Source organism: Ascidia mentula, chromosome 3, assembly GCF_947561715.1.
Source record: "Ascidia mentula chromosome 3, kaAscMent1.1, whole genome shotgun sequence".
NCBI classification, from domain to species: domain Eukaryota; kingdom Metazoa; phylum Chordata; class Ascidiacea; order Phlebobranchia; family Ascidiidae; genus Ascidia; species Ascidia mentula.
The window spans coordinates 438779-716896 of NC_138568.1; the positions used below are offsets into that span (position 1 = coordinate 438779).

The window sequence follows — 278118 nt, forward strand, 5'->3', positions numbered from 1 at the left end:
TCTGATAAAATCTTATTGTTGGCAGGAATTTATGGCAGGCAACCACTTTAGAAAGTTTACTTTGTCGTAAATACGGTTGATGAGTCTCGGAACCATTGGAAAGAGAGTTGGTTTTAAAACTGCGATGTCATCCAGCAATGTCTTCGGGTTGCCCATGAAAAATCCAACACTGGAAAACCAAAAAACAACGACTTTAAGTGAATGAAGTTTTACTGTTTGTGGTTTGGCAACTGAACATTCTTCTCACAAACCCATTCACATACACTTTAACACACACAGAAGGCAGGGTCGCCCCACTGCGCATGTCCTTTCTTAGCGATCACAGTTATCGTATCGAGACATTTAAATGCACTGACATTGCAGCTAAACTAGATTGAAAGGCACGTTTTCCCCGACAAGATAGTGCGAGAACCACAGAGTCATACCGTGACGTCACGTGAACCCACCTTGCTCCTACGTAATAAACCTGTGCTGCCATCAAGCGTTCGAATATATGAGCCAGTGGAAGATATGAGATGTAAACATCTGTGGCGTTCATTTCGAAGAAGTGCTGCAACATACAACGTGTCTATTACTATCGCTATTTGTTCACAAACAAGGGCAGTGGACTTGGTTTGCGACAACGTCATATTATGACGTCAATATACATTTAAATGAAATTGGCGGGAAACAACGACACAGTTTAAAAGTAGTCTTGTGATCATTCTGTTCGTGGGGAGCAAGATACAATGAGAGTAAGATTATATTTGCAAGGAATGTGATATCAGTATCATATTGTTCCGCTGCAAGAACCAAGAAATTATTTGCCACAAAAACAAAAAAATCCTAAAAAAATTGATTTATGTCAACCATACGTCTTTTCCCGCAGCGTAGACTCCACTCTGATTGGCGACAACATTTCCATGAGTAAGCATCACACCTTTGGGGGCGCCAGTGGTTCCGCTTGTGTAACAAATCGTGCACAAATCTTCTCCTTTCGGCGGCTTAAACGAGAAATAAGTCAGTTGTGAAGAAGCAAACTCACACGACCGCCAAGTCATGCATTTCTATTTACCACAAATTCCTTTAAATTTTTCTTTCCGTTTTCTTCAACCTCGCTGAAGGCCACGACCTTGACCCCAGATTCTTCCGCCAATTTCTTGGTTTCTTCGTTAATTTCCACGGCGCTGATAATGACCTTCACCGAATATTTGCCATCTTGGACCCCCTTTATAAGTTTTGCAGCTTTCTCGTTCTTGTCCACAACAATAATCTCAAGTTCGCCTAAGGATGCGTAAAGGTATCACGATCATTTTCACAACTTAGAAATACACTTTATTGAAATGTAGTGACTCGTTATTGTGATCAACCTTCGACCACATATGATGATGTTGCCAGAATAATTGACAAAAAACTGCACTCAGTGAAGTTCCAACTTTACAATTTGTAAAACTCTCAAACCAATTGCTAAAAAAGTTTCGCAAAATTCAGTTGAAAGCAATTAACAGTAGAAGAATACTTACACTGTGCAACGATATGATCAATCGCTGCCGGTCCCAACGTATCGTACAAAGTAACCACAACCATAGAGAAAGAGTTGCAAGCTTGTTCTGTTATTTTCCACTCGACTCTGTTTTGGGAGAAAATTCCAATGAACTGGGATTGGTCGTGTTTGGCGCCCTCTAGCAGTAGACCTGATCCAAAATGCTGGCTTCGATCCAACACTTGTTGGTAAGTCAACCACTTGTAACCTTGATCGGGGCCCGGGCGCCAACCAAGACAGGGTCCACCATCTGTGAGCAAGCAAGCAAGATTGTATTTTAAGTAACGAGGCGTTGCAAAGAAGTTTAGCAAAACACATCAGTTATCAACTATTTAAACTGTAATAAATCTGGAAGGGACAAAAGTAGCAAAAAGTAGTGTTGACGTGGGGGATTTACCTATATTGTCAACGGGGAAAGACATTCTTCATTACTTGAGGTCAGAGTCAGACAACTTTACTTACTTGACACTCTCACTCCCCTGAGGAAGGAATCGTGCAAAGTCCTCACACCTTTCTCGAGGTAATGAATAATTTGTCCATTGTGCAGACAAGGTGAAGCCCTCGCGTGAGTTTCTTCCTTAAAACACAACATGTCCATTAAAAGCAAGTGGTGAAATTACTGCATGTTTTCTATTTAAATTAAAATACTGTAGTAATCTTAGATCAAGTAGAGAGAAATGTTAAGGGACCTTAAGTAGGAGTAAGTTTGATTTGTTTGGCAAATTTAAACTTACATCCACCACCACAGTTTGTTTGAGATGAAACTCAGACAATGGAATTGATTTAAACTTGCATAATGGATCATCTTCACTTGGTCCTGCGTCTCCGTTTTCCGGTTTTTGTTGTTGTTGTTGCTGTTGTTGTTCTACTTGTCCATTTTCTTCTTGTTGTTCATTTTCTTTAGGATTTTCTTCAGCGGCCCCCTGTCCTTCTGTAGTTTCTTGTTGTTCGTTTGTAGCTTGTTGTTGTTCGTCTGTAGCTTCTTGTTGTTCGTCTGTAGCTTGTTGTGGTTCATCTGTAGCTGTTTGTTCTGTTTGTATTTGTGTTTTGTCCTGTTGTTGCTCTTCTATCGAAGCCGCAACTTGTTCCTCCGACATCTTAATTTCTCGACAGTAAACACGAAAATGACAAAATTACTTTTCTATTCTTCCTACGCGAACTGCTGTCATAAAATGTTTGTGAATGAATATGTGAGCAAATTTCGGGATAATTTAAATAAGAACCATCACTGAGTTACATAAAGGCCAAACACGAACTTCTGCACATTGTAACGGAACTTCGTACAAAATACATCACAGGGTCAATTTCACAAAATCTTCACGATCGGACAATCGGTAAAACAACAAGAAATAACAAACAACTATTTGCAACAAACTTTCTAAAACGTCCCGCCCTCCTCGCATTCACACAGACACGAGTGAGCTGGCTGGAATGCCGCAAGCAAAACTGCCCTCATTTCTAACCACTCTCCAGTGGTGACCGCTCACAGCACAAGCAGTCATGCAAGGCATCAGTTATGTTGTTACACGGAAGCTGGGAAACGTGACACGCCCCCGGACACGAACCATCGCCACGATCCCATGCTTTCCTGTAGTGAATTCATAAACACGGAATAACTTATTGCTGAATACTGCTCTTAAAACATGCATGGCAGCATCAGTAACAACTTATTCACGGAGTAACTTTTCGGTCCAACACAACATGCCAACGCACAATTGGTTTCAAATCCCCATTTAACCAATTGTCTATGACAACAATAGCTACTGACACCTGGCATTCTGGACTGCAATTACCGCTAACGACGTCACTTGCAACTACTTTTTGCTGCAAAGCAAATAATTGCCGAAGTCATTTACTCCTTTTGAATTAGTTTGAACAATTATTAACTCAGCGACTTGTGGATGAACGGGCAAAATTACGAATAGATTAAAGTTGAATTCTTCAACTTGCGTCAAACAATCTCAGACACAACATGTAACTGTAAAATTATCAACACAGTTATAATTTACTGCAATTGCGTCTCTACAGTAATACGTGTGAGAGTTAGGTCACAAAAGAATGTCCTGATCCACTAACACAAAAGTTAACCCGCAAAACTGACAAGCCAAAAACCAGGTTAATACAATGTCACGGTTGACTGATCTCCGTAAGATGACACGCCTGTTTGGAAACCTCTGGAGGAAAAGAAACTTTTTCTTTTTTTTCTGTTCTAAACTTTGTATTAATGTTGCGTCACCTTTTATATCTCGAGTCATTGAACAAAGCCAACAGAGGTTTTTTCCTCCAAACTGTCGTCACATAAGTAAGACAAAAAGTACGTATTGACTGCATTATAATTTCCACATGTAAACAAAATAACCAATGTTTCAAAATAAACGTTTCCTAAATCATTTCCCCACAACAAATATATTCCACTCCAACTTCCCACCTCTCAAAACGGAAACTGCTGCCGAGTTCCAACGACGCGAAAGTGGATTTTTACTACGTTAGCACGGGATCGCCTCGGGCATTCACATAAATAGTGTTTACACAGGCGTGGAATGTTGCGAACAAATATTCCACCATAGTTGAGTTGCACTTCGACTACCTGCTATTCAACATAACAAGTCTTCCGTACCCACTGCATTGTTCGGCACCCGATTCGACCTCAACGTTATTGCGCAACTTCTCTCCAGGGGCCGACGCGAAATAATCCAGGGTTTGGTTTGGTTCTGTCGTCACGGTCCACTGCTCTCGATCCGCCCGAGCTAAAAAAAGAACTTTTTCATCGAAATTTCAACCAAACAAAATCCAGCACGACAAAATATTTGTTGCTTTTCGTCAAGCACTGAGGATTAGAAAGACAATTCTCCATAGCTAGAGAATGCCATATTGTGGCGGAACATGAATATTTTGTTGATTTTTGGCTGAAGATATGTTTTATTGTAAATAGCTTTGCAGCCACAGTAACACAATACACTTTCTGCGCTGCGTGCATTTTTACTAAATAAAACCCCGCACAAAATTTGCCGCTGTGAAAATGTTCGTGTTGATATCCTGCAACGATCAACAGAACTTCTTTCCACTCTATCGTCACGAGTCCGAACAAATCTGTCTTCGTGCAAGCAAGCAGAACATTACTCATTCTAAGTCTTGCCGCGCATCCAAAGTCCAATCTGACGCAACTGTTTTTGGGCCAAAACTTTTGGCTCTGATTCCTCGGACACGAGACAACGCTCAATTTGTGGAAATGTTGAAATAATCGTTTTCTGCCCGAACGCCAACACTGGCGATCCTTTTCACCAAACACAAGAGTGGCTGATTGCCTTGCGCAAGGTTTTGATACAAATTTATTCTGTTTTCTTTTGAGAAACCTTGGTTTTGTTGATGTTATTCGTAGCGATATATGAACGCACAAAATGCACAGAATTACAAAACTTCTGACTCTGCTTCAGTATCATGGCTTAATTAAGATATCCTGGCTTAATTAAGATATCCTGCCTTCAAGCTTTTGGTAAAATATCCTGGCTTAAAGCTCCGTTGAACGACATTAGCGCGTATTTTACCAGCAAAGTTAGACCACTTGGTATTTTACTTAAGTCAAATATCATAGCAGTATAGTACAGCATGACCACAAGCCAAACGCGACCATTACTGCATCCGCACGTAATCTGAACCAACACAATTTGCCGCCTCAGGAAGTAATAAGAATACAACATGTTCCAACTACTACTTGCTCGAAAAAGGGCGCTCGCGAGCTTAAATTTTAAATATGGGAAAGTGAGTCACGGGTGGCCAAGATTCACAACTCATTAATGTTGAACACAAAGTCACAGGAGAACTTTAAAACTGTCTGGCTCGTCCGTTGTCTCGTTTCACTTTCGGGAAATGAAAACGAAAACTTAATAAATTACGAACCTCTAAAACAAGTGGTTGAAAACATCGTCATTCCAAACCGGTTCCTTTTAAAGAACGAAGTGTTAATTTCACAACAAGCAACAAAATAGAAGTTGGATCAACCACAAAAAGTCTGTCTCCTGAACTGACAAGCAGAGCAACGTCTACCGGTTATAGCGGAACTACCTCCGGAAGTTGCGACGCATAATACGTGTGGTGACGTCATGAACGCTCGGCGTTAGTAGCGACGTCTGTGATGAATAATAGCGAGGTTACTTTGTGCCATTCAGATTATTCACTTGTTGTTCGGCTCAAAAGTGTTCACTTAATCACTCAAATTATCGACAACAATCGACCACAAATAACAACATTATCGCACCGTTTTTTGCAAAAATATCTGACAACCCGCCTTACTTTAACTAAGTTAGTTCGTCGCATTTATCTTGCTACATTTTAGCATCTGCGCCACTAAAACATTTGTCTTGTACGCCAGGGTTGCCCGAAATCAGGTACCTGTCCATGAGACATCTGTATTCGGCACAGAAAGTGCAATGGCAATAGTATGAGTGTTCGACACACTTATAGTCTGGTCTGTGACACTACTACCTTATCCGGTCCATAATGCACGCAAGTTTGGGGTACTCTGTTGTACACAAGCAGAAGGAACTGGAAATTACTGCAGGAAGTGTTCATTGTGACGTACACAAAAAGGACAGTACAACGAAGTCTTTTAAAGTATGACAAAACAATGTATTTGCAACCTTCCATACACAAAAAACTTCTCTAAATATGAAACCAATCTGTAAAAATTAAACCTTTCTTGGCCGCAAATCTTCAGGTTTTAAAGCGGACCTCAGTCCATCTGACACAAGGACTACATTCCTCCCAATCAAAATATTTGCCACGCACTTTTAGGCGAGGCAACGCGAGCAGTCGAGCGTGTCGTATTGACCAATCACGTCACAGCCTTTCGGTTTGTGACGAATTGCCCGGGGACACGGCACAATTGTGACGGAATGCTGTTTATGATATCACAATGCTGTTATTATGCGGTTTAAATCTGTATCTATTGTTCAGGTCGTTTATCTTGCTGGAGGCAGTTGAAATTGGACAGCGGACAAGCGAACATTCTTCTTCCCTTAATCGACGACCTCGCCATGCTTTCGTCACCAATTTGTACGTAATATTTGTTGATGTAACCGAGCAGTGCAAACGCTTAAATTAAGCTATCAGTTTCTTGTTAAATCCTGGCCACAAACCATGGCTTTCTACTGAGTATATTTGTCTGCAAACTCTTAAATACACTAAAACCGACTTGCGTCCGCTATGAAAATCTTAAATACAAAACGGTATTTTTGGGTCATATTTCAGCAAGTGCGGGTCGAATATAAATTAAATTTGAAGTTGACTCCACATGAAAATACCTTGTTTGCTTCACGATCAGTTGATAATTACAAAACCTAATACAGGCGGTCGCATTTGATGAATAAACATTCGTAAATCTATAGAGATCACAAAGCAGTTGCATTTTTACCATCACTGTTTACGACAAACAATAATTTGCCGGTAAAAAATCTCATGACCTTTTTTTCTTATCACCGAATTGTACAAATCTCTCAAAGCGCCATTTAGCGGTTATAAATTAAATTGTTTACTTCCGTGTGGTTGAGCCTTTCATGACACACACGGTAAAGTTTACTTCGTCGTTTTGATTGTCATTGCGTTCTTCCGTGTGCATGTTGTGTCTTTTGTTACTGAGCGTTTAATTTGCTAAATTATTAAATCATGTTTTGATGGCCACACTTCGGGTTTCCGCGCTAACATGTTGTGCTGCTGATGTCAAACAACCTACGGGAAATGTCATCAGTGTCTTGGCCATTAACACCAGTTGATTGTTTTGTCGCTAATATTGGGTTACTTTAGTTGTCACTTCCATCGGAACGTGGCATCACAAACAGTTTGAGCCCAGGAGCAAATCATTGCGTTGTGTTTCAGTGCCAGGGAGTGATTGGATCCAAGTTTGCTTCGAGCAGAAATCAACCCGTGGCTCACGCAAAGACAAATCGCATGGTTTTCTGCTTCCAGCATTCTGCTCAATCCAATCAATAGAAAAAAAGTTTAAACGCTTTTAACAAATAAACATTTTGATCGCAGAAGCCAAGTTGCCCCTGCGGCATCGCTTTGTGTCAAAAAATCTTGAAAAAAGGATTTTCCTCTGCACCTGTTGTGGATTTTTTGCTGCATCGTGTGCGTTAATGTTGTCTAAAGTCGCGTTTAAAGGCACTGGATGGATGTTGCGTTGCTACCAGACATTGTGTTTTATTTAATCATTCACCTGGACATACGTGCTGTAGTATTACCCTGATGACTAACAGAAGCATACGTTCAAATGTGCCAGACGAACTAAGTATCTGAAATACTGGATGGATGAATTGACAAATCATAAATGGATTTACTTTAAATGAAATTTAAGGTTGACTCTCTGATGTAAACAGACCGAATATATCTACAACAACTATTTTATCATCAACTTGTTCATATTCGGAAACAATTAGAAAAATCATTTCTACATTTTAATATGAACAGAATAGCCAATACAGTGCTGGAAAACTTCATGTAAAGGTTTCGATTGTTTCTACAACCATTATCAATACAAATGAAGGTAATTTTCAACGTTAAATTTCCATCGTTTTTTTGCAGATTTGAGCCAAAGATTTCAGCAAAATGGAAAAGAACTTTTCCACCGATGTGTATTTTCCACATTACTCAACACGGCTATCAACAGAAGCAAAAGGGACAGAAAGAATGACTAAGATCTTTTCTGCGTCATGACCATCATTATCAGGTGAACTATATTTTTGAAACGCCGTGTACACTTTAAGGGACTGAAACTGTCTAAAAACTAATTACGTCTCTCGTCACATATCAGTGGTTTAACAGCTTTTCACTTAATGTCATGATGTAAGATGTCTGTGTCGTTTCCCAAGTTTGACGGCGTTTCCATAATTTAATTCCGGTGTTGGAATCGTTGATATTTGTTTTTGCAGCTTTTTTTTTTCATTATGCGTTGGTCAGCGATAATTATTAAACTTTAGCTGTTGTTGTTTCGCTGTTGGCGTTGCCTCGCCGTTATTCATCCGGGGTTCACGGTCATGTCGCTCCCTGACAGTTCCGCTGTCGATCGCCTTCGGCGTGAGATATGAACGCTCGCCATAGTGATGTGGCAAGTTCCCTTGGTTGAAGGCATCTCCGCGCTTAGTGGTTGTTTATTTGTTAAATTCCGCTTAAGTTGTTAAGTTTAGCTGTTGTTGTTTCGCTGTTGGCGTTGTTTCGCCGTTATTCATACGGGGTTCATGGTCATGTCGCTCCCTGGCAGTTCCGCTGTCGATCGCCTTCGGCGTGAGATATGAACGCTCGCCATAGCGATGTGGCAAGTTCCCTTGGTTGAAGGCGTATCCTCGCTTAGTGGTTGTTTTTTAGTTAAATTCCGGTTAAGTTGTTAAGTTTAGCTGTTGTTGTTTCGCTGTTGGCGTTGTCTCGCCGTTATTCATCCGGGGTTCATGGGCATGTCGCTCCCTGACAGTTCCGCTGTCGATCGCCTTCAGCGTGAGATATGAACGCTCGCCATAGCGATGTGGCAAGTTCCCTTGGTTGAAGGCGTATCCTCGCTTAGTGGTTGTTTTTTAGTTAAATTCCGGTTAAGTTGTTAAGTTTAGCTGTTGTTGTTTCGCTGTTGGCGTTGTCTCGCCGCTATTCATCCGGGGTTCATGGTCATGTCGCTCCCTGACAGTTCCGCTGTCGATCGCCTTCAGCGTGAGATATGAACGCTCGCCATAGTGTTTCGGCAAGTTCCCTTGGTTGAAGGCGTATCCTCGCTTAGTGGTTGTTTTTTAGTTAAATTCCGGTTAAGTTAAGTTTAGCTGTTGTTGTTTCGCTGTTGGCGTTGTCTCGCCGCTATTCATCCGGGGTTCATGGTCATGTCGCTCCCTGACAGTTCCGCTGTCGATCGCCTTCAGCGTGAGATATGAACGCTCGCCATAGCGATGTGGCAAGTTCCCTTGGTTGCATGAAGGCGTCTCCGCGCTTAGTGGTTGTTTTTTAGTTAAATTCCGGTTAAGTTGTTAAGTTTAGCTGTTGTTGTTTCGCTGTTGGCGTTGTCTCGCCGTTATTCATCCGGGGTTCATGGGCATGTCGCTCCCTGACAGTTCCGCTGTCGATCGCCTTCAGCGTGAGATATGAACGCTCGCCATAGTGTTTCGGCAAGTTCCCTTGGTTGAAGGCGTCTCCGCGCTTAGTGGTTGTTTGTTTGTTAAATTCCGGTTAATTTGTTAAGTTTAGCTGTTGTTGTTTCGCTGTTGGCGTTGTCTCGCCGCTATTCATCCGGGGTTCATGGTCATGTCGCTCCCTGACAGTTCCGCTGTCGATCGCCTTCAGCGTGAGATATGAACGCTCGCCATAGTGTTTCGGCAAGTTCCCTTGGTTGAAGGCGTCTCCGCGCTTAGTGGTTGTTTGTTTGTTAAATTCCGGTTAATTTGTTAAGTTTAGCTGTTGTTGTTTCGCTGTTGGCGTTGTCTCGCCGCTATTCATCCGGGGTTCATGGTCATGTCGCTCCCTGACAGTTCCGCTGTCGATCGCCTTCAGCGTGAGATATGAACGCTCGCCATAGTGTTTCGGCAAGTTCCCTTGGTTGAAGGCGTATCCTCGCTTAGTGGTTGTTTTTTAGTTAAATTCCGGTTAAGTTGTTAAGTTTAGCTGTTGTTGTTTCGCTGTTGGCGTTGTCTCGCCGCTATTCATCCGGGGTTCATGGTCATGTCGCTCCCTGACAGTTCCGCTGTCGATCGCCTTCAGCGTGAGATATGAACGCTCGCCATAGCGATGTGGCAAGTTCCCTTGGTTGAAGGCGTCTCCGCGCTTAGTGGTTGTTTGTTTGTTAAATTCCGGTTAATTTGTTAAGTTTAGCTGTTGTTGTTTCGCTGTTGGCGTTGTCTCGCCGCTATTCATCCGGGGTTCATGGTCATGTCGCTCCCTGACAGTTCCGCTGTCGATCGCCTGCGGCGTGAGATATGAACGCTCGCCATAGCGATGTGGCAAGTTCCCTTGGTTGAAGGCGTATCCTCGCTTAGTGGTTGTATTTTAGTTAAATTCCGGTTAAGTTGTTAAGTTTAGCTGTTGTTGTTTCGCTGTTGGCGTTGTCTCGCCGTTATTCATCCGGGGTTCATGGTCATGTCGCTCCCTAGCAGTTCCGCTGTCGATCGCCTTCGACGTGAGATATGAACGCTCGCCATAGTGTTTCGGCAAGTTCCCTTGGTTGAAGGCGTCTCCGCGCTTAGTGGTTGTTGTTTTTTTCTTCAATTCGAGTAAAATTGTTAAGTTTAGCTGTTGTTGTTTCGCTGTTGGCGTTGTCTCGCCGTTATTCATCCGGGGTTCATGGGCATGTCGCTCCCTGACAGTTCCGCTGTCGATCGCCTTCAGCGTGAGATATGAACGCTCGCCATAGTGTTTCGGCAAGTTCCCTTGGTTGAAGGCGTCTCCGCGCTTAGTGGTTGTTTGTTTGTTAAATTCCGGTTAATTTGTTAAGTTTAGCTGTTGTTGTTTCGCTGTTGGCGTTGTCTCGCCGCTATTCATCCGGGGTTCATGGTCATGTCGCTCCCTGACAGTTCCGCTGTCGATCGCCTTCAGCGTGAGATATGAACGCTCGCCATAGTGTTTCGGCAAGTTCCCTTGGTTGAAGGCGTCTCCGCGCTTAGTGGTTGTTTGTTTGTTAAATTCCGGTTAATTTGTTAAGTTTAGCTGTTGTTGTTTCGCTGTTGGCGTTGTCTCGCCGCTATTCATCCGGGGTTCATGGTCATGTCGCTCCCTGACAGTTCCGCTGTCGATCGCCTTCAGCGTGAGATATGAACGCTCGCCATAGTGTTTCGGCAAGTTCCCTTGGTTGAAGGCGTATCCTCGCTTAGTGGTTGTTTGTTTGTTAAATTCCGGTTAATTTGTTAAGTTTAGCTGTTGTTGTTTCGCTGTTGGCGTTGTCTCGCCGCTATTCATCCGGGGTTCATGGTCATGTCGCTCCCTGACAGTTCCGCTGTCGATCGCCTTCGGCGTGAGATATGAACGCTCGCCATAGCGATGTGGCAAGTTCCCTTGGTTGAAGGCGTATCCTCGCTTAGTGGTTGTATTTTAGTTAAATTCCGGTTAAGTTGTTAAGTTTAGCTGTTGTTGTTTCGCTGTTGGCGTTGTCTCGCCGTTATTCATCCGGGGTTCATGGTCATGTCGCTCCCTGACAGTTCCGCTGTCGATCGCCTTCAGCGTGAGATATGAACGCTCGCCATAGCGATGTGGCAAGTTCCCTTGGTTGAAGGCGTCTCCGCGCTTAGTGGTTGTTTGTTTGTTAAATTCCGGTTAATTTGTTAAGTTTAGCTGTTGTTGTTTCGCTGTTGGCGTTGTCTCGCCGCTATTCATCCGGGGTTCATGGTCATGTCGCTCCCTGACAGTTCCGCTGTCGATCGCCTTCGGCGTGAGATATGAACGCTCGCCATAGCGATGTGGCAAGTTCCCTTGGTTGAAGGCGTATCCTCGCTTAGTGGTTGTATTTTAGTTAAATTCCGGTTAAGTTGTTAAGTTTAGCTGTTGTTGTTTCGCTGTTGGCGTTGTCTCGCCGTTATTCATCCGGGGTTCATGGTCATGTCGCTCCCTAGCAGTTCCGCTGTCGATCGCCTTCGACGTGAGATCTGAACGCTCGCCATAGTGTTTCGGCAAGTTCCCTTGGTTGAAGGCGTCTCCGCGCTTAGTGGTTGTTGTTTTTTTCTTCAATTCGAGTAAAATTGTTAAGTTTAGCTGTTGTTGTTTCGCTGTTGGCGTTGTCTCGCCGTTATTCATCCGGGGTTCATGGTCATGTCGCTCCCTAGCAGTTCCGCTGTCGATCGCCTTCGGCGTGAGATATGAACGCTCGCCATAGCGATGTGGCAAGTTCCCTTGGTTGAAGGCGTATCCTCGCTTAGTGGTTGTTTTTTAGTTAAATTCCGGTTAAGTTGTTAAGTTTAGCTGTTGTTGTTTCGCTGTTGGCGTTGTCTCGCCGTTATTCATCCGGGGTTCATGGGCATGTCGCTCCCTGACAGTTCCGCTGTCGATCGCCTTCAGCGTGAGATATGAACGCTCGCCATAGTGTTTCGGCAAGTTCCCTTGGTTGAAGGCGTCTCCGCGCTTAGTGGTTGTTTGTTTGTTAAATTCCGGTTAATTTGTTAAGTTTAGCTGTTGTTGTTTCGCTGTTGGCGTTGTCTCGCCGCTATTCATCCGGGGTTCATGGTCATGTCGCTCCCTGACAGTTCCGCTGTCGATCGCCTTCAGCGTGAGATATGAACGCTCGCCATAGTGTTTCGGCAAGTTCCCTTGGTTGAAGGCGTATCCTCGCTTAGTGGTTGTTTTTTAGTTAAATTCCGGTTAATTTGTTAAGTTTAGCTGTTGTTGTTTCGCTGTTGGCGTTGTCTCGCCGCTATTCATCCGGGGTTCATGGTCATGTCGCTCCCTGACAGTTCCGCTGTCGATCGCCTTCAGCGTGAGATATGAACGCTCGCCATAGTGTTTCGGCAAGTTCCCTTGGTTGAAGGCGTATCCTCGCTTAGTGGTTGTTTTTTAGTTAAATTCCGGTTAAGTTGTTAAGTTTAGCTGTTGTTGTTTCGCTGTTGGCGTTGTCTCGCCGCTATTCATCCGGGGTTCATGGTCATGTCGCTCCCTGACAGTTCCGCTGTCGATCGCCTTCAGCGTGAGATATGAACGCTCGCCATAGCGATGTGGCAAGTTCCCTTGGTTGAAGGCGTCTCCGCGCTTAGTGGTTGTTTGTTTGTTAAATTCCGGTTAATTTGTTAAGTTTAGCTGTTGTTGTTTCGCTGTTGGCGTTGTCTCGCCGCTATTCATCCGGGGTTCATGGTCATGTCGCTCCCTGACAGTTCCGCTGTCGATCGCCTTCGGCGTGAGATATGAACGCTCGCCATAGCGATGTGGCAAGTTCCCTTGGTTGAAGGCGTATCCTCGCTTAGTGGTTGTATTTTAGTTAAATTCCGGTTAAGTTGTTAAGTTTAGCTGTTGTTGTTTCGCTGTTGGCGTTGTCTCGCCGTTATTCATCCGGGGTTCATGGTCATGTCGCTCCCTAGCAGTTCCGCTGTCGATCGCCTTCGACGTGAGATCTGAACGCTCGCCATAGTGTTTCGGCAAGTTCCCTTGGTTGAAGGCGTCTCCGCGCTTAGTGGTTGTTGTTTTTTTCTTCAATTCGAGTAAAATTGTTAAGTTTAGCTGTTGTTGTTTCGCTGTTGGCGTTGTCTCGCCGTTATTCATCCGGGGTTCATGGTCATGTCGCTCCCTAGCAGTTCCGCTGTCGATCGCCTTCGACGTGAGATATGAACGCTCGCCATAGTGTTTCGGCAAGTTCCCTTGGTTGAAGGCGTCTCCGCGCTTAGTGGTTGTTTGTTTGTTAAATTCCGGTTAATTTGTTAAGTTTAGCTGTTGTTGTTTCGCTGTTGGCGTTGTCTCGCCGTTATTCATCCGGGGTTCATGGTCATGTCGCTCCCTGGCAGTTCCGCTGTCGATCGCCTTTGGCGTGAGATATGAACGCTCGCCATGGTGATGTGGCAAGTTCCCTTGGTTGAAGGAGTCTCCGCGCTTAGTGGTTGTTTTTTTTTGTTCAATTCGAGTAAAATTGTTAAGTTTAGCTGTTGTTGTTTCGCTGTTGGCGTTGTCTCGCCGTTATTCATCCGGGGTTCATGGTCATGTCGCTCCCTGGCAGTTCCGCTGTCGATCGCCTTCGGCGTGAGATATGAACGCTCGTCATAGTGTTTCGGCAAGTTCCCTTGGTTGAAGGCGTCTCCGCGCTTAGTGGTTGTTTATTTGTTAAATATCGGGTAATTTCTTAAGTTTAGCTGTTGTTGTTTCGCTGTTGGCGTTGTTTCGCTGTTATTCATCCGGGGTTCATGGTCATGTCGCTCCCTGACAGTTCCGCTGTCGATCGCCTTCGGCGTGAGATATGAACGCTCGCCATAGTGATGTGGCAAGTTCCCTTGGTTGAAGGCGTCTCCGCGCTTAGTGGTTGTTTGTTTGTTAAATTCCGGTTAATTTGTTAAGTTTAGCAATTGTTGTTGTTTCGCTGTTGGCGTTGTCTCGCCGTTATTCATCCGGGGTTCATGGTCATGTCGCTCCCTGACAGTTCCGCTGTCGATCGCCTTCGGCGTGAGATATGAACGCTCGCCATAGCGTTTCGGCAAGTTCCCTTGGTTGAAGGCGTATCCTCGCTTAGTGGTTGTTTTTTAGTTAAATTCCGGTTAAGTTGTTAAGTTTAGCTGTTGTTGTTTCGCTGTTGGCGTTGTCTCGCCGTTATTCATCCGGGGTTCATGGTCATGTCGCTCCCTGACAGTTCCGCTGTCGATCGCCTTCAGCGTGAGATATGAACGCTCGCCATAGTGTTTCGGCAAGTTCCCTTGGTTGAAGGCGTATCCTCGCTTAGTGGTTGTTTTTTAGTTAAATTCCGGTTAAGTTGTGAAGTTTAGCTGTTGTTGTTTCGCTGTTGGCGTTGTCTCGCCGTTATTCATCCGGGGTTCATGGTCATGTCGCTCCCTGACAGTTCCGCTGTCGATCGCCTTCAGCGTGAGATATGAACGCTCGCCATAGTGTTTCGGCAAGTTCCCTTGGTTGAAGGCGTATCCTCGCTTAGTGGTTGTTTTTTAGTTAAATTCCGGTTAAGTTGTTAAGTTTAGCTGTTGTTGTTTCGCTGTTGGCGTTGTCTCGCCGCTATTCATCCGGGGTTCATGGTCATGTCGCTCCCTGACAGTTCCGCTGTCGATCGCCTTCAGCGTGAGATATGAACGCTCGCCATAGCGATGTGGCAAGTTCCCTTGGTTGAAGGCGTCTCCGCGCTTAGTGGTTGTTTGTTTGTTAAATTCCGGTTAATTTGTTAAGTTTAGCTGTTGTTGTTTCGCTGTTGGCGTTGTCTCGCCGCTATTCATCCGGGGTTCATGGTCATGTCGCTCCCTGACAGTTCCGCTGTCGATCGCCTTCGGCGTGAGATATGAACGCTCGCCATAGCGATGTGGCAAGTTCCCTTGGTTGAAGGCGTATCCTCGCTTAGTGGTTGTATTTTAGTTAAATTCCGGTTAAGTTGTTAAGTTTAGCTGTTGTTGTTTCGCTGTTGGCGTTGTCTCGCCGCTATTCATCCGGGGTTCATGGTCATGTCGCTCCCTGACAGTTCCGCTGTCGATCGCCTTCAGCGTGAGATATGAACGCTCGCCATAGCGATGTGGCAAGTTCCCTTGGTTGAAGGCGTCTCCGCGCTTAGTGGTTGTTTGTTTGTTAAATTCCGGTTAATTTGTTAAGTTTAGCTGTTGTTGTTTCGCTGTTGGCGTTGTCTCGCCGCTATTCATCCGGGGTTCATGGTCATGTCGCTCCCTAGCAGTTCCGCTGTCGATCGCCTTCGACGTGAGATATGAACGCTCGCCATAGTGATGTGGCAAGTTCCCTTGGTTGAAGGCGTCTCCGCGCTTAGTGGTTGTTTGTTTGTTAAATATCGGGTAATTTGTTAAGTTTAGCAATTGTTGTTGTTTCGCTGTTGGCCTTGTCTCGCCGTTATTCATCCGGGGTTCATGGTCATGTCGCTCCCTGGCAGTTCCGCTGTCGATCGCCTTCGGCGTGAGATATGAACGCTCGCCATGGTGATGTGGCAAGTTCCCTTGGTTGAAGGAGTCTCCGCGCTTAGTGGTTGTCTAACCAATATGTTTGTTTGCATTTCTTGTTTTCCATTTGTTTGTCGCTTGCTAGGAAGGTTTGAGGAGTTTACGTGGTGTTTATTTTAAAACTCTTGCTGAGTTTTTATTCCATCTGGTGGCAATCGTGTTTCCAGAGAGAAAACTTTAAGGTTGTTTTCTGTATATGTTGATGCGTTTATGCTGCTCCAGTTCTGCACTTAAACAAAAACTTGTTTCTTAGCTTTTTATGCAAAAAATAATGGGAAATAAAACAAGGTTTTTTTGACAAAAAAATTACCTGTGCCACCAACAAAATGCAACTGAAATATGCGTAAACAGGATGAGGAAACTATTTGACTTCAACTCGACTCACGATCCTAAAACTATAAAGTCAATATGTCACGTGTTTATGCCTTTCAATAATCAGATTGTGGAAAATCACCAGCTTAGGGAAACGTATGAATCCAATGATGCTTAACACGTGGAGATGACGTAGCGTGACGTGAAGCTCTGGTGGAGGAAGCCACAAAACACTGGAATCTAACGATGAAAGGTTCGTCGAAAGGGTTATGGTGGGATTCTTAAATATAAACATGCTGATAAGTTTTTGCAAATACAATTTGATTTTAACCATTTTAAAAGGAAAATATTTCAGCTTTGTTCAATAAAGGATAAATTAAGTCCCATGGTGAAGTGATGGTCATTACGCAGTTTCAAAGCAAAATAATATTATAAGAGAAGGAATTTATTACATCTATTTTCAGGTTCTACGATCTTCGAACACAAAAAAAAGGAATGTCTCCCAAAATTTATTGCGAAATATTCAATAAAATTTATTTGCTTCGTTTCTGTTGAAGATTTTTAAATGAACTCAACTGGGGTCAATGAGTTCATTTTTGAAACACGGCAATTCCCGAATGAACTCGTTGACCCCAAAAATGATGCCGAATGAACCCAACTTCTTGTTTGAAACACGGCCACTCAGCAAACAATAATATTAAAACTCATTGTTTCATTTATTAGTTTATTTGAAAAAACGCAACAAACTCACTGGCAAAAGCTTCTCAGAAAATGTTGGCATCACTAAAAGTAAATATTGTTCATGAATAGAAGCAGAAAATAGTATTTATAGTCGGTTATACTATTTACGTAATATATTAGTCAAACGAATAAATAGATTCGCGTTAAGGCAAAAATTATTGGATACGGAATAACAAGTTACGTGCTGTATATGCTAGGTGCATAAATATATATGTATAATGGTATATATTCTAGGGCTATTCTACTTACTGTAGTGTATTAGATAGCGGCACAATTAGATTCGTATATTTGTATGTATTGTTGTAACTATTCTTTTCTAGTTATTAGTTAGTTGCATATATAGATTCGTAGTATGATAGGATATTTAGTAGTTATGTACTGTATTAGATAGTTGCATGTACAGATTCGTAGTATGATAGGATATTTAGTACTTGCATAAATGTATTCGTATAATAGTGTATATTGTTATAACTATTCTAGTTATGTACTATCTTAGAAAGTTACATATATAGATTCGTAGTATGATAGGATATTTAGTACTTGCATAAATGTATTCGTATAATAGTGTATATTGTTATAACTATTCTAGTTATGTACTATCTTAGAAAGTTACATATATAGATTCGTAGTATGATAGGATATTTAGTAGTTATGTATTGTATTAGATAGTTGCATGTACAGATTCGTAGTATGATAGGATATTTAGTACTTGCATAAATGTATTCGTATAATAGTGTATATTGTTATAACTATTCTAGTTATGTACTATCTTAGAAAGTTACATATATAGATTCGTAGTATGATAGGATATTTAGTAGTTATGTATTGTATTAGATAGTTGCATAAATAGATTCGTTGTATGATAGGATATTTGGTAGTTGCGTAACTGTATTCGTATAATAGTGTATATTGTTATAACTATTCTAGTTATGTACTATCTTAGAAATTTACATATATATATTCGTAGTATAATAGGATATTTAGTAGTTATGTATTGTATTAGATAGTTGCATAAATAGATTCGTTGTATGATAGGATATTTGGTACTTGCATAAATGTATTCGTATAATAGTGTATATTGTTATAACTATTCTAGTTATGTACTATCTTAGAAATTTACATATATATATTCGTAGTATAATAGGATATTTAGTAGTTATGTATTGTATTAGTTAGTTGCATAAATAGTTTCGTAGTATGATAGGATATTTGGTAGTTGCGTAACTGTATTCGTATAATAGTGTATATTGTTATAACTATTCTAGTTATGTACTATCTTAGAAATTTACATATATATATTCGTAGTATAATAGGATATTTAGTAGTTATGTATTGTATTAGATAGTTGCATAAATAGATTCGTTGTATGATAGGATATTTGGTAGTTGCGTAACTGTATTCGTATAATAGTGTATATTGTTATAACTATTCTAGTTATGTACTATCTTAGAAAGTTACATAAATTGATTCGTAGTATAATAGGATAATTTGTAGTTTTGTATTGTATTAGTTAGTTGCATAAATAGTTTCGTAGTATGATAGGATATTTGGTAGTTGCATAACTGTATTCGTATAATAGTGTATATTGTTATAACTATTCTAGTTATGTACTATCTTAGAAAGTTACATAAATTGATTCGTAGTATAATAGGATAATTTGTAGTTTTGTATTGTATTAGTTAGTTGCATAAATAGTTTCGTAGTATGATAGGATATTTGGTAGTTGCATAACTGTATTCGTATAATAGTGTATATTGTTATAACTATTCTAGTTATGTACTATCTTAGAAATTTACATATATAGATTCGTAGTATAATAGGATATTTAGTAGTTATGTATTGTATTAGATAGTTGCATAAATAGATTCGTAGTATGATAGGATATTTAGTACTTGCATAAATGTATTCGTATAATAGCGTATATTGTTATAACTATTCTAGTTATGTACTATCTTAGAAAGTTACATATATAGATTCGTAGTATGATAGGATATTTAGTAGTTATGTATTGTATTAGATAGTTGCATGTACAGATTCGTAGTATGATAGGATATTTAGTACTTGCATAAATGTATTCGTATAATAGTGTATATTGTTATAACTATTCTAGTTATGTACTATCTTAGAAAGTTACATATATAGATTCGTAGTATGATAGGATATTTAGTAGTTATATATTGTATTAGATAGTTGCATGTACAGATTCGTAGTATGATAGGATATTTAGTACTTGCATAAATGTATTCGTATAATAGTGTATATTGTTATAACTATTCTAGTTATGTACTATCTTAGAAAGTTACATATATAGATTCGTAGTATGATAGGATATTTAGTAGTTATGTATTGTATTAGATAGTTGCATAAATAGATTCGTTGTATGATAGGATATTTGGTAGTTGCGTAACTGTATTCGTATAATAGTGTATATTGTTATAACTATTCTAGTTATGTACTATCTTAGAAATTTACATATATATATTCGTAGTATAATAGGATATTTAGTAGTTATGTATTGTATTAGATAGTTGCATAAATAGATTCGTAGTATGATAGGATATTTGGTACTTGCATAAATGTATTCGTATAATAGTGTATATTGTTATAACTATTCTAGTTATGTACTATCTTAGAAAGTTACATATATAGATTCGTAGTATGATAGGATATTTAGTAGTTATGTATTGTATTAGATAGTTGCATGTACAGATTCGTAGTATGATAGGATATTTAGTACTTGCATAAATGTATTCGTATAATAGTGTATATTGTTATAACTATTCTAGTTATGTACTATCTTAGAAAGTTACATATATAGATTCGTAGTATGATAGGATATTTAGTAGTTATGTATTGTATTAGATAGTTGCATGTACAGATTCGTAGTATGATAGGATATTTAGTACTTGCATAAATGTATTCGTATAATAGTGTATATTGTTATAACTATTCTAGTTATGTACTATCTTAGAAAGTTACATATATAGATTCGTAGTATGATAGGATATTTAGTAGTTATGTATTGTATTAGATAGTTGCATAAATAGATTCGTTGTATGATAGGATATTTGGTAGTTGCGTAACTGTATTCGTATAATAGTGTATATTGTTATAACTATTCTAGTTATGTACTATCTTAGAAATTTACATATATATATTCGTAGTATAATAGGATATTTAGTAGTTATGTATTGTATTAGATAGTTGCATAAATAGATTCGTAGTATGATAGGATATTTGGTACTTGCATAAATGTATTCGTATAATAGTGTATATTGTTATAACTATTCTAGTTATGTACTATCTTAGAAAGTTACATATATAGATTCGTAGTATGATAGGATATTTAGTAGTTATGTATTGTATTAGATAGTTGCATGTACAGATTCGTAGTATGATAGGATATTTAGTACTTGCATAAATGTATTCGTATAATAGTGTATATTGTTATAACTATTCTAGTTATGTACTATCTTAGAAAGTTACATATATAGATTCGTAGTATGATAGGATATTTAGTAGTTATGTATTGTATTAGATAGTTGCATAAATAGATTCGTTGTATGATAGGATATTTGGTAGTTGCGTAACTGTATTCGTATAATAGTGTATATTGTTATAACTATTCTAGTTATGTACTATCTTAGAAATTTACATATATATATTCGTAGTATAATAGGATATTTAGTAGTTATGTATTGTATTAGATAGTTGCATAAATAGATTCGTTGTATGATAGGATATTTGGTAGTTGCGTAACTGTATTCGTATAATAGTGTATATTGTTATAACTATTCTAGTTATGTACTATCTTAGAAAGTTACATAAATTGATTCGTAGTATAATAGGATAATTTGTAGTTTTGTATTGTATTAGTTAGTTGCATAAATAGTTTCGTAGTATGATAGGATATTTGGTAGTTGCATAACTGTATTCGTATAATAGTGTATATTGTTATAACTATTCTAGTTATGTACTATCTTAGAAATTTACATATATAGATTCGTAGTATAATAGGATATTTAGTAGTTATGTATTGTATTAGTTAGTTGCATAAATAGATTCGTTGTATGATAGGATATTTGGTAGTTGCATAACTGTATTCGTATAATAGTGTATATTGTTATAACTATTCTAGTTATGTACTATCTTAGAAAGTTACATAAATTGATTCGTAGTATAATAGGATAATTTGTAGTTTTGTATTTTATTAGTTAGTTGCATAAATAGTTTCGTAGTATGATAAGATATTTAGTAGTTATGTACTGTATTAGATAGTTGCACATATAGATTCGTAGTATGAGAAGATATTTAGTAGTTATGGACTGTATTAGTTAGTTGCACATATAGATTCGTAGTATGATAGGATATTTAGTAGTTATGTACTGTATTAGATAGTTGCATGTACAGATTCGTAGTAAGATAGGATATTTAGTACTTGCATAAATGTATTCGTATAATAGTGTATATTGTTATAACTATTCTAGTTATGTACTATCTTAGAAAGTTACACATATAGATTCGTAGTATAATACGATATTTAGTAGTTATGTACTGTATTAGATAGTTGCATAAATAGATTCGTAGTATGATAGGATATTTAGTACTTGCATAAATGTATTCGTATAATAGTGTATATTGTTATAACTATTCTAGTTATGTACTATCTTAGAAATTTACATATATATATTCGTAGTATAATAGGATATTTAGTAGTTATGTACTGTATTAAATAGTTGCATGTACAGATTCGTAGTATGATAGGATATTTAGTACTTGCATAAATGTATTCGTATAATAGTGTATATTGTTATAACTATTCTAGTTATGTACTATCTTATAAATTTACATATATATATTCGTAGTATAATAGGATATTTAGTAGTTATGTATTGTATTAGATAGTTGCATAAATAGATTCGTTGTATAGTTGCATGTACAGATTCGTAGTATGATAGGATATTTAGTACTTGCATAAATGTATTCGTATAATAGTGTATATTGTTATAACTATTCTAGTTATGTACTATCTTATAAATTTACATATATATATTCGTAGTATAATAGGATATTTAGTAGTTATGTATTGTATTAGATAGTTGCATAAATAGATTCGTTGTATGATAGGATATTTGGTACTTGCATAACTGTATTCGTATAATAGTGTATATTGTTATAACTATTCTAGTTATGTACTATCTTAGAAAGTTACATAAATTGATTCCTAGTATAATAGGATATTTAGTAGTTATGTACTGTATTAGTTAGTTGCACAAATAGTTTCGTAGTATGATAGGATATTTGGTACTTGCATAACTGTATTCGTATAATAGTGTATATTGTTATAACTATTCTAGTTATGTACTATCTTAGAAAGTTACATAAATTGATTCGTAGTATAATAGGATAATTTGTAGTTTTGTATTGTATTAGTTAGTTGCATAAATAGTTTCGTAGTATGATAGGATATTTGGTAGTTGCATAACTGTATTCGTATAATAGTGTATATTGTTATAACTATTCTAGTTATGTACTATCTTAGAAATTTACATATATAGATTCGTAGTATAATAGGATAATTTGTAGTTTTGTATTGTATTAGTTAGTTGCATAAATAGTTTCGTAGTATAATAGGATATTTAGTAGTTATGTACTGTATTAGATAGTTGCATAACTGTATTCGTATAATAGTGTATATTGTTATAACTATTCTAGTTATGTACTATCTTAGAAAGTTACATAAATTGATTCGTAGTATAATAGGATATTTAGTAGTTATGTACTGCATAAGTTAGTTGCATGTACAGATTCGTAGTATGATAGGATATTTAGTAGTTATGTACTGTATTAGTTAGTTGCACAATTAGTTTCGTAGTATGATAGGATATTTAGTAGTTATGTACTGTATTAGTTAGTTGCACAATTAGTTTCGTAGTATAATAGGATATTTAGTAGTTCTGATTGGTATGGTAATAGATTGGTATGGTAGTACTGTTAGGACTATTGTAGCCTACGTACTGAACTAGATAGTTGCCTAAATAGATTCATATGAGAGTATATATTGTTAGAACTATGATATTTAAGTAATGCATTAGTGTGTCCCATAAATAATATTGCAACTTACTCGACAATCTAGATTCGTAGTGTTTCAGATAGTTGCATATGGTATTGTTGGATGTATTCGAAGTTATGTACTTTATTAATAAGCTGCATAATATATTCGAATGGTAGTATGTAGGTGGTAAGGGTGTAAGCTAGTGATGTAGTATAATATTTCGTTGCATATATACTGGCCTATTACAGTATTGACAAGAAGTTTAACTTAGGATCTTAAGATAATTAGTTAGATGCAATAAGTAGACATATTCCACTTAATAAATACAAGTTATTGTGAAGTATTAGAATAATCTAGTAAGTAGAATGAAATAAATAACGCGATAATCGAAACCTTTCACTTTCCAATCACTAAACCAAACTACAACCTGACACCTTTCACCTCCGACGAGTTAACCTTTAACCCCGTCCCATCCCTCCCCCCAAACAACACAAAACGAAACATTTTATTTCACAAATCTTTATCATGTCGTCTTCTGGTGGTGATTGGATGAATCTTAAATCCCGAAAATAAATATTTGCCATTTTAAATTCAATAACAAAACATCGCCATCAAAGACACAGAAATAGAGCTAAGAAATCAAGTTAGGTTTCAGTGTCCTTACCTCGGAAAGATGAATATCATCTAAACTTGTGAAGCTATGGCGAGCGTTCATATCTCACGCCGAAGGCGATCGACAGCGGAACTGCCAGGGAGCGACATGACCATGAACCCCGGATGAATAACGGCGAAACAACGCCAACAGCGAAACAAAAACAGCTAAACTTAACAACTTAACCAGAATTTAGCAACAAAAAAAACAACCACTAAGCGCGGAGACGTCTTCAACCAAGGGAACTTGCCACATCACTATGGCGAGCGTTCATATCTCACGCCGAAGGCGATCGACAGCGGAACTGTCAGGGAGCGACATGACCATGAACCCCGGATGAATAACGGCGAAACAACGCCAACAGCGAAACAAAAACAGCTAAACTTAACAACTTAACCAGAATTTAGCAACAAAAAAAACAACCACTAAGCGCGGAGACGTCTTCAACCAAGGGAACTTGCCACATCACTATGGCGAGCGTTCATATCTCACGCCGAAGGCGATCGACAGCGGAACTGTCAGGGAGCGACATGACCATGAACCCCGGATGAATAACGGTGAAACAACGCCAACAGCGAAACAAAAACAGCTAAACTTAACAACTTAACCAGAATTTAGCAACAAAAAAAACAACCACTAAGCGCGGAGACGTCTTCAACCAAGGGAACTTGCCACATCACTATGGCGAGCGTTCATATCTCACGCCGAAGGCGATCGACAGCGGAACTGTCAGGGAGCGACATGACCATGAACCCCGGATGAATAACGGCGAAACAACGCCAAAAGCGAGACAACGCCAACAGCGAAACAAAAACAGCTAAACTTAACAACTTAACCATAATTTAACAAAAAAAAACAACCACTAAGCGCGGAGACGTCTTCAACCAAGGGAACTTGCCGAAACACTATGGCAAGCGTTCATATCTCACGCTGAAGGCGATCGACAGCGGAACTGCCAGGGAGCGACATGACCATGAACCCCGGATGAATAACGGCAGGACAATGCAAACAGCGAAACAACAACAGCTAAACCTAACAACTTAACCAGAATTTAACAAAAAAAAACAACCACTAAGCGCGGAGACGCCTTCAACCAAGGGAACTTGCCGAAACACTATGGCGAGCGTTCATATCTCACGCTTAAGGCGATCGACAGCGGAACTGTCAGGGAGCGACATGACCATGAACCCCGGATGAATAACGGCGAGACAACGCCAACAGCGAAACAACAACAGCTAAACTTAACAAATTACCCGATATTTAACAAATAAACAACCACTAAGCGCGGAGACGCCTTCAACCAAGGGAACTTGCCGAAACACTATGGCGAGCGTTCATATCTCACGCTTAAGGCGATCGACAGCGGAACTGTCAGGGAGCGACATGACCATGAACCCCGGATGAATAACGGCGAGACAACGCCAACAGCGAAACAACAACAGCTAAACTTAACAAATTACCCGATATTTAACAAATAAACAACCACTAAGCGCGGAGACGCCTTCAACCAAGGGAACTTGCCGAAACACTATGGCGAGCGTTCATATCTCACGCCGAAGGCGATCGACAGCGGAACTGCCAGGGAGCGACATGACCATGAACCCCGGATGAATAACGGCGAAACAACGCCAAAAGCGAGACAACGCCAACAGCGAAGCAAAAACAGCTAAACTTAACAACTTAACCAGAATTTAGCAACAAAAAAAACAACCACTAAGCGCGGAGACGTCTTCAACCAAGGGAACTTGCCACATCACTATGGCGAGCGTTCATATCTCACGCTGAAGGCGATCGACAGCGGAACTGTCAGGGAGCGACATGACCATGAACCCCGGATGAATAACGGCGAAACAACGCCAAAAGCGAGACAACGCCAACAGCGAAACAAAAACAGCTAAACTTAACAACTTAACCAGAATTTAACAAAAAAAAACAACCACTAAGCGCGGAGACGCCTTCAACCAAGGGAACTTGCCGAAACACTATGGCAAGCGTTCATATCTCACGCTAAAGGCGATCGACAGCGGAACTGCCAGGGAGCGACATGACCATGAACCCCGGATGAATAACGGCAGGACAATGCAAACAGCGAAACAACAACAGCTAAACTTAACAACTTAACCAGAATTTAACAAAAAAAAACAACCACTAAGCGCGGAGACGCCTTCAACCAAGGGAACTTGCCGAAACACTATGGCAAGCGTTCATATCTCACGCTGAAGGCGATCGACAGCGGAACTGCCCGGGAGCGACATGACCATGAACCCCGGATGAATAACGGCAGGACAATGCAAACAGCGAAACAACAACAGCTAAACCTAACAACTTAACCAGAATTTAACAAAAAAAAACAACCACTAAGCGCGGAGACGCCTTCAACCAAGGGAACTTGCCGAAACACTATGGCGAGCGTTCATATCTCACGCTTAAGGCGATCGACAGCGGAACTGTCAGGGAGCGACATGACCATGAACCCCGGATGAATAACGGCGAGACAACGCCAACAGCGAAACAACAACAGCTAAACTTAACAAATTACCCGATATTTAACAAATAAACAACCACTAAGCGCGGAGACGCCTTCAACCAAGGGAACTTGCCGAAACACTATGGCGAGCGTTCATATCTCACGCTGAAGGCGATCGACAGCGGAACTGCCAGGGAGCGACATGACCATGAACCCCGGATGAATAACGGCGAGACAATGCAAACAGCGAAACAACAACAGCTAAACTTAACAACTTAACCAGAATTTAACAAAAAAAAACAACCACTAAGCGCGGAGACGCCTTCAACCAAGGGAACTTGCCGAAACACTATGGCAAGCGTTCATATCTCACGCTTAAGGCGATCGACAGCGGAACTGCCAGGGAGCGACATGACCATGAACCCCGGATGAATAACGGCGAAACAACGCCAAAAGCGAGACAACGCCAACAGCGAAACAAAAACAGCTAAACTTAACAACTTAACCAGAATTTAGCAACAAAAAAAAACAACCACTAACCGCGGAGACGCCTTCAACCAAGGGAACTTGCCGAAACACTATGGCGAGCGTTCATATCTCACGCCGAAGGCGATCGACAGCGGAACTGTCAGGGAGCGACATGACCATGAACCCCGGAAGAATAACGACGAACTTTCTCTCAAATGTTGAAACCATGAATCTAACTTCAATGTTTCTTTCGGTGATCCAAAACGCTCAGAAAAATCCAAAACTCAACCTTAAATACTTCCTCACCAACCAACCAACAACAACAATCTGTTCCTGAGTGGAAACATCGCACGCAAGTTGCCTCTCCACGCCGAAAGCGGGATTCTTGATTGGTGCTGGAGGCATCGACGTCACGGAACTCACAATTGTGACTCACACGGCGTGGCAAATGTTTTGCCTCACTCGGGGTGTCAAATTTGCATTGTATTTATTCCTAGTTTTTTGGTTTAATTGAGCTAATAAACTGTAAACACGTGTACTTTCATGCTAACTTTTGTTTGGTTACGTTTAAACTGTTTACATCCCAGCAAACTCCTGCCATACGCGACCAACGACATAGTGAGGTGGAAACATTTCCAGATTCGACATTTTAACCATATTTGCTGCATTTCCTTCTCCGATGTTTCAAGAACGCATTTTTTATTCGACAAAGTTGATTTTCTGATGCATTTGAAATATTTCAACAACAAAATATCTGCCGTAAAACTATAAGGTTTGCAGGCTTGCCTAATGATCGCGATACGATAGCCATTGCATGAAATATGAAATAACTTCTAGCAAATTACTTCAAGTTAAAATCAATCAATTCCTTATCCTGGACACTAATTTCCATTAGGTTTGCTTCATTGTATATAGGCCGGTTTACTTGGGTCTTGTTTTATGTGTTGCTGGTACAGCTCGGCGCCTATAGTGGTGGGGAGATTACAAAATATACCCACACCAGATGTCGCAAAATCACAGTCTGGGCAAAAAAATGGCTTTCATTCATCAAAGTGAAATACTTAACAACTATTTACGCTGAAGCCAAATTGTATATTTGTCTTTCACATAACAATAAAAAACTTGTTTTGATAAATCATCAATATTAATAATTAGTTGGTCGGCAACAGTCTCTGTTTGTTTTGATCATAGTCGCATTTTCACAGCAATAAATGGAAAATTTTGCAACAAGAAAAACACAATATTTTAATGAACAAAACAATCGAATTTCTGCAAGACGGTCAAAGAGTAAAAAACAATTGAACAGAACACACATCACCCTGCTGTGGAAAGAAACAACATCAAATATCACAAAGTTAAGCGTCCCTAAGTTTGTGGGAGAAGTTTATCCGCAATAATTTAGTTTCGACATGAGTTGTGTAAATCATAACTATAGAATCACTTGTTATCACTGCAATATCATCAGCTTCTCCGGGCACTAACAGTGCGCTTAGCGGGTCAATGTGAGGCCACAAAAAGGAGTCACTGCTCCAGACAAAGAAATCATTGCGACATGAAACTTCTCCGCCGGATTCAAAATCACCATTAGCAACGGATTGCAACAGACATGACGAGCTTGCTTAAAATACACAATGGGTCACGGATCATTTGACACAACCACAAAAAGTATCTTCTCTGCTTGTTTGCATTCCCGTTGTTCACTCTTCCATGCTAATCACTCATCCGTCACAATATTGTCGGAAGAATCCACGCGCGCCTAAATCATAATTCCATGACATCAGTTGTTAAACGATGACGTCATAAAAAATATTGGTCAATAGAAGAAATACAACCTACAAGCTATTAATACATCTTGTTGTAAGAGAGAACTTTATTGTTGGATTATGGTTGAACTTGTTGAAAAATTATAATACTCAGTTGTTGTAAGATGATGTTTTATTGCAAATCTCTTCCACAGAGAACTTATACAGTTGTAATACATTGGAGAGGAACGTGGAATTGCAATAGAGGAGGGCGCCATACTTTCCCTTAACCCAAAATCTAGTTTGTGATGAACATTATTGATCGTCTGCAAACACCCAGTGTTCGTGACACAAAACACGACGAACGCTTCTTTAAAGACAACATACTTCCGCTTCAGCCAGGCGCTTAAGTGACACCACAATTAATCAACTGTTGCGTCATAGGAGAGATGCAGACAAACTCTGGTTCATTTGGACAATTATTTCCAGTATTTGGAAAGCAATGCTGACATTTAGCGATATTTGTTCATAGCTGCTGAGATGCAAGTTGAGACTACAGCTGAGGTGAAGTGATTATGTTGGTTACATTCTGCAGGCAACATGTTGAAACTTACGACTTTCAAACCGGGTCGGGGTTTAATGTTGCATCACAGAGTGCAGCATGCTGTTTTGGCCTGAAACAAATAAAAACTATGGAGCTTGCAAGTTATGTGTTTCTATTTAAATGATCCAACCACGGTGCTCGTCAGCGCAATATACAGTTGTTTGTCATTAGGTAAAAAGTTACGTTTGGGCTGTTTTTTATTCAAGTTGCTGATGTCAGGGCTTTGTTCTTTGTATGGAAATGATCAACAAAGTTATAAACAAAAACCATGACACGTCACGTAGTTGTGTCACGTAAGTCAGACATGTCATGCCACGTTTCACAGTTGGCCATGATCGTGCCATGGCACATCACGTTAAGGTTAGTTTTGTCAACATATGGAAGGATCAATTGGTTGAACGTCGGTGGAGAAGGAAGGTTGGATTTCATAACAAGTGATGAACCTTTGTTTTTCATAGAAATGAAAAAACTAAACCGTAAATTATTCTTCACTGTCGTAAAAGAATAATTGCAACAGATGTGAAGCAAAATTATGGAATCCTGAACTTTAAGGCGTGCCAGGAATGTTACAGTCTTATACTCGTGTATTTTGTTAAACATGTTCGTCACTTGTGGTTTTGTGGTAATTGATTTTCCAATCAGGAGCAAACCACAATCAAACGTGTAATTTTCACAGAGTTTTCGAAACAAATATATTGATAAGCAAAAATTTGACATGTGAAGCCAATGATATAATTATGTGAGCTGCAGACAGATGGCCACTGTGTCGGTCTTATAAAGTCTCATCAGTGCAGCTGGTGTGACTTTCAGACGACTTTGCTGACCAAACGGCCAAGCAAAGACTTCCACTTTGTGGTGACAATCACCGTCCGTTTGGCACCAAACCATTAATGTTGTCAAATATATTAATATTGTGTTCATTCTAGGTATGTAGTTTAGTTAGAAATGCTGTGTTACATATATGTGCTTTGGGGCGTGACGCTGTCAGCAGTTAACGGAAACGAAGGTAAGACCATTAACTTTTTTTAAGTTCATGTGACCTTGAACATGTGTAACTTTTATAACCATAGGTTGCGGGTTCAAGTCCCCGCTTGGTCACAAAAAAAACATCCGACTTTTCACAACTTTCTAACATAAAGTTTTGCAAATTCGTAGAAGGGATTTTAAGCGAGCAACAAATCACACAGTTTGGTCAACAAGTCTTTACACAAAGTTAAATCTCTCGATGACAAACACAGATTGGAAAATATTTGCTAACGAGGTTCGATGTCGATTATTTGTGGCCCTAATTTAACCCACAGCCGAGACGGAGGTTTCATATTAAGTGTGATCAAATCGATTCTGGCAGGAGATTGCGGGCGCCTGATTAATAAACGTGACGATCTTCGCATATTTCTCCGGTCTGCTTTGACTCTCACAACCCACAATATTCATTTCTGAGAAATTAAATATTTCTACACATTGTGGCGATAGTTAACAGTCAAAACAAGCTGACTGGTGTACAGGGGTGAATGGGTTTACAGTGATTTCATCTCTAATACCACATAATTTACATACACCAGCGCACAAGCAGGACCGCTTAATTATGTTATATTGTAATGTGCTCAAACAGAAGTCCACAATTCATCCACTTCGGTTAATTTTAAATTGATTATGAGTTATAACCAGTACTTTAAATGCGATTCATTCTAACCCAACTATTCAATTTGTTTAGTTTGGAGTTCGCACGCAACCAACAGAAATGAGTTTTACGTTTCGACGGCCCGAGCAAACTACAGCCAAGCAGAGGAATTATGTAGAATGCAGCAAGCTTACATCGCTTTGCTTCCAACAAACAACATTTTATTTGTGAAAAGCTTGCTGAAATATTCAAGTAAGTTGGTTGATAAAACCCCAGCAAACAAACTTTCCAAAAAACAAAAAGCTTTCGGGAAGAGCAGCGGGGTTATTTCAAGCTGTGTTTTAATATTTGAACATTATCACCGTATTTCCCATAAAACCAACCGGGCAAAAATTTGAATCCAAGATGTTCAAAAAAAGGTGGGTTTCTGTTCTAAAAGCGTGAAAAATTAAACTTTCAACTAGAACATTTTTAAACGTGGGTTTCAGCCAGGTCACGAGAGTTTTGAAATTAAGGAAGTTGCTACTTGTGACGTCACAAAAACGTTGCGCCAAGTTAATTGAACTGTTTTGGGACCAAAACTCGCGCGGTTGATGATAATCGTGACATTACAATCCAAGCGCATCGTGTTGAGCCGAAAACTAATAAAGTATGTTCGTGAGAGACCAAAACTTAACTGGCCAAAAACGATCGCATACATAAATGGTAGCAACACAGGGCACCAACTAGTTTCCTACAACTCCACGATCACAAGTTACACTTAAACAACTCCGAAACGATTGCGGACAACAAGTGTTTCACAATTTAAACCACTTGCGAAATTCGTAGTTAAATATCCCCGAATCGCAAACAGAGGTTCGATCAAATCAAATCATTTTTATTTTGGTAGTCATAGTTACCACGCACACGAACTATAAACAAAATCATCGCCTGCCCTAGATTAAACGTTAAGTGGTCATCCGGCCGTTCTGGCCACAGATTTAAACATCCCTGAGGACACGCGTGAAACCGTTATAACCACCATGAAATATTGATGTTTGATTCCCAATTTAACTGAAAAGTAGAAAAACGCTGACCAGATCCACTATTTGGATGCCCTTGAAACAGGAGTAGGACAACTGTAAAATTTATCTTGGTTTCAACAAACTTGATTAACCATGGAACTGTGTGTTGTAAACAACCACACAACTACTAAAAGTCCACACTTTCTATTTGCATATAGCCCATGATCAAAAAACAATTTTTAAAGTTTGCAAATAACTTATAATATTGTGTGTTTTCAGGAGTTTATTATGCAAGGGCAATCACTTTTTTTGATGGCCCACTCTCTGGACAATGCCCTACGTTACTAAAGAATAAAACGAACCCTCTGTTTCCTGCAACCCCATGTGGAGATGCTCTTTACTACATTTGCCAAAGACCAAAAGGTGAAATACAGGTTTTGTTTGTGCAATGAAGCAGAACCTTACGATCGGGTGATCTTGTTAAAAACGCATAAAAGCTGAAACCAGTTACAGCAATTTTTTTCAGTTGAATTGTAAAACGTATGTCCTAAAGTTATTTGTACAAATTATAGTAATGGTTGTCCTTTGATGTGCATGTTTCAACGGTATGAAATCAAAAGTTTACATCTAAAAAGAAATATTTTTTATAAACTCACCAGACATCATGTATGTCTTGATATACTTTTATGTTTAAGCCTGGCTTAAATATGTCTCAAATTTTACTCTTCAGCAAGTTCCTCGTGGAGTTCCTGGCAACAATGGACAACATGTCAACTATGTTTTAGTCACAAATCACAGCGTAGCAGAACTTGTGTACACCAGAATAATGTCGGGGTTGATTATTGTCAAAATAAAACTCATCAAACACAGGTTAACAAAAATTTTGTAAACAAATTTCACATTTTTTTGTTAAGAAACTTTGTTCTTCCCTATATGATGTAGAACTGCAGTTTTGTTAAGATAACTTTTAAAGTATTGTGTTTGAAACAAGAAAATAATTTTGTTTAAAACAAAGCAAATAAACTTTTGCACTTTTGACACTTACAGGAAAGGACGTGCAATCCTGAGCAATGCAACCTGAATGATGTTGATATTCGAAAATCTCCCTGCAATGCAAAATGTGGAGACAAAGGCAACACAACTTTGTACGTGGTTTGCAACAAGACTGGATTAATTCCAGACCGCTGCAGATCAAGACAGACTGAGAATTGTACAACGGTCTGTGCTGATACCACCACAGTTTTACCCACAGTTACAACAACTACAAAATTATTCACAGGTGACATCCCTGGCCCTTTAATATAGGATGGTATACACAAGGTATTGTCACATTTGACAAACAGTACTAACATAATAATAATGCATTACAAAATGTTGAAATTAAAAATAAAAACATAGTCAATAAACCCCATGTGGAGATGCTCTTTACTACATTTGCCAAAGGCCAAAAGGTGAAATACAGGTTTTGTTTGTGCAATGAAGCAGAACCTTATGATCGGGTGATCTTGTTAAAAACGCATAAAAGCTGAAACCAGTTACAGCAATTTTTTTCAGTTGAATTGTAAAACATATGTCCTAAAGTTATTTGTACAAATTATAGTAATGGTTGCCCTTTGATGTGCATGTTTCAACGGTATGAAATCAAAAGTTTACGTCTAAAAAGAAATATTTTTTATAAACTCACCAGACATCATGTATGTCTTGATATACTTTTATGTTTAAGCCTGGCTTAAATATGTCCCAAATTTTACTCTTCAGCAAGTTCCTTCTGGAGTTCCTGGCAACAATGGACAACATGTGAACTATGTTTTAGTCACAAATCACAGCGTAGCAGAACTTGTGTACACCAGAATAATGTCGGGGTTGATTATTGTCAAAATAAAACTCATCAAACACAGGTTAACAAAAATTTTGCAAACAAATTTCACATTTTTTTGTTAAGAAACTTTGTTCTTCCCTATATGATGTAGAACTGCAGTTTTGTTAAGATAACTTTTAAAGTATTGTGTTTGAAACAAGAAAATAATTTTGTTTAAAACAAAGCAAATAAACTTTTGCACTTTTGACACTTACAGGAAAGGACGTGCAATCCTGAGCAATGCAACCTGAATGATGTTGATATTCGAAAATCTCCCTGCAATGCAAAATGTGGAGACAAAGGCAACACAACTTTGTACGTGGTTTGCAACAAGACTGGATTAATTCCAGACCGCTGCAGATCAAGACAGACTGAGAATTGTACAACGGTCTGTGCTGATACCACCACAGTTTTACCCACAGTTACAACAACTACAAAATTATTCACAGGTGACATCCCTGGCCCTTTAATATAGGATGGTATACACAAGGTATTGTCACATTTGACAAACAGTACTAACATAATAATAATGCATTACAAAATGTTGAAATTAAAATACTATTTATATCAGAAAAATTAAAATTAGTGTTTGGCCTTTCTACTGCAGCAGTCAATGTGTCAAACTGGAGACTCTGTACACACTTTGATACCTTCATACGAGTCGCTTTCAATACATGTATAACATTTTGTGTTATACAGAACCAGCATCTGCAACGGTTCCGGCTCCCGCTACAAACATGCCATTAATAGTTGGTTGCGCGCTTGGAGCAGTTTTGTTTATTATTGTAGTTATCACAACAGTATTCTATAGGTAAGTGTTCTGCAACAAAAAAAGTTATGTTAAACCTTGTATTGTATTAACCTACAAGATATTAGGTGAACAAAGTTTTTGTACATTGTAACAGGCACAAGCTATTTACATGTGGAAAAAAGAAATTGATACACAACACAAAACCTGGCAACACTCACGAAAGTTACAATCCTACACCACAGCATGGTATGAACAATGGTTTCTCCAAGATTTGTCCCTTTAAACACAAACTTGCCTCCATATAAGATTGAGAAAACATCCAAAATTTATTGCAATTTTATAAAAGTACAAACTAATTTTTTTTTGAAACAGCTACAAACCAGTTGTCTTGCATTTTTTTAAACATAAAAGTCGATTGAACTTACAGAAGACTCTTTTGAAGAAGACAATTTATCAGCAAGCCACGCAGAGCATACAATTATGCGAGCGTCACCAGATGGCAGCAGCAACCAGGAGCCGCTTATACCAGGTGATAAAAAATACATGTTGTTGTTTAAAGATATATACAATAAAAAAGTTTAATAAACAGTAAAAAGATGTTCGTGTAAGTTTATAACACCCACAAAAAATAAAACTGCTAAACAATAAACATATAGCTCTCTAGAAAATAATATGGTCACTTACTAAATGAGTTAAAATGCATCAAATTTCATTGCTTTACATCGATCTTGATACTGCCATCGCATAAATCAAACCTTAAATGTTGTTTCTTCAGAAACCCAAAGAAGTTCTTCGAGCAACATCTACGACCCGGTGGCTGATGAAGATGAGACTGAAATTTCAAAATTAAAAATTCATGTGGTCATAAATGAAAATCACCAAACTAAATTAACAGCAGGCAATCATCCAGATGATAATTATGAAGTAATTAATGAATTTCAACAAGACAATCTCAACAAAAGTGAAAGAGTAGTAGAGAATAACCGCACAGAAGATGAAAAGTCAAATGATGAGACTCCAGACATAGAAACTGGGCCATTGGTTAGCAGAGAAATGAACAACATCGGTTATGACACTATGGAAGATGTAAGAGCAGAAATGTTAAAAATGAGACAAGGATCAGCTTTTACAAACAACTTGAATGAAGAGACAATGACAATTACAAGAAAATTTGAACCAGGAACAATGCCCAATGAAGCAAACTATGACGATGTGACATTAAAACAAGCTTCAGCTGCTTTGAACAATAATTTTATTGAAAAAACTAATGAATTTGCAGGAAATGACACCAAACATTTTACTGGCAATCAGTCACAACCACCCTATGAAGAAATACCTTTGCAAAAAATAGGACACCAAAGTGGATATGAAGATGATACTTGGGATGAATACGACCACTTGCAAGGGAGTAACTTGAAAACACACTCCTATTCCAATTTATCATTGGAAGAACAAAGCAAAACTCACAAAAAGCAAAATAAAAAGTTGCACTTGCCTAATGCAGATAGGCCTTATGCCACCATAAATGGAAATTCCATAGTGGAGAGCAAAAATGACCATTTAAACTTAGTCAGTAATGTAATATATGACTCCTCAGTGAAGCGCTCCTGAATATATATTTACATGTTGTGCATTTGATTTGCTTTTGTTTTCTAACATTGTCCTACAGTAATACTTCTTTTACAAATAAAAAAAAACACATGCATATTTCTGTATGTTTCAAGGACTTCAGAAATGCTTGCGACTAGGACAGTTTCAAAAAAAATAGTGAAAAGCTTATTATGTGGTTTTAGTATCCAAAATTGTGGACCAACGTCATATGTAGTATTTTTTTACTTATATAAAATGGTTTTGTTAGAAGGTAAGAACTTGGAAACAGTTGGAAGTAATAATTGCTTATCACGGCGACGTGTACTAAAATTTTAAACAAAAATTGGCGGGAAACGATGTTACTCAAAAAGGAAAATCAGAGTATAGTCTTTAGGCAAAGTGTACCAAAGTTCAGGCAATCAGATAACAAAATTTACCTATATTTAGCACAAATTTACATTAGACAGAGAAATATGTAAATTTTAACCAACTACCAAAGCGTACACGACACAACGAACTTGCACAAACCTTGACAGAGGGTTTTTCTCTGAGCTGTGCGTTAGAATGTACGTGTATCTAGTCTCTAATCAAAATCTACATTCTGCTTAAAATAAAAACATAGTCAATAATTTTTGCGACAAAATAAATGACTTCAAAAAATATATTTTGTGTATTTTGAAGCTATTTGCATTGGTGACATGCGTTACAGTATGCGTTATTTTATATAACAGCACGTTACTCTGCTTAGCATTTTCTGCAGTTTGTAAACATGTTGTGCCGACGATTGTTGCAGAGCGTTGCTTCTCGAAGAATAATAACACCGTGTCAATCCATAGTTACCTGTCAGCCCCTGGTAAGTTATTTAAGTAATCGGAGGTGTGAATGTTTCAAGGTTTTGAACTGAAATTAAAGAAAATGTAACCTTTTTGTGACCTGAAAAACATTAATAGGCCTGTTTGTGTAAAAATTTTGCCTTCTGTAAACCAATGAAACAGATTTTGAGTCCTGACTTGAAATAATCTAACTTAGTTGTTTTTTTTTGAAGTTGGATGAAGTGTTTTTAAACAAATCTTTATATTTTTAGGGGAATACAATTCGAGTGAAACAACATTATCCCACGAAAAGGTTTAGGAATGGAAAACCTGTTTATTCATGGAAAAATTTCATCTACACTGTTCATTCAGTGGAAAGTGGACCCAAACAATTAAAAGTTATATTAAAAACTGATATTTTAGGCAAGTAAAATTTGCTTAAAAAAAATAAATTAAAAGGGAATAAAGTGATAATTTTTTATTGTAGTTTAAAGTGTTTTTTATTTTATATTTTTTATGTTTTAGATGTTGGGGTAAAAGGTGAATTAGTGAATTTGCCCAAAAAAGTTTCTCGCTACCTTCTAAAAATGGATCTTGCCATGTACGCTTCACCTGAAAATATCGATGAATTTGTGGTGAAATATGTAAGTTTATTGTATGCAGTGATCACTTGCAAGACTGACACAATATTATTTATTAATTACCAAAGGTACTTTTCTGAAGAGTAAAACCTGTCTTTCTTTTTTTTTATTTTGTTTCAAACTAGAAAACTTTAATGTCTTGTTTTGACTGTGATGTGTTCAATTTCCCAAACTCATATTTAATCTTATTTTTAATCTCAAAAAAACATATTGTTACTGTTCTATTCAAATTTTGTTTTTCAAACCATTAAGGCTATCAGTCTGAATTTGACGTTTCAAAATCCTTTAGTTTGTATATTAACTGGTAATATTTTTTTTTGTTCAGTCTGAAGAGCAAACCCAGACAATCACCGGAAGGAAGACGATGATGTGGTTGATGCATCAGGATATCTTGGAAATTCCTCTACAGAAAGACATGGAATGGAAATTGACAGCAGAAGTTTTATCGAGAAATTTGTTAAAGGTTGGTTTTATATATTTGTAATTTAAGAAATAATTTGAATTGTTTCAATGTTGTATTGGACTGGATATTGTTTCACTATGAGTTAAAACACTTTTGTGCAGTTGTTTTACTAAATTGCTGATTATTGACCAAAATCCCATTGTTCCTGAAGTGATTAAAACAATAATTATGGTTTTGATGGTCGTTGTACACTGCTTAAAAAGTAACTGTATATGTTTGTTCAAACAGCACCACAAGCTCTATGCGCCCCCAGAAGCTATAACATTACCCAATTATGACATCACAAATGAAGATGTTGGAAAAGATGAGGAACACGAGTTAGGAATATCTGTGAGTACAAACTATATTCTGGGCTGAGTGCTTAAAGAAGCAACATTCAGCATTGCTCTAAACTTAAATGAAATTGTTTATTTTTGAACAATACAGGGTATATTCACATGTATTTCTTCCTCAGGTTAATCAAGGTGAATCAATTCCAATCAAAATCAAACTTATTCCTGGTGTCCTGGTTCAAAACTGATCGACACTTCCTCCATTATTAATTTATTTTCTGCATTATTACGATCTAAGCAAACCTCCATAGCTGTTACAGTGGCACTCAGTTTCATTGCATAATTGTTTCAAATATAAAAATATTTATAAAATTTACATTGTGGAAAAAACTTTAGGTTAAATTCAATCTGGTGCAAGATGTTAACGAGATCAATAATTTTGGGAGTCGCACAAAATTTACTGTTGTATTGTTTTCATGTGAATGAACAAAACCTTTTGTCTTTGTCAATTTGTGGTGCATGGAAGAAAATTGAGATATAGAAACAGCAGAAGAATACCAATCATATAGTTTTGCAAAACTGTTAGAGCAAGTATACAGATTGAAGAACAACGTTAGTTCAAATGTTAGCACAAAATTTATACAGTATGCAACAATTTTTAATGGGTACTAGTTTTTATAAAAACACAACAAAGCACACACGATAGTAACACCTAATACTTTTGACTTATCAGTAAAACAACACAAGCACTTTTTATCACAAACTTGCAAAAATCAAACTGCAATATTTCTGCATATCGTAATTCAACACAGAAACAATGGTGAATTCAGTTGAAGTTAAAAAAAACAGTACATTTGTTAGTGTTTACTCTGTCCAGGCTATAATGGGTGTTACGTCATACACATATTAGGAAGAACAAAATTATTTTTAATGATTGTTCACAAAACTCAGCTTAGTTTTCAAACTTGCGTAAGTAAGGAATATTTTTTTGGTTAACTGCATTTTGGAAATGTGCAAATTACAAACTGGCAGTTTTTTGATTTTCATTTACAAAGCAAGGTAATTAGCATGCACACAGTGATTAGGAATGGATTGAAGCATTTAAAAAATTAATAAATTACATGGACACCAGATGCATAATATAAATCACATCACTGGATAATGACATCATTTTGTGGTATAAGAAGTAATAGTTGTATGCAGACAACATCCAAATGGTTTATAAGTTTGTCATTACTTTAATCATCTTTCGATCGTGCTTGAAATTTGAATGCTTCACTCAACCCCATTAAACATGACATCTTATCACTGTAATAACCGACACAATATGATTTTGATGGATCCACATCAGACACACTCGGAAATTCATATTGACATATTTTAGTCTCTGTCACTTTGTCAGGGTCGTTGCTTTCTGGAACGTACATCCACGAGACATATGATCGAAAATCGGTTAGTGGTAACTGAAACGACAAAGGTGATGTTAAAACTGTGGTTGATGAAAGTTACTTGTCCACTGCCCAATCAACCCAGGTTAAATCCACAATCAGTTAAAAATTTCAACTGAAAGTTGAATTTCCCTGCCTACTTTTAACTGTGACTAAAGGGGCCAAGTTCTTTGTTGCAATATATGTGTAGGTTACTGTTTAATCAACAATCAATTACATTAAAAATCAATTCACGACCTACCTCATACACTGCAAGGTAGTCTGATGAATCTTTGTGCATCCCAAAACTGTACGACACAGAGAGTTTTGCCTCCTCTTCCAACTCCCATGATCCCAAAACTTTAACATCAACCAACTCATTCTGCTCCTTGGAAATCTGTGTCACAAGATTTAAACATGCACAAAATGGGGCAGAAATTTGTTTAATATTCTGACACATTAGAGCAGTGTTTCCTAAACTTTTTTGTATGATGTTCATCAATTTACGAGAGTGGGAAAGTACGCAATAAAATTCTACAAGGTTTATTTTTAAAAATTTTTGGATAAAATCAACCTAAAATTACAATAAAATTGTTTTTCATTGTGTGCTTCCTGGCATAGTGTCATCATAATGACAATATAAATGTGTTTGTGACATCATGTTTGTCAAACGCTCTGGGAGTTATGGAGGTTTCTGATAAGGAAGCAGGAAATAGACCATAAAGTGGATGAATTGAAATCACTTAACGCCTCCAACATGCAACCAGCTTAAAGCACGGAAATGATCACTTAATATCATTTAATATTCTACAACTATGAAGATGCTCATTTGTCATTACATAGCTATAGCCAGTGCAAAGAGTTTGAACACATGCTGTCTTTAATATACACCTTAATGTGATAAAGTGCAGTCACAGGTTTGTGGTCACTTGATAAGAGGTAGGGATGACTTTTGTAAGAACCAGGAACTTGTGTGATGAAATCCCTGTCCGGTCCTTCACCCTTTGTCGTAAGTGCTGAAAAAAAGAAAGGTGTTGTTCCAGACATATGGTGGCCCTGAGGAAGCCAAGCTGTATAACAGGTGAAATGTTGGTAATAAAGTGGGCGCTTTACTGTGCCAGATGAACAGATTAATTATAATTATGCCTTGCAGCAACAGCATCATGATATGTGGGTTAAGGTTTAGCAGAAATAATGAACTCTTTTTAACAAATTTTGTCCAGTTCTAACTTTCTCGATCGAGGAGGAATCAACACAAATAAAAAAATTTCCATTGCAACGACAGCAGGGAAATACCCTAACCTGATGCATGAAGAAAATCTGGATGAATTCGAACAAGAATTCTATCAGTCCAAGCTGGTTTCCTCTGTTTTTCGCTCGTGTCAAAAACACTTGTTCCAAAATCATACTGAAAAAAGTTGATCCAACATTGATATTAGTAACTAAGACTAACATAAATATTTTGTTGAAAGTGGAATTAAGGGCTTGGTGTGGTTAAGCATTTTGTATTGCAGCAAACAACTACAATATAAGGCACGCATCACTATCTTACCAGTAATTACACAAGTTGGTACCTTGTATGTTGGTTGAAAAGTTATTTCACCCTCCTTAAACTCCATCAGAAGTTTGTCTTTTTTCTGATGCTTCTTCAACTAAGGATAAATTTTAAACATTGCAATGAAATAGTTAAAATTTATCCGACAACACATTGTGTTTACAAAGATAACGAGTGGATGGTTTGCCTGGCATGCTCAACAAACAAAACATATTTCACACAAGTGTGCTAATGGGAGAAACCTGATCGCATTCCAACAACTTTGTGTACGACTTCTTCTCAACCGAGTGGATGATGTCATCACGTGTGATGTCATCGATGCGGAAGTTTGTGTCTCCAAACCAAAAACATGCACTGAAATTAAAAAATTTATTTGTTTTTAAAATAACAATGCACATTTACTCAAGTATGGTCAGTAAGTAAACATAATAAAAACAACAAAAACATAGTTATTTTTCTCTCACTCAATGTACAAATTTACTAAAATGCAAAAGTTTGTGTTTTTTGTGTTATAATGAAAAGTCTTTGAACAAACGCAAGCATAGTGTTGAAGTTTAAAAGCAGCAGTTACTCATGACTCAAAACAGTTGCCGTGTCGTCAAAATCAATTCCTTCGATAACTTGATGAAAGTTATCGACCCTGTCGTCGTCATTGTCGAGGTGGGCTGCAAGGTGGGTGTTCACGAGACAAACCTTCTCTCCATACACCCATGCTGATACTGATACTCCGCCCTTGTTTCCCTGGAAAAATAAATACTTGCTAATTCACATGTTTTCATCGACAAAATTATTACAAACAACAATAATTTCAGTTCTAAATATCACTTCATTACCATTGAGGGGACAACACAAAAAACAGAAAAAATTTACACGTGAAAGTTGTATAGTGTTTTTTTTGGTTTTGTTGAACTAATGGTCGTACCACAAGCATGGTAAAAAGGTTTAATCCCTTAGTTTTCTTAATTCAAGATAAAAAATACTAATACAGCTAAATGTATAGGAACAACCAAGCAATACACCTGAATACGATATTTTCTTTAATGTTAAAAAAAAACAAATAGTTACCCATCTTCCACCAAATCCAGTTCTCTCATAACTTGTTTTAACAAACCGAATGTAAGGAAGATGGTTTAACTTCGCGAAGACCGACAACGACATTCCTTGCAAACGAACACTTTCCACCTGCGAAGAAAGGTTGCTGATGACATTAAAGGTACTTGACAATTTTTACTGGTAATCTTGCTACATTAGTAACATTTTTTTTCATGAGTTTATGAGTTAACTGACACAAAATTATATAACCTCAAGGTGGCTGTAAAGCTGACAACAAAATTAGTTTCAATACTTTAATATTGCCTGTGCCGATCACAGTGTAATAAATGTAATGATGTAAATGCACGGTACAAAGGACAACAATTGTACGCCTGGTGTTTGAGGGTAATTGTAATGAAGTACAAACACTTGCTGTAATAAAAGTCATCTGAATATAACTTAGTTTGGAGGACTGGAGGTTATGTAAAGTGACTGGAGTTTACATTAAATCGCAACCAATGTTAATGGCCTTGTTGAAACAAGTCAATTGTGTTATGTGATTAGGAAACTGACCATGTAATATCCATGTTTAGTGAGAAGAGACAACAGTGATTTTGCCCATTCATCGTACGAGACAAAACTTTTTGCGGTTTCACTTGCCCCAGTTGATATTTCTTGAAGTCTAATAAACCAATTAGTTGTAAGTCATCACAATCCAACTATAGACATCACAGCTTAATTATGGTAGGAAAGACGGCAACATACCCCACTGCATACAAGTCAATGGGGTTTTGCTTCTCATCCAGATCAAGAAGTTTAAGAAAATCTTTTTCAGGTGCTGGGTCTCCTGAACCAACATTCCAGGTACAAATATAAAATCTGCAATATAAAGTTGCCATTAAACATTTTATTACAAGCGCAGAGTTTCTGGATTGCCACGTATTTGACAAAAGTAGGATTTATTGCATAGTAAAGTATCAGAAGTGGTTAAAGTTACTTTAAAAAATATACATATCCAATGTAGCATCGCATTTTCCAGCATTAAGTGTATTCCTTTGCATATTTGTGTACCCATGTATGACCGATTCATAACCTTAAAAAATTACAAAATCTGCACAGTAATTTGAAAAGGAATTCAGAAAACCAGATCAAACAAACCAAACATGATTCAAATCAGGGTTTACTCGAGTTTGATGTTAATTTGCTGAAGCATCCCAGCCATCTCTTGTTTAAGCAACTTTACAGTTTATTTATTACTTGTGAGATAATCCTTTCACTAAGCCTTGGAAAGGCCTGGAATTTTAATTCCTGTTGATACCCATTAAATAAACCAAGTTAACCTGGCATTATAGCTTGTCTGGGTCTAGTTTAAATGTAGAAGGTCAGGATTAATTAAAACATCAAGACTCACCGAAGTTGCTTCATTCTAATTGCAAAGTTTAAAAAACCTACAAATTACCAAAACCTGCAGAAAGAAACATTCACATTACAAAGCCAAAAACTCTAACTTGTTTTGAATACAATGAATAGACATAATATGGAATGCCTTAAAAACATGCAAGCGTAATAATAGATTTCTAAATGTAAAGATCAGTGGTGTGCAATGAATTAGGGAAGAAAAAATTGCTGTGATGTATTTTGCGTTTGAACCACCTGTACTTTCCTACATAAAACATCCCACAACACAACACAATTCACCAAATATCTCTATCCAACGACCAGCTTAAAACACAACCATATTACAGTAACCCAGTAGTTTTATTCCTACAGGAATCTCACCAACAATTTTGGGAACCTAAGAACTTGTATAAAAAGATACATTTTGTACAACTTTAATGTTTAACATCTTTCATGGAAAAATACTGGAAAATAAATTATAAACATTTGCTAAAGTTTCCCTGTATGTTGTACTAAGAAATTGAAATGAATAGATCACTTATTTTTCGGTTGAACCAATGTCAAACATTCATGCAAAAGGACAATAAACCTGCATAACTAAACAGTTTTGAGTTTGATAAAAATTAAATCCAATAAATTTCACAGTATAATTCTACTGAAAGCAAGAACATCTTTACATTTAAAAATACTTTTTGTTGTGCTTTTTGTCACTACTATGCTTTTTCCTTTTCTTGCTGTGATCTCTCAAACTTTCCTCAGTGGCTTGTCTGACTGCTTCGTCTTCGTCGTAGTGGCTGTTGAAACCATAAGTGTTAAAGGTGTTGAATGTTCCTCTGGATGACTGATTGTAACTGGGCCCATCAACTGAAGAACCACCATTTTCTTTACTCAACTCAATCGCCAAGAGTTCATCGTCAGGTTTACCATCAACCATCAGTGACGTTAACTTTCCATTTTTGCGAACCTCTACTCGTTCCTTTCCATTCTCCACAACTTTTTTTGTTTCAACCCTTTCTCCGTTCACAACTTTTGTAGTTTTTGTCACCGAACGGTGGCCACCGCCTCCACCAAAGCCCCCAGAAGTAAATGATGTAAAACTAGAGGAGCCACCACCACCCATGAAATCGGAACCACCAAAGTCGCTGAAAGCCTGAAAACCACCTCCAAACCCCATGTTGAATGGGTCGTGAATGTTTCCCCTCGAGCCATTTCTCCCTCCTGCTCCCCCAAAACCAGGAAACAACCCAGCAAAGGGATCAGAATCTCCGAAGAACTGTCGGAAAATATCTTCAGGGTTGTGAAATTCAAAGTGGAAATCAGGCATTCCACCCCCACCCCTGCCAGCCATCCCATCCTTCCCGTATCTGTCGTACACTTTCCTTTTCTCCGGATCAGACAAGACTTCGTAAGCTTCAGATATTTCCTTAAATTTACTCTCGGACTCTTCTTTATTGTTTGGATTTTTGTCAGGATGCCATTTCAATGCTAATTTTCTGTACGCTTTCTTAATGTCATTCTCATTTGCACCTTTCGAAATACCTAAAGTTTCATAATAATCCGACATTCCACAATTTAGAAGAATGTTTTTATCAACTGTGTTCACCAAGTACTTCTGAAACAATATTTATTTGTAAAATTATGAGCAATAACTTTTTACGTTGTCATAGTCATAAATATACTACGTTCATATTTTATTCCTGTCACGCAATACTGTTTCATATTTTCATGCGATTTACGGTCATTTTTAACGAGAAGGCCGTTTCTCCGTTTGTACGAACACTTCAAATAATCAAGTAAAACGTCCAATATTTTCTGTACACCTGCAGCGTAAGTTTTTAAAGCTTAGCATTATTAGTTCCTCATTTGGTCAAGATGAACTACAGAGAAAAACTTGTCGCCAACTGAAGCGAAACAAGCCAGGAGGGATTTTCCCTTCCAGAAACTTCGAATGACATCACCACCATTTATCGTCATGTAATAAAAAAAAAAACATCGGCTTTCTTTTGATAAAATTTACAGCAAGGAGAACGCACCGAAATGACCTTATCTAAAATTCAGTACATTGATAAGGGAAATAATTTTGACGTACTGCATAAAGGCACAAAAAAAACACAATTTTTTAAACAAAACGTTGAAATCTCTTATTTCTTTAGTGAAAGTAAAATGAATTTGTAAAAAAAGTAGTTCTTGCATTAATTGCCGTGCAAACGCTTTCAATGTAAAGTTCAAGTGCAAAATCTATCTACAAAACTGTCTTTTTTCTTTTGGAACAATATCACAAAACCACAGCGCCAACATAACTGGTAAGATGCACACACATATATAGGGACTGAAAGGTGTTATCATAAGCTGTTTGTTTGTATGGTTAGAATGGGAAGTCCATGTGAGCCTTTTTCGTGTTCGTCAACCTCATTTTCAAATTTGGTGTAAATTTTGCAAAGAAACCAATAGCAAGAAAGAAATCCAATGGTACCTGTAAGTAATTATTTTAAGCATTTTGCAACGCTGTGGGTTGGGAAACACAACAAATGGATGCATTTTACCTGTACCAAGAAACAGAAATGTAGACACAATCAGAAGCCAGCAAAGATAAACAACAAAGTTCAGTAATCCATTCAAGTAAAGTTGTGTAAAATAGAATCGAAACGCGTAGATGAGGAAATAAAACACAACAAATCCAGAAGTAATAAAAGACCTCCACCACCACCTGTAATCCTGCAGAAAAGTTGGACTTTTTGTTAAAATGATTGCTTTACAATCACATTAAACCATGTCAGTACTTTAAACTTTGGGTTTTAAGGGAAAAAATCTAACAATTACCTCAGCCGTAAGATGTAGATAGCAGAGCAGTATAGTCACTACACAGCATGTTATTGCAAGTAGCACTGTAGTCAACAGAAGATTACCATAGATATTGTAGATTTGATGAGACCTGAAAATAGGTGTCAAGGTGTTCACTACTTTACATAAATATTTTATTATTATTGTTTTCTTTTTTCAGAATCTGTTTGAAAAATACTAATTGTGCATCCAGTTTTATTCAGTTTTTAAATCAGAATAAATATTCATATAGCACCACTGCCAAGAAAAGATTTCTTACCAAATTGAGTTTAAGATGAAAAATAATTGAATAAAAATACAACTAAAGGGTAAAATCCCCCCCATGACGATCGTACATATGGGTTTCTTGCAACAGGAGTGGTTGGGGATGATTCTGCGTGCCACATTGACAGGAACTGGGTGTTTAAACATCTACAATAACATGAACAGATATAACAAATCAACTGAAGCGGTTTACTCGATCAACCACAACTGGATAGAAAAGCCAGAAAACTTTTTCATACTCTCAAGCAGGATGTTGATATTTTGTGCAACTTGTATATTTGTATAGGACACAGTCAGTAACAACAACAATCTACTAAAGTTCAAAGGAAACCTACTTTTTGTCTTAATCCGAGGTAAGAGCCAAGAAATAACATTGGAACCAGCAAACAGAACCAGACTAACAATAATTCAAGTATTGTCATCGCTGGAACATAATCAGAACTTCGTTGACTCCAATAAATTAAATTAACCACATCAAAAATAATGAAGGTAAATCTAATAACAAAAAAATACATTTCAATTAAACAAACACACAAGTTTCCTTTCCCACAGTTTAAATATTGTAGAAATGTCACTTAAAATTTATTTTCATAAATTTACACAGAAAGTAGAAATGAATATTAGACAAATTTTCTGTTATGAAATACAAAAGTTACCCAGGAAAGAGCAGTGCCGTCATCAAACTGTTTATTTTTGGCTTTTCACCTTGAAAGGCTGAGAAATATAACGATACAAACCATGAATCAGAAATACATTATCTGCTACTTTGTCATAAATCTGACAATTTTAAACAAAATTAACATTTTCTTACAATTTTTACTCTTTGTCTGACTAGGGATTATAGCCAACATCACATGGATGGATGTGATCACTTACTTTTGTAAAACCTTGTCGAAATATATCCACCAACCAAACCACAAGATGCAAACGATAATGTTGCTGTTGTCGCAAGTGCTCCTCTGTTTGCTGGCGACAAAAGCCCAATGCAAGCCCCAGTGAGGGTCATAAGTGTGGCACATACTGTCTGCATAGCAAAGTAATTATTAAATTTACCACCTTTGCACTCAATAATTTCACCAAAGGATTGCAATAAACTGTTAAAACTACTAAATAATGAAACACATTTTTATAAAGATGAGTTAATTTGATCATTTCTATGTCTGAAGTTCACGCAGGAATTGAATATTTAAATCATTACCTGCACCCCAACACCAAGAAATATTGACAACATCATTGGTTTAGGAGGAATTCTGAAAACATCACCGCGTACAACCTCCCATGCATAACATGCAGCAATCATCTACAGTTGTAATGTTTTAATTCTTTAAAAAAATCATCAAAACATATGTGGACTTTTTTTAAAGAACAAACAAACATTCCCAAGTAACCTGGGACATATTGAAACAACTTAAAACTAGATCATGATTTTCAACTTAGATTAAGTTGTTGCCAACCTTGGTCTTGTCCCCCTGACTTTTGTGTTTTCCGAATCTTTTGCAACTCAACCAAATCAGAATAAAACCAAGAAATGCGACAATAATCAAGGAATTCAATGAGGAAAACATTAAAATATTGTTGTGAGGAAGCTGATCTAACAAATAATCCCAGCGGTTTTCCCACTTCAAGCTGTTGTCCTCCTGAAAAAAAAATTCCACAAGTTTTTGGGATTTGCAAAAGTGAAATAAAAGTTACCTGAGCATTTTTAGTTTCTTAACTAGTGTTAAAAGCTGCTGTTAATTTTAACCTAAACACATGAAAAGTTTGGTACCCGGAAGTAAACGCTGTATGTATAAGTGACATCAAGCGGACCTTCAAAATCTGCAGAGATGTTAAGCGGAGGTCCTTGACATGATGAACCCGAGAAACTAAAAATTTTTTAGGTTCTTTTGCTTCCAAGCAAAAATGTTTCAAAAGCGCATAAGATGTAAATAACAATTGCAAATGTTACAACAAAAATATTACAATTACCTTTTTGGTGACACAGTAGCTTTGACAATATTACAATTATGATTGTAATATATTGTGATATCTGCATGGTTAAATAGGTAGTAACTGTCCTGCTCACTGAACGCCTCCTGAAAACAAGAAAACACACCTATTGTGGACAGTTCTGCATGCTCACAATCTTCAATGTCTGCAACTAGTTAGTAGATCACTTAATTAATTTAACATTTATCCACAATGCTTAATGTAATGAGTAAAGGCTTAGAAATACTCACAGATATCTGACAAGCGTCCATTTGAACCCCCTGGTTATTGACATAACAACCAATCGAAAAGCCTGGAGAACAATACTTGCCACCATCAAATGTTTCATAGCACCACGTAACCGGCAAGTTGTCAATTACCCTGGTGGAAAATAAAGAAATCAAACATTATTTTTTAGGATGATAAACATAGAGGTTGATGTCATACAATATCATCATGGGTAACAAAGCAATTAAACACATTATGAATATACAAGATTACTTTTTAAAGAATTCCTTGAATTTAATTTTATAATTCAGGGCTTGGAAACATGAGTCTTCACATAAAAAGATCTTTTCTCTAATATGTATTTAAAGTGATATTCTTACAACCTTAAACTTTAAAAGCAATTTTAGTAAATTAAAATATCTTACCATCTATTTTCATAACTCATAAACATTCCTTTTTTCAGAAACATCATTGTGTTGTTGTTGTTTTGATCATAACGACTTTTACAAACATTCACACATTTTCTATCAGTGCGAAACAGAAACTAATGAAAGAAAAGGAACGACTGTTTGTCGTACTTTTCACCCACAAAACTGATACCGACAGCTTGGTTACCAACTACTTCACTATTATTTTATGTTTCTTGAACGATTGTGCATGTTGTTTTTATTTGCCTCAACTTGAATTAATATCAAATAAATAAAGATCACATGTGAGTTATATAACATACTTTGTAAAGTGATTTTTGTGGTTGCTTTCCTATTAGTCTTTGTCCAAAGTTTTCAGTGACTGTGTTACCAACATCTAGTGGACAAAACCCGAATGATTCCACATTATAAGAAAAGGCAGAATATACTGAAACCAAAGGGTTCACTAATGTTTCAACGCGTTTCTGAAAAACAAACATGTTTTGATAAAAGTTCATCATAATTATAACCAAAACACAAATTTTGTTGTGTACCATTGACGTGATAGAACAACTTTACAGTCACAATTATACCAGGAATCATTCAAATTAATCAACATTTTTGCATCACTCACCTTCCAATCTTCCCCCACACCACAGTATTTTTTCCTGGGAAATCCCTCCCAATAAAATGCATAAGAAGAAGACCAAAACAATATAAAAATTAAACTTAAATTAAACATTCCTCTTCTCATTTTTCTCATATTATACTGTTTTGCAACCTAAGGACCTACAAAGTCAACCCGTTACATTTCCCAAACTATCCTGATTGGACAGATTAATGCGTCACAGTTTAATTTCATTCCATTGTACGCCTGAGGGTATTCACAGTGTTTGTTGCAAAAAAGGCCACCGAAGTTTGTGCTAACGTTTTATGGGCCAAAGCTTATGTCATGTATGATGTATGCATATGACATGAGGGATTATAAGAACCAGAAGGGTATAAATAAAGGTTACTTAACATTAAATTTTTAGGCAATTTTAATATTGTCAGAAGCTCGTGCTATGTGCTTTTATCAATTATAAATTGGTAGTGGGGAAAATAAAGAACAAAAAGGGTTTTAAATAAATAAAAACATTTTTTCATATATTATGTGAAAATCAATTTATATTTTTACCCAATTAAATTTGTCAACTATTTTAGTATTTTTCGAATTTTTCACATTTTAAAACCACGATAGTTCAAGGATCAACAACTAAATACAACATGATTAAAAATTATTTCATTAAAAATCGGAGGCCTCATTTGAATCAAGTTACAGGAAAAGAAGCACAGCTAAACCTTAACACAACCAAAACGATGTTAACTTTCTCATTTAACTAACTTCTAAACACATAACAGCGATTTGTTTGATTAAAAATAAATCAAAATTTTCGACTGTTGTACCTTATCAAAACCACGGACAAGGTTTAATTGTAACTGTTAAAACCCAGATTCTAACATGGAAAGTGGGGGTTTAACAGTTTAAACTTTAACTGCTTAACTTGTCTATGTTTTAAATCAAAATGTCCCCTTAACATTCCGGTAGATACATTGACCACATAACGGGGGCATCGACGCAAACCAGATTATGACGTCACAATCGCTTTTAACAATGGACAAGGTTGTGCGTGCGTCAAATGTGCGTGAAGTGCGCTGTAGTCTGAAACGTGTCAACTGAACCGTGAATGTTTTGAAGAATATAATGTGGGTTGGGCCCAGATTTCAGTTATGGTGTAGCCTGGAAGCATTAAATACTCTAATGTGGGTTGGGCCTAGATTTCAGTTGTGGTGTAGTCTGGAAGCATTAAATACTCTAATGTGGGTTGGGCCCAGATTTCAGTCATGGTGTAGCGTGGAAGCATTAAATACTCTAATGTGGGTTGGGCCTAGATTTCAGTTGTGGTGTAGTCTGGAAGCATTAAATACTCTAATGTGGGTTGGGCCCAGATTTCAGTCATGGTGTAGCGTGGAAGCATTAAATACTCTAATGTGGGTTGGGCCTAGATTTCAGTTATGGTGTAGCCTGGAAGCATTAAATACTCTAATGTGGGTTGGGTCCAGATTTCAGTGATGGTGTAGCGTGGAAGCATTAAATAATCTAATGTGGGTTGGGCCTAGATTTCATTTATGGGGTAACACTAATTTACGGAATAAGGAACCTAAGGAATCTAAGGAAACTCACACTAATTTACGGAGCTAAGGAACTAAGGAACCTAAGGAAATTCACAGACACTAATTTACGGAGCTAAGGAACGGAAATAGTCTAAGGAAAATACACGCTGCTTACGGAACTGGCCAAGGGCGTCTAAGGAAAATATATTGAGCTTACGGAACTAACCAAGGGCGTCTAAGGAAAGTAGATAGAGCTTACGGAATTGGCGAAAGGCGTCTAAGGAAAATATATTGAGCTTACGGAACTGGTCAAGGGCGTCTAAGGAAAGTAGATAGAGCTCACGGAATTGGCGAAAGGCGTCTAAGGAAAATATATTGAGCTTACGGAACTGGTCAAGGGCGTCTAAGGAAAGTAGATAGAGCTCACGGAATTGGCGAAAGGCGTCTAAGGAAAATATATTGAGCTTACGGAACTGGTCAAGGGCGTCTAAGGAAAGTAGATAGAGCTTACGGAATTGGCGAAAGGCGTCTAAGGAAAATATATTGAGCTTACAGAACTGGTCAAGGGCGTCTAAGGAAAGTAGATAGAGCTCACGGAATTGGCGAAAGGCGTATAAGGAAAATATATTGAGCTTACGGAACTGGTCAAGGGCGTCTAAGGAAAGTAGATAGAGCTTACGGAACTGACCAAGGGCGTCTAAGGAAAGTAGATAGAGCTCACGGAATTGGCGAAAGGCGTCTAAGGAAAATATATTGAGCTTACGGAACCGACAAAGGGCGTGTAAGGAAAGTAGATAGAGCTTACGGAACTGGCAAAGGGCGTCTAAGGAAACTAGTTAGAGCTCACGGAATTGGCGAAAGGCGTCTAAGGAAAGTAGATAGAGCTTACGGAACTGACCAAGGGCGTCTAAGGAAAGTAGATAGAGCTTACGGAACTGACCAAGGGCGTCTAAGGAAAGTAGATAGAGCTTACGGAACTGGCAAAGGCGTCTAAGGAAAGTAGATAGAGCTTACGGAACTGACCAAGGGAGTCTAAGGAAAGTAGATAGTGCTTACGGAACTGGCAAAGGGCGTCTAAGGAAAATATATCGATCTTACGGAACTGGTCAAGGGCGTCTAAGGAAAGTAGATAGAGCTTACGGAATTGGCGAAAGGCGTCTAAGGAAAATATATTGAGCTTACGGAACTGGTCAAGGGCGTCTAAGGAAAGTAGATAGAGCTCACGGAATTGGCGAAAGGCGTCTAAGGAAAATATATTGAGCTTACGGAACTGACCAAGGGCGTCTAAGGAAAGTAGATAGAGCTCACGGAATTGGCGAAAGGCGTCTAAGGAAAATATATTGAGCATACGGAACTGGTCAAGGGCGTCTAAGGAAAGTAGATAGAGCTTACGGAACTGACCAAGGGCGTCTAAGGAAAGTAGATAGAGCTCACGGAATTGGCAAAGGGCGTCTAAGGAAAATATATCGAGCTTACGGAACCGACAAAGGGCGTCTAAGGAAAGTAGATAGAGCTTACGGAACTGACCAAGGGCGTCTAAGGAATGTAGATAGAGCTCACGGAACTGGCCTATGGCGTCTAAGGAAAATATATCGAGCTTACGGAACCGACAAAGGGCGTCTAAGGAAAGTAGATAGAGCTTACGGAACTGACCAAGGGCGTCTAAGGAAAGTAGATAGAGCTCACGGAATTGGCAAAGGGCGTCTAAGGAAAATATATCGAGCTTACGGAACTGGCAAAGGGCGTCTAAGGAAAATATATAGAGCTTACGGAACTGACCAAGGGCGTCTAAGGAAAGTAGATAGAGCTCACGGAATTGGCAAAGGGCGTCTAAGGAAAATATATCGAGCTTACGGAACCGACAAAGGGCGTCTAAGGAAAGTAGATAGAGCTTACGGAACTGACCAAGGGCGTCTAAGGAAAGTAGATAGAGCTTACGGAACTGGCAAAGGCGTCTAAGGAAAGTAGATAGAGCTTACGGAACTGACAAAGGGCGTCTAAGGAAAGTAGATAGTGCTTACGGAACTGGCAAAGGGCGTCTAAGGAAAGTAGATAGAGCTTACGGAATTGGCGAAAGGCGTCTAAGGAAAATATATTGAGCTTACGGAACTGGTCAAGGGCGTCTAAGGAAAGTAGATAGAGCTCACGGAATTGGCGAAAGGCGTCTAAGGAAAATATATTGAGCTTACGGAACTGGTCAAGGGCGTCTAAGGAAAGTAGATAGAGCTCACGGAATTGGCGAAAGGCGTCTAAGGAAAGTAGATAGAGCTCACGGAATTGGCGAAAGGCGTCTAAGGAAAATATATTGAGCTTACGGAACCGACAAAGGGCGTCTAAGGAAAGTAGATAGAGCTTACGGAACTGGCAAAGGGCGTCTAAGGAAAATATATCGAGCTTACGGAACTGACCAAGGGCGTCTAAGGAAACTAGTTAGAGCTCACGGAATTGGCGAAAGGCGTCTAAGGAAAGTAGATAGAGCTTACGGAACTGACCAAGGGCGTCTAAGGAAAGTAGATAGAGCTTACGGAACTGACCAAGGGCGTCTAAGGAAAGTAGATAGAGCTTACGGAACTGACCAAGGGCGTCTAAGGAAAATATATTGAGCTTACGGAACCGACAAAGGGCGTCCAAGGAAAGTAGATAGAGCTTACGGAACCGGCAAAGGGCGTCTAAGGAAAATATATCGAGCTTACGGAACTGACCAAGGGCGTCTAAGGAAACTAGTTAGAGCTCACGGAATTGGCGAAAGGCGTCTAAGGAAAGTAGATAGAGCTTACGGAACTGACCAAGGGCGTCTAAGGAAAGTAGATAGAGCTTACGGAACTGACCAAGGGCGTCTAAGGAAAGTAGATAGAGCTTACGGAACTGGCAAAGGCGTCTAAGGAAAGTAGATAGAGCTTACGGAACTGACCAAGGGCGTCTAAGGAAAGTAGATAGTGCTTACGAAACTGGCAAAGGGCGTCTAAGGAAAATATATCGATCTTACGGAACTGGTCAAGGGCGTCTAAGGAAAGTAGATAGAGCTTACGGAATTGGCGAAAGGCGTCTAAGGAAAATATATTGAGCTTACGGAACTGGTCAAGGGCGTCTAAGGAAAGTAGATAGAGCTCACGGAATTGGCGAAAGGCGTCTAAGGAAAATATATTGAGCTTACGGAACTGGTCAAGGGCGTCTAAGGAAAGTAGATAGAGCTCACGGAATTGGCGAAAGGCGTCTAAGGAAAATATATTGAGCATACGGAACTGGTCAAGGGCGTCTAAGGAAAGTAGATAGAGCTTACGGAACTGACCAAGGGCGTCTAAGGAAAGTAGATAGAGCTCACGGAATTGGCAAAGGGCGTCTAAGGAAAATATATCGAGCTTACGGAACCGACAAAGGGCGTCTAAGGAAAGTAGATAGAGCTTACGGAACTGACCAAGGGCGTCTAAGGAATGTAGATAGAGCTCACGGAACTGGCCTATGGCGTCTAAGGAAAATATATCGAGCTTACGGAACCGACAAAGGGCGTCTAAGGAAAGTAGATAGAGCTTACGGAACTGACCAAGGGCGTCTAAGGAAAGTAGATAGTGCTCACGGAATTGGCAAAGGGCGTCTAAGGAAAATATATCGAGCTTACGGAACTGGCAAAGGGCGTCTAAGGAAAATATATAGAGCATACGGAACTGGTCAAGGGCGTCTAAGGAAAGTAGATAGAGCTCACGGAATTGGCGAAAGGCGTCTAAGGAAAATATATTGAGCATACGGAACTGGTCAAGGGCGTCTAAGGAAAGTAGATAGAGCTTACGGAACTGACCAAGGGCGTCTAAGGAAAATATATCGAGCTTACGGAACCGACAAAGGGCGTCTAAGGAAAGTAGATAGAGCTTACGGAACTGACCAAGGGCGTCTAAGGAATGTAGATAGAGCTCACGGAACTGGCCTATGGCGTCTAAGGAAAATATATAGAGCTTACGGAACTGGCCAAAGGCGTCTAAGGAAAATATATCGAGCTTACGGAACTGGCAAAGGGCGTCTAAGGAAAATATATAGAGCTTACGGAACTGACCAAGGGCGTCTAAGGAAAGTAGATAGAGCTTACGGAACTGACCAAGGGCGTCTAAGGAAAGTAGATAGAGCTTACGGAACTGACCAAGGGCGTCTAAGGAAAGTAGATAGAGCTCACGGAATTGGCAAAGGGCGTCTAAGGAAAATATATCGAGCTTACGGAACCGACAAAGGGCGTCTAAGGAAAGTAGATAGAGCTTACGGAACTGACCAAGGGCGTCTAAGGAATGTAGATAGAGCTCACGGAACTGGCCTATGGCGTCTAAGGAAAATATATAGAGCTTACGGAACTGGTCAAGGGCGTCTAAGGAAAGTAGATAGAGCTTACGGAATTGGCGAAAGGCGTCTAAGGAAAATATATTGAGCTTACGGAACTGGTCAAGGGCGTCTAAGGAAAGTAGATAGAGCTCACGGAATTGGCGAAAGGCGTCTAAGGAAAATATATTGAGCTTACGGAACTGGTCAAGGGCGTCTAAGGAAAGTAGATAGAGCTCACGGAATTGGCGAAAGGCGTCTAAGGAAAATATATTGAGCATACGGAACTGGTCAAGGGCGTCTAAGGAAAGTAGATAGAGCTTACGGAACTGACCAAGGGCGTCTAAGGAAAGTAGATAGAGCTCACGGAATTGGCAAAGGGCGTCTAAGGAAAATATATCGAGCTTACGGAACCGACAAAGGGCGTCTAAGGAAAGTAGATAGAGCTTACGGAACTGACCAAGGGCGTCTAAGGAATGTAGATAGAGCTCACGGAACTGGCCTATGGCGTCTAAGGAAAATATATCGAGCTTACGGAACCGACAAAGGGCGTCTAAGGAAAGTAGATAGAGCTTACGGAACTGACCAAGGGCGTCTAAGGAAAGTAGATAGTGCTCACGGAATTGGCAAAGGGCGTCTAAGGAAAATATATCGAGCTTACGGAACTGGCAAAGGGCGTCTAAGGAAAATATATAGAGCTTACGGAACTGGTCAAGGGCGTCTAAGGAAAGTAGATAGAGCTCACGGAATTGGCGAAAGGCGTCTAAGGAAAATATATTGAGCATACGGAACTGGTCAAGGGCGTCTAAGGAAAGTAGATAGAGCTTACGGAACTGACCAAGGGCGTCTAAGGAAAATATATCGAGCTTACGGAACCGACAAAGGGCGTCTAAGGAAAGTAGATAGAGCTTACGGAACTGACCAAGGGCGTCTAAGGAATGTAGATAGAGCTCACGGAACTGGCCTATGGCGTCTAAGGAAAATATATAGAGCTTACGGAACTGGCCAAAGGCGTCTAAGGAAAATATATCGAGCTTACGGAACTGGCAAAGGGCGTCTAAGGAAAATATATAGAGCTTACGGAACTGACCAAGGGCGTCTAAGGAAAGTAGATAGAGCTTACGGAACTGACCAAGGGCGTCTAAGGAAAGTAGATAGAGCTTACGGAACTGACCAAGGGCGTCTAAGGAAAGTAGATAGAGCTCACGGAATTGGCAAAGGGCGTCTAAGGAAAATATATCGAGCTTACGGAACCGACAAAGGGCGTCTAAGGAAAGTAGATAGAGCTTACGGAACTGACCAAGGGCGTCTAAGGAATGTAGATAGAGCTCACGGAACTGGCCTATGGCGTCTAAGGAAAATATATAGAGCTTACGGAACTGGCCAAAGGCGTCTAAGGAAAATATATCGAGCTTACGGAACTGGCCAAAGGCGTCTAAGGAAAATATATCGAGCTTACGGAACCGACAAAGGGCGTCTAAGGAAAGTAGATAGAGCTTACGGAACTGACCAAGGGCGTCTAAGGAAAATAGATAGAGCTTACGGAACTGGCCAAAGGCGTCTAAGGAATGTAGATAGAGCTCACGGAACTGGCAAAGGGCGTCTAAGGAAAGTAGATATAGCTTACGGAACTGGCAAAGGGCGTCTAAGGAAAATATATAGAGCTTACGGAACTGACCAAGGGCGTCTAAGGAAAGTAGATAGAGCTCACGGAATTGGCAAAAGGCGTCTAAGGAAAGTAGATAGAGCTTACGGAACTGGCAAAAGGCGTCTAAGGAAAGTAGATAGAGCTTACGGAACTGACCAAGGGCGTCTAAGGAAAGTAGATAGAGCTTACGGAACTGACCAAAGGCGTCTAAGGAAAATATATCGAGCTTACGGAACTGGCAAAGGGCGTCTAAGGAAAATATATCGAGCTTACGGAACCGACCAAGGGCGTCTAAGGAAAATAGATAGAGCTTACGGAACTGGCCAAAGGCGTCTAAGGAAAGTAGATAGAGCTTACGGAACTGACCAAGGGCGTCTAAGGAAAGTAGATAGTGCTTACGGAACTGGCAAAGGGCGTCTAAGGAAAGTAGATAGAGCTTACGGAACTGGCAAAGGGCGTCTAAGGAAAGTAGATAGTGCTTACGGAACTTTTTCGTAACGCATTACTCAAAAGGTAAGTTTAATGATAAAACCAGGTTTGATTCACGTTGATCTTTTTTTGTTTTATACATGCCCAATTCATATTGAGAAAAATGTGGCTTGAAAAACCTAAATACTTATAATGTTTTGTTTTCTGTTTTGAAAACAAGACACAGTAAAATTAAAAACGATCGGCGTGAATCATGCCCTTTAACGACCTGTTAAAGCAACAGCACTGCACTCTGATACATTACATTTACGATTGTCAACATACAATAAATATTGTCTTGTTTACTGTTACGCATTTTAACTATATTTTTTCACCGCAAAATACCTGAATTACAAACTAAATCATGCTCTAAGGAAGTGACGAAATCGGTAGAACGACGTATATGGAAGTCTTCTTTTTACCCAAGTGTAACCGAATTACAATGTAAATGATTTTGGAATTGATTTTTTTAGTTCAAATATAGGGGGAGACCGGGGATACCTCGGACACGGGGATACCTCGGACCAGGTATTTTACGTCACAATTAGGTATTGTTAAGACACTTTTGCAAGAGCTTTATGTTTCCATCAAACGTGAACAGGGACTTTGGAATTAAATCATGTATGCTTAAAAAGTTATAATCGAAAAAGTCAATTTATCAGTGAAACCAAGTTTTTCAATTTGTATGTGTAAGGCTATATATCTGTCACAGTTAATCAAAATGCAGTAATTTTGGGTTGATTGCATAATCAAATATGTATTCTTGGACAGGCCAATGATGATTTTGTGTAACCTTTAAAAATACGGCCATAGTTTAAGAATTTCTATGTCGTCACGTGGTCGGGGATACTTCGGACATCATGGCAAAAAATCGCGAGAAGGCAACAATTTTTGAGTTTTATGAAAGATTATCGGTGATAGAAGAGAATAAACAGAGGCTGGATGAAATGATTGAACTTTGGCAGTAAGAAAAAGCCCCAAAGATAAAAAATCGTTTGTTGACTCTAAAATCTATGATATCCGTGCTGCCGTTAAATATACACGATTTACCCAAAGTATGAATGTGTGGAAGGGTCGAAACGATAAGTGGCCACGCCCCGATTCCTGAAAGCTTGAAAGATATTTTATGCGCTAATGCCCCAATGCTGATATTGCGCCAAGTTTGATTTCAGTTATTTGTTAAATACACAAAAAAAACGTCTGATAAAACTTGCTGTCCGAGATATCCCCAGTCACGTCCGATGTTACCCCCGTACCGGGGTGACTTCGGACATTTGAGACCTGTTTAAAAAATGGGCTGAATAAACATTTTTAGTGAGCTAAAACGAACGAAAAACCTTTTGTTTTTTGAGTAATGCTTTACTACTTGCAATAAAATAAAGTTTAAGAATGTGGTTCATAATTTAAAAAAAATATTAGCAATTTTCCCAAAACCGTCCGAGCTATCCCCGGTCTCCCACTACGGCACAGTTGGAAGTTGTATGGAGTTACGCATCTTAACTATATTTTTTCACCGCAAAATACCTGAATTACAAACTAAATCATGCTCTAAGGAAGTGACGAAATCGGTAGAACGACGTATATGGAAGTCTTCTTTTTACCCAAGTGTAACCGAATTACAATGTAAATGATTTTGGAATTGATTTTTTTAGTTCAAATATACGGCACAGTTGGAAGTTGCAGCATAATGGAAAACAGTGGTATTATAGCAGAGCAAACATAACTTCGTGCTTTTTAATACAAACTGATGGATCGGGTTCAGAAGGGTCGTGGAATTACACTCGGCTAGGAAAAATTAAGAAACACACACTACTTTTTGAAACAATAAAACAACGATGCGGAAAAAGCAAAAGCCAAAGACTACATTTGGATTGGAAAACGACTTGACAGATAATAAATCGGCGAAACGAGGGTGGGACTGTTGCAGACTCTGCGTGAGTTTAATCAAAACCAGAGAAAACGAGGAACCAATTGAAGAAGTAGAATGACGGATCGGGGAGGGCCGTGTGAACGGACTCGGTAGGGAAGAATTCAATGTCAATAAGACAAAAGAATCTTGCATAGTAATTGTGGGCAACCTCCTTTTGTTCCAGTTCGTGGTTCTCGCAATACGTTTTGAACGTGCAGATATTAAAGCTACCTTCAGGATAGTCCTAGAGTTTTAAACCCTTTGTGGTCATAGATTGTAGCCGAAGTAACTGACATTCGCTGTTTTTAACTGTAGGCAAACTGTGACTGCCACGTAAGCGTAGTACAGCAATTTTATTTACTTGTAAAAAGTAAATTTCAAGTTTAGACTAACGTATAATTTACAAAAGGCGAAGTTTTACGTAAGAAACATAATGCGATATAGAACTTGAGGTTTGCTTGTAGTAGTTCAGAGGTTTGTTGTGATCAACTTACTATCCTTTTTGTGTTGGTACCTATTACTGCAGTTACGTATAAGCAAACTACTACAATGTCAGTAAAACTGTTAAAACTCGGCAATGCCCCGTTGTCTTTTGACGAAGCCAAACAACTACTCCGGTCTCCAAAAGATATTGCAAATTTTCCAGCTGTGAAGCCCAGAGCTGGGTTTGGTTATTTCTTTCAAGGTACATCAGAAAAATTTAGAAATGACTTAATTGTGATCAGTACCGATTTTACGCCGACGGTCAGCATACCAACAAAGGTGTGCTAAAGAGGTACTACAAGGTGAAAGATTCTGACCAAGCGGGAAGAAGCGTTTCATCGGCGTTTCAGCGACACGTGTTCACATTGCGTGGTAGCGAAGTTTCCCCACCCGTGTGCCTTGTGCATTATCTTGGGGACGAAACAGTTCACGTGGATTCAACTCATGGAAATGCCAAAAAGAAAACAGGTTTATACTTTCCCACCTTAAAAACAGTGATGAGTGAAATTAGACAGAAAGTAGAAACTAAAACACCGAAGAATGTGTACGATGATTTGCAAGTTGAGAAAAGTCATGAGGACCAATCGCGAATGCCTGTCGATCGCCCACGGGATAGAAAACAATGTGAAAACGTGCAACAATCAGAATCGACACGAAGAAAGTTCTCCAACGACGAATACTTCAGTACTCTTGAATTGGCAATACAAACCGGTACGTTTGTTCGTCAATTTACAGTTTATCCCGAACTAGTTATTCATTTGGGCAGTGAAGCAATATTATCAACAACCAAACAGCTAATTCAACTTTCAGCAAAGTGTGGAAATCTGAAGCAAGTGATTTCCTATGATACAACATTTCTGTTGGGAGACTATTACGTTTCCGTGTTAGTTGCACGACAAACGCAATTGGAAGGTGATTCAATCTTTCCTGTGGCTTTTCTCATCCATGAAAGAAAGTTTTTGAAACACCACCGAGATTTTTTAAGAGACATCTTTCCGGCAATTGGATTTACCAGATCCCAAAACGTTCCCGTTGTAACAGACAGAGAAAAGGGGATTACAAAATGTTTAAAGTCACATTTTCCAAAATTGACCAATGTCTACTGCACAAACCATATTCTCAGAGATGTTGAATTCTGGCTGAAGAAATGCGGCGACAAAGAAGACATTAAAGTACTTAAAGATGATGTTTCTAGACTGATAGACTGTGAAACCGAAGAAAGATTCAGCAAGTTATATAAAATTTTATCCAGTACGTGGTCGTTGCCATTTCTTGCTTATATAAAAACAACTGTATGATGATTTACTGTTGCATGCCTGTCGGTTTGTAACAAACAGGTTTGCAGCATTTTCCGATGGTTTGGTTACTACAAACAATATCAGTGAGAGTATGAACCATGTCATTAAAGCAGCCACGGAACACAAACAACTCCCTTTCGATGTGATTGTTATGATTTTTAGACAAATTCAAGACATATACCAATACGATTTCGTTAGAGCATTGACTGGTTTTGGAAATTACCAACTGAAAAAAGAATTCATGTCGCTCCTGCAACCGCGGACAGACGTTGTCTTGCCACCGATTGTCAGCATGAAGCAAGTCGTGCACAATATTCTTTCTTCAGACGAGCCTATTCCTTGTACTGTGGAAAAAGGTACTTCTTTCAGGACGACTCAGCGTGCCATGGCCCGTCTATGCGTACAAAGAGGTTTGGTTGGGTTTTCTTCCGCTACTTCATCCTTCTCTGTGATGAACCCTTTCGGGGGAGATGTTCACAGCGTGAAATACTTTCCGAAGCCATCGAAATGTTCCTGTCCGAGTACAGGTCGATGCTACCACATTTTCGCAGTTCAAATGGCATTGAAGGAACCTGATGTCAACACGAAGGACAGGGAAAAGTATTCACTGTCTTTATTAGTAAAAAGAAGCAAGGGCAGAGAACGAAAGTCTGGGTCAAAACGTCCTCGTCAAAAAGATTATGACTACGACGTTGATCCAGCACCCGATGCCCCTTTTCCACTGGACAGAAGCTCAATTAATCCTGTTGCTACCTCGACACCCAAAAAGAAGAGACGTCCTGACTCCATCAGTCTACTGGAGGTTTCAGACTCTTTCATAATAGATGAATTTTCCATGAATGAGACTTTGTCAGTTTCGCATGACTATACAACAGATATTGCTATTGAACATGGTGATATTGTTTCACCGTATCCCTGGGAGGAATATACTGAAACTGATTTCGTTTCAGTAAAAACCGGTCGAATTGCTGTCATTTCCGAATGTCTTCGTGGCTCCAATTGGCTTAATGACGAAGTGATTGAAACGGCCATCAAATCCTTTGTCAGTTGTGACGAGAGTTTTCTTCTGTGGGATTCCTGTTTTGTTCAGTTGGCGGCCAAACACATGCACGAGGCCATAAGCGGTTATGCTTGTCACAATGAAGCTCTTAACCACGATAATTATGTATTTCTTGTCAACCCTGGAGCACACTGGTTTATTGTTGTAGCCAACCTAAAAGAAAAACAAGTGATCTGCATCGACTCATTGATGTCTTTGACGTCGGAACCAAAACTAGAGTCCATATTGTTAGATATATTTCAAATAATTAATGCAACTTTTGCCGTTGGTTCTGCATCAACAATGCTGCATCAACAACGGAATGGAACTTCTACAGGTGCCCAGACGTTCCACAGCAAAAAAATTCATACGACTGCGGCGTACATGCAGTAGCAAATGCCTACTGCATTATCAACAAGCTCCAACTGCCTATCGAATTGCCATCATCAAAGACCAGAAATTGGATTGCTAATGTCATCGCCAGTTCAGATAAATCACCAACAAAGACCAAGTCAAGAATCAAAATTGCTGAAGCAAGCGAAGCTGCAGAAAGAAATTGGTTGCCATCACACACCAAAATCACTGTCGGGGAAATAGAAGTGAAAAAAATGTTCCAAACCGAAGAAACAACAAGAGAAAACTGGAAGATATGCGATGCACTTAAATGCCCGGGAAACAAGGAAACTGTTTTGCAGTTATTTTGCGTTTCGTGCAGAAAGTGGTTCCACAAAACTTGCCTCCCTGGTAAAGTTGCCGCCAAAGCAGGAACGTACTTTTCGTGCACAAAGGAATTAACAAGTTAGACAAAACAACTTTAGTAAAACACATGTTAAGCACACGTTAAAATACAGTAGGCCCAACCAATATGTTTGTATCATTTTGCGCTGTCCCAGTTAATAATTTTGTAAGGTGCATCTTTTTCAATTCGTTTTTTTTTCATTGTATTTAATAAAATTTGCAATGAACGTTCAATCGGTGTAAATGAATTTCAATACTTACAGATAACTTATGTACAAGCTCAATATTTGTCGGTTCCGTAAGCTCAATATATTTTCCTCAGACGCCTTTCGCCAATTCCGTGAGCTCTATCTACTTTCCTTAGACGCCCTTGGTCAGTTCCGTAAGCTCTGTCTACTTTCCTTAGACGCCCTTGACCAGTTCCGTAAGCTCAATATATTTTCCTTAGACGCCTTTCGCCAATTCCGTGAGCTCTATCTACTTTCCTTAGACGCCCTTGACCAGTTCCGTAAGCTCAATATATTTTCCTTAGACGCCTTTCGCCAATTCCGTAAGCTCTATCTACTTTCCTTAGACGCCCTTGACCAGTTCCGTAAGCTCAATATATTTTATTTAGACGCCTTTCGCCAATTCCGTGAGCTCTATCTACTTTCCTTATACGCCCTTGGTCAGTTCCGTAAGCTCTATCTACTTTCCTTAGACGCCCTTGACCAGTTCCGTAAGCTCAATATATTTTCCTTAGACGCCTTTCGCCAATTCCGTAAGCTCTATCTACTTTCCTTAGACGCCCTTGACCAGTTCCGTATGCTCAATATATTTTCCTTAGACGCCTTTCGCCAATTCCGTGAGCTCTATCTACTTTCCTTAGACGCCCTTGACCAGTTCCGTAAGATCGATATATTTTCCTTAGACGCCCTTTGCCAGTTCCGTAAGCACTATCTACTTTCCTTAGACGCCCTTGGTCAGATCCGTAAGCTCTATCTACTTTCCTTAGACGCCTTTGCCAGTTCCGTAAGCTCTATCTACTTTCCTTAGACGCCCTTGGTCAGTTCCGTAAGCTCTATCTACTTTCCTTAGACGCCCTTGGTCAGTTCCGTAAGCTCTATCTACTTTCCTTAGACGCCTTTCGCCAATTCCGTGAGCTCTAACTAGTTTCCTTAGACGCCCTTGGTCAGTTCCGTAAGCTCGATATATTTTCCTTAGACGCCCTTTGCCAGTTCCGTAAGCTCTATCTACTTTCCTTAGACGCCCTTGGTCGGTTCCGTAAGCTCAATATATTTTCCTTAGACGCCTTTCGCCAATTCCGTGAGCTCTATCTACTTTCCTTAGACGCCCTTGGTCAGTTCCGTAAGCTCTTTCTACTTTCCTTAGACGCCCTTGACCAGTTCCGTAAGCTCAATATATTTTCCTTATACGCCTTTCGCCAATTCCGTGAGCTCTATCTACTTTCCTTAGACGCCCTTGACCAGTTCTGTAAGCTCAATATATTTTCCTTAGACGCCTTTCGCCAATTCCGTAAGCTCTATCTACTTTCCTTAGACGCCCTTGACCAGTTCCGTAAGCTCAATATATTTTCCTTAGACGCCTTTCGCCAATTCCGTAAGCTCTATCTACTTTCCTTAGACGCCCTTGACCAGTTCCGTAAGCTCAATATATTTTCCTTAGACGCCTTTCGCCAATTCCGTGAGCTCTATCTTCTTTCCTTAGACGCCCTTGACCAGTTCCGTAAGCTCAATATATTTTCCTTAGACGCCTTTCGCCAATTCCGTAAGCTCTATCTACTTTCCTTAGACGCCCTTGGTCAGTTCCGTAAGCTCAATATATTTTCCTTAGACGCTCTTGGTCAGTTCCTTAAGCTCAATATATTTTCCTTAGACGCCCTTGGTCAGTTCCGTAAGCTCAATATATTTTCCTTAGACGCCTTTGGCCAGTTCCGTAACCTTTATCTGCTCTCCTTAGACGCCTTTTGCCAATTCCGTGAGCTCTATCTACTTTCCTTAGACGCCCTTGGTCAGTTCCGTAAGCTCTATATATTTTCCTTAGACGGCCTTTGCCAGTTCCGTAAGCTATATCTACTTTCCTTAGACGCCCTTTGCCAGTTCCTTGAGCTCTATCTACATTCCTTAGACGCCTTTGGCCAGTTTCGTAAGCTCTATATATTTTCCTTAGACGCCATATGTCAGTTCCGTAAGCACAATCTAGTTTCCTTACACGCCCTTGGCCAGTTCCGTAAGCAGTATGTATTTTCCTTAGACGCCCTTGGCCAGTTCCGTAAGCAGCGTGTATTTTCCTTAGACTATTTCCGTTCCTTAGCTCCGTAAATTAGTGTCTGTGAATTTCCTTAGGTTCCTTAGTTCCTTAGCTCCGTAAATTAGTGTGAGTTTCCTTAGATTCCTTAGGTTCCTTATTCCGTAAATTAGTGTTACCCCATTTATGGTGTAGCGTGGAAGCATTAAATACTCTAATGTGGTTGGGCCTAGATTTCAATTATGGTGTAGCGTGGAAGCATTAAATACTCTAATGTGGGTTGGGCCTGGATTTCAGTTATGGTGTAGCGTGGAAGCATTAAATACTCTAATGTGGGTTGGGCCTAGATTTCAGTTATGGTGTAGTATGGAAGCATTAAATACTCTAATGTGGGTTGGGCCCAGATTTCAGTTATGGTGTAGCCTGGAAGCATTAAATACTCTAATGTGGGTTGGGCCTAGATTTCAGTTATGGTGTAGTATGGAAGCATTAAATACTCTAATGTGGGTTGGGCCTGGATTTCAGTTATGGTGTAGCGTGGAAGCATTAAATACTCTAATGTGGGTTGGGCCTAGATTTCAGTTATGGTGTAGTATGGAAGCATTAAATACTCTAATGTGGGTTGGGCCCAGATTTCAGTTATGGTGTAGCGTGGAAGCATTAAATACTCTAATGTGGGTTGGGCCTGGATTTCAGTTATGGTGTAGCGTGGAAGCATTAAATACTCTAATGTGGGTTGGGCCTAGATTTCAGTTATGGTGTAGTATGGAAGCATGAAATACTCTGATGTGGGTTGGGCCTAGATTTCAGTTATGGTGTAGTCTGGAAGCATTAAATACTCTAATGTGGGTTGGGTCCAGATTTCAGTGATGGTGTAGCGTGGAAGCATTAAATAATCTAATGTGGGTTGGGCCCAGATTTCATTTATGGTGTAGCGTGGAAGCATTAAATACTCTAATGTGGTTGGGCCTAGATTTCAATTATGGTGTAGCGTGGAAGCATTAAATACTCTAATGTGGGTTGGGCCTAGATTTCATTTATGGTGTAGCGTGGAAGCATTAAATAATCTAATGTGGGTTGGGCCCAGATTTCATTTATGGTGTAGCGTGGAAGCATTAAATACTCTAATGTGGTTGGGCCTAGATTTCAATTATGGTGTAGCGTGGAAGCATTAAATACTCTAATGTGGGTTGGGCCTAGATTTCAGTTATGGTGTAGCGTGGAAGCATTAAATACTCTAATGTGGGTTGGGCCTAGATTTCAGTTATGGTGTAGTCTGGAAGCATTAAATACTCTAATGTGGGTTGGGCCTAGATTTCAGTTATGGTGTAGTCTGGAAGCATTAAATACTCTAATGTGGGTTGGGCCTAGATTTCAGTTATGGTGTAGCGTGGAAGCATTAAATACTCTAATGTGGGTTGGGCCTAGATTTCAGTTATGGTGTAGTCTGGAAGCATTAAATACTCTAATGTGGGTTGGGCCTAGATTTCAGTTATGGTGTAGTCTGGAAGCATTAAATACTCTAATGTGGGTTGGGCCTAGATTTCAGTTATGGTGTAGTCTGGAAGCATTAAATACTCTAATGTGGGTTGGGCCTAGATTTCAGTTATGGTGTAGTCTGGAAGCATTAAATACTCTAATGTGGGTTGGGCCTAGATTTCAGTTATGGTGTAGTCTGGAAGCATTAAATACTCTAATGTGGGTTGGGCCTAGATTTCAGTTATGGTGTAGCGTGGAAGCATTAAATACTCTAATGTGGGTTGGGCCTGGATTTCAGTTATGGTGTAGCGTGGAAGCATTAAATACTCTAATGTGGGTTGGGCCTAGATTTCAGTTATGGTGTAGCGTGGAAGTATTAAATACTCTAATGTGGGTTGGGCCTAGATTTCAGTTATGGTGTAGCGTGGAAGTATTAAATACTCTAATGTGGGTTGGGCCTAGATTTCAGTTATGGTGTAGCGTGGAAGCATTAAATACTCTAATGTGGGTTGGGCCTGGATTTCAGTTATGGTGTAGTCTGGAAGCATTAAATACTCTAATGTGGGTTGGGCCTAGATTTCAGTTATGGTGTAGCGTGGAAGCATTAAATACTCTAATGTGGGTTGGGCCTAGATTTCAGTTATGGTGTAGTCTGGAAGCATTAAATACTCTAATGTGGGTTGGGCCTAGATTTCAGTTATGGTGTAGTCTGGAAGCATTAAATACTCTAATGTGGGTTGGGCCTAGATTTCAGTTATGGTGTAGTCTGGAAGCATTAAATACTCTAATGTGGGTTGGGCCTAGATTTCAGTTATGGTGTAGCGTGGAAGCATTAAATACTCTAATGTGGGTTGGGCCTAGATTTCAGTTATGGTGTAGCGTGGAAGCATTAAATACTCTAATGTGGGTTGGGCCTAGATTTCAGTTATGGTGTAGCGTGGAAGCATTAAATACTCTAATGTGGGTTGGGCCTAGATTTCAGTTATGGTGTAGTCTGGAAGCATTAAATACTCTAATGTGGGTTGGACCTAGATTTCAGTTATGGTGTAGTCTGGAAGCATTAAATACTCTAATGTGGGTTGGGCCTAGATTTCAGTTATGGTGTAGTCTGGAAGCATTAAATACTCTAATGTGGGTTGGGCCTAGATTTCAGTTATGGTGTAGCGTGGAAGCATTAAATACTCTAATGTTGGTTGGGCCTAGATTTCAGTTATGGTGTAGCGTGGAAGCATTAAATACTCTAATGTGGTTGGGCCTAGATTTCAATTATGGTGTAGCGTGGAAGCATTAAATACTCTAATGTGGGTTGGGCCTAGATTTCAGTTATGGTGTAGTCTGGAAGCATTAAATACTCTAATGTGGGTTGGGCCTAGATTTCAGTTATGGTGTAGTCCGGAAGCATTAAATACTCTAATGTGGGTTGGGCCTAGATTTCAGTTATGGTGTAGTCTGGAAGCATTAAATACTCTAATGTGGGTTGGGCCTAGATTTCAGTTATGGTGTAGCGTGGAAGCATTAAATACTCTAATGTGGTTGGGCCTAGATTTCAATTATGGTGTAGCGTGGAAGCATTAAATACTCTAATGTGGGTTGGGCCTAGATTTCAGTTATGGTGTAGTCTGGAAGCATTAAATACTCTAATGTGGGTTGGGCCTAGATTTCAGTTATGGTGTAGTCCGGAAGCATTAAATACTCTAATGTGGGTTGGGCCTAGATTTCAGTTATGGTGTAGTCTGGAAGCATTAAATACTCTAATGTGGGTTGGGCCTAGATTTCAGTTATGGTGTAGCGTGGAAGCATTAAATACTCTAATGTGGTTGGGCCTAGATTTCAATTATGGTGTAGCGTGGAAGCATTAAATACTCTAATGTGGGTTGGGCCTAGATTTCAGTTATGGTGTAGTCTGGAAGCATTAAATACTCTAATGTGGGTTGGGCCTAGATTTCAGTTATGGTGTAGTCCGGAAGCATTAAATACTCTAATGTGGGTTGGGCCTAGATTTCAGTTATGGTGTAGCGTGGAAGCATTAAATACTCTAATGTGGGTTGGGCCTGGATTTCAGTTATGGTGTAGCGTGGAAGCATTAAATACTCTAATGTGGGTTGGGCCTAGATTTCAGTTATGGTGTAGTCTGGAAGCATTAAATACTCTAATGTGGGTTGGGCCTAGATTTCAGTTATGGTGTAGTCCGGAAGCATTAAATACTCTAATGTGGGTTGGGCCTAGATTTCAGTTATGGTGTAGCGTGGAAGCATTAAATACTCTAATGTGGGTTGGGCCCAGATTTCAGTTATGGTGTAGCGTGGAAGTATTAAATACTCTAATGTGGGTTGGGCCTAGATTTCAGTTATGGTGTAGCGTGGAAGCATTAAATACTCTAATGTGGGTTGGGCCTAGATTTCAGTTATGGTGTAGCGTGGAAGTATTAAATACTCTAATGTGGGTTGGGCCTAGATTTCAGTTATGGTGTAGCGTGGAAGCATTAAATGCTCTAATGTGGGTTGGGCCCAGATTTCAGTTATAGTGTAGCTTAAAAACTTTATACTCTGTGGGTTGGTGTATGACTGGAACTATTATATTTTGGTTTTGCTTCGCTTACTTTGCACAAGCTCAGACCATCAGAATGAAGCATGTTGCCAATGTGTTTAGATCCATTAACATAATTTAGGTCATTCTATTTTGACTATGTTGGTTTCAACAAAAGACAAATGACATTTGAAGCGACAAGTCAAACAGAAGACACAAATCAAAAGGTTTGTTATGATTTTATTAAAAAAAAACAATTTTAAATGCTACTTGAATTTCAGCTGAACATCTGCAATGCTTCTGTTGGAATATTACATCTGTGGAAATAAAGTATAATTTGAATAAGGTAAGAATTACTGTTAAGTCTTTAAAGTTCATTTTGTGTGGTCCTTTTTACTCCTTCCCAAAAATGAAATTATTTTATATCATACTATGGATATGATAGTGTCTGTCGTCATACTACAAAATATTTTCACTTCGTATATTGTTTACATTGGATTTAAAAAAATGGATATTCCTGTATGATTCTTGATTGATAAAACAAAATTGTTACAAAGCTTTAACACTGCAGATTCTGCAAAGATAGAAGCCACCCTAAATAAGCTGCAAGAAACCAGATACAAATTTCCAAACATATTTTTTACAAAGTTGAAATCTTTATAAAACACACTATCTCATGTTAAACAGCATTTGTGTTATATATATTGTTTTGTGTATGCTAATTGTGATGCAATAAACTGTTTCTGCTACTGCCAGACAATGCAAAGTTAAATGAACTTCCTTTGGGCACAAACATTGCACTCTTTGTCACATGTCGCTACAAAAATGGTGCTATTTGTTTTGTAATCGAATTCTCTTTTTTTTGGCGAACTAAGTGCTTTTCAGGCTTTCCAAATAAATAATGTTTGCTTATATGTTGATGGACTGCATTTTTATGTTGTGTTTGAAAAATTCCTACCACGCCCAGGAGGCTTTTCCATGTGGTCGTTGGCATTTTTGATAACCCAGATGCCTCGCCAGTAGCCATATGAAACTGGGTTGAACAACATAATACGAGTTGAAGAAAACACAATACTTAAATAGTATGGTCTTAAAATCACTCTGCAAAAGTGTTACACCTCTCAGGTTGAAGCCTGATTGGTCAGTTTTACCATCGCAAGGTATGGTATGAAATTCACTCTGCGAAAGTGTTACACCTCTCAGGTAGAGTCCCGATTGGTCAGGTTTACCATCACTCTACGAGTGTTACACCATTAGGGTCAAAACCCAAAGGTATGGTAGGAAATTCACTTCGCAGGAGTGTTACACCTCTCAGGTAGAGTCCCGATTGGTCAGGTTTACCGTCACTCCAAGAGTGTTACACCCTTTGGGCCAAAACCCAAAAGGTACGGTATTACATTCACTTTGCAGAAGTGATAAAACTAAAAAAATTGGGACATTGTGGTTGTTATGGTATAGTGAATAAATTTCATTTGGCTTGTGTTCTTATTTGTTTAACAGATTGTAATGTTGTTTGATTTACAATGTGCACACAAAATATTTATCTTTTTTTGCTTGCTTCTCTGAAAAACCAACACACATGATGTGAAACCACTGTCCACATCGAGTGCACTCAATCCAAACTTTTTTCAGGGGATTGGCGCCTTCATCTCCACATACTTTACATGTCTCTATTTCATTTGTGCCTTGAAGACACTTGCCAGCAATTTCCCTTAACATTTCAAGTCTATAGCTGTAGGTACAAACATTTTGCACAAGTTTTTCTCCAGTTGCCAGCCATTTTGCATACATACATATCATCACTCCACAGCTTGATCCATCTGGCTGTTTTGTTCTGTGTGGTATTTCCACAGTATTAATTTTCCAAACAAACTTTGTTGCCATTAGACAATTCACCATAGCTTTTGCAGTTTGAACATTGCTGTCTGTTTTTACACAAGGCATTGCTACTGGGTCTATGTACAGCATTTTTCGACCAGGGATGTCAACTACAAGCAAAACCCAGTGGAAGCCTGAAGAGTTCCAAGGTATAAACAGTGTTTGTTTCCCTTGCAAATTCATCCCTTCCCAAACTTTTTTAATTGAAGCTTTTCTTTGTAATATTTGAGCCACTGTCGAACAAACATAAAGTGCGTGTTGGTGCACACCAGTTAATCGCCACAAGTAGCTGTTAATGACTTCATCATAAAGCCAACCAACATTAAATCTGCTGTCATGCTTTTTAAGCTCGCAAACTTCAGCTGGTGGCAATGAGTCATCCAGAGATTTTAACTCCAACAAAGAAATTGAATGAGGGCCGTTTTTCAAAATTGTACCAGAAGCTTTGTAACCGGTAACATGGGCTGTGATGTTTTTTTGCATCATTGAGTGTTTGTTCCGAACAATATCCATACAAGCCTCACCAGAAGATTCATGTTGGTCACAGGCTTTTGCTGCATGTGGGGTTGTTAATTTTACACTTTTCTTTGATCGAGGAAACAAAGTTGTTACTTGGTGCAGCGGCTGCATAAGGTTGGCAAATTGTCCAACCCATGATGAAAATGGATTGAGCTTTGGTCGCTTGCGGGGCAACTCATCATGGACAGTATTTTCAGAAGGTGTTGTTTTTCGCTTCCTTTTCAATGACTTAAGTTCTGGAGGTTGAGTAATTCTAAACCCAGAATCGTATGAACATGCTTTAGAAAACTTAGCCACCATGGCATTGCCATCAGAAATGCCTTCATCCAAAACCTGCTTGGAACTGACATCATATGAAAGGTCTATCAAATGCTTCATTAAATCAATAAACTTTTGATGGCTTTGTTTGCGATCTGAGGTTTTGTTGTCAGTACCGCAGGTTTTGTCGTCAGTTACAATGTTTTCAGGTTGAGAAATTGATTGGTTTGTGGAGGAATTCTTGATGTCTTGTGTTTTGACCACAGTATCACAAACAGTTTCAGCTGACAATTTTTTCACAACAACCGGATCCAAAACCATGTAAACAGAATTGGAGTACCAATCTGGCAGACTATGCCATCCAACATCTGCATACTTGTTAAAAATTGCAAACATGTGTTTGCATGGTAAAAAATTGTGTAAAAAATCATGACATGTACACTTTGGAAAATCTCTTTCGGTGCCAAATTTAATGGTGTATATTTCAGAAGAGGAACTGCTTAATACAGTGAACAAGTCCCCTTTTCTACATATAGAACTTGCCTGAATGTTTGTAGTTTCTCCGATACGTTTTATACAATGTTTTACCAATTTTCTTGGTCGGTTTCGAAGAAAGCTGGGAACCTCAGCGTTGTAACTTCTGTAATTGCCAGAAGATCTCATGTTTTGTTGTTTGTATCTGCTCAAAGTAAAATTTATTGATTAATTTTGATTGCATGTTCTTGCATATAACCATAAATGTTTTATTCGAGGTACACTCACTTCTCATATGCATTTGGCAAAAATTCGTGGTGCAAAATTGTAATTAAGCCAGAAAGCGACTTATCAGTCCGAAATCGCACATGGCATTCTTTTAAAACTCGGTTTTGTCTCTCAACACCATTGTTGGTGCGGATCAAAACCTTTAACTGGTCTGCTCGATAGAGCCACATCCAACGCTACAAAACGTGCATGAACAGAAGTCACATTTAACATATATGTTTTGTAAATACTCAAACCTCTTTATCCTTAAGCCAAATATTTGTGAAGTATTTTTGTAGTTTTGGGTTGTTTTCCCAAACTGAACTTGACTCAAATATCTGCAGTGCATTGTTGCAGCTTTTTTCACATTCAGCGTTAGCAATTCCTCTCATAAATGTCAAAACTTTGTCCTTGTCTGGACCTACTTGGTTTTCAGATTTTTTAACCCATCTTTCCCATGCCTGTTCACGATGAAAATCGCAAATGAGGACACGGACATCTAGAAAATAGTTATTTTTACATATGTGGTACATGTATATTTGATGCAGAACTTTAACCTGTAAAAATGCTTTCAATGGCATGGATCTCAGCATCACATTTATCTACCATAAAAAATGATGGTTGCCATGCAGGAGTCCATTCTTTCAATATTTTCAGTGCCTCTTCAATGTCCAATTGTCTTTCATTCTGTGTAATGAAACTGGCAACAACTTGATAGCCAACATTTGTCTTCACACAGAGAAAAAACAATGGGAGAGCATATTTGGATGTCTTGTAGGTAGCATCCATTAGACAAATGTCTTGGCCGTAGCGCAGAAGCAATCTACGCTGCCATGCAAACTGATGGATAAACAGCATGATTTGTTCAGATTGAATGACTGGTGCTGTTTCTCCATCAACTACTTCAGGTTCCATGTTAGCAATGAATGGCCGGAAATATATTTTGTCATTGGCATCTCCTGCCTTCACCCATTCATCCACCAAGCACTGGACATTAGTTTGATCAATTTTTGCAAATCTGTGTTTACAAAATACTCGGTAATAATGACTTTGAATGTCCTTTTTTGTTGGATAAAATCTCCTGTTTGAAGTAGATGGTGGGGTATCATTTTGAAAAAGTTCATGGGCAACATAATGTTTTAGGCTTCTAAGAATTTCCTCAATACTGCATACACCTTCTGTAACCAATTGATCTATTTTGGCAATTATTCTTTGATCAACAGGTTGAAGGAAACCAGCAGCCTTAAAATATGTAATATGGTGAATAAACAGTTCAAAAGTAAACATTTAATTTAAATAACATCCTTACTTCCCCTAAAACATGACCGGTGTGGTCATCCTGAGATGGAAAGCAAACACTGTAAGTTTGTTGCTTTAGCAAGTGCTTATCGTTGTTTTGCAGCAAATCTTTTACAACAACACTTGTCTTGTCCATTTTAGATTTACATTTCGTGGTTATCTAATCATATTACAGAATAAATTATTGATATCCAACTAAATAAAATTAGATTCAAACAAGTTGAAGAAGTACCTGAAACTGTGGAAACTTCATAATTTCCTGAATTACAATTTTTGCCTTGCAGTTAGTTTTTTTGGTCCCTTGAATGCACAAATGTTTTTTGCAAGGATTTGGATGATCTTGCAACTGATCAAAGGGGTTTCAATATTTTATCATAGAAAACATAAAGTCACTTACATGTGTAGGTGGTGCAACATGACGCCTTTCATTTTTAATCTTGATGCGATCTTTAGAATGTTGGCATTCCAAGACCTTTGTTTGTACTATGATGTAGGGAGTGGATGTACTGTCCCAATGCAAGCGACCTATTAAAATATCTAAAAAAAATCACAAATGTAATCAGTTTGTATTGTCATACAATTATGGCTTGATGAACTTTCTTTTAATAAGTAAAACTAAGCTAAAAAGCATGCCTTTTTTTATCATACCAAATGAATTCTTCGAGAAATGAATGAACTTTGTCAATGTGGAGATTTCAAATTTCTCAACTAAATCATTTGCCTGAGTCATTGAACAAGCCCACTGCAACAATTGTTGGATTTACTCTAAACTTAAATTTATAAACTGCACCAATTACCAGTCTTATATTACCTGCAAATTTTGTTTGCTATTCTCCTTTGCTGCTTCTGATATATTTTGCTAAAATAAACAACCACACATATGCACAAAGCATTGTGTTAAGCTATACAATTTACTAACCATTTTACTTAAACAAGTGAATTCATTCTTCACAAACTTCACAAAATATCTCTCTTCCTGTTGTAAACCTGCACCTTGGCTATTAAGGCTTTCTCTTATTGTTTTGCTTGCCTTTTCAAGATTGTATTTTGATAGCTTGTTCTGTGCCCAAGATATTAATGCAATGATAGTTAATAACATTTAAATGTATACTTACTAAGCCTTCAAACTTTGCAAACACCAAAACATCAAAGATGGTTATTACATATTGATATAGTTTGTTTGGTTCAGATTGGCGGTCAAAATGCCAAAGTGATTCAAAGCACTCTGAACGTGTAATTATGTATGGTATGGCAGCATCATTCCAATGCACTGAGCTTTTACATGCATCTTCAAACGTAAAAAGAGGTTTCGAAAAAAAAACAGTACCATCGTGAAAACAAGCACCCACAAACAACAAAACTCACCATGTGATTTAATTAACGGGGACTTTAAAGTTAGTGCACATGACTTTTTGAATTGATGCAGCATATTTGTTGCTTCATGTTTGGATCCATACCACTAATAAATAAAAGCACAAATGAAATACTTCCATAATACAACAAAAACGTGTTCATGTGCCTGAATATAGAACTTTTATTACTACTTCACAGATTCTTAGACCAATTTGTGACAATGCAAGTTTCATTCTTTAATATTCACAGCATAATAACTAACCTTCTCTAGAGTATTTGAGAATGTAAATTCCTTCTCACCGAATGCCACTTCATTTAGGATGCTAAAGCAAGTATTAAAATAGTTTTTAGGATTTAGAAACGTTTTACATCTTACCAATGTTGAACAATATCTTCAGAGATTATTAAATTTTTTGGCATTGGCACACAATTTCGAAATTGCCGAGACTCATGAGAGTCAACAACATCTTCCAAAAGACTGAAACTTCTTTTACAAAAAAACATCTGTTCGCACAAAATCAATTCGATTTTTAGCAGAACAGAACCTAAATAAACAATAAATACAAATGGTCACTACAAATAAACCAAACTAAAGTAATTTCTATTTTACACATAAAGCTTCCACGCTACACCATAACTGAAATCTAGGCCCAACCCACATTAGAGTATTTAATGCTTCCACGCTACACCATAAATGAAATCTAGGCCCAACCCACATTAGATTATTTAATGCTTCCACGCTACACCATAACTGAAATCTGGGCCCAACCCACATTAGAGTATTTAATGCTTCCACGCTACACCATAAATGAAATCTAGGCCCAACCCACATTAGAGTATTTAATACTTCCACGCTACACCATAAATGAAATCTAGGCCCAACCCACATTAGAGTATTTAATGCTTCCACGCTACACCATCACTGAAATCTAGGCCCAACCCACATTAGAGTATTTAATGCTTCCACGCTACACCATAACTGAAATCTGGGCCCAACCCACATTAGAGTATTTAATGCTTCCACGCTACACCATAACTGAAATCTAGGCCCAACCACATTAGAGTATTTAATGCTTCCACGCTACACCATAAATGAAATCTAGGCCCAACCCACATTAGAGTATTTAATGCTTCCACGCTACACCATAACTGAAATCTAGGCCCAACCCACATTAGAGTATTTAATGCTTCTACGCTACACCATAAATGAAATCTAGGCCCAACCCACATTAGAGTATTTAATACTTCCACGCTACACCATAAATGAAATCTAGGCCCAACCACATTAGAGTATTTAATGCTTCCACGCTACACCATAAATGAAATCTGGGCCCAACCCACATTAGAGTATTTAATGCTTCCACGCTACACCATAACTGAAATCTAGGCCAAACCCACATTAGAGTATTTAATGCTTCCAGACTACACCATAAATGAAATCTAGGCCAAACCCACATTAGAGTATTTAATGCTTCCAGACTACACCATAAATGAAATCTAGGCCCAACCCACATTAGAGTATTTAATGCTTCCAGGCTACACCATAACTGAAATCTGGGCCCAACCCACATTATATTCTTCAAAACATTCACGGTTCAGTTGACACGTTTCAGACTACAGCGCACTTCACGCACATTTGACGCACGCACAACCTTGTCCATTGTTAAAAGCGATTGTGACGTCATAATCTGGTTTGCGTCGATGCCCCCGTTATGTGGTCAATGTATCTACCTAACATTCCTTCTTCTGTTGAAAAACTCTTGTTAACTTCGTCAAATAGGGGGGTTTCCCCTATTTATTGATAATAAAGTAAACAAACATTTATTTCATCACAATTCCCTTCTGGAATAATATTTTATTCAAAAGGAGAAAAGAACGTGTACCAAGTAAAAACTGTTAATAAAAAACAAATACCCCAATGTAATGTCTAAACATGTTTATAAGGAAGAAAAAAATTGCAACATTTAAATAACCATAATTAACTGGGGGTAGGTATATGTACGGTTACATATGAAAGATGGAACGTTAGTTAGGTTTTGATGTCAACATATGCAAATTGCTTCGGCAAGTGTGATGACGTAATCATACCCAAGCTACCAAAGGCGCGTATAATAATTGTTCGTTTGTTTCGAAATCCACCACCCACTGGTCGGTTGTGACGTCATAGACCTCAATTGTGCTGTGCTTCGTATCGGTGTCGGCGCTGTGCAAAAATATTAATGTAGACGTGTTTCAAACGTAACATCACAAGCAAATTTATCCTGGTGGTCAGTGACATGTCGAGCTTCGCTTTCCGGCAGAATTTAACTTTTTGGGCGAAATATATTTGATACGCCCGGTGTGGCTCACAAGTAAGCAAACAGGGAAAAATCACTCCATTAATATTTGAGTTTTTATCGCCGTCCAAAACGTGATTGCAATTATGTCATAGAAAAAAAAATTAGGCCAAATTCCGCACATCAATGAGCTTCAATCAACAAGAGTTTCAAAAATAACTTTGCCAATTAATTAGTGTTGAATATCTTACCCCCCTGCCACATAAATCTTGTTCCCCACTGCGCATGCGCGGCATCCCCTTCGTTTTGAGTTCATTGAGGAGACTGCCATCCAGCGGTCAGCTCTCTGGTCGTACTTTTCAACAGTATCCAGGGGTTGACGTTTGCTGCCATCCGCATCGCCACCTAACGGCAGCATTGATTCATGGAAATTATTTGTTAGTTTTAAAATCAAAATCTGCAAGCAAGCGTTTTTTAAATCACTTTCAACACTTTTAACCGAACTACCAACCGATGGCGTAGATATGTTCTCCCACAACAGCCGCGCTCATCCACCGCCTGCATGACGTCATGGGAGCTACAGATCGCCACCTGGTGTCTCTTGGGTCGTATGATTCCACTATATTCAGAGGCCGCATGCGATTGTGGCCACCAAGCGAAAAGATGCATCCTGGCAAACAATGGAGGTTTGACGTCATTTCATGTCGGGTGGTGTTCGGAGAAAACGATACAAACAAGACTTAGTTTCTGGAATGACATTTGGTCCTAAATTGATGTTTGGCAGTTTGAAACGATTTGCTGCTGTTGCCAGAAGCAACTTACATACAGGGGTCATCGAAAAGCCTTAAGAACAGACTTGGAAAAGTGTTGGTTTGCCCCTTGCGGTCATGACAAGCAGTTGACATTTTGGAACCTATATTTTACGACTGCACGTCGGTTTCAATGTCGAAACGTTATAAAAAAAAAAAAATTTAAAGTTTATAGTTTAAAAAATTAATAATTTTGAATCCTAAATCTTTTTCCAAACTTATAATTCAACACAATCTCATTCGGAAGTTCGTGGATAAAATTTTTGGGAAATATTTTCTACCATTGCACGTGACCAAGGCATGAGCTGTCCTCTTCTCCTTCATGGGGGGTTTCTTCATCCATTGATCAACATTCACACATAACTCCTCGCATGATGGGAGGAATTGAGAATCCTGATCAGCTCCTCCAGCAACGAACACGTTTCCTGAAGGTCAACGGAAAGGTCACACTAATTAACTATTTAATTGTTAAAGTTGACGCCTTACTACAAAACTATGTCCATGACCCCAGAATCCCGATGGAAAAATATTAACTTCAAGTGGGATTCGAACCGGCAACCTGTGGATGTGGTATTCAGTATATTTTCAATAAAATTTAACATTTTTACCAACAAATGGTTCATGGCAGTATTTGGGGAAGTGACAAACGAACCATAAGATTACACTCAAACCACTTTTGGTTTACGCCTTAAAAAAACGTAAGAATGCCCACCATCTATTGACGTCATCCCGAAACAGAATCTTCTCTGGTGCATCGGCCTCAGGTTCAACCATCTGACCTCGTCATCACGTAAGTTGCAACATTCGATCGAGCTCGTCACGTTAACACCCATACGAACCTGACCTCCGGCCAGGAACACTTTGTGATCAACGACGGTTGCGGCCGAGTCGTACCTCGGTGTAATGTTGCCCTGAAATACACAAACCCTTGGTCAAAATCTCCATGCGCGTGCACCAGCTATGTCAGGGTGCGATTTGTCAGCAGTATTTCATAATATATATGTCGTAGGAACTTTAAACAGACAGACAGACGACTTAGGATTATTCATCATATTTCGTACTAATCCGTTATTGAGTCTCTGTCAGCCATAGAGATCATATAGGCGATTCTAAGAAATCAAAATCTCTTTTCTCAGTATTTCATCGAATAAAATATGTCGCTGTTGGAAATGCAATACAAAATGTAAACTTTGGAGATATTCGAGCCATGAAACGCAAAACATAGAAAATGTTAATTGCAATTATAAGAAAATCTATGATTTTACACCGGATGAAGCGAATAGGGTCTCGCGAAAGCTCATGTGTTTTAAAGATAAAAGTCGTTAGTGTCACAAGACCGTTACGACTTTTTAAATAACTCAACTGTGAAGGTTTTCAACTGTCGACTCGCGATTTCTATCTGATGAACTGAGTTGCTGATTTTGTCGGAGCCGATCAACAGAAGTTTTCCCTGAGGTTCTGTGGATTTAAAACATTTGATAAAAACTAACAAGAGTTTAAGTCAAGACTTAAATTTATTGATTTGTTTCTGTTCTGACCTTCGTATCCGGACGAATTCCTGCTCAAGGTCATTGCGGCCATGCGCTTGTGCAAGATTTCGACGAACTTCTGCCACATGTCGGTTGATTCACGCAATAAAGGCTATTAACAAATAATTCTGGAATTGATGACGTGATTTTCTAATCCACAGGTTTAAGGCAAGATAAAAAACGTTTCGTAATTTACCTCATGATAAACAACATTGTTTAGGAACATAGACGACAACTCATCCATGTTGATTAATTTCATCAGTTCCGGAAGTTTATCCTTGCGCGTATCCACATCATGTCGGATCCATCCAATGAGCTTATTGTACATTTCCTCTTCGGGGATTTTCTTCATAATTGTTTTTAAAATAGTTTGGTTGTTTGGAATTTTTTAGAAAATGTTTTCCGTAAGAATAAGCTTTCACTCATACCATTTTGTCCCTGTTTTTGATAATCGCGTGCAGCTCATCCGATGCCATCCTTTTAAATCCATCCCCTCGTATGACGTCAACAGAACATCTCTTTATGACGTCATTGGCGGCTTTTATGAGGTGAGTGGAGTTATATTGATGACCGATTAAGCGAATTGTTTGATAGTTGGAAGTTGTAAGGGCGTGAGTCAGGAATTCAGTGCAGCGAACTTTGGCGTCTGAGCAACAAAGTGACGAATTAAATGAAGCGGTGAAGCAGTAACTCATACTGTGAAACGACGAATTGCAAGTAAAGTGTTTTTACCACTTGTAAATACAACAATAGGACTGATTTTCACCAGTTTTTACCTTAATCACAAAACATGTTTGTGATCAAGGTTTTGCACCAAAGAACTTGAACGCGCTTGAACACCTAATATGCAAAATGAAAAGGGCATGGGCACCGGTAAACTGTGATCTATTAACTGTCACTAATATCATCACCATTTTTGGGGGGGTTTTATACTAGTCTTAAGTTTTCAAACAAGTCAGCGTGAGTTTAGTTAGAAAGGTCGTGGCATTGTGGTTTGTCCGCAACTCCGCGCACCACAAACATCATATCCCACCTTCCACAAACATCATATCCCACCTTCCACAAACATCATATCCCACCTTCCACAAACATCATATCCCACCTTCAATTTCGAGTATTTCGCTGGCTTCCATGATATCCAGTACATTGTCACGTGATATCGTCATCTCACCCATGTAAATAAACTCTATCAATTCACTAACTATATCGGCTTTTACGTCATCGATGGTGATGACGTCAGCCTTCCGATCATGGTTCTGTGACGTAAAGTATTGCAAACTTTTAACTTTTGGATGCATGCAAGTTGAAAGTTAGTGATAACATTCATTAAAGCCGAAGATATAAAAGATTGAAACCGTAATTCTATTTTAACAACGTCAGTTTTTGAATTATTTTAGACGTTTTTAAAGAAAACATGCTATGTTATATATTTTACACATAAATTTCCTAACGACAATGGATTAATTTGTGTAAAAGTGTCATATTTTAGGTACATCCGGTAATGTGATTTTGTTTAAATACACTTGTATTTGAAACAATTACACAGCATAAAAACCCAACAACAATTGCATTCAAAACCTCTGTAGTGAATTTCTTGTGGAAAAATCCCGAGTAACTCCCAAGCACCATCCTGTTAGCCTCAAAATCTCTTTCCCCAACTCGTATTATGACGTCATTGTAGTGATTGTCTCTTCTGTGTCTGGGTAAAAAAGTAGGCAGGTGTATTTACACGCATGACTGAAGCCGAGGAATGCGGTTTTCCCCGTGAGTTCAACCCCAGTGCTGTTGGCGAAACCATGGCTTGACTTCCTGCTTACAATTATCTGTATAGTGTCTAGTTTCGTAGCGAAACTGAAACTAATTTAACTGAACCACCAAATGTTATGGCAATTTACTTAGTGTAATATATCAAATTTAATGTAGAAGCGAAACTGATGTTCCAAAAACCAAAAAACATGTCACTTCATAAGGCACTAAATTTTGGTTTTAAAGATAAGGTTTTGTGAACATAAGATTACGATCAGGCTTATTATTATGTGCAAATGAGCTTACATGCAATCATATTTACCCAACCTTGACCGATAAAAGTTTATTTTTTAAATCAATTTTTTCCAAAACCGTGAGGAATAAGATTTAAAAGCGAGTGGATGTTAGGTGACGTGCTTTTACGATTATCTATACTTTAACAATCCTGTCATGAACGCGGGTGCAAACTTGGGGTTTGAAATCCTCTCATACTTTCTCGCAATATCATGCAAACATCTGTAGTGTCCTAGGGTGGCTTTGCTCGGTTCGATTTCAATTTCACGTGAAAGTTTTTTCTTGTCAACAAATTGCATTGCCACGTACATGAGTAATTTAAAGGAGCCTACAAAAGAGATTACATCTGACACAAAAACATTTCCTTGAAGTTACAATCTATAGTCCAAGTCACACGAACTGTTCTCCAAAACTTCTACTTAACAACAATCCGTTCCTTGTTTGACAAACTCAAATACACTTTAATATTGTTGACTAATTCAATTCTACAAGAAATCTTTTGTCGCCCTGACAACGGCAACATTGTCTTATCCGAACAACTTTATCAGGCTAGAAGTAAGCTTGCTGACAGCTGTGAAACCTACGTCATCAAATCAAAATCTGCATGTTACCAGGGAGAAATCCAATACGGTTCAATGAACACGTGTAATTAATTCCACAACATCGCCATCTAATCGTTAAAGGAAAACCGATCTTAATTTTTTAGTGTGAAACCTACCAAAGAGTTACACAAATAACGCCATAACGTAATGATGCTACACTTTGCATCAGTAAGCGGGCTTAGTTAAAGCTAATAAGTGGGCTTAGTTGAAGCTGAGCGCTACAATCGCGCATAAAAATGAGGAGTAGAGATAGTTTGAGCATCCGACCGCTGCAACTCTATGAGGATTCTCCTTTACGTTTTTGGGGAAATCACGTGGAAACGAAACCCAGAGTTTGACATTTGATCTCGTGAGCAAGAAAGGCGAGGGTTTCTGATCTAAGGATTGCAAACAAATTATTGGAAGCAGAGTCGTATGGATTGAGCGCTCATAATCTTCAGTAGATAATTTGTTTTAAAATAACATCTCTAATTTTGTTGTGTATAAGCAATATATGATAACACAGATTGCACGGCGAAAATCACATTTGGACGTTAAGCATTCTGCACTATATCTCGCCCCTGTATACGATAAAATATCACTCAATAAACTTGCTAGAACAACCTCCCGTACCTGTAATTCACGCGTTATAACAAATACTTAGCTGTGTTGCGTACAAAACAATCCAACGAGGCCTCATTATTTGAAGCTCCTTTCCACTGAAACCAGGCAAACATTACTAACATAGATTGCGTATTTTGTTATTTCTGACCTATTTTCAATTTCCACAACGTTCATCTTGTCTATCTAAGTTTACCAGAAACTAAACTACAGCGGAACATTTACCTTCATACTCACACACTCCATTTGGACGTCCCGCACGCAACCATTGTATCGTGTCATGCTCCGCTGCACACACAAGCCCGAAACTTCCCAACCTCCCCCGTACTTTGCACATCAAACGATCCTCACATTCCTCGCAACGCATCACTTGCAACCGAAACGCTAGCGACCACTAGCGGCAAAAATTGTAAAATATGTTTACCACATGAAGTATAAAGAGTTCTGACACCCAGGGTCCAGAAATTTAAGGAAGAAAACCAGATCGGGATTCGTAGCAATTAGTATATGATTTAGTTTGCGAGCCAGACATTGAGGGTTCGAATCCAACAACATCCAATAAACTACTTGGGATACAGGCGTAAGTTTTATCGTGCATCTGGCAATCGTTTTCAAATATACTTAATGCGATACAGACAAGTTCAGTAACTTCCATTTTAAACAACTGATGAACAAACATCACGTGGTATCTATAATATAAACACACTGTAAATATGTGATGTGACGTTGAACGGTTAGTTTGCAAAACTCAGTTGTAATATTGTTTGGGAACATTTAGACAAGTCACGCTGATTTGCACACGAAGTTTCCGGCAGGAAGCAGTCGTTAAAATATCTAGAACAAACGCGAATGACGCGCTTCGCGATTATTACGAAACAATCGCTTCCTATACGCACCCAAACATGTTGTTATTGGTTTTAATTTTCTACGTTAAATTTTAGAATAAGCAACAAGAAATAAACGGAACGTACCACGTGATTCACTTCACACAGGATGTTTGTTATGTCATGCTAGAACAAAAATAAGTCATTGTGACGTTATAAAGGCGCGAGACAATAGCTGAGAGCATACAACGAACAACTGGTTGACGGAAAACAGCGAAGAGTCTCTTGGAATGGCAAAGTTTGTGGTTATTCTTACCCTGTGTGTTCTGCTTGCTTGTGTGACATCAGCCACGGAGATGTTCTCGGACAGACATAAATCCGGGTGAGTGTAAAATTCTTGCGCACTTTAAAGTACAACAACCAATTATTTTACAAAAACAAACAAGATGTGACAAAAATTTATGAATTTTCGCGAATTAAAATTTTTTTTTTTTTAAATGATCAGTTTCATGCATGAAGAGATGTTAGGATATTGAAGTAGTTACTTTAAAGTATTGGCAGCATTTTGTTCAAAATTTATTGACAAGAAATATTTTTAAGTTTTAATTTTTTTGTTTTTTAAAACCTTTAGTAAGAAAAAATTCTGGGATTCCAAAGATTTTTGGGATTCCCGCCATAGAAATCGCCAACAATTGGTTCAGGATGTAAAAGACGCGTTGGAGGATTATTTCGAAGGACTGGAAGGTAAAATTAAGTCGACATTTACTTTTTAACCGGTTTAACAAAAAGTTTTAAAACAAAATTTCAAACTTTAACAGAAATATTTTCCACCCACAAGTTGCGTTATTCATAGTTTCGGGGTTAAAAAGGTGAAAAACATTCAACAAATCCTCCATTAACCAGATTTCTTTTTGCAGATTTGGACTAAAAACGTTGCAACGAAGATTCGGAGACAGCTTCTACCTCACACCGATTCAATTCATCGTACTTAAAAACTAATAAAAACAATGCATCAAACGGAGTGAAGTCTGTTTTAATACATTTGAAGAAATTTCAATGGTGCGGGAAGAGTTGCAACAAAACCTCGTTAAAAATATTTCCAGAAGACCAACAGTTGGGTATTTCAATGAAACACAAGAGTAGGGATCACAAAGAATCAGTTCCCACAATGACGTCAGCTATGTGTTGGAAATGTTTCCAAGGTACAACACCTAGGTGTTTCCTCAACTTAAGGTACAACATACACGTGTTTCATGGAGTCAACTCCACCCATTACGCCGCCTGAGAACTTGACGATGTCATTAGGGCATAAAAGACATCAATATCTGTGTTTCTTGACGCCGATATTCAAACTTACATACAGCAGCTTATATAGAAAACCGTTGGGTAATTAGTGTGCGATGTGGGAGGGATATTTGCATGTATTTCCTGAAACGTAAATCTTGAAAGTAAATAAGGCTTCCTGTCAGCATCAACCTCCCTTCCCACATAGAACGAGCTCTCACTATGAAGGCAGATGTGATGGGACAACAGGGGGTGTTAGTTACAGTCAGTTGGAGTTGAAGATTTCAGATGTTTTTCCTTTAACAGACCGTTGGACGTGTAGTTTGGTTGTTGTTTAAATTGCGCCAAAATTAACGAATAAACAGTAGAAAAAATCGCGAAGTCTTTGTTTGACAAAATACGCGTTTTGTCAAAACTTCCATTGAAACTTCGTGAAAAAAACTTCAAGGTCCTGAATAGTTTCCGCGAAACTTGATCAATGTTTGCCAGGAACCGAGACTTGACTGAATGACACCGAAATGTCGGTTAGACTTTTAACAAAGGCACCAGCATATGCCTCGCTGCAACGTAGTGACGCATACTATGGTGAGCATTAGGTGCTGGGTGTTAGAAGGCCGAAGATAGAAAAACGTTCAGCAATTCATCGTGGTTTCAATGATGAAAACCTTGCAGCCGTAGCAAAACCAACCAGCACAAAACTAAGACTTGTGAAATACCGCCATGTAAACAACGAAGGTAGTCATTAAGTTATCACCAGGAACACAAAAAGATGACGGAAAAACGTGCAACGGTTGGAAAAACTGATTAAAAATTTATATTTTGTTTTATGCGCAAAAGACCCATAATAATCAATGAGAGCTGCAGACAGGGTGTATACACGCACTGTTTCGACCTGTAAGGTCTCATCAGTGCAGCTGTTGATGTGGCACTGTGCTAGCTGGTGGACTAGCAGGCACACAGATTTCCACTTTGTGGTACCTATATTTGTTTGTTGTTCAGAAAAAAGTTAATTCGTTGATAATTTGTGAAAAATACTCCGTCAAAATGCAAACCAAAGGAATGGAATGTTGCAAGATTTTGCATTTTATCGTCAACTTTCTAATATTTGTAAGTATTGAACACTCTGACGTCAGCATCTTCCGTGTTGCGTCACTATGCAAATTAAGGTTACGCAACAATGGTTTGACTCGATATTTTGATGTAGAATTAAATACAATGCAAAATTAATTTGCATCACGGCAGGTTTGTTCAAATTGCAAATCAATTTCCGCGCAAAAATTAAATTCAACCTTTAGTAAACAAAATAAACCACTGGGGGGCGGCAAAGACTTGTTCATTTCTCCAAATCATCCGTTTGTTTTTTATTTGAGACGATTCAAAATATCTGATCATGTTTTTATGAAGATTGCCGGTGGGATTCTGCTTGGTTTGGGAATTTGGGTGAAAACGAGTGCGGATGCGTTCAAAACCCTCCAGAGCAATCCGAACTCCTCCCAAGTTGTGATTGTGATGATTGTCCTCGGGGCTGTCATCACTGTGTGCGGATTCTTCGGCTGCTTAGGGGCTGCCCTTGAGAACAAATGCCTGCTTGGTTTTGTGAGTTATATTTTTTCTTCACAGTTGATTATTTTTTTTTTTCTTCACTCCTGAAGGTATTTAGTGTGACGTCAATTGACCGTGGATAGCTCATATGACGTCAATAACTCTGAAGTAATATTATCGTTATTCCATGTTTTCCACACCGATCATGACGTCATTATGACGTATTTATGGTTATGTTTCCAGTTCTTCGCCCTGGTGTTGCTCCTCCTCCTGGGAGAGATTGCGGTGATAATAATGATCGCTGTTTCGATACCGAAGTTGGGGGCAATCACACCAGCAACAATCAGCAACACTGTTGAGATGACAAGATGGGATGTTCTGCAAACATCTGTACGTTGATCATGAATACAACATTACATACCAAATCCATATCAGTGCTTGTCCCAAAATACCACAAATCAGCAATTTTATAAATAAAGTCTTTTATGTTGCAAAGCACCACAAACGCCATAAATTCACCGAATCTCTTGGTCATTGAACATTAATTGTTTTTAAAACTTGTCCTTATGTAACCCCTGTTTGACCTGTAGTAACCGTCAACATTTTCACAGCTTGCATGTTGCGGTGTGAATGGACCTGGGGATTGGGGAGGTAACATACCAGCCTCTTGTTGTGCGAACGGGAAAACCTGCACATTGCTCTCATCCGATTTACACAAAGGGGGATGCCAAAAAAATCAGAGCCAGATGTTTTGGATCATCATCGGGTTCGCGATCGGCAGCCTTTTCTTCGAGGTAAATATTTCGTCGCGGGTTCGACTCCCAGCGTTGGCGTTTTTCAACTTTCGTTTTTACACATTTTAGTGTATTCAGTTTAAACTTGGATGCTTAAGTAAGTTTAAATTGCACTCATTCCTGTTTAGATTGCAGCCTTGGTTTCCGCCTGTTGTCTTTGCAAGAACATTGGAGGTTACAATAGTGAAACCAGTCAACTGCACAAACCCTAAGCACTATATATCCCTAGAATGCTGACATGTAATTAAATTATTTTTCTGTAATCTATTCCACTGTAAGTTCAATATCATGTGAACAACTTACATTACGCGTGTATTTGGAATAAAAGGGAATTTAGGTTATGAGTTCCAACCTTTTTCTGATAAAGTGACAAAGTTTTGGTGTTAATCAGGAAGCAATCTAGTGGGGATGTACTCTAATTATCATGTCTGAAACAGTTATATAAAACTTTATTATTCCACGACAACCCAAGAATGTTTTCCTGAAAATTCAAAGGTCAAAGCATTACCTGCCAGGCAAGACCAAATTCCTTTGAGATGCAAATCGAATCGTTTTCCGCGAAAAGTAGCACCCCAATTGTGACGTCACATAATGTGCACAATGGAGGACTGTTGTACGACAAGCGATTATGAATGAGCCATTGATTAACAGAATGCGAAGCAGTCAAGTTCGGGGCTTCGTTTGTTTTGTCCTAAATAAACGCAAGATTAATCGTCGCGTTCGATTGGCGCATTCTGACGCTAACAAATAGCATTGTTACGTCCAAACGGCTGCGCATTATTACGTAGCCACTAAATATGGCGCTGCCTCCGGCTTAATTAATCAAATAATCCTATTAAGGAAAATTTTTTGATGCAATTGTCAATAATTTCAACTCGTAAACTTGTTTTGAGAGTTTTGAATTTTTTTCGGTGTGCGTGCACCACAGAAAACACGAATTCAAACCATTTTACAATTTAAGTTTGACAGAACAAGGTTGTCAAGTCTCAAACCGATAGCGAATACGTAATTAGCAAGAATAGTTAAAAGCAAATATACTTGTTGACACGCTGCGGCCATTACAATTTTTTTATATTTATTTGTCGTTTTATGTGAAAATATGTTTATGGAAACATTTAACATTTAACACCGTTCCCCCCAGGTAAAGGTATTATCGTACGCATGTTTTAGTTGTGGAATGTCGAATATTCAGGCAGCATTGCTTAAAAGCATCGGTTTGTTGGAAAATTACAACGGCAATTTTTTTAATTTTTTTTACAAAATTTTTTAATAAAAAATCGGGTAATTTTCTTCACGTTTTTGTTTCAACAAAATTTATTTCAAAATCTCGCGCAAAACAACAATGGCGTCAATAAATATATTCGGGAATAAATAAATCAAAAAAATACACAAAGTGTTTCCAAAACAAATAAACAGTGCCACATTTTACACAAGAAGAATAGAAGAAGAACAAAAAAGTGTCCACGATTTCAATTCAGAAAGAATATTCGTGCATGAAATTGGCGATTTTGTTTCTTCTTCCACTTTTTACCGCTTGCCTTTTGGCGTTTCCTCTTTTGAAAGCGCGAGCTGAAGTAGAAGGATTTTTCGGGTCGGGAAACCATATTCTCCTCTCAAACCTCCTCTTAAACCTCCGATCCTGGCAAGGTCGCCGATGATTGTTCCGCTGAACCAATGGAACCAGGCATTGTGATATTGGGAGAATGAAGCTGTTTCTACTGTCGGCCGGATCCCTTTGACAAGTTGACGGAATTCGTCTTGGCAGAAGAGTTCTGACAAAATATATTTAATGAGAGTGTTGCGCAATTAAACGTCTGAATGTCGGTTATTTTAATGCAGACAACGGTCGCTTCAAATTTTGTTGCTTGTTTTGTTCCAAAAGGAAATGTCCAGAAACCATGTCAGGTAACTGTTTCCGTAAAACAATAACTTTATTCTAAATTATTCTAAAATAAAACGACTGACAATGTACAAATTTACCCCACAAATGCTGAGTTTAATTATGGGATATTAGAAAAATCCATGCAGTCTTGACAATTATCGGGTCTCAATCGTTCCCAGTTCTCACGCCACAATACGATGTCACATAACCACAGACTCCAACTTACATTTGTGTGCATTGGATGATCAGAGGGGCGAGACATTTGCAGTGTCGGCATCGTTCGTTGTCGATCCAGTGTTTGTCACGAAGATAACGATTTTCTTGGTGCTGACAAACATGGCGGTTATTCACCACCCTGAAAAGTCCCTCTGCAATAAATCAATGGAAAGTGTGATTGCGTTGAAATTAAAGAAAAACTTTAGAAAAACCAAGTTTAGAAAGGGAGTAAAATGGCATCCAATAAAACATTCGCTAAATCTCATTAAAAAAACAGATCCAAATTTCCAGCAAGCTGTTATTTCTGGTCCCAAGCAGAGTTTAATAATTTTTACACATCTTTACCAACCTCCACGCTTCACATAATCATTCCCTTTTATTATATCCGCAATAAGGTGGTCATTCTTACGTATCCGTGACGGTGGAGTGGTTACTGCTCGTTCAAAATCTTCACTGACATTGTAAATTTTCTGCCCTTGGACAGAGGAGGTGAAGACAAAGATGACTGAAATTTTGAAAATCATCTCCATGGTCGTCAGTGATTTCAGCACTGTTGATGTCTCCTGTGCTTGCTTTGTCTGCGGCCATTTTGATGCGAGTCTCGTTTAAATAGGAGAGAAAAATATCGACGTAAAAGGAAAAAAAATCGCCAAGTGTAGACAATGAGCCTCTGTTTGTGACCGAACAAAACACATGACATCATTGTTGAGATTGAAACGTGTTGCTTCTGACGTTGTTACGTCACAGAGCCAGGTTGTCTCTGCACAATACAGCATTATGCAGATCGCGCGAGTTGCCGAGGAAGATTCGAGAACGCCGAGAAACAAGATTTTAGGCGATTTTGTTGATACTGATTAGGCGTAACATGAGTAACGACCGCACACGTCATAACAATCGACCAATCAGAGTCGAGATCTGACATCAAAATCAACCAATCATGAGTAAGCAAGGTAAAGCCGTTCATTACTCAAAATAATCAAGGTTTTTTGTCCTCGTCATTTCCGCAAGTAGTTTTTACACAAGAATATACGTGCGTATTACCATAAACCAGTGTTTCCCAACCGGTGGTACGCGTATTCGACCGCATTCCAGGTGGTACGCGAGCACCTTTCCGTAATTAGCGGATATAGTTCGAATTGAAAAAATCGCAAGTGATCCCGAACTCAACTAGGTGGTACGCGTCGAAATTGTTTTACCTCCAAGTTGTACGCAACAACAAAAAGTTAGGGAATCACTGGTCTAGACCTTGTGGTGGCCGCAGTAAAGAACAGAAGAACAATTTAAACGTTTTTTGTAGCTAAAAACTTGCAAAAACATTGAGGCAACCAATGAGTTTTTTATGTTTATACAAAATAATACATATTTAGAAAATGGAAATCAATTTTGACCACTTTCCAAGCTGATTGCAGCCATGAAGCCGTTCCATTACAACCCCCTGTTGTGATGCAACAAACAAAAGCTTGGTGTTGAACTGGCAACGGCGAATTCGGAAAATCAAATTTCTCGGAAAGATTTTGCGCGAAATTAGCGATTCGTTCCACATCTCATTGTCTGCGGGGCTGTGCATTGTGACGTAAGAACAAAAAGCGATGACGCAGCAAGAAAGTTGAGCTGATTGAAAAAGATAATTAACGTTTAACAATTTCTTTCCTTTAGGGAATAAAATATTTTGAAGCCATCTGCTGTCATGGTATTTATTACCTTGATGTAAACAACACAACATTAGAATTAGAAGACCAATCGTCACGAAGTCAATGTAGGTTGTGACCGAAACACATCCGACGGCTAACCACGTGGGTGACCTTGAAAGTGCATTCATGACCCCTGATTAAGGATGAATCGAATGAGCGCACGATGAAAATCCGGAAAAAGTCAAAGTCGTCGGTTTTGTAACGAGTTTGTCGGATGACAGGAGGATACGAGCCATGATTTAAACCGATTAAATCTACGTCTGACGTAAACAGTGCGGTTCTGATTACCCGTGTACTCATGTCGGTCGGTTTGAACCACACAGGTTGATGAACGAAGCAAGGTTTAGTGGTTTATGGAAGGGTGTGGCCAGACGTCAGCTTCTCACTGGATACAATTCACTTTCACGGGTTCTCGTACAGGTTTCGGGCAACACGAAGGAATACCGAATACACAAAGAACAGGAGTTAGTTCTCTTTAAAAACATTAAGATCTTAAACTGGCTGTGATCGTCTTTTACTCCTTTTGGAGCTGTAGGATTTAATATTAATTCGTAAAGACAGATCCGTCGGTCACCGACTTGCACAGAATGATTCCTGTGGTCATTTTTCACATTCTCTCAGGCAAAGAACAAGTGGAAAGCTTTATGGGAAAAGGAGCAGCGATTCTTGTCAAACCAAATTCTCGAATATTTTCAATCAGCCAAATTAAATCCAAGACAGCGCTCTTTCAAAAACACAACTTACCATAAATATTCCATGTTAAACTGGGAAAATTAATGAAATCAGCCTGGGGGAGTTACATAACATATCAAATTTATTTCGTCACAAAATTGAATGCAATATGCAACAGGCAGCTAAACCAGGGGAAAAAAACGTGATGAGGAAAATGAATGAAGTGATGACTCACAAACATATCTGTGACGTAATAATAAATATCGAACTCTTTTTTTAGTGATGAATGTGAGAGAATGGAAATGTGTGAAATTACTCTAGAAATAGAAGATGCGAAAATAATTTGATTAAAAGTCAATGAAAAGTGACCAAATATGGAGGAAAGTTTTGATTCCAATGAAATCGTCGATAAGTTGTGGAAACAAAGTCATTATGAGGAATATTCTGGAGTTTCAATAAAAAAATCACGGACAATAAATCAGAAAAACCGCATTAAGTTTGTTACAAAAGCGTGGACGACTTAATCACTTGATACAAACCTTATATGAATGTTCATGAGTTTCTATGTGAATGCGACGGAATCACGACGATGAATAATCACGAATATATGAATAAGTTTCACAAAGAAGGTGGTGTTAGTTTGTACAAGAGCATGGAGTATACGAGAAATGCACCTAAGAATATGAGAAGGCACCTACAAGGCTGGAAACAGGCGGATAAAAGATGTTTTGAAAAAATAAAAACCAATACTTGGTTGAAAGCAAAATGAAACAATAAAATTGTTCTTTTTAAACTTAAATGACAATGACAGCGTATGACGTCACAAAACGAATCAAACACTCCCATCGTTCCCCGTAATAGGTAATCAACAAATATTTTAATTGTTACGAAACAAAACAAAAACACCTTTAGAGATAATTTCTGTGTTTTGCGTCATTAAAAGTGACGTCATTCTCTATTTTTTTAAAGAAATACGTGAAACTTGTTGAGAAAATAGAAAGGCACTTGATTGAAGTGAAGTGCAATAAGTTGAATGGCTTGTATTAAACTGCATTATCACCATAGCAACGATCACGTGTATATGGTCTTGTAGAGGTTTTTCATGTTTCTGACTCTGACATGTTCGTCCTCGATCTCCTCACAATTAATAGCCGGAAACCATCCGACTTCACCGTCCCTTAACCTCTCTCCCTCCAACCAACCTACGTCATACATCACGTCATCACACACTATAACACATAAAAATGACGTCACCCACCGTCTGAAGTTTTCTTGAGCACTTGCATGACGTCATTGACATCGATAGACAGTTCGTCGGGCTGTTGGGCGGTGTAGGGTTCCACGCACGTGTATTGAGGACAATCTGTACGCCATTCACACGTCATAATGAAAGTTGTAACGTCATAAAGCACAGCGAGAATAAAAACTCACCCCATGATTCGTAAATACTTTCCCCTGTGCTTCCTTGGTTCGGAGGATTTAAAGCATCAGTCCAACGTGACAGTTCGTTTCTGTGACGTAACAATTTGCATTGTTACAGCATAGTAGTGGTGTGGTGGACTGAATATCACATCTACCACGTCATTAAGTTTATGATGGGCAAGTTTAATAAAATTTAGTTGTAACTATGGTGATTTGAACAGTTTTACCGAAACCTCACGACGTTAAAATGTCCATAGTTGAACCTGGTTAAGTTCTACTCACTGTGAATTAGGCGACAACGTAGCCTCCACCCTTCTACCACTTTGATCTTCCAATATTATCAGGAATATTGTGTTCTCGCTCACTGCCCGTTCATTCACATACAGGAGGTTGCGTTTCGACCAGTTGATTACCTCGTATCTCGTCGAACCTCCAGACTCCATAAAGCTAAAGAGGATTAGCTAATATTAGAATCTTTAACTGATGCTCGGATTAGGTTCAGTAATCACAGATACAACCAATATATCACAGGTTATCAAACCTACATAACTGACATAACGCACAAAATGTATTTCAGCCTTTGAACATATTCGGTGGATAACTGCTTGTACTGTCATGTTTTTGACAAACCTAAACCGAAAAATCCATTAAAGACAGCGTTTTTGTCGCATTTATGTTGCGGATTACTCTTGTATTATAAACGGAAAAACATAATTTTGTGCTCAACAAGAACGCTTTAAAATCTCCACCTCTTCTTTCTTGCGATGAACAAGACATCTGAGAAGAGAAACAACCACATCTTCCCACGATTATCCTTCTTCTTGGCGGACTCGGTTGTCAAGGTAACCATCATCTCTCCTTTCTTGACCAGATTTCTATGTGTGGGGGTAAATGGCGCAAGTTGATTACGTCATCACACAAGAATTTTTACTCAAAAAAATTAACAAACGACTTTGTTCCAAACATCCACGAACCTTGTTAGAGATATGAGTGCAAAAGTTTTGACGGAAGGCGCGTAATCGAGTTGTGACGCAATTTCCGCTAGTTGTTCGGTTTGCTGCATCTTCCGAGCACCTTCGTTGCACTTTTTAACAAGCTGTGTCACAATAGAAGGATGTAAACAACTTTTTCCACAATGAAGAAACAACTTTGTTAAGCCACAGACATTAATTTATATTTTGGGGTGGAAACCACTTAAACAAAGTAATTTAAACCCAAAACCGATGTGGAAATGGGCAAAATGATATTATGGACACAACTTCACGAACACTGGATTCTGTGGAAGGTTTAGATATGCGGTAATATTTTCCTCTTGTTTTTTTTTCACAAGTTTACGTGTGTTTAGGTACAAAAAGAGAGTTACTCGCGAAAGCTAATGTACTTTACATTACAACAGTCAGTCTTCTTAAAGAGTTCCAAACCAAGAGAGTTCAGTTCGTAGAAGACTACTACTACAGCACATTTAATAATTTTACAAAAGTCCCCGCAATACCTGGTTGACGACGCCCAGTGCATGTCGAGCTCGTTTGACGAATTTTAAATCTCCGGCAGCGTCCGCTGCGTTCACGATCGCTGATACGAGAAGAGGAAGACGAGTCACTCTCTGCATTGGGAGCAGGAGGAAGGAGAGAAGAGGAAGCTTATTGCAAGCTGGGGAGGTTTCCAACCTGGACAATTCCTCCTGGAAACGATCGTGTGATCGCCTGGAGGGTAAAATATTCCGGTTATTCTGGTTTTTCCACGTCAAGCAATCACACATCCACAAAATGACTCAATATAATTTTGTTTGTAGTTTGCGTGTATATGAGTAAACTAGTTGATGAATCAGAATCACCGATTGAATTTGCAGTGAACCAGATGATCATACACATACACATCTGTTTGTGAACAAAGTTACACGGTTTCATGATGAAAAAATTTAGACTGTTTTAACGCAAAGCTTTAATATAATGCCAAGAATATTCACATTAAACTTACTGTAGTCTGGTCAGAGTTCGGTCTTGGAAGGTTTGGTTCTGTATATATCTCACATAAACATCGAAGTCGTGTTTCGCGAACTGAGCGACCAAATCACAAACTTTACTCAGTCGATATTCCTTCCAAAAGTGTTTCTCGAGATCTTGGAGGAATCTTTGACAACAAAAGCTTGAATTTTACCGAACATAAGCAGATGTACCACATGTTGCTGCGCTTAAAAATGTCCAAACAACAAACAAATTTGTATTTTACTATCAAGTCCACCATACCAACCAAGCAGTATTATCAATTGCGTGCTTCTTGTGTTCATTATGTCCACAAGAAATTAATCATTTCAACGTTTTAACACCAAGCAATGAAGTGATTTGGTGACAGAATATAATCAAGTAATCACAATACAGTCTTGTGTAAAGCGGAATCATGTCTGCATGCATTTATGTGAATTCGCACTCACTTTTGCTCCACACTTCTCACTGTCTTTATATTGGAGAAGAGCACGTGACGATCCTGGGTCGGAAGAACATCCGAACTTTCCATCGCCCAATCGTCCATGAAGTGACTCACCAGGATATTTAAACTTCGAAGATAGGAGGCTTGTGACGTAATCACCTCGAATTGGGCCTGCGAGCATTTACATGGATGTCAGTTTCCAGATACAAACACTATTCGACTTTGGGACTTCCCCTTTACTTTCGCAAATTGTTTCTTCTTTTATTTAGCTTTTAAACTATGCACCCTTGTAAAATAACACGTAATCTGTCCTCAACACACTGCAACTTTTAACTGTTGATCATGCAGGATATTCTGAGAAAAGGACAATGTTTTCCTGAAATCAACACACCACCAATATAATAGCGTTTGTAACAACATAAGACCAGCAAGCTGCAGACATGGCCACTGTTACAGTCTGTCTGGTCTCATCAGTCTTCCCGGCTAACTAACCAGGCTGATATTATTCACCTTATGTTGTATGTCGATCCGGTACCAAACTAGATACGAATTATAGATAGTGTGGAACAAACTACGGCCAGACAACTGTTTGGGAACAAATTGTCGGCTATGTGTCACGAAAATTATTTGTCTGCGGCTTGCTTATCTTTATTGGCTCATTGCTTGAACACGACCCCCCCCCCCCTCTTGTATGATTGCTTCTTCACCTGTTGTAGTTTTAATTCCTCCGGGGTCATTCCCTTAGCAACGCCCTTGGCAACCACCTCCGGAAGACTCCTCCACAAAGTTGTCGTTCCGAGATCCTCCGACATAAAATCACTCTTCCACTCCCCAGTTTGCTCGGAGGAGGTCGAACGATCCCGGACACTCTTCTGCGACCTCCGTCTTGTTGAAGCATGCGACATTGTTCGGTTTCGGTAAACCTGAAAGATGGGGGAAATGTTACTGGAATGTTGAAGGTTTTGGGAAAAATAACTGACGTTTTTCACCAAACATTGCATGAAATCCACAAACATTTGTATTTATTTAATTTTCTTCCCCCGTAAACTTTATGGGGGGAAGGTTCAAATTTAAGTTAAAACTGACAGTTATTTACCAGTGGTTTCTTAAGTAGAAGAAAATTACAAACAGTGGTTTGTAATTATTTATGCTGTACGACAACACAAATATATTAATGCAGTTCAGACAAAGTATGTGGTCTTGGGTAGGATGCATGACGACAGTCATTTTAATGTCAGATAACTACTGGATGCATGAGGGTGGAACATGGGAAATCACCTGATAAAGTGGCTCAGAATCAAGAAACTTTGAGGTTGCTTTCAACGGAAATGGTGACGGGGGGACAAGATTTGATGCTGGGATAAAAATAAATGAAATTATCAGAGAAAATTCACGCAAATATTTGCTTAAAACCCAAACACACCTTCTGGAATGAACTCGTATCCCTCGTCATCGTCGCGATCTGGTATCGGTGGAGGGGCATCCCCACCATCAGCATCTTCACCGTATTTTTCTCGGACAGCATCAGATTTTGGGGGTCTACGTGGTATGGGGCTTGTGGGGTTTGCGGGGGTCACATAGGGTAGGGTTGGTTGGGAAATCCCCTGACTGTGGGGTGGGTACACAACAGGGGTGATTTGCTGCAGAGATGACTGTCTGGGGTAGGGTTTCGGGGGTGATTTTGAGCCCCCGTTTTGGGCTTGGTTTGTCCCATGGAGAAAGCTGATGACTTTGGGAGTTTCTGTAACAAACATTTACATGAACTATGTTAACTTTCCTTAAATTGGTAGAAAAACATTCATAATAAACTTTGTATGTACTTCTATAGGTCACACACAGAGCCTAATTGTTGCTGTTAGTGTTTCTTGATACTCCACAATTTATGAGAAGAATTTCACATTATAAGGCTCTAGTTTTGACCTTGAACCGGGGGGTAAATTATGTCGTCCCCGGTGCTGTACAATCCCTCGGATGAAATCATTGCTGGGTTACTGGGGGTTTTCTTATAGCCCCGTGGGGCCATAGATGGAGCAGGAGGGACCTCATTACTCCAACGTCTATGGTCGTTAACTGGGGTTGGAAGAACCTTCTACAACAAAATAACCCAATAATTTCACACCTTATTTAAATGAAAAACATTATGTTATGCAAGGAATGCATAGGATTAAATGTGTTGCAATTTTCCACTACCATGAGAGTCTTGTTCCAAAAGTGATTAATTAATTTCATTAAAACTGTGACAAAAAACAAAAAATTACCAAATAACATTTTGATAACTAGTTGATTATGGTAATGGTTCACACAGTAATGTATGGTACAAATTTGGCCACTGTGGCTTTACAAATTTTTCAGATATCCTCACCCATTTAACAGGTCTGTCTTCACTGGGTAGCGCGGTCGCAACGACTTCACCGTCTCCCGAGCTTTGGGTACTTCCCCCTCCGCTTGTGGTCACCACAGAAGTGCTTCTGCAATACAAGTTGTGTTGCCATGTGGAAGTGTGGTATGAATACATGTTAACAAGGTTTAATTTGAAAACAATTCAACTACTTATGTGTGAGTCTGCAATAAATGCATGTTTTGCATAACTTAGCCAAATACCAGAAGGTTAGCTTTTCTGAGAATTTAAATACTTCATTACTTTTTTACACAAAACTAAAAATTGTGAGACCAAAAAAACCTTCTTAACAATTCTTTTAAACAGTTTGAGAGGATTTTTTAAATTTTTGTTAGATGTACCTTGAAGTATGAACAGATGTGGGCGGCGAGAAGTTTTCGTGGTCGTACGTCCCGGAATCAGACTCAGCATTTTTGATGTCACTTGCACGTTTCTCCTTCTTGTTCTGAAATTTATTTAAGTTCCAATAACTTTTAATTAGGGAGGAATGAATACGGAGTAAACTTTATTAATCTCTTGCAGAAACTTGGGAAGTATTTAAAATCGGTCGTACACTGACAGTTGTGGCTCAGAATAGATTTTTTTTGTCTCATGTGAATATAAAGTGTCCTGAAACCACACAGGGTTTCAATTTCCCTAGACACCACTTATCTACAAAGCACACAGTTCTCTGCTTTTCATCTTTCTAGTTTCGTTCTGTTATGTGGTCAGCCACATTACTCTAAGGACAACCACAGAAATTAATTGGTTCTGTGTTCGATCCCAAATATATTCACTTTTTCAACCTCTGTTTTCTTCTTGTTCCTCAGAAATCTTCCACTGATTCTTTTCTTCTTGTTTCTTTCCTTCTCAAAGTCTGTTGTCAGTTCCTGTTCAAACATTGATAAATTCACATGTAATCTTTTCAAGGTATGAGAAGTGTCCGAAAACAAATTTGTCCCACACAATTTCAGAAAGGGAAAAAATTTCATTATTTTTTCGATTGCAAATTTCACCTTTTCTGTTTCCTTCTCTGGTGAATTACGAAGATCTTCCCGTGATGAAAATAATTTCCCAAACTTCTTCTTCACTTTGCTTTTATTTTTTGAAACATTGCTCAATCCTTCCTCACTCGTCCTTTATAAATTACAAGGTCATTGTTCATGCTTCAGTGAATCAGGTTAATGTAATGCACAAAGTACTTCACACCAGAATCACAAAATTATTAGGAATATATATTTTAGCCTATACAATTCAACAGATTTACCATTTACACTTTAAACTGTTGATAGACTGCAGTTCTGTGATGCAATCAATAGTTAAAGGAAGTTAATAAAATCGTATTTTACCAAAACCCAACAATTTATAGAAGCAACAACTCACCCCGATCCACTTCTGTCCCTCGTGCCTCTGTCAATCTCAGATAGCAAGACCACGTCGCTGTAGTTGGTCTTTGGTTGGGGAGTAAACGTGTTTTCAACGTAGACTGACGTCTCCACCTCTGCATAATTCAACTTCTTTGTCCCTGGCAAATAAATCTGAAGGTTAAAACCATGTGGAGAATGTCAATGAAAAACTGCAAACTTATGCTGGAGATTACAAGGCTTTACAGCAGACAAGGACAAACTTTAGACCGTGGTCCAAATTCAAACTGTTGGATCTTTCAATTTGGCCCACCAAAACGTTGACATAAATTAGTGGTGCTTAAGAACCCTTTTCCCAACTTTTAAATGTTGGTTTTTGCAAATAAGTTAATTCACAAATTCTGCATAAAAACTCTTGGCCCGCCTGCCAAGTTTCTGATAATTTCTGGACCATGAGTTACGGTTTGTCCACAAATGCTATAGACTGTGATAATAAACATAGTAGTGGTGGCTGCTCAGTTCAACTTTAACATGTATATACACAGATAATTACCTGCATTCACTCTTTCATTTAAGTCCTTTACCACCAACAGTTTCTTCTCCTTACTCAACATCATGCTCCTTCGACCAATCACGTTATCCGGGGGTAGAGGAGGGGGTTCAGGTGGAAGACTCTCATCCAAAGATTTGCTGGATTTTATTCCAGGGGGTAATTTGGGGGGGTCGCGTTCAGGAGGGGGTGGCACTGTTGTAAAAAAAGTTAAACTTGATTGAAATTGGGATTAAAACACACATATTTACATAGTTAGTTACAAAAAATATCTGATCATGCAAAATAAAATAATATTAAAAAAATTAAATAATAAAAAAATTATGTGAGATGGTGAAGGGAGAGCATGAAGTGAATTACTGAGTTTCATTTCCTCATCTCAATGTTTACAAATTATAATCTGGTGAAACTCCTGTGAAAAGGAGAAAAGCCACTTCACAAAATTGCAACATTTTGGTTTTGATTGTGACGCAATTTTAAAAAATTGAAAACCATTCAAAAATTAAGCGTTGATAGATTGAGTTCATGCATAATATTTACACGTTGTGATGGTGGGTATTTCTGCAAAAAAAATCAAATCTTAGCAATTCAATACATAAATAACTACAACAAAAAGGTTAGACTATAAGCAGTAATTTGTTCACTAAATTTCGAAGCTTGTTGCTTAATGGATCACATGTTTTTTTCAAGAACTTTACAATATCAAGACCGTGCACTTAATCGGTTATTTGATTAGCCAGAGGGCAAACAAGCCATGGGACATATTTAAATAGAAGATTTTCTGTGAGTTTTTTGCCCCACAAACAAGTATGTGTATATATCTGGTGATTCAAGTCAAGGTTTAGAATGTTGGAAAATCACAAATAAATAAACTTTTAATGTCATAAAATAATTCTCAAAATACATGATCTCCAAAACTCCCAATAAAGTCTGGAATCTGTTTTGTGACCTGACAATGTTTAAACAAGCTCTATTTAATGTGATGACATTGGGAATTCCATTTTACTTTACTGTGTCTTCGACATAGAAATAATTCCATCTTGTCTGGTTTATTAAATGCAAGATCTGCAGCTTTTCACAAGTGTGACAACTGTTTTTGCAATGTGAGTTTCTTCTGACTTTTAAAACATTAAATAAAACATTGAAAGATAACACTTACACACTAGGATGTTCCAACTCATGATAATTTCATTGCAACATACATAAAACTATCAAACAATATCGTTCAATACACTTTATCTTACAGGATGTCCAACACAACTAAGCTTCATGTTGCAACTTTCATCTAATTATACAGATAATGATTATTCCCGACTAACCAAGCATCCAGTTTCCAGGAAACTTGACAAACTCACCAGGTTCTTTTCACAAACAACTTTTAACACCACCTCCACTTTCGGGTCGTTTACCACAAAATCTATTTTTAAATAGTAAGTTATAGAAATCAAATCTACCATTTCATTTCCTTTTCATGGGCAAAGGTTTGTTCTATTTACTCAGCAGGAAATCACCAGAATCATGTTTTTGGATTTACATTCTAGTCTTACATCGGCTTGGTGACAGAAATTTATCATGACACACTGCATGCCACAGTCAAAATTGGGGCCAGGTCAGTCTTTTACCTCAAAGAGTCACATACATTGGTACACATCTGTACGCTATAAGTTATAAGCTTGCCTGAGGTCTGCGTAAACAAACTTCATATTCCTAATTGTTAATTGAATTTATTTCAATGTTAAACATTTACCATTGGGATCAATTTCATGATATTCACGTTTCGGTTTTCCAGTAATCACAGGAGGTGGTACCACCATGTTCATGTTGTCAATATCGGGTATCTACACAAAATAAATATTAAGATATAAAATACAGATCAGAACTACAACCACTTTCATATTCTGGCATCATCGAATGATTATCTGCAATTGTTTGCAAACAAACATTCCACAATAGTTGCAACAGAAATCTAGTTTCACTTTAATTCTAAACATGCAGTTCAGTTTCAAGTGTTTGTTGGATACATCAGCAAGACAATGTTTGGTAACACCCCTGTACAGTGCATTTTACTCATAGAGGTACGGGTATTTTGAAAATAAGTTTAAAACTAATTAAACAGAAACACAAATTATTTATATACATCACATTTCAAGTACTTTTTTTTCAAATTTTACACTTTTTGAATGACTATGCTTGGCTTGGAGTAGTGGGAAACCACACAAATGACCAAGAAACTTGCTGGTTTGGGGAATGGCTGAGTATTGTGTGATTGCGTGGAGGTTTACGACATCAGGTTGAGATGAGGAGAGAAAGAGAGCCTTGAGGCAAAACACACCATCTGCCCTCCCACCTAACTGTTAGTGCAGGAACTCACACTTTTACCACTTATAAACAGTGCCACACTTTCACAATGTCGTGGGTATGAAGTGGGCGTATTTTAAACAAAAGAATTTTTTGTTGCAGGCACAACATCACAGATTAAAGGACAGTTAAAAATTCATTAAAGTTTACAATAATTCTCCCCAGCATGTTGGAATCACTGACCAACTCCACAGACATTTAAAAACAATTCTATTAAGACAAACAAACTACAGGTACTTACATGGGTATCGGTGGACATTGCCTCATAACGAATCTCAACCATAGAATCAGGAGCATTTCCAGTCATCGGCAAATAACCTTGCATTGTATTTTCTCGATTTGTTGGAGAACTTGGGACATCTTCAGCCACAGAATACATTGCATTCTGCACATCTTCATCATTCTCATCAAACTCTTGGTACGTTGCCACATTCATGCCTGGGACATCTTCGAGAGAATCGCTGTCACTTGGTTCATTGTATATCCCTGTGTCTGCATGTGCAAGAATTTCTTCGCTTGTCAGTTTTGTCTCTGGAACTATTTAAAAAAATGTTTTTACTAAAGCTTGAAGCTTAGTTCTTCTTACATTCCATACAAAACTGGCATTTTTTAACGCCCGGTGCTTAGTTAAACATGTCTTGTATAATTAGGACATGACATTAACAATCATTGTGCCTCACCTTTAACTGAGGAATTAAGTTGGGCGTCAACCTCCACACCAGAGTATTGGTTCACAGCTGATTCATCAAACGCAAAAGCTTGCTGGTCATTTTGTTGCTGCGTAATTACTGGGTCCATGGTTTCAGGAACTTTGAAATTTTTTGTTGATGATCGACTAACATATGGTTTGGGGGATTGAAAATTAATTGAAGCTGACCGATTTCTGTAGGAATTGCGAGTGCTTAAATCATTTGATGAATTATTGTCTTTTGATTGTATTGCGGGTGATACTGATTTCCATGTGTCACCTTCAGGCACTGTTTTCTGTTTTATTGACGACCTTTCGGCAGCTATTGGAACATCTTTTGCTTTGAAATCCCACATTTTCACAAGACTTCCAAATCCAGGGCTCTTGTCCCCTCTTCTGAATGAAGGCCTGAAACATAACAAAACAACAGACTTATTTGTTGTATCAGTTAACATTTCCAATATTTATTTAAAGAGTGGTATTAATATAAGCATGCAATGCAACTTTCACTCGATATAAAAGATACAAATTTCACTGGAAATGAACACACTGTTTTGACCTATAAGGTCTCACCAGTGCAGCTCAATTAATCTTATAGCTCTTTTGCTTCTATTTGGTTATTATTTATGCATGCAATCAGCCAGTGATTCCAGTGAGCTACAGGTGGAGTCACTGTTTTGACATATAAGATCTTATCAGCGAGGCTGGTAACTGATGACAGTCTTGCCGGGTTAACCTAGTTTGGTACCGGATGGATCAGCATTAACTACATTGGCCATTATCCCCTTGCAATATTTTTGTGTACCTGTATGGAATTGGAGTTCTAGGGCCAGAAAGGGTCGGGCGCAATCTTTGATGGCTTGGTTCTTTCTCAACTGGAGTAATGTCTCCACTGCTATAAGATTTTTCTGTGTTGATGTCAACAGACAATTGTTTTGGTCGCTCGGAAATGCTGTCAGGTGTGGACACAACAGTACCCAGTCTTGGAGGAGTTCTGCTGCCTTGTCCAGAACTTTTTGTGTGGATCTGAGGAGCAGGTCGCCACTTGGTGGCACCAAATGGGCTCGGAGGAACATTTTTCCTTGTGTCAGTTTGAGGTTTTTTCTTCTCAGGTTCGGTGAATGATGGAGTTTTAATCCAAAGTTTGGGTGTCACATGGTTAAGGGAAGGTTGTTTAACAAGAACTGGTGGAGCCTTGGTTGGTTCTTGACGGCACAATTTGTCACTTTCCAGGTCTTGCTGATTGACTGATGGTTGTTTTTTTAGGTAAGCTGGTTTTGTGGCTATTACCGGTTTGGTTGCAATCTTTGGTTTCGGCGACACAACTGGGTTATCGACATGATATCTTTGTGCCATGGCAATGTATTTTCACATAATGGGTTGCAACAGCTACATTTCACAATTTTCACACAAAAAGGCACCAAACACAAATTTACAATACAAAAACACCTAACGAACTGTCAAATACACAATAGTATTGTCAGAAGAAGAGGCCTGGACTGCAATAACTCAACTGAACCATGCTGCATATTTTTTCATTTGAAACGTTCATCCACTGACCACATCACACTTAACGAATTAATACATTTGTGCGAAACAATTTACACACACCGCCTGGCACAACTAGTCATCTACCATAATAATAAACCGTTCCACACAAACCACAACAGGTACAGGTTTACTATCTCTGCACCTGCCCATGTCTGTCACGACCACCACGGACACACAAAAATAGGCACAAGATACAACTAAATTAACAACGTTGTTTTAGAATAAAGTTAAAATAATTTAATATCACAAGATGAAAACAAAAATATTCAAATAATTTGTAGTAAATCTTGCGCATCGTTGTTGGCTGTAAAATTATTATTTAACTTATCAAATTATCAAAAACATTTTAGTAAAGATTAGTTCCTTGTTGCTGTACCTTATAAATATGGTTAAGTTTTAAATCGTTAAGATTGTCAAGACCATTTCTCCTCACCACAGAGACAGAGTTTTCCGACACAGAAATTTTTAATTTCGCGTCAGATGTTCTATTTTTCATGACAGAAAACCATGCAAACGTTATGAATGTTTTGGGAATAAAACTCTTTATAGACCTCACACAACGGGTTTTAATTATACAAGACACATATTTAGTATTTCCATCTTTATTGTATCGTATCAACAAAAAAGAACTTTTTGGGAATTATTTAAAAAAACCTGGTTTAAATAGAAATATACAAACATAAAACCACGAACAACTCTCGAACTCCCTACCCCAATTTTAAATTGCATCAAAACACAGCACAAATTCCACTAATCAATAAATATTGTCAGCACTAAACAAGAAGTTCCAGCAATTTTTCAACAAATTTAATTGCAACAAGAAATTGATATTTTGAAAGTAAAAAATTTACATGACGCTGCAAGATTGGCAAAATTAACTTCTTCAGTGTAATTTTGGTATTTTGCACAAAGGAAACTTACACAAACATGCAACAACATCCATATAAAACGCCAAATAAAACAAAGGTGACAATTATACTTTTTAAGGCATCATGTACATTGGTAATGGGATCAACCTTAAGCAATTTGCCAGCATGTACGAGGTTTTTTAATATTATACATAGTTTTTAATCTAAGGCATGGTTTACGTATATATTAGCACAGATAGGCATACCACTGATGTCGCATCGAGTATCACCAACAAAAATTGCACCAACAGAAAAAAAATGCAATAACAACAAAACTACTTTCAAGATTTTGCTAATGACCTAAAAATTGTATTTTTAATTAACACGGTTCGTTTGTTCATTCGTTTGGATTGATTTTTGCCACAAATTTGGCATGAATATACAGTGTAGTTTGGACGTCAATAAACAAACAAACCAACAACAACAACTATGTGATCCTACTGCTGTGCTACTTATTTACATGTCATGGTTAATTTTTTTGGCTGAAAAACTAATCACGCTATTTCCACATTGGCAATCTCAGCAAACTTTTTTTATGTAGGGAGCTTGACACTTGGAAATATTGAAAAAACTTAAATCCAAGCGACATCACCAGATGCCACAAGTTTCGAGCAATTTTGGTCCTTGACACTAGAAGGCGCCATACAACCATAAACAGGATTCCCTGTCCAATGTAACCAAGCAGCTGTATCCTAGAAGGAATAAAAAACAGTTAATTTAAGTGTTCCAAGCCTTCACGTAATTAAAATGATATTTTTCCGATAACATGATATAAGATAATTTTAATCATCATGCAAGTGGGCAGAAGTTGTAACATGCATTAAAACATGTGGTAGCAGATTAAAAATCAATGACGTATTGATTTTGTCGCAAACAACTGCAATGATACCTTTTTAGTCTTCTTCTTGTTGCTGGATAACCATCAAGGTCTTCTTTAAGTAAGTAACGTTTTATTCCAATCGCATATCTGTCTATGTAGACTTTCCAGTCAATCAGTCGAGGATCAAAGTTGAACATCTGGTGAACAAGTACAACAAAGTGTCATAGATATATGCCACTGCACACAAAATATGGTAAAAAAGTGTTTTTGTCTCATAAAAGGCAAGAAAAACTATGTGGTAACACTAAGCTTGAAAAAGTTTTAACCATGAATGCATTCTTCTGTAACATATAGCAACTCATTACACCTGTAGCTTTGATTTTATGGTGTTCAATGGCTAAACATAGAGATTTAAATACAAACCTTCATGTCAGAATGTTTCAGACTCATCAGCAACTCTGTGGTGTTCTTGTACCCCCATAACCACTGGTTTGAGATAAAAAACTGCAAAACCTGAACATTCGTCGCAATTCTTTGATTCACTCTCATAACTCTGCACCAAAATATACATGCTTGGTTACTTAGACTGACTTGTTAACAAAGGCGCAACAGCTACTAATAAAAATGTAATGAGACTTTCACATCTTCTTGCATAATGCCAACGAAAATTTTTTCAGCATATTTTTGGATAACTTACTTTCGCTTTCGACCCATCATTGCTAAACCCAGATCAAAAACATAGGCTGGAAGGTATTCGGAAATAAAGACAAGCAAGTGGTACATGTACCTGAAAGTAAACTTGTGTAAAATGTGTGGATGAGAATATGTCAATGTTTGGTTCTTACTTGTTGGAAGTTAGTTGTAAGACAGGAAAACGGATTCCATTATCCAACGGATAATCAACAAAAGATTTATGGATCATAGTGTCTGGTGAAAACAAAGTGGAAATTCGTTAGTGACAAAATAAACAATCCTAAATACAAACCACGTTGCATTTTCAGTTGTCAAAAAAATACATGCTTAAGAATAAGGTTCAGGAATCCTTCCCTGGCCAACACTAATCTTTGCAATGTATTAGTGGGACAGACTATTTTTTTCACTAACAATGTTGTTCTTTGCACTTTTAGTTATTTCTTGCGAATGAGGAACATTTTAAAATATAAATATCATCGTATTCTCTGCAATAAACTGCGTTTGACATTAGGATATTTTAATTTTGATGTAGAAGTTTCCACCTGTGTCAGGCACAACAAGTGGCGTTGGAAACGTTGATTTCGAAAAGAAAATATTTAAGGAACATTTTATTCAGATAGTTATTAAATTTTTGGATATGGCCCATGGGTCGTTTACTAGCAATTTCTTATTTCATTCCAACTAAATTCAATCAATTCCCTACTGGGTTGGAATAAAGTTGTCTCAATAGAAATCATATAAACAAGGTACTCACGTAAACTGGTGATCTTTAGGGGATTAGATTGGCCGACCACCAGATTGTAAACTGGAATCAACTTTCTACGCTCAGTTATTTCATCTTCACTTAATAATATTGAAGTTGCGTTTGGTGAAGTTTTGCCTACAAATGATGACAAAGTGATAATGTAGAAAAATTGTTTAGTTGGCACCAAACTTTTTACATTGTGAACTAATTTTTAACCAAGTAACATTTCTATGCTGACAATAAATAGATAGGAATCCAGACCTGAATTTTCGACCAATGCAGTTTTCCATGCAGCAGCAATAATTCCATTTACGACAAAATCAGATGGGATTATATCAAGGTTGGTTTTCCCGTTGCTCCAAATCATCCTCAAGAAACCTTTTCCAAATGCAGCTAATAATCCAGTTGGTCCGTTAGCATTGTTGCAATATCCCTGGAATGCAATTAAATATTAGAGATGTAATGTTTTTATTGTTGTTATTGGTCGTAAGTTGACAAAAGGACAAAGCAACCACATGCAAAAGCCATTTTTCAATAATTTATTGTTCAACCTTACATAAACAATTACTTTTCCAAACAAGTTCTAAATAAAAAAAGGATAAATTGTTTTGGAACAATTGGAAAAGATTTTGTCTTGTTTCATCAACAAATGATTCAATTTGGTTAAAATATATTTGAATGAACAGGCTAAAAGTTTTGTATGAAACTACATCCACACAAGGGACTGCAAGGTTTATATTCCTTTGGGTACATCTGAAGCACTTGTGGTTTGAAAAACATTAGGCACGACAACATCTCATGTTACTCATCGTCTCAATGCTAGCGTTACATATGTTGAAAACCTTGTATTAAAGATAAGGCGCAGTTAGAGTAGGATGGACAAGTACTGTTAGATTTACTGTGTTAAAATTTAATTCTAGTGCATCAATATGGCTTATTATTTTATCACAAAAACAATTTTTTATGAATGTAAACCTGTAACGGTTCTTGGTAAGCAGCACCCACAATGCTGGGTCTAACAATACAGACAGGAAGACCTGCTCCTTCCTTTACCACCATCTCTTCACCAAATGCTTTTGTTAGAGTGTAAGTGTTGGGTCTAAAACAGACAAAACAGCACTCCTTTATCATTACAAATGTCAATGAATCTAATAAATTTTATTTAAAAAATGCATTGTTATGAGAAATATTGTCACAATGTAAACCAACCTATCCTTCAGAATGTCTGGTGTAAGTTTGGTGATCATCTCATCACTCATCCACTCCAATGATTCGTGCAGTTTGTTGTAATCTTGGCCAGTCTCGTGAACCATTTCACCAATATGATCTTGGTTGCAATAAGCATATGCTGAAAAAGAGGGTAAAATTTTGACGATTTATGGCAAACAAAAAATATTAGAAAAATTTACAATGCCGGGCCTACACCAGTGGCAAAAAACAAACAGTAATTCAGTCATAGATAAATTGTTTAAACTTCAAACAAATACCAGTGGAAATATGGACAAGAGCTTCAAGATTTTTCATCCCTCTGCAAAGTTTGACTACCCATCGTACGGCGAGAGTGTTCACTTTGAAAGCAAGTCTAAAAATGCATAAAAAAATTAGTGTGTTAACAACAGACAGTGAATGGCAACTGTCATTCAATGTATATAACGGCTTTGGTTTTGCATGAAGTTTCATGATCAGTTTTAGAAAAGTACATGATTTGGGGAAGAACATTTCCACTGACCAGATAATTAAGAGCACACATAATCTGACTGGATTGGCTCAGTGTTTAATCATAGAAGCAATAAAAAGGAAATTGTAAGAGTTGGACTGTGACTTTTGACCTCATGCAATTGGTTGAACTGAGACAAGCAAACACAGAATCTGCTGTTGCGGCAGACCCATGGCTCCAATAGTGTTTACCTTGTTGTTGAAATCCCAACATGAAATTTGCTATTGCATAATTCTTATGATATTAGAAGGATTTCAATTCAATTACAAAACACTGTGTACTTTCAAAATGTTCTATTGTGCTGAAAATTCAAAAAAACTAAAATTTTTCATAATAGAAACAAATATTTTTGACCAGACCACATCAAAAAACGTAAATCTAAAATAAACATAAAAGATTACTTAAATCTAATAAAATTGAAGCAAAAAACTTTAGTAAAGAAACTAACTTGGTTTTATTTAAACTTTTATCAAAAGTTCTGCATTAATTCCAAAAAAATCAGATCTTTGTTTTTCACAAATGTTGCCCACCTGAGATGTTCATTAAACCTCAGAGTCGCAGCTGAGTGGAAAAAGATTTGGACTTCATCCTGGATGAGTTTCATGTTTTTCTCATCAAGACCAAGATTTATTTCCTCTAGGTTGCTAGGAATTGACACCAACTTGCTGAGAATGTTTGGACTGAAACTCTGGAAAATCTACAAAATACTTTGTTTTTGAAAACTGTTGCTTTGTTATCGTCAAAAAATAATTGATACCCAGTCCTATGAAACATGTGATGTTCTTTTACCTTAAAACATGCAGCTTTACTCAATGGAGTTTGAAGTTCATAGATGTGTTAATTTTGTTAGTTTAGTTATTAATAAATTTGTAAACTACATGTAAGCAGCAGACAGCGCCACTGTTTTGATCTATTCAACAATCAACACAAAGAAGAAGTCTTTGCTTGGCTATGTAGCTGACAAAATCATCAGCAGCCACCAAGCGGCACAGACAAGACTTAATGGGTCATGACAGTTGCCATGTCTGCAGCTCACTTCAGTGCAAACCAGATATGATCACTGTGGAACAAACTGTGGACAAGCAGCTGCTTGAAAAAACGAGCAAAAAAAGTTTTGTTTTGCTGTACTTGAAAGCTTGCTTTTTGTGGCATGCAAGGTTCTTTTATTAAAGGTTGTATTTGTTTTTATAATAAAACATTGCCCAGCGCTGATCGTCAACACTCTGCGTGAGTTATTTTGGTTTATAAAAACAAGGTTTAAATTTTGCAACTTACTGGAAGTTTAATATACTTCTGAAGCCGTTTCTCTGCATTTTCTGACTTTTTGTTTCTAATGAACAGGAAGATCTTCTGAATTTTCGGGCATGACCGGAGTAGTTTTGCGACAAGACACTGCCCAATAAAGCCTGTCCCACCAGTAATTGCAACAACTTTGTCATCAAAAAATTCTGGAATCGTCTGAGAAGGACAATCAAGTTAAAACAAAACCTTTAGTTATAAGTTATGAAATCATTATAAAATAACTTACCAAATGTAATGTGCCCATATTCACAGAGGCAGATTTAAAAATTTACTTCTTAAAACCTCAATCAATTTACATTCCTGAAAGATTATTGGGATGTTTATTATATCAAGTTATAGTAACCCATTGTTTTTTTTAACGTTTTTTTATTACACAGTGATATGGCTCAAAAACATTATACATCTATTCGGGTCTAGTGCGGAATCGTACGTACCTATGTTCCAGAAACCGGGGAAACCCCAAATTACGTCACAATGAAGGTGGGGTCAAGTTATGACGTCACACCAAAAATTACGTCACTGTGACGTCACTGGCTGAAGATACGCACCGACGAAGATTCTCGCCTACACGTACATACGCAGTTCTCCTATAGGCATCGGAAAGGCGACGAAAGGCACAACAGCAACGAAGAAAATACGTGTTTACGCTTCATTGATTATTCAATAAAATAAACATTTTACAAGCTTGAAATTGCCTACGATCAACCACAAGGGTATCCAAAAGCAATATAAGAAAAAAATGAAGCTAAGCATAGCGCGTATTAGCGCCGTTGGCGGTAAATATGTCACAAAGTGAACAATTGTACGTCGCCCTGAAGGAGATGTCGCACAGACTTAATTTTTTGCACAGACAGCCACAAGTGTCACCAAACCACCATACTTAAAAATCTAGGCGATAACGAAATATTAACCCTATTTAAATCGACGACAAACTTTTGTTTGTGACGTAACACCTACATTTTACGTCAGTTTCAATTGGTTGTCACATGTTATGAAGAAGAGTACCAATTTTATAATCGAGCTCATTCACAATCAAATCCGACAAGTATTTCTCTTGAAAATAAACAAAACGTTAACCCATGCTAATGCGCTTCAGCGCCGCGGTCGGTAAACAACTATCAACATGTGCAATAGTTCGTAACCATGAAGGAGACGTCGCAGAGACTTGAAATTTAGAACGAATGACAAGAAGAGACATATAACAAACATACTAAAAACACAAGTTGCTACCTTTTTATTAACCCTCTTTTAAACATCGATAAACTTTTGTTTGTGACGTAACAACGTTGATGATAGATGGATTAGATCAAAATTGTAGTCATCTTATAACACCGTCCCTCCTGCACAATCGTACCAAAATTTACAATAATCGGAGAAGTACTTTACCTTTCACACCTCAAAACATACACACACCTCTTCGCACTCTGGCGCCGTTGGCGGCAAGAGAGGGTACCAAGTGCGGAATCGTACGTAACCATGAAGGAGACGTCGCAGAGACTTGAAATTTGGTACAAATTATAAGAAGAGACATATAACAAACATACTAAAAACACAAGTCGCTACCTTTTTACTAACCCTCTTTTAAACATCGATAAACTTTTGTTTGTGACGTAACAACGTTGATAATAGATGGATTAGATCAAAATTGTAGTCATCTTATAACACTGTCTCTTCTGTACAATCGTACCCATTTATACATTAATCGGACCAGTACTTTAGCTTGTACACCTCGAAACATACACATATCTCTACGCACTCTGGCGGCGTTGGCGGCAAGAGGGGGTACCAAGTGCGGAATTGTACGTAACCATGAAGAAGACGTCGCAGAAACTTGAAATTTGGTACAAATTATAAGAACGGACATATAACAAACATACTAAAAATTCAAGTCGCTATCGCTTTATTAACCTTCCTTAAATCAACGATAAACTTTGTTACGTAACAATATATAATAGATAGATTAGATCAAAATTGTAGTCATCTGATAACACCGTCCCTTTTGCACAATCGTACCACTATTCACAATAATCGGAGAAGTACTTTACATTGTACACCTCGAAACACACACACACCTTTACAATGAAGGACGTGACACATTAAAAATTGAATTCGCTGCCAGATTATTTATCGGGTTCGGATTAGCATTGCCAGAACGATATCACAAATACACACACAAACTGCATTAACTCGGATGTTAATATAAACTTATTTTATTGCTTTGAGAATTTTCCAACTGCACTCGTGAGGTAATCTCAACGCAGTCGTTAGGTTTTTTTTTGCAGGACCTTTTGCCGGTAGCCGTATTGTACCTGCCTATTTACAATTTAGGTTTTTTTCAGAGCAGGTCCTCTCACGAAGTTTGGAATACTTGACCTGCGTTTCTCGGGCAGCATTGTCACCTGCACAAGTTTAAAAGCGTTAACTTGTCACCTAAATTGGTGTTTGTAGTCTATTTTTAACAATACTTGCCCATTTAAACCAAATACTTTGGATTGTTTTTTATGGCCAAGATCAAATCATTGAAATAATGGGATTTTGGCCTCCATTGTCTCCACAAAAACTCATCCAAGTAAGATGGAATGAAATCCCTGGACACCCCGTTTTTTTTTCTCATCATTCTTTTGGCTGAAGCCCATAAACTCTCAATGCTGTTGGTATGGACACCACCAGCTGTCACATATTGCTGCGAATGATTCACAGTCCTATGTGTGTATCCGATGTCTGCAAAGGTAATGTTGTAGTCGTCTACGATATACAAAAAAATATCACAATAATCTTACTTCCAAGATTTCTGTAAGCTCTCCACTCATCTGACCAGATTTCTGTGCCCGGGAGAATGTGGCGACGGATAACCGCTTCCAAGGTCTGCTGGTCACGGGCGGGAACCAGTTGCATGAAGCACTCACTTAAATACAAAACATATTACGTGCTTTGTTGATGGTATTGTTAAAAAAATTACTTGGTCTGCATATCTATGCCGCCAAAAACCCATTTTTGTGGAATTGCGCGGGCCTGGGCATTGGAGCACGGTTTTCTTCGCGCCACCAGCGATTCATCATTAGCCACTACGTGGCCAGGACCTCCAATCAAAATAGGACTGGTCATCAGATCTTCTGTACAAATCTAAACGTGCCAAGACAAATTAGTTACACACGAAATGTCATATGACAAGTTTGATACTAGTTACCTCGCGAAGAAAACCGCACCAATCGACGCACGCTCCGTTGGCAATCTCTGCCTCTTTGCAGATTGCATCTTGTGTACTTTCCTCTGCCCAATGATAGAGGATGGTTAGGAGCTGCACCATGGAGAGGTTGCTCCTCTCAAAGAATGAGCATGCACGTATCGACATGCGTTTCTTGCATTCCTGGCATTGTTCGATGCAAACACAAATGATTAACCTTAGCATATACACTTTAAAATCAATAAAGCCACCGTTATTGATAAAAACCTACTTTGTCAGGGCACCTCCAAACTCGTCCGTCCTTGGACGCTTGCAGACGTTGTTCGGTCATGTCTGACCCGCAGACACATATTTTTGTTAAACACAGCAACCCATGTTGCCGAGCCCAATTAATGGCATCGTTGTTGTGGAGGAAAGCACCACACAGAGAAAGTTGACGTGAGTTTACACCTTAAAGCGAGTTCATGTTGATAGCACAATTAATATTATTACATAATATTAATTGTGCTTTTTAATTAATAATATTATTGCTTTTTAATTAATATTATTACATAAAAGGATCACATGATACTAGAAATAATACGTGCATCATCTATTGCGTCGATTTCGAGTCAGGTTTTTATTTTATGCACGGTAATATGGCTATTTATGAAGGTTTTGTCAAATTTTATCGGTATAAATAACCATTGACCAGCAAAAATAGGCAAATATTGCTGTTACAACTTGGGCAACATCAACACGGACCTAAATAAGGCGTTGTTTAGCTTTAAATACTAAAAAACAAAGTTTTCTGCCCATATGAACCTGCGAAACACGAAAATCAGACGTAATAGGGGTCTAAAAATCAGTTGTTTGACCAAACATAATAAAATATTACATCGATTTCATTTAGGTTGTTACTTGTACTGCTAAAGAAATGCATAGCTACACTAGTTTCAACAAAATTAGAAAGTTAAATTTTTTCATTGGTCATCCGCCAGAGCCCAATGGGTCACAGTTGATGTAATACTCATGGGGGTCAGAAATAAGGGGTCAGAAAGGGAGATACTTTTACACCGGGTCACAAAGTTTTTTCCAAACTTGATCCACATATAAGCCCAAATCACATATAAATCTGTGCGAATATAAACGCTCCGATTTCGGGTGGTATTTCAACTCAAAGTTATAAACAAAAACAACAGGCGGTGCGCACTGTTCACGCCTAATCATTCAAATTGGCACAGATTTCTTTTTTACACATACTTATATGTGGATCAAGTTTAGAAAAAACTTTGTGACCCGGTGTAATAGTATTTTCCGTCAGAAAGGGGAATGCGCAGATATCACCATAACACTTGGACACGCCCTGAAGGATATCCCGACTCTATACCTTATCGGTACATTAACCAAACAAAATACCAAGTGTATGAGCTCCAGCAGCAGGCAGCAGGGTAGATAATATATAGGAAAATGCTTTAAATAATGTTTATTTATTGCGTGCAGGGAGGAATATGTTCCACCTCATAAGTGCGTTAGGATATAGCCCAAAAATAGTGAATTGTTTAATGGTTGTGGCAATTCAATTTTGATCTGAAATACATCTAAGCGTTTGCAACATTCCAATCTGTTTACATATCTTTCATATGAGAAAAGCTGGGAAATTCACATACTTTGAAATGAGCTAATATTACTCACCAATTCATTGCCCTAATTAATTTACGCAAATAACCCCAAAGTTTCGGTTGAGTATTTGAAAAAAATGCACCTAACCGTTTTGTTTTACAACACTAACCCTAACCTTACTTTATTACGTCACAAACAAAAGTGTATCATTACTTAAAAGAAGGTTAATAAAGCGGTAGCGACTTGTGTTTTTAGTATGTTTGTTATATGTCTCTTCTTGTCATTCGTTCTAAATTTCAAGTCTCTGCGACGTCTTCTTCATGGTTACGTACGATTCCGCACTTGGTACCCTCTCTTGACGCCAACGGCGCCAGAGTGCGTAGAGATATGTGTATGTTTCGAGGTGTACAAGCTAAAGTACTGGTCCGATTAATGTATAAATGGGTACGATTGTACAGAAGAGACAGTGTTATAAGATGACTACAATTTTGATCTAATCCATCTATTATCAAAGTTGTTACGTCACAAACAAAAGTTTATCGATGTTTAAAAGAGGGTTAATAAAAAGGTAGCAACTTGTGTTTTTAGTATGTTTGTTATATGTCTCTTCTTGTCATTCGTTCTAAATTTCAAGTCTCTGCGACGTCTTCTTCATGGTTACGTACGATTCCGCACTTGGTACCCTCTCTTGCCGCCAACGGCGCCAGAGTGCGAAGAGGTGTGTGTATGTTTTGAGGTGTGAAAGGTAAAGTACTTCTCCGATTATTGTAAATTTTGGTACGATTGTGCAGGAGGGACGGTGTTATAAGATGACTACAATTTTGATCTAATCCATCTATCATCAACGTTGTTACGTCACAAACAAAAGTTTATCGATGTTTAAAAGAGGGTTAATAAAAAGGTAGCAACTTGTGTTTTTAGTATGTTTGTTATATGTCTCTTCTTGTCATTCGTTCTAAATTTCAAGTCTCTGCGACGTCTTCTTCATGGTTACGTACGATTCCGCACTTGGTACCCTCTCTTGCCGCCAACGGCGCCAGAGTGCGAAGAGGTGTGTGTATGTTTTGAGGTGTGAAAGGTAAAGTACTTCTCCGATTATTGTAAATTTTGGTACGATTGTGCAGGAGGGACGGTGTTATAAGATGACTACAATTTTGATCTAATCCATCTATCATCAACGTTGTTACGTCACAAACAAAAGTTTATCGATGTTTAAAAGAGGGTTAATAAAAAGGTAGCAACTTGTGTTTTTAGTATGTTTGTTATATGTCTCTTCTTGTCATTCGTTCTAAATTTCAAGTCTCTGCGACGTCTTCTTCAGGGTTACGTACGATTCCGCACTTGGTACCCTCTCTTGCCGCCAACGGCGCCAGAGTGCGAAGAGGTGTGTGTATGTTTTGAGGTGTGAAAGGTAAAGTACTTCTCCGATTATTGTAAATTTTGGTACGATTGTGCAGGAGGGACGGTGTTATAAGATGACTACAATTTTGATCTAATCCATCTATCATCAACGTTGTTACGTCACAAACAAAAGTTTATCGATGTTTAAAAGAGGGTTAATAAAAAGGTAGCAACTTGTGTTTTTAGTATGTTTGTTATATGTCTCTTCTTGTCATTCGTTCTAAATTTCAAGTCTCTGCGACGTCTCCTTCATGGTTACGAACTATTGCACATGTTGATAGTTGTTTACCGACCGCGGCGCTGAAGCGCATTAGCATGGGTTAACGTTTTGTTTATTTTCAAGAGAAATACTTGTCGGATTTGATTGTGAATGAGCTCGATTATAAAATTGGTACTCTTCTTCATAACATGTGACAACCAATTGAAACTGACGTAAAATGTAGGTGTTACGTCACAAACAAAAGTTTGTCGTCGATTTAAATAGGGTTAATATTTCGTTATCGCCTAGATTTTTAAGTATGGTGGTTTGGTGACACTTGTGGTTGTCTGTGCAAAAAATTAAGTCTGTGCGACATCTCCTTCAGGGCGACGTACAATTGTTCACTTTGTGACATATTTACCGCCAACGGCGCTAATACGCGCTATGCTTAGCTTCATTTTTTTCTTATATTGCTTTTGGATACCCTTGTGGTTGATCGTAGGCAATTTCAAGCTTGTAAAATGTTTATTTTATTGAATAATCAATGAAGCGTAAACACGTATTTTCTTCGTTGCTGTTGTGCCTTTCGTCGCCTTTCCGATGCCTATAGGAGAACTGCGTATGTACGTGTAGGCGAGAATCTTCGTCGGTGCGTATCTTCAGCCAGTGACGTCACAGTGACGTAATTTTTGGTGTGACGTCATAACTTGACCCCACCTTCATTGTGACGTAATTTGGGGTTTCCCCGGTTTCTGGAACATAGGTACGTACGATTCCGCACTAGACCCCATCTATTCTTATTGTACAATTTCAAAATTTCATCATGCACGCAGAAAAATAATATTTCGAGATACAAAAAATCGTTGACTGGTCCGCGCAACTTTACAATCTGGTGTATTGCACATACATACATACATACATACTGAAATTAAATACACACAAATTAACTTTCCAGATTAAAAGACCAGAGCATGAACGAAATACTTCCGCAGTTCCGGCATTCGAGGGAAAAAGTTTTTAGTGGAATATAAAATAAAGTACAACATCAAAACATGTTAAGGCCTATGAAAATCAATTGCAAACAAACAACAAAATGCTGTTTTGTAAAAAACAATCAAGACGTAACATTTAGGTTCCTAAAACAGTAATGCTACTTTCATTATATTTGATGAAGGTTTAAAGAAAAATCCATTAAAATATATTTTTGTTGTACCTTATGTAAATGGTGCATTTCCACTGATAAACAGTGTACATTTTACACAGTTGCAAATTGCGTGCATCCCCCTATGTAAGAACGAGATGGCGTATTTTTTAAGAAATAACAGTTTAAAGTTAAATAATTAATGTTTATGCTTTTGCAAACAAAAAAATTGTATGAACAAAAACGTAAAAGCATTTTATTATTTTTTATCTCCAAAACAATTATTTTTAGAAAAAACTTCGCCATGGCATACTTATTAGTATAGCATGCTTTAACAGTATATTTTTGCAAGTTATATAAAAGTGTTATAAAAATCGTGAAAAATTTGGCTTTCCAAAAAAATATAAAAATAAATGTCAAATCACAAATATCTGCATCGTCACAATGCCTTTGGATTTTGCTGTTTCACAAGTCCGTGTTTGTGAAATTAACGTTACGTTGTGTTATTGATGTATTTGGATACTTTGAACAATAAGTTTGAACATAACATCTGTCGCAATGAATACGGCAGTGCAAGTGCTTCGACGAGCCTCAAATTTTGTCTGTGCAAGCATGCAAATAAAAATATCTCCATCTATCTCAGGCATCAATCAAATAACTCCACATAGCACACCCAAGCGCAACAAAGGGTCATGCCTAAATCGCACAATTCAGAGACCTTTGCTATCAAAGTCCACTCCACAACTTCAGCTACTGAGAAATATGTTTATTCAGACTTTTGATACTCCCAACCCAAATTGTCTTAAATTCGTCCCTGGTGTTGAAGTGATGGGCACAGGAACTGCAGATTTTCCAGATTGGAGCCATTCTCACAAATCACCACTTGCAAAACGTCTGTTTGGGATTCAAGGGGTCAAAGCTGTTTTTCTTGGACCCAACTTCCTAACTGTCACAAGACAGGATGAAGAAACACAATGGAAAATACTTAAACCTGAGATATATGAGGTCGTAATGGACTTCTTCACTGTTGGAAATATGCCGATTTTGACCGATGAGGCTCCTGCAGCAGACACGTTGATTGAAGATGATGATGATGAAGTTGTTGCCATGATAAAGGAGTTGATTGACACAAGAATTAGACCGACAGTAATGGAAGATGGGGGTGACATTATCTTCAAAGGTTTTATCGAGGAAGGTGGAATTGTCCAACTGAAATTACAGGGGTCATGTAGCAACTGCCCAAGCTCATCGGTTACACTAAAAAGTGGAATAGAAAACATGTTGAAGTTTTATATCCCAGAAGTTCAGACTGTGGAGGAAGTTAAAGATGAAATGGATGCGGCTTCAGATGAACAATTTCAAAAGCTTGAGGACATGATTAAAACAAAAAATCAAAAAGAGTAAAATATCATTCTTGGCTTTTTACATTATATATTGCAACATTTTGGAATGATATTTATTGTTCTTATGTACATGTATTGTTGACATAACCTGGTACATTTATAAGTGTTGCAAATAAATTACCATAACTTTTGGTAGTTTGTTTGTATTTCACAAAGTGTAATGAGTGATTATGTTGTTCCTGCATAAAAAATTTTGTTTTTGTTTGAAGGTGTCAAGTTCAATACTTCATTATCTAATATAGGGACCACTGTAACTTGAACCTGTGGAACACATCGTTTATAATATAAAGGTTGTTAAGTAAAAACATGGAGAATACTGAAGTAGCTGAAATTCAAGTTGATCAAACTAAGAATGATTTAGACCAGCAACAATCATGTGAACTCCATGTGGAGCAAAGCACTCACATTGCAACTGATATTGTTAACGAGGATGAGTTACTTGCAGACGACTTGTCCCATTCAGCAAATACAGAAGGAACAACAGAATTACTTTCAACGGAAGCAGAAGAAAAAGCAGATGCCAGTAATAAACAAGATTTAATCCAAAAAGCTGCCAGTGTAACACCTGTGAAGGCTGATAACCTTCCTGACTCATCCATTGAGCAAAGTGAAGGCAAGACACTCAATTTAAATGATGAACCTTCGCCTTCTTCACCACAATCGCAAAGTGAGGCGTTTAAATCGTTTCTGGAAAAGACAGTTGTTCAAAGAGATTTATCCCCTGTTAAAGAAAAAGGCAAGGGGGAGCTGGAAGATAATCATCTTCAAAAACTCTGTAGCTCAATGTTTCACAAGATGACATTGTACATGCATGGGGAGGTTGAGAGTACAGTTGAGGATTATGCATTGCTGGAACGCATGAATAAAGTGACCGCTGAGAAGTACAAGGGGATGCTTCAAACTTCAAAAAATGTGGGTGACTCTCTCAGACAAATCAACCAGAAGTTTGTTGATTTGCGACCATACCTGGAGCAGATTGAGCAAATTGAACAAACTGTTCTTTCTCTTGAACAGGCTGCTTACAAACTTGATAGTTACACAAAAAAATTAGAGGAAAAGTTCAGAAAACTGGAAAAGAAATAATTGAGAATTTATCATTGTGATATTTTTAACACTGTTTTTCGCTGTTGCCATGTGTGTTTTTTTTCATTGATGTGCAATTTCAAATCTATTTTCCTTTGGAAAATATTGATTTTTCATGTAGTAAACGTTTTTACCACAACAAAAAATATTGAAAATACGTAGTCCATTAGCAGTACCTGGTTTAAATCACCAACACTGTTAAAATACAAAGGAAGGTCAACGTTACTTATTAGCAAATTTGCATTATTTCTATGACCGTCGATGACGTAACAGATGGTGGGCGTTGTCTCATCATCAAGTGGGTGGGGGAAGTTAGAAGTTTGCTTCCGTGCGGCATGTATTGCGGTTTGGTGACGCGAGTTAGAATGTTTGGTTGCAAGCAGTAAAAGAAGTTAGTCGTTTGCACTTTTCTAAACCGCACGTCATTTTGGCGATAGATTAAGTTAATATCAACGGGTGCTAGCGTGATGGCAAGTGATGGAGTGCTTCGCGTGAATCTAGTTGTTAAACCTGATGACGCTTTGAACGAAGCTTACAAGGTTTTGGAGTTGGTTAGGAAAAACTGGGTGCGGAATAACATTCAACATAAGGTACCTTTTTTTCCAATTAGTAACTCCATGTTTGCAGTAGATGTTAACGTTTGTTACAAAAGGTGTTTGAGAATGGGATTACCAACAAGTTGTTTGGTTTCAACAAGATCGGCGATAAAAAGGACGTTGTTCTTGTCAGGGTTAATGGCAATGGAACCGAAATATATCTTGACAGAAAGGCAGAGGTATTACATTGGTACTTCAAGTAAATACTAAACAGGAATCTGTTTTCACTTCAATGTGCTTTTAAAGTTTCCTAATTGTTTGTTTAAAGAAATATTATACTTACTTTATCACTGGATCATTTTGTGCAAGGGTCTGATGCAGACGATAGAGAAGTTTAGAAACCGTTGGTGCCATGTTAAATAACTGATTCAAAATAATGTAATTAATTTTTCCTGGAAGTTTTTTATAATTTAACTTCAACATAAAGAATTTCATTAAACCTGTTATGTGTTTTAGGTGAAGAGCTTTGAACTGCTTCACAAACATGGTTGTGCACCAAATCTGTATTGCATATTCAGTAATGGACTCTCATATGAATATGTACATGGAAATCCTGTTACTAGGGAGTCTGTCCGAGAGCCAGAAGTTTACATGTAATGATTTGCACCCAAAATATAGTGCTTAGTTTATGTATTCGTTCATTGTGTAGGTCAATATGCAGAGAGATGGCAAAAATGCATGCAATCCCTTTTACTGGCGATGGATCTCCTAAACCTGCAGCCTTCACTATGATGAGGAAACTGCTGGGAATCGCCTTCGACAAACAGTTGAGTATTTTTTTTTCAAGGAATTCTAAAATGTAGTTAATGTTTATTTATCTGAAAATATAATTGCAAACGTAGCTAATGCAGAAAGTGGCTGATCCAGCATGACTGCGATGCCAGTAAACCTAATAAAAATTAATCTAATATTTTGTTGTCTGTTTGAAAGACAATTCTCCACAATAACTACACAAAATATGTGCAGGTTTGTTCAAAATCTCAATTATTTTTTTCTAAAATTGTCCATCTAACTTTTACGCAGAAGTCTCACCACCTCTAGTGATCCAAAGGAAATAAAGTTGAAAAATGAAATTAATGAAATGGAGAGTCATCTGCAGGATATCGATTCACCGACTGTATTTTGCCACAATGACCTTCTTGTCCACAACATTATTTTCAACAATGACACTGGTAAAAGTCAAACAATCTTGTTTTGTTGTTGCTTTAACAAACCTATAAAAATAATAAAACAAAAGCAACTTTCTATCGAGCAGTTATGCAAAAACAATATGTATATGTGACTTTTTTACTGTTACTGCTTTTTTCCTTAAGCACCTTTATTCCAATTAAATTTTATTTCATATCCTGGTCTTAATTATGTGTATTTCCACAGGAAAAATTACATTCATTGATTATGAATACGCAGCTTTTAACTATGAGGCATATGATATAGGAAACCACTTCTGCGAATTTGCAGGTAAACTATCAACACACGTATTTATCCTCATTCACATCCATCTTGTATTTTTGTTACTTTATGCAGAGATTTTTCATGAATTTTCTAGGTGTGGAAGAAGTTGATTTTTCGTTTTATCCCGATAAGAAATTTCAACTCAATTGGTTGCGACATTATGTTGAGGCTAAACATGAACTCGGTGGCTTTAAGGAACCCATGTCTGAAGAAGAAATACAGAAACAAGTTGAGCGACTTTACAAGCACGCCAACAAGTTTGCTTTGGTGAGTCTACACTTTCCATCACATCAGAAAATCATTGTTTGGAATTTTCACTGAACTTGACAAGAATTTGGGGTTACTTGGGTTCATGTTTGATAACTTCACTATATTGTTATGAACTCCAAGTCAATTTTATTCTTAGTGTTATTATCATTCCAATTAAACTACTTGAACATAAATATTGTGATATTTTTAGGTTTCTCATCTCAGCTGGGGAATTTGGGCTTTGGTGCAGGCAAAGTATTCAAAAATTGATTTTAACTTTTCCGAGTAAGTTCCATTTATTTAATATTATCACAGAATGCAAAACATAAAATCACAACCATGTTATCGTGCAGATATTCCAAATTGCGGTTGGATGAATATTACAAGCGGAAATCTGAATACCTCGACTTGTAAAGATTGGAATATTTTAAATCACAACTCTTGTTTTTATGTGGTTTTACCTGTGGTGTTATATTGTGGTATTGAAGTTTTTATATATCCATGGATTTACCTGGTGCAATTTAAACTTTGCGAAACTATGCAAAGCATAATTACTGTTTAATTTGGATTTTTTTATTTTGGCAATCGTGGATTTATGACAAATATTTTTGATATTTTACAAACGTTAGTGCCCAGCTATGTGATATTTGTAGAGTTTGTGACCATATTTGTGTGTGTGCTGTTTAGCAAACATTCCAGTATTTCTTTTGACCTGTGCAAATTTCAAACTTCTGCCGCTTGAATGATTTATTGTAAACACGCACAAAGTTTAACCGCGCCAATTTGTGTGAGGAAATGTCAGAACCAAATAATTGATCACTCATTGTTTAATCACAACTTTATGACAAATTGATGGCCGATGTACAATCAGTCATGGTTGACCGGTGTTACTTTGTATCACAGTCACGTAATGTTGGTTTGGTCAGGGGTGCACAAACTGCGGTCGCATAGTTTCATGTGGCTGTGGATGCTGATTCATGCGGATGTTATATGTATGTTTTATGCTGTACATTTGTATTGTCGGCCGGGCATTGTCAAAAACTTAACAAGTTTTGCCTGGATGGTTGACTTGTAAATAACTCCCAAATGTCTCAGAGACATGTCACAGAGCCTCGATGGCTTGAGCGCGAATTGAGCCTCTTCGATTGTAAAACCTGCTTCTGCCCCGTTCTATCAAGCAATCAGATTTCGGATAACTTCCCGAATAATTATTGTATTCAAAACTGTTACCGGCTACATCCAATCGGTGCATTACAACTTTTCAATAAAATCCAAGCGAATAGAATAGATTAGACTGCATTTACACATAAACACTGTGGGCTTTTTAAAGCTCTCCATTATGAGAGCTGATTGGTCAAATAATGTCACGTGGTATAACGAAACGCTCAAAGTAATCTAATACAAGAACATAAAACACAGTACACATCGTGGTTATGTGTAGTAATGCACCGAAACAGCTATTTTTATATTCGGCCGAAACCGAATATTCGGCAAAAGTTGCCGAATTATTTCGGCCGAATAAACCGAAACTAATTTTGGTATCAATCTCTTTAAACGCAATGAATTTAAACAAAACATGTACTGGATTGGATCTAATCTTATCATACAGCCTTTTTTGGTCTTCTGTGCCAAATGCTTAAAGTTGATTTTCATCATTTCTGTGAAAATAAACAAATAAAACGAACACAATCATGCAGTTTAAACAATGATTCTAATCTATACTAAACTTTGCGTATCATCGTTGTATGCAGTAAAAACGTTTCGGTTTCGGCCAAATTTTGCAGAAACATTCGGCCGAAACCGAATAACTGCGAAAATCTTAGTTTCGGCCGAATAAATTCGGCAAACCGAACTTTCGGTGCATCCCTAGTTATGTGTGTGAATCGGATATAGATGATTCACGCTTGGTGGGGAGTCACTGGTTCACACGTTCTGGTGCACTAACGGAAGGTGGTCCTTCGCGTGTAATCTGGGACGCATTGAAATGGTTAGTTTAATGCAAGACTATGTATCCTGTGAGAATATTTTAAATGGTAAACAGGATATTTAATGAATCACTTTACTCGAGAACATTCGATAGGTTAACCATTTGAGTCGGAATATTTAATACATCTGGTAACAGGCTTGCAAATTCTTGTGCAATGCTGCATACAAAACATTACGTAATACAAGCACTGGTTTCTGTGACGTATACAAAACAGAACAAGATCATGTATTTTTAGCTAAGAAAAATTATTAAATATAACATTTCATTACACTTTTAGTCATAATTAAATGCGAAATTATCAGTTTGGACCCACTGGCGGTCGTTAGTGAAATAAAGTCTGTGATGCGGCCGGCATTAACAAAAAGGTTGTGCGTCTCTGCATTTAGCTGGAAATCAAATCAAATCTGTACTTCTAACCAGTAGCAAATTGACTGCATCCGTTTTTGCTGTCATGGGTTTGCCTTTTTGCAAAGTTTGACCTTTAAACATATTTCATTTGTGTATTTAGAACGAAACGAGTGGTTTTAAATGCGTTTGTTTAGCTTTGCCATGGCAACGACGTTGTCAATATCGGCAAGAGGTTCATGTCTGGATGAGCGCAGTTGGAAAACCCACGCTAAGCCACCACAAACACATAATAGCGAAACCTCAGCTTAATAAATGTTGTGCTGTTGAAAACCCCCAGTCTAGTTGTAATAGTTGGCATGAGACCAACACCAGGCGACATCCTGCAATAGCCATACTTGCTTCCTCCAAGCCCGCATTCAATCGCGTGATATCCGGTACATATGTATGTTGACAAGAGGAAAACCATCATCTGTCGGGATGTAACAAAACGTTTGCTGGTTTCGTGTAAAGACTTCTGTTTAAAAAGTTTAAACGGCTCAGGGTTAAAAGCAACATGTACAACCCCCACTCACAAATCAAGTTATTTTGTCCGCACGCAAAATCTTTTACGTGTGTTCGCGTTATTTTGTTCGCACGCAATCAAAGTGGACTTGGACGTCATTGTCTTTCCCTGAAAACAACAACAAACTCTCCAACCACTTTGTAAGGAAATAAAACAATCAAATAATATTTCATCCGTTCGGTATCGCTGTGGGTCGTATTTGCTCCCATATTTGCAAGGGTTCGTTTCCCGCTGGTGTCAAAAACAGAAGCTGTACAAATTTCAAACTTCTGCCACTTGAATGATTTATTGTAAACAATTTTAATTGCGACAATTTGTAAGCGGATTTGTCAGAACCAAACAATGCAGACCACAAGTTGATGGCGGATGTACAATCAGTCATGGTAGAAGGGGGTTACTTTGTATTATTGTCACATGATGTTGATTTTGGTCAGGGGTGCACAAACTGCGGTCGCATAGTTTCATGTGGCTGTGGATGCTGATTCATGCGGCTGTTATATGTATGTTTTATGCTGTACATTTGTATTGTCGGCCGGGCACTGTCAAAAACTTAACTGGTATTGACTGGATGTTTGGCTTGTTAAAATTGTCCAGTCTTCGCTATAAAACAGAATAAGATTACGTATTTTTCGGCAAAAAAATGCTTAATATAACATTTCAGCACGCTTTTAGGCATTGGTCAATGCAAAAATATCGGAAGGCGTTTGTTTAGCTTTGCCATGGCAACGACGTTGTCAATATCGGAAAAAAGGTTCATATCTGGATGAGCGCAGTTGGAAAATCCAGGCTAAGCCTTAATAAATGTTGTGGTGTTTAAGTCGTGTTGTAACAGTTGGCTTGAGACTAACACACGAGGCGACATCCTTCAATAGGCCAACTTACGGTGTAAAAACAATTAGTTGAATAAATTTATTGTTTTAAATAAATGTTTGGTCAATGATAAACCACGAATCTCTTGTTGTAAAACACGTTCCGTTATTTTTCGCAAAAATATGTTTCGCTTCATAACGGACCAGGGGCGGCATTACGAACACATCTCGCTAAGTTTAGCGAGCTCGGTATTGACGCACGACCTCGTTAAGTCGAGATTTGGTATTACGAACCCCCGTCTCGCTAACCGGACCTCGCTAAACTTCTCGCTAAGTAGCGAGGAGCTGAGACCACTCGCTAACGCCAAAATATTCCGGACAAAGCCGCACAGCTACGTCGGCAATTAATAATGGCTGTCTATTTGGCCGCTAAACGCTCATATAAACGAAAAAAGGTAAGACAAAATCCCCTGGAAATGTCGGATTTAGAATTAATTTCAGAATAGCGAATGCCCAAAGCTGTGATAATGGAATTGTGCAACCACTTGCACCAAGATTTAAATCCAAAGAGTGCCAGTAAAAGATGTCTTACAGTGGAAGAACAAGTTTTGATATCATTAAAACTTTTGGCATCGGGAAGCTTTCAAAATTCAGCAAAAGGACAATATTAATGTTTCACAACCAACTGTCAGTGTATTGCTAAGTCGATTTATGGATAGTTTGATTTCAAAACGACATCAATTCATCCACATGCCAAACAGGATGTCTTCAACAATGATAATGCAACACTTTTACTCAATTGCACGGTTTCCTGGCGTCATAGGGGCCATTGATGGAACACATATTCCCATAATTGCACCGAGTGAGGAAGAACATCTCTTTGTCAACAGAAAGGGTTACCATTCCATCAATGTGCAGGCAAGTTGCATACTTTTCCCTTGAGATAAATTGGTTTTGACTTCAAATTCTGTTTGCAGGCTATATGTGACGCCAATATGGTATTTCTGGATGTGGTATGCAAGTGGCCTGGCTCATGTCATGATTCATTCATTCTTCGACAATCAAATGTGTACCAGGAGTTTGAGAGTGGAAAATATCACGATGACATTTTGCTGGGTGACAGTGGTTATCCATTAAAACCTTGGTTAATGATACCTCTTAGCCATCTAAGTACCCCTTCACAACAGAAGTATAATAAGGCTCACAAACAAACACGGCCAACTATAGAGAAGTAAGTTACACTTGTCTTGCACCTCATAACATTAACATAAATGATAATAAAGCTTTGTTGTTTAGGGCATTTGGTGTTTTAAAACAGAGATGGAGAGTTATTGATCACACAGGAGGAAGGTTATGTTATTCACCTTTACAAGTTTGTAAAATTACAATGTGTTGTTTCATTCTGCACAATATTTGTCGCCTTCACAATGTGCCACTGCCAGCAAATGCTGACATAGATTCACTACTAGACACCACCACAACAAATGAAATTCATGACTTACAACTGTGAGAGATTCCATTGTTTCTACATTCCAATAAAGTCATGTTTGTGAAATGTTTTTGCGTTTGTTTATTGAAAAAAGTGGCTGCACAGCAACAGATTTGGACTTTTCAAAAATCTACAGTTTACACGATGACTAAACACAAGAAATAAAATGATTCGTCATAAAACTTGCAAAACAATGCCGCCAATGTCCACTTGAAGCTCAACTACCAACACAAAAAGCCTTCCGTAAGATGTCGCATAGCGCGACTTCCTAATTTTGCTGAGACAGACGTCTTTTTTCTCACGATTTTGACGCATTCTCTCGTTTTTGCGTCAGGCTTCAGCGAGGCGTTTGCGAGGACACTTCGTAATACCAAATATGTTACCGAGTTCCTCGCTCGTTAAGTCCTCGCTAAAAATTATTTTAGCGAGCTCGTTAACTTAGCGAGCGAGCAAGTGTTCATAATGCCGCCCCAGGTCTGTTTAACTTTAATGTAAATAATTTATTCCGGTTATGCTAACAAACGTTTCAGTCAAGCAAGTGAATTAAAACCAATTCGAGAAGTTTTACGTGAACGTAAGTTCCGCGAAAGCGCTGCGCGAGGCAACAACTGATGGTCGCTTTCTGTGAAGCGAACGAAGTTTGTTTGTCTGAGACCTTGAGAAGAGAAACGGCGGCTTTCAAAATGAGAACTCAACCATAAGTGACCTCGGTGTTCGGTAACTGGGCCTCATTCAACCTGTGTGCACTTTGGCCGGCTTTGTTGCAACTGCTCCCTAACTAAAACTGATACTGGGTTATTGAAACTGCTGAAATGAAATAATATCGCAATCTTCGCTACAACACAGTGGTTATTCAATCGACATTACGATCATGTTTGTGATATCATGTCACATTTACAAGCAATCTGCCAAAATATTTGCAAGCGATCATTAAACTGACCTTTGCCAAGGAAGTAGATTATAACCCGGTCAACTAAAATAAACACGAACCGGGCTAAAAACATATAAATTATACCGCATGGTTAAAGGCTTTCCCTGGTATCGGACCTTATCCACATAAACCTTTAATAACCATGCAGTTTATTAAAACAATCAGTGTTACTGTTACAAAGGTTAAATGCTTCCCTCCAAGGTCAAATGCTGACGGCTTTCGACCTTGAAATTGCTGTTTTTATGGTTGAATGTAGACGTTAACTTTCAGATAAAAAGCTTCCAGAACCTTTGTACAAAAGAAATGACCTGAATGGTTTTCTGACAAAAGCGGTTAAAGCTTTGTTACGCAAATAATGATCGCTTTCGAAAATAATAAAACACGTTACAAGGTAGACAAAAGTATCATGATGACGTAATAATGTTGCATGGTTCGTTTGTTGGTTAGTGGGATAAAAGAAAAGCGATTTATTACAATTGGTAACGCGTGTGAAATAATGTTAAGTTCGTGTATAAGCTGCAGACAGATGGCCACTGTTTCGACCTAAAAGGTCTCATCAGTGCAGCTGGTGTGACTATCAGACGACTTTGCTGACCAAACGGCCAAGCAAAGACTTCCACTTTGTGGTGACTATACAGTCACCGTCATCCGTTGGGCACCAAACTAGGTGCAACCTTACGGAGAAAACAAGGTGGAAACACTATGGCCAAGCAAGCTCAACCAATAGTGCCGTCAGGCCCCGTGTCACAATAATCATATGATAAGCATGTGGAGCCAATAATATGAATTTGTGTATAAGCTGCAGACAGATGGCCACTGTTTCAACCTAAAAGGTCTCATCAGTGCAGCTGGTGTGACTATCAGACGACTTTTAGGTCGAAACAGTGGCCATCTGTCTGCAACTTATACACAAATTCATATTATTGGCTCCACATGTCAATATGTTAAGTTCGTTTCGAAATTTCAAAGTTTGTGAAAGTTAGTTGGGTCTACATCATTGTCCGCAACATCAATTCGTGTGTCGTAACAAATATCAGTATTATGACGTAAGAATGAAGCAAACAATAAGAAACCGCAACTTTCGGGTCAACCGGCGTCGAAAACTTACCAAGGTTTCCCGACTAAATTAATTTTTTTTCTTTTCGAGGAATGTTAATGAATAACTGACACACACGGTCCTTATATAAGCGGCGCATGGGAAAATTACAAGGAACATTTTCATTTTGCTGATTGGTTTTACAAGTTTCTTACTAGGAAATCAGTCTTTCGTCTACACTGCATTATGCCAAAGGTAAAGTCAGATTAATTTTTGTTTGAATTATTTCAGCATCGCCCCCTATGTGTAGTTTGAAAGTGTGGAATGGCAGCAGAGAGTAAATTTGAACAGGTTTCAGATAATTTGCGAAAGATAAACGCGTGAATTTAATCCAACGCTTTTGAAATCCACCAACAGCAATTAGAGCCACGTTAGGAACGGAATCGCCACCATCTCATATGATCTTAACGCGGTGAAAGCATTTAAAAACGAGCGCATAGTTAAAGGCCTACCTTGATATCAGACCTCAACCACATGGACCTTCTTCACCATGCGGTAGGGTCTGAGTTATATTTTATGCTTTTACTTTTTTATCACAGGAATATCCACTACTGCGGGATTTCTTCCGAGGGAAGACGATCGCATTGACCGGAGGGACTGGATTTATTGGGCAAGGAGTCATTGAGAAGTTGCTCCGATGTTGCCCGGATGTCAAGAAAATAATCCTCCTCATCAGAAACAAGAGGGACAAAAGCCCACAGGAGAGACTTGAAGCTTTAACTCAATTACCTGTAAGACAGTTCAGTTCCATTTATTGCAAAACTTCTTGCCGTGACATTTAACTGTGTAGGTTTCGTGCGACTGTCAGTGTAATATTGGTGTCCTGTCTAAAACTTGCAGGTAATCTCAATACAATCTAATTATTACACAACAATGTGCAGGTATTTACTTTGCTTCGCGAACAAGAACCGAATTTTGCTGAAAAACTTCAGTTTATTTCCTGTGACCTTGAAGCCCCCGACCTTGGTCTCAGTGAGGATTCTATTCGGATTTTGCGGCAAGATTGCGAAATTTTCTTCCACTCGGCGGCAACTGTTCGATTCAACGAACACTTGAGGTAAAAGGGTGGGAATTTTAGGTAAAGTTAAAGGTCACAAAGACGACCATGCTTTGATATCTCAAAGGTCAAAGCAAGAGTCATAATGGGGTTAATTTTTGCTTAATTCAGAAAGTTTTGATGTAAAAACTTCATTTTTCCAACAGGTTGGCATTTGAAATCAACGTCCAATGCACAAGGAAATTACTGAAAGTATTCAAACGTAACAGAAACAAACTCCAAGCTTTCATCCACGTTTCCACAGGTGAGGTTATGGAGAGTGCAGTCACGCAAGGTGTTTAACCACTTTGCCACTCATTCAGTTTCCTGTAACATCATCTTAAAAACTTATTAAACTAAAACATGGAGTTTCACAAAAGCAATATTTTGCAATCCACACAAAAATTATTATTTGTTTCATGTCTCAGCTTACAGTCAGACAGACAGAGTGGAGGTTGACGAGAAATTGTATCCGTGTTCGATCAACTACAAAGATCTAGAGAGCTCCCTCCGGTGGATGACAGACGACATGATAACTCAACTTACACCGGAAATGCTCGGCAAAAGGTTTTAATATTCTTTCAACAAACTTGCTCGCCACCATTTTTGAAATGTCTACAATCTTTCGTGTGAAATTAGGTATTAAATTTTTTGCCTAAAGGAAATTTTGATGAGCACATGTAAAAAGTGCATGCCCCGAAGACTGTTTAAACTCTAGGCCTGGTTCCACACTCACGCTTTGCGCCGGCGGATTCTTTGTTTGTTTATTATACGCCAGCGTGCGGGCGTACGCTCGGGACATTAAAACAAACAAAGAATCCACCGGCGCAAACAATGAGTCTAAAGAAAGAACAGAAAATGCATCAAATCAACAGGCACAAAATACATGTTAAATCATCTCCATTCATATTGATATTTGTTTTTCCAGACCCAACACATACACTCTGACCAAAGCAATGGCTGAAGACGCTATTGCAAGAGAGGGGAACCACCTTCCTGTTTGTATTGTCAGACCGAGCATGATCATCCCGGCGTACAAAGAACCCATCCCAGTGAGTGCTAAATACACTGCATGGAACCGTATCGCAAATAAACGATCTTGTTCTAACTTTAACTTTTAACCTTGCTTCGTTTTATTCATGGAAAAAATTTCCCTCGAGTGAGAATTTTCGTATTTCGCGCATTTACATAGAAATCGTATGTAATCATTAAAACGTTAATTTTAATTTTTTTTTACCTTTTCATCAAGTTGTTGTCGCAAATTTAACTTTAAACATCTCAAAATATATCTATTGATGCGATATCTTCCCTGCAGGGCTGGTGCACCAACATGTACGGACCGACAGCTTTCTTGGTCGCTTACTCGATGGGAGTTGTGCGCGCCCTCATCGCTGACACAAACACAGTTGCTGACCTCATTCCTATTGATTTCGTGGTGAACGGGGTCCTCGCCGCTGCCATGAAAACAGCTTCAGATAACGACGAGAGGCGATCATCGCTCGGTTACCATAGCGACAGCGGTGGTTCGTTCGAGGAGGGATATGAAGGTGAGTTGATCAAAATATTGTTCGCGAATAATCCTTAATATTGTGACGAAATACAACTTGGTAAGTTGGTAAATTTTGCTTTGAGGTCATAACATTATCACCATTATGTCAACTACAAGAAACCCGAGACAACCAGCTCAATTTATTTAACTTGCTATGTGGTTTCAAGTTTATGATAATGTCCGAATTTATTTTGGTGCGGATTGACTTGCTGTATGGTTTGAAGATTACGTCACCGTCTCATGTTCTACAATTAATTTGCAGATAGCAGTTCTGCAAGTAGTTCGGGGGATGACGATCCACCAAAACGTCCAACTGAGGATCTTCCATCAAATAAACACGAAATTCCGATCTATCTTATCAACTCCAGCACTGTTAACCCAACCACTCTTGGAGATCAAGGTGAATATTTTAAAGAATAAAAAAAACTCTTTAAATCATTTATTTTAACACTTTTTTATCACTGATATCACAAGATATTCAACCATAAGCTGTCAAGTTGGCTAAAGCTAAGGTAATTTTGTTTTTTTGCTTTCAGCCGAGTACGCTTACCATTACTACGACATATTTCCGGCAAAGGCAATCCGCACCCCATCTTTGTACATCACAGAAAACAGGTGAAACATGCATTGATTTGTTTCTAAAGCTTCATTACAATTTCGATCCTTGAAACTATTCTGGATTGAAACGAAAGTTGCCATAAACTTACGTTTTTCTCAGATTACTGTACTCCGCTGTATCGTTTACAACACAAACAATACCAGCATATGCGATTGACGCTTGCCGGATGCTTGTAGGCAAAAAACGAAAGTAGGTGACCTAAACTTGGATTAATTTTGTACAAGGAACAATTGTTTGATTGTTGTTTTATTCTAGAATGATCGACATCAACACGAGAATACGTAAATCCGTCGACGTCATTGAGTTTTTCTTCACAAACTCCTTTAAGTTTGGGATCGAGAAGCAGCAGGAGTTATTCCACTCTCTGCAACCTGAGGATCAGAAGGTTCGTTTGAAATTTGAACAATTTTTCAGACAAGATCAGATAATTACCCAACGCGGAAATATTAAGTCGTTTTATTGTGACGACATAGTTAAAGAATACACTTTTACTGCCACACTTGGTCCATTTTTCTCTCTTTGGAGTCAACGCGGTCCATTGTGTTTGATGAACACAACCTGAGTATAACAACCAGACTTTTCTGAGCAGACTTACAGTTTGGATCTTCGCGTGATTGATTGGAGGAAATATGGTGAAACTTACGCTCGAGGTTGCAACAGATTTCTACTCAAAGTTGATGAGGAGAAATACGAAGAAAACAAGAAGAACTTGCAAAGGTTCGATGACAATTTGCTTTGTTTTCATTCACTCAACTCCTGAATTTTTAACATATGTTGTATATTGTCACATGTCGTGTAACAGATATATATCAAAATATAATTGATTTTTGTGTGGCTTAAGCTTATTCATTTCCATTGACGCAAAGTTGATTGGAGCTAACGTCACTATTTACTTATCTCAATATAACTTTTAATAACCTATGTTATCTATACAAGTGTTTGAAACTGTATTATTGTAACTTTTAATAGGTTGAAGATGTTGGACAAATGCGTGTATTCGGCATCAGCCTTGGGTATGGCAGGTTTGGCGGTAGCGACTGGATTCACCGATTCCTTGTGGGAATTAACCGGAGTAATTTCGGAAAACCTCGGGATTTCAGTGCTCGGATGACGACAGAAATGTAAAAAATGTTCCTTTTTATTGTTGAAATTTCACTTTTATTGCGTTTCAGTTCTTTTTGTTTTGTCTTCTTGGTTTGTTGTAAATCTAAAAGTGCAAATATGTATCGTTCTATCGCTGACAATAAACATAGCTTTCCTGTATGTACGTTTGTTATGTGTTGCTGGTTTGACTGCGAGCCTGTATTGAATTAAACGCTATTCGTCATTCGCTTTATTGTTAATAAATTCACCGTTGAGTGAATCTACGTCACCCAGTGACCTGATGCATTGGAATAAACCACTTAATGAAAATGATCAAAGTTCAACTATTAGCGCCCGCATAAAGTTTGCACTATTAACATTTCAACACCGGTAATTTGCGCAACGCGGTTATGACGAGAAAGCCGCGATTCCCGTAAATCGACCTCGAATTTCCGAAACCGCGAGCGACGCTTCGAACCAGTGACCTTTGGACTTTCAAGGTCGTTCGCAAGCAAGATGTTTAGTTGTTTGGTTACTGATAACCACCATACGCAACCATGAATGAATATAATAAATAGACTTCTTAAAACAAAGTGGTGGTCTCCAATAGTTTACCATACATCATATTTTGTGAAAGTTTGCAAAAAAAACCCATGCATAATCTTATAAGAAGTAAAGTGTGAAGCTTAATACGTTTGCAACACGAATACTTCACTGATCGAACTATAAACAACCTCTCGGAACTCAAAAATCCAACCCAAACACGTTTTGATTGCAGGTATTTGATGTTTAATAAATGTTTTCCTATATTTTAGCACACAGGAAGTCGTGACACATGTACAATATAATAATGTGCTTTAAATGTGTGGAAGAACGAACAACGAATAACGTCTACAATATATTCTAGAAAGAAACAATGAAAAAGCGATGTGCATTGTGACGTAAACGCCAAGAGCATGAAATAAATATTGTCTGGTAACGCACTTGACACACGAAAACACGGGAAAACTGTTGTGCCTTGCAATAGCGGACAACTTTAAAGATTCCTTTGTCTGCAACCAAACAAACAACGAGGGGATTTTTCTAGAAAAACAGTTCAAAATATTGGGCAAAGGTGCAAGAAGTTCTCAACGGATGTGTCTTGCACCAACCATGTATTTCAAAGCACTTGTTCAATAAATAGGAAATTTTATTGCAAGCAGGCGAGCACCAAAGTAGCACAAACACCTTCAGATAAACAATCGTCTTATGACGTCACAATGCCACAACAAGCAACTATTGCAATTGTAACATTGCGTTAAAATTTCATCACAATGAGTTGAAGAATAGTTTTATTATCTGTTAACAAAACTACGCCTGAAAGAAGATAGAAAAGCCCAAATGAGCTTCATTAACCCCGTGTAACCCAACACGGCAGCGATGAAACTGAAGTTTACGCAAAAGTTAAAAATTTTCCACCTGAAAAACAATAGAAATAGTTTATTGGATGAAAGAGGCGTTCCGACATGAAATTTTGAAACAATAATGTCAATAATGTCAAAAAGTAATTTAAATTAAACTAAGACAATGACAAACATGTCTGACACAAAGGCGTCACTCAAGTTATATGCCTATTATGTTTGTTTTAAATTTACCTTTTAAGCATTTTTCTTGCAAGGGGATATTCCTTCATGCTTTCCTTTACAAGAAACCTTCGCGTTCCCATCACATATCGTTTAATGTTTTCCTTCCATTCAAAAGACTTCGCATCTGTCGTGAAAGTCTGAAAAACGCGAAACCCTTTCTCGGTTAGCGAAGAAAAAATATCCAAAGTCAATAATCTTACTTTCTTGTCTGTTTGTGTGAGCGATTTCTGGAGGGTCAGTGCGTTTTTAATTTCGAATCTCCAGTCGTTTGTGAAAAAAAATTCCATTACTTCCATGCCAGCCAACAACTTTCCATTTAAACGAAGCATTCTGTAAACACGCCCTTTAGATTATTCTTTAAATTAAGTCCTTTTTTAACAAGTCAGAACCGTTGAATTGAAATCACACAGTTAATAACATTCAGTTTTACATTTAAAGTTTTCCACAACATTTGTAAATTAAACTTCAAGCATCAATCACGGGAGAGACGCCATTGAAGTGAGTAAACTTACACTGGACGCTGATTGGTCAAAGTTAAATACACGTCATAAAGGAAAGCTGGAAATGTCTGGCCCGAAATCAACTTCATTCGATGAAGAAATCTAGGGAACAGGTGTGAGGTAAAAATTATGTTTCTTCATAACTTTTTTGTTCTTTACCTGTTGGAAGTGACAGTTACAGTCGGAAGACGAAGTGGGTTCAAAGGATAGAGTTCGTACCATTCCTTGCCGTATTGGACTAAAAAAACGCATATATTGTGTTGCTGTCAGGCATCTTGTATTTCAATGCTGAATACTAATCATCTGGCAAACTTTTGTTGTATCGACGCAGCCTTCATCAGGAGGTATGAAATGTAATCAAGCAACGTGGACAATGTTATGGGACATAAACAAAGAAAATTAACGATAAGAAAGGGTGAACACATCTGCACTATACAATTATCAGTAACCACACGGGTTATCATGGTGTTTAAAGGCGTTATGTAGGCGACACATTCGTGGTCATGCGACGGGATGACGTGAAGTCACTGCTCTCCCATCTCAACTCCATTGAACCGAGCTTCGGGTTCGCCATGGAGCGCGAGCGAGGAGTTGAGTTGTCATTTTAGATGTTCTGGTTCGAAGAGTAGGGGACTCTCTCCACAAGGGTGTACCGCAAGCCACCCATTCCAACAGGTATCATTCGTTCGGCGCACCCGATCGCACACAAGAGGGCGGTAGTACGCTCGTTATGTAATAACTGATGACGCTGAACGACAACAAGATGTTGGTTTTGTTGATGAAGCGCTTCTTGCTAACGGTTACCCCCGTTCCTTTTCTGGCTTAATCGAAGCTTGACGCTGATATGGGATGAGGGGAAGCCCGAGGGTATAGTTGTATTACCGTATATTTCTGCACTTTCGGAAACGTTAACTTTAACATTAGGGTTTTTGAACTTTGCGTTCCTTCCTATCTCATCCGAAAGACCGCGTGCATGATAATCTCGACACGAGGGGTGTAGTGTACAGCATTCCCTGCGGTGGGTGCAGTCGCGTGTACATTGGGGAAACTGACCGTGCGCTGAGAAAGGTTGAAAGAACACCAAAGGAACGTAAACAACCATGAGGTGAAAACAGCTCTCACTCATCAAGCGGCCAAAACAGGACATGCGGTGGACTTTACAAGAACGATGATTTTGCGAGTCCGATAGGTACAAGAGGATGTTTTTGAAGTCATTGAACATTAATACGCATGCGTCATCACTCAATGACAAAAAGCGAACTCTGTTTCCACAGGTGTATCGACACTTGCTAAAAAATTATGCCGTTAAACATGGGGCGCACCAAAAACCACGATAACCCGTGTGGTTAATGATAAATATACAGTGCAGGTGTGTTCACACCTTTCTTATCGTTTTTTCACTTCTTTTTTTCTATTGTAGAGTTTTTTTTGTTTATGAGCCACAACATTGTCCACATTGCTTGATTAACATTTAATGCCTCCTGATGAAGGCTGCTGTATAACAACCGAAGCGTCGAAACGTCGAGAAAATAAAGTTTGCCAATAGAGCAGTATTTAGCAATAAAATATGGCAGGGTCAGTAACAAGTTATCTTGTATTTCAAATCATCAGTTATTTTGGCACAATTAAACGTGTACTTCTATTCACCACTACAAACAGCAGGCAAAACTTCGGTGAATCAAAGTATACGTTTAATTTTGCCAGAAGAACAAATTAATTGAAATGAAAAAATCACAATATTTTATATTTTTTCCGTGGTTTTCACAAAATACACGTGATTATTGAACAAAGTGGGCGCCGGACTCGATAACCCTTATGGTTTTATCCTTAAGCTTAATGTTCATGTGTGTAATAACTTTTGTACAAAATAAAATGATTCTGTGTCCGCAAGATGGTGCTACGGTCAACTGCTGCACTGGTTAAACCTCATAGATCGAAAGTGTGCAGTGTCTGCATTTCATTGAAAATGATTTCAGTGGAACCAACAAAGTGTAACAAAATATTAAGTAATCCATACCCAGTTCTCGAATGTAAATAGGATTGCGCCCTCCAGTGGTAAGATGGTAAATTGGCACGTGGTGGCGCTTGCAAGTCACGGGACTCAACGAATCTTTTAAGCGAAAACACGAAACAATATTTTTGTTAAAAACAGTGCAAATAATCTGTTTACATAATACCAGAGTTAATACGAACCTCCCTCAGGGTTGACGGCACAATTTATGAAACCGTTTCGTTCTTCAGGTATTGCCGAACTTGATTTTGCGCTAAAATCGCGCGCAGTCTTCATGGCAGCCCCTAAAACACCATTAACCACAAGATCGACTGGTATGAGGTCAGCTACTACCCTCTCATCCGCTATTACCGATCTCAAAACTCCCTTGCCGTATGCCACAAAGAACGCAGTCGGTCCGTAGCTGTTCGTGCACCAACCCTGCAAAAATAACACTTTAAGAGAAATCACCGACAGGTGAAGTACCAGCTCTGTGGCGATAAAAGCAACACGTGGTTCATAAAAAATAACCAAAGTTGAGGTCGCAAAATCGTTGCGTAATATCCGATTCTGTCTGAATACACGAAAGTGGATAACCGTTCACTCACAGGGATGGGTTCTTTGTACGCCGGGATGATCATGCTCGGTCTGACAATACAAACAGGAAGGTGGTTCCCCTCTCTTGCAATAGCGTCTTCAGCCATTGCTTTGGTCAGAGTGTATGTGTTGGGTCTGTGAGGTAGAATTGCAACAACTTCAAGGAGAAATTATAATAGTATTGGCAGCACTTTGAATGCATTTGGAAAGTTTCCTGACTCAGTTTAGTGCATTTTACCTGTTATATTGCGCTTGCCTTTGCAGGGGAGAAATTATCAACAGTGGTGCAATCTAACATCAATACTTTAAATAAACAATATTATGCAGTGACCTTTTTTTTAAAAGCTGGGGAGTAACCTTGGTGACAAGGTCATCGTCCATCCATCGGAGGGAGCCCTCGAGGTCGAGATAATCAATCCCACAATCGTAAAGTTGTTCCTTGATTTCATATCGATCGCAGTGAGAATAAGCTGCAACATTGATCAAAAAACTAACAAGTCACATACGCACACTAGGGGGCGGCAATTGCCACATCTTGTACTAACTAATGACCCGACGAGTGCTGTTTTCTTATGGCAAAAAATATAGAGATTCTCTGAATTAAAAAAAAGGTTTAATACAAACTGTAAAGGAATGGAAAATTGAGTGATTCGCTGGCAAATGGCAGAGTTATATTTCCTAGAAAGTCACTTTAATTCGGTCAAGTTTACGAGACCTATAGGTAGGCGTTTGACAAACGTACCTGTTGAAATGTGGATGAAGGCTTCCAGGTTTGCCATGCCACGTGCCAACTTTAAAAGTCGTCTGATGCATTGAACGTTGACCTCAAACGACACTCTGTAATTATCGAAGAACCACAGGTAATATCTAGCTTTCGTTTATGAAACTAAAGATCCACTAAAAATTACTGCAATTATCCAACAAAAAACAACATTTCTGCCTCAAGCAATTCATTCTTATTAGTTTGGTTTGTGATTAGAACAGGTAATTACAATCTTGCCTGACCAATACTTAAAGGTGTTTATACTAAGGTTTTGTTACATCATGGTGGTTCGTCACCTCATATGTTCGTTGAATTTTAGTGTTGCCGCACAATGAACAAACACGTTCACTTCATTCTTTATGACTTCAACCGAATCCTCGCTTAATCCCAAATCTTCCGACTCCAGGTTGCAACAAACATAGCTGAGTTTTGCCGCAAAATCCGGTTGAGATTCCCGAAGTACGTCAAACGCCTTGAAAAGTTAAGAGAAACAGAAGTTGAAAGAGTTCGACCGAAAGACTTAACATGTAATTTAAAAAAAATATTTGTTGCAAGTTTTAAAGTTTCCTTAATTTACGTAATTCCGCTTGTGTAAACAACAATATGTGCTTACAGGTAATTGTGTTAAAGCTTCAAGCCTCTCCTGTGGGATTTTATCCCTCTTGTTTCTGATGAGCAGAATTATTTTCTTGACATCCGGGCAACATCGGAGCAACTTCTCAATGATTCCCTGCCCAAGAAATCCTGTCCCTCCGGTTATACCAATTGTTTTGTGGGCGAAGAAGTCCTTCAAACTTGGGTAGCTCTACAAGCAATAACGGAATTGAAAAAGGGAATTATGTTAGCTACAGACAAATCGCCTTAGTTTCGACCTATAAGGTCTTATCAGTGCAGGTGTGACTATAGACGATCATGCCGACGAAACGGCCGTAGGCAAAGACTTCACCATTTATAGTCGTATAGTCGAAAGAAATGTTTAACAACAGAACGTCATACCAAAAGCGAAACTTACACCAACATTTTTATGCAAGAAATCCTTGGGTTTATCTTTGACTTGATCGTCAGAAACAATGCCTGTCATTTTCGGCAGAAGGTCTGACCCCATATGAACTGACACAATTCCAACGTCATTCGAACATTGCTTCGTTGTTGCCAAACAATCTGCAGTAGAAGGATGTTATACGCAGTTGGAAGTTGTCAACATATTGCAAATAAATTAACACAATTTAAGTTTACGACGTGATTTTTGTTGCCCCCCCCCTATGAACAAAATATTGCAGTTGCGAACTATCTTTTTTATAAAACCAGTTAATAACATGTAAACATCGGGATTTGCCGGGTTCCTGTTGGTCAGAAATGATTACTTTGCTGTGATTGACACACTAGGATATATCATGAAAGCCTGTTTGATTCCCTTGTCAACAATACATGAAATTAAGCCACAGTGCCATCTTACCGCACTACTACATGTGAACGTAATTCAATACAAAACTTCATTACCTTTTTCTTATTTAATATTCCAGCGTAATTTCCAGGTTCCCCGAAATCAGACTTGGCCAACTCACAAAAACAAAATTTACCAACCAAAACTTTTTTTCCTGTGACGAAACAAAGGTCTGTGTGATAAACAAAGCGCTCTACTGTAGTTGAACGGAACCGCCTCAATCAGTTCCATAATCTCACTAATATCCTGGCCGCAGCTATATCAACAATTATCCTGGCTGCTCAAGACTATATCGCTGTTTCGACGAATGTACGTTCTGAACCACATACGTTTACACAGAAGTTCTTTTCACACAAAATTCCAAGAACTACTGGTGAAGTGTTTGCATTTTTTCTCGGCGTTTGGCTACGCATGAGAAACCCATGGCTGTAAGTTAGTGGAATCTTAACGTCATGGGCGAAGTTATTAGTCCAAAACGTGCACGTGTTAAATTTTGTAATCTAAATGTTAAAAAGTCGTATTTCTAAAAATATTTACCAAAATAAAATTTCCTATCTCTGCACTTAACGAATTTGTTTGGAAAGTTTGTCAAAATATTATTGACATGTGATTTAGAAAGGTGTATTTTCGCTTGTTCCCAAGGGAAGAACGGTTGTTAATCATTTGATATTGAACACTTCAATCCAGGCAACCTTACATCCTGTTCCTCTTTACGTCATTTATACATTACAGGAAGTAAAAAGGTCAAATAAAAACACTTTAAACCACATCCATTTCAAATTGTTTCACATGTTTAGCTGTTTTTGTTCATTTGAAAAACAACTTTACAGTAGATCATTGGGGCAATAGTGATAACATGAAATTGTGTTCAATATCTATTTAAGATCACATCAAACATTATTGCAGAACCAATGTCCTTCGTACTGGTACATTTTCTCCTTTATTTATATCACACAGCAGCTATGCAAAAGTTTCACAAAGCTCCAGTACTACTTATTGCTAAAAATAAAAATTACACTTGTATTTTCAGAAAAAATGCATCAATTAAATTTAAACATATAATTGTACAAACTGATTTGGTGACAGATATAACAGATAAAACAACTGTTTAAACAGATTATTTATAAAAATGGGGAACACTACACTGGTTGACAAACATTTTTACAATATTTTTACAATGGTTTGTTTTACAACATTTTACAATGGTTTGTTTTACAGTATGACAGATATTGGCGTCGAATGGTGTGCACAAAATCATACAGATAGGTGGATAATTCATGTGACAATATTCATCTACAACCAACAACTACATACAATGCAAGTTGATCTGTAGCAGCTTAAAACTATCAAATTGACTTTTCCAAATCACATGAATTTGGAACCAACATTATTCCCCTAATTACTGACTTAAGACAATTGCTTGACAAAAACTAATGTACACAAAACATATGCAAAAATAAAGAACTTATAAGTTTAAGCAAAGCACAGGTAAGGTGTATGCAAACAAACAATGTCACCCCTTAAAATTATTGTCTTCAAATTGATAATTAGAGAAATAACTTTCCACACTAACAACTACTAAATTCTACAACAACATTTTTCTACTCAATATGGACAATATCTTGCTTGCTAAAAGTTGTTTATCTTGCTCAGATTTAAACAAAACAGATTTGTTCCTTTTAAAGCTTTTTTCAAAATACTAGCTGTAGAAATTCTATTTACCACACATGTTTACACCCATCAACTTCTAATTACTTTGCAGCAAAATAAGTTTTCATGATAGCTAATTGGTGCATGAGATTGTTGAATGAAGCATATGGACATCACATCCAGGAAGTGTTTCTCAGACATCTTTCCACTGTTATGGTAAAGCCAGACTACTATTACCACAATACATATACGTAGGTTGTATTGAAGGAGGTGGCACATGTCAAGCTATGTAACTTTACAAGGGAATTGATTTACTAAATAAACATGTTTATGTTTGTTACAAGTTTTTTTTGAAACATTAACTCACCAAAAATGAAAACAGAAAACTACCTCTGTCACAAGAACTTTAGAATAATGCAACACCAACCTTAAACACAAAGTTTTTTATATTGAACTTCTATTCAAGGTAAGATGCAAAATATAAATGCAAGCACTGGGTTATCAAAGTAATGACAATTTGATACAAATTATGTCACTTGATTGTAAAAGTGTGCATGTTACAAATCTTATGGACATTTTGGAACTATTGAAGAGTTTGTGTACCATGTAAAAGCTTTACAAATGAAACAGTTTAATCAAAAATTAAAGCAACAACAATGAAAAAAAATTTTAGAACCAAGTTTTCAAAACACTACACTACCTAAAGTCTGTAACCTCACTATTAAGCCCAAAGAACAAAAACCCCATAAAAAGAATCGACACAACAATACACTTGTGTGTAGCCATAGATTACAAGATATTTAACCTCGACACCAAACTGTAATTTAGTCATAACAAACTTCAGTACTGAACTAATATCGTGTCGCATCTAAATGACAACTCGAATGCCACAAATTCAATCACTCAAATGGCTGGAAGCACCAACTTCCTTTCACAAAGCACGGACGTCCAAACCTTACGTCCGATGAATAAAGGGGAACAATAGAGATTTTGTTTTTATGCCACGATGCCACACAATCGCTTAAGTCATCTCAATTAAACGAGAGCTTACTACAAACCAACAAAGGAAGGGCTATCAAATAAACAGTGCTAATTTTTCAACCAAATAACACCACAGGATTCTCCCAGTGCAAACATTTACAACAGCAGATAAAGCCACTACCCAAAAATTACATAACTTTAAATATTTTACCTTGCAACTTGCTAGGAAAGGAAGCAATTTGTCTAATTACTAAGTAAACACATCAAGCACATTATCATCATTCAGAAACAAATTTAAACATGCTCAATTATATATGACTATTCATGTTACCAATGTAACTGCATGAAATCATAGCTATCTGGTTTGTACAAATGCATAGAAAAAGCCAAATAGGCAGCTAAGTGCATCATAACAATTGTGGTGCGTGTACTAATAATGTGTTCAAAGTTGTTGTTTGAAGATATAACACATGTCACCACTTGAACGTTATGGATTTCTAATATATCATGTTTGTTTGCGCAAGACATATATGCTAATGAATATGAAAATTACGACATAAAATGGGGAGGCCAATGTATGATGGAATTTTGCATTCAACAAGTTACAGAAATTACAAACAGATTAGTTGAAATGATTGTCTAAAACTTTAACAAAAGTAAATCATTTGCTTCATGAAAGAATTTTAGAAAAAAAACTTGGTCCATGCAAAGTGCTTGATATTTGAAAGAAACCAAGGAATTTGAACCACAATGACATGAAAAGATGCCATAAATTCTTTGCAAAGCCAGTTTTTGACACTAGAAGGCGCCATCCAAGCATGAAGAGAGCAATTTGCGTTACATATCCCAGAATTCGCAACCTGTAAATATAATTCACATATTTAATAGTTGTTGTGACTCAAACAGTCACATGAAAACACATACAGCCTTTGTAACCAAGAATTATCACAAGGCAATATAAAAATTATAACTTTTCAAACCTCTGCAGATGCCTTCTTGCGGCAGGGTACCCCTGCATGTCTTCTTTCATCAAATACTTCTTTGCTCCTTGTGCATAGTATTGCATATACTGCAGGTAATCCACTGTGCGCGCGTCAAAATTAAATGTCTAAAAAATGCATGTAAACGTAAGCTTATTTACATTCAAGTTATGACTTATTATTATGTAAATGCTTTGCATTTTGGATTAGACAAGCTTGAAGTAAGATATGCAAACCTTTTTATCGTGATCAGACATTTCAGCTTGTAACCTAGCAACACTTTTTCCACTCCATTGCCAGTCATTCATGAGAAAGAATTGCAGAACACCGACCATGTCACTCATGCGCTGCGTGAGACGCAGTAGTCTGCAAAAATTACAATAAAATTAGGGGTGTCTCATCAGTACAGCTTGGTGGTTGGTGCATTCGCAGCTAAATAGCCAAGCAAGACTTCAACTTGACTGTAAACCATTGGGTGTTGAACCAAGTTTAACCACAGAGACAAGTCTGGGAGCTCACTAAGCAATGAATCAAAAACCAATAGTGACGTCAGGCTAGGTGTAATGAAAAGCAAAATGTCAGTCTAATATTTTTTTTTAATATTTGACAAAAATGGCATGGTTCCGCTAATTGACAAATATCTGGAACTCTGTTACCCAAATTATCTGTTTCCATTGTGGGAAAAATCACACAAACATTTCAACTTAGGTTCGATCAATTAACTTGATAAGCTTATGTGCGGTGTGGCTCGGTGCTTGAGCAGTTTCAAAACAAATATTTGCTCAAACTCAACAAACTTACTTCGGTCTCCGGCCAAGCAGAATCAGACTTGTATCAAACAAATAGGCGGGAATGTACTCGTGAAGGAAGGAGAGAGTATGGTATACATACCTGTAACATTTAAACAGTTAGAAAAACTTCATTATTATTTCACATTAAACATCAGAGCACATTTAATCCAACTATTTGTTTTATTTTGCTTACTTGTTGGTTGTCACATTGAGGGAAGGAAATTGGAAAGCATAATCAAGTGGGTAATCATAAAATGTTCTCTTCATGACAACATCTAAAAACATTGGTACATTAATATCGGCCAACAACTGTGGGCTTTCGTAGTAGTGTGCTTGTAAGTTTCGAGTACATAACAAGTAAGAAACAGATAACATCAGACAAGTTTTATCAAAATTTAATCTGTTTATTATTCTAATCAACTTGTTTTGGACAAGCTAATTTTACAAACTGTTTATTTTGTTTGTGTCATAATAAGTAAAAATTAAATTATATATTCCAACTACAAAGAAAACCCACAACATAGTTCAGTGATGTCATAGTTTAACTGACAAACTGTACTTACGCCATTGTGCAAGTGTAATTGGATTGGTGCTGCCTGCCACCAAGTGGTAAATAGGAAGGTTTTTACGTCGTACCATTATTTCCTCACTTTCAATCAAGTCAACTTTTCCCAGACTTTGTAACTCCTTGTCACAACTCGGACAGGACCTCCCTGGAACATAAAATATCACATAGAAATACAACCATAAAAGCATAACAGTGCAGTTGTATGGTTGAGAAGCAACGGGAAGTTCTTACAAAAATGAATCATAAACTAATGCATTGTCTTGAACTTAGAGGGACATTTAATTTGTCTGCTATTGTTTCACAAACAAATATGGCTTTAGGAAATTGTTTGTCATCAAAACAAAGTCTGTACACATGTGTTTTTGTTATCTATGTTTGCCATCATAACCATACTGACTGATTCTCATCACAAATAACAACTAATCATTGTGACTTGGCATGTTTGGTGGCAATTATCATCAATGGCTGAACTTGAGGTTTTTCATTATTGATACAAACTAATGTATTTACTTAATGCTGGAGATCGTGAAATCAATGGAGACTTTTCGGTGACAATTTCTTGTTGCCTGGTTAATCCTGTCTTCCATGCAGCAGCGAGAATTCCACTTACAACATAATCAGATGGAAATAGATCAAGACTTTTGGTGAGATCAACCAGCAAAGATCGTAAAAGCCCCTTGCCATATGCAACGAGCAAACCGGTGGAACCATTATAATTCACACACCAACCCTGTAACGTGGCAGTGTGTTGAATTAAAACCAAATATGTTGCTGTCTTGATTGTCAGGGATACTGATATATCTTAATGGTCTTTTAAAAGCAAAATATTGAAAAGATGAATCACATTCCATGTTATCTAGATTTATGTTAGTTATAAGTGTTAATAAGAATGGGTATATTCAGCGAAAAGTCATACCCACCAAATGTATAAAATTTACTACACATAAAAAATATTGCAATTGTACATCTCTGAAAGCAATACTAGAGCTGATAATTACCGGTATCGGATCGAGGTACGTCGCACCCACTATACTTGGTCGCACTATGCACAGGGGAATTCCCTTTCCTTCCATAACCAGTACTTCCTCCCCGAATGCTTTTGTCAATGTGTATGTGTTCGGTCTAATAACAAACAAGCTGAAGTCTTACTGTGCTGTAATACTTGGGTATTAACTATATTTTATGTTTCGGTAATATAAAAACAAACAAACAAACAAACACTTTACCTATCTCTTAGAATATCAGGTGTAAGTTTTGTTATCATTTCATCTGTCATCCATTGCATTGAATCGTGAAGTTTGTCAAAATCCCAACCAGTTTTGTAAACTTCTTCATTGATTTCATGTTGATTGCAGAAAGAATAAGCTGTAAGATAAAAAGTTTAAAATTTATTGGCATTGTGCAAATATTGTGTTGTCTGAACCACATCTGGTCTCACCAGTTGAGATATGGACGAGAGCTTCAAGATACCTCATATTCCTGCACATTTGCAATATCGTCCTCACTGCTCCGGTATTTACTTGGTATGATAGCCTGAAAATAAACCACAATTATGTAATTAGATAGACTTTGAAATTTGCAAAAAAAAACATATTTTAGCACATAAATAAACAACAAAATTGTGTATTAAATTTTACCGGAGGTGTTCGTTAAAGCGTAATGTTGCCGCAGAATGAATAAAAATTTGCACTTCATCAACAATTTGCACCATGTCCTCATCGCTAATGTCAAAACCTGGTTGTTCAATGTCACAATGTATTGCTTGGAGCTTTGACATAAACCCTGGCTGCTGGTCACGTAATTTGTCAAAAGCCTTGAACATAAGAAAAAAACTGTAGTAAAACAAAACAGATTAATCATTTTATCTTTGTCTTTTTTATATCTTAATCAAATTAATTTTGATATTTCTTTTAAGGAAAAATGTTTAGAAACAAAGAAGATTTGCTTACAGCTAAGTCCGTCAACTTTTTCAAACGCTCTTCAGAAGTTGAACCTTTCTTTTTTCTGATTAAAAGAATGACTTTTTTAACATCAGGGCAACTTCGTAAAAGTTTCTCAAGCAAGCAATGCCCAATAAATCCCGTCCCACCAGTAATTGCAACAGTCTTTCCAGCAAAATATTCAGGAATTGAGGGCTGTGAATGTAAATAAAACAAATAAAAAATTAGACAAGCAAGCCAGCAAATCAAAAAATATACAAGCATACTTACTTTATTTTTATCTTCAGGTTCAGCCATCGCGGATAATTCTCAATTATTGTCAAACAGTTAATTGGCTAATTTTAAACTTAAACCTAAAAAAAATAAAAACAATTACTTTCGTTTCAAATTACCATCACACACAGCCGAGACTGCGTTTTTTTTGTGCATGTCACAAAGTTCCTGCACAAATAACTTTTTCGGTTCCAATAAATTAAAGACACCAAACATCAACCTGTTAAAGTTTCTAAAACACTTCGTATCTTCCCGTTTTCGTGTGGAAAGTAACAAATTTTTTTTACCGAAACGATGGAAAATACCATTGTGTATTCGTACAGGCGAGATTTCTTAAATGATCGAATAAATTCACTGAATTTAAGTTTCTGATGATATTTGGACTGTCAGCACAGTACTTGTGACTCCATATAAATAGGTTAGTAACCTACTGAGTACTGACAACAGAAAGTAAACTTTGGAAAATCACGCCATCTGGTTCATGCCAATCCGTGGCAATCCAGTGCGAAAAATAAAATGCAACATGCGGCAAACCTTTCTCAACTGTTGGGTGACAAAATAAAAGTGTTCTTTTTTGTAGAGATATTTTATGACAACAAATACTTCATTATTTTGTTGTAATTATTTTTGTATCAGGCAGCTTCAAATGTACATACAGCACAACCTAATAGAATTTCATCGCATTGGATTTTTTAAAGATATACAAATCGAATTTTGTTTACGTTTGCTTATTTCCATAAAACTGACTAAAAAACGTGACTGTTGTTTCAATTAATTGTTTTGGAAAAGCAATCAGCTTAGAAACTATACAAGTAAACTTTACAAATACTTAACAAAGTATCATCATATTTCGGCGCAATATCCCCCGTAGTCAAAATATTTTCGTAGCGCCGGAATGGTGGTCGATACCATTGACCTCAACAATAGTCGTGCTTTTGCACGTTCATGCCGCAAACATTTTACACTTTTTATCGCTTTAATATGATACTGAACTTCCTGTTAAATGCCGGAAACGCGTTGTGGCGGTTTGCATGCAGCTATTTCCCAAACACCTCATGTTCCATGCAATCTTGCGGCAACCAGTTGATCTGTGGTGAGAATTACTGCGTGAAGAACAGGAAGCCGCACGAAAGGATGAGCAGCGTCACTGATTGCAAGGCCAGTCAGACCGTGTCTACAACGCCTAGGGGCTGATACTACAGCAGGTTAAGTTGTCTGGTGAAGTATGCGTTTTGTGGCAATCATTTCGCGTAAGTGGGCATAAAAGTCTTCTTATTAGATTGTCGAGGAGTTTTGAACCAACCTTGCTTGTAAGATGCAGTTCGGCAAGGTATTTATTTGTCAACATTGCGTCGTAAATGGAGAAAAATAGTGTTTTGTCAAGCGGGAAACAGATAAAACTCACAAAAAGTTTGTTGCAACGCTTTTAATGAAAGCGAGGGTTTCAAAAGTTGAAGCACTAGTCTGTTATATATTCATAGATGCAAGATGTAGTGTACAACAGCATTGTATAACATTAACAAATTGTAGAAAACGTTTTTTCTTCAGGTTTGCGTTTACATACGTAACGTCCGGCTCCATTTCGTCACAAACCACGAATAAACCTCTTTGTCACGTTTTGCTAAAGGTCGGAATTGCAACAAATTCGTGTGCACGGGCTATCGACGGGCGTCCACTTACAGCAATTACAACACGGCTATGAATATTTAAATGCCGCTGATGTTGGCACAGCCATTTATACGCGGTTGAGTGCACATGCCTTTGGGCCTAGAGGACAACAGGAATGTTTAGAACGGTTTGCTGGTGGAGGGCTTTTGTTCTGAGCAAACAGGCATTTTGTGAAGAGAGTCACAATGTAGGACTTGGCATAGAAACTTTTGATTTTATTCCTTGATTTTCAATTGAGTTGATTTTAAATGTGTTTGACTTCAGTTTGGGCAAAGATTCATGTTAGTATTAGCTTCATTTGGTATTAGGATCATTTACCCCGCAGTAAAGTCAAAGAATGTGCGTAGGTTTTATGCTTAAACGTTCACTGGCATTATCGTTAGATGGAAATACTGAATTCAAATCCCATTAAAATCTTGTATTCGAAATTGTTTATTTACGTGTAAGAAAAATGATTAGAATGGATTTCATGAAAGCACTGCCGTTTTTTAGCTTGAATCTATACTAATATGGAAGTTATTCATGTCAGAAAGTTCGATTCCCTCCAAATTAAAACGCCACGTGTTTTCTTAGCTTTTGCTAAATTGTTGACCCTTTTTGCAAAAAGTTTATCGTGTGCGTGGTATACCAACGCCGTGTTGTTATCAGGGGTGGACATTTGTTGTTATAGAGAGAAATGAAAGCATGTTTATAATGACTTCCTGTGCGATAATACGTGGCTTATGACGTGATGTAATAGTTTCCTTTTGTGAAACATAAACAAAAACCAACGTTCTGAGCAACGAAATGTGTGTCATCGTTTTATTTCACCACGTAAATGTTTGTGTCATAAATGCTTGTTCTTGGAACTGTTTGAGTCTTGCATTGAACACCCAACCAACTAATGTGGAGTCATTTATGCCTGTTTTTCGTTTATTCATTGTTTTTTTGCCCCACAAAGACGACAAACAAACAAGTAACAAAAGTGAAATTGAGAAAGTGAAATTATAGACATGGATAAAGTATCAACTAAATATTCCCTGTGGGATTTTAATGTCAAACGCACTCTGTTGATTACATGTTTTGTAAACTCGCTTTGTAATTGTTTGAAGGCACTTTAGTGATGTAACAATGGCGGGTCTGAGCGATTCTGTGATGTCACTATTCGACGGGGGAATTTTCTCCTTACTGAAAGCCTACATTGCTCCACCAGAAGAGAATAAATGTGAGAAAACCACTAGATGGAGCCCCCACGAGTGTGAGCATCCGGTCAATTCGTTGGAGCCAAAACCTGACAGTGAACTTGGAAAGAGAATGAAAAAGATTTACGGGTACGAATGTAAATACACATGGGTTTTTGTTGTTTATCGTTAAAACCTTGGGTTTATTACAAACTAACTAAATGTTAAAAAAACGACTGATTTCTTAATTTGACTACACTCTAGCCCTCTACTGGGCATTGTCTTTCTGCAAGCAACACGAAAACGTTCTGTTACAAACCATTAATTTAAAAAAAAAAAAACATTTTTTTTCGTTTATTCAGAGGGAGTTATGGGAAATGGCTTCGATCGTTTGGAGTCACGCCATCTTGGGAATCCCCGTGCGACACTTTGGAAATCCACATCTGGCACGGATACAGACCTAACCCATGTTCTGTATGGTACAGCCTTAAAAGGTGACTTGCCAAAAAAATGTTTTCAGGCAATGGCGAAATATTTTGATCTCTACAAAAAGTGTTTTGTCGCGGAAAATTTTTCGTGGAAAAAGTAAAAAATAGCGGGTTACTGTGGTTGGTGTCAAAGCGTTGTTTTCTGGGTTGTCGCATAAATTACAGATGAGACAGTGTGAAGGCAGCTAGGATACTGTGTGAATTGCTAATATGACTCTGCAGCATAGACGGAGCCCTTTACCGTCTTTCCAATAAAATATGTCCAAACGTAAACACAACTATATTTGACGTGTCACAATATTTCGTGTTTGGGTTTGTGGGGAAATTACACGAGACCTCGCAACTTTATTTCCCTCTCGTATGTTTCAGTATGTTTTATCCCACCAATGAGTTGATGAATATCTGGACGCATCTGATCCCGCTCCTCATGATGATGTGGAGGACTTACACGATCTTCACAACGATTGACGAACCAACTAACGTCATATACTATCCCTTCTGGATCCACTGCTTTGGTGAGATTATTTTACAGTTAACTGATATGCGAGAAATGGTTTGTCAGAGCAGTCCAAGCCTCAGTACATCAAGTTTGGTCGGTCATTGGTGACCGGGCAGATTCAGGAGGCGCGAACGGGAGATCTATAACTTGTCCTTGCACTGAAAAGCGCCAGACATAACAGATGTCGCAAAATTGATTTTCGTTAACCACACTTGGCGTGCTTTCGTCTGGCTCATTGGATATTCCTGTGTAGCGCCCAAAAATCTAATTATTGCGTCACAATGAGTTTTGGATGGTAACCGACCTTATTTGTGGATGAGCCGTTGGTTGGTGTGAAAAGGTTTTGCGACTTTGAATCAAATTATCCCGTGCTGTCCTCGCTTTACATCTAACGACAAGTGAAAGGTTAAATTTCTTACAAATTCTTATTATTTTGAAGGCTGTTGCTACGTGCTGATGGCGAGTTCTTTTGCACACACCTTCAACTCACTGTCGGGCCATGCACAGGAGTTCTGCATGTGTTTCGACTACAGTGCAATATCTGCTTACGGGATAACCAACGTCATCGCGTACGAATTCTACGTCTGTCCGAGAAGTTGTTTCTTCGAGACAAGTAAAATATTGTTTGCTCGTTTAGTTAAAATCGGTTAATTTGAGGATTTATGAAATTATTTTGTTATTTGACTCACTAGAATTAATTTGAATTAGCCTCCAAAAATGTTGCATAACTTAAAACATCATACTTTGCCTTGTTCAACTTTAACTTACATGCACTATAAAGCACCCAATAACCCTTACAAGCACATTTAAATTCCTATGAAAATGTTTTCTGTTGTTGTTTTGCGTTCGATATCACAAATAAATCTGATATTTACTTTCCAGGTCTTTCAACCCTCCAGTTTGTGATTGCTTTCACGTTTGCCGGTTACGTCACCAACTGTTTCAGTTGTATTTCACGTCATCCAAAGTGTCCTTACTACCTCATGTTAAGGTTTGCACCCTTAGCACTCTGCTACACCGTAACCTCAATACCGTGCGGCACGAGGTAAACACTTTTACTTGTAAAGGCCAAGGGGTCTCTCGTGATTTGAAATTTGTCAAGCGGAGTGGGTTGGGGTCGGATTCAACGTAATTTTAACGCAAGAAGAAATGCTTGATGAAAGACAGAACTTTTGTGGTTTAGATTTCTATTCGGTACAAGGAACAACTCATCGGATATAAGCAACCACATGATGTGCTCGATGGGTTCAGACGAATTTCCCCTCATATTTCCTATCCATAGTTTGATGAACTTGATTGCCATCGGATTCACAGTGACCAGATTTCCCGAAAAATACTACCCTGGTATGCAGCAAACTTACACAAGAAGTTGTTTTGTTAAAAAACTCCCATTTTCGAATATATATTGTATGGTTTTCGAACATATTTTTTCCAATGGCGCAGAACATGTTTGGCATCGTATTCACATTTCATCCGACACGTAGGTGTAACAACGAACTTATGAAGTAAAATTTTGTTTCAGGCACTTTCGACATCATCGGTCATTCCCATCAGTTCTTCCACATTTTCATCGCATTTGCACTTTACACACAAAACCTGATGACTGAGAACGTCCTAAAGGAGGTTTCAAAGCTGGTTTCCCAAAAGTTAGTAAACTGGTCACGTTTAATAGGAAAATACTAATACACTGGAACGCAGAGTTTTCGAAAAAACTTGATCCACATATAAGCCTGTGTAACATAGAATTCTGTGCGAATATTAACGTTAAACTTTAGTGTAGTATTTTTTTAACATCCTGTACTTCTGGCACATTAAAACGCAACGTTTCGCCTGCTATCCATCTAGGCTTCCTCTGGGTGCCAAGAATAGACTATTAAAATACAATATGCCTGGCAGCAACAGAAACATTATATTTAGAGTAGTATTTCAATTCGAATATGTCACCCAAACTAACAGGTGGGTGCTTTGTTCACGCCTAACCGTTAAAATTGGCATAAATTTCTATGTGGATCAAGTTTGTCGACCTGGCTGTGTATTGGTGTTTTAGTATTTCCCTTTCAATAAGGCCAAAAAGTATAGAAATTTGATCTGTTTTGTGCGTTTCAGAAAGCTCGTGGCCGAGGATATTTCGGTCACCCCATGGAATACTTTGTACCCCATCTCAACGTACGTGTTTGTGTCAGCTTTGCTCGTGTGTTCGTTCTCCTCAATGCTTGGGAAAGACTTACACCATAGAAGAATAAAAACCAAGTGAAACGTTTGATGACGCCAACCTCTTTGATTTTTTTTTATATATTTTGCACTATGTAACCGTGTTACCTTGCTATGCGCTTGTGCAAAAATTAGAAGAATTTATGGCCTGAAAAAGTTCTTGCATTTCATTAAATATCAAAAATTATTCATTGATTGGAGTTCAGATTTTTCAAACCATCCATAGAAAAACTAAAAATTCACATCGTTTGGTGTATTTATGCGTCTTGAAGCTTCACATATCCTGATACCTTTTGTGGCTGCGAATTTCAAATTCGCTTAAATTCATCTTCCATGCTTCACCCATGCAGTTTTATGCTTTTATTTTCCTAATTTCTCACGATTTACTCCACCTGTTGTTTAAAAGTGACACGTCATCGTTTGTTGACGTCAACCTGTGCTTTAACATTCCAACCATTAGTCTAACATTGATGACTATTACGTCACAATGCAGTATAGTACAAATACTGTAGCATTTGAAACCCAAAATTGATGGTTGGATAACAGTTACATGCAACAAACTCGCCCATTGTGACGTAATAATATGCATTCACACGAAGGTTTGAAGTAATCAAGGAAAAAATACAAGAGTTCATACCAGAAAAAATGGTTCTGGAGTTTTTCAGAAGCGAAAACATCTTACTTAGAAAGAAGGGTTATGTGAAGGGTCAGGATTTAGGTGAGGGCAGTTACGCCAAGGTCGTGAGTGCCACGTGGTCAAGACCAGGTCAGGAAAAACCTCTCAAAGTCGCCTTAAAAATTATCAATGAGAAAGAAATTCCAAAGGATTTCAAAGAGAAATTTTTGCCGCGCGAGCTTGAAATTGTGCGAATTCTAGAAAACCAGAATGTGATCAAAACTATGGAAATATTTAGCGGTGGAAAGAAGATTTATTTAACATTGGAATTTGCCGGTCATGGAGATTTGCTCGGTTACATTCAACTCAGAGGTGCCCTTAGAGAGAATGATGCGGCGTTACTTTTCCGGCAAATGGCGTCAGGGCTGCGTTATTTGCACGACAACGAAGTCGTCCACAGGGATTTAAAATGTGAAAATATTTTACTGAACAGCAACAACGTCCCAAAGATCGCGGACTTTGGGTTTTCAAGAAAAATGTCCACCGGAGATTTAAGTCGGACGTTTTGTGGAAGTGCGGCGTACGCTGCGCCAGAAATTCTTCGGGTAATTTTTTTTGTTTTAAATATCTTAATTTGATTATCTTGAGAAACATTTCCATGTAAATTTGACACCGTTTCATGGGCGTCCGGAGGGGTAATCCCCTGGAACGAAAAGATAGCAGGAACCAAAATTAAATTAAAAAAAGCTTTCCCTCCTGAGTTTTTCATGCGGACGCCCATGAACTGTCATGCACGAGTGATTACGGTGCGCTAACATGATTCATTGTGTTTTCACGTTAAAATTGAAATCCATTCAAATTTACTAACCACAATTACAATAACCAATAATCACATACTGTAGCTTATATACATTGTAGTTGGCCTCGCAGACGAATCTGGCGACTGTTTTTACGTTGCCTACTTTGGCGCTGAAGTTGTTCAACAAACAAATGTAAAAAAGAAAGCAATACGTGATGCTTATACGTGACAACTTACATTTCAGGGTGTGGCTTATCAAGGTAATACAGCTGACGTCTGGAGTCTCGGTGTTATTTTGTTCATTATGAACTGTGGGCTTATGCCCTTCCGGGACAAGAGCATGAAAGCTCTGTTAAACGACCAACGCTCCCCACTCAGATATTCCCAAAAACTCAATAAAACCTTATCGGATTCCATCAAATCTCTGATGCAAGAAATACTGCAGTATGAAAGCACCAAAAGATTGGGTCTGGGCGAGATTTTAAATCATGACTGGGTACGGAGGGTAGTCCCCGAACTTGAAACACCTGACGGCGCCAATGTCAGTGCAGAGGTCATTGTGACTTGAAATCAACTTTAAACTAACTTGATAACCGAAACGCGATGTCTGCAGCAATGTTCGTCAAATTTGGCAGACTTACAAAATATATTTTTTGTGATCGTGTGTTTTGTGCAAATTATGATAAAACCAACGTTGCTTTGTTTATTGTTTGTTGAAAATTTTTTTCAAAACAACGACAACCTCGATCTAAGGTTGCAAAACGTTTTAATAACTTATCCAAAAGTTTTTCTGCAAGACCCCCTGAAGCAACACTTGGCTGCTTACATTACCATTAGTAACGGTCATTTGTTTAACAAATTAACGACAAATCGGTTCCCAAACAATCAAATCGGTAGAAAAATGTCAAGAAACAAATTATTCTAGGCAACTGTTTGCAATGAACTATTTTTTACTTGCATCAAAGTTAAGCAGTCACAACATATATTGAACTTGCCCTGAAAACCTGGGCCTCAATTGGTGGAAATCACAAAATGGAGATCGAAGAAAAGTTATTTCCTCATTTTTGATGGAGTCATTTTTTCTTTCTTCTCGGCTTCAAGTTTTGCTTTTTCTTCTTCATATTCGAGACAGAGTTTATCGACAGCTTTGTTGCTCAGGATTGTGATCACGGTTTTCCCATCTTGTCTTGTCAATGTTGAAAGTTCAACCTTTTGAAGGTAAACAAATGTTAAATCTTTATGTGGTTTGTGCAACGAGATTCAAGACAGGCATGTCGATGACAGGAAATGATGATTCGATTTCCGTTCAACTTTTCTGCATTGACATTACATCAATTCATGTGTGATTGGAGGTTGGCGTTTGCCACCTCCCTCTCCTCAAATGAAAACTTACATACTTATCACTGTTATTAGAGAATCACAAAAATTAAATAGAAACAAAATTTTGCCCCCTGTATGTTTTCTACGGAAGCCCATGCAACAATTTTGTAAAAATTTGCAAAAAGAAATAAACTTTTGAGTTCATGGCAGCAGAAACATTATGTTACATAAAAGTATTAACACTAAGTATAGCTGCAAGGTTTATGCCATGAAGACACAGCCACAAAACCCACCCTCTCTGACATCAGCTTGTTTGTGTCGAGCGTCTTACTTAATACTTTTATCGCAAGTTTCAAAGCGCCGTTCAAGTTGGTTTCACCCTCCTTGTATTCTTGCTTCAACATCGATATCGCAGCCTGTGGACAAGTCAGTTATCAACTTGGAATAGAAACAACTTTACAGTCTGGTAATGTATTGTGGTAAATTGATATCTGTTCAACCTTCAACTTCTACAACTAGGTCTGACCTACTTTTGAATTGTATGTGAACAATTGTTGCCGCCACTTTTACATGAAAAAAGTTATTTTACCAAAATTATATCAAGTCAATTATAAAAAACTTTATTTCTCAAATATATTTACGTTTTCATCTTAAAGCTGCTCATTTTAGCAAACAAACAATCTATATTCAATTCTTATGGTTCAGAAATAACATGAAAAGTTATATAAACTTCACCTGGCTGTTATTGCCGATGCAAGTCCCTTTCCATCCTCCATAGTTCCCACTTGGATCAGACATGTAGAGTTGGAATCCATAGTGTTTATCCCACCCCATATACAACACTGATATTCCAAACGGCCGCATTCCTGTGACAACAATAATTGTTAACAACCTCATTTCAAAGTTACATGTATGCAAAACTTGGTCAAGTAATATAATTATACCAAGTCTACAACGTAACACGATTGAGGGCCATATTCTCCTCCATCGGGGCACACCCACACCCACACATACACAACACTATCTATCTTCACATGTTAAATATGTTTTAAAACAGCATTTAATTGAAGACAACACAAAATATTTTCCAACATTCTAGAGCAAAATCACATCAATCCTCCTTGCCATTTTCAAAGCAGAAACATACCAAAATACCAAATTTGTCACATCCTGTGATGCGTTCCCTGTCCTGCATTTGATTTTCGTTGAAATAAAGTTAAGTTTGTCAATTGTGAAAAAGGAAGCGAAAAAATAAGGACACCAACCTCCAAATTGTGTGTAGGCTTGTTTGATGTCGCACAAATGAATAACCAACTGTTCAACCGGGATACTTTCTTGGTAGTTTAGTTTATATCTGGATGATAAACAACAAATACTAAGTGGCTTAGTGTCCAACATACAGTTCACCAGCAAGCACTAGAAAGTTTATAGTTGCGTAAGTTTTTAATCAAACCCAATGTTGTTCATAACTAAAGGTTTTATTAACTTGCACTGACCTCTGAGCAATTCTACGCAATTCTGTGACAAGAACGTTTGCATCCGAAGTAATCCCAGCCACACTGCAGGCAATATTGTCATCGAGTGTGTAGATTTTATCAGATGTGAAAACGTCATCGAGAAGTTTGTGGACATTTCGTTTTTCAGCAGCAATTACGACACCATCACTTGCCAGTATACCAAGACATGACCCTGTCAACAAGTATAAGAGATATTCAAACCAAATGACAACATTTTTCTGTTTTTAAATATTGAAAAGCTTCTGTTTAACGAAACCGAACAAACTTTTTTGGTTGTAAAAATTGTCTTGTGGTAGTTTTACCTGCATGGCCAATTGCTTCCATTGCATACTCAACTTGATAAAGCCTGCCCTCTGGTGAAAATATTGTGGTTCTGGAATCGTATCGTCGAGACATTTTGCAACAGAATCTTAACTAACAATCGACACTAAGATCTAAAATAGGAGAGAGCATATTAGTAACATTATGATGTGACAGGCAATAGCATAAAAAATATATATTCACAATAATGACAATGTGCACAAAGGCAGTGTAGAAATGCAGTTTACATAATCAGCAGATACATGAAAGAATTTCATTAGTTTTTGTGGAGCAGCACATTTACACAAGTTTTGTTACACAACAAAAAAATAACATGTTTTTTCAAAAGCGATGAACTCTAACTATAAAGTTTAGAAACAAATATTTGTTTATCTTTAACAGAAACATTATAAAACTTCAAGATGATCAAAATGAAAAAGCTAATTGTGATTAACATGAAACTGGCACAAATTGAAGTGCAATAAGTTCATAATGTATATTTACAATTAACTGTAACCCAGCAATGTAATGAAATATATACAGACATGAAGTTTACAATAACACTAAACATAATGGACCTTGTTTATGAAGACTTTACAGAAGCTAATACATAGTTAAATTCACTTCATAGTGATTTAATTGGCCAAAACGTGGAATTTATGCATTAGGTGTTCATTTTCTGAAGAATGGGTAAAATCATGTCGAATTTTGGACGCTTGGCTGCATCTTCGTTCATGCATATCTTCATCAGTTTGCAAATATGTGGGGAAATCCCTGGAGGGATTGAGACACGCATTCCCTCAAGAGAAATTCGCATTCCACATTCCATGTTGGACAAATCGGAAAACGGGACTTCTCTCGTCACCATTTCCCAGAGAAGTATCGAGAAACTCCACATATCTGCGGACTTGCGGTTAATTTCTTCGTGCTTTCGTTGCAAAGCTTCCGGAGCCATCCAGGCAGGGTTAAAAAACTTTCCCGGTTCCTGAAATGAGAATTTGACGTCTCCCATGTTTACTTTGCATTTCATTCCATCCTCGATCATTATGTGTTTGCTGTTGACGTGTAGTCGCGGGATGATCGGGTCGAGGGAGTGCAGGAACGACATCCCGTTGGCAATGTCAGTTGCAAAGAGGACAGCCCTCGAGTGGTCGACTGTGACCGTAGACTCATGTAGGACGTTATACAGAGATCCAACACTAACATGGGCACTGATAGTGGCAAGGGTTTTGGGAGTGTTTACAATGCCCATGACTGGAAGTACATTAGGATGGGAAAAAATTCTCAATCTTAAATATTCCTCATGGAATTCGCGGTTCTTGCGAGAAGTAATTTCTCGAATCTTTAATATTTTTGCCACAATTTCCTGTTGACCCCATCTACCCCTCCAGGTTTCACCGGAATGTGAAGAAGCAATCTTCCCTTTTAGATTGAGTTGACGAAGATCAACATTTTCATGCTTTAGAGTGCCATTTTTGGCACGGGTTCGAGTTGTGCCAATAGACATCACATTCTTGTACTGAACCTCATTTAGATCCTGCCCAAGGGACATTGCAAGCTCCTTCAACTTTCGAGCGAGTTGGGGTCTAGCTCTGCTGATTGGTGTCTGCCCATACTTGTTGCTAATAGTAACTATAGCTCCGTTGGTAACCAACTCTTCGGCACAAACAGCATTTTGCATAAAACATGCATAATGTAGTGGAGTATTGCCGTGCTCATTGATAGCATTCACATCAGCTTTTTGCTTAATTAACTTTTTCATAATATCGTAATGGCCCATCTGTGCAGCATTGTGAAGTGGAGTGTCATCTCCCATGTTCGCAGAGTTTACTCTGGCTCCGCGGTTTATCAAAATGTCAACGATGTGAGGGTGGCCTTGTCTACATGCCCAGTGAAGTGGACTGAAAAGATGGTCGTCGCCCTGATTAAGATCATTTTCTGTGTTGTCCAGCCACACTTTTACAGCCACCATGTTTCCATCTTTGCAGTGAGTAAATATATCATTCATCTTGCTCGCAAGCAATATATTTGCTACTTAATGTTGTCAGTAAACTAGCAAGCGCACCTCATAAAACGACTTAGTACTTTTCTCCACGATTCGTGAGTCGTGACTAAGATTTCCTCTATTTCCATTTAAGCTTGATTTTAAAAAATCCCATCAGCGCTGGTGGATTATCACGAACAAGGATTTTTTTAGTTTGTTGATAAATTGTGTTTCTAAAAGAAGACAAGCAGATTTGCATGGATACTGTTTGTTTATTTGTTTAGTTTGCAGATTTGCTGTAAGCGTTTAGTTGTGTTTATGAAATTTTCTTTGAATTCTCACCGGTAAATATTTTGACGTAGACTGCGTTGTTATCAGCAGTTTTTTTTCTAACGCTTCTGAGAAATGATCAAAAATTCCACTGTGAAGCGGCACACAATGAGTAAAACTACACCAGGATTTGAAAATTTATGAGAATTCCCTTAATTTGTCTTAGATGTATAGTCAATATATCTGCGCAGACTTTGAAGTTCTTTGAAATTCTCTTTACAGTTGAACATGTTTACGTTTTTCCACACAGAGGTTGTGGTACCAACCGAAACTTTCGATGGAGATGCTGTTTGCTGTACAAATATCATCTGCATGTTACAGAGAAACAAATAATCCTGGTTGATGCTAGACAGGAAGTCGATCGTGTGCATGTGTGTCCTTGGTAGTTGATTGATTAGATTTACATCTTCTAGAAATGATTGACTAATCCCCTTTGGTTCTGAGGTAGAGCTCACGTTGTAAAACTTTAAGCTGTCTAGTCAGTCGCAACAAGAACGCAGCAATTAAGGAAAATATGCGGACTCTTTGCCTCGTCATTTTCGTTTTGTTTTTGATTATTGAAGCAGGTAAGACAAGTTTATTATGGTGTATTATAACGAAATTTTATTTGAAAAGTATTGTAATGTGTGGCTTACCAATTGATAGATTTCTTGGCAGCATTCTATTGTCACTAATATCTACGAATCTGTATGTGTGTTTTTTTTTGCTCTTCTGCAGAATCACGCAGTTCTTCAGAAAAGAAAACCTCCGGTCGTCGAAAATGGCTCAGTAACCACATAATGAGGTTGATGCAACGGAGTCTAAGACGTTAGTAAAAAAGCAATACAAAAAATAGACTGCAATTAAGATCTAAAGTTCATTTTGAAATCAGGCACTTTCAACTTTTTATTCTAATAATATTGCTTTACTTGCAGATGTTAAAAGAAACAGCCTTAACATGAAGCAATGGTGCTACTTGCTTCTTGCTGGTAGCAAGCTTAATGGAAATCAAAAGCGATTATATGGTAAGTGTGTAAGTGGAGGTAATTCACCCATGCTGTTTACTTTGCGTTGTGTACGCCGTAAAATTTTATACAACTTGTTATTTTTTATCAGACTTGGTTTGCAAGCGGAGGTCGGAGAAAAAGAAGAAACCTGGCCTTATTGCTTTGTAACTTAGTATGATTTCTAATGTAAATGAACTTGAGCAATTAATTCTGATAATGTAAAGTGAGTTAATCTCATTTTATTCTTCCATTTGTAAATACAAACCAATCAGCAAATTTACCTTTATGGTGTGGTTTCCTGTCTACACAAGATAAGTGGTGTACAATGCTCAGTAGCGAGTGAAACAAATATTTGCGAACCGCTACAAGTGTTACGCAATAAAGGTTTGTTTTATGGCTTTTCGCGTCAAAGAGCATTTTTACTGGTGTTTGGCGCGAAGAGCCATAGATTTATCGACAAATAATCACTTAAACTTTTGCCACTAGGGTGTGCTCGATACGCATTCTAGTAACAAGCTGGAAAACAGCAATTGGCGGGCTGGTGATTGGCAGCAGCGATCAATTGCCCACTCGTATACCGACCAGAAAACCTGATCGAGATTCGTACCCGGATGTCATACGAGGTTTACCCGCACAAGTACAATGCGAATTTTCAGTTCAACAAAAGTACTTTGTTTTGCTTCCTGCCATCAACAAAAGTAATAGAGATAGCGGTCGGATATTTTGATGAATCAAACACTAAAACAAGTTCGCCGAATAATTCCCTAGCAAGAAGTTTTTGCATTGTTGTGTAACAATGGAAACGCGTTTGCAGAAAACTTTCTGAACATAATAACAGTTCTACACGACAAGAAAAGAAGCCAAAAGTGTGCCACGATTACATTTCAATATCATGTTTTAATCAGTGTGGCGGAGATGATGATGAGGCTCATTGTGCGTCACTACGTGATTTGTATTCATGACTTTGCAGAAACAATTTGCACCAAAACTCCTTATATGACATCACAATAAAGCGTGGGAATTTAAGAATCCGTCCACATTCTGGAACTTGTTGTGCTAAACGCAGAATCGCGTTTAAAAGGTTCTGAATTGAGTGCCGTGTGGTGGGAATAATATTGATTTTGACGTAACAATGGATGGCATTGTGTTTGTGCAGAGCATGGAACAATTTAATGGCATACTATTGACATGAGGTAAAGCTCACTGTCAATCACAAAGAACGGGCGCAGTTTCACACACTCATGTGTAAACGTTCTTCATCCTAAACCAATACAACTCCTCAACGTTTTAGTTTGTAAAATAAAAATAAAGCAGTCCATTTTCATCCGTTATGTGATATAAGCGGTGGTACGGATAACATCTGGGCTTTTAAATATTTACCAAACAACTTTTTAATTAGTTTTTGCCCTGGCTATAATTTCCGCTCCTATGCCAGCTGTTGTCAGAAATAGAGTGAGTGCATGCAGTCACAACATGGCAAAGTTGCGAACAACATAAGAATGCAGGTCGCCTTGCCATACTTGCCATACATGCACTGATATTTAATCACATAACTACCAGTAAGTGCATGACTTAGAATGGGATTTTCTAAAGCTTCGAGACAAGAAATTTCCGCACTCGGCGAAACGAACCGGAAGTGATAAGGGGGGTCTCAATTCACGTTCGACAATAAATTCTTCGAGTTTCAGAAATAGAACACAAGATTTTAAGCGCTAAATATCTTGTCGCTTACCAGTCGAAATTTCCAAGGGCGTTAACAATGATGCGTTCTAACAACGGAAGAAGAACGTTTGTGACGTAACAATATTTAATGAAGTGTGGCGGTTTTTTTTCTGTTTTTAATGCAATAAATGAAACGTACCTTTTGCTCATTACACAATGGAGTCTATTTGTTAAAATAAGAAGGCACGCTCGCCTTGTTGTGACGTCATAAACAGACATAGGAAGCAACATTCCTGTAGTTTCATTGGAAAAAAATTGAATAAAATTCTGCAATCCCTGTATCTAAAAACGCCTGAAGGTTTGTAACGGTGAATAAATCGCAACGCGGGGGCGTCGATTGAATCGGTTTCAGGTAATTCGAATCGAACCATTATTCTTCTTTATCAGAAACCAGATTCTTGAGGGAAAAAGGGTTTGTGCGTCTGTATTAACACCAGGAGTTGGTATTGGAAGGTACGGAAGAAGATTGTGGGGAGACTTCGTAACAAGGTTGTTTGTCAGACGATTGTGAGTCAACAATCAGAGGTATATGGCTTGTAATCTCACGTGCGTGTTGTCCATAGTTAACTTGGAGATTAGTAGATGTTTAATTATGAAACTGCCAAGTTCTTGTCCCTGTAGCATGAAATTGCGAGACGGTAACAGAATTTTAGCGAAACTTTGGGCGGAATTAGGAACACTAACAACATATTTACTGATAATTTGGAAGACAAAATGACCTCATATTGCAGAAAACATGTCATGCCAGTGGCGTAGAATCAGTTGAAGAAATTTGCCATTATTTTCTTGACCTATTTTATAATGTTCAGGAAAAATGTGAAACAAAAAACAACGTGGGCGACATTTTTTTCAATTGAAATTTAAGAATCAACGTCTTGTCTCACAGTTTTATGACGTAATAATAAATTCTTCGAGTTTCAGAATTACAACACAAGATTTTGAGCGCTAAATATCTTGTCACTCGCCAAGTCGAAATTTCCCAGAGCGTGAACAATGATGCGTTCTAACAACGGAAGAAACACGTTTGTGACGTAACAATATTTAATTAAGTGTGGTGCGCTGTTTCCGTTTTCAATGCAATATTTAAAATGCATTTTTCGGTAAAAATATTTAATACTTTCATGCCACAAAAATGCAGAAATTAACAGAGGAAATTCCCACTGCAGCTACACGTGCAAGTGACGTAACAAAGCAGTTGTAAATATAGAACACATTTTTTTCAAAAAAGTAGAACGCCCATCTTATCGCTGTCCGAGCAATGCAATGTAATTTCCGTCAAAAAATATAAAAATTAACGAAACAAAAACATTTGTTGTTTATTTTCCGTCACGGTTTTGTCTCCTTGGCTCAACGGAAAACGTGATGTTGATTTACTTCCAATTTCCCTTCACATTTCGTGATAAGTATCGGAAGTTTACACAATGGAGTCTATTTGTTAAAATAAGAAGGCACGCTCGCCTTGTTGTGACGTCATAAACAGACATAGGAAGCAACATTCCTGTAGTTTCATTGGAAAAAAATTGAATAAAATTCTGCAATCCCTGTATCTAAAAACGCCTGAAGGTTTGTAACGGTGAATAAATCGCAACGCGGGGGCGTCGATTGAATCGGTTTGAGGTAATTCGAATCGAACCATTTTTCTTCTTTATCAGAAACCAGATTCTTGAGGGAAAAAGGTTTTTGCGTCTGTATAAACACCAAGAGTTGGTATTGGAAGGTACGGAAGAAGATTGTGGGGAGACTTCGTAACAAGGTTGTTTGTCAGACGATTGTGAGTCAACAATCAGAGGTATATGGCTTGTAATCTCACGTGCGTGTTGTCCATAGTTAACTTGGAGATTAGTAGATGTTTAATTATGAAACTGCCAAGTTCTTGTCCCTGTAGCATGAAATTGCGAGACGGTAACAGAATTTTTACGAAACTTTGTGCGGAATTAGGAACACTAACAACATATTTACTGATAATTTGGAAGACAAAATGACCTCATATTGCAGAAAACATGTCATGCCAGTGGCGTAGAATCAGTTGAAGAAATTTGCCATTATTTTCTTGGCCTATTTTATGATGTTCCAGAAAAATGTAAGACAAAAAACAACGTGGTCGACATTTTTTTCAATTGAAATTTAAGAATCCACGTCTTGTCCCACAGTTTTATGACGTAATAATAAATTCTTCGAGTTTCAGAATTACAACACAAGATTTTGAGCGCTAAATATCTTGTCGCTCGCCAAGTCGAAACTTCCCAGAGCGTGAACAATGATGCGTTCTAACAACGGAAGAAACACGTTTGTGACGTAACAATATTTAATTAAGTGTGGTGCGCTGTTTCCGTTTTCAATGCAATATTTAAAATGCAATTTTCGGTAAAAATATTTAATACTTTCACGCCACAAAAATGCAGAAATTAACAGAGGAAATTCTCACTGCAGCTACACGTGCAAGTGACGTAACAAAGCAGTTGTAAATATAGAACACATTTTTTCAAAAAAGTAGAACGTCCATCTTATCGCTGTCCGAGCAATGCAATGTAATTTCCGGCAAAAAATATAAAAATTAACGAAACAAAAACATTTGTTGTTTCTTTTCCGTCACGATTTTGTCTCCTTTGCTCAGCGGAAAACGTGATGTTGATTCACTTCCAACTTTCCTGCGCGTTTCGTGATAATATCGGAAGTTTACACAATGGAGTCTATTTGTTAAAATAAGAAGGCACGCTCGCCTTGTTGTGACGTCATAAACAGACATAGGAAGCAACAGTCCTGTAGTTTCATTAGAAAAAAATGAATAAAATTCTGCAACCCCTGTATCTAAAAACGCCTGAAGGTTTGTAACGGTGAATAAATCGCAACGCGGGGGCGTCGATTGAATCGGTTTGAGGTAATTCGAATCGAACCATTTTTCTTCTTTATCAGAAACCAGATTCTTGAGGGAAAAAGGTTTTTGCGTCTGTATAAACACCAAGAATCGGTATTGGAATGTACGGAAGAAGTTTGTGGGGTAACTTTGTAACAAGGTTGTTTGTCAGACGATTGTGAGTCAACAATCAGAGGTGCTTGTAATCTCACGTGCGTGTTGTCCATAGTTAACTTGGAGATTAGCAGATGTTTAATTATGAAACTGCTAAGTTCTTGTCCTTGTAGCATGAAATTGCGAGATGGTAACAGAATTTTAGCGAAACTTTGTGCGGAATTAGAAACACTAACAACATATTTACTGATAATTTAGAAAACAGCATGACCTTATACTGCAGAAAACATGTCATGCCAGTGGCGTAGCATCAGTTAAAAAAATTTGCCATAATTTTCTTGGCCTATTTTATGATGTTCCAGAAAAATGTAAGACAAAAAACAACGTGGTCGACATTTTTTCAATTGAAATATAAGAATCAACGTCTTGTCTCACAGTTTTATGACGTAATAAAGGCCCCGTAACAGTAACGACAAATCCCGCGCAAAGACAAATAACTTATGTTGCCGATTTTGAATCAGTTGCAGATTTAAAATTGGAAGTGAGCCCAGTCAGGCACAGGCAAATATATTTGGCCTAAAGGGTTTACAGTTGAAACAGGGCTGGGCACGACTTCATGTCCAGAGGGTTGGCAGCAGCCAAAATGTCACATATTTTTCAATGTTGTTGAAGATTTTTAACTCAGATTTTATCAGGCCAGCACAGAAACAAACATCGCATTGAGGTCAACTTTTTGTGTTTACTCCAAATATTGATGATAGTTGGGGTGTTACATTGAACAATGGAATTCAGAAATTCCAGAGGAATCCAAGGCGAGAATAAATTCTGTGAATCAGTAATTTTCTTCAGGGGTTTGCTTGTAAAATGTTAACTTTGCAGCAAAGCAAGCTCATTCGAGAGTTTAACATGAAAAATAAAATAACTGTTACTAAAATAAACATCTTGAAAGTAAACATTTCGATTTCTGGCAATTTAGTTTCAGTGTGACATCACAAGGGCTTTTGTTTGGTTTGTTATATCATAAAACTGACATAATCACCACAAAACCCTTTCACAAAAGTAATCGGTTGCAAAACATGCGATCAAATTCCCCCCGCGAACTTACCTTAATGTGATGAATATTCTCTTTAGTTTTTACCCGGGGTAATTACACCAATATATTAACTCATATATAAATACGATACCAGCCTTTAAACCAGAATTAAACGGACATAAAATAAAACTTGATGTAATAATTTCAAGCCAGTGTTGGTAAAGCGACAGTAGATGGAGATTTTACAGGTACCATATTAAGCCCCGCAAAATTAAATAGCTCTGGTTTGTATTGTATCCAGAAACAGAAGTCAAACATTGGTCCCACAGGGAGGTGCTCCTCGGGATAACTTTTGCCAACGGGAAAAACCCAGGCATTCACTTTCCTTTTCAGCCAAGTTTAATTAGAAAAGCCAACAGACGCATATGACGTGGATTGACACTCGTGTTGCAACCTTCCTGTATGACGTCATAAAGCGTAAATAGAAGAACAAAGGTTATGTCAGGAATATTATTACATTCATTTGTTCCAAATCAAGTTGGTTGTGGGGATAAAATGGCGTAACCTTGCGGCAATGTCATTTAAAGCGGACTTGATTAAATATTTGCCAGTGGTTTAACGCAAAATATCCCCCTACTTATAATAACCTTGAGTCGCATTTGCTCAGCTTTTATAAGAGTTCGGCCTTAGTTTCAAAGTATTGTTGCTTGTAGTCTTGGTTACTGATGGTGCTGTTAGAATTTTGTTGATTGGGGCAATGCAGAACTGGTTAGTTTTCGATGTATTAGTTTGTTATATTGTGTTTAAAGTAATAGCGGAATTGTAATGCAGATTGCTAGCAGCCTGCGTGACGATTACTTTACTGGTATTAGTGCATATATTATGATGGTACTTCCATTTGCAATTAACGGCAATTCATGCTCAATTTTGGAGTATTTCCGTTACTTGTCATTTGCGTTCCGTATGTTTTACCCAAATAAAGGGATTCCTAACAACAAATCAAATTGCATCACCCAAAATAAAACGCAATTTTGTGTGTCCAAAATTAAGTGCAGGACTTTGTAAATATTCCGACCATTTTGCTCGTCCTAATATATTTACTTTGACGTAACTTTGGTTTTACTGGATGGCAAACCGCCAATCACATGATTTCGTGTCATGGTGTAGCAGGAACTTGAGGTTTAAACGTTTAGTGTGCGTTAAAATGTGTTCTATATATGGAGTAAAAACAGTTGCTACACAAACGTGTGCCCTTACCGAGTCAATATCAGCTGTTCGTCCGAAAAAATCGTTTAAAATGAAACTAATATTTTGACCCGGCTTAAAATAAGTCAGTGGTTGACCCAACTTTTTATGGTGGTGAAAATACTGCAACGAAACCACAGTTTACCAGCAAAATAAAAACATTTTATGTAAAAATAATTCTTGACATATGACTTACACATATTAACGGCAACGGCGGTACGTATTGTTCTATATTGGTTCAAAAAGTTATAAAAATACTAGCTTCAAATATCTTCTGGCAAATGTGACTCTTGACGTGGTTTCGCATCGACAAACATTGTTCTCTGGTCGTTAATTGACTCATACAGCATTGTAAACCCCAGAACCGCCAGCCCAAGATGTGGGAAAGAAGGTTTGCAGTGTGGGTTTATATAAAGTGGATGCACAGAGCGGAACTGTGTTGTGAGCAGAGGGGAAGGAATCCCGCGACGTGACCAAAGCACGCTGCGGTTTAGGTCGGGGAGTATTCTGTTTTGCAATTTCTTGTGGTCGATTTTGTGGGTGAGCAGCTTAGTTTCAAACTTCGGGAATGTAGGAACGCGTGTGACAATGTAAACAGCGTTATTGTGATGTCACAACGACGCGCAAGTTGACAACGGGTTTGAAAGCTGGCGAATTAAAGGCAAAACGAAAATATTTAAATTAATCAGTTGCAAATGTATTTAAAACATTCCTTAACTTCAGGTTCAATAAATCAAAACCACGTGTGTGTGAGTATCAAGTTGTCATCGTTAAGGCGTGTGCCAATTATAAGTGAGCCACCGATCATCGCGAAGTGGGGAAAGGCGCTCAGATCAAGAATTTCGCGTGGGCTGCGGATACATTAGGTTTATGACGCATAATGGCAGGAGGTGGGGGGTGGATCGTAATGAGCTACCGACGACAAAATACTTAAAAGGGAGCGGTTTGCGACATTTCTTGATCTGGCGGGGGTTGATTTTGCGTCGTGGTTTCTGCGCATGTATTAGTTTTTGTACAGAATAATGCAGTGAAAGTTATAGAGCATGGCGCACGTAAGAATTATTTAACGGCGCACACAGCCAACTTTCGGGTCTATGATTGTTCAAATATTTTATAATTAAATGGATGAAATTTAAATTAATTTATTTGCAGATAAATCAAAAGAAGCATTAAAACTGCAAATTGCATTCAAGAAGTTTCCTGCACCACACAAATAAATTTAAGCCATGGCTTTGATTCGAGTTGTCGTCGCTATGTTGTTGATTGTTGCCGGGATTGGATTCTGTCAAGCTTCGAATGACGCGAAAACAAAAGAATTTATCGCAAGAATCGCGAACTTGGTTCCCAAATCAGGTAACAACGGCGAAAGTGGATGAATTTATTTTCAGGGTGATTTGGTGCCACATCAAACCTTTTCAAACTTTCCGTTGCAAAATTTTATTACCGAGCAATTTTGTGACTAGTTGATCGTTGTCGCTCGGTTCTGGTAGCGCACCAAGATACAATTGTCACTCTTCGAACCACTTACCCGCAGCCTTAAAACATATTTGCATCCGCCGTGTATAAAGTTTTATATTGCCGCTGGGCGTTTGCGTGAGTTACCGAGCACTTCCAACAAATCTTCTCCTCTATGATCTTAAACGTAAAATTTATATTAGGGTAGCGTCAGCTCTTCCAGCTGTCATTCAATCCATAGTTTAAGAAACGAATTCGAACGAAATCAATCCTGTAATATTTCGCTTGTCGGTAAAATTTGTTGCAAAAAAATGCAGCAAGCAAAAAGAATGGGCGCGCAGCAAAAGTTTTAAATTTGTCAAACTCGTGTTTTAATGGCGAAGCAATAGAACCAATTATGTTTACATAGTGAGCTCCAAGCGTGTTTTAAAGTTAAAATCAAAAAGTTAGACGCGGAATACACTTAACGCCCCTGAACGCGTAAGTGGATATTTGGCATCGAATCGGAATGTTGGTAACAACATGATCACAGAATTCTCACATGAAACTTCGCCGGTAATGGCGTCGTGATGATGGCTTTTGGCGGGCAACACGGTCGAAAATTGTTCGAAAATATTGATATGATAAAGATAGAAGGTTAGAAGCAGGCCAGAGTCGTTATCGCGGTTTGGTCTCGCAACAGCCAGTCACGACCATTTCTTAAAAGAGTGGCTTCGTTTCTTGGCCAAATTTGTTTAATGGTACCTCGATCCAAAACCTTAATCCATTCACTTCCTCTGCACATTTTGACCATTATACTCTTGATTGCCATGGTTACAACGAGACCTTAGCCTTTGTCGTGTTTCACTTATCATTCAGGTCGTTTAACTGCATCAAAAATTACTTTGGTTCTAAAGTTTCGGCAATAATTCATTGAATTCCATCAATCCTAATGTCCAGCTAAATGTTGTGTCAAAGTAATCACCTTGTTAATCAAGTTTAACCGGATGATGGCGATGTAAGTTGCACGGTGGAGAGGATACAGTTTTAATCCACATTCGAGCGCAGTAATTATACGAAATAATTCCCCCCTTCCATATTAGATTTATGAGTAATGGTAGTTATGGGTGGGGATTCGACTTGAATGGTCTCAGATGGGAGTTTGTTAAAAGGCGAAGATTTCTATGCAGATTTCGCGTCACGCATTTCCGCACACGAGTTTTTTGATTCTTAGAATTCGCGGTAAAATATTCGTGACAAGTTTCCAGACCACGGCTATGAAAAAGCGGTCATTGTTCCATTTAAACAATCAACTCTCCGTGACGTGAAATCCTGCGGTGTGTTTTGCTCTGGCGGATGAATATTTCGTTTCGCTTTATTGAAAATAAATGTGGGATTGAAGACACGTCGTGTAATCGACGTGACTGTTGTTATTTTTACAATTTTAAAATTTGTGCCTCTCCTGAATGCATTATTTAGTTGAAGTCAATAGAAAGAATAATTGCAACCAAACGGCGGAAAATTTGTTGTGATTAAATTGTGACGTAACACAAGCATGCTGGCTTTTGAGAAACGTTCTCTGGGCCAAAGGGATTTTCTCAGACTTTGACAAATTAGTTTGTGCAGGGCTTGATTTTGAATGCACATTTTTTAATAATATACTTGCTTCCTTTTGCATACTCACGTTGATAAAAAAATACTTCAACACTCAAATAACATGGTTTTGCTGAAAACAGCAAAGAGAAAATGTATTCAACATTGAAATAAGACAATAATTTGTTTTCATGAATATATTTCATTTAATTGTGTGATCTTATGTTTTCCACAGATGGGTTTGATCGTCTACGTGAATCCTGCATGAAAATTGCGCTCTCCGCAACCACCAACGATCGCATCCTTGGACTGGTAAGTGGCACGTGATTTCACGCATGAATGAATACTAAACGCTTTTGACGTGAAACTTATTATTCACGGTTGATTGGAGCGTCGCGTTCAACCTCTGACAATTGCGGTCAATTGCAATAAATTGGTTTGTTTTCGTCCTCAGATGTGCACTTGCCACTGCTTTGATTCTCCCCACCTGTTATATCGCTGCTCCGAGGTGAAGAACACGCTTAATGCTGGTAAGTTTTGGAAAAAATAACATGCTTTTAATAGTTTAAACTTTATGCATTATCGCTGGAGGTAAATGGATTAGCTTCATTACCTTTTTTTTGCAAATTTCGAATAAAGTAGATTGAATTAGCCGACAAGAAACCACTTTAATCTCCTCAAAATCCCTACCTGTAGAGTTTTGTCAAACAATGTTAAAATAAGGCGCTCTCTGTCGTTCATGTGCTTCAAAGTAACCTTTTTATGTTTTACAACCAATAGTAACCTCATCATGTTTTACAACCAATAGTAACCTCATCATGTTTTACAACCAAAAGTAACCTCATCATGTTTTACAACCAATAGTAACCTCATCATGTTTTACAACCAAAAGTAACCTCATCATGTTTTGTTTTAGCGGTGTGCAACGTGTGCCAGACAAACTTCGGCTGCCAGTATGGAAGAAAAATGTTTAAAGCCGTTTAAGGACGCATATTGGTATTTCTATGAAAATTAGTTTTGGTGCTGGGAAATGCCCACCGTGTAGACCTGTGTCACAATGCAAAGTCATGCATCACCAAGCAAAGCAGTGACGCAATTAAGTTAAATTTACGGTTGAATGAGCGCACATGTGCGTGCTGTTGTCATGGCGAATTTTAAGGTGTTTGGGGCAGTTTTAGTGTGGTTTTGAGCTATTCCAATTAGGTAGTAACTTGCTGGTGGGTGCTGCTGAAATTTATGTTGAAAATGGAGCAAAAAAATCAGGCTGTGTTTGTGGCAAAATGAATCGTTTAAGTGTCCAATCATTTGTGATTTTATGAAAGATCCATTTCATATCTACAAATTTTGATCAAAATTAGTCTCCGAAAAAATGGTTTAGCCACCCCCCTAGGGCCATTTGCCCCCCTGGTTACTCAATATTTTGGTTAAAAGAGCAACCAAAAATGGAACTGGATTTTGCAGAAAAATGAATCGTTCAACTACCCACTCATTTGCATTTTTTTGTAAGTTCCAACTCTTCTCTATGCGATGGCATCAAATTTAGTTGTTGAAAAAGTGTCAATGCCCTCCCCCAAGGGCTGGGTATACCCCCCTGTTGGTCATATGATCTTCCAGGAGGCCCAAAAAGTCCTTGCTCTGTACAGTCTCATCCAGGAGCGATTTTTTTTTTTTTCAACTTTGTAGAATTCCAGGTCCCTATGTAAGTCACAAGACCCATCAACGGTCATTGGGAAACAAGCGGAACAGTCGCTAGATGCATTACAGCCGAGGGCCTTGAACACAGGATTTCTCCTATCTAATACCCATATAGGTCCTTAAGGCGAAATGTCAAATTTTTTAAATGGTGAAATAGACATTAAATTTACACTGAAATATGTTTATTTATGTAAGTTAAACATCATAGGAGGATTTTAAACCAGCTCCAGTCATCAGTCGCCACCTAGTGACAAAAATGAATTTTTTCAATGCCCCAATGTACATAAAGTATGGGGTCTGTTGCTTGACTTTCAGCTTTCAAACAACTTGAAATATAGCTTAAAATGCATGCATTTCCTCTATTGTCATTCCGCAACACATTTTGAGTCATTTATAACACATAGTTTTTGCAATGTATTGTTCATTCGTCATGGCATTTGTTGCATGTGCTGTCTTTCACAGCATCCATTCTTTTGTTGACCTATTTTGCAAAATCTTGAATTAAAGGCTTTTTCATCTTGTTTAGTCATAATACATGAAATATAATTATTTTGTGGCCTAAGTACTGTATTTATTGCCACAGAAAGAAGTGGTCCAATGCCGGTGGGTGATACTTCAGACGAAAGGATTCCAATAAACCCACTGGTGAAACTGCCGCAACCAACAATGTATTTCCTGTATGTACTGCACTTGTTGACATGTACAGTAGTTCCTAATTGTGTTTGGGCCATTAAATTTCAATACAAAACACTTTGCAAGGTCTTGTGGGCCACTTAACAGCACTTTTTTCATGTCATTTTCATGCTTTGGAGATAGCCATGATTTCTTGCCATTATGCATGTGACTAATTAGCCTCGAATATTGATTAATTGAAACTTTTGTTGTGTCATTGAGCATGTGTGCATACAAATGGGTGTTGCCATGACTGGTGCATGATGTTTCGGTGTAATTTATGTGAACCGCTTAAGGTCGGTGGCATCATTTTCTGCCTATTAGCTGTACTGCTTGTAGCCCTGCTGATAAGGCCATTTTCTGTTGTTTAGGGGGTGTTGGCAAAAACAGCCATAACTCTGGGATCGATGATCAACCAGGTGTGAAACTTCACATTGTGATAGGTGAATGTCCCATATACTTTGCGGCTTAGGCCAATTGGGAATCTGGTCCATTGACCTTCTATTGAAGGACGCATATTGGTATTTCTATGAAAATTAGTTTTGGTGCTGGGAAATGCCCACCGTGTAGACCTGTGTCACAATGCAAAGTCATGCATCACCAAGCAAAGCAGTGACGCAATTAAGTTAAATTTACGGTTGAATGAGCGCACATGTGCGTGCTGTTGTCATGGCGAATTTTAAGGTGTTTGGGGCAGTTTTAGTGTGGTTTTGAGCTATTCCAATTAGGTAGTAACTTGCTGGTGGGTGCTGCTGAAATTTATGTTGAAAATGGAGCAAAAAAATCAGGCTGTGTTTGTGGCAAAATGAATCGTTTAAGTGTCCAATCATTTGTGATTTTATGAAAGATCCATTTCATATCTACAAATTTTGATCAAAATTAGTCTCCGAAAAAATGGTTTAGCCACCCCCCTAGGGCCATTTGCCCCCCTGGTTACTCAATATTTTGGTTAAAAGAGCAACCAAAAATGGAACTGGATTTTGCAGAAAAATGAATCGTTCAACTACCCACTCATTTGCATTTTTTTGTAAGTTCCAACTCTTCTCTATGCGATGGCATCAAATTTAGTTGTTGAAAAAGTGTCAATGCCCTCCCCCAAGGGCTGGGTATACCCCCCTGTTGGTCATATGATCTTCCAGGAGGCCCAAAAAGTCCTTGCTCTGTACAGTCTCATCCAGGAGCGATTTTTTTTTTTTTCAACTTTGTAGAATTCCAGGTCCCTATGTAAGTCACAAGACCCATCAACGGTCATTGGGAAACAAGCGGAACAGTCGCTAGATGCATTACAGCCGAGGGCCTTGAACACAGGATTTCTCCTATCTAATACCCATATAGGTCCTTAAGGCGAAATGTCAAATTTTTTAAATGGTGAAATAGACATTAAATTTACACTGAAATATGTTTATTTATGTAAGTTAAACATCATAGGAGGATTTTAAACCAGCTCCAGTCATCAGTCGCCACCTAGTGACAAAAATGAATTTTTTCAATGCCCCAATGTACATAAAGTATGGGGTCTGTTGCTTGACTTTCAGCTTTCAAACAACTTGAAATATAGCTTAAAATGCATGCATTTCCTCTATTGTCATTCCGCAACACATTTTGAGTCATTTATAACACATAGTTTTTGCAATGTATTGTTCATTCGTCATGGCATTTGTTGCATGTGCTGTCTTTCACAGCATCCATTCTTTTGTTGACCTATTTTGCAAAATCTTGAATTAAAGGCTTTTTCATCTTGTTTAGTCATAATACATGAAATATAATTATTTTGTGGCCTAAGTACTGTATTTATTGCCACAGAAAGAAGTGGTCCAATGCCGGTGGGTGATACTTCAGACGAAAGGATTCCAATAAACCCACTGGTGAAACTGCCGCAACCAACAATGTATTTCCTGTATGTACTGCACTTGTTGACATGTACAGTAGTTCCTAATTGTGTTTGGGCCATTAAATTTCAATACAAAACACTTTGCAAGGTCTTGTGGGCCACTTAACAGCACTTTTTTCATGTCATTTTCATGCTTTGGAGATAGCCATGATTTCTTGCCATTATGCATGTGACTAATTAGCCTCGAATATTGATTAATTGAAACTTTTGTTGTGTCATTGAGCATGTGTGCATACAAATGGGTGTTGCCATGACTGGTGCATGATGTTTCGGTGTAATTTATGTGAACCGCTTAAGGTCGGTGGCATCATTTTCTGCCTATTAGCTGTACTGCTTGTAGCCCTGCTGATAAGGCCATTTTCTGTTGTTTAGGGGGTGTTGGCAAAAACAGCCATAACTCTGGGATCGATGATCAACCAGGTGTGAAACTTCACATTGTGATAGGTGAATGTCCCATATACTTTGCGGCTTAGGCCAATTGGGAATCTGGTCCATTGACCTTCTATTGAAGGACGCATATTGGTATTTCTATGAAAATTAGTTTTGGTGCTGGGAAATGCCCACCGTGTAGACCTGTGTCACAATGCAAAGTCATGCATCACCAAGCAAAGCAGTGACGCAATTAAGTTAAATTTACGGTTGAATGAGCGCACATGTGCGTGCTGTTGTCATGGCGAATTTTAAGGTGTTTGGGGCAGTTTTAGTGTGGTTTTGAGCTATTCCAATTAGGTAGTAACTTGCTGGTGGGTGCTGCTGAAATTTATGTTGAAAATGGAGCAAAAAAATCAGGCTGTGTTTGTGGCAAAATGAATCGTTTAAGTGTCCAATCATTTGTGATTTTATGAAAGATCCATTTCATATCTACAAATTTTGATCAAAATTAGTCTCCGAAAAAATGGTTTAGCCACCCCCCTAGGGCCATTTGCCCCCCTGGTTACTCAATATTTTGGTTAAAAGAGCAACCAAAAATGGAACTGGATTTTGCAGAAAAATGAATCGTTCAACTACCCACTCATTTGCATTTTTTTGTAAGTTCCAACTCTTCTCTATGCGATGGCATCAAATTTAGTTGTTGAAAAAGTGTCAATGCCCTCCCCCAAGGGCTGGGTATACCCCCCTGTTGGTCATATGATCTTCCAGGAGGCCCAAAAAGTCCTTGCTCTGTACAGTCTCATCCAGGAGCGATTTTTTTTTTTTTCAACTTTGTAGAATTCCAGGTCCCTATGTAAGTCACAAGACCCATCAACGGTCATTGGGAAACAAGCGGAACAGTCGCTAGATGCATTACAGCCGAGGGCCTTGAACACAGGATTTCTCCTATCTAATACCCATATAGGTCCTTAAGGCGAAATGTCAAATTTTTTAAATGGTGAAATAGACATTAAATTTACACTGAAATATGTTTATTTATGTAAGTTAAACATCATAGGAGGATTTTAAACCAGCTCCAGTCATCAGTCGCCACCTAGTGACAAAAATGAATTTTTTCAATGCCCCAATGTACATAAAGTATGGGGTCTGTTGCTTGACTTTCAGCTTTCAAACAACTTGAAATATAGCTTAAAATGCATGCATTTCCTCTATTGTCATTCCGCAACACATTTTGAGTCATTTATAACACATAGTTTTTGCAATGTATTGTTCATTCGTCATGGCATTTGTTGCATGTGCTGTCTTTCACAGCATCCATTCTTTTGTTGACCTATTTTGCAAAATCTTGAATTAAAGGCTTTTTCATCTTGTTTAGTCATAATACATGAAATATAATTATTTTGTGGCCTAAGTACTGTATTTATTGCCACAGAAAGAAGTGGTCCAATGCCGGTGGGTGATACTTCAGACGAAAGGATTCCAATAAACCCACTGGTGAAACTGCCGCAACCAACAATGTATTTCCTGTATGTACTGCACTTGTTGACATGTACAGTAGTTCCTAATTGTGTTTGGGCCATTAAATTTCAATACAAAACACTTTGCAAGGTCTTGTGGGCCACTTAACAGCACTTTTTTCATGTCATTTTCATGCTTTGGAGATAGCCATGATTTCTTGCCATTATGCATGTGACTAATTAGCCTCGAATATTGATTAATTGAAACTTTTGTTGTGTCATTGAGCATGTGTGCATACAAATGGGTGTTGCCATGACTGGTGCATGATGTTTCGGTGTAATTTATGTGAACCGCTTAAGGTCGGTGGCATCATTTTCTGCCTATTAGCTGTACTGCTTGTAGCCCTGCTGATAAGGCCATTTTCTGTTGTTTAGGGGGTGTTGGCAAAAACAGCCATAACTCTGGGATCGATGATCAACCAGGTGTGAAACTTCACATTGTGATAGGTGAATGTCCCATATACTTTGCGGCTTAGGCCAATTGGGAATCTGGTCCATTGACCTTCTATTGAAGGACGCATATTGGTATTTCTATGAAAATTAGTTTTGGTGCTGGGAAATGCCCACCGTGTAGACCTGTGTCACAATGCAAAGTCATGCATCACCAAGCAAAGCAGTGACGCAATTAAGTTAAATTTACGGTTGAATGAGCGCACATGTGCGTGCTGTTGTCATGGCGAATTTTAAGGTGTTTGGGGCAGTTTTAGTGTGGTTTTGAGCTATTCCAATTAGGTAGTAACTTGCTGGTGGGTGCTGCTGAAATTTATGTTGAAAATGGAGCAAAAAAATCAGGCTGTGTTTGTGGCAAAATGAATCGTTTAAGTGTCCAATCATTTGTGATTTTATGAAAGATCCATTTCATATCTACAAATTTTGATCAAAATTAGTCTCCGAAAAAATGGTTTAGCCACCCCCCTAGGGCCATTTGCCCCCCTGGTTACTCAATATTTTGGTTAAAAGAGCAACCAAAAATGGAACTGGATTTTGCAGAAAAATGAATCGTTCAACTACCCACTCATTTGCATTTTTTTGTAAGTTCCAACTCTTCTCTATGCGATGGCATCAAATTTAGTTGTTGAAAAAGTGTCAATGCCCTCCCCCAAGGGCTGGGTATACCCCCCTGTTGGTCATATGATCTTCCAGGAGGCCCAAAAAGTCCTTGCTCTGTACAGTCTCATCCAGGAGCGATTTTTTTTTTTTTCAACTTTGTAGAATTCCAGGTCCCTATGTAAGTCACAAGACCCATCAACGGTCATTGGGAAACAAGCGGAACAGTCGCTAGATGCATTACAGCCGAGGGCCTTGAACACAGGATTTCTCCTATCTAATACCCATATAGGTCCTTAAGGCGAAATGTCAAATTTTTTAAATGGTGAAATAGACATTAAATTTACACTGAAATATGTTTATTTATGTAAGTTAAACATCATAGGAGGATTTTAAACCAGCTCCAGTCATCAGTCGCCACCTAGTGACAAAAATGAATTTTTTCAATGCCCCAATGTACATAAAGTATGGGGTCTGTTGCTTGACTTTCAGCTTTCAAACAACTTGAAATATAGCTTAAAATGCATGCATTTCCTCTATTGTCATTCCGCAACACATTTTGAGTCATTTATAACACATAGTTTTTGCAATGTATTGTTCATTCGTCATGGCATTTGTTGCATGTGCTGTCTTTCACAGCATCCATTCTTTTGTTGACCTATTTTGCAAAATCTTGAATTAAAGGCTTTTTCATCTTGTTTAGTCATAATACATGAAATATAATTATTTTGTGGCCTAAGTACTGTATTTATTGCCACAGAAAGAAGTGGTCCAATGCCGGTGGGTGATACTTCAGACGAAAGGATTCCAATAAACCCACTGGTGAAACTGCCGCAACCAACAATGTATTTCCTGTATGTACTGCACTTGTTGACATGTACAGTAGTTCCTAATTGTGTTTGGGCCATTAAATTTCAATACAAAACACTTTGCAAGGTCTTGTGGGCCACTTAACAGCACTTTTTTCATGTCATTTTCATGCTTTGGAGATAGCCATGATTTCTTGCCATTATGCATGTGACTAATTAGCCTCGAATATTGATTAATTGAAACTTTTGTTGTGTCATTGAGCATGTGTGCATACAAATGGGTGTTGCCATGACTGGTGCATGATGTTTCGGTGTAATTTATGTGAACCGCTTAAGGTCGGTGGCATCATTTTCTGCCTATTAGCTGTACTGCTTGTAGCCCTGCTGATAAGGCCATTTTCTGTTGTTTAGGGGGTGTTGGCAAAAACAGCCATAACTCTGGGATCGATGATCAACCAGGTGTGAAACTTCACATTGTGATAGGTGAATGTCCCATATACTTTGCGGCTTAGGCCAATTGGGAATCTGGTCCATTGACCTTCTATTGAAGGCGAAATGTCAAATTTTTTAAATGGTGAAATAGACATTAAATTTACACTGAAATATGTTTATTTATGTAAGTTAAACATCATAGGAGGATTTTAAACCAGCTCCAGTCATCAGTCGCCACCTAGTGACAAAAATGAATTTTTTCAATGCCCCAATGTACATAAAGTATGGGGTCTGTTGCTTGACTTTCAGCTTTCAAACAACTTGAAATATAGCTTAAAATGCATGCATTTCCTCTATTGTCATTCCGCAACACATTTTGAGTCATTTATAACACATAGTTTTTGCAATGTATTGTTCATTCGTCATGGCATTTGTTGCATGTGCTGTCTTTCACAGCATCCATTCTTTTGTTGACCTATTTTGCAAAATCTTGAATTAAAGGCTTTTTCATCTTGTTTAGTCATAATACATGAAATATAATTATTTTGTGGCCTAAGTACTGTATTTATTGCCACAGAAAGAAGTGGTCCAATGCCGGTGGGTGATACTTCAGACGAAAGGATTCCAATAAACCCACTGGTGAAACTGCCGCAACCAACAATGTATTTCCTGTATGTACTGCACTTGTTGACATGTACAGTAGTTCCTAATTGTGTTTGGGCCATTAAATTTCAATACAAAACACTTTGCAAGGTCTTGTGGGCCACTTAACAGCACTTTTTTCATGTCATTTTCATGCTTTGGAGATAGCCATGATTTCTTGCCATTATGCATGTGACTAATTAGCCTCGAATATTGATTAATTGAAACTTTTGTTGTGTCATTGAGCATGTGTGCATACAAATGGGTGTTGCCATGACTGGTGCATGATGTTTCGGTGTAATTTATGTGAACCGCTTAAGGTCGGTGGCATCATTTTCTGCCTATTAGCTGTACTGCTTGTAGCCCTGCTGATAAGGCCATTTTCTGTTGTTTAGGGGGTGTTGGCAAAAACAGCCATAACTCTGGGATCGATGATCAACCAGGTGTGAAACTTCACATTGTGATAGGTGAATGTCCCATATACTTTGCGGCTTAGGCCAATTGGGAATCTGGTCCATTGACCTTCTATTGAAGGACGCATATTGGTATTTCTATGAAAATTAGTTTTGGTGCTGGGAAATGCCCACCGTGTAGACCTGTGTCACAATGCAAAGTCATGCATCACCAAGCAAAGCAGTGACGCAATTAAGTTAAATTTACGGTTGAATGAGCGCACATGTGCGTGCTGTTGTCATGGCGAATTTTAAGGTGTTTGGGGCAGTTTTAGTGTGGTTTTGAGCTATTCCAATTAGGTAGTAACTTGCTGGTGGGTGCTGCTGAAATTTATGTTGAAAATGGAGCAAAAAAATCAGGCTGTGTTTGTGGCAAAATGAATCGTTTAAGTGTCCAATCATTTGTGATTTTATGAAAGATCCATTTCATATCTACAAATTTTGATCAAAATTAGTCTCCGAAAAAATGGTTTAGCCACCCCCCTAGGGCCATTTGCCCCCCTGGTTACTCAATATTTTGGTTAAAAGAGCAACCAAAAATGGAACTGGATTTTGCAGAAAAATGAATCGTTCAACTACCCACTCATTTGCATTTTTTTGTAAGTTCCAACTCTTCTCTATGCGATGGCATCAAATTTAGTTGTTGAAAAAGTGTCAATGCCCTCCCCCAAGGGCTGGGTATACCCCCCTGTTGGTCATATGATCTTCCAGGAGGCCCAAAAAGTCCTTGCTCTGTACAGTCTCATCCAGGAGCGATTTTTTTTTTTTTCAACTTTGTAGAATTCCAGGTCCCTATGTAAGTCACAAGACCCATCAACGGTCATTGGGAAACAAGCGGAACAGTCGCTAGATGCATTACAGCCGAGGGCCTTGAACACAGGATTTCTCCTATCTAATACCCATATAGGTCCTTAAGGCGAAATGTCAAATTTTTTAAATGGTGAAATAGACATTAAATTTACACTGAAATATGTTTATTTATGTAAGTTAAACATCATAGGAGGATTTTAAACCAGCTCCAGTCATCAGTCGCCACCTAGTGACAAAAATGAATTTTTTCAATGCCCCAATGTACATAAAGTATGGGGTCTGTTGCTTGACTTTCAGCTTTCAAACAACTTGAAATATAGCTTAAAATGCATGCATTTCCTCTATTGTCATTCCGCAACACATTTTGAGTCATTTATAACACATAGTTTTTGCAATGTATTGTTCATTCGTCATGGCATTTGTTGCATGTGCTGTCTTTCACAGCATCCATTCTTTTGTTGACCTATTTTGCAAAATCTTGAATTAAAGGCTTTTTCATCTTGTTTAGTCATAATACATGAAATATAATTATTTTGTGGCCTAAGTACTGTATTTATTGCCACAGAAAGAAGTGGTCCAATGCCGGTGGGTGATACTTCAGACGAAAGGATTCCAATAAACCCACTGGTGAAACTGCCGCAACCAACAATGTATTTCCTGTATGTACTGCACTTGTTGACATGTACAGTAGTTCCTAATTGTGTTTGGGCCATTAAATTTCAATACAAAACACTTTGCAAGGTCTTGTGGGCCACTTAACAGCACTTTTTTCATGTCATTTTCATGCTTTGGAGATAGCCATGATTTCTTGCCATTATGCATGTGACTAATTAGCCTCGAATATTGATTAATTGAAACTTTTGTTGTGTCATTGAGCATGTGTGCATACAAATGGGTGTTGCCATGACTGGTGCATGATGTTTCGGTGTAATTTATGTGAACCGCTTAAGGTCGGTGGCATCATTTTCTGCCTATTAGCTGTACTGCTTGTAGCCCTGCTGATAAGGCCATTTTCTGTTGTTTAGGGGGTGTTGGCAAAAACAGCCATAACTCTGGGATCGATGATCAACCAGGTGTGAAACTTCACATTGTGATAGGTGAATGTCCCATATACTTTGCGGCTTAGGCCAATTGGGAATCTGGTCCATTGACCTTCTATTGAAGGACGCATATTGGTATTTCTATGAAAATTAGTTTTGGTGCTGGGAAATGCCCACCGTGTAGACCTGTGTCACAATGCAAAGTCATGCATCACCAAGCAAAGCAGTGACGCAATTAAGTTAAATTTACGGTTGAATGAGCGCACATGTGCGTGCTGTTGTCATGGCGAATTTTAAGGTGTTTGGGGCAGTTTTAGTGTGGTTTTGAGCTATTCCAATTAGGTAGTAACTTGCTGGTGGGTGCTGCTGAAATTTATGTTGAAAATGGAGCAAAAAAATCAGGCTGTGTTTGTGGCAAAATGAATCGTTTAAGTGTCCAATCATTTGTGATTTTATGAAAGATCCATTTCATATCTACAAATTTTGATCAAAATTAGTCTCCGAAAAAATGGTTTAGCCACCCCCCTAGGGCCATTTGCCCCCCTGGTTACTCAATATTTTGGTTAAAAGAGCAACCAAAAATGGAACTGGATTTTGCAGAAAAATGAATCGTTCAACTACCCACTCATTTGCATTTTTTTGTAAGTTCCAACTCTTCTCTATGCGATGGCATCAAATTTAGTTGTTGAAAAAGTGTCAATGCCCTCCCCCAAGGGCTGGGTATACCCCCCTGTTGGTCATATGATCTTCCAGGAGGCCCAAAAAGTCCTTGCTCTGTACAGTCTCATCCAGGAGCGATTTTTTTTTTTTTCAACTTTGTAGAATTCCAGGTCCCTATGTAAGTCACAAGACCCATCAACGGTCATTGGGAAACAAGCGGAACAGTCGCTAGATGCATTACAGCCGAGGGCCTTGAACACAGGATTTCTCCTATCTAATACCCATATAGGTCCTTAAGGCGAAATGTCAAATTTTTTAAATGGTGAAATAGACATTAAATTTACACTGAAATATGTTTATTTATGTAAGTTAAACATCATAGGAGGATTTTAAACCAGCTCCAGTCATCAGTCGCCACCTAGTGACAAAAATGAATTTTTTCAATGCCCCAATGTACATAAAGTATGGGGTCTGTTGCTTGACTTTCAGCTTTCAAACAACTTGAAATATAGCTTAAAATGCATGCATTTCCTCTATTGTCATTCCGCAACACATTTTGAGTCATTTATAACACATAGTTTTTGCAATGTATTGTTCATTCGTCATGGCATTTGTTGCATGTGCTGTCTTTCACAGCATCCATTCTTTTGTTGACCTATTTTGCAAAATCTTGAATTAAAGGCTTTTTCATCTTGTTTAGTCATAATACATGAAATATAATTATTTTGTGGCCTAAGTACTGTATTTATTGCCACAGAAAGAAGTGGTCCAATGCCGGTGGGTGATACTTCAGACGAAAGGATTCCAATAAACCCACTGGTGAAACTGCCGCAACCAACAATGTATTTCCTGTATGTACTGCACTTGTTGACATGTACAGTAGTTCCTAATTGTGTTTGGGCCATTAAATTTCAATACAAAACACTTTGCAAGGTCTTGTGGGCCACTTAACAGCACTTTTTTCATGTCATTTTCATGCTTTGGAGATAGCCATGATTTCTTGCCATTATGCATGTGACTAATTAGCCTCGAATATTGATTAATTGAAACTTTTGTTGTGTCATTGAGCATGTGTGCATACAAATGGGTGTTGCCATGACTGGTGCATGATGTTTCGGTGTAATTTATGTGAACCGCTTAAGGTCGGTGGCATCATTTTCTGCCTATTAGCTGTACTGCTTGTAGCCCTGCTGATAAGGCCATTTTCTGTTGTTTAGGGGGTGTTGGCAAAAACAGCCATAACTCTGGGATCGATGATCAACCAGGTGTGAAACTTCACATTGTGATAGGTGAATGTCCCATATACTTTGCGGCTTAGGCCAATTGGGAATCTGGTCCATTGACCTTCTATTGAAGGACGCATATTGGTATTTCTATGAAAATTAGTTTTGGTGCTGGGAAATGCCCACCGTGTAGACCTGTGTCACAATGCAAAGTCATGCATCACCAAGCAAAGCAGTGACGCAATTAAGTTAAATTTACGGTTGAATGAGCGCACATGTGCGTGCTGTTGTCATGGCGAATTTTAAGGTGTTTGGGGCAGTTTTAGTGTGGTTTTGAGCTATTCCAATTAGGTAGTAACTTGCTGGTGGGTGCTGCTGAAATTTATGTTGAAAATGGAGCAAAAAAATCAGGCTGTGTTTGTGGCAAAATGAATCGTTTAAGTGTCCAATCATTTGTGATTTTATGAAAGATCCATTTCATATCTACAAATTTTGATCAAAATTAGTCTCCGAAAAAATGGTTTAGCCACCCCCCTAGGGCCATTTGCCCCCCTGGTTACTCAATATTTTGGTTAAAAGAGCAACCAAAAATGGAACTGGATTTTGCAGAAAAATGAATCGTTCAACTACCCACTCATTTGCATTTTTTTGTAAGTTCCAACTCTTCTCTATGCGATGGCATCAAATTTAGTTGTTGAAAAAGTGTCAATGCCCTCCCCCAAGGGCTGGGTATACCCCCCTGTTGGTCATATGATCTTCCAGGAGGCCCAAAAAGTCCTTGCTCTGTACAGTCTCATCCAGGAGCGATTTTTTTTTTTTTCAACTTTGTAGAATTCCAGGTCCCTATGTAAGTCACAAGACCCATCAACGGTCATTGGGAAACAAGCGGAACAGTCGCTAGATGCATTACAGCCGAGGGCCTTGAACACAGGATTTCTCCTATCTAATACCCATATAGGTCCTTAAGGCGAAATGTCAAATTTTTTAAATGGTGAAATAGACATTAAATTTACACTGAAATATGTTTATTTATGTAAGTTAAACATCATAGGAGGATTTTAAACCAGCTCCAGTCATCAGTCGCCACCTAGTGACAAAAATGAATTTTTTCAATGCCCCAATGTACATAAAGTATGGGGTCTGTTGCTTGACTTTCAGCTTTCAAACAACTTGAAATATAGCTTAAAATGCATGCATTTCCTCTATTGTCATTCCGCAACACATTTTGAGTCATTTATAACACATAGTTTTTGCAATGTATTGTTCATTCGTCATGGCATTTGTTGCATGTGCTGTCTTTCACAGCATCCATTCTTTTGTTGACCTATTTTGCAAAATCTTGAATTAAAGGCTTTTTCATCTTGTTTAGTCATAATACATGAAATATAATTATTTTGTGGCCTAAGTACTGTATTTATTGCCACAGAAAGAAGTGGTCCAATGCCGGTGGGTGATACTTCAGACGAAAGGATTCCAATAAACCCACTGGTGAAACTGCCGCAACCAACAATGTATTTCCTGTATGTACTGCACTTGTTGACATGTACAGTAGTTCCTAATTGTGTTTGGGCCATTAAATTTCAATACAAAACACTTTGCAAGGTCTTGTGGGCCACTTAACAGCACTTTTTTCATGTCATTTTCATGCTTTGGAGATAGCCATGATTTCTTGCCATTATGCATGTGACTAATTAGCCTCGAATATTGATTAATTGAAACTTTTGTTGTGTCATTGAGCATGTGTGCATACAAATGGGTGTTGCCATGACTGGTGCATGATGTTTCGGTGTAATTTATGTGAACCGCTTAAGGTCGGTGGCATCATTTTCTGCCTATTAGCTGTACTGCTTGTAGCCCTGCTGATAAGGCCATTTTCTGTTGTTTAGGGGGTGTTGGCAAAAACAGCCATAACTCTGGGATCGATGATCAACCAGGTGTGAAACTTCACATTGTGATAGGTGAATGTCCCATATACTTTGCGGCTTAGGCCAATTGGGAATCTGGTCCATTGACCTTCTATTGAAGGACGCATATTGGTATTTCTATGAAAATTAGTTTTGGTGCTGGGAAATGCCCACCGTGTAGACCTGTGTCACAATGCAAAGTCATGCATCACCAAGCAAAGCAGTGACGCAATTAAGTTAAATTTACGGTTGAATGAGCGCACATGTGCGTGCTGTTGTCATGGCGAATTTTAAGGTGTTTGGGGCAGTTTTAGTGTGGTTTTGAGCTATTCCAATTAGGTAGTAACTTGCTGGTGGGTGCTGCTGAAATTTATGTTGAAAATGGAGCAAAAAAATCAGGCTGTGTTTGTGGCAAAATGAATCGTTTAAGTGTCCAATCATTTGTGATTTTATGAAAGATCCATTTCATATCTACAAATTTTGATCAAAATTAGTCTCCGAAAAAATGGTTTAGCCACCCCCCTAGGGCCATTTGCCCCCCTGGTTACTCAATATTTTGGTTAAAAGAGCAACCAAAAATGGAACTGGATTTTGCAGAAAAATGAATCGTTCAACTACCCACTCATTTGCATTTTTTTGTAAGTTCCAACTCTTCTCTATGCGATGGCATCAAATTTAGTTGTTGAAAAAGTGTCAATGCCCTCCCCCAAGGGCTGGGTATACCCCCCTGTTGGTCATATGATCTTCCAGGAGGCCCAAAAAGTCCTTGCTCTGTACAGTCTCATCCAGGAGCGATTTTTTTTTTTTTCAACTTTGTAGAATTCCAGGTCCCTATGTAAGTCACAAGACCCATCAACGGTCATTGGGAAACAAGCGGAACAGTCGCTAGATGCATTACAGCCGAGGGCCTTGAACACAGGATTTCTCCTATCTAATACCCATATAGGTCCTTAAGGCGAAATGTCAAATTTTTTAAATGGTGAAATAGACATTAAATTTACACTGAAATATGTTTATTTATGTAAGTTAAACATCATAGGAGGATTTTAAACCAGCTCCAGTCATCAGTCGCCACCTAGTGACAAAAATGAATTTTTTCAATGCCCCAATGTACATAAAGTATGGGGTCTGTTGCTTGACTTTCAGCTTTCAAACAACTTGAAATATAGCTTAAAATGCATGCATTTCCTCTATTGTCATTCCGCAACACATTTTGAGTCATTTATAACACATAGTTTTTGCAATGTATTGTTCATTCGTCATGGCATTTGTTGCATGTGCTGTCTTTCACAGCATCCATTCTTTTGTTGACCTATTTTGCAAAATCTTGAATTAAAGGCTTTTTCATCTTGTTTAGTCATAATACATGAAATATAATTATTTTGTGGCCTAAGTACTGTATTTATTGCCACAGAAAGAAGTGGTCCAATGCCGGTGGGTGATACTTCAGACGAAAGGATTCCAATAAACCCACTGGTGAAACTGCCGCAACCAACAATGTATTTCCTGTATGTACTGCACTTGTTGACATGTACAGTAGTTCCTAATTGTGTTTGGGCCATTAAATTTCAATACAAAACACTTTGCAAGGTCTTGTGGGCCACTTAACAGCACTTTTTTCATGTCATTTTCATGCTTTGGAGATAGCCATGATTTCTTGCCATTATGCATGTGACTAATTAGCCTCGAATATTGATTAATTGAAACTTTTGTTGTGTCATTGAGCATGTGTGCATACAAATGGGTGTTGCCATGACTGGTGCATGATGTTTCGGTGTAATTTATGTGAACCGCTTAAGGTCGGTGGCATCATTTTCTGCCTATTAGCTGTACTGCTTGTAGCCCTGCTGATAAGGCCATTTTCTGTTGTTTAGGGGGTGTTGGCAAAAACAGCCATAACTCTGGGATCGATGATCAACCAGGTGTGAAACTTCACATTGTGATAGGTGAATGTCCCATATACTTTGCGGCTTAGGCCAATTGGGAATCTGGTCCATTGACCTTCTATTGAAGGACGCATATTGGTATTTCTATGAAAATTAGTTTTGGTGCTGGGAAATGCCCACCGTGTAGACCTGTGTCACAATGCAAAGTCATGCATCACCAAGCAAAGCAGTGACGCAATTAAGTTAAATTTACGGTTGAATGAGCGCACATGTGCGTGCTGTTGTCATGGCGAATTTTAAGGTGTTTGGGGCAGTTTTAGTGTGGTTTTGAGCTATTCCAATTAGGTAGTAACTTGCTGGTGGGTGCTGCTGAAATTTATGTTGAAAATGGAGCAAAAAAATCAGGCTGTGTTTGTGGCAAAATGAATCGTTTAAGTGTCCAATCATTTGTGATTTTATGAAAGATCCATTTCATATCTACAAATTTTGATCAAAATTAGTCTCCGAAAAAATGGTTTAGCCACCCCCCTAGGGCCATTTGCCCCCCTGGTTACTCAATATTTTGGTTAAAAGAGCAACCAAAAATGGAACTGGATTTTGCAGAAAAATGAATCGTTCAACTACCCACTCATTTGCATTTTTTTGTAAGTTCCAACTCTTCTCTATGCGATGGCATCAAATTTAGTTGTTGAAAAAGTGTCAATGCCCTCCCCCAAGGGCTGGGTATACCCCCCTGTTGGTCATATGATCTTCCAGGAGGCCCAAAAAGTCCTTGCTCTGTACAGTCTCATCCAGGAGCGATTTTTTTTTTTTTCAACTTTGTAGAATTCCAGGTCCCTATGTAAGTCACAAGACCCATCAACGGTCATTGGGAAACAAGCGGAACAGTCGCTAGATGCATTACAGCCGAGGGCCTTGAACACAGGATTTCTCCTATCTAATACCCATATAGGTCCTTAAGAGAAAAGTACAAAAAACTATGTAAAAGTTTCATATTTTGACGTTCGCAACTTTTTACAAAACTATTTTTATCTCAAAAACTAAATCGATTACCTTCATTGTTAAGTTAGCGTCGCGCTCCACTGCAGACAACAAACAGCGCTTGTGACAAAATCGTAACTAACCTTGCTCTGTTCTTTGTACATTCAGCTATAAAACATGTAAAATAACATTCTTCTTCTGATTTCTGGAATGTTTTCGTTGTTTTGACGTCATAATGTTTAAAACTTCTTTTAAATTCAACAGAAATATCTTCCTTGACGCAATTCTTAATAAGTTCACAGCGTTATGGCGTAATAATCATTTAAGTTCAAATGGAATCGAAATATCTTCACCTTGTTTATTGTTTTCACAACGTTTAAACAAGCTGGATTTGAAAACTTTCGAACCAGTAACAATGAAGTCTTTGTTCATACCATTGTTGTAAATCTATTTTTGTTGTTACATCATAATGACGTTTCCCAGCATTTGACAGCCGGGTTTGAAAATCGCACTGAAACTTTTTAATAAACAAACAAAAGAACGATGTGTCTGCAGGATATGTTTATTCGTGGTTTGTTTAAACTCACCAGCATTGCGATGCAACAAATTATGATGAGATAATGGGATACAAACCACCAGAGAAACGTTAAAATAAAAACACGATCCGGGAAAGATGAATAGAAAGCAGAATTTTTGTTGATCGTTAGAGGGAAAGTTTTTCCTTTTAAACATGGGAAAGACCCAAAGGTTTTACAAGATAATTTCTACAGCATGGATTCTCAACTAGGGTTCATACACGCCTACAAGGCCACAGGGATGCAGTGAGAGCCCGAAGGACTTCCCTACATAGTAATACAAACAATGGAGCCAATAATGCTTGTTTAGTGAGTTGTAGATCAACCATAGCGTATTAAATCAAGGTTAATACAGTGGCCCTATTAACCTTGGTTTAATACGCTATGGTTGACGGTAATTGTATAATCACCACAAAGTGGAAGTCTGGGTTATTTCGCTTACAACACCGATGTAGCTTACATCAAAGTTGCACACATGATACCTATTACGTCGGAACAGTAGCTCTGTATACAGCTGACGAACAATGGATACTGTTAGCAATGAAGTTTATTTTATTTACGATCACCACTAAAAAAGGTCTTCAAAATTTACCACAGAGTTTAAAAAATTATAGTCACGTGGTCCATGAGTTGAGAAACCGTGGCTCGCAGGATTCGACCCAACACGAACCTCTGCATTGTTGCGGCGACTTGAAACGAAATATGGAATAACGTTATCCCCCCGGAAGGTCTCAACTTTGCATAACACCGGGTCTGAGCTTTGTTGAACTTAATTTCATGGAATTTCATGGACAAAATTGGAAGTTAACATTTCAAGCCAACACCGCCGTGGGAAGTTGGTCGCAAGTTAAATATGTCGCCCAGTTGGTGTTAGAGCAAAGAATAGGTCGCCTAATATCGTTGCATTCTCTCTTTACAACACAATCACTGTGATGTTCTTGTCTTGAAGTTTTAATTCTAACCAAACTTAAACAGATGTGACGCAATATTGATAACAGTTTCATGGACTTTATGACACCCTTGCACAAATTTGACTTATAAGGAGCGTGCGCACGGAACAACGTAAAGTGGTGTCGGGGGCATACATGCAACCTACATCTACGTCTGCGCCCAAAATTAGGATTGATTGCCTGTAAATGAACGTATATGTCTTCAAACCACGGGTTGGTGCAGCGCGGTGCGATTGAAAAACATCTTTTGTGACCAAACAAAGGATCGAGACAATGGAGACATTCCACGTCTTACCGACGCAACAACATCGACTCCCATTCATAACACGTCGGGGTAAAAATAAATTCCAAAATATTGAATCACCTTCCGCCCCTCCCTCCCCCAGTTTCCTCAGTCACGTATTTACGGTGGTCGCGTCTCACTATATTGTGACATTACATGTCCTTTGTTTTTTGGGGCGCGACTGCTTGCATGGAAACAAGGTCAATTTGGGGCACTTGATTTGCGATGAACACAAAGTTCAAAAAGTTAGTGTGAGTTGGAAATATACGTTATACGGTGCCATTGTCGAATAAGGAAAGTCTGTAGCCATGAGAAAACCCTGCAGTCATCCGTTCTTGTGCGGGATGCCCCATAACGAGCGAACAAAGCGTGAAGAACATTTCGCTTGTGACGTTGTTTAAGAGCACGACTTCATGACATCATAAAGAGTTTACGAAAAAGCGACTTCGAGATTCCGGCAAACATTTGCATATTTGCACGAATGAATCGGCGAAATTTCGGTCGCTCGATTATTTCCTAATTCTGCTTCTGAAACGTTTTTTTATTGTTCAAACTATAAACAGCGAAATATTTGCGGGACCAAAATATTTTGCAAAGGTCAAGCAATTACTTGCATTTCGCCGCGCATTCGGTTCGCACATAAACTCCCATATAAGAGAGGGGTTGCAGAGTTGTGCACACGGCTCTATCTACACCATATATATCTTCCACCTCCCACACGGCGACACAAAAACTACCTTGCCACCATTTACATTGAAAGGTTCGGGTTACTGCGACACAAATGACCCCTCATTGGATTTGTCTTTCAATGGAAGTTTCCCTGGTAACATTTTGAACCGGAAATGACGTGATATTGCCCACAGATCAGCGCGTCTGTCAAACCGGGCCGCGCGCGTCATTCATGCAAATATTGCTAAGGTGAGTCCTTGCTTTTTGCTAATGAAGTAATATGAATGAGATGGGGAAATGCCCGGATGCGCGAAGAAGCTCGTGTGCTACTTGAACGCAGCATGAGCGGTGATTACGTTTGCTTCACCAATAAATTACAAAGAAAACTTTGCTTTAATCAAAAACTAACAACTAAAAGACTGTTGTACTTTTTGTGGCTCGGTTATTATTCATATCTCCAGATCTTGTTGAATATTTTAATATTTTTATTTCATGCGAATTGATTTTGTTTCGAGTTCCCAGCTCACGTTGAACCTGATGCGCTTTTTTTTGCCACACCGGGATTCGAACCCTGGATATCCTGGCCACGAAACCCCGTGAGGTTTTCTACTTAAGTTTCGAGGTCTTGGCCGATGTTGCAAATCGTGGACTCTGATTCAAAGAAATCTTGCCTAATTGCACCATCTAGTGATCTAAAAACAATAGCAAACAACCGCTAGGTATCGCTTAAGAGATTCGCCACACACACCGAGATGAAAACATGATTCAGGATGGCCTGGGTTCGAATCCCAGTTCGGCCACCCTTCTCCTTAGTTTATATGAGACATTGTGGCGCTGCTGTCGCTTTCTAGCGACAAACCAGTAACAAATTGTAATTTAAAAATACGCAAATTGTAACATTGATTCTTGTCCTGTCAAACTCAAACTTTGGAAATTTAAGACGACCCTCAACATAAAAGAATTCAACAACAACAGTAAAATGCTTCTACAATCATTATGTCGCAACAATCCACGCCTTTAACCTACACAGGTTTCACGGGCTGGGATTGTATTACGTCACAATGGCCATGACAATGCCATTTCCGCTTGTCAAGTTAACGCAGCTGGATATCGGAGAAACTCTAGCGCAAAATATATATTATGACGTAACAGACCACAATAATTGTGACGATTCATACAAGATTTAGAACATCACCGTTTAAATTATGAGTCATCATATGATTCGAGATTTTCCGTGATTTAGTGAAAGACGCGGCGACTTTGTTGCTAATTAATGGGAGGTTTCTGCTGTACGAAGTAAATTACAGTTTCCACTTCAAGTTCATGTATCTTGTGTGATAAACTGTGCGATTCACACTGGAGGGCATTGTACCGGTTGTGGTTGCGGTTTAAAGTATGCCGGATCTTCTTGTGGTCGATTTAACTCGCTTCAAACTTATTATGTGCGATGTGAAGCAAACATTAACACAAGCAACGCAAATATATTACAAAAACATAAGATTACAAACGTAAACCTTAGCGACCTAAAACCTGGAGTGCTTCTTGAGCGAAACAAAATTTGTGCAAAAAGTGGTAAAATTTTGTTGTATTTTAAGCTTTCCATCTTACTTTCTTCAGAGGTTCAACTTTTTTATTCTTCCATGCTTTCTGGAAACATCAGTTACACAATCATCGGTTTCACATTGTCGAGTTCTTTTTCCTCCCAAGTTGTTGCGGTTACCCCCCCCCCCCCCCCCCCTGTTTGCTCATAACACAGCGGGATTCGGTCCATTAATTTCCCCCTCCCCAAACCATATCTAACCTTGTACGTCATTCAGAATGTTTGTCTTCAAACCCGTCTTCAAAGTGCTTTGGGTTCTGCATAATATTCTTGATTTCAAGATAGTGGAATTAATATTTTAGCTGCTTTAAAAATGTGGTTGCATTTAAAATTTAACAGATTTTTGTTGGAAGCAAATATTCGGAAGCATTTTACACGCAGGAGACATGAAGCAAGTGGACAAAACTAGGGATGAAAGTTCGGTTTGCCGAATTTTTTCATAGTAATTCGGTTTCGGCCGAATATTTTTGCATCATTTGGCCGAAACCGAAACGTTTTTACTGCATGCAACGCTAATACGCAAAGTTTAGTATACAAATGTGTTCGTTTTATTTGTTTATTGTCACCGAATAAAAAAATTGCTGTTTCGGTGCATCACTAGACAAAACACACAAAGCTATTGTGAAACTACCCCAGTTCCCAGTTTGTGCAATTTTCAACCCTGCAGATTTTTGGTTTCGCTCATGGGATTGCTGGCGTTTGGTTTCGAATTTAAACCATGGGACTCTCTCCATTTAAAGCCACACTTGGCATTCTGCCATGCGAAAAGCCGGCAACAATCGAGTTATTCTAAATATACTACGACTAACACATCCGTGTGTGACGTAACAGGCGGCATGAGGTTTCCTTTTTGGCAAATGAGCGCAACTGAAAGTTCAACTCTCCTGCCAAACTTGAAAAGTTTTAAAATAACCTTGTTCAATTACGTAATGAAATACTACACAGATGTCAAGATGTTTATTGTTTTAGAAAGATGTTTAGATACATTAAACATTTAAGGGGAGAAAATTAAAACATTTTTCAAATAATTTGAAGTCACTGCTTTTGTACGAAACTTTTTAGAAATTGTGTTGCGTCACAGTTCCTATTGTTTAGTAACATTACACGTATACCACAGTATGATGACGCAGCAACTGTTCACTGGGACTAAGAATTTAAAGGTGAATCCAGAAATCTTTGATAATATTTCTATGTTTCAATTGCCAATGCACACGTTACAACTCCTGTACGACGTAACATCAAGACCACTGTGACGACACACAAACATGTGTTGCAACATAATGTATCCTTACAACACCTTGAATTAGTGGGACCTTTTATGGAGTTGCGCATGGTCCCAGAATGACGCATGTTTCTACAGAACTCTGGTAGGAGTGGTTATCTTTGAACGTTGGGGAAGTGGGTTGTTTTACTTAGGAGGAAATACATTGCATTACGACATCTTGCACGGGGAAGTACCGGGGAATTTGAAACCTAAACAACTTTAGGGAACTTACGCAGGGCGTGCTTGGATGAAACCACTGGAAACATAAAATGTTAAAACCACTTTTATTCTTTAACGTAAGTATTAAACCTGCTATATTATTGTGTAAAATTTTATGAATCCATCACCTTCTTATACATTGGATGAATCGAAATGAATGCAGAATTTGTAAAATTATCATAATGACTTTTTCGAACAGCGTGAGGATCATGATTACAATGTTCGTACATGAAACATATTCCGTCCCTCCCACGCAATCATTACGCGACGATATCAGTAATACTGCTATAATTTGACCAAAATACCAGGCAGTCAGCTCGCCGATGCTGCGTTCACTCAAAGCGGGGGAAAAGGCGTCAGTTCGATAAGCAGCATGCAGGCGAACGCCTACAAGCTCGCCCACGCACATCTCGCTGTGCCAAAACACCATGTGAGTCACATGATGAATGACGTAACGAAAAGGCCTAGAGGGGATTTCCCTTTGGAAAGGAAGGAGAGAAAAAGAAACAGTTTCTTCTGGATATAAAGGGAGTCTGCAACCCAAGGAAGACAGAAACACACGAAGTCTCATTGACGAATACAGAAGATCAGAAGAAACGACGAAGAAATCGCAATGGCAAAAGTTGGTTTGCTTCTCGCTCTTCTGTTGATGGTCATAGTTTGTACACAATCAGGTGCGTACAAAATGATGAAAAGAGTTTTTTCTATCTTTTCCTAAGATTATTCCTATCTTAGCTTGGGGTTTATTTAAACATAAAAATAACGTGCTGTTATTTCGTAATTGTTCAATTTAAAGTAATAAGTAAGACTAGGGATGCTACAATAACATTTATGAACTAACAAGTTGAACGTTGAGAACGTTTTTAAGATATATAATAAGTAACTTGAAGCTAAAATGGACAAATGCAAGAAGTGCAACATGCACAAATCATCCAATGGTGCAAATGCACAGCTTACGGCAGTCACAGCCTGTCGTGTTATTGCAATCTTCGTGTTTGCAACACGATCCGTTTGATTCAACGATATTATAAAGTGTAAAATGAAACCTGGGTTAAGAAATTTGAAGTGAAGTCGTTTAATCCTCGCGTGTCGCAAGAAAGTTATTTGTGGCTGAATGCGCTTCGGGTCGAAAAAGTCCGGATTGTCCCCGGAGGCGATGAGGGCCATCAAGTTGAGATAAATGAAACGTTCTCGAGGAATTCAATTTTGTTGTTATCGAATAGTCACGAAGGCAATTAATATTTTCCAAGTAACATAACGTTGTTGATTCGCATAAAATTCATTTGCAACGAAAGTTTGGTTAAGCTGGAAATTTCTTGGAATGTTTGAATAATTAATGCGACACGTTGTCGAACAAACCGAGGTTCGATAATGCTTACCGACGATAAAATGATTGATATCGTGAAATGCCGAACGCCCGCGATACACTTCAAACGACACGTTCTGCTTTGTGTGTTTGCTGGAAGCGTCGGATTATGACGTAACACTGCATGAACCGGAAACCCACGAGAACCCTCAGAAAAACAAACATGTGACTTTAAACCTAGCATGCTGAGGATTGGGGAGGTTACCATCCATTGTGACGTATTAATGGCGATTTTTGTCACTCGACGAGCAGATAGACATGAGCGTCATACAAAAGCACGTGGTAAACGAAAATCAAACTCAGACAACACTTTTGTCCGTTGCTGCAGAGACAATTTAAGTCTTTTAACATTTTCAAGGGATCGTACATTCGCTCTGCTGAGTCTAACTCAGATTGAGAAAAGTTAATAACGACAACAAGAAAACAATAATTTTTGACTTTTTGCGTGAGATCCATATACAATATATTAGTGGTTTATTGCAACTTACTTTCGGTAGTTATCTGCAAAGTTTAAATGTTTTCCATTCTAACATTTTAGCTCCATCCAATCCTGGTACAGCGCCCAAACCACGAAAAACCGGAATGAGCAAATCCCAAATCCTCGATCTAATAAACAGGGTGAGCGGAAGGTATTTAACCGACAATAAAGCTGAGTAAAGTAAACCACGTAAATCACCAGGGATGAATATATTATAACAAACCAATATAATATATTACTTGTTTTTACAGCAAATCTGTCCCACGTTTTGCTTTCCTGAAGTAAAGAACTACTTTCCCTATCATTGCATCTACTCCAAACAGGCCTGTAAGTTTCCGTCAATACTTCTACTTTTTTTTGCCGTTTGACGTCGCTGTTGGCATGGGAGTGCGCAAAAAAAAATTCAGGGGGGCTTTTTCTAAACTTTTTCTATGTGACTTTTGTGTCTTCTATATCCCGCCCTGATAACTACGTATTAGTTTGCGTTTTCCAGGGGGGGGGGGGAATGAAGTCACTTGTAACGAAACTAGATAACGCCATTTAATTCGCAACAAACTCAGCGTTATTATTGAGGGCCGCCTTTATGACTAAGTATGGTTTTACAAATCCCTCGTCGCTCTCTGCACTTAATTCGTCTTCGTAATTTGCGTTATTTTTTTGGCTGACAATGACGAAAAATCAAATGAATTGAAAATACACAAAACAATTGACCGAATTATTCCCACTATTTCTAAATTAAGTTTTTATTTTGCAGATTTCTGCCTTCATTGCAGAATGGTTTTCAAGTGCAAGAGGTTCGCTGGGGCTGTTGAATAGAACGATATTTTTCACTTTTAAAGCGGGCAGCATACCTTTATCTTTTTTATTCACGCATCTATTTCTTTCCACCCATGTTTCACTTCCATTCCTGCCTTTTTTAAATGTTTGCTTTTTTGTAAATAAATTAAATAAAAGAACACATGTCTTACAAACGAGAGTAATTAGGAAGTTTGTCATATTTATGATAGTTGTCTTAAATATTCATGATCACACATGACTCAGATCCATAAATTTATACCAAAGTTTCATTTCATGTAATTCTAAAAAAATTCAATATTTTAAAGGGTTGCAAGTTTATTTAACACCAGATTAATGAGTCAGCTCTTCTGATGTAATGTAAAATAATTACTGGAACACATGAATGCTTTGTCACCAAAAACCAAACAACTGAAAGTCACAGAAATTGTAGAAATTGTAAATAAAGTCAGTGAACTTTCACAAACGACAAACATTTAAATATTATTGAGAAAATTGTTACACATTATATCCAATGAGACTTCCTCGTCCAATAACCTCACCGACGAAAAACCAACAAAGGACTTCAGTTGCAATGAGGGTGTTCTGGAACGCTTGGCGAACTGTAAGCTGCATCGCTTTTCCCGACATGATGTTAGCAACACCTTTTTGTGCATCGCCCATGGCAACTCCTATTTCACCAGGTGTCGGAGGTCGAAGTTCAACTTTGGCATACCTCCAGAAAGTTTGCAAGCGCGGTGTTGCGTATGTGACTCCAGCCTTTGTCCATACTGGAATCTTAGCTATTAACTTCGACATAATTGTGTAAGTCTTGATTCTAAAAAACAAAGATATACTATATATTTTCATGTAAATATTATTAGATTCAACTTTGGTTGCGATTTCACTGAAACAATAAGATTATAAACATGTATAAGGAATGCAACAACTTTATAAAATCCATTCAGATCATTTTGTGAGAAAAACAACAGCATAAATGACAAAATATATGGAAAGTAAAATGACATTGGCACCAAAAAACTTTTAATCGCTTGTCACCCAGATCGGTAATCTTCTCAAAAATATAACCAATACATTAACCTACGGGAAAGTTTGTTAGTCAGGGTTATCATTGGTCACCGAGAAAAATCTCATGCACAATTTAAAAAACTTTCCAATCTAGGTGGCCACTAGGTCGTGCTGACCAAAGCGTACCCAAAACAACTTGTTACATCAATTGGGGAATATATACCAGATTAGAAAAAATGGATAAATCCACGTTTGCAAAAATTTACTTAAATTTTATATTGCGGTACGAAAATATACCGCAATATAAAATAGCTGATGCATTCACATTCGAAAACCGAAAAAAAAATCCTACGCACAAATAACAGACTTTCCAATCTGGAATTTATTAAAATAGTCCAGATTGGAAAAATCATCACATATAAATGTGCATATTTTCGAAAATTTACCGATATAAATTTGTTGATGTATTTATCATATGAAAAGTGGTGGATCATCTCGATTAACAATCGCCTAAAAAAGGTCCTCATGCCAGATTGGAAAGTTTCTTTGTGCAAAGGATTTTTTTGGCGATCGTTAACTGAGCGGACGATCCCAACGTATTATGTATGTTAATGCATTAGCTAATTAATATTGCTCGGATTAACAGCAAATTTTCGCAAAAGTGCGCTGAGTATATAATATATCACAACATTTTTTCCAGTCTGGTATAAAACTAACTTTAAAATCCGGCAAATTGCCAACCATAAAACCTTATGTTTGACAGTAAGCTAACAACGAATATACGTTAGCAAAAACTAATTCATATAATGGATACCACAGAAGTAAGTTGTATGTTATAGTTATACCCTTCTAAATTGGATTGTAGCCCACATTCAATAATTTTGAAGTATGTACACAGGTTTTCAATCACTCAAATATATTAGTTTTGAAACCTCTTGTTTGCAAAAAGAACTAATCTTCTTAAAAAAGAGCATCAATAAATTTTACCAAAGCAACAAACCAATCCAAAGTAAAATTGAGATTCCTTTTTCAGCAAAGTCACAATCTTGACCCCACATTTTAACGAAATATCCAAAGCGGTGAGGCATCCACCAACAACTTTGCATTAAGTCTTCTAAATATTTTAAATACAAAAATTAGTACAAAAAAAAATGTTATGCAAAATATTGCCAACAGTTACCAAAAACAATGCAAAACAAATAGTTTGCCCCAAAATTCTTTATCATAGAATTCGTGTGGTACGTGTTTACCTGTAAAATTATGTGACACTTTCGGTTATTGAAAGGTCGCGTAAAAAAACATATGTAATAATTTCAACGCACGGGTTACCTGGACATGTATGAAAGGTTTTGACGGAATTGCACCCAACATCAAACCTGTCAAGAAAATCCCGGTCTGTACACCATGCAGTCTTCCGGAGATCTGAGCTGCTGGTCTATGAGACCGAAAACTATGATCTGTTTATTTGTGGGAAGAGTCGCAAATATGAGGCAGAAACAAAGAGATAATTGCTGCGGTTACGCGACAAAGAAGACTTAGAACAGTGTTTCTTAATCTTTTTTGTATCACGAACCCCTAAAACATTATTTGAAAAGCTATGGACCCCTTTGCAAGTGTAACATACGTCACAGAAACCAGTGTTTGTATTGCGTAATGTTTTGCGTCTGTAACATACGTCACAGAGGCCAGCGCTTGCACAATCCCATACTGCGGCCCATATGATAAATTCATCGAATGTTCTCGAGTAAAATAATACAAGGAGGAGCAACTCCTTCAGCTAGTGTGCAACAGAATGTGTGAACAAGCGACAGCTAGTACAGCACGCGTTATTTCATCTATATCCGCTCCCACAGATAATCTTGATGTGTACTGTATTTTATGTTCCTGCAATATATTACTCATGATATCACGTGACATTATTGACCAATCAGCTCTCATAATGGAGAGCGTTAAAGAGCCCAGTTTGGACCGGTAAATTCATTCTATGTGATTCTATTTGATTCTACTTGTTTTATCTTATTACTGTTACACTGCTATTATTACTGAGACTCTACAAGCTATTCGCCGGCTTGGGATTTATTCCCATAGCCTGATAATAAACTGTTTATTTGGAATCAGCGGTTTGCTGGTGAGAACGAGGCAGAAGCAGATTTAACAATCGAAGAGACTCAATAACCGCTCAGGCCATCGAGACACTGTTAAATATCTCTGAGACCCTTAGAGTTATTTACATAAGAAACACATTGCAAATGTCGAAAAATTAAAATTCGTGGACAGCGAAACCTTATGGAGAGAGGAAAATACGTGGATTTTCGGAATAATTGTATTTCGTTCTATGGACCCCTCAATGCGTTTCTCGGACCCCTTGGGGGTCCATGGACCCCAGGTTAAGAACCCCTGACTTAGAAATAGTAGCGCAAGTTGACAGACGTAACGCAAGCGAGATAACTAGGGAAGGCGCCAGAAAGACGGGTGTAAATGCAAAAGATTAGAAAGCAATTTCAAACCACCATGAATCACATCGGCACTGGGTTTACACACACACAGTCATTGACAAATATGGTATAAGAACTTACGATGATGCGACAACTGTAACCTGCAGCTGATTCCCATCGATCACCTCCAAATTGCATCATCACTTTTAGCCAGTCCTCGGTACGACTAAGTCTGTGGATCAGGGTCAAAATGAACGTTCCAATAACCGAGTTGTTTGCGTTTCGTTGGGTTTTTCTTTGGCTGCACAGCCAGGTGGCCATCCCACGTCATATGGGGCTTGTCTCAACCCATCACCTCCCAGTGCGACTAATTGCGATCCTACGACAGACGGCGATTTTAATTTGATAGCTCAGAGTAAACGAATCAAGTGGCCACAAAGCGCCTTGTTAGCATGGGCGGAAATCCTGAGGGAGGACTTGTCTCCAATATTTTGGTTGGTGGGGACGATTTGTTCCCCCATAATACCAATATTTTTTAGAGTTTGGTGTTCAGACTTCCACGAATATTAAATGTCGAATTATGGAATTATATGAAAGAAATGTGTTCGCAGATCACCTTTCCCCTCTCTGTGAGAGGTCATGATTCCGCTTTGCAGATTGTTGTCTATTATTGTGACACAAACAGCCCGCGAATGCGCTTCATTCAATCGTTTTTTTACGCAAAAGGAGCGATAAAGCGTTCAAAGGAAGTTTATTGAATTCGCTTCGGTTTCAATCCACTTGGAACAGACGTGTTTTAGGTGTGCGGTTTTGATAAGTTTGTCACATTGCATTAGATAAATATTAAAAGATAAGTGCTTGACATAGGTTATAAAGTTGTTTTAGGTGTGGACCTTCCACATTGCATGTAATATAATAGATTTCACCACACTTAAATCCATTTAGTTTATTTCTTGTTTTGGCTCAGATTCCACCGAAAACATCTCGCAGTTCAAGAGAATCTCGCTTATTTTCAAAGGTTTGTTTATTTTGCCACGTAGACAATAAAAATTAGCAAACGTCACATGTAAACACATGCGAATTATGGATTGGAAAGTGGATGAGCCACTGAACCACTGTGTCAAATTCAAGAGTTTGCATTAAAATTGATTGTAGAAAACAGTCGAAACGTTTGCATGAAGTTCTCTAGCATTGCATGGGCTATCTTGTTTGTATTCAACAGTTTTTAAAATTAAAAACGTTTGTGGAACTTTATGAACTTATTTCAAGTGCAGAAAGGACAACAAAACAAAATCCACAGCGTACATACTTTGCACAACTCGACCCGCATGGCAAATTAAATTGAGTTTAAAATCAAACATTCACGTCGTTATTATCCACCGCATATTAAACAGCAACAACAGTTGCATTGTGAACTGGTTTGTCAAGATCAAAAGCATGTGTCCAGACATCTGACGTTGGTTCGTAAACTTCAACCGATGCGAGTGGATCACTGACACTCCTGAATACAACCAAAATGGTTTGTGTTTTGTTCAACATTTAAACAAATTCTTACTGCTTAAATGACAACAGTAAACCTGACCGGTATATTTTAGTTGATAGCATTCGAATGTAAAATTTACTTTTATTTAAGTTAGTCGCTTGTAAGTAGGTCCCATACTTGCATATATGTCACGAAACATCTTCAATTATGAGTTACAATTGTTATAGTGAAGTAATAATTACTGCTGTCACAATTGAAAGGTAAACCTCACCTCAATCCACCCACAACATAAATCCTCCCATCAATAACACAAGCAGAGTGAAGGTGACGAGGATTTAGGAGAGGAGAAACATATTTCCATTTGTTGACTCTAGGTTCGTATTTTTCAACTGTTTGCAGGAGATCACGACCACGATTCCAACCTCCTGTCAGATTTAAAGTAAAACTTTGTCCAGGGTTTTCTTAGCTTCTATTTTGTATTTAAGTGAAACATCAGATTATTCATGTAACTTAAATTACATCATATGTGAATTAAGTAATAATATTTACTTTTGCAAATAATAAAACACTGGAGATTTTTAGCAGGTTTTTGGTTTAAAATCAGCCAGAAGTTTGGATTAATTCAAAAATATCTAGCAATGATAAATAAAGTTCCACGAAAGCAACAAATAAACAAAAATGTTTCAGAAAATAAAAGTTACCTCACCACAGATAAGAATGCAGGATATAAAAACTGTTTTAAAACTACCAGTTTTAGTTAATATGTAGCTTCTGATAACTAACCAATTGCATAGATCTTCCCTTCAATTTGTACACATGCTGAACCACCTCTTGCTTCATTGAGAGAAGCGATTCTTGTGGAGGTTCCAACACGAATATCGTGGAATTCACATGATTGTAAGAGTTTTCCGCGATCATCCCTTCCGCCCACAAAGAACAAAACATCTGAAGAAATAAAATCGCTTGTGTTAATATTCATCATGACATCATACAACGACTGTGGCGTACTATTACGTAACAAGCAATGAAGTAAACCTCTGTGTTTCTTGAAATGAAAATAAGCAATCAGTTATATATCAAGGTTTAAAATTAAACTAAACAAGACGACGGTTGATATTCACGCAGTAAAACACTCGGTAAATCTTCAAATAATTATTTTACACAAAGAAGATTCTTTACTAAAGTTAACTTGTGTGGAACTAGCAAATGCTGGGTGTGTTACGTCACGTAATAACCGGTGACGTAAACGCAGAGGTCACAAGAAAAATTATTTTTATGCTTCACGTGGTATCACAGGTACTTTAGGAAACTTTGTAGGAAAACAAACAAGTTTTCGGTATTTTTTGTAGACTTTTAGAACAGCGTTACTTACATATGATTGCCATAGAATTTGTCTGTAAACTGACTGAATGTGTAAATTTACAACTTTTGCATTAGATGGTCGTTTTAAATATATTCTTACTTCCAATTGAACACATTCCATGTGCATATCTTCGTTGTGACATGTCAAAACCTTTCCTTGATCTCTCTTCGAGCACAGAATAAATGAAAGTTGTTGATAATGCATGGATTCCATAACCCCCCGAAAGGTAAATCTCGTCTACAGGAAGTGTAAGTTAATTACAAGGTTGCATAACAAAAAACTAAATGCCACCACATAGGCGCATCAGCTAAAACTCGTCATAAAAAATGGCGGCTTGCCTAATTGCTTAACAGTATGGGCGCCAAACAAAAGAAATAGCAAAGATTTTTATGCGATAATAGTTTGTCAACTTAAATTACGCGCTACCAGAGTCTAATCACCGATAATTCAACAAAAACATAATTTTGAACGTCTAGACAGGCCCAGACATAGGCAAAAGTTTAAATGTGACAATTAACAACAATGTAACGAAAAAGAATGCGGCACTTTTAACAACTGCTTCATTTCGACAAAACACAAAAACGCCGTCATATATTTTCTATATGTGACACTTCCCAAAACTCGAAACCTGGTGCCTATAGATAGTAATGGTTTACAATGCTTTGCAAATACTGCAGTTCCTCCACACATCATAAATTTTATTGACAAATTGCAAAAATGCGTTGGTATATCTTAGCAACTGACTTCCAACGACAGCCGATGCAGCATAAATTCGACCTTCAAACAAATCAGCAAATTTCGTCCAGCGTTCACCTTCCTCCAAATTCATCATCTCACAACTTTTTGTTGGACCTCTTCCACCCATTACATAAACTGTGTTTCCGACTTTGGCGGAAGTTGAGGCTGTTCTTGCCGAGTTAAGCTTCTACAAATAAAATCGTGAAACATTGCATGTATTTTACACCGTAAGTATTCAACCACCTTTATATGGTTAAGCAAGTCGGGATATTTATAATTTCAAGAGAGCACAGAGTTACAATTAATGTGATAAATCATGCCCTTATGCTTATAAATGTTTTGCTATGAGTTTCAATTTATCATTTAAGGATAGAAATTGTTTAACTATTGACCAATTGCAGTAAAACCCAGGTGATATTTTGTAACATGTTTTTTTTCTCTACTTGACCATAATTGAGTTAAGATTATGAGCATAGTTTTGCTTGTTAACTGTTAACATGCAAGTAATTATAACTATTCAACAACTACAGAAAAAAACCTACTGGCAAGTGTTGATGTTGTTTTGTGGAAAGATTCCATTTCACACAATCTCTTTCTGAACCCTTGCCACCAAGAACAAGAAATTCTGACAAATTTGAGTTTGAATGATTTAAGTTCAAATATCAATAACTAAATTGTTGGAAAGTAATTGTTTCATGCAACCTCAGACATTTAGAGCGAAGCACAATAAATTAATGAAGCGTGTGACAAGTTCAAATCAAGATACAAGACCTTTGATCGCCAAGTAAGGACATGCACAGTAGGGTGATTATGTCAACTAGTGATTGCATGAAACACTTCTCCAGGTCAAACTTTTGTTGTTATTCAACTGCTGTAATTTGCTGTCGCAGGCAAATAGACAATGTCGAACCGAGGGCCAGATTTCTCTACAGTTATTGAGTCTGATCAAAACAATTTAACTAATCTATGACAGTTTTTTCACAACAAGCTAAACATTTAAATTACATATCACTGTAACATCCCATACACATCACAACAGACCAAGAAGCAAGTTTCAAACTCTGACATGTTTCGAAGAAGTTTCTCTTTTTACTGTTTTAATGAGAAATCAAAGCATATAAGTCTAAAATAAGAACTTTTCCTAAAAGTAAGCAGGGTTTAACATGTTGACAACTCTGCATGCCCAAGCAGCAATTACACCATATGACAACTGTTGATATCTTTTCTTACCTGGTTACATCTTACCTGGTTGAGCTGGTTGTCGGTTGGATGAGTGAGCTACGGCTTGATCTCTCATCAGGTTTCTATCACTAGGTGGGGTATGGTGAGAGGCATCTCGAACAGATCTAAAATTTCCTGAAATTAAACAGAAATAAAATTTACTGCAAAAACACAAAATGAATCTACAAGCAAATCTATAATAATTGAATACTACATAGTTTTTTTTTTTTTAACACATCATGCAACATGGAAACATAATTCATAAAGCGTTTCATGAATGCTTGTGACCCCTAGCAATATTAAAACAGCACACTAGTATGCAGCAAGTTGGTTACAAATATATTCAACAACCTTTTTTAAGTGGTAATAATGTAGTTGCGAAAGTACTACCTCAAAAACTCACATCGAGTGTTCCATAGCGTTACACAATTCTGTTGGCCACCATTTATATGACGATTTGCATCAACACGTGTTTCAGAATGCTTGGCCACAATTAACCTTAATTTAGATAAAAAAACAGAAATTCCCAAAAAATTTTTAACCCCCTCCCTTTTAAAAAAATCTGGATACATGTGTGGCCGCAACGCAAACCGAAGGAATTTTAAAACAAACTTCCGCTTGATGGCAAGCCACGATGCTCTGGAACGTTTCTTTTACTAGAATGACTGGATGAAGTTTGTGGTGTAGCATCTCTTGTAGAACTTCTGTTTGCGTCTACATTAACATAAATGCAAAACTGTGAAAAGGCAACCAAACAACTAATAAAGGAATCAATAAAATAAGTTGGATTTATGTTTATTTTGCTTGCAAAGTTACGATGTATGTTCAATTTGTATTAGTTATAAATGGGGAACTATTTCATTAGATCCTCTGCTTACATTTGTTCCGATTACAAATGATCAACATAAAGTACTGGTTTGACATTAGTGCATATTGTTAAGTATTGGACAAAGTAATAATTAGACTAAAATGTTCAGTTAAAAAAACAGCTTGCCTTGATTTTCTTGTGATTCCTGTGCTGCAAGTTTAGGGTTTGTGAAATCACTTGAAAACAACCTGACTCCACCTGTAATGACAACAACCTAGTTTGTAAGTAAAGTGCAGCAGTCACAAAATTTGTAGCGGTGTTATATAAAAAAAACACCCAATATGTTTGTACATTATTCTGCTTAGTATAATTTGCTTGAACAGAAAATAGTGAATCGTGCATGTTTTAATCCTGTAAAATCCAAGCCTTGGTAGTTTGTAATGTATACAGCAAAACAAACATATTACATGAAACGCTTGCCTTGATTTAGTTGTGCCGCTGGGGCTTGTCTGGGTGTCTCAGCACTGGCATCAAGTGGTATATGTGTTTGCAACCTAACATCTAAACGTTATACCATATATACATTACAATAGTTCACTTTAACACAGTTTAACAAAACATTTATGGATGTGAAGTCGTTGAACCTTGATGTGATAAGTTGGCTGTGGATGTAACAGTTTGCAAATTGCCATCACTAGGTGGGGTTTGGGGAACTACTTCATTGGATCCTCCGCTTACATCTGTTTCAATTACAAATGATCAACATAAAGTACTGGTTTGACATTGAAGCATATTGTTAAATATTGGAAAAAGTAATATTTAGATCAAAATTCTCAGTTAAAAAAAACAGCTTGCCTTGATTTTCTTGTGATTCCTGTGCTTGCTGTCCCATCTCAATGTCACCACCAAGTGGAGAATTGGTTTGCGGTCTGACATCTATAAACCACGCAAAAATATGTAACATAAAACCAAGATATAGTTTCAAAATAATACCGATTTAACTTCTTACCCACTGCAAGTTTGGGGTTTGTGAAATCACTTGAAAACAACCTGACTCCACCTGTAATGACAACAACCTAGTTTGCAAGTAAAGTGCAGCAGCCACAAAATTTGTAGTGGTGTTATATAAAAAAAAACACCCAATATGACAGGCTGTCATTGACAGCACTACATAATATTGAGTTAAGTAATTAATTTGGTACAATTAAAAAAATGTATTAATTTATAATTTATGAAGTATCTAAAAGTGCCAAAAAGATAAATACTTGGACAAAAGTTTTCTTGTGAATAAAACAAAAAACACATAAAAGCTTTGACCAACGTGGAATTTGTGAAATTGTGTTAGAGATATTTTATTTGCCTCTGCTCTAAATTCTATACGCTGTTGTCTTAATTTCAGTCACATGTAAGGCAAGTTTCTTATTTAAACTCACAGCAGTTAACCAAGACATATGTGGGTATTTGTTTATACCTTGGACATTGGAAGGGGGATGCTGGTCGGGATTAGAACTGATGTTTTGAGGAGGAGTCTCACTCGCCATGACTACAACAAACATTTATAAAAAAAGAAACTACACAAAAAAGTGAAAAAAATAACCATGAGAACAGCATTTACCAACAAATTTTCTGTGTTCGGTTGAGAATTGATTCAATGGAACTGTTGGATTCTGTGGTGGATGTTGAATATTCATCCCTCCAACAGCATCTGCAACCTGTTGTGCAATGACTGCATGATCTTGCTTAGCCATTAGTTCCTGGAACTCATCTCGAATAGAGATCATATCTGGTCGATTGGATGGATCATGATCCCAACATCTCACCATTGCTCCTTCAATGCACTCAACTATTTCTCTGTTGCTCTCATTGCTTTCCTCTTTCAGCTCCTGGATTGCTTCACAGTTTGGGTGAAGGCCAAGTTCTAACTTTCTTTCAAACTCATGATCTGACAAGTAGGGGTCTTCACGAGTGAGTGTCATGTGTTGAATCATGCCACAACTGTATGTGTCCTGTTCTTTCTTCGGTCTAGCACCATGGCGGAGCTTTTCTGGAGCTGCATAGAACAGGGTAAATGCCTGCCTTTCTCTTCTTCCATCAATGGTTGTGGATCCTGTATAACTGGCAAGCTGGGCACTTCCAAAATCTGTAATCTTGCAAACTAACCAAGCTGTGAGAAGAATATTTTCTGGCTTTAAATCTCCATGAATCACTCGCTTGTTTAGCCCGCAAGTGTGAATGAATGCAACTCCAGACGCTATGTCCAAGTTCATTCGCAGAATTAAGCCAGGCCCCAAAACAATAGAATCATCGAGCAGTAAAACTTTTAAGTTTCCTCCTTCGCAAAACTCCATCAAGATTCCCATCGACCCTGACCACTTGGTGATGCCAAAGACAATGACAACATTTTTGTGTTGACATTCTTGCAACTTGTTGTACTCTTTGAGAATTCTAAATACAACATGACATCAGGCATAGTATATATTGCAATATTGGTTCTTGTAATGTCAAAAAGGTAATAAAAGTAGCTTGAATTCACATACTTTTTCTCAAGTGCTGATTGCTGTCTTTCACCACCGGTTACAGTAAAACATTTGGCTGCATGATGCCCAATAATTTCATGCCATGTATGTAAAACTGTACCAAAAGATCCACGTCCAATCTCAAACAAATGAACATTGCAGAGAATTTGGTTTGCGCTGTATATCCGCAACTGCACACACGAAATAACTGTGAATGTTTCAGTATTTTCATTGTTAGTTTTTCTTTCATTTTTCAAAGTTTTAATAGGTGAATAGTATGTAAGTTCTGGAGCACAAATCAACTAATATTATGTTATGAATTTCACTTACAACTTCCACTCCATCTGTTGTGGATTTGACAATTCTAATTTTAGACATTGTCTTGATGCAGAAATAACGTATTCACGACATTCATTTCAGTATAATTTAAGTCAACACTACCTTGAAATCCTGTAAATTGTAATAAAAGTAAAATCCCCAGTGAAAATCACCGCTACAAACACAACTTACCTTTTGAAACTAAAAGGGCCGCAAATGCAACTGTGGAGATTACATAGGTTGTAATAAAAAGAACTAAATCGGAGCACGCTGCCAGCAGTGCCAGGTACAGGTATTTGCTCAATTTTCGGTCGTTGCAAATCAACTGAGCAAACAACATGATAAATATAACAATGTTTACTTTACCAGAAGACTAAAAAGGTTTACTTTGTGCTACTTTTGCTGCCAGACAAACGATAATTTAAAGTGCATTCCTGTTCAAAAAGGTTTACTTTGTTTAAAATTATCTCTTAATTTTTTGCTGTTACTCAAAAAACCATCGTTAGCAATGTGACAGCGGTCTTTGACGAGATTCATTTCACAAAATTAATTACTTGTAAGAGTAAACCTGGCCTAGAACATTTTTTAAGTTTATTGAAGCAAGCGCAAAAACGAGAGAAGTGAAAATACTCCTAATTTTAATATAAAATTGTTTGTAAGCTACGCAAGGGGCTTCCCCCAAGAGCTTGCACATAATATTCAGTCCTCAAACAACTAACAGGGGAAAATGATTTTGTGTATCTCTAAAATATGTGTAGGTAAGCAATTTGAAAGCAGTGTTTTTATCAATAGTCCATCGTTCTTTGGACTGCTGCAAGGGATGTAAAAAGGTTGCAATATATGTGGGCTTGTAGAGCGCGTCGTGGGTCAATGTACAAGCTGCTAAAAGCCAAGCCAGGGTCGCAAATCATGGGTGCCTTACCAAAAGAACGGATTACCCCTGAAAACCCCCCATTCACCAACGCGGGGGTTAATTACATGGTTTTTTCTGGTAAAGGTGGGTATTAGCCAAGTAAAACGTTATTGTTGTGTTTTCACTTGTATGTGCACGAGGGTTGTACATATAGAGGTCGCTCATTCGCTTGACACTTAGTACATCAACGCTTTTCCAGTCCAAGAGATTCGCCTCCTGGCGTGTTCAGAGACAATGACACTAACTTTGTCGGGGCATAACGTGAGCTCAGCAAAGGCATTTCCAATTGGAATCAAACTCACTTACAAAATCATCTGAGCTAGCAAAGAACCAACTAGCACTTTTACCCCCGCTTGCAAGTCACCAGGTTGGAATATGGAAGCGTGTCATTCGTTCCATACACCGCGTCCTTCAAGCGATTGCGGGCAACAATCCGTTGTTCGTCGAGTCTTTGTCTACATTTCTTGCAGAAGTTAAACGAATCCTGAATAACCAACCGATCGCCGCTGTTCGAGACGATGTTCGGGACCTACGCGCTCTCACTCCCAACATGTTGTTACTTGGTAAGATGGACTGTTCGCTCCCCCCAGACGAATTTGCGACAGCCGACGGATTCCGGAGATCATGGCAGTCCAGTGGTTGGCCGATATGTTTTGGAAGAGATGGCCACGCTTACAACGTTGCAACTGCGCCACAAATGAGGCTGAAAAGCCGCGAACTTTGGAGTTGGCCACATGGTTTTGTTTGTAGATCAGATGAACTCCAGGGGGCTTGTCCGAAGGGCCTTGATGAGGAGTTACCTGACAGTGAAGGAGCTGTTAGACGTGTGACGTACGCACTGCATTAACTGTTTACACGCGTGATGTGCGCAAGCTGTGCCTACTCGAGACCGCTTGATAATTGTGTATAAACCTGTCTTTCGTTCTTGTCCATTGTTGTGTTGAATTACTTTGTTCCCAAGTTCGTTATTTAGGGCTGGTTAGTTTCGGGCAATAGTGTAAAGAAATCATTATTTCCCGCCATCACAGTCGTTTCAATATGGACGTATTGTGACGTAACAAGCACCTTATGTTCACCTCGTATCTGCTGGTATTATGTTTGTATGTTGAGGCCGCAGATCAGTATGTGATAACAATATTCTATTGGAATAAGGTGCGGTCCGAAACCTTTTAAAATCACGTTAGGATACAATTTTAAAACTGTTGTATGGATGATCGGGATTGTAAATAAAGGTGCTATTGTAAATAACTCAAATTGTCTCAGAGATATTTAACAGTGCCTCGATAGCGTGAGATGAGCCTCTTGGATTGTAAAACCTGCTTCTACCTCGTTCTGTAAAGCAACCAGAACTCGGATAATTTCCCGAGTAATTATTGTATTGAAAACTGTTACCAGCTTCATTGAAACGGTATATTATGACTCTGCAATACGAACGTTAATTCTACCAGGTTCAGAGAGACTTGCAGATAATATCAGAATAGCAGTATAACAGTAATACGATAGAATAGAATCATGCCCAATGCAAAGGAGCCGAGGCAAAGGCCCAATTAAAAGGCGCACATGACTATTTATACTTGGACTATCGGAAGCTTATTGGTTGGTTTAGTCACGTGCCGTTGTAAATCACTTGGGTTAATATAATACAAGAACATAGGTGTGATGTGACCTAAGCATAGGAGAACATTTTATGTGGTAAACAGGATGTTGAATGAATCACTTTACTCGAGAATATTCGATGGCTAAATCATTTGGGTTACATTTTGAGGTTATGTTAACACTTGGGTCGGAAGCGAAATATTCAATGCATATGGTAAGGGGCTTGCAAATGCTTGTGCAAAGCTGCAAACGAAATGGATTATGCAATACTTGTGCAATGCTGCACACAAAACATTACGCAATACAAGTACTGGTTTCTCTGGCTATGTTACACTATTAAACTTTGTGGCCTAATCTTCCCAAGCCTCCCTTTTTTTGTTTAAAGAAGTTCAGTCGTTGTGTTTATTTTTAAGTAGGCCTAATTTAGCGAAACAAAACAGTTTGTTAACAAAACCTTCGACCTTGACTTGTTGCGCAGACAACTACAGACGTCAACGCTATGTGGCGCAGTTGAGTTATCGATGACGTAATAACTCGACAATACGAAAAAATATTCGAAACCGTCACGCAAGTCTGACTTAAAAGTGCAAACTTCAGTGAGACTTAAGAAACCTTTCATAATACGGCCCTAAGTCTGCTTGCGTGTTCTTGCTGTAGACTACTGAATTTGTAGTCCGTGAGCAGATATATTTATTAATTGAATCGCACGTTGCATGATCAGGTGGCGTAAATTTAAGTTGTTCCAAGCGCGTTAGTGACTGAGCAAGTAACTTCTACCGCGTGCCAGTTGCTTAGTTAAGTGACCGAGACTAGTTGGGTGGCAGAGTGAATGTCAGAGTAAAGCATTATCGGGTATTTAACAAGTTACAATGAAAACAGGTCTGTCGTCGAGCCGGATGCCAGAAGACTGAGAGTTCTGCAGGAAAGCCTAACACCGTCTGCAGTCTTCGGTCCGGAATTTTTGTACGTTTATTTCAAAAAGTGCAGATGGGACAACAAAACAAAATCCACAGCGTACATACTTTGTACAACTCGACCCGAATGGCAAATTAAATTGAGTTTAAAATCAAACATTCGCGTCGTTATTTTCCACCGCATCTTAAACAGCAACAACAGTTGCATTATGAACTGGTTTGTCAAGATCAAAAGCATGTGTCCAGACATCTGAGGTTGGATCGTAAACTTCAACCGATGCGAATGGATCATTGAAATTCCTGAATACAACCAAAATGGTCTGTGTTTTGTTCAACATTTAAACAAATTCTTACTGACAACAGTAAACATGACCGGCCTATTTTAGTTACAAGCATTCGGATGTAAAATTTACTTTTATTTAAGTTAGTCGCTTGCAAGCAAGTCACATACTTGTGGAAGATACTTTTACACCAGGTCACAAAGTTTTTTCCAAACTTGACCACATATAAGCCTAGTAAACATGACCGGCCTATTTCAGTTACAAGCATTCGGATGTAAAATTTACTTTTATTTAAGTTAGTCGCTTGCAAGCAAGTCACATACTTGTGGAAGATACTTTTACACCAGGTCACAAAGTTTTTTCCAAACTTGACCACATATAAGCCTATGTGACATAGAAATCTGCGCGAATGTTAACGCTACGATTTCGTGTAGTATTTCACCTCAAATTTATAAACAAAAATAACAGGCTGTGGCCCGGTTCACGCCTAATCATTAAAATTCGCACAGATTTCTGTTTTACACATGCTTATATGTGGATCAAGTTTGGGAAAAACTTTGTGACCTGGTGTAGTAGTATTTTCCCATACTTGTATATATGTCACGAAACATCTTCAATTATGAGTAACAATTGCTATAGTGACGTAATAATTACTGCTGCCACAATTGAAAGTAAACCTCACCTCAATCCACCCACAACATAAATCCTCCCATCAATAACACAAGCAGAGTGGCGGTATCGAGTATTTAGGAGAGGAGAAACATATTTCCATTTGTTGACTCTAGGTTCGTATTCTTCAACTGTTTGCAGGAAGTCACGACCACGACCCCAACCTCCTGTCAGATTTAAATTAAAACTTTGTCCAAGGTTTTCTTAGCTTCTATTTTGTATTTAAGTGAAACATCAGATCATTCATGTAACTTCAATTACATCATATGTGAATTAAGTAATAATATTTACTGTTGCAAATAAAACACTGGAGATGTTTAGCAGGTTTTTGGTTTTGAATAAACCAGAAATTTGGATTAATTCAAAAATATTTAGCAATGATCAACAAATAAACAAAAATGTTTCAGAAAATAAAAGTTACCTCGCTGCTGACAAGAATGCAGGATATAAAAACTGTTTTCTACCAGTTTTGGTTAAAATGTCGCTTCTAATAACTAACCAATTGCAAAGATCTTCCCTTCAATTTCTTCACATGCTAAACCCCATCTTGCTTCATTGAGAGAAGCGATTCTTGTGGAGGTTCCAACACGAATATCGTGGAATTCACATGATTGTAAGTGTTGTTCGCCCTCAAATCCACCCACAGAATACAAAACATCTAAAGAAATTTTCGAAATAACTTGTGTTAATATTCATTATGACATCATAAAACGACTGTGCCGTACTATTACGTAACAAGCAATGAAGTAAATCCCTGTGTTTCTTAACATGACAGCGTTACTTCCATATTAGTGTCATAGAATTTGTCTGTAAACTGACTGAATGTGTAAATTTACAACTTTTGCATTAGATGGTTTCATTTATTAGGCAGTGTGTGTTGGGGTCGTTTCAAATCTATTCTTACTTCCAATTGAACACATTCCATGTCCACATCTTCGTTGTAACATGTCTAAACCTTGCCTCGAGCTGTTTTCGAGTACAGAATAAATGAAAGTTGTTGATAATGTTCCATGCAATCCATAACCACCCGTAAGGTAAATCTCGTCTACAACAAGTGTAAGTTAATTACAAGGTTGCATAACAATAAACTTGATAGGCGTATCCGCTGAAACTTAGGTTTTCACAAAATACGAACGCTCGTGTTATATCGAATCGTCACAAAAAATGATGGCTTGCTCAATTGCGTAACAGTTTGGAACACTCGAATGCGAGTTTTTGCTGTAACACTTGCATCGTAGTGTTGTTAATATTACTGAACATGGGCTGGTGTTTAACGCACTTGCCAAACAAATGAAATAGCAAAGACTTTTATGCGATACTAATTCGTTTATTTAAACTCCGCGCTACCAGAGTCTAATCACCGTTAATTCAACAAAAACACAATTTGAACGCCCAGACATACCCATTATAAATACTACAGTTCCTCCATACACCATAAATTTTGTTGTTAAATTGCAAAAATTCGTAGGTAAATCTTAGCAACTGACCTCCAACAACAGCCGATGCAGCAAAACTTCGACCTTCAAACAAACCAGCAAATTTCCTCCAGCGTTTACAATTCTCCAAATTCATCATCTCACAACTTTTTGTTGGACCTCTTCCACCCATTACATAAACTGTGTTTCCAACTTTGGCGGAAGTTGAGTCTGTTCTTGCTGAGTTAAGCTTCTACAAATGAAATTGTGAAACCTTGCATGTATTTTACACCGTAAGTATTCAACCACCTTTATATGGTTAAGCAAGTCTGGATTTATAATTTCAAGAGAGTACAGAGTAACAATTAATATAATGAGTCATGCCCTTATGCTTATAAATGTTTTGCTATGAGGAATTTTTATACCAAGTTACTTTGTGTGCATTTAAGGATAGAAATAGTTTAACTATTAACCAATTGCAGTTAAAACAGGTGTTTATATATTTTGTGATGCTTTTTTCTTAACCCTGCCATAATTGAGTTATAACCATTCAACAACTACGGAAATACAACCTACTGGCAAGTGTTGATGTTGTTTTGTGGAAAGATTCCATTTCACACAATCTCTTTCTGAGCCCACGCCACCAAGAACAAGAAATTCTGACAAATATGAGTTTGAATGATTAAGTTTTAATGTCAATAACTAAATTGTTAGAAAGTAATTATTCCATGGCACCTCAGACATTAAGAGAGAAACACAATAAATAACTGAAGAGTGTGACAATTCCAAATCTAGATATTAGCTTTGATCACCAAGTAAGGACATGCGCAGTAGTGTGATTATGTCAACTAGCAATTGCATGAAACGCTTCTCCATGTCAAACTTATATTTTTTATATGTGACTACTATTTTTTTTTAACTGCAGTAATTTGCTGTCACAGGGAAATAGACAACTTTAAACCGAGGGCCAGATTCCTCCACAGTTATTGAGTCTGATTAAAACAATTCAACTAATTCATAACCAACCACTATTTCATAACAAGCTGGACATTTAAATTACACATCGTGACATCACTGTAACATCCCCTACACATCACAACAGACCAAGAAGAAAGTCTCAAACTCTGACATTTTTTTCTTTTTTTTTCTGTTTTTATGAGAAAACTAAGCATCCAAATCTAAAATAAGCACTTTTCTTAAGTAAGCAGGGGTTAACAAGTCGACAACTCTGCATGTCAAAGCAGCAATTAAACCATATCACAACAACTCATATATTTTCTGATCTCACCTGGTTGAGCTGGTTGTCGGTTGGATGAGTGAGCTGCGGCTTGATCTATCAACAGATTTCTGTCACTAGGTGGGGTATGGCGAGATGCTTTTGAAACAAATCTAAAGTTTCCTGAAATAAAACAGAAATAAAATTTACTGCGAAAAAACAAAATGACTCCATAAGCAAATCTATAACAAATGATAATTGAAAACTAAATGTATTTTGTTTTTAACACATCACGCAACATGGAAAAGCGTTTAAGAATGCTTGTGACCACCTAGCAATATTTAAACAGTGCACTAATCTTCCACAGGTTGGTTACAAATATATTCAACAACTTTCAGAAAGCACTACTCAAAAACTCGCATCGAGTGTTCCATAGCATTACGCATTTCCATTAGCCACCATTTATATGACGATTTGCGCTAAAATGGGTGTATGTATTTCGCAATGAACGGTCACAATTAACCTTAATTTGGAGAAAAATGGAGAATTCCCAAACATTTTTCAATCTCCCCTTTCAAAAAAAACCTGAAAATTTAGCAAATTCCCTCCACACAGTTTGTCGTGTAGCATCACTTGTAGAACTTCTGTTTGCATCTAAATTAACATAAATGCAAAAAAGTGAAAAGACAATTAGAAAACTAATAAAAGAATCGATAAAATACGTTGATTTTATGTTTACTTAGCTTGCAAAGTTACGGTGTATGTTCAATTTGAATTAGATATAAATACACAATAGAAATATTATAAAAACTACAGGCACGGACAGTTTACTCGAATTTTGTTTGTGCATTACTCTGCTTTGTGCATTTTGCTTGAATTACAGTATACAATGAATTGTGCATATTTCAATCCTGTAAAACACTTGCCTTGATTTAGTTGTGCCATTTGAGCTTGTCTGGGTGTCTCAGCATTGCCATCAAGTGGTGAATGTGTTTGTGACCTATCATCTAAACGGTATATACCATACAAACATTACAATAAGTTGAAATAGGTTCACTTGATCAACACAGTTCAACAAAACATTTATAGATACAAAGTCATTGAACCTTGATGTGATGAGTTGGCTGCGGATGTAACAGTTTGCAAATTTCCATCACTAGGTGGGGTTTGGGGAACTTCTTTATTAGATTCTCTGCTTACATCTGTTCAGATTACAAATGATCAACATAAAGTACTGGTTTGACATTAGTGCATATTATTAAATATTGGACAAAGTAATAATTAGACTAAAATGTTCAGTTAAAAAAACATCTTGCCTTGATTTTCTTGTGATTCCTCTACTTGCTCTGCCATCTCAATGTCACCACCAAGTGGTGAATCGGTTTGCGGTCTGACATCTAAAAACCATACAAAAATTTGTAACATTAAACCAAAGTATAGTTTCAAAATAATATCAGTTTAACTTCTTACCCAATGCAAGTTTAGGGTTCGTGAAATCTCTTGAAAATAACCTGACTCCACCTGTAATGACAACAACCTAGTTTGTAAGTAAAGTGCAGCAACCACAAAATTCATGGTAATATTACATAAAAACACCCAATATGACATCACTATGTAGTAATGAGTTAAGTAATTAATTTGGCAAAATTAAAAAAATGTAGTAATTCATAATTTATGAAGTATCTAAAAGTGCAAAAAAGGCAAACACAAATACATATCACTGTAACATCCCATACACATCACAACAGACCAAGAAGCAAGTTTGAAATTTTTTGAGGAAGTTTCTCTATTTACTGTTTTGATGAGAAAACTAAGCATCCAAGTCTAAAATAAACACTTTCCTTAAAAGCAGGGCTTAACAAGTAACAAATTTGCATGCCAAAGTTGATATATTTTCTGATCTCACCTGGTTGTCGGTTGGATGAGTGAGCTATGGATTGATCTCCAACCAGGTTTCTGTCACTAGGTGGGGTATGGTGAGAGGCATCTCGAACACTTCTGAAATTTACTGGAAACAAACAGATTTAAAATTTACTGCAATAAAACAAAATGAATCCATAAGCAAATCTATGATAAATAATAATTGAAAACTGAATGGTTTGTCTTTTTAATTGGGGCAACAGCTAAACGTTGTACATACAAAATGGAAATACAATTCATAATGCCCTTTCCTGGAAGCTTGTGACAACCTAGCAACAATAAAACAGTGCACCATTTTGGAACTTTTTGGTTTATAGGATGTGTTGATAATGCTGCACTGCAGTTACATTTGTTTATACAACCAAGGAATTTTAAAACTAACTTCCGCTTGGTGGCAAGTCACGATGCTCTGGAAGGTTTCTTTCACTGGATGAAGTTTGTGGTGTAACATCACTTGTAGAACTTCTGTTTGCATCTAAATTAACATAAATGCAAAATTTTGAAAACACAATCAAAAAAATAATAAAAGAATCAACAAAATAAGTTGATTATATCATTGTTTTGCTTGCAAGGTTACTATGTATGTTCAATTTGTATTAAATATCAATACACAGTAGAAATGTTATCAAAAACTACAGATATCAACGTGTGTTTGACATTTCAATTACATGTTAATATCCCCAAAACATTTGGTAAAAAGTCAGCATCAGTATGAGTTTGACCATTGTGCACTCCACTGGGTTTGTTTCTGTTGATTGGTACTTAGTTTGGTACCCAACGGATCGACGACTGACCGAAAAGTGCTACAAAGTGGAAATCTGTGTTCCTGCTAGTCTACCAGCTAGCCCTAGGTGCCACAGTCACCAGATGACTGATGGGACCTTACAGGTCGAAACAGTGTGTACATGTGTCGGCAGTATGAGTGTATTTTTGTAACACAGAAACTAACAACGGTATTAGCAGGCGAATTTAAACTATGATGTCGTTGTGTGTTAGTTTTTGTTCAAGTTGGTTTTACATCATGCTAGGAGGTTGCATATTATTGTCACAGTTTAGTAAGTTGTATGTTGTTTGCGCATTATTCTGCTTGCTTGAATTAATTTGCTTGAATTAGAGAAAACAGTGAATCGTGCATTTTTCAATCCTGTCAAATTCAAGACTTGGTAGTTTGTAATGTATACAGCAAAACATACATATTACATGAAGCGCTTGCCTTGATTTAGTTGTGCCGCTTGGGCTTGTCTGGGTGTCTCATCATTGCCATCAGGTGGTGAATGTGTTTGCGACCTATCATCTTAACGTTACCATATAAACATTACAATAAAAGTTCAAACAAGTTCACTTGATCAACCCAGTTTAACAAAACATTTATAGATGCAAAGTCATTGAACCTTGATGTGATAGGTTGGCCGCGGATGTTACAGTTCGGAAATTGCCATCACTAGGTGGGGTTTGGGGAACTATTTCATTGGATCCTTCGCTTACATCTGTTCTGATCACAAATGATCAACATAAAGTACTGGTTTGACATTAGTGCATGTTATTAAGTATTGGACAAAGTAATAATCAAACTAAAAGTATACAATAAAAAAATAGTTTGCCTTGATTTTCTTGTGATTCCTGTGCTTGCTGTCCCATCTCAATGTCACCACCAAGTGGTGAATCGGTTTGTGGTGTGACATCTATAAACCACACAAAAATAGGTAACATAAAAATCAAAATATAGTTTCAAAATAATATCAGTTTAACTTCTTACCCACTGCAAGTTTGGGGTTTGTGAAATCGCTTGAAAACAACCTGACTCCACCTGTAATGACAACAACCTAGTTTGTAAGTAAAGTGCAGCAGTAACAAAATTTGTAGTGGTGTTATATAAAATACACCCAATATGACATCACTATGTAGTAATGTATGTATTAATTTATAATTTATGAAGTATCTAAAAGTGCAAATACTTTAAACAAGTTTTTTTGTGAATAAAACAAAAATCACCTAGAAGCTTTGACCAAGTGGAAATCGTGAAAATATGTAAGAGATATTTTATTTGCCTCTGCACTTAATTCTTCAAGCTGTTGTCTTAATTTTTGTCACATGTAAGTCCTTTATTTAAACTGACAGCAGTTAACCAAGACATATGTGGGTATTTGTTTATACCTTGGACATTGGAAGGGGGATGCTGGTCGGGATTAGAACTGATGTTTTGAGGAGGAGTCTCACTCGCCATGACTACAACAAACATTTATAATAAAAAAGGAACTAAAAAAAGTGTTAGAAAGAAAAAATTAACCGTAAGAACAGCATTTACCAACAAATTTTCTCTGTTCGGTTGAGAATTGATTCAATGGAACTGTTTGATTCTGTGGTGGATGTTGAATATTCATCCTTCCAACAGCATCTGCAACCTGTTGTGCAATGACTGCATGATCTTGCTTAGCCATTAGTTCCTGGAACTCATCTCGAATAGAGATCATATCTGGTCGATTGGATGGATCATGATCCCAACATCTCACCATTGCTCCTTCAATGCACTCAACTATTTCTCTGTTACTCTCATTGCTTTCCTCTTTCAGCTCCTGGATTGCTTCACAGTTTGGGTGAAGGCCAAGTTCTAACTTTCTTTCAAACTCATGATCTGACAAGTAGGGGTCTTCACGAGTGAGAGTCATGTGTTGAATCATGCCACAACTGTATGTGTCCTGTTCTTTCTTCGGTCTAGCACCATGGCGAAGCTTCTCTGGAGCTGCATAGAACAGGGTTAATGCCTGCCTTTCTCTTCTTCCATCAATGGTTGTGAACCCTGTATAACTGGCAAGCTGGGCACTTCCAAAATCTGTAATCTTGCAAACTAACCAAGCTGTGAGAAGAACATTTTCTGGCTTTAAATCTCCATGAATCACTCGCTTGTTTAGCCCGCAATTGTGAATGAATGCAACTCCAGACGCTATGTCCAAGTTCATTCGCAGAATTAAGCCAGGCCCTAAAACAATACAATCATCGAGCAGTAAAACTTTCAAGTTTCCTCCTTCGCAAAACTCCATCAGGATTCCCATCGCCCCTGACCACTTGGTGATGCCAAAGACAATGACAACATTTTTGTGTTGACATTCTTGCAACTTGTTGTACTCTTTGAGAATTCTAAATATGACACATGACATCAGGTATGGTATATATTGGTTCTTGTAATGTCAAAAAGGTAATAAAAGTAACTTGAATTCACATACTTTTTCTCAAGTGCTGACTGCTGTCTTTCACCACCAGTTACAGTAAAACATTTGGCTGCATGTTTCCCAATAATTGTATGCCATGTATGTAAAACTGTACCAAAAGATCCACGTCCAATCTCAAACAAATGAACATTGCAGAGAATTTGGTTTGCGCTGTATATCCGCAACTGCACACATGAAATAACTGTGAATGTTTCAGTATTTTCATTGTTTGCTTTACCATCATATATTTTAAGTGAATGATATGTAAGTTTAAAACACATTTATACATGCTGCTTAATATGAATAAACACTTACAACTTTCACTTCATCCGTTGTGGACTTGACAATTTTAATTTCAGACATTGTCTTGATGCAGAAATAACGAATTCACCACATTCATTTCAGTATAGTTCAAGTAAACACTACATTGAAATCCTGTAAATTGAAAGATTGTTGAGATATTAGGTGTGTAAAGTATTTGCCTTCAGGTACAGCCACATACACGCTTTCCTCGAGTAATTTATTGTAATGACCTCTCCGGCATACAGAGTGCTTATAAAGCGGTCGTTACGCTTCAACGAACACACGTGGTAATTGCAACACAAACACAATATATAACAATCCTCCCAACAAACAAATCCTAATTCTCACATCCATATCTGGTTGGCGGATGTCGAGTTCTCGTAGGATAACGAGCATGAGTGTCGTTCGAAAGGTTGGAACGGTTATCAAAAACAAAATCGTCGAAACACGGCGAATTACATTGTACAATATCACGAACGTTATTTCCCGACATGTCAATTAACTGATTAATGTGACGCTTCCAAATAAATTTACAATTTACACGTACAAGATAGGTCAGTGGCCCGAGAACTTTTTCAATGACGCCAACTGCCCAACGCTTACTACGAGCGCGATAATCTAGGGTTGCCACTTTTTGACCAACTGCAAATGTTCGTGGCCGTTGCCCGTGGTGTTTGTCGATGTGCTTTTCTACACATTTCTCGACCCTTCCCTCTCCCGCGGGTTGAACAAGATCCAGGCGGGTTCTCAGATTGCGCTTGATGAACAGCTTGGCAGGGGACTCTCCTAACAATGCATGAGGAGCATTGCGGTAGGACAGCAAAAATCTTGACAGTTTGCTTTTGATGCTCCCGGTTTCGTTTGACATCGACTGTAAACCTCTCTTTACGGTTTGTACAAATCTCTCCGCTTGGCCGTTTGTGGCTGGTGAGTATGGAGCAGTCTTCATATGACGAATACCGTTCATCTTCAGGAACGTCTGGAACTCCTGTGAAATGAATTGAGGACCATTGTCAGAAACAATCTTTTCCGGAATACCGTTCCTCGAGAAAACGTTGCGAAGTTCGTCTATAGTTGCAGCCGCCGTGGTGGAATGCATTGGGATTACCTCCGGCCACTTAGAATAGGCATCCACGATCACCAAGAGCATGTGGTTTTCCACAGGACCTGCAAAGTCTATATGTATGCGTTGCCATGATTTAACACAAGTTTGCCAGGGGTGGTATTTTACTACAGGTGGTACGTTCCTATTTTGTAAGCACCCCGAACAGTTCTTGGACAATTCTTCAATATGTTTATCAAGGTTGGGCCACCAGACGTAATTTCGTGCGATTTGTTTCATTTTCACCACACCCAGGTGTCCGTTGTGTAATTCCTGCAAAATAGAGGACCTTAGATTTTCTGGAATAACCACTCTGGGTCCCCAAACCAAACATCCGTAAAATGTGGATAACTCATTTCTTCGATAATAATATGGCATATTGGCACTTTCCGGCACCCAATTGCCCGATGTCACGCAAGCAAACATCCGTGACAAAATTTTATCTGAACGTGTGTGTTTGGCAATATCCTCGGCCGTTACAGGCAAAAAGTCACTCTGCTTAAAATAAAAATTGCTTGCAGCATCGCACGAGGTTTCAGTGGAACCTTGCGGTAATCTAGACAAACAATCAGCGTTGCCATGTTGAGTTGTACTGCGGTATTCGATGGAATAATTGTGGCCGGATAATATAATGGCATAACGTTGCAAACGTTGTGCCGACATAACAGGAATGCTTCTTTTTGGATGAAATATAGAAGTGAGAGGCTCGTGGTCAGTCACTAGCGTAAAATGTCGACCAAACAAGTAAATGTGAAACTTTTGCACAGCCCACACAATTGCTAAAGCTTCTTTATCAATTTGCGAATAGTTTTTCTCGGACTTAGACAGAGATCTCGAGATGTACGCAATTGGTCGCTCAATGCCTTCCGGCATTACATGTGACATAACTGCACCAATGCCGTATGGCGATGCATCACATGCTAACTTAATTGGCAAATTTACGTCATAATGCGTAAGAACCTTATCAGAAGCCATCAGTTTACGAGCTTTATCAAATGACTGAATGCATTCCAAGGACCAGTTCCATCTACGACCTTTCTCTAAAAGTTCACATAACGGATGCAACAAAGATGACAGATTGGGCAAAAATCGATGATAATAATTAACTAGGCCAAGGAACGAACGAAGCTGGGACACATTCTGTGGGGTCGGACAATTTGTGACCGCCTCAATTTTATCTTGTGATTTATGCAATCCCTCTTTATCTACAACATGGCCACAAAATTCAATTTGATTCTTGAAAAACTCACACTTGTTCGGATTGACTTTTAACCCATAAGACGACAATCGCTGGAGAACATTTCGCAGATTTTCTGTATGTTCTAGATCTGTTGCTCCAGTTATTATCATATCATCCAATAAACATTGTACTCCTTTTAACCCTTGCAACACTTGATCCATAGCCTTTTGCCATAATGCCGGGGCTGAAGCTACCCCAAAAACTAGGCGGTTGTAACGAAAGAGTCCTTTGTGCGTATTAATGGTAAGCAAATGTTTACATTCGTCTTCCATTGTCATTTGCAAATACGCATTTTTTAAATCCAGTTTTGTAAAACGATTTCCTCCAGCTAACGTGGCAAAAATATCAGTTACTTTAGGCAAGGGATATTGCTCTATGTTTAAGACTGGATTTAAAGTTACTTTAAAATCTCCGCACAATCTTACGGAGCCATCCTTTTTCAACACGGGTACGACAGGGGTTGCCCACTCACTGTAAGGAACGGACTCCAATATCCCTTCAGATGTCAGCCTCTCTAATTCAGCTTCAACTTTTTGCTTTATGGAGTATGGAAGTGATCTGGCCTTACAGAAAACAGGTTTTGCGTTAGATTTAAGATATAATTTTCCTTTTATTTCTTTTAATGTTCCTAATTTGTCATCAAACACCTCTGGAAACTCTGTGACCAGCGGACAGTTTGTTACATTAAACTTCAAACAACTAAAAACTTCATGACTTCCAGATTTACAAAAGGCACGCAGCCACTCACGACCAAATAAAGTCGGACCATTTATTTCCACAACATAAAGGTTCAAGTATAAACGGGTAGATCGGTATTCCACCGTAACTCGCAGAAACCCCAGAGGAATGATTCTCTCATTTGAATAAGTTTTTAAAACAATGCTTGTTGGTTGAAGTGTGGAGCCTTTAAACAAATTTTTGTAATCAGCTTCGGACATAATAGACAGTGCAGACCCAGTATCTAGTTCCATTATAACAGGTTTTCCGTTAATTAGGGGTCGAAGCACTATATTATCATTTTCTGTAACACCAATGGAATTTAAACAACATTTTACTGGCACCTGTTGATCTTCGGAAGCAATGTAGTTTAAATTTCGCTTGCTTCGATTCCGACAAGTCGATGCAATATGACCAATTCTTCCACACTTGTAACACGTGGCACTTTTGAAAAAGCAATTGAATTCTTCATGACCAGAGCGACCACATCTGCCACACGCTCTTCGGTTTCTTAGATTTTCATTTCTACTTAACTTGTTAATGGACATGTCATTATTTCTCATTATTTTTGTATCAGCATCGGCTTTTTCCAAAGTGTTAGCTATTAGCACGGCTTGGGAAAAGTTCAAATTACTTTCAATTAACAATCGCCGCTGTGTGGTCTCCGAAAGTATACCACAAACAAATCTTTGAGTTAATGCATCGTCCAAAAAATCACCGTACTGACAATTTTCACTTAACTTTCTGATAACAGCAACATACTGATTTACAGATTCTCCAGGAATTTGATCACGCTTTCCAAATTTAAAACGTTCAGAAATTTTGAGGGTCGTAGGGCAAAAATGTTCTGTTAAAATTTTCACAATTTCCTTGTACGTTTTTGAGTAAGTTTTGGAGGGGGCAACCAAATCTTTCAAAAGACTGTATGTCTTAGCACCAACAAAATTCAAAAGCGCCGGTACCTTTTTGTCATTAGGAATGTCATTAATTTTGAAGAACTGTTCAATTCTTTCCACGTACGTTGGCCATGTTTCCGTTTCAGCACAAAATTACCAACACTTCCCAAGTGAGACGATCCCATCCTCGTCGCCAGTGTAAAGTATTTGCCTTCAGGTACAGCCACATACACGCTTTCCTCGAGTAATTTATTGTAATGACCTCTCCGGCATACAGAGTGCTTATAAAGCGGTCGTTACGCTTCAACGAACACACGTGGTAATTGCAACACAAACACAATATATAACAAGGTGTAGTGCTAAAAGTACACTAGACCCAAAACTCAAGTGAAAATCACTGCTACAAACACAATTCCCTTTTTAAACTAAAATGGACACAAAGGTGTTCGAGGGCGACTGTGGAGATTACTTCCCTATTTACCTTTAGTTTGTGGCGTGGCCGCAGGAACTGCTGTGAAGTTGGAGACAATGATCATTCAGGCATTGTACTATGACGTACACAATGTGTTGTTTTGTTCTGATTCCATCACGGCGTTGCACCAATTCGTCACGCCGTTTTCAGACCTTTGTTGCGAATCGACTCACTGTAATTCACGAGCACTCGGTACCACCGCAGTGGCGACATGTGGGAAGTAAGGACAACCCCGCCTACATAACTTCGCGCGGGTTGATGCCCAGCGAATTTGAAAAGGCCAGAAAGTGGTTTAGGTGACCACAATGTCCTTGAAAATGTCCGAAAATTTGGCCAGACTAGCCGCATGTCCTTACTGTGCTGGATGTAGATCTCGAATTAAAAACCCATACTGTTTGTGCTGCGTATGTTACTGTTAACCAAATGACTTTACAGAGCCTGTTGCATATTGTAGCAACACGCATGTTTCTGTAGGAATGTGTATTGTTTGTTTGTTTGAACTGCGTGTTCAACTGCGATATGCGTTTCCCTGACTCCGGACTCCTCTTCGTAACTAACCAAACTTGTGTTAGTTTGTTTTATTCACCAAGACGAAAGATATATGTTCAGAAATACAACTCAGCCCCAGAGTAGAATATACAGACGTTGATTCTACGCTAAAGGCGTACCAAAATGTAGAATGGAATGTTGAAACTACACTAGGCAGAAGCCCAGCGCAGAGTAGCGATTCCACGATATAGAATGAATTCGGGCCACAGAAACCAGAGATTTATAGACAATCAAAACAGTGTAAGAATGCCGCCGCGTGAGCTACGATACTATCATTTTGCGATTACGATCAATTCTTCCTGGGCAGTGCCGAGAACTGTGGTATTTATCTGGGCGGTACAAAACTGCAAGTCACTCTCCATTACCTAATGGAAAATTACGTAAATGTGAACACTACGTCACGCATAAACGTTACACTCGTCTTTTCCCAAAAAGTGTTTTACAGAATAGGCAAAGAACAACGATATAAGAGAGAAGAGAGAAATGAAAAGAAAAATGGTATTTTAGCTTTGTCAAAGTACATGTCACAAAATAATGGCCAAACAACAAAACCATGCGTAAAATATGTCAATCGGCAGTTACGTGCTTCATCAAACCAAAACAAAACTAGAGCAAGGATTTTTCCTATTGGGGCTTCAGACATAATAAAGAGTGGGGAGGCATATAATGGGCGACCTTGCTTAATTATGCGCCATGTAGTATAAAGGTATCAGGCCCCGTTCTGACTTTGTCATGCAGACACGTTAAGGGTTGAATCAACATTTCACATTTAACAGACGTCAATTACGCAAGGAATAATATTAACTAACGTTTCGGTGACAAGGAGACTTAACAAAGTTTAAAAACCCTTTTACAGAAAGTGAACATAAGGGGATTAGTATTACGTAACCACTAAGGGCTAGGCATGGCTTAAAAGAGTAGAAACAAAAGTAATATGCACATTACCGGTTAATTTGTGACAATGTTCTGACGTTTGTAGCCAAGATTTCTTGAAATATCCTTGATGTTTGCAATGGCAGGTAAAAATTCAGTTCATTGCCTTCAATAATCCATGAGTGTTGAATAGCGAAATTGTATAGTCCAACAGTATTCCATAGTTTGACTGTAAAGTTCTTGAAATGAAATCCACCTTCCTTCGCACAACAGACTTTGTCGTGGTTCATTCTTGCCTGTTGGCATCGGTTCCAACACAGAGTGATGGTCCGCCGGAATTAACGGTGCGATTTCCCGCAGCGACAAGCCAACGCCCGCCGGCAGCCCGGGCCAAAATAACGAGACGGAAATTGGGCAGGGGGAAACGAACAATCACGGAAAATATCCAACGTTGTATATGGGGAACGATGAAATCCGTGCGTACGCGAATTGAATCTCCTCTAAGCTCGATTAAAGCGCAGGGCTGGAGTTGACGAATCCTCAGGAAAGCACTTGTGAATGGAAAGAACCGACGATGAATCCACGAGAAATGGTAGCAGCAACGTCCAGCAATGAAAAACGAGGAACCTTGAAATCTCAGCAAGTGTTGAAAGAATTTTGCACGTTTATTTGCAACTGTGCACAATCCCAAGACAGCGAAACGAACGCTGGGAGTTTTTACTTGAATATAGCTTGAGAAATATTCAACCAGATGGCAATTTTGTTGAAAGATTATAAAAGAATCCTCGTGGCAATTAGATGATGGAAGAATTACGACCAAAAGTACAACTGGTTTGGTACTCACGGTCAAGATTTGTCGTTCGTCTTGGAAGAATTTCCTTCACTCTTCTTTGAAGCTTGATGTTCGGGAAACTTCGCAGTCCGGGGTCACCAAAAATGTATAATGGAATCAACAAAGACGAAAGAATAGACAGACGTAGCCCCAGAGTATACAGACGTTGATTCTACGCTAAAGGCGTACCAAAATGTAGAATGGAATGTTGAAACTACACTAGGCAGAAGCCCAGCGCAGAGTAGCGATTCCACGATATGGAATGAATTCGGGCCACAGAAACCAGAGATTTAAAGACAATCAAAACAGTGTAAGAATGTCGTCGCGTGAGCTACGATACTATCATTATGCGATTACGATCAATTCTTCCTGGGCAGTTCCGAGAACTGTGGTATTTATCTGGGCGGTACAAAACTGCAAGTCACTCTCCATTACCTAATGGAAAATTACGTAAATGTGAACACTACGTCACGCATAAACGTTACATTTCCCTGTTTAATTCTTCACACATTTGGAACACAGACAGACCGAAGGCTGCAGACGGTGTTAGGCCGGGTCCACACTCACTCTTTGCGCCGGCGGATTCTTTGTTTGTTTCATTATACGCCGGTGTGCGGGCGTTTTAACTTGTTAAATACCCGTTCGCACTTTTCTCTGTCTCAATTCGTTGTATGAAATTTGTTGTCATAATTCGTTGTCGTTCTCTGACATTAACTCTGCCACCCAACTAGTCTCGGTCACTTAACTAAACAACTGGCACGCTGTAGAAGTTACTCACACAGTCACTAACGCGCTTTGAAAAAATTTAAAGTTACGCCACCTGGCATTGCAAACGTGTATTTCAATTAATAAACAAGTCTGCTACGGAGTTTTAAATTCAGTAGTCTATACAGCAAGCACACGCAAGCACACTTAGATTCAGCAAAGCAGCGAATGGGAATCCATTTGGTACGCTGCAATATTCTCCTCATGGGTTACATGATAGAAATCGGTTACCTGGTTAACCCGCTTCAGGGATTGTCTGCTGTTGAAATACGGACGAAGAGGAGCTACAGTTTCAACCCACTGAAATATAGTTCGGTTGGAATAACAGTTCATTTCATGCAATGGCATATACGAAGGATCCCCCACTGCGCAGGTCCTTGCTTGGCGATCACAGCTAACGTATCGCAATCATGAGGTTTTCAGGCTTGGAAGCTCAGGCAATGCAGCTTAGCTGGATCAGCCACTTTTCCTGGCAAGTCGAAGCGAGATTTGAAAAATAAAGCTTCCGGTGAGGTTTGAACTCGCGACCCTGTGCTAAGCAGGCCCAACGCTTTGCCAACTGAGCTACAGGAGCTCAGTAATTTCACGGGGTATATTGTGGCCAAGGTAAACTGTTGCGCAAGCGCACAACTTGCCAGGCAACCTTCACATATACGAAGGGGATCTCTACCAACGTATCCGATAACGCAGTAATATTTCATGCAATGACATGATCGCCAAGCAAGGACCTGCGCAGTGTGGCTTTTGCAGTCGAAGAGATTCACCTCCTGACATGTTCAGCAACAATGGCACTAACTTTGTCGGGGCATAACGTGAGCTCAGCAAAAGCATTTCCTATTGGAATCAAACTCACTTACACAATCATCTGAGCCAGCAAAGAACAAACTGGCACTTTCAACCCCGCTTGCAAGTCACCAGGTTGGAATATGGAAGCGTGTCATTCGTTCCATACACCGCGTCCTTCAAGCGATTGCGGGCAACGATCCGTTGTTCGTCGAGTCTTTGTCTACATTTCTTGCAGAAGTTGAACGAATCCTGAATAACAAACCGATCGCCGCCGTTGAGACGATGTTCGGGACCTACAAGCTCTTACCCCTAACATGTTGTTACTTGGTAAGATGGACTGTTCGCTCCCCCCAGACGAATTTGCGACAGCCGACGGATTCCGGAGATCATGGCAGTCCAGTGGTTGGCCGATATGTTTTGGAAGAGATGGCCACGCTTACAACGTTGCAACTGCGCCACAAATGAGGCTGAAAAACCGAAAAAAAAAAGTTTGAAGTTGGCCACCTGGTTTTGTTTGTAGATCAGATGAACTCCAGGGGGCTTGGCCGAAGGGCCTTGTTGGGGAGGTGTTACCTGACAGTGAAGGAGCTGTTACACGTGTGATGTACGCACTGCATTAACTGTTTACACGCGTGATGTGCGCAAGCAGTGCCTACTCGAGACCGCTTGATAATTGTGTATAAACCTGTGTTTCGTTCTTGTCCATTGTTGTGTTGAATTACTTTGTTCCCAAGTTCGTTATTTAGGGCTGAGTAGTTTCGGGCAATAGTGTAAAGAAATCATTATTTCCCGCCATCACAGTCGTTTCATTGTGGACGTCTTATGACGTAACAAGCACCTTATGTTCACCTCGTATCTGTTGGTATTATGTTTGTATGTTGAGGACGCAGATCAGTATGTGATAACAATATTCTATTGGAATAAGGTGCGGTCCGAAACCTTTTAAAATCACGTTAGGATACAATTTTGAAACTGTTGTATGGATGATCGGGATTGAAAATAAAGGTGCTATTGTAACTAACTCTAATTGTCTCAGAGATATTTAACAGTGCTTCGATAGCGTGAGTGCGAGATGAGCCTTTTGGATTGTTAAACCTGCTTCTTCCTCGTTCTGTAAAGCAACCAGAACTCGGGTAATTTCCCGAGTAATTATTGTATTGAAAACTGTTACCAGCTTCATTGAAACGGTATATTACGACTCTGCAACACGAACGTTAAGTCTACCAGGTTCAGAGAGACTTGCAGATAATATCAGAATAGCAGTATAACAGTAATACGATAGAATAGAATCATGCCCAATGCAAAAGAGCCGAATGCAAAGGCCCAATTAAAAGGCGCACATGACTATTTATACTTGGACTATCGGAAGCTTATTGGTTGGTTTAGTCACGTGCCGTTATACATCACTTGGGTTAATATAATACAAGAACATAGGTGTGATGTGACCTAAGCATAGGAGAACATTTTATGTGGTAAACAGGATGTTGAATGAATCGCTTTACTCGAAAACCTTCGATGGCTAAATCATTTGGGTCACATTATGAGGTTATGTTAACACTTATTGGGTCGGAAGTTGCGAAATATCCAATGCATATGGTAAGGGGCTTGCAAATGCTTGTGCAAAGCTGCAAACGAAATGGATTATGCAATATTTGTGCAATGCTGCACACAAAACATTACGCAATACAAGTACTGGTTTCTCTGGCTATGTTACACTATTAAACTCTGTGGCCAAATCTTCCCAAGCCTTTCTTTTTTTGTTTAAAGAAGTTCAGTCGTTGTGTTTATTTTTAAGTAGGCCTATGTATATGTTACACTTTACAAGTTCGATCAACGTTTTTCGGTTTCAGTAAAAACACACGTTTTTTTTGCTATCCGTGTTTGTACTGTGGCAAAATAAGTTATTTACTTATGCGTGTACATTTACATCAATTTAGCGAAACAAAACAGTTTGTAAACAAAACCTTTGACCTTGCCTTATTGCCCAGACAACTACAGACGCCAACGCTATGTGACGCATTTGAGTTGTCTATGACGTAATAACTCGACGATACGAAAAAATATTCGAAACCGTCACGCAAGTCTGACTTAAAAGTGCAAACTTCAGTGGGACTTGAGAAACCTTTCATAATACGGCCCTAAGTCTGCTTGCGTGTTCTTGCTGTAGACTACTGAATTTGTAGTCCGTGAGCAGATATATTTATTAATTGAAACGCACGTTGCACTATCAGGTGGCGTAACTTTAAACTGTTCCAAGCGCGTTAGTGACTGAGCGAGTAACTTCTACCGCGTGCCAGTTGCTTAGTTAAGTGACCGAGACTAGTTGGGTGGCAAAGTGAATGTCAGAGTAAAGCATTATCGGGTATTTAACAAGTTACAATGAAAACAGGTCTGTCGTCGAGCAGGATGCCAGAAGACAGAGAGTTCTGCAGGAAAGCCTAACACCGTCTGCAGTCTTCGGTCCGGAATTTTTGAACGTTTATTTCAAAAAGTGCAGAAAGGAAATCAAAACAAATCCACAGCGTACATACTTTGTACAACTCGACCCGAATGGCAAATTAAATTGAGTTTAAAATCAAACATCCACGTCGTTATTATCCACCGCATATTAAACAGCAACAACAGTCGCATTATGAACTGGTTTGTCAAGATCAAAAGCAGGTGTCCAGACATCTGACGTTGGTTCGTAAACTTCAACCGATGCGAGTGGATCATTGAAACTCCTGAATAGCCTACAACCAAAATGGTTTGGTGATTTGTTTAACATTCAATTAAACAAATTCTTGCTGCTTATATGACAACATAAACATGACCGGTCTATTTTAGTTACAAGCATTCAGATGTAAAATTTACTTTTATTTAAGTTAGTCGCTTGTAAGCAGCTCCCATACTTGTATATATGTCACGAAACATCTTCAATTATGAGTAACAATTGTTATAGTGACGTAATAATTACTGCTGCCACAATTGAAAGTAAACCTCACCTCAATCCACCCACGACATAGATCCTCCCATCAATAACACAAGCAGAGTGAAGGTAACGAGGATTTAGGAGAGGAGAAACGTATTTCCATTTGTTGACTCTTGGTTCGTATTCTTCAACTGTTCGCAGGGTGCCATGATTACCCCAACCTCCTGTCAGATTTAAAGTAAAACTTTGTCCAGGGCTTTCTTAGCTTCTATTTTGTATTTAAGTGAAACATCAGATCATTCATGTAACTTAAATTACATCAATTATGAATTATGTAATATTACTTACTGTTGTAAATAAAACAGTGGAGATTTTTTGCAGGTTTTTAGTTTAGAATAAACCAAATCACTAACCAATTGCATAGATCTTCCCTTCAATTTCTTCACATGCTAAATCCCATCTTACTTCATTGAGAGAAGCGATTCCTGTGGAGGTTCCAACACGAATATCGTGGAATTCACATGATTGTAAGAATTGTCTGCCATCATATCCGCCCACAGAAAACAAAATATCTGAAAAAAAATAACTTGTGTTAATATTCATTATGACATCATACAACGACTGTGCCGTACTATTACGTAACAAGCAATGGAGTAAATTTCTGTATTTCTTGAAATGAAAATAAGCAATTAGTTTCATATCAAGGTTTAAAATTAAACTAAACAAGACGACGGTTGACATTCACGCAATAAAACACTCGGTAAATCTTCAAAGATTCTTTGCTGTGTGTGTGACGTCATGTAATAACCGGTGACGTAAACGCAGGGATCAAGAAACGTGGTATTGCAAGTACTTTAGGCAACTTTCCAGGAAAACAAACAAGTTGTCGGTATTTTTGTAGACTTTTAGAACAGCGTTACTTCCATATTAGTGTCATAGAATTTGTCTGTAAACTGACTGAATGTGTAAATTTACAACTTTTGCATTAGATGGTTTCATTTATTAGGCAGTGTGTGTTGGGGTCGTTTCAAATCTATTCTTACTTCCAATTGAACAAATTTCATGTCCGAATCTTCGTTGCAACATGTCGAAACCTTTTCTCGGTCTGTTTTCGAGTACAGAATAAATGAAAGTTGTTGATAATATTCCATGGTTTCCACGACCCCCCGAAAGGTAAATCTCGTCTACAAGAAGTGTAAGTTAATTACAAGGTTGCATAACAATAAACTTGAGTGGTATTTTAACACATTTTGTCTGAATGTAAACTTGCAACCTAGTAGAAAAATATAATGGAAATAAAGGCCAAAATGATACAGTTTTTGGTTAAATGCCAACATGTAAGCGTATCCGCTGAAACTTGTCAGAAAAAACGGTAGTTTCCCGAATTGCGTAACAGTATGGAACACTCGAATGCGAGTTTTTGCTGTAACACTTACGTCGTAATGTTATTAATAGTACTTACCATAATATTATTACTGAAAGAGACATCTTAAATACATATTTGTATTTTTTGTGTTGAAAGTTCGATTATTAGCGTACATGGGCTGGTCTAATCACCGATAATTCAACAAAAACATAATTTTAAACGCCCAGGCCATACCCAGTTGCAAAAGTTTAAATGTGACAATTAACAACAATGTAACGAAAAACCTTATTAAAATGCGGCACTTTTAACAACTGCATGTCGACAAAACACAAAAACGCCGTCATAGATTTTCTATATGTGACACTTCCCAAAACTCAAAAACCTGGCGCCTATAGATAATGGTATACAATGCATTGTAAATGCTACAGTTCCTCCATACACCATAAATTTTGTTGTTAAATTGTAAAAATACGTTGGTAAATATTAACTGACCTCCAACGACAGCCGATGCAGCATAACTTCGAGCTTCAAACAAATCAGCAAATTTCGTCCAGCGTTCACCTTCCTCCAAATTCATCATCTCACAACTTTTTGTTGAGCTGATTCCACCCATTACATAAACTGTGTTTCCAACTTTGGCGGAAGTTGAGGCTGTTCTTGCCGAGTTAAGCTTCTACAAATAAAATCGTGAAACATTGCATGCATTTTACACCTTTATATGGTTAAGCAAGTCCGGATATTTATAATTTCAAGAGAGTACAGAGTTACAATTAATGTGATGAATCATGCCCTTATGCTTATAAATGTTTTGCTATGAGTTTCAATTTATATACCAAGTTACTTTGTGTGCATTTAAGGACAGAAAAGATACCCTACCATAATTGAGTTAAGATTATGTGCAAAGTTTTGCTTGTTAACTGTTAACATGCAAGTAATTATGACCTTTCAACAACTACGCAAATACAACCTACTGGCAAGTGTTGATGTTGTTTTGTGGAAAGATGCCATTTCACACAATCTCTTTCTGAACCCACGCCACCAAGAACAAGAAATTCTGACAAATATGAGTTTGAATGATTTGGAAAGTAATTGTTTTATGGCACCTCAGACATTTAGAGGGAGACACAATAAATTACTGAAGCGCGGTCTCTATGTTGCCAGTATGTGGTGAATTTTCATGATAAAATTAAGTTCCAAAGTAAAAAAAATCCAAAGTAAGGAGAATTGAAACCATATCACAACTTTTGATATCTTTTCTCATCTTACCTGGTTGAGCTGGTTGTGTGTTGGATGAGTGAGCTATGGATTGATCTCTCACCAGGTTTCTGTCACTAGGTGGGGTATGAACAGGTCTGAATTTTCCTGGAATGGAACAGAAACAAAATTTATTGCAAGTAAATTTGTCACCGAACAAACTGAATTCATTGAAAAATCTTTGACAAATGACAATTGAAAACAAAATGGTTTAGATGAACTGGCAATTACAGTATTTTGTCAGGTTTGACAATCTAGTAAATATGAAAAGCAGTTTCCAACTTCTATGAACCGACTGATTGATTTGTTTTAATCAGTGCAACAGTAGAAAGGTCGCATAGTCGCAATCGAAATATAATTCATTATGCCCTATACATGAATGCTTGTGACCACTAATAACATTAAAACAGCACACTAGTCCACCACAACATACCATTTCGGAACCTTCAAATTAACCCAATTGGATTATGGGAAGTGTTGATAATGCTGCACTGCAGTTATATTTGTTTAAACAACCAAGGAATTTTAAAACTAACTTCCGCTTGGTGGCAAGTCACGATGCTCTGGAAGGTTTCTTTCACTGGATGAAGTTTGTGGTGTAGCATCACTTGTAGAACTTCTGTTTGCGTCTAAATTAACATAAACGCAAAATTGTGAAAATACAATTGAAAAACTAATAAAAAAATCAATAAAATAAGTTGATTTTATGCTATTTTGCTTGCAAAGTTACGATGTATGTTCAATTTGTATTAGTTATAAATACATAATAGAAATATTATATAAAACTACAGACATCAGCCTGTTACTGTACATGTTAATATCCACATAAAACAATTAGCATCAGTGCAAGTGTATTGTTCTGGGTTATTTGAACAACTCAGTGCAACATGGCACCAGGACCGTATGTTATTGTCACAGTTCAGTAAGTTGTATATGGTTTGTGCATTATTCTGCTTAGTGTAATTTGCTTGAAAAGAAAACAGTGAATCGTGCATTTTTCAGTCATGATCCAAGTCTTGGTAGTTTGTAATGTATACAGCAAAACATACATATTACATGAAACACTTGCCTTGATTTGGTTGTGCCGCTTGGGCTTGTCTCGGTGTCTCAGTACTTCCATCAAGTGGTGTATATGTTTGCGACCTATCATCTAAACATTATACCAAATAAATATTACAAAAAGTTCAAATAAGTTTACTTGATCAACCCAGTTTAACAAAACATTTATGGATGCAAAGTCATTGAACCTTGATGTGATAAGTTGGCCGCGGATGTAACAGTTCGCAAATTGCCATCACTAGGTGGGGTTTGGGAAATTATTTCATTAGATCCTCTGCTTACATCTGTTCAGATTACAAAAGATCGACATAAAGTATCTACTGGTTTGACATTAGTGCATATTATTAAGTATTGGACAAAGTAATAATTAGACAAAAAAGAGCAGTTAAAAAAACAAGCTTGCCTTGATTTTCTTGTGATTCCTGTGCTTGCTCTTCCATCTCAGTGTCACCACCAAGTGGTGAATCGGTTTGCGGTCTGACATCTATAAACCACACAAAAATAGGTTACATAAAAATCAAAATATAGTTTCAAAATAATATCAATTTAACTTCTTACCCACTGCAAGTTTAGGGTTTGTGAAATCGCTTGAAAACAACCTGACTCCACCTGTAATGACAACAACCTAGTTTGTGAGTAAAGTGCAGTAGTCACAAAATTTTTGGCAGTATTACACAGAAAAACACCCAATATGACATAAATATATTTTATGAAGTACAAAAAAGACAAACACTTTGGACAATGTTTTCTTGTGGAGAAAACAAAAATCACCTAAAACCTTTGACCTAAGTGGAAATCGTGAAATTATGTAAGAGATATTTTATTTGCCTGTGGGTATTTGTTCATACCTTGGACACTGGAAGGGGGATGCTGGTCGGGATCAGAACTGATCTTTTGAGGAGCAGGCTCACTCACCATGACTACAACAAACATTTATAAAAAAAGGAACTACACAAAAAAGTGAAAAAAGAAAAAAATAACCATGAGAACAGCATTTACCAACAAATTTTCTGTGTTCGGTTGAGAATTGATTCAATGGAACTGTTGGATTCTGTGGTGGATGTTGAATATTCATCCCTCCAACAGCATCTGCAACCTGTTGTGCAATGACTGCATGATCTTGCTTAGCCATTAGTTCCTGGAACTCATCTCGAATAGAAATCATATCTGGTCGATTGGATGGATCATGATCCCAACATCTCACCATTGCTCCTTCAATACACTCAACTATTTCTCTGTTGCTCTCATCGTTGTCCTCTTTCAGCTCCTGGATTGCTTCACAATTTGGGTGAAGGCCAAGTTCTAACTTTCTTTCAAACTCATGATCTGACAAGTAGGGGTTTTCACGCGTGAGTGTCATGTGTTGAATCATGCCACAACTGTATGTGTCCTGTTCTTTCTTCGGTCTAGCACCATGGCGAAGCTTCTCTGGAGCTGCATAGAACAGGGTTAATGCCTGCCTTTCTCTTCTTCCATCAATGGTTGTGGATCCTGTATAACTGGCAAGTTGGGCACTTCCAAAATCTGTAATCTTGCAAACTAACCAAGCTGTGAGAAGAATATTTTCTGGCTTCAAATCTCCATGAATCACTCGCTTGTCCAACCCGCAAATGTGAATGAATGCAACTCCAGATGCTATGTCCAAGTTCATTCGCAGAATTAAGCCAGGCCCTAAAACAATAGAATCATCAAGCAGTAAAACTTTTAAGTTTCCTCCTTCGCAAAACTCCATCAAGATTCCCATCGACCCTGACCACTTGGTGATGCCAAAGACAATGACAACATTTTTGTGTTGACATTCTTGCAACTTGTTGTACTCTTTGAGAATTCTAAACACAACACGACATCAGGTATGGTATACATTGCAATATTGGTTCTTGTAATGTCAAAAAGGTAATAAAAGTAACTTGAATTCACATACTTTTTCTCAAGTGCTGATTGCTGTCTTTCACCACCGGTTACAGTAAAACATTTGGCTGCATGATGCCCAATAATTTCATGCCATGCATGTAAAACTGTACCAAAAGATCCACGTCCAACCTCAAACAAATGAACATTGCAGAGAATTTGGTTTGCGCTGTATATCCGCAACTGCACACACGAAATAACTGTGAATGTTTCAGTATTTTCATTGTTAGCTTTTCTATAATTTTTTAAAGTGAATAGTATGCAAGTTTAAAGCACAGATACAAAAAGATTTCGTAATCAATTTGTTTCATGCATGTTGCTTAATATAATTAAACACTTACAACTTCCACTCCATCTGTTGTGGACTTGACAATTCTAATTTCAGACATTGTCTTGATGCAGAAATAACGAATTCACCACATTCATTTCAGTATAGTTCAAGTTAACTCTACATTTAAATCTTGTAAATTGCAATGAGAGCAAAAACTCAAGTGAAAATCACTGCTACAAACACAACTTCCCTTTTTAAACTAAACGGGACGCAAAGGTGTTCGAGGGCGACTGTGGAGATTACTTCCCTATTTACCTTTAGTTTGTGGCGTGGCCGCAGGAACTGCTGTGAAGTTGGAGACAATGATCAGTCAGGCATTGCAAGTTGCAACCAACGAGACGCCAGTCGACAAAACTTTTTTTCCAGTCGACAAAACTTCAAACGCTCATAACTTTGCCGTTTCTTAATGGATTTCGATGATTTTTGTACAGGTTGTATGGAATGGCACGTAGTTTTAAAATGGATATCGGCTTGTCGTAATTCGAATATTTATTGATATTTTGTTTAAACTTGCTCTTTTGAAACCGCTTTATACTCTTTTACATTTATACCCGTCTTTCTGGCGCCATCGCTAGTTATCTCGCTTGCGTTACGTCTTTCAACTTGAACTACTTCTTCTAAGTCTCCTTTGTCGCGTAATCGCAGTAATTATCTCTTTGTTTCTGACTCGTCTTTGATGTATCCCTGTATATTTGCGACTCTTTCCACAAATAAACAGATCATGGTTTTCAATCTAACAGATCACAATGTGATCTTTCAGATTTGGTCTCATCGACCAGCACAGATCTCGGTTTTGTTCTGACAGGACCTGCAGGCAGCATGTTGTCTCACCGGGACTTTCTGGACAGGTTTAATGTTGGGTTCGCGGTGATGCAATCCTTCAAAATCTTCGGACAATCCAACTGCGATCCTTTAACAGTTTCAACCACCTGAAATTTCGTTCCGTTGGAATAACGGTTCAAGAGTTGGATTTGGCCACGAGACGTATCTTGCAATGGTGCAACAAGAAGCTTTTCAAGCTGTTTGAGCCAATCTGACGAACTGTACATGTTTTGAAGAAAGAACTAAACACCATTGTACAACGAGCTACAGGTCATCGCTGTGCAACCTCTATACCAGTGCTTCCCAACCTTTTTCAGTTCGCGACACACTTATTTTAATGCAAGTTTTATTGTGCGACCCACAATGAGATTTGACCAGACGAATAAAAAACAATTATAATGCAATAATTTCGTGATCTAATAGAAAAATGTAACATTTAGAAATGCTTCGCGACCCACCTGAAATATATAGCTTCACGACCCACCAATGGGTCGCGACCCACTGGTTGGGAAGCACTGCTCTATACCTTTGCCTCATCAACAGAATAATTCATGTTGGAGAAAGATTACGTAGATCAGGCTTTGATTTACAACAGAAACATTAGATAATTCTGTCCCATCGTCACCACGTGACGGATTTAAACATAAATTATTATCAGCATTCTGAAGGACAAAGTGGAATTTTACATGTTCTCGTGTCAGTGCGCAAGAAGTATTGGGTAGTTAAGGAACATTCGCCTGTACGGCGCGTCGTGCGTCACTGTACAAGCTGCTACAAGCGAAGCCATCACAAATCATGGGTGCCTTACCAAAAGAACGATTACCCCTGAAAACCCGCCATTCGCCAACGTGGGGGTTGATTACATGTTTTTTTTCTGGTAAAGGTGGGAATTAGCCAAATAAAACGGTATTGTTGTGTTTTCACTGGTATGTGTACGATGGCTGTACACATAGAAGTCGCTCATTCGCTTGGCACTTCGTACATCAACGCTTTTCCAGTCGAAGAGATTCGCCTTCTGACGTGTTCAGAGACAATGACACTAACTTTGTCGGGGCAGCATGTGAGCTTGGCAAAGGCATTTCCAATTGGAATCAAACTCACTCCGTCTGAGCCACACAATCGTCTGAGCCAGCAAAGAACCAACTGGCACTTCAACCCCCACTTGCAAGTCACCAGGGTGGGATATGGGTGCGTGTCGTCTTCGGGGTCCAGTCCCCCAAATATTTTGGTTGATGGGGACATTATGTGATTTGCCCCCTCCAATGATGTTCATAGTTTGGTGTTTTGAAACAAACAACCGAATAATTAATTGTTTTCGTGCTTGTTAGTGTCTTGAAACATTGCAGGTGTTATAATGTTGAGTGAGTAGGACACAAATAATTACTTGACACAAGCGTTTGGCTCAGTTAAATGCTTATTGATTTCGCCTATTACATTTTGCAGTAGCAATTTGCGAAAAAGAGCTAAAGAAGAAATTATCTCTAAAGTTCGTGAAAGTTTTGTATATTTTTTTGAAATGTGCAGTAAGTTGTCAACAAAACAAAATCCACATCGTACATGCTTTGTACAACTCGACCCGAATGGCAAATTACAGTGAGTTTAAAATCAAACATCCACGTCGATATTATCCACCGCATCTTAAACAGCAACAACAGTCGCACCATGAACTGGTTTGTCAAGATCAAAATCAGGTGCCCAGACATCCGACGTTGGATCGTAAACTTCAACCGATGTGAGTAAATCACTGACACTTCTGAATAAAAACAAAATTGGTTTGTGTTTTGTTCAACATTTAAACAAATTCTTACTGCTTAACTGACAACAGTAAACCTGACCGGTATATTTTAGTTACAAGCATTCGGATGTAAAATTTATGTTTATTTAAGTTAGTCGCTTGTAGGCAAGTCCATACTTGCATATATGTCACGAAACATCTTCAATTATGAGTAACAATTGCTATAGTGACATAAAAATTACTGCTTTCACAGTTAAAACGTAAAACCCACCTTCCACCCACAACATAGATCCTCCCATCAATAACACAAGCAGAGTGAAGGCAACGAGGTTTTAGGAGCGGAGAAACATATTTCCATTTGTTGACTCTAGGTTCGTATTCTTCAACTGTTTGCATCGAGCCACGGTCAAAACCTCCTGTCAAATTTAAAGTAAAACTTTGTCCAGGGCTTTCTTAGCTTCTATTTTGTATTTAAGTGAAACATCAGATCATTCATGTAACTTAAATTACATCAATTATGAATTAAGTAATATTATTTACTGTTGTAAATAAAACAGTGGAGATTTTTTGCAGGTTTTTAGTTTAGAATAAACCAAATGACTAACCAATTGCATAGATCTTCCCTCCAAATTCTATACATGCTGAACCACCTCTTGCTTCATTGAGAGAAGCGATTCCTGTGGAGGTTCCAACACGAATATCGTGGAATTCACATGATTGTAAGCGTTGTCTGCCATCATGTCCGCCCACAGAAAACAAAACATCTGAAGAAATTTTCAAAATGTTTTCGGTATTCTTTGTAGACTTTTAGAACAGCGTTACTTACATATTAGTGTCAGAGAATTTGTCTGTGAACTGACTGAATGTGTAAATTTACAACTTTTGCATTAGATGGTTTCATTTATTTGGCAGTGTGTGTTGGGGTCGTTTCAAATCTATTCTTACTTCCAATTGAACACATTCCATGACCCCATCTTGGTTGTAACATGTCAAAACCTTGCCTCGATCTGTTTTCGTGGACAGAATAAATGAAACTTGTTGATAATGCATGGTTTCCACAACCCCCGGGGTTCCCATCACCCCCCGTGAGGTAAATCTCGTCTACATGAAGTGTAAGTTAATTACAAGGTTGTATAACCATAAACTTGAGTGAAACGTTCGATTATATAGGCGTACATGGGCTAGTATTTAATGCACGCGCCAAACAAATAAATTGGCAAAGATTTTTATGCGATACCAATTCGTTAACTTAAATTACGCGCTACCAGAGTCTAATCACCGATAATTCAACAAAAACTAAATTTGAAGAAACGCCCAGACATAGGCAAAAATGTGACAATTAACAACAATGTAACGAAAACCCTTATTGAAATGCGGCACTTTTAACAACTGCTTCATTTCGACAAAACACAAAAACGCCGTCATAGATTTTCTATATGTGACACTTCCCAAAACTCAAAAACCTGGAGCCTATAGATAATAATGGTATACAATGCATTGAAAATACTACAGTTCCTCCATACACCATAAATTTTGTTGTCAAATTGCATAAATTCGTCGGTGATTCTTAACTGACCTCCAACGACAGCCGATGCAGCATAACTTCGACCTTCAAACAAATCAGCAAATTTGGTCCAGCGATCACCTTCCTCCAAGTTCATCATCTCACAACTTTTTGTTGAACCATTTCCACCCATTACGTAAACTGTGTTTTCTACTTTGGTGGAAGTTGAGGCTGTTCTTGCTGAGTTAAGCTTCTACAAATAAAATTGTGAAGCCTTGTATGTATTTTACACCGTAAGTATTCAACCACCTTTATATGGTTAAGCAAGTCCGCATATTTATAATTTCAAGAGAGCACAATGTAACAATTTATGTGATGAGTCATGCCCTTATGCTTATAAATGTCTTGCTATGAGGAATTTTAACCCCAAGTTACTTTGTGTGCATTTAAGGATAGAAAAGATATTTTGTGATGTTTTGTTTTTAACTTGACCGTAATTGAGTTAAGATTATAAGCACGGTTTTGCTTGTTAACTGTTAATATGCAAGTAATTATGACCTTTCAACAACTACGCAAATACAACCTACTGGCAAGTGTTGATGTTGTTTTGTGGAAAGATTCCATTTCACACAATCTCTTTCTGAACCCACGCCACCAAGAACAAGAAATTCTGATAAATATGAGTTTGAATGATTTAATGTCAACAATTAAATTGTTGGAAATTAACTATTCCATAGCACCTCAGACATTTAAAGAACTAAATTAACAAACTATATTACTGAATCGTGGTCTCTATGTTGCCAGTAAGTGGTAAATTGGTTTGTGGTCTGACATCTACAAACCAAACAAAACTTTACATCCTGTAGATTGTGTTTTCATGATAAAATTAAGTTCCAAAGTAAAAAAATCCAAAGTAAGGAGCATTGAAACCATATCACAACTTTTGATATCTTTTCTCATTTTACCTGGTTGAGCTGATTGTCGGTTGGATGAGTGAGCTGTGGCTTCTTCTCTCACCAGGTTTCTGTCACTAGGTGGGGTATGGTGAAAGGCATCTCGGACAATTCTAAACTTTCCTGAAAATAAACAAAAATAAAATTTACTGCAATAAAACAAAATGAATCCACAAGCCAATCTATGACAAATGATCATTGAAAACTAATGGTTTGTCTTTTTAATTGGGGCAACAGCTAAACGTTGTACATACAAAACTGAAATATAATTCATAAAACCTTCTCATTAATGCTTATGACCCCCTAGCAACATAAAAATAGTATTTGGAAACCTTTGAGTTAACCTAATTGTTTTTAGGATGTGGCGATAATGCTGCACTGTAGTTATATTTAAACAACCAAGGAATTTTAAAACTAACTTCCACTTGGTAGCAAGTCACGATGCTCTGGAAGGTTTCTTTCACTGGATGAAGTTTGCATCAAAATTAACATAAATGCAAAATTGTGAAAATACAATTGAAAAAAAAGAATCACTAAAATAAGTTGATTTCATGATTATTTTGAATGCAAAGTTATGATGTATGTTCAATTTGCATTAGGTGTAAATACACAGTAGAAATTAAAAAAAAAACTACAGAAATCAACGTGTGTTTGACATTTAAATTACATGTTAATATCCCCAAAATAACTGGTAAAAAGTCAGCATTAGTATGAGTTTGACCATAGTGCACTCCACGTGGTTCGTTTCTGTTGATTGGTACTTAGTTTGGTACCCAACGGATCGACGACTGACCGAAGAGTGCTACAAAGTGGAAATCTGTGTTCCTGCTAGCCCTAGGTGCCACAGTCACCAGCTGACTAACTAGACCTTACAGGTCGAAACAGTGTGTACATGTGTCGGCAGTATGAGTGTATTTTTGTAACACAGAAACTAACAAAGGTATTAACAGGCAAATTTAAACTATGATGTTGTTGTGTGTTAGTTTTTGTACAATTATGTTTTACATCATGCTAGGAGGTTGCATATTATTGTCACAGTTTAGTGAGTTGTATTTGGTTTGTGCATTATTCTGCTTTGTGTAATTTGCAGAAAACAGTGAATCGTGCATTTTTCAATCCTGTCAAATCCAAGTCTTGGTAGTTTGTAATGTATACAGCAAAACATACATATTACATGAAACACTTGCCTTGATTTAGTTGTGCCGCTTGGGCTTGTCTAGGTGTCTCAGCACTTCCATCAAGTGGTAAATATGTTTGTGACCTATCATTTTCTTGTAATTCCTGTGCTTGCTCTTCCATTTCAATGTCACCACCAAGTGGTGAATCGGTTTGTGGTCTGACATCTATAAACCACACAAAAATAGGAAACATAAAACAAAAATATAGTTTCAAAATAATATCAGTTTAACTTCTTACCCACTGCAAGTTTAGGGTTTGTGAAATCACTTGAAAACAACCTGACTCCATCTGTAATGACAACAACCTAGGTCGTATTACATAAAAAAACACCCAATATGACATAAAAATATTTTAAGAAGTACAAAATAGACAAACACTTTGGACAATGTTTTCTTGTGGAGAAAACAAAAATCACCTAAAACCTTTGACCAACGTGGAATTTGTGAAATTATGTAAGAGATTTATTTGCCTCTGGTCTAAATTCTTCAAGCTCTTGTCCTACTTTCAGTCACATGTAAGGCAAGTTTCTTGTCTAAACTGACAGTAATTAACCAAGACATATGTGGGTATTTGTTCATACCTTGGACATTGGAAGGGGGATGCTGGTCGGGATTAGAACTGATGTTTTGAGGAGGAGTCTCACTCACCATGACTACAACAAACATTTATAAAAAAAGGAACTACACAAAAAAGTGAAAAAAGAAAAAAATAACCATGAGAACAGCATTTACCAACAAATTTTCTCTGTTCGGTTGAGAATTGATTCAATGGAACTGTTGGATTCTGTGGTGGATGTTGAATATTCATCCCTCCAACAGCATCTGCAACCTGTTGTGCAATGACTGCATGATCTTGCTTAGCTATTAGTTCCTGGAACTCATCTCGAATAGAAATCATATCTGGTCGATTGGATGGATCATGATCCCAACATCTCACCATTGCTCCTTCAATACACTCAACTATTTCTCTGTTGCTCTCATCGCTTTCCTCTTTCAGCTCCTGGATTGCTTCACAATTTGGGTGAAGGCCAAGTTCTAACTTTCTTTCAAACTCATGATCTGACAAGTAGGGGTTTTCACGCGTGAGAGTCATGTGTTGAATCATGCCACAACTATATGTGTCCTGTTCTTTCTTCGGTCTAGCACCATGGCGAAGCTTCTCTGGAGCTGCATAGAACAGGGTTAATGCCTGCCTTTCTCTTCTTCCATCAATGGTTGTGGATCCTGTATAACTGGCAAGTTGGGCACTTCCAAAATCTGTAATCTTGCAAACTAACCAAGCTGTGAGAAGAATATTTTCTGGCTTCAAATCTCCATGAATCACTCGCTTGTCCAACCCGCAAATGTGAATGAATGCAACTCCAGATGCTATGTCCAAGTTCATTCGCAGAATTAAGCCAGGCCCTAAAACAATAGAATCATCGAGCAGTAAAACTTTTAAGTTTCCTCCTTCGCAAAACTCCATCAAGATTCCCATCGCCCCTGACCACTTGGTGATGCCAAAGACAATGACAACATTTTTGTGTTGACATTCTTGCAACTTGTTGTACTCTTTGAGAATTCTAAACACAACATGACATCAGGCATGGTATATATTGCAATATTGGTTCTTGTAATGTCAAAAAGGTAATAAAAGTAACTTGAATTCACATACTTTTTCTCAAGTGCTGATTGCTGTCTTTCACCACCGGTTACAGTGAAACATTTGGCTGCATGATGCCCAATAATTTCATGCCATGCATGTAAAACTGTACCAAAAGATCCACGTCCAACCTCAAACAAATGAACATTGCAGAGAATTTGGTTTGCGCTGTATATCCGCAACTGCACACACGAAATAACTGTGAATGTTTTAGTATTTTCATTGTTAGCTTTTCTATAATTTTTTAAAGTGAATAGTATGCAAGTTTAAAACACAGATACAAAAAGATTTCGTAATCAATTTGTTTCATGCATGTTGCTTAATATGAATAAACACTTACAACTTCCACTCCATCTGTTGTGGACTTGACAATTCTAATTTCAGACATTGTCTTGATGCAGAAATAACGAATTCACCACATTCATTTCAGTATAGTTCAAGTCAACTCTACATTTCAATCTTGTAAATTGCAATGAGAGCAAAAACTCAAGTGAAAATCACTGCTACAAACACAACTTCCCTTTTTAAACTAAAATGGACGCAAAGGTGTTCGAGGGCAACTGTGGAGATTACTTCCCTATTTACCTGCTGTGAAGTTGGAGACAATGGTCAGTCAGGCATTGCAACCCACGAGACGCCAGTCGACAAAACTTTCTTTCCAGTCGACAAAACTTCAAACGCTCGTAACTTTGCCGTTACTTAATGGATTTCGATGATTTTTGTACAGGTTGTATGGAATGGCATGTAGTTTTAAAAGGGATATTGGCCTGTCGTAATTCGAATATTTATTGATATTTTGTTTAAACTTGGTCTTTTGAAACCGCTTTATACTCTTTTACATTTATACCCGTCTTTCTGGCGCCATCGCTAGTTATCTCGCTTGCGTTACGTCTTTCAACTTGCGCTACTTCTTCTAAGTCTCCTTTGTCGCGTAATCGCAGCAATTATATCTTTGTTTCTGCCTCGTCTTTGATGACTCTTTCCACAAATAAACAGATCATGGTTTTCAATCTAACAGATCACAATGTGATCTTTCAGATTTGGTCTCATCGACCAGCACAGATCTCGGTTTTGTTCTGACAGGACCTGCAGGCAGCATGTTGTCTCACCGGGACTTTCTGGACAGGTTTAATGTTGGGTTCGCGGTGATGCAATTCCTTCAAAATCTTCGGACAACCCAACTGCGACCCTTCAACAGTTTCAACCACCTAAAATTTCGTTCCGTTGGAATAACGGTTCAAGAGTTGGATTTGGCCACGAGACGTATCTTGCAATGGTGCAACAAGAAGCATTTCAAGCTGTTTGAGCCAATCTGACGAACTGTACATGTTTTGAAGAAAGAACTAAACACCATTGTACAACGAGCTACAGATCATCGCTGTGCAACCTCTATACCAGTGCTTCCCAACCTTTTTCAGTTCGCGACACACTTTTAATGCAAGTTTTATCGTGCGACCCACAATGAGATTTGACCAGACGAATAAAAAACAATTATAATGCAATAATTTCGTGATCTAATAGAAAAATGTAACATTTAGAAATGCTTCGCGACCCACCTGAAATATATAGCTTCACGACCCACCAATGGGTCGCGACCCACTGGTTGGGAAGCACTGCTCTATACCTTTGCCTCATCAACAGAATAATTCATGTTGGAGAAAGATTATGTAGATCAGGCTTTGATTTACAACAGAAACATTAGACAATTCTGTCCCATCGTCACCACGTGACGGATTTAAACATAAATTATTATCAGCATTCTGAAGGACAAAGCGGAATTTTACATGTTCTCGTGTCAGTGCGCAAGAAGTATTGGGTAGTTAAGGAACATTCGGCTGTACGGCGCGTCGTGCGTCACTGTACAAGCTGCTACAAGCGAAGCCAGGGTCACAAATCATGGGTGCCTTACCAAAAGAACGGATTACCCCTGAAAACCCGCCATTCGCCAACGTGGGGGTTGATTACATGTTTTTTTTTTCTGGTAAAGGTGGAAATTAGCCAAATAAAACGGTATTGTTGTGTATTCACTGGTATGTGTACGAGGGCAATGACACTAAACTTTGTCGGGGCAGCATGTGAGCTTGGCAAAGGCATTTCCAATTGGAATCAAACTCACTTACACAATCGTCTGAGCCAGCAAAGAACCAACTGGCACTTCAACCCCCGCTTGCAAGTCACCAGGGTGGGATATGGGTGCGTGTCGTCTTCGGGGTCCAGTCCCCCAAATATTTTGGTTGATGGGGACATTATGTGATTTGCCCCCTCCAATGATGTTCATAGTTTGGTGTTTTGAAACAAACAACCGAATAATTAATTGTGTTTGTGCTTGTTAGTGTCTTGAAACACTACAGGTGTTATAATGTTGAGTGAGTAGGACACAAATAATTACTTGACACAAGCGTTTGGCTCAGTTAAATGCTTATTGATTTCGCCTATTACATATTGCAGTAGCAATTTGCGAAAAAGAAAAAAAAAAGAAGAAATTATCTCTAAAGTTCGTGAAAGTTTTGTATATATTTTGAAATGTGCAGTAAGTTGTCAATAAAACCAAATCACAGCGTACATGCTTTCTACAACTCGACTACAATGGCAAATTACAGTGAGTTTAAAATCAAACATTCGCGTCGTTATTATCCACTGCATGTTAAACAGCAACAACAGTCGCATCATAAACTGGTTTGTCAAGATCAAAAGCACGTGTCCAGACATCTGACGTTGGATCGTAAACCTCAACCGATGTGAGTGGATCATCGAAACTCCTAAATAAAACCAAAATGGTTTGTGTTTTGTTCAACATTCAAACAAATTCTTGCTGCCTCACTGACAACAGTAAACATGACCGGTACATTTTAGTTACTAGCATTCGGATGTAAAGTTTAAATTGATTTAAGTTTATTTGTACACATGTGGCACGAAACATCTTAAATTATGAGTAACAATTTCTATAGTGACGCAAAAATTACTGCCATCACAGTTAAAACGTAAACCTCACCCCCATCCACCCACAACATAAATCCTCCCATCAATAACACAAGCAGAGTGACGGTCACGAGGATTTAGGAGAGGAGAAACATATTTCCATTTGTTGACTCTAGGTTCGTATTCTTCAACTGTTCGCAGGAAGCCACAATCGCCCCAACCTCCTGTCAGATTTAAAGTAAAACTTTGTCCAAGGCGTTCTCAGCTTCTAAATGAAACATCAGATCATTCAAGTAACTTAAATTACATCATATGTGAATTAAGTAATATTATTTACTGTTGTAATTAAAACACTGGAGATTTTTTTGGGGTTTTTGGTACACAATCTAAATATGAACAAATTAAAAAAATACTTTATCAATGATAAACTATCAGAAAAGCAACAAAAAAACAGAAATGGCATTGACAAGAATGCAGGACAAAGAACTGTTTCAAAACTACCAGTTTGGGTTAAAATGTCGCTTCTGATAACTAACCAATTGCATAGATCTTTCTTCCAATTTCTACACATGCAAAAACACATCTTGCTTCATTGAGAGAAGCGATTCTTGTGGAGGTTCCAACACGAATATCGTGGAATTCACATAATTGTAAGTGTTGTCTGCCCTCATGTCCACCCACAGAAAACAAAACATCTGAAGAAATTTCCAAAATAAGTTGTGTTAATATTCTTTATGACATCATACAACGACTGTAACACACTATTACGTAACAAGCAATGATGTAAATCTCTGTGTTTCTTAACCTGTAAATGAGCAATCAGTTTTATACCAAGGTTAAAAATCAAACTAAACAAGACGACGGTTGATATTCATGCAATAAAACACTCGGTAAGTCTTCAAATAATTATTTTACACAAAGAAGATTCTTTACTAAAGTTTATGAAGCGAAGTTTGTAACTTAACCGCAACAAATAATGTTACACAGATGACGTCATGTAATAACCAGTGACGTAAACGCAGGAGTCACAAGAAGTCATTTTGACTGACATTATTTTTATGCTCCACGTGGCCAAAAAATTTGTCCGAAAACTGCCTGATTGAGTAAATTTACGTTTCAAATCCATTCTTACTTCCAATTGAACACATTCCATGTCCACATCTTCGTTGTAACATGTCAAATCCATTTCTCCATATGTTTTTGTGGACAGAATAAATGAAACTTGTTGATAACGCATGGTTTCCATCACCACCCGTAAGGTAAATCTCGTCTACAAGAAGTGTAAGTTAATTACAAGGTTGTATAACAATAACCTTGAATGGTATTTCAACCCTTTTTGTGATTTTTTTAAACTTACAATTAGTAGGACAACACAGCAGAAATAAAGGCCAAGACGATACAATGTTTTGTTATATGCCACTAAATCGGCGTCTCTGCTAAAACTTAGGTTTTCACAAAATACGAACGCTTGTGTTATTTCGAATCGTCGCAAAAAAAAAACGGTGGCTTCTCCAATTGCGTATAACAGTATGGAACACTGGAATGCGAGTTTTTAAGGTTGCACTTGCGTCGTAGTGTTGTTAATATTACTTTTCATACTAATATTACTGAAAAAAAAACATTTTAAATATATATTTGTTTTTTTTGTGGTGAAGGTTTAATTTTATAGGCGTACATGGGCTGGTGTTAAACGCAAGCGCCAAACAAATGAATGGAAAAGATTTTATTGCGATATCAATTTCCTTCACTTAAATTAGCGCTACCGGAGTGTAATCACCAATAATTTAACAAAAACATAATTTTGAACGCCTAGACATACCTAGTTGCAAAAGTTCAAATGTGACAATAAACAACAGTGTAACGAAAAGCCTTAGTAAAATGCGGAACTTTCAACAACTCCTACAATTTGAGAAAGCAATAGTTAATGATGGAATGTAATGCATTGTAATACTGCAGTTCCTCCATACACCATAAATTTTGTTGTTAAATTGCAAAAATGCGTTGGTATATCTTAGCAACTGACCTCCAACAACAGCCGATGCAGCATAACTTCGACCTTCAAACAAATCAGAAAATTTCCTCCAGCGTTTACAATTCTCCAAATTTATCATCTCACAACTTTTTGTTGAACCATTTCCACCCATTACATAAACTGTGTTTCGAACTTTGGCGGAAGTTGAGCAATTTCTTGCTGAGTTCAGCTTCTACAAATAAAATTGTGAAGCCTTGCATGTATTTTACATCTTGAGTATTCAACCATCTTTATATGGTTAAGCAAGTCCGGATATTTATAATTTCAAGAGAGTACAGAGTTACAATTAATGTAATAAGTCATGCCCTTAAGCTTATAAATGTCTTGCTATGAGGTTCAATTTATATACCAAGTTACTTTACGTACATTTAAGGATAGAAACTATTACCCAATTGCAGTTAAAACAGGTGTTTAGATATATTGTAATATGCTTTCTTCTTAAACTTTACCATAATTGAGTTAAAATTATGCACATAGTTTTGCTTGTTAATGTTAACATGCAAGTAATTGTAACCATTCAACAACTACAGTAAAAAACCTACTGGCAAGTGTTGATGTTGTTTTGTGGAAAGATTCCATTTTACACAATCTCTTTCTGAACCCATGCCACCAAGAACAAGAAATTCTGACAAATATGAGTTTGAATGATTTAAGTTTTAATGTCAATAACTAAATTGTTGGAAATTATTTGTTTCATAGCACCTTAGACATTTTGAGGGAAACACAATAAATTACTGAAGAGTGTGACAAGTTCAAATGACGATACAAGAGCTTTGATCACCAAGTAAGGACATGCACAGTAGGGCGACCATGTCAACTAGCGATTGCATGAAACACTTCTCCAGGTCAGATTTATATTTTTCTTATATGCAACTCCCAAAATGGCAAACCATATAACAACAGCTGATATCTTTTCTAATCTTACCTGCTTGTCGGTTGGACGAGTGAGCTACGGCTTCATCTCTCAACAGGTTTCTGTCACTAGGCGGCGTATTGTGAGAGGCATCTCGAACAGGTCTAAACTTTTCTGAAATTAAACACAAATAACATTTTCTGCAATAGAACAAAATAGATCCATAAGCAAATCTATGACAAATAATAATTGAAAACTACATGGTTCGTCTTTTTAATTGGGGAAACAGCTAAACGTTGCACATGCAACATGGAAATATAATTTATGAAAACCTCTCATGGAGCTTGTGACAACATAAAAACAGTGCACTAGTCTGCCCCAACGCACCATTTCGGAACCGCTGAGTTAACCCAATTCGTTTGAAGTATGTATTGATATGGCTGCACTGCAGATATATTTGTTTAAACAACCAAGGAATTTTAAAACTAACTTGCGCTTGGTGGCAAGTCACGATGCTCTGGAAGGTTTCTTTCACTGGATGAAGTTTGTGGTGTAGCATCACTTATAGAACTATCTATAAAATAAGTTGATTCCATTTTTATATTGCTTGCGAAAATACCATGTTTGTTCAATTTGTGTCAGTAGAAATAAAAATCAACAGAAATCAGCCTGTGTCTGTAAATGTAAATAGTCCCAAATAATTGGTGAAAAGTCAGCATCAGTAAGAGTGTGTTTTTACAATCCAAAAATAACGATGACACTAGCAGGAATAAACTTTGATGTCTGTCTGGTGTTCTGTGTTATTTCTTGAACAATTTGGTTTTACATATTGTGCCACAGTTATTTGGTTTACAGTACTTTTTGCTTTGTGTAATTTGCTAAAAGTAAAATTACAGAAAACAGCAAACCAATGCTGGTAGTTTGTAATGTGTACAGCAAAACATACATATTACATGAAACACTTGCCTTGATTTAGTTGTGCCGCTTGGGCTTGTCTGGGTGTGTCAGCACTGCCATCAAGTGGTGTATGTGTTTGCGACCTATCATCTAAATGTTATACAATATGAACATTACAATAAGTTTAAATAAGTTCACTTGATAACAAAACATTTATAGATGCAAAGTCATTGAACCTTGATGTGATAAGTTGGCCATGGATGTAACAGTTGGAAAACTGCCATCACTAGGTGGGGTTTGGGGAACTATTTCATTGGATCCTCCGCTTACATCTGGTCAGATTTCAAATGATCAACATAAAGTACTGGTTTGACAGTAGTGCATATTGTTAAGTATTGGAAAAAGTAATAAATAGAAAAAACAGCTTGCCTTGATTTTCTTGTGATTCCTGTGCTTGCTGTCCCATCTCAATGTCACCACCAAGTGGAGAATCGTTTTGCGGTCTGACATCTATAAACCATACAAAAATATGTAACATAAAACCAAGATATAGTTTCAAAATAATATCAGTTTAACTTCTTACCCACTGCAAGTTTAGGGTTTGTGAAATCACTTGAAAACAACCTGACTTCACCTGTAATAACAACAACCTAGTTTGTAAGGAAAGTGCAGCAGTCACAAAATCCATGATGTGTTGCATATTTTGGAAATTTTGTGGGAAATTAATTGTCCCATAGCACCTCAGAGGGTATTTATGTCAATTAGTGAGTGCATGAAACACTTCTCCAGGTCAAACTTATTGTATTTTGTTAGATGAGACTACTGTTTTTTTAACAGCAGTAATTTGCTATCGCAGAAAAATAGGAAAGCCAAACTGAGGGCCTGATTTCTCTACAGTTATTGAGTCTGATCAAAACAATTTAACTAATCTATGACCAACCAATAATTCACTAAAAGCTGAACATTTAAATTACATATCACTGTAACATCCCATACACATCACAACAGACCAAGAAGCAAGTTTCAAACTCTGACATGTTTTGAGAAAGTTTCTGGATTTACTGTTTTAATGAAAAAACTAAGCATCCAAATCTAAAATATGCACTTTCCTCAACAGTAAGCAGGGTTTAACATGTTGACTATGCATGTCAAAGTAGCAATTAAACCACATAACAACAGCCGATATATTTTCCAATCTCACCTGGTTGAGCTGGTTGTCGGTTGGATGAGTGAGCTGCTGCTTGATCTCTCACCAGGTTTCTATCACTAGGTGGGGTATGGTGAAAGGCATCTCGGACAGTTCTAAACTTCCCTAAAAATAAACAGAAATAAAATTTACTGCAATAAAACAAAATTAATCCACAAGCAAATCCATGACAAATGATAATTGAAAACTAAATGGTTTCGTGTTTTGATTGGAGCAACAGCTAAACGGCTATAAAGATACATAAAGTACTGGTTTGACATTGGTGCATATTGTCAAGTATTTTACAAACTAATAATTAAACTGAAATTTTAGGTAAAAAAATCAGCTTGCCTTGATTTTCTTGTGATTCCTGTGTTTGCTCTTCCATCTCAATGTCACCACCAAGTGGTGAATCTCCTTGTGATCTGACATCTATAAACCACACAAAAATAGGTAACATAAAACTAAAATATAGTTTCAAAATAATATTTATTTAACTTCTTACCCACTGCAAGTTTAGGGTTTGTGAAATCACTTGAAAACAACCTGACTCCACCTGTAATGACAACAACCTAGTTTGTAAGTAAAGTGCAGCAGCCACAAAATTTGTAGTGGTATTATATAAAATACACCCAATATGACATCACATATGAATGGGCTAAGTAATTAATTTGGTACAATTTAAAAAAAGATATTAAATTATAATTTGTAAAGTACTGAAAAGTGTAACAAATACAAACACTTCAAATAAATGTTTTCTTGTGAATAAAACAAAAACCACATAAAAGCTTTGACCAAGGTGGAAAGTCTTTATTACAACGTGGGGATGTTTTACTTTGGACATTGGAAGGGGGATGCTGGACAGGATTGGAACTGATGTTTTGAGGAGGAGGCTCACTCACCATGACTACAACAAACATTTATAAAAAAAGTGTAAAAAAGAAAAAAATAACCGTAAGAACAGCATTTACCAACAAATTTTCTGTGTTCGGTTGAGAATTGATTCAATGGAACTGTTGGATTCTGTGGTGGATGTTGAATATTCATCCCTCCAACAGCATCTGCAACCTGTTGTGCAATGACTGCATGATCTTGCTTAGCCATTAGTTCCTGGAACTCATCTCGAATAGAGATCATATCTGGTCGATTGGATGGATCATGATCCCAACATCTCACCATTGCTCCTTCAATGCACTCAACTATTTCTCTGTTGCTCTCATCGCTTTCCTCTTTTAGCTCCTGGATTGCTTCACAGTTTGGGTGAAGGCCAAGTTCTAACTTTCTTTCAAACTCATGATCTGACAAGTAGGGGTCTTCACGAGTGAGTGTCATGTGTTGAATCATGCCACAACTGTATGTGTCCTGTTCTTTCTTCGGTCTAGCACCATGGCGGAGCTTTTCTGGAGCTGCATAGAACAGGGTAAATGCCTGCCTTTCTTTTCTTCCATCAATGGTTGTGGATCCTGTATAACTGGCAAGCTGGGCACTTCCAAAATCTGTAATCTTGCAAACTAACCAAGCTGTGAGAAGAATATTTTCTGGCTTTAAATCTCCATGAATCACTCGCTTGTTTACCCTGCAACTGTGAATGAATGCAACTCCAGATGCTATGTCCAAGTTCATTCGCAGAATTAAGCCAGGCCCTAAAACAATAGAATCATCGAGCAGTAAAACTTTTAAGTTTCCTCCTTCGCAAAACTCCATCAAGATTCCCATCGCCCCTGACCACTTGGTGATGCCAAAGACAATGACAACATTTTTGTGTTGACATTCTTGCAACTTGTTGTACTCTTTGAGAATTCTAAACACAACATGACATCAGGCATAGTATATATTGCAATATTGGTTCTTGTAATGTCAAAAAGGTAATAAAAGTAACTTGAATTCACATACTTTTTCTCAAGTGCTGATTGCTGTCTTTCACCACCAGTTACAGTGAAACATTTGGCTGCATGATCACCAATAATTTTATGCCATGCATATAAAACTGTACCAAAAGATCCACGTCCAACCTCAAACAAATGAACATTGCAGAGTATTTGGTTTGCGCTGTATATCCGCAACTGCACACAAGAAATAATTGTAAATGTTTCAGTATTTTAATTGTTTTGTTTTTCTATTATTTTTACAAGGAATATTATGCAAGTTTAAAACACAGATACAAAAAGATTTTGTAATTTGTTTCATGCATGTTGCTTAATATGAATAAACACTTACAACTTCCACTCCATCTGTTGTGGACTTGACAATTCTAATTTCAGACATTGTCTTGATGCAGAAATAACGACTTCACCACATTCATTTCAGTATAGTTCAAGTAAACAAGCAAAATCCCAAGTGAAAATACCTGTTACAAACACAACTTCCCTTTTTAAACTAAAATGGACGCAAATGTAACTGTGGAGATTACTTCCTTATTTACATAGGTTGTAATCAAAGGAACTAAATCGGAGCACGCTGCCAGCAGTGCAAGGTACAAGCATTGCTCAATTTTCTGTCGACGGAGCAAACAACATGGTAAATATAACAATGTTTACTTTTCCAGAAGACTAAAAAGGTTTGATTTGTGCTACATTTGCTACCAGACAAACTATAATTTAAACTGCATTCCTGTTCAAAAAGGTTTACTTTGTTTACAATTATCTTTTAATAAAAGAAGATTCTTAAAACTGGGAAAAAATTTTGAAGCATTTCAGAAACATCCATTTCCTGTGCTTATTATTTGCTGTTACTCACATAACCATCTTAGCAATCTGACAGCAGTCTTCGATCAGATTTTTTTCACAAATTAATTAACACTTTTAATGTTTATTGAAGCATAAATGAAACTACTCCTGGTTCAAATTTTTTTTTATTATATTGTTTGTTAGCTAAGCAGGGACTTCCCCCAACAGCTTGCACACAATATTCAGTCCTCAAACAACTAACTGGGGAACATGATTTTGTGTATCTCTAAAATATGTGTAGGTAAGCAATTTGAAAGCAGTGTTTTTATCAATAGTCGATCGTTCTTTGGACCGCTGCAAAGCATCTCCATTTGTCAGGAATGTAAAAAGGTTCCAATATATGTGGGAACGGAGTGTCAAAACCACATACCCTCTCAACTGGCGACTCCAGGTTTAGAAAACACTCTTTCTGTAAAGTTAGATGATGTTGTCAGATGGAAACAAAAATTCGCAAAATACCAGTTATCTTTACCTAAACAATGGGACAATACAGGGCATACACAATGAAAAGTTTACTACACTTTGCACATATACTAGTTTGAAACACTTTGGGAGGTAAACCACCTAAAAAATTACTAACCTTAATAATGACATATTTGTGCAGATGTTACTTTTTGTCGTATGTTCGAACAACATTATGGCAACTTGGATGATACTAAGGCTGCGTTTTCAACAACCAACCTCGTACTGAGTACTAACCTGAACAGTGGACGCAATTTCCCCAGCAAATCCACCAGTTTTCGGGGATTCATGGCTGACTACCAATCTTCCAGTTTTGGCAACAGACTGAAAAGTTTGTGTTTTAAAAATAAAACCAGCCACCAGATTTGTTGAAATCAACGAACTTACCTTACAAACAGTTTCACTGTCCCAAGGCAGGATTGTTACGAGGTCAATAACTTCACAAGAAACACCTAGCTGGCTTTGAGCCATTTCTGCCACTTCTTTTAAAACGTGGATCTAGAAATCAAGTCGGTTTGTTAAATGTGTCAACTGCACAGATTTGTTTATAAACTACTAAAGTTTTAAACTTTACATTTGTATATTTTGTAACAGTTAAACTTTTGCAAACTCATATAAAGTAGAAAAGTTATTTTATTTATTTTCAAAGCTGCAAAATCTGATACCTGTGTGCCGTAACCGACAAGTGTGACATCTTTTCCTTCAACAAGAACCTCTGCTTTCGAAAGTGGAAGAAGGTATTTTCCAACAGGAACCTCTTCCTCTGCATGGTATGAATAAAAATTTAAAACAACATAATTAAAAAATTAAATCATTTTTATTTTGCATGCAAGGTTGCTACGACATAAACAATAAATGTGAAATGGCACCGATAAAACCATCAGGGTTATCAAGTTAGGCCCCCATGTTTAAGGTGATTTGTTTCACAGAAAATCACTGTCTGATGTATAAAAGACCACAGCCAGTAATTTGTTTTTCTATGAGTCATAATTTACCCCAAAACTTAAAACTGATTTTTACTGCCTAAACCCTCTGTGTAACTTTAAGTATTTTTGTATTTTCTTTGAAAGTTTTAACTTACCGGCTGCTCTGTACAATATTTTTGGTTCAAGAAATATACATGGATTGTCATCCTCAACACAAGACAGCAACAACCCTTTAGCTTGGATTGGACTCCTTGAAAATTAATAACAACACAAAATAAATATTGTACTGTGATAGTTCATATATGTTAGTGGTGTGGCGAGATTATGGCTACAGTGATATCTTTACAATATATGAATAACTGTTAAAATCCTTGTATGACAAATGCATTGGAAAACTTTACCTTGGCAAAACAACTTTGAGTCCAGGTGTGTGGGCAAAGTAACTTTCTGGTGTCTGAGAATGATACAAACCACCATGACCAACAGCACCACACGGTGCACGGACAGTTAATTTTCCACACTCAAACAAACCACCAGATCTGTACCGATATTTGGCTGCTTCATTCACAATCTAGTAAATTTAAAAAAACTTTGTAAACAATAATGCAGTTTACAGATATTAGTGCCAAGCAAAACGAAAGAATCTTTTTGAAAAATCAGATTTTGGTTTTGATTTGTTAAATGAGGCATAGCTGATATGATAATTTCAAGGAAATTGAGTCAACTGGTACAAAGCAAGAACCATTTTTAAATTAAACAAACAATTACTTGATCAAACGCAGGGAAAATGTAGTCGGCAAACTGAATTTCTGCGATAACAGTTGAACCAGCAACAGCAGCGCCGATAGCGAAACCAACAATTCCCTGCTCACACAGAGGAGTATTAAAAACTCTGTCACGACCGTATGTGTCGAGTAAACCTTTCGTACATCGAAACACTCCACCAAACGCAACGTCTTCACCTGAACAAAAGTATTTAACATCAGAGGCTTAAGAACAAAATCATTATGAAGTACACGGTGATAAAGTTTGTTGCATGACAACTGAAATGTAGAGGTTCAGTGTTTCCAGAAGGGCATATGAATATGCCTGGAAGCATCAGTAAGTAACAGAAGCATAAAATAGTTAAACAAAATTAATTGATTAAAAGTAAATTATCTTCATTAGAAAACAAATTAAAAGAGTCATAACGGTTGTAACAAAGAAGATTAACAGCGAACTACCAAAGATAAGTGTTGTTGGATCATCCTTTAATGAAATGTCCATTGCACTTGTGAGGGACTGCAGATAACTCATTTTCTCTGTTGGTCCTGCAAATACAATGTGTGTTCAGTTCACTGCTAATATAGTGCCGGAAACAATGTTTTATCAAGACAAAACGTTTCTGTAAAAATGTATGCCACCATCAGATTAAAATATGGACCAGTCCATTAAGTCTCAGAATTCTAAGTAATTCATTAATAGTGTTCCATAGTGTGCTTAGTTTTTGCTAAATTGATGCAAACAATTACAGATAATCTGCACAGAAACAACTAGCCAATGCATTAGTATATGAAAAACATTCTGATAATCCATGTATTGTCCTTGCAAATATTCTCTGCACAAATTACAAACTCTCCCCTCTGGACTGTGTAAGATTGGAGAACGATCAGTTGCAGCAGAAATACGTTATATTAGAAACCTTTACATTGCTTTAAATGGAAAATCATTTTATTTCTTACCAAAATTTGTCGGTGGGTCGTCAGGTTTAAACACAAAATGTGCATTTCGCGTTTGACTTATAACGGAAGATGTAGATTTGAGCGATTCCTTGCAAAAAATTCGCTGCAAAAGACTTGAAGACAATTTGGTCAAACTGCCCGCCATTGCTCAGTTTGGGCTGAAAACAATTACAAATAAAAAATTGCTACAACCACCTTGTGTAAAGACAAAATTATGCAACAATTCATTACATCAGCACTTTCCTGCAAAAAATGCAAACGGTCTGTTGATTATCCAGTCAACCGTAACCATCCACGTGACAAAAGGGGGCGTGTTTCGTTTGTGTATAATTTCTATTTAAAAACTCGCACCTCGAACAAAATACTTTTTTGTTCATCTGAACACGTGTTGGCAATAATTTTTCATGCAAACCAACAGTGACTTGATTTTCTTGTATATTTTGTTTTGACAAACTTTATCTCCAGCATTATTACTGATGAAAAGTTAAAAAAGTTGTAAAGTTACGATGAAACTAAAACAATTTAATCTGATTAACCAACGGAATACTTGCCACAGTTTTTAAGACCAGAAGAGTGGCAGGGGGCAGGGGCTGAGCAGCAAATTTTTCATTTTCGTGTGAAAATAATGAACTAGTCGAAATTTTGCAATTGAAACACAACAGATGTTGGAGGCAACATTTGGACAGGGGACAATACTAATATAAGCTCGGGTGGATTATTTGCAGTGACCAACCACAGTACAAGTTACAACAACACACCTGTACGTTGCAAGTGGGAAGTTGTGACGTACCAAAATAGTGAGTCATCCATCTTTCAAGAATCCACGCAGAATCTGTCATACAACTAACACTGCTAATGCAATCTGATGATTTAAGTGAGTTGTCAAAAGGTTTAGGTACTTGAAGGAGGAAATTAAAATTTTCTAACCGAGGAAACAGCAGCCAAGCTACTTTCCTAGGAAGTTCTTGCGTGACGTAACGCTTTTTGGAGGTGGGACTGCTAACCTGCAACTAGCATAGGGAAAAGCAAAAGTAAAATACCAACAAATATAGAAAAGCATTCAGTAGTTTATGTTGTTTATTTGTAATCACAATCACTTGCTTTCATAGTTTCAAGATGCAGTAAATAACCAGACCTTTATAGTGTGAAAGTTAAAAAAACAAGTTGTCCATCAAATCAATTATACGGTTTGAATATAACATGTTGTTTTGGAAGTATTGAATCAAGTTCTACCCAAAACAATGTTTTTGAGCAAACACACCGTCTGTGTCTTACTCATGATGTGTTTGGTTACTCCGCCAACCGCCACAGGTGAGAACCCACCCATGTAGAGGGAGAGATAGACAGATACTTGCAGAAACTCGCTGTTTAGTTATAGGCCTAACCGCAGCTTACTGATAGTGATCTACGGTCTACATTTAAAAGTTAACGTTTTCTTAAAGTCGCCTATTATAACGACACTCATCTACACTTCCACTTAAGAGAAGTTCGAAACCACAATAATTAATGTTTTAACACAACATGCAGTACAGGATTTCGTGAACACAGCATTCCTGACGTACTATTGACGACATTCCACCATTTTATTTTAGATTTTATTCCAAGCGGGAAGATTTGTTACTCATCGGAAAACTGCACAGTTATCATCAACACCACAAGCAACGACAGCAGCGTTTTAATACAAGTAAGAAGTTTACACAGGACGTTGGTATTGAACTTGAAAAGCAACTTTACCTTCTTGCAGCTCGGTGCATGTTTTTCGTCTCCATGCAATGAAACAAACTTCAATTTAACATGCGAAACTTCGTGTGAAGAAGAAAACTGTTCCCTCCCAGAACCCTGTCCACATCTTGTTAATACTGAATGCTTGGATCTGTGCAACCGTACTGTAAACTTTACCACCGAAACCCTTCCTCATATAACAACACACATACCAGGTATAACTCAATTTGAATAAGCGGGTGATGACTTTCGGCGAAATATTTTGTCTATTATAAAACATAGGGCTCCTGTAGCTCAGTTGGTAGAGCGTTGGGTCTGGTTAGCCCAGGGTCGAGAGTTCAAACCTCACCGGGAGCTTGACTTTTCAAATCTTGCTCCAACTTGTGATCGCCAAGCAAGGACCAGCGTAGTGGGGCGTTTCTGCCTATCATGCCATTGCATGTAATATTACTGCGTTATAAAGCAAAGAATAGTATATGATATATGTTTTCAGAATAACAGATATACACGGTATGTAACATTACAACAAGAATTTAAATCAATTGGTCTCTATAGGATTTCCACGTCATAGCTGATATTGGAATTAAACCTGTTTCATTTCTGTCGCAGATCCCGTTACGACCACCGGTATGACAGAAACCACTCAGTTTACTACAGAGACCCAACATCCTCCATCCCACACTATAACACAACAAACTACATCACAGTCTGAAGGTGATTTCGATTCACATGTTAACGTATTTATGCAACTTTACTTGTGAATTAAGAACGTCGAAAATTTGCAAAATATTGAATAGGTCTTGTCTTGTGAATGCATTGTTTTCCGTTTTCGTGTTCTTATAAGAGGGTTAGGGTACCAAACTTTTTCGTGGACCAGGTATCGGTCGTGATCAAGTAATCTTGGTTAATAAAACAACATAATTTATCACCAAAACTGTCAGAATACACGAGACCAGTAAGTGCGTTACCACAGCACACACCACCTTTCTTTGTGTACGTAGGCACAACGGAAGGCAATAGAGTGCATCCAGATGACATATTTGTTGTCATTGTGTTTGTGGCTGTCATCTTCCTTGTGTTCGTCATTCTCATCACATATTACTTCACCAAAAGAGCGTAAGTGGAAATCAAACTTGATTAACTTGGGGATATTCAATCGAAATGTTTATATTCAGGAGGTTTTGTTGCTTTAAACCGAATGATGGACCAGAAAGTAACTTGATCAACCACGTCAGGTTTGGAGGTGAGCATTCAACAAACTATCATAACTTCCTGGTACCACAGTAAGAGTTTACTCGCTACTCTAAATTGCTGGTGCGGTTTTCTACAGAATACAAATAAAAACATACGACTCGTTTCTCCAGAAACCTTGGGTATTTGCAACATGCAATTAAAATCAAACAAGATATTTTCACCAAAATTCATCATGAACTTTAGCTCAAAACAACTTGTTTCACATCAGGTTCGGCTGATACTTTGAACTCCGTCCGTGGATCAGCAAATGACCCAAAAATACGCGCCACAAACCCAGTGAAGCGTGACGAGTCAATTAGCAAACCAACGGCAACCGAAACTAATATTCCATCGAAAGAAGAATTGACAAAAAACGAGTCCACGCCGGAAACACGTGACTACAAAGAGATCAGCGTCGCACAACTAGTTGCGTCACATCCTGTACACCGCGGGGATGATGACGTAAGTACAGGTGATGACTCAGCAATATCAGACAGATCACGTGATGGAACAAGCGAAGCGGAAACAAAACCCGAAAAAAAGTTTATAATAATTGAAGAGGAGAAAGATGAAGTGATCTTCGCAGAGTCCGGGGCCGGACCGAAAACCCCAATAAAGACTCAATATTCCACAGTCCTCGATGCAGTTCCAACCAGAAGGAAATCGTCGCGTCATAATTACCAGGATGTTTTCAAATATCCGTCACTCTACTCGAGTCTGCAAAGCATAAAAGAAGCGAAAGTCAATCGAACGAGTAATTACGACTCGCTTGTACTCGGCAAAACGTTTGCAAACCCGTACAGCCCAACTATTCAACCGTACGCTGACGTTGGAGGGGTGAGGTCAATGAGTCAAGGTCAAGGTCAGAGTCCCGGAAGAAGAAGCAACCTTGAAGTGAACAAAAGGCTCTCAAGGACTCTTGATCGAAGGTCAATGCAGGGGAATAACTTCCAGATGACCAACATGAGTTTGGACGCAGTTTTCAACGAAAACGATGAAAGAGATTTCGTGAATCTCCGGCCGAGGTCTGCGGACAGTGTGATTCGAAGTCATCCTCGCACGATTGTGGAAAGCAAAAGTTTTGATAAAAACGATGACTCTGACTACGAAGAGTTATGACGTCAGTGCGGAAGTCGAATTCCCACTGCTTGTGAAATAAGGTTGAGTTAAAACCGCGACAATGGCAGGAAATCAAGCAACCTTAAAACTGAAAACAGCGTTTTTAAATTTAGTGCGAAATATTCCCAACGCGATTGCTTCCCTTATTACTCGATTGTGATGTCACAGTGGAATCGGACGCAATGGCAATATAAAGAAGAATGGTTGTCGCACAATTCACGATACCAACACCATGAATGTTGCGAAAGCTTTCACGTTTATTTTATATTATCCCACGTGTTGTGTTAAACCCAACGCGTCCCCACATACGTTAGATTAATTCATATATGTCGTCATCAGTGGGTCGGACGGTTTCCTGTTATTTCTCAGTGTGACTGCGGGGTCGTGAACGCGTGTCAACCTTTTCTATGGTCGTTTACAATCAACGCTCGATTCGATGAACGCGAAGCGAAAATTACATTTGCTAAAATAAACAAACGTCCTTGTGTGACCCTAACTGTAGTTGAAGCGTTATTTCTGTACACAGGCATGTTGATATGAGGTTGTCAATCACTTCCAGGTACGCACTAAAATATTTACTACACGTATTCGGCTCCGCATGAGTTGTTTATTTCAACAAAAGTTACATTTAAAGATTTTAAAAATCACTCGTCAATCCAGGGGTCTTGTGAGAGAAAAAGTTCCGGTGTCTTGGAGATCCCACGAAATTATCGGCGAAACTCAACAAGGAATCCCACAGTTTTATAGCAAACAATGGTATGCGTGGCCCCTGTTTGTTATTCAAGGGGCTCTAGGCGCCCAGGGGCCCCAGCTGCACCCCTATCTCGTGGGGCCTGCGTCAATCAAATGAGTTGTTCTATTTTAACGACAACAAACTTATTTTTGTTTCACTTTTTTGTGATGTTTGTGTTGATCATTTCTACACTCTGTTAAAAACAAAATTTTTCGCGTCACACGAAATGAAAAGTTATGAATCAAGAATCGCCACCAACAATAGCGCGTATGCGTAAAATTAGTTGTGTCGTCATAAAGGAAAAGGCCTCGTTCGTACGCAAAACGGAAATTAAACTATTGTCGACCTAAGGTTAACAAACGTTATTGTGACGTCACACATAATTTAAACATGCATTGTAGGTGATTTCAGCAAAACGTTAGAACCGCGTGACTCTCTCGTAACACTTGCGGATGGCAGTTGTGCAGTCGTGTTCTGATAAACAGTTTGACATTTGTTTTATCATAAACTCGTAATTACGTTGTTGCAGATGAACGCAATTAACCGCAATCTTTCATAACGCGATGGCGATTGTTTTAAAATATTCACACAAAGGTTTTTCGAACAGTCAACGCTAGTTCAGTTATAATTCTGACTTAATTATATTTCCCGCAGAAAGAAATCAATTCTATGTATTGTGAAAATATGTTGGGATACTTGTTACTGGTTGTGGGGACTTGTTCAATTCTTGTCGCCGGTAAGTTTTAGTTGTTTTGACAAAAATACAATTCGTGATGTTTTTGTAATTTTTTGTGGAAAACCAACTTTTTAAAAATATTTTTTGTCGTTTCTTCGCAAAATTGCCGTTAGGATTTTGTCCATAGAAGGCCTATGTAATTTACCAATAACACGAACAATAAGTTTCGTTTCAAATTTCATGCCCAACAGAAAGAAGCCATTCTTCCCAATAGAAAAATCGATGTACCTGGCATAAAACTTTACAACAGAAGGTCTAAGATGTTATGGTATGAAGCGTTTTGTTGTTTTTTGAAGGCAAAAACTATTCAGAGTGGACAGAATGGCTTCCTTGTGGTTCAAGATGCTACAAAACCGAAACGTCCAGATACAGACTCTGTTTCAACGAAACGGTTGATGAGGTTTGCACGTTCGATGACATCCACGACGTAATTTGTGTTTTTTTTAAAAAAAACTTTATTTTCTGGATATGGAAACAAACAGTTCCTGGATGGAGGAATTTATCAAACAAAGTGTTTTTAAAACCCTTTCGTTTTGCACTGCTTATATCTCGCCAATACGCAAATTATAATAAGTTTCGTTAATTCTTTAAAAACAAAGACATTGAAACAACTTAGGAACAATATACAAAAAGTTACGTCACAGGAAAGGCATAGTTACGTCACATAAAAAGGCTTTTCGGATAACCCAGCAGTAACGTTGCGCACTTCGGCGACAACGCACACACGCTTAAGATTCCATTATGAAATAAAAATAAAAATCCTTGTGAAATAAATTACTTAGGATTTATTACAAAAGCCCATCATTATTCAGTGGAGGTTCTGTCTCCCGGATCGCTGCTACATCCTGGATCTGATAGAACTCCACGTCCCCTGCAATGCGACGTGTGCAAAGAGCGGCATCAGACAACACTATAGAGTGTGCAGGACGGGTCAGGTGATCAGCAGGGCTTGTAACAACTACAGGAGTTACCCGTGCACGAAAACTTGCGCCGCGGGTTCAAATCCCACTACCGGTGGTTTTGATGTGACGACAGCGCAGGGCAGCAACGCTGAGACGACGACGAGAGATTCCCAACCTGGAGATCCCGAACTAACAACGACTGCGGCTGGAATTCCAACACCGGGTGGGAAAACCTTGCTCACGTTCTTCGTGTTTAAAGTCAACGTTTCAGTGAAAGCATTTGTAACTTGCTCGCAGGATGTTGCTTTTTTTGGAGTATCTTGGGAAATAATCACCACTGCATGTTTTTTTTTATATTTATAGCAGCACCTAGTGAACAATGCAAATATAATTTCATTTAGATGCAAAATATTGAAATATTCAGTCATTTTAAATACCCCAATTTCCATAAGTAACCGCCACCATGTTGATTTGTAATTTCCTCATCCCAATCCACATCACACCGTTTTCTCTGTAGATTCTTGTTCGAAAATTCCTCTTTTACCAAGTAGTTTTATGTTTACAGGTGGAATATCCAATGAGAGGCCCAGTGATTATCGGTGGGTTTGGATCCTTGTTGGTTTTGGAACTGTCTTCATCATAATGATCGTAATTCTCTCTGTCGATTACTGGCACAGGAAGTGAGTCGGTCGCGAGGATGGACATAACATACTTGATACAATTCATTAAAGTAGTTGGAAAAGGAATATTATGTTCTGTATTCATTGTGCGTCGTACACTCATTGGCGATTAGTCATGCCATGTTGTCGATGGTGGGAAATAAGGTTCCGTTTGAACTGAAAGTTGGAAATGAGATAAAAAGTTGAAGCGTGTTAAAAGTTTCCGCATAGCAGAGGGTACAATGGGTCCAAAGCTTCTTGTAGATACAGAAAGTGCATGAGGTTGTAACCCATCCTTATGAAGCATTGGTTTACGTTCATTCCACGCAGCTTTACTTACTAACATAAAGTCGAGAGTTTAAATGAGTTCAGCCCTGAACCTCACTTGCATTACAGACACAGAACCGAACGCAGCAAGAGGTTGGAATCGCCTGCAGAGTCGGCAAACAACTCAATACGAAACAAACCACTTCCCCCACCGCCAGGTCTGGATATACCTTTTATGTCATCGACTTGCGCAATTTATATCATGATATTACGTGACGTCAGGCTGGCATATCGGCGGCCATAAGTCTGATACAAGGTGCTGTTAAGAAAAAATCGACTCCTCATCTGGCTATAATCGTTATAGCAATCATCCGGTTTTCTTTTTTACTATAGTATATCTAGGAGCAGTTGAATGTTAAAGCGCATTGTAGCAAACTAACAACAAGGATTGTTTCGTTTCAAATGAAACGTTACAACGTGATGACAATGTATGCGCAGAAATGACGGCGCGTGAGGCGGAACGTCACCATGGCAACCAGCCATTCTCGTACACGATGAGATTGGAGCGGAACCGAACGAAGTCCGACCCGGGTTCGCTTTCATACGACAGCACGGTGACCGATTTCACCTCTCACAGTGCCCTCACCACCCCGTCCAAAACCCCAGCCAAACCGACACCTCCTGCCACTAGCTGGAGCCCTCCACCGAGATGGAGCCACACGGAAGCAGGACCTGTGATGCGTTTGAGTGAAAACAACACTTTCACCACGGTCAGCGCGAGTGTTCATGAGAACGAGACCAACGAAAGCAGGGGAAAGCCGAAGAGTTTGGAGGAATGGATCGAAACGGCCGAGAAGTCCGACTGCAGCTACAACGAGTTGGTCAAGGCAACACCCTATAAACAACACAATGGGTAAACAATGAGAGCTATCTCCCGCTTGTCTTACAACATGGTGTCACAGGGGCAGATCCGAAAATGTAAATAAGATTGTTCTTCTATTTTATTATCTGTATGCGTACAAATGTTGTGTATTTGTCCAAAAATCACTTTTCCCAGCTAATTTTCAAAAGATCAAAAGTTCTAATTTTAAATATTCCTTAGGAAATTAAGTGTGCTTTTCATTTGCGTAAAATGCGAACTTATTTTAACCAAAGTTGGTTGAGATGTTGTAAATACATGGTTGCGTGCCCGGATGTTTGCGTCACACAAGGAACCACACTCTCAGTCACTAATTAGTCAGAATGCGATGAGATACAAATCAGACGAAAGCTTTGGATGAAATCACAAGACATATGTCTGTTGCAGTGGAAAGCCAAGCAATATAGTTCTTTACGAGGCAGTTGACAGTTTGCCAGCAAGAACAATGCAAAAGTCAAAATATTATGTTTCTCGAAAATGTAAATTGCATCAATTTCCAGTGAGGTAGAGATGGGTGACAGAAATAATATAACAAAATAATAAATGAGCGCGTTTTGACGCACAAAGCGACGCTTTAACATGACAACTGTCCTATTGGCAACTTCACGTCGATTTTACTTTAGTTGACGTTTCGTCTCCCATCTGGCGAGACTTCTTCAGTTTGATGCGGCAGCGATTCAACGTGTAAAAAAAAATACCGTAACACGCTCGAAAAAAAGATTACGTCGGCATCGCTTGCAGTGTCACGTGACAGAGAGTTCAATGAGGCAAAACAAGTTTTAGATGGATTTATCCAACTTTCAGGAAAATATTTGGAAAAATTATCACATTTCCATTCACAAAACAAATCACGTTTTACTTTGAGCTTTTATATCTTAATATAGGTATTTTACTTATTGTTGCAGGATTGTATGACATCACAAATGCGATTAATCACCTCTTGTTGTGTCATTATAATTCTGTTTGTGACGAGGGTAGCATCTGTCACAGGTGAGGCGTACGCAAGTGTTAAATGTAACAAACATTAGTTGTGGAGGAAATTGACGTCAAATGTATTTTTTTATTTACGTCATCCCTACTTCTGTGAGGCAGTTTTGTCATTTTTTGTAGATCCATTTTCCTGGAGCGTTTGGGGACCATGTCAGTTTTCAAGTTGCTTCAGAGGAGAAATCCAGATAAGACAAAAGCTGTGCAGTCCAGGACAACTCTGTGGAACAATCTTTGAAGTATGATGACGTAACTTTTTGTTCAGTTACCCCATAAAAGTAGAAAACCAGATCAGGATTCTTGCCAAAGTGAACCCGGATTTAAATCCCTCCCGGGGATAAATTGTTTCCTATCTCAACAGTTACCATGTATTACAACTTTTTGCTACAACTTACAATTACGCATTTTTTCCCGAATGGCGAAAAATACCACCTGACAAGATTGATCAAGTAGTATAGAACCCGTAATAATAACCACAGTATATTTTGCAGTCCAGGTCGTGTACTTTGCACTACTGTCCACTCAACAAGACAACATCCACCATCATCAAACCTTGCAATGGAAGTTGCGACAAACCCGGGTGGTTTGAAACATCGCTGAGTTGCATCGATGGGGATTTACCGGTTCATAACGTCTGCAAATTCCTCCAGACAACCTGTACAGGTGAATGTACAACGACAACAACAGGAAATACAAAAACAACAACACAAAGTCAACAATTGACCAAATTCGAACAAACGGAAACGACGACCAAGAGTAGTTCAACAAAAACAAGCGTTGCCACAGATCCATCATCAACTACGTCATCAAATCCATCATCCACTACGTCATCGACAAACAGCCAGGAAGTTACAACAGATCGCGGAAAAAAATCTACAACTGATTTTCCAGGAGAGGTTTTCACTGGCAGGCCGTCAACTCACGTGATCATCGTTGAATCCACGTCTCACACCGAAGCTCCCAAACCAGGTGACAATAATTATGTTGCGAATACTGGTGCACATATACCAGCCATTGTGATATATTTCTAGGCGTATATAACTTCATTACAGGAACGACCATATCAAATTAAATAGTTTTATTATTCAGGTGTCATCCGCAACACACAGAGGTTTACGTGGATAGCTGTTGGTGTGGTTTGTGGTTTGATACTGTTCGGAATAGCATGCGCTTACATCATCTACAAATGGTAAGTTACTACCGCTACTGTGGTATTGACCTGAGTAACTCTAGTTTGCTGCTCAGGTCAAAGTTGTACAAGAAGACTGAAACCGACCATTCAACAACGCAGCGATCATTTGACACGCGAGGTCGGTGATATTTAAAGTTACAATAGGGGAACAAAATTTCCTTAGGGATTGACACACGACAAAATCTTTTGCAAGTTTAAAAATTTTCTGTCACAATATCTTTAGATCTCACGGAATTCATGTCGAATTTTTAAATATCTTAAATATTTTGTACTAAGCTTTGTAAAGTCCCCCTGCCACACTGTATGATGATGTCTCAACACAATGTAAAACCTTGGTGTTTTAGACGGAAACACAGAATCCACAAGTTACAACACAATCGAACTAAGAAGGCCAAGCAATCAGAGATACAGAGTTCTGGCATCCACGTCATCATATTACGATACTCTGGACAGAAACATGCGACACCCAACTGTCACGAGCAATGTGGAAAGTTTGCCCGAAGTGGGCGACATAGAGCAAGGTTATGAATACGTGGATATTCCAAAGTACGACATCGTGAAAGGGATCCCAACGAGAGGTGTTGAGGAAAACGTACCACAGTTGCCAGTAAAAAAGAAGGCTTTATCTCCATTGCTAAGACTGCAAGAACCCGATTTCATACAGGATAACATCATGTATTCCACGCCTGCGTTGGGTGAGGTTGCATTCCACAAGTACGAGAAAGTGAGGGACGGATATTCTCATTTGACGCCGCCACCTGATACAAAACGTTACGATCAACTGGATTTGGCAAAAACTTTCTCCAATCCTTACGTCCAAGCAGCAAGTACAAGTACGCAAACAGCCCCACCAAGTGACAATATTCATTACGAAGTACCTCCACTAAACGTCAGAAAAGCGCATTTCTCTTCGACGTCTGAGTCTTACGACACAATTCCACAAGGAGGTTTAAAAGGAACGCTCACCAGCGCCTCCAGTGACGACTACTCACAATTGTTTCAAGTACAAAGTAATGTAAAGCGTAGTCTTTACGATGACCCAGCGCTCATGGGATGTAGCGGACAACCACCCAGACAACCTAAACAACATTACTCAACTCTGGACACCGAACAACATAATCTATCTGATACTTACGACACTGTACAACTGGGTGGAGGTCATGTTGCCAGCAAACACACTGAAGGTTACTCCAAACTGTTTACTTCACAGAAACAAGTCGAAAACAACGAAAATACATACGAACTTCCAGTTAAACCAAACAACTTCAAGCGTTTGTGAAGACAAATGTTTTTTGATTAATATTTTTTTGCTTTTCAATTTGTCTTTGTGATGCGTGATAAAATTTAACTAAAAAACGTAAAAAAGGCTTCAGAAAATTGCAACCTTTAAACGTCAACATCTGGTTACAGAGTCATGGGCTCCTGATTGAATTGTTCATGTGCGTAGTAGATTTAAGTGCAAAATAAAAATGATTTCATTTGAAGTTCCACGCCTAGTTTGTCAAAGAGGAATGCAGTGTAACAAACCTTGCAAACCAAGTACACAACTTCCTAGCAGAAAGACCATAGGTGTCACACAAAGTCATACATCAAACACGCCGTAACTTCATTAGATGGTTGCAAGAACACAGTACCTTTAAACCTGTAAGGTTGGCGTTGAATAATACTGAATTCAAAAAACTTACGCCAGGAAGCAGTGAAAGAGGTGGCATCCTTTCAACAACTTAATGTGAAAACAGTGCACGGGCGGAGAAGGCGGATGGATCTTTAGGTTCATGTATTTAATATTTTCTTAGGTCGAATTACTTCAAACAAAAATAAGAGGATAACATCAACCCCACCATATATACATGCACTGGACTTGATTGGGCGGTTGCTGAAGTTGGACAGCATCCGTCAGAATGTTCAAGTATGAAAGAATATATTGTGAGGCAGTTGACAGTTTGCCAGTTAGAGCAATGCAAGAACGAAAATATTGTTTTATTCGGAAATATAAATTGCATCAATTTCCAGTGGGGTAGAGATGATTGACAGAAATGTCAGAACAAATGAGCACGTATGCGCTCTAAGCCAGGGTTCTTAAACCTTTCAAGCTCGCGGCACACTTTGATCCTTTTAACTCGCTTGCGACACACCAAAGTCAGTTCAAGATACAAAAGTAAAGTTATTAACGTAGACCTGGTCAGGTAAACCAATTCCTTTGATTCGGGGCTGCTTTTACTTCCAAACGTTGTTTATTTTTATTTAGTGTCATTACGGAAACCGACAAATGCAGTGAAAGTTTATGATATTTTAATATATTTTCTCGCGGCAAACCAGAACCCGCTTCACAGAACACAGTTTGAGAAACCATGGTCTATAAGCGATGCCTCTACTTTAGAAACATCTTTCCGGCATTTAGTAACTTAGATTTTATTTTCACCGATGTTTCGTCTCCCGTCCGGCATCGCGTGTAGCGTCACGTGACAGAGAGTGCAATAAGGCGTAACCACAATTTTAAGGTTGATGTAGGTCAATATTTCACCCCTAAATAAAGGTATTTTTCAGTATTGTATGACATCACAAAATGCGATTGATCACCTGTTGTTACGTCATTGTATTGCTGATTGTTACGAGTGTAACATCTGTCACAGGTAAAATGTAAGCACGTGTTAAAATAACAAAGTAAATAAACACTGGTCGTTTCTTTTATCAACATCATCTATTTCTGTGAGGCAGTTTTTTTATTTTTTGTAGATCCATTTTCCTGGAGCGTTTGGGGACCATGCAAGTTTTTAAGTTGCACCAGAGGAGAAATCCAGTTGAGACAAAAGCTGTGCAGCCCAGGACAATTCTGTGGAACAATCTTTGACGTATGATGACGTAACTTCATTTACAAACTATGTTTTCTAAATTGTTGTTCGTCGATCCCATCTACCAAGTAAAAAAGCAAAAATATCGGAATTCTCGCCCAGGGCAATATGGTTTTAAATCCAGTTTGGGGGTAAAATTACTGACTTCACAAGGACATGTAATATGCACTACGAGGAGACGTTATGCTACAACTCACAATCAGACTTTTTTTTCTGAATGACGAAATGTACAATGATTCGTAAAGTATTGAGTGCTTGATAATAACCACAGTATATTTTCCAGTCCAGGTCGTGTACTTTGCACTACTGCCCACTCAACAAGACAACATCCACCATCATCAAACCTTGCAATGGAAGTTGCGGCAAACCCGGATGGTTTGAAATATCGCTGAGTTGCATCGATGGGGATTTACCGGTTCATAACGTCTGTAAATTCCTCCAGACAACCTGTACAACGACAACAGGAACTGCAAAAACAACAACAACACAAAGTGAACAATCGACCAACTTCGCACAAACGGAAAGGACGACCAAGAGTAGTTCTATTGAAACAACCGAAGCTTCCAAAACAGGTGACAATGATTATGTTGCGCAATGCCTCATATCAAATGCTGGTGCCCATGTGTTACCGTAGTTGCTGTGATGTGATTGCGAGGCTTGCTTGGTATGCACATTGTACGGAAGGGAATTTTGTTCAGATCCCGAAAATATGAATTACAGGGATCCAGGTAGCGACACCAACAACGTTAAGTGTTGGTTCGTGACGTGAGTCCCACACAAACTACAAACACATTACGTCACATCCTGGTCACGATGAAGGTGCAGTAGCAGGTGCTAGGAAAAACTTGATTCCAAGGCTTTATATTTCTGATCACGCGGGGATTCGAACCCACGATATCTTGGTCAGGGATTCCGATGTTTTCAACTGAATTTTAGGGTTGGGTGCCTGTTTTTTTTAATGAGGAACGCTTCACGATATAGCCCCAACGTGTGACGATATGCTTTTCGAAATTCTACCACAAACCAGCAGTAGAGCGCAACACACATAAAAAGCAATTAACATTTCTCATTGAAGAAAAATTAATCCAAATCGTTTTTTTAACAACACGGGGATTCGAAGTCGCCCTGGCACGATCAGTTTTCTTGGTGAATGGATCGGGCTCCGAACTTACGACACAATTTATCACGGAGGTTTAAAGCAACGCTTACGAGTGACGACCACGCACAGTTGTTTTTAAAGTAGTGTAAAGTGTGGTAGAGGTCTCTACGATGACTCAGCTCTCATGGGATGAAGCGGTTACTGAACAAACAACCCATCTGATGCTTACGACACTGTACAAATGGGTGGTTGCTTGCAAACATATCAAATGTTACATGTTTTTTATAAAGTAATAAAACAAGCTTAGGAAATTTCTTTCATTCGTCGGATGGTTGTACATGAAACACTTAGTATTAGCGACAATCTATTGCACACAACAGACACCGCGGTTAGTTTTAGTTTTTAATTAAGTTTTTTTTGCGCTATCGCATAAAGCAATGCGAAGTCTTGGTTGTTCGAATTGATCACAAAGTGTCGACGCACAGACAAAAATCCTTACACGTCAGGTTGTATTGGTTGTGCGATGTTTAATATCAACCCACTATACAACTTCCTTGTTATAATCACCCAATGGAAAGTCACACAGTCAACCATGCGTCACCACATGACTCAGTAGTTTTAGGCAGTGCAGACCTTTAAAACCTTGGGATAAATTCGAAGTAAACACACTGTAACGATGTTGGAAGGTTAAAAACGCAACCGCACCTCACTTAGAAATTATTACGTTAGTGTTCCTGCAACAACTTACAGTCTTACAACGTAACAAACAACGGTTGTGACTCAGCATTTTAGGTTTATTTCGGCCAGAATAGCTAAGCTGTATTGTTTAGTTGTTACGCAATCAGAAAGAAACATTGGTTTTAAGACGTCAATAGATTTTTAAAGTTGTAATACAAAACTTTGCGATTGAAATAACGTCAGCATTTTTCTGGCCCAACGAGCTGCAACTGTGTGCAGCAAACAACTTTAAACCAAAGTAATTGCGTCGTATATGTGTTGTTTGTTTTGCTTTTCCCAATATAGGATGGTTTGGATGTTTTACTACATGCATTCCCCTGGAGGTTTAATTGTGTCAATCTTCAAGATATCCACGTGTACAGCTTGGGTCCGAAAGATTGTTTAACTTATTGCATGTGGTTTGAATGTTATTGTAACCAAGCGTGTTATAATAGCAACGAGACGCACAATAAGTGTGTGATTTAGTGAGCAGAATGATATTCTGGCTTTTATTGTCAAGTTTTTTTCTACTTCTCGTCTCCAGCAAAGGTTTGTGCATCAGCCATACTTGATTTACACATGAAAAAATATTAAGAAATAAAAGAAGCAAGATAGTCGACTTTAACATGATTCACCCTAATAAAGGTTTAAACTCTCAGAAGCGAAAAAAGTAACAGAAGCTGCATCTAATAAAAAAATTAAATAACAAATCGAAATGC

General features: G+C 38.1%; 31 protein-coding genes, 3 long non-coding RNA genes and 2 pseudogenes across 52 annotated transcripts in view; 14 read left to right on the plus strand and 22 right to left on the minus strand.

The window, feature by feature from the left end:
- Window positions 1-2680, minus strand: part of LOC145896023 (long-chain-fatty-acid--CoA ligase 1-like) — a 5169-nt gene extending 2489 nt beyond the window's left edge. The window contains exons 1-7 of the mRNA XM_082984814.1: window positions 2257-2680; window positions 1985-2099; window positions 1503-1772; window positions 1055-1263; window positions 855-983; window positions 447-550; window positions 61-169 (exon numbers count right to left, since the gene is read on the minus strand). Coding sequence (XP_082840940.1) covers window positions 61-169; window positions 447-550; window positions 855-983; window positions 1055-1263; window positions 1503-1772; window positions 1985-2099; window positions 2257-2619 — 1299 coding nt within the window. The 5' untranslated portion in view covers window positions 2620-2680. The remainder of the gene's footprint in view (window positions 1-60; window positions 170-446; window positions 551-854; window positions 984-1054; window positions 1264-1502; window positions 1773-1984; window positions 2100-2256) is intronic.
- Window positions 2681-30070: 27390 nt separating this feature from the next.
- LOC145894826 (uncharacterized) lies at window positions 30071-36040 on the plus strand. Its single transcript, XM_082983477.1, has 11 exons — window positions 30071-30151; window positions 30860-31018; window positions 32050-32193; window positions 32501-32640; window positions 32818-33049; window positions 33529-33668; window positions 33846-34077; window positions 34328-34439; window positions 34534-34625; window positions 34807-34908; window positions 35155-36040. The coding sequence occupies exons 1-11, from the start codon at window positions 30091-30093 to the stop codon at window positions 35988-35990; spliced, it is 2250 nt and encodes a 749-aa protein (XP_082839603.1). The 5' UTR covers window positions 30071-30090; the 3' UTR covers window positions 35991-36040.
- Window positions 36041-36724: 684 nt separating this feature from the next.
- LOC145893944 (large ribosomal subunit protein bL9m-like) lies at window positions 36725-38482 on the plus strand. Its single transcript, XM_082982351.1, has 6 exons — window positions 36725-36822; window positions 37054-37204; window positions 37307-37425; window positions 37748-37885; window positions 38114-38215; window positions 38340-38482. Exons 1-6 carry the CDS (start codon window positions 36739-36741, stop codon window positions 38403-38405), a joined length of 660 nt encoding a protein of 219 aa, XP_082838477.1. The 5' UTR covers window positions 36725-36738; the 3' UTR covers window positions 38406-38482.
- A 911-nt stretch (window positions 38483-39393) lies between these two features.
- Window positions 39394-43638, minus strand: LOC145893942 (inositol polyphosphate 5-phosphatase K-like). Of its 2 annotated transcripts, XM_082982349.1 has the most exons (11): window positions 43583-43638; window positions 42937-43050; window positions 42745-42853; window positions 42205-42321; window positions 41711-41880; window positions 41382-41493; window positions 41159-41236; window positions 40887-40992; window positions 40476-40600; window positions 39847-39981; window positions 39394-39620 (listed from the first exon to the last, which is right to left on the minus strand). In XM_082982349.1, the coding sequence occupies exons 1-11, from the start codon at window positions 43594-43596 to the stop codon at window positions 39396-39398; spliced, it is 1305 nt and encodes a 434-aa protein (XP_082838475.1). In that variant the 5' UTR covers window positions 43597-43638; the 3' UTR covers window positions 39394-39395. The 2 variants fall into 2 exon arrangements, with proteins under 2 accessions (XP_082838475.1, XP_082838473.1); XM_082982347.1 differs by lacking the exon at window positions 43583-43638 and having other exon boundaries at window positions 42937-43070.
- Window positions 43637-45177, minus strand: LOC145893943 (dnaJ homolog subfamily B member 6-like). Its single transcript, XM_082982350.1, has one exon. The coding sequence runs from the start codon at window positions 45131-45133 to the stop codon at window positions 44249-44251; it is 885 nt and encodes a 294-aa protein (XP_082838476.1). The 5' UTR covers window positions 45134-45177; the 3' UTR covers window positions 43637-44248.
- On the minus strand, window positions 45177-50425 carry LOC145893941 (transmembrane 9 superfamily member 2-like). The gene is made up of 15 exons (XM_082982346.1): window positions 49912-50425; window positions 49601-49762; window positions 49296-49414; window positions 48894-49023; window positions 48643-48749; window positions 48443-48539; window positions 48129-48311; window positions 47873-47974; window positions 47551-47698; window positions 47331-47388; window positions 47010-47169; window positions 46670-46821; window positions 46390-46501; window positions 46113-46284; window positions 45177-46042 (listed from the first exon to the last, which is right to left on the minus strand). Exons 1-15 carry the CDS (start codon window positions 50038-50040, stop codon window positions 45912-45914), a joined length of 1962 nt encoding a protein of 653 aa, XP_082838472.1. The 5' UTR covers window positions 50041-50425; the 3' UTR covers window positions 45177-45911.
- A 19209-nt stretch (window positions 50426-69634) lies between these two features.
- LOC145895343 (uncharacterized) lies at window positions 69635-70446 on the plus strand. The gene is made up of 3 exons (XR_014401620.1): window positions 69635-69792; window positions 69847-69911; window positions 70137-70446. It is a non-coding gene; the product is annotated as an uncharacterized LOC145895343 (long non-coding RNA).
- Window positions 70447-70908: 462 nt separating this feature from the next.
- Window positions 70909-74990, minus strand: LOC145894609 (uncharacterized; annotated as a pseudogene).
- Window positions 74991-77453: 2463 nt separating this feature from the next.
- On the minus strand, window positions 77454-83718 carry LOC145893923 (kelch-like protein 7). Of its 3 annotated transcripts, none has more exons than XM_082982327.1 (12): window positions 83695-83718; window positions 81806-81926; window positions 81330-81483; window positions 80656-80873; window positions 80424-80573; window positions 80237-80339; window positions 80062-80156; window positions 79411-79609; window positions 78980-79123; window positions 78401-78559; window positions 78141-78294; window positions 77454-77816 (listed from the first exon to the last, which is right to left on the minus strand). In XM_082982327.1, exons 2-12 carry the CDS (start codon window positions 81854-81856, stop codon window positions 77696-77698), a joined length of 1548 nt encoding a protein of 515 aa, XP_082838453.1. In that variant the 5' UTR covers window positions 81857-81926; window positions 83695-83718; the 3' UTR covers window positions 77454-77695. The 3 variants fall into 3 exon arrangements, with proteins under 3 accessions (XP_082838453.1, XP_082838450.1, XP_082838452.1); XM_082982324.1 differs by lacking the exon at window positions 83695-83718 and adding an exon at window positions 82409-83663; XM_082982326.1 differs by lacking the exon at window positions 83695-83718 and adding an exon at window positions 82466-83662.
- A 2862-nt stretch (window positions 83719-86580) lies between these two features.
- Window positions 86581-88236, plus strand: LOC145893931 (tetraspanin-9-like). The gene is made up of 5 exons (XM_082982335.1): window positions 86581-86684; window positions 86982-87173; window positions 87363-87509; window positions 87731-87913; window positions 88042-88236. Exons 1-5 carry the CDS (start codon window positions 86622-86624, stop codon window positions 88123-88125), a joined length of 669 nt encoding a protein of 222 aa, XP_082838461.1. The 5' UTR covers window positions 86581-86621; the 3' UTR covers window positions 88126-88236.
- Window positions 88237-89215: 979 nt separating this feature from the next.
- LOC145893932 (uncharacterized) lies at window positions 89216-90580 on the minus strand. Its single transcript, XM_082982336.1, has 3 exons — window positions 90361-90580; window positions 90022-90163; window positions 89216-89685 (listed from the first exon to the last, which is right to left on the minus strand). The coding sequence occupies exons 1-3, from the start codon at window positions 90539-90541 to the stop codon at window positions 89388-89390; spliced, it is 621 nt and encodes a 206-aa protein (XP_082838462.1). The 5' UTR covers window positions 90542-90580; the 3' UTR covers window positions 89216-89387.
- A 1924-nt stretch (window positions 90581-92504) lies between these two features.
- On the minus strand, window positions 92505-105013 carry LOC145893921 (uncharacterized). 4 transcript variants are annotated; one of them, XM_082982323.1, is made up of 23 exons: window positions 104366-105013; window positions 103553-103968; window positions 103114-103364; window positions 102262-102352; window positions 100518-100709; window positions 99984-100125; window positions 99617-99737; window positions 99398-99490; window positions 98963-99066; window positions 98586-98691; window positions 98144-98312; window positions 97647-97964; window positions 97502-97578; window positions 96931-97146; window positions 96228-96394; window positions 95774-95926; window positions 95289-95499; window positions 94771-94892; window positions 94546-94671; window positions 94079-94243; window positions 93806-93885; window positions 93633-93737; window positions 92505-93576 (listed from the first exon to the last, which is right to left on the minus strand). In XM_082982323.1, exons 1-23 carry the CDS (start codon window positions 104914-104916, stop codon window positions 93446-93448), a joined length of 4107 nt encoding a protein of 1368 aa, XP_082838449.1. In that variant the 5' UTR covers window positions 104917-105013; the 3' UTR covers window positions 92505-93445. The 4 variants fall into 4 exon arrangements, with proteins under 4 accessions (XP_082838449.1, XP_082838448.1, XP_082838447.1 ...); XM_082982322.1 differs by having other exon boundaries at window positions 99407-99490; window positions 103114-103409; XM_082982321.1 differs by having other exon boundaries at window positions 98144-98309; window positions 103114-103409.
- Window positions 105014-105697: 684 nt separating this feature from the next.
- Window positions 105698-111882, minus strand: LOC145893926 (fatty acyl-CoA reductase 1-like). Its single transcript, XM_082982330.1, has 14 exons — window positions 111731-111882; window positions 111523-111596; window positions 111270-111452; window positions 110525-110691; window positions 109765-109859; window positions 109487-109625; window positions 109253-109376; window positions 108539-108710; window positions 108287-108412; window positions 107685-107766; window positions 107537-107626; window positions 107263-107392; window positions 106909-107036; window positions 105698-106711 (listed from the first exon to the last, which is right to left on the minus strand). The coding sequence occupies exons 2-14, from the start codon at window positions 111538-111540 to the stop codon at window positions 106519-106521; spliced, it is 1647 nt and encodes a 548-aa protein (XP_082838456.1). The 5' UTR covers window positions 111541-111596; window positions 111731-111882; the 3' UTR covers window positions 105698-106518.
- A 1738-nt stretch (window positions 111883-113620) lies between these two features.
- On the minus strand, window positions 113621-114811 carry LOC145894611 (uncharacterized). The gene is made up of 6 exons (XM_082983231.1): window positions 114752-114811; window positions 114484-114663; window positions 114256-114419; window positions 114077-114201; window positions 113776-114017; window positions 113621-113695 (listed from the first exon to the last, which is right to left on the minus strand). The coding sequence occupies exons 1-6, from the start codon at window positions 114809-114811 to the stop codon at window positions 113621-113623; spliced, it is 846 nt and encodes a 281-aa protein (XP_082839357.1).
- A 4477-nt stretch (window positions 114812-119288) lies between these two features.
- On the plus strand, window positions 119289-120435 carry LOC145893928 (NFU1 iron-sulfur cluster scaffold homolog, mitochondrial-like). The gene has a single exon (XM_082982333.1). It carries the CDS (start codon window positions 119382-119384, stop codon window positions 120225-120227), a length of 846 nt encoding a protein of 281 aa, XP_082838459.1. The 5' UTR covers window positions 119289-119381; the 3' UTR covers window positions 120228-120435.
- Window positions 120436-120508: 73 nt separating this feature from the next.
- On the plus strand, window positions 120509-121443 carry LOC145893930 (uncharacterized). The gene has a single exon (XM_082982334.1). The coding sequence runs from the start codon at window positions 120533-120535 to the stop codon at window positions 121307-121309; it is 777 nt and encodes a 258-aa protein (XP_082838460.1). The 5' UTR covers window positions 120509-120532; the 3' UTR covers window positions 121310-121443.
- Window positions 121444-121656: 213 nt separating this feature from the next.
- LOC145893927 (ethanolamine kinase 2-like) lies at window positions 121657-124384 on the plus strand. 2 transcript variants are annotated; one of them, XM_082982331.1, is made up of 9 exons: window positions 121657-121899; window positions 121962-122084; window positions 122362-122498; window positions 122555-122671; window positions 122929-123077; window positions 123280-123363; window positions 123452-123624; window positions 123818-123891; window positions 123960-124384. In XM_082982331.1, exons 1-9 carry the CDS (start codon window positions 121777-121779, stop codon window positions 124018-124020), a joined length of 1041 nt encoding a protein of 346 aa, XP_082838457.1. In that variant the 5' UTR covers window positions 121657-121776; the 3' UTR covers window positions 124021-124384. The 2 variants fall into 2 exon arrangements, with proteins under 2 accessions (XP_082838457.1, XP_082838458.1); XM_082982332.1 differs by having other exon boundaries at window positions 122932-123077.
- Window positions 124385-131092: 6708 nt separating this feature from the next.
- Window positions 131093-135143, plus strand: LOC145894612 (fatty acyl-CoA reductase 1-like). Its single transcript, XM_082983232.1, has 13 exons — window positions 131093-131105; window positions 131336-131559; window positions 131710-131885; window positions 132032-132129; window positions 132293-132431; window positions 132793-132916; window positions 133180-133415; window positions 133683-133813; window positions 133950-134028; window positions 134132-134221; window positions 134288-134417; window positions 134622-134749; window positions 135002-135143. The coding sequence occupies exons 1-13, from the start codon at window positions 131093-131095 to the stop codon at window positions 135141-135143; spliced, it is 1710 nt and encodes a 569-aa protein (XP_082839358.1).
- A 750-nt stretch (window positions 135144-135893) lies between these two features.
- On the minus strand, window positions 135894-142344 carry LOC145893925 (fatty acyl-CoA reductase 1-like). Its single transcript, XM_082982329.1, has 14 exons — window positions 142091-142344; window positions 141603-141751; window positions 141204-141395; window positions 140887-141062; window positions 140570-140664; window positions 140159-140297; window positions 139839-139962; window positions 139434-139671; window positions 139258-139350; window positions 137400-137478; window positions 137253-137342; window positions 136941-137070; window positions 136750-136877; window positions 135894-136573 (listed from the first exon to the last, which is right to left on the minus strand). Exons 2-14 carry the CDS (start codon window positions 141693-141695, stop codon window positions 136450-136452), a joined length of 1701 nt encoding a protein of 566 aa, XP_082838455.1. The 5' UTR covers window positions 141696-141751; window positions 142091-142344; the 3' UTR covers window positions 135894-136449.
- Window positions 142345-142811: 467 nt separating this feature from the next.
- LOC145893924 (fatty acyl-CoA reductase 1-like) lies at window positions 142812-149299 on the minus strand. Its single transcript, XM_082982328.1, has 13 exons — window positions 149215-149299; window positions 148954-149139; window positions 148642-148817; window positions 148443-148537; window positions 148231-148369; window positions 148003-148126; window positions 147515-147734; window positions 147000-147149; window positions 146630-146711; window positions 146447-146536; window positions 145882-146011; window positions 145646-145773; window positions 142812-145525 (listed from the first exon to the last, which is right to left on the minus strand). Exons 1-13 carry the CDS (start codon window positions 149239-149241, stop codon window positions 145336-145338), a joined length of 1737 nt encoding a protein of 578 aa, XP_082838454.1. The 5' UTR covers window positions 149242-149299; the 3' UTR covers window positions 142812-145335.
- Window positions 149300-151984: 2685 nt separating this feature from the next.
- Window positions 151985-155733, plus strand: LOC145894889 (membrane progestin receptor gamma-like). The gene is made up of 8 exons (XM_082983557.1): window positions 151985-152195; window positions 152408-152539; window positions 152903-153048; window positions 153472-153645; window positions 153915-154077; window positions 154216-154376; window positions 154555-154678; window positions 155139-155733. Exons 1-8 carry the CDS (start codon window positions 151996-151998, stop codon window positions 155284-155286), a joined length of 1248 nt encoding a protein of 415 aa, XP_082839683.1. The 5' UTR covers window positions 151985-151995; the 3' UTR covers window positions 155287-155733.
- A 155-nt stretch (window positions 155734-155888) lies between these two features.
- On the plus strand, window positions 155889-157226 carry LOC145894613 (testis-specific serine/threonine-protein kinase 1-like). Its single transcript, XM_082983233.1, has 2 exons — window positions 155889-156464; window positions 156903-157226. The coding sequence occupies exons 1-2, from the start codon at window positions 155889-155891 to the stop codon at window positions 157224-157226; spliced, it is 900 nt and encodes a 299-aa protein (XP_082839359.1).
- A 197-nt stretch (window positions 157227-157423) lies between these two features.
- LOC145895337 (proteasome subunit alpha type-4-like) lies at window positions 157424-159931 on the minus strand. The gene is made up of 6 exons (XM_082984128.1): window positions 159798-159931; window positions 159475-159667; window positions 159244-159332; window positions 158714-158844; window positions 158272-158394; window positions 157424-157867 (listed from the first exon to the last, which is right to left on the minus strand). Exons 1-6 carry the CDS (start codon window positions 159889-159891, stop codon window positions 157709-157711), a joined length of 789 nt encoding a protein of 262 aa, XP_082840254.1. The 5' UTR covers window positions 159892-159931; the 3' UTR covers window positions 157424-157708.
- Window positions 159932-159934: 3 nt separating this feature from the next.
- On the minus strand, window positions 159935-161911 carry LOC145895336 (scaffold protein ILK-like). Its single transcript, XM_082984127.1, has one exon. It carries the CDS (start codon window positions 161801-161803, stop codon window positions 160460-160462), a length of 1344 nt encoding a protein of 447 aa, XP_082840253.1. The 5' UTR covers window positions 161804-161911; the 3' UTR covers window positions 159935-160459.
- A 621-nt stretch (window positions 161912-162532) lies between these two features.
- LOC145896005 (uncharacterized) lies at window positions 162533-163296 on the plus strand. Its single transcript, XR_014401635.1, has 4 exons — window positions 162533-162675; window positions 162827-162916; window positions 163024-163113; window positions 163205-163296. It is a non-coding gene; the product is annotated as an uncharacterized LOC145896005 (long non-coding RNA).
- Window positions 163297-166533: 3237 nt separating this feature from the next.
- Window positions 166534-191627, plus strand: LOC145895375 (uncharacterized). 3 transcript variants are annotated; one of them, XM_082984179.1, is made up of 6 exons: window positions 166534-166606; window positions 171216-171416; window positions 173326-173402; window positions 173545-173620; window positions 174007-174070; window positions 191099-191627. In XM_082984179.1, the coding sequence occupies exons 2-6, from the start codon at window positions 171290-171292 to the stop codon at window positions 191100-191102; spliced, it is 348 nt and encodes a 115-aa protein (XP_082840305.1). In that variant the 5' UTR covers window positions 166534-166606; window positions 171216-171289; the 3' UTR covers window positions 191103-191627. The 3 variants fall into 3 exon arrangements, with proteins under 3 accessions (XP_082840305.1, XP_082840304.1, XP_082840303.1); XM_082984178.1 differs by lacking the exon at window positions 191099-191627 and adding an exon at window positions 175369-175462 and having other exon boundaries at window positions 174007-174086; XM_082984177.1 differs by lacking the exon at window positions 191099-191627 and having other exon boundaries at window positions 174007-175462.
- A 5591-nt stretch (window positions 191628-197218) lies between these two features.
- On the plus strand, window positions 197219-199435 carry LOC145894455 (uncharacterized). The gene is made up of 4 exons (XR_014401555.1): window positions 197219-197357; window positions 198588-198667; window positions 198779-198854; window positions 199282-199435. It is a non-coding gene; the product is annotated as an uncharacterized LOC145894455 (long non-coding RNA).
- A 187-nt stretch (window positions 199436-199622) lies between these two features.
- Window positions 199623-200160, minus strand: LOC145894454 (ATP synthase F(0) complex subunit g, mitochondrial-like). The gene has a single exon (XM_082983049.1). It carries the CDS (start codon window positions 200118-200120, stop codon window positions 199821-199823), a length of 300 nt encoding a protein of 99 aa, XP_082839175.1. The 5' UTR covers window positions 200121-200160; the 3' UTR covers window positions 199623-199820.
- A 3619-nt stretch (window positions 200161-203779) lies between these two features.
- Window positions 203780-211692, minus strand: LOC145894167 (uncharacterized). Of its 4 annotated transcripts, XM_082982646.1 has the most exons (19): window positions 211600-211692; window positions 211405-211537; window positions 211225-211344; window positions 210916-211085; window positions 209994-210823; window positions 209850-209921; window positions 209388-209438; window positions 209234-209314; window positions 209023-209118; window positions 208859-208939; window positions 208565-208636; window positions 208183-208284; window positions 207595-207705; window positions 206892-206974; window positions 206356-206536; window positions 205711-205848; window positions 205032-205193; window positions 204520-204673; window positions 203780-204266 (listed from the first exon to the last, which is right to left on the minus strand). In XM_082982646.1, the coding sequence occupies exons 3-19, from the start codon at window positions 211270-211272 to the stop codon at window positions 204152-204154; spliced, it is 2547 nt and encodes an 848-aa protein (XP_082838772.1). In that variant the 5' UTR covers window positions 211273-211344; window positions 211405-211537; window positions 211600-211692; the 3' UTR covers window positions 203780-204151. The 4 variants fall into 4 exon arrangements, with proteins under 4 accessions (XP_082838772.1, XP_082838775.1, XP_082838774.1 ...); XM_082982649.1 differs by having other exon boundaries at window positions 206425-206536; window positions 211405-211669; XM_082982648.1 differs by having other exon boundaries at window positions 206389-206536; window positions 211405-211669.
- A 2980-nt stretch (window positions 211693-214672) lies between these two features.
- Window positions 214673-223779, minus strand: LOC145894164 (uncharacterized). Its single transcript, XM_082982641.1, has 22 exons — window positions 223658-223779; window positions 223358-223527; window positions 222442-223271; window positions 222291-222362; window positions 221893-221943; window positions 221738-221818; window positions 221528-221623; window positions 221350-221430; window positions 220519-220611; window positions 220123-220224; window positions 219687-219737; window positions 219533-219613; window positions 219323-219418; window positions 219143-219223; window positions 218802-218870; window positions 218289-218399; window positions 217577-217659; window positions 217073-217253; window positions 216490-216630; window positions 216085-216243; window positions 215599-215752; window positions 214673-214935 (listed from the first exon to the last, which is right to left on the minus strand). The coding sequence occupies exons 1-22, from the start codon at window positions 223703-223705 to the stop codon at window positions 214821-214823; spliced, it is 2946 nt and encodes a 981-aa protein (XP_082838767.1). The 5' UTR covers window positions 223706-223779; the 3' UTR covers window positions 214673-214820.
- Window positions 223780-226858: 3079 nt separating this feature from the next.
- On the minus strand, window positions 226859-227933 carry LOC145895306 (uncharacterized; annotated as a pseudogene).
- A 6405-nt stretch (window positions 227934-234338) lies between these two features.
- On the minus strand, window positions 234339-240961 carry LOC145894965 (uncharacterized). 3 transcript variants are annotated; one of them, XM_082983691.1, is made up of 17 exons: window positions 240717-240961; window positions 240389-240558; window positions 240012-240296; window positions 239467-239966; window positions 239316-239387; window positions 239026-239076; window positions 238871-238951; window positions 238656-238751; window positions 238478-238558; window positions 237945-238037; window positions 237421-237516; window positions 237126-237208; window positions 236647-236827; window positions 235832-235972; window positions 235202-235360; window positions 234862-235012; window positions 234339-234609 (listed from the first exon to the last, which is right to left on the minus strand). In XM_082983691.1, the coding sequence occupies exons 1-17, from the start codon at window positions 240762-240764 to the stop codon at window positions 234486-234488; spliced, it is 2412 nt and encodes an 803-aa protein (XP_082839817.1). In that variant the 5' UTR covers window positions 240765-240961; the 3' UTR covers window positions 234339-234485. The 3 variants fall into 3 exon arrangements, with proteins under 3 accessions (XP_082839817.1, XP_082839816.1, XP_082839818.1); XM_082983690.1 differs by having other exon boundaries at window positions 239467-240296; window positions 240717-240960; XM_082983692.1 differs by lacking the exons at window positions 240389-240558; window positions 240717-240961 and having other exon boundaries at window positions 239467-239958; window positions 240012-240150.
- A 1885-nt stretch (window positions 240962-242846) lies between these two features.
- Window positions 242847-249239, minus strand: LOC145894979 (kelch-like protein 35). 4 transcript variants are annotated; one of them, XM_082983712.1, is made up of 11 exons: window positions 249126-249239; window positions 248881-249043; window positions 248553-248722; window positions 247631-248460; window positions 247480-247551; window positions 247137-247187; window positions 246908-247063; window positions 246140-246183; window positions 245733-245843; window positions 245355-245437; window positions 244966-245020 (listed from the first exon to the last, which is right to left on the minus strand). In XM_082983712.1, exons 2-9 carry the CDS (start codon window positions 248926-248928, stop codon window positions 245781-245783), a joined length of 1434 nt encoding a protein of 477 aa, XP_082839838.1. In that variant the 5' UTR covers window positions 248929-249043; window positions 249126-249239; the 3' UTR covers window positions 244966-245020; window positions 245355-245437; window positions 245733-245780. The 4 variants fall into 4 exon arrangements, with proteins under 4 accessions (XP_082839841.1, XP_082839838.1, XP_082839837.1 ...); XM_082983711.1 differs by lacking the exon at window positions 249126-249239 and having other exon boundaries at window positions 248881-249125; XM_082983713.1 differs by lacking the exon at window positions 249126-249239 and having other exon boundaries at window positions 248553-248739; window positions 248881-249125.
- Window positions 249240-250960: 1721 nt separating this feature from the next.
- On the minus strand, window positions 250961-258991 carry LOC145894962 (uncharacterized). 2 transcript variants are annotated; one of them, XM_082983685.1, is made up of 19 exons: window positions 258645-258991; window positions 258321-258490; window positions 257399-258228; window positions 257263-257334; window positions 256933-256983; window positions 256779-256859; window positions 256443-256553; window positions 255825-255875; window positions 255671-255751; window positions 255478-255573; window positions 255298-255391; window positions 254835-254914; window positions 254417-254518; window positions 254034-254116; window positions 253483-253663; window positions 252592-252729; window positions 251996-252154; window positions 251533-251683; window positions 250961-251299 (listed from the first exon to the last, which is right to left on the minus strand). In XM_082983685.1, the coding sequence occupies exons 1-19, from the start codon at window positions 258690-258692 to the stop codon at window positions 251185-251187; spliced, it is 2694 nt and encodes an 897-aa protein (XP_082839811.1). In that variant the 5' UTR covers window positions 258693-258991; the 3' UTR covers window positions 250961-251184. The 2 variants fall into 2 exon arrangements, with proteins under 2 accessions (XP_082839811.1, XP_082839812.1); XM_082983686.1 differs by lacking the exon at window positions 250961-251299 and having other exon boundaries at window positions 251565-251727.
- A 234-nt stretch (window positions 258992-259225) lies between these two features.
- On the minus strand, window positions 259226-262501 carry LOC145894989 (2-oxoisovalerate dehydrogenase subunit beta, mitochondrial-like). Its single transcript, XM_082983728.1, has 9 exons — window positions 262263-262501; window positions 261765-261851; window positions 261310-261503; window positions 260943-261112; window positions 260697-260791; window positions 260281-260378; window positions 260003-260113; window positions 259853-259939; window positions 259226-259562 (listed from the first exon to the last, which is right to left on the minus strand). Exons 1-9 carry the CDS (start codon window positions 262405-262407, stop codon window positions 259422-259424), a joined length of 1128 nt encoding a protein of 375 aa, XP_082839854.1. The 5' UTR covers window positions 262408-262501; the 3' UTR covers window positions 259226-259421.
- An 887-nt stretch (window positions 262502-263388) lies between these two features.
- Window positions 263389-266768, plus strand: LOC145894975 (uncharacterized). The gene is made up of 7 exons (XM_082983706.1): window positions 263389-263573; window positions 263855-263946; window positions 264007-264199; window positions 264594-264698; window positions 264986-265100; window positions 265160-265227; window positions 265447-266768. The coding sequence occupies exons 1-7, from the start codon at window positions 263504-263506 to the stop codon at window positions 266334-266336; spliced, it is 1533 nt and encodes a 510-aa protein (XP_082839832.1). The 5' UTR covers window positions 263389-263503; the 3' UTR covers window positions 266337-266768.
- The last annotated feature ends 11350 nt before the right edge of the window (window positions 266769-278118 follow it).

Excerpts from the sequence above, each read along its gene's own strand:
- LOC145894167 (XM_082982646.1), bottom strand. The coding sequence starts at position 211,272 with ATGTCTAAAATTAGAATTGTCAAATCCACAACAGATGGAGTGGAAGTT. Across the intron at positions 211,086-211,224 it reads CAACAGATGGAGTGGAAGTT|TTGCGGATATACAGCGCAAA; the intron begins GTAAGTGAAATT and ends TCGTGTGTGCAG. Across the intron at positions 210,824-210,915 it reads CAATCAGCACTTGAGAAAAA|AATTCTCAAAGAGTACAACA; the intron begins GTATGTGAATTC and ends TGTTGTATTTAG.
- LOC145894989 (XM_082983728.1), bottom strand. The coding sequence starts at position 262,407 with ATGGCGGGCAGTTTGACCAAATTGTCTTCAAGTCTTTTGCAGCGAATT. Across the intron at positions 260,379-260,696 it reads AATATTGTACAGAGCAGCCG|AGGAAGAGGTTCCTGTTGGA; the intron begins GTAAGTTAAAAC and ends CATACCATGCAG. Across the intron at positions 259,940-260,002 it reads ACAGTGAAACTGTTTGTAAG|TCTGTTGCCAAAACTGGAAG; the intron begins GTAAGTTCGTTG and ends CAAACTTTTCAG.
- LOC145893926 (XM_082982330.1), bottom strand. Across the intron at positions 108,413-108,538 it reads TGCATTGGTCGAAAATTCAG|GCAAAACTTCACCAAACGCA; the intron begins GTCTGGATTCCT and ends CATCATTTGTAG. Across the intron at positions 107,393-107,536 it reads ATGATGGGTCGAAAGCGAAA|AGTTATGAGAGTGAATCAAA; the intron begins GTAAGTTATCCA and ends ATTTTGGTGCAG.
- LOC145893941 (XM_082982346.1), bottom strand. The coding sequence starts at position 50,040 with ATGAGAAAAATGAGAAGAGGAATGTTTAATTTAAGTTTAATTTTTATA. Across the intron at positions 48,540-48,642 it reads GCTACTGTGTCACCAAAAAG|TTTCTCGGGTTCATCATGTC; the intron begins GTAATTGTAATA and ends AAAAATTTTTAG. Across the intron at positions 48,312-48,442 it reads CATACAGCGTTTACTTCCGG|GAGGACAACAGCTTGAAGTG; the intron begins GTACCAAACTTT and ends TTTTTTTTTCAG.
- LOC145895337 (XM_082984128.1), bottom strand. The coding sequence starts at position 159,891 with ATGTCTCGACGATACGATTCCAGAACCACAATATTTTCACCAGAGGGC. Across the intron at positions 159,333-159,474 it reads TTGCGTAGAATTGCTCAGAG|ATATAAACTAAACTACCAAG; the intron begins GTCAGTGCAAGT and ends TTTATCATCCAG. Across the intron at positions 158,395-158,713 it reads GCATCGGCAATAACAGCCAG|GCTGCGATATCGATGTTGAA; the intron begins GTGAAGTTTATA and ends ACTTGTCCACAG.
- LOC145893928 (XM_082982333.1), top strand. The coding sequence starts at position 119,382 with ATGAATACGGCAGTGCAAGTGCTTCGACGAGCCTCAAATTTTGTCTGT.
- LOC145894612 (XM_082983232.1), top strand. Across the intron at positions 132,917-133,179 it reads CGTACAAAGAACCCATCCCA|GGCTGGTGCACCAACATGTA; the intron begins GTGAGTGCTAAA and ends TCTTCCCTGCAG. Across the intron at positions 133,814-133,949 it reads AACCACTCTTGGAGATCAAG|CCGAGTACGCTTACCATTAC; the intron begins GTGAATATTTTA and ends TTTTGCTTTCAG.
- LOC145894962 (XM_082983685.1), bottom strand. The coding sequence starts at position 258,692 with ATGTCTGAAATTAGAATTGTCAAGTCCACAACAGATGGAGTGGAAGTT. Across the intron at positions 257,335-257,398 it reads CGAACACAGAAAATTTGTTG|TCATGGTGAGTGAGCCTCCT; the intron begins GTAAATGCTGTT and ends TGTTTGTTGTAG. Across the intron at positions 256,860-256,932 it reads AAACCCTAAACTTGCAGTGG|ATGTCAGATCACAAGGAGAT; the intron begins GTAAGAAGTTAA and ends TGTGGTTTATAG.
- LOC145893944 (XM_082982351.1), top strand. The coding sequence starts at position 36,739 with ATGTTGTGCCGACGATTGTTGCAGAGCGTTGCTTCTCGAAGAATAATA. Across the intron at positions 36,823-37,053 it reads TAGTTACCTGTCAGCCCCTG|GGGAATACAATTCGAGTGAA; the intron begins GTAAGTTATTTA and ends TTATATTTTTAG. Across the intron at positions 37,886-38,113 it reads TATCGAGAAATTTGTTAAAG|CACCACAAGCTCTATGCGCC; the intron begins GTTGGTTTTATA and ends TTGTTCAAACAG.
- LOC145894975 (XM_082983706.1), top strand. The coding sequence starts at position 263,504 with ATGTTTTTGAGCAAACACACCGTCTGTGTCTTACTCATGATGTGTTTG. Across the intron at positions 264,699-264,985 it reads AACTACATCACAGTCTGAAG|GCACAACGGAAGGCAATAGA; the intron begins GTGATTTCGATT and ends TTGTGTACGTAG. Across the intron at positions 265,101-265,159 it reads TATTACTTCACCAAAAGAGC|GAGGTTTTGTTGCTTTAAAC; the intron begins GTAAGTGGAAAT and ends GTTTATATTCAG.
- LOC145894889 (XM_082983557.1), top strand. The coding sequence starts at position 151,996 with ATGGCGGGTCTGAGCGATTCTGTGATGTCACTATTCGACGGGGGAATT. Across the intron at positions 152,196-152,407 it reads AGAATGAAAAAGATTTACGG|AGGGAGTTATGGGAAATGGC; the intron begins GTACGAATGTAA and ends TCGTTTATTCAG. Across the intron at positions 154,377-154,554 it reads TCCCGAAAAATACTACCCTG|GCACTTTCGACATCATCGGT; the intron begins GTATGCAGCAAA and ends ATTTTGTTTCAG.
- LOC145893943 (XM_082982350.1), bottom strand. The coding sequence starts at position 45,133 with ATGTCGGATTATTATGAAACTTTAGGTATTTCGAAAGGTGCAAATGAG.
- LOC145893931 (XM_082982335.1), top strand. The coding sequence starts at position 86,622 with ATGCAAACCAAAGGAATGGAATGTTGCAAGATTTTGCATTTTATCGTC. Across the intron at positions 87,174-87,362 it reads ACAAATGCCTGCTTGGTTTT|TTCTTCGCCCTGGTGTTGCT; the intron begins GTGAGTTATATT and ends TTATGTTTCCAG. Across the intron at positions 87,510-87,730 it reads GGGATGTTCTGCAAACATCT|CTTGCATGTTGCGGTGTGAA; the intron begins GTACGTTGATCA and ends ACATTTTCACAG.
- LOC145894965 (XM_082983690.1), bottom strand. The coding sequence starts at position 240,764 with ATGTCTGAAATTAGAATTGTCAAGTCCACAACAGATGGAGTGGAAGTT. Across the intron at positions 239,077-239,315 it reads TCCCCCTTCCAGTGTCCAAG|GTGGAGTCAGGTTGTTTTCA; the intron begins GTATGAACAAAT and ends TTGTCATTACAG. Across the intron at positions 238,038-238,477 it reads AGCGGCACAACCAAATCAAG|ACGCAAACAGAAGTTCTACA; the intron begins GCAAGTGTTTCA and ends ATGTTAATTTAG.
- LOC145893923 (XM_082982324.1), bottom strand. The coding sequence starts at position 82,578 with ATGTACGTGGCAATGCAATTTGTTGACAAGAAAAAACTTTCACGTGAA. Across the intron at positions 80,157-80,236 it reads GAATTCGTCCGGATACGAAG|AACCTCAGGGAAAACTTCTG; the intron begins GTCAGAACAGAA and ends TTAAATCCACAG. Across the intron at positions 77,817-78,140 it reads AAGATTTATGTGGCAGGGGG|CGCCGACACCGATACGAAGC; the intron begins GTAAGATATTCA and ends ATTTTTGCACAG.
- LOC145893942 (XM_082982347.1), bottom strand. The coding sequence starts at position 43,070 with ATGGCAACTTTATATTGCAGATTTTATATTTGTACCTGGAATGTTGGT. Across the intron at positions 42,854-42,936 it reads ATTGACTTGTATGCAGTGGG|ACTTCAAGAAATATCAACTG; the intron begins GTATGTTGCCGT and ends TTGGTTTATTAG. Across the intron at positions 40,993-41,158 it reads CTTTTCAACCAACATACAAG|TATGATTTTGGAACAAGTGT; the intron begins GTACCAACTTGT and ends AACTTTTTTCAG.
- LOC145894454 (XM_082983049.1), bottom strand. The coding sequence starts at position 200,120 with ATGTCGAAGTTAATAGCTAAGATTCCAGTATGGACAAAGGCTGGAGTC.
- LOC145894164 (XM_082982641.1), bottom strand. The coding sequence starts at position 223,705 with ATGTCTGAAATTAAAATTGTCAAGTCCACAACGGATGAAGTGAAAGTT. Across the intron at positions 223,272-223,357 it reads CAGTCAGCACTTGAGAAAAA|AATTCTCAAAGAGTACAACA; the intron begins GTATGTGAATTC and ends TGTCATATTTAG. Across the intron at positions 221,819-221,892 it reads AAACCCCAAACTTGCAGTGG|ATGTCACACCACAAACCGAT; the intron begins GTAAGAAGTTAA and ends TGTGGTTTATAG.
- LOC145895375 (XM_082984179.1), top strand. The coding sequence starts at position 171,290 with ATGGCTTTGATTCGAGTTGTCGTCGCTATGTTGTTGATTGTTGCCGGG. Across the intron at positions 171,417-173,325 it reads GAACTTGGTTCCCAAATCAG|ATGGGTTTGATCGTCTACGT; the intron begins GTAACAACGGCG and ends TGTTTTCCACAG. Across the intron at positions 173,621-174,006 it reads GAAGAACACGCTTAATGCTG|CGGTGTGCAACGTGTGCCAG; the intron begins GTAAGTTTTGGA and ends GTTTTGTTTTAG.
- LOC145894826 (XM_082983477.1), top strand. The coding sequence starts at position 30,091 with ATGCTGTGTTACATATATGTGCTTTGGGGCGTGACGCTGTCAGCAGTT. Across the intron at positions 30,152-30,859 it reads AGCAGTTAACGGAAACGAAG|TTTGGAGTTCGCACGCAACC; the intron begins GTAAGACCATTA and ends CAATTTGTTTAG. Across the intron at positions 32,194-32,500 it reads CATTTGCCAAAGACCAAAAG|CAAGTTCCTCGTGGAGTTCC; the intron begins GTGAAATACAGG and ends TTTACTCTTCAG.
- LOC145895336 (XM_082984127.1), bottom strand. The coding sequence starts at position 161,803 with ATGAATGATATATTTACTCACTGCAAAGATGGAAACATGGTGGCTGTA.
- LOC145894979 (XM_082983712.1), bottom strand. The coding sequence starts at position 248,928 with ATGTCTGAAATTAGAATTGTCAAGTCCACAACAGATGGAGTGGAAGTT. Across the intron at positions 248,723-248,880 it reads CAACAGATGGAGTGGAAGTT|TTGCGGATATACAGCGCAAA; the intron begins GTAAGTGTTTAT and ends TCGTGTGTGCAG. Across the intron at positions 248,461-248,552 it reads CAATCAGCACTTGAGAAAAA|AATTCTCAAAGAGTACAACA; the intron begins GTATGTGAATTC and ends TGTTGTGTTTAG.
- LOC145893921 (XM_082982320.1), bottom strand. The coding sequence starts at position 104,916 with ATGGCACAAAGATATCATGTCGATAACCCAGTTGTGTCGCCGAAACCA. Across the intron at positions 98,692-98,962 it reads ACATCTGTTCATACTTCAAG|AAGCACTTCTGTGGTGACCA; the intron begins GTACATCTAACA and ends CTTGTATTGCAG. Across the intron at positions 97,579-97,646 it reads ATACGAGTTCATTCCAGAAG|CATCAAATCTTGTCCCCCCG; the intron begins GTGTGTTTGGGT and ends TTTTTATCCCAG.
- LOC145893925 (XM_082982329.1), bottom strand. The coding sequence starts at position 141,695 with ATGGGGTCAGACCTTCTGCCGAAAATGACAGGCATTGTTTCTGACGAT. Across the intron at positions 141,063-141,203 it reads AAGCTTTAACACAATTACCT|GCGTTTGACGTACTTCGGGA; the intron begins GTAAGCACATAT and ends TAACTTTTCAAG. Across the intron at positions 139,351-139,433 it reads TGCCGTCAACCCTGAGGGAG|ATTCGTTGAGTCCCGTGACT; the intron begins GTTCGTATTAAC and ends TTCGCTTAAAAG.
- LOC145894611 (XM_082983231.1), bottom strand. The coding sequence starts at position 114,811 with ATGACCGAACAACGTCTGCAAGCGTCCAAGGACGGACGAGTTTGGAGG. Across the intron at positions 114,420-114,483 it reads GGTGCGGTTTTCTTCGCGAG|ATTTGTACAGAAGATCTGAT; the intron begins GTAACTAGTATC and ends TGGCACGTTTAG. Across the intron at positions 114,202-114,255 it reads GGCATAGATATGCAGACCAA|TGAGTGCTTCATGCAACTGG; the intron begins GTAATTTTTTTA and ends TTTGTATTTAAG.
- LOC145894613 (XM_082983233.1), top strand. The coding sequence starts at position 155,889 with ATGGTTCTGGAGTTTTTCAGAAGCGAAAACATCTTACTTAGAAAGAAG. Across the intron at positions 156,465-156,902 it reads CTGCGCCAGAAATTCTTCGG|GGTGTGGCTTATCAAGGTAA; the intron begins GTAATTTTTTTT and ends CTTACATTTCAG.
- LOC145893932 (XM_082982336.1), bottom strand. The coding sequence starts at position 90,541 with ATGGAGATGATTTTCAAAATTTCAGTCATCTTTGTCTTCACCTCCTCT. Across the intron at positions 90,164-90,360 it reads TGATTATGTGAAGCGTGGAG|AGGGACTTTTCAGGGTGGTG; the intron begins GTTGGTAAAGAT and ends GATTTATTGCAG. Across the intron at positions 89,686-90,021 it reads ATCATCCAATGCACACAAAT|AACTCTTCTGCCAAGACGAA; the intron begins GTAAGTTGGAGT and ends ATATTTTGTCAG.
- LOC145893930 (XM_082982334.1), top strand. The coding sequence starts at position 120,533 with ATGGAGAATACTGAAGTAGCTGAAATTCAAGTTGATCAAACTAAGAAT.
- LOC145893924 (XM_082982328.1), bottom strand. The coding sequence starts at position 149,241 with ATGGCTGAACCTGAAGATAAAAATAAA. Across the intron at positions 149,140-149,214 it reads AACCTGAAGATAAAAATAAA|CCCTCAATTCCTGAATATTT; the intron begins GTAAGTATGCTT and ends TTACATTCACAG. Across the intron at positions 148,127-148,230 it reads CCTGATATTCTAAGAGATAG|ACCGAACACATACACATTGA; the intron begins GTAAAGTGTTTG and ends GTTTGTTATTAG.
- LOC145893927 (XM_082982331.1), top strand. The coding sequence starts at position 121,777 with ATGGCAAGTGATGGAGTGCTTCGCGTGAATCTAGTTGTTAAACCTGAT. Across the intron at positions 122,085-122,361 it reads ATCTTGACAGAAAGGCAGAG|GTGAAGAGCTTTGAACTGCT; the intron begins GTATTACATTGG and ends TATGTGTTTTAG. Across the intron at positions 123,625-123,817 it reads ACGCCAACAAGTTTGCTTTG|GTTTCTCATCTCAGCTGGGG; the intron begins GTGAGTCTACAC and ends TGATATTTTTAG.